The 226579-nt window shown below is 42.9% G+C and overlaps 1 protein-coding gene across 1 annotated transcript; it reads right to left on the bottom strand.

The window, feature by feature from the left end:
* Positions 1-65856: 65856 nt before the first annotated feature.
* On the bottom strand, positions 65857-169054 carry MAP7D1 (MAP7 domain containing 1). The gene is made up of 18 exons (XM_063454520.1): positions 168196-169054; positions 113358-113795; positions 102617-102685; positions 95377-95540; positions 94482-94596; positions 92042-92152; positions 89597-89719; positions 87611-87750; positions 85519-85652; positions 85152-85441; positions 80705-80921; positions 79831-80023; positions 75697-75801; positions 74684-74734; positions 73454-73517; positions 73212-73311; positions 68071-68288; positions 65857-66589 (listed from the first exon to the last, which is right to left on the bottom strand). The coding sequence occupies exons 1-18, from the start codon at positions 168254-168256 to the stop codon at positions 66579-66581; spliced, it is 2604 nt and encodes an 867-aa protein (XP_063310590.1). The 5' UTR covers positions 168257-169054; the 3' UTR covers positions 65857-66578.
* Between the last annotated feature and the right edge of the window lie 57525 nt (positions 169055-226579).

Here is a 226579-nt window from a genome sequence, read left to right as displayed (position 1 = left end):
GCTGTGTCCCAATTCACGTTGCGAAGACTACGTCTCCCGTCGTGCACTGCGCGTTACGGAAGTTCCAAGGAAAGCTTACGAGCGTGATGTTACGTCATGGAGTTCTAAACACCCGAGCAAACAGCAGCGTAGAGAAGCGAATTAGCGGAGTGTTAAACACTCTTTCACAGAGTCACCGATAGATAGCCGTTTGTAGGTGCTACAGCTGTGAAAGCTAACATAAACATAACATAACATAGCTAACGGAAACATAAATGCGGCTTGATCAGGAAGTAGTGTTTAAACGTAGATGGTTAGCCAGTGGATCTTCACAGTAACGTTAGTAACCGCGACCATAACTCTGCTCACCCCAGCGGCAGAACTAATGCAGAGAAAGTGCAACAATATCTACCTGACCCTCTCCCCCCCCCCCCCCTCCTTCTCCCCCCCCCCCCCCTCCTTCTCCCCCCTCCCCCCCCTCCTTCTCCCCCCCCCCCTCCTTCTCCCCCCCCCCCCCTTCTCCCCCCCCCCCTCCTTCTCCCCCCCCCTCCCTCCTTCTCCCCCCCCCCTTCTCCCCCCCCCCCCCTTCTCCCCCCCCCCCCCCTCCTTCTTCCCCCCCCCCCCCCTCCTTCTCCAGCTCAAAGGTCGCCAAGAGGCGGATTCCCATCTGTCATGCAACTCCCACAATGCTTTGCCAGCTGGGGCTCTGCCATTGGTCATCCTTGCAGAGCTGCATTTGTGAGCAGTGTTGGTTTGCAAGCCAGTATTCTGGACTATGGACTATGTGTGCGCATGTATTGTACAGCTAACGCGTTACAGAAAGAGTGAACGCAGCACTATGTTGAAACGTAAAACGAATAAAGTTGATCGTGAAATGTAAACACACATAAGTTGACAAACTTTCCAATCACTGGTATTTGTCCAGGCAACTACTAAGAAGAAATTATTCAACGATACCAACCAAGGCCATATGTATCATTATCTAAGCTAGACAGTTTTGACACGAATGTGGAATCAATTTAATTGGATCCTACAGTGTTAGGAATACAAATCTGTATTCCTAACAATAAAGTGCCCTCTGGTCCCTTCTCCCTTGCGCCATCCCCCCCTCCTGTAGCGCATAAAGCATTAACCCCTTCAGGACGGAGTCAATAGTGCACGTTCTGATCAAAACAAAACGTAAACAAAAACTGTAATTTGCGTTATATGTCTGTTCACCCGTAGTTCCCCTCTTTCAAATTATATGCACCCACACTTCTTATATATCATTTTGTTCAGGAGAAACAGGGCTTTATTATCATTAACTATTCATATATGGAACATAATTCATGATGAATAGAATTTTAAATTTCAAATATAGAACGTTCCATTTACAAATTGAAATTTGCCAGATTAGTAATGTTACCTTTGAGACGGAGTGGTAGCCCAGCAATGAGAATTGCCCCCATAATGGCATACCATTTGGAAAAGTAGACAACCAAAGGTATTGAAAGTGGGGTATGTTTAGTCTTTTTTAGTAGCCACTTAGTCACAAACACTGGCCAAAGTTAGCGTTCATATTTGTTTTTGTGTTAAAAAAGCAAAAAACGAATATTTGGCCAGTGTTTGTGACTAAGTGGCTACTAAGAAAGACTGGACATACCCCACTTGCAATACCTTGGGTTGTCTACTTTTGCAAATGGTATGCCATCATGGGGGTAATTCTCATTCCTGGGCTACCATACGATCTCAAAGGCATCATAACCAATCTGGCAAATTTCAATGTTCAATGTCAAAAAAATAAAATGCAAGCCTTATATGTGACTCTCTAACTTTCCAAAACACCATGAAACCTGTACATGGGGGGTACTGTTATTCTCTGGAGACTTCACTAAACACAAATATTAGTGTTTTAAAACAGTAAAACATATTACAACAATAATATAGTCCATAAAAGTGCCGTTCGTTTGTAAAAAATGCAAAAAAAGTCACTTTTACTTAAAATATCATTGTTGTAATACAATTTACCAATTTGAAACACTAATATTTTGAGTTCAGCGAAGTCTCCCGAGTAAAACAGTACCCCCCATGTACAGGTTTTATGTTGTCTTGGAGAGTTACAGGGTCAAATATAGTGCTTGCGAATTAAATTCTCTGCACTTTCTCCCTGTTTTGTCAGGTATGTCAATCAAATTTTAATTAATCAAATCACCTAATTATGTTAAAAGATTACTTAAATATACACGTATAATTTTAATATATATGCATTTATAGGTATTTAAATTCTACTAATGTAATCTTTTATGTAATTATATGTATTTATCTATATATATATATTTACGGTTATTTGCATTTTATAGATAGATAGATATATATAGAATGTCATTCTAAGTGTATTTTGTTACCAATATATATATATATTAATAACAAAATACAGGTAGAATGAAATTACATATGTATATATAATTTATATTACATTTTGTTTCAATATTTTATTTATAAATTTTAATATTTTATTTATTTTTTATTGTAATTATACGTATTTATATATATAATATAATATATGTATATTATATATGTGTAACGTCATTCTAAGTGTATTTTAATACTAATATATATACTCAGTGTGCACACTTCCTTTCAGTCCCGTCGGAAACCGGAAACCTGAAATTGAAGTTCCAGTACCGCGGTGCGCGCTGTGAAGCCGGCCCACACTACAAGACAAGTAAGTAATTAAGGGACACTATGGGACAAGGGGAGGGGGCACTATGGGGCTCTATGAGGGGAGGGGGCACTATGGGACAAGGGGAGGGGGACACTATGGGACAAGGGGAAGGGAGGGGACACTATGGGACGAGGGGAGGGGGACACTATGGGACAAGGGGAGGGGGGAACACTATGGGATGAGAACACTATTGGACAAGGGGAGGAGGGGTTGAAATCACTATGGGACAGAGGAAGGGGGGGTGGGTTAAAAATCACTATGGGACAGGGGAGGGGGGTTTAAAGATCACTATGGGACAGGGGAGGGGGGTTAAAGATCATTATGGAACAGGAGAGGGGAGTGGGTGGTAAGGAACACTATAGGAAAGGGGAGAAAAAAAAATATTCTGAACAAACTTTCCCATAGTAAGAAACACTATGGGACCGTTTGTTCAGAATATTTTTTTTTCTGGGTTTCCTCCTCTAAAAACTAGGTGTGTCTTATGGTGTGGTGCGTCTTATGGAGCGAAAAATACGGTATGTAAAAATAATACATAAATATGCACGTCGAATTTTAATATATATACATATTTATATATTTGAATATGTGTATATATTTATATATACGTGTATATTTATATATTAGATATACGTGTATATTTATGTAATTATGTATATGGACATATGTATATTTCGTATTATTTTTATTTATTTATATATACGTAGATGTGTAGATGTATATATTATTTCATTCTAAGTGTATTTTGATATAAATAAATATATATATATATATATATATATATATATTAATATCAAAATACAGTTAGAATAAAATCACATATATATATATATATAAATAATTTTTGTAATTTTTTTTTTTAGAAAATAGGCGAATGGGTATCTGTTATACCAGAGTTCCTTTTATATATATATATATTTATATATATATATAAAAATGTCCAGACTCTGGCACTCAACCTCCAATATTCACAATGTAACTTAACCCGGGTGCTTCCCAGCAATAAATAGACGAGAAAGGAGACAGGAGCACTCACTTGGATTTTCAAAAAATGTATTTCAATAAATCACCTCCACATCAACGTTTCGACCCTTCAGGGTCTTTATCAAGATAATCATAGTGTCTAAAAATACCATTTATATACAGTGCCAATAAATAAGTAACTTACCCCATCTGTGTAAACTGATTTCTATCCGATTCCGTGTTGAGTGTCAGTGCGCATGTGCAAAAACGTGGTCCGGTGCGTGATGACATAATCATAGTGCGCCCGGTAAGCCCAACGTGCTGACGTGATAATTGTGCGTCTCGAAAAAGAGTGTATCGTAGCCATAGCAACACCCACACCTCCGTGAATGCTCTACAAGGAGAACCCTTAGTTGTTAGAAATAGAGTAATGGGACCAAATATAATCCGTTATACAAAACGGACCAATAGGACAGGTTAATGTTAAAACAGTATTAACATAAATAATGTATCTAATGGTTAACCCATATGTCATGTGTAAAAATAAAAATCAGGAAAAGTGCATAAAGAGAATGTGTTTGAAGATGTGAAGTGAAAAGTAAAAAATAAAAAATAAATACAAATAAAAATAAAAATAAAAAAATAAAAAAATTAAAATAAAAAATAAAAAAAATAATAAAAATAAAAAGATAAAAAAATATAATAAAATAAAAAATAAAAAATAATAATAAATAAAAAAGTGGAAAAATTAATAAAACTATGTGAAAAATAAATATGAACATAATTCCTGACCCCAACGTGTAGATCTAAGGGTAAAGAACAAACAGTGCTCATAAACAACAATGAATAAATAGTGATGCAAAACGTGATGAAACATAGTGATGTGCAAGCCTAGTGTATGTATCTATCTAACCTACCACCTAACCCTACAATAATGCCTAATCCATATATATACAATACCCATCCGGCATCAAAACTACATAAGATGTTACAACACTGAAAAAGAGGGATTTCTATCCTTATCAAAAGTTTTAACAAACCTGTCCTATGGTAGCAAATATGTCAATAAACTACCATCAACAGACTACTTCATAAAAAATCTTATATGAAACAAACTTTTTTACCTATCAAAAAAATTTTTAAGGGTCCTAATCTATCTCAAAAACATCTGGACAGCGTACAACAATAAAAAAAGAAGAAAAGAAAAAGAGATTTTACATTAACAAAAAACATCCCTATATGCAGGCCAAACATAGTCGTTAATAATTATTACTAAACCATAAGAATATATACATATAAATAATTATCGGGTGTCCAGAAATGAGTTGAATGATATATATTCATTGAGACCTTTGGGTTGAATAGTGTCCAGTTGTTTGATCCAAAATGTTTCTCTCCGTAATAACAGTTGAGAGCGGTCCCCACCTCTGGGCAAGACCGGAATTCTATCTATAGCGATGAATTTCAGTGTGGGCAACCTGTGATTAAATTGTAAGAAATGTTTTGCCACAGGTTTTTCTGTCTTCCCATCTCTAAATGCCGTTGTAATAGCCGATCTATGACCTCTGATCCTGTCTCTGAGGGTTAGGTCAGTCTTACCAACATAAAATAAGCCGCATGGACAAGAAATTAAATATACGACATGATCTGTTAGACATGATATATAGTGGGAAATCTTGTATCGTTTACCGGAATGTGGATGTACAAAGGATGTACCCGTTAACATGTGCCCACACGTCACACAGCCTGAGCAACGAAAACATCCCTTCCTCTCTGATATGTTGGGGACCAACCTCTCCCGTGGTAAATCTGTCTTCATCAACAAATCCTTCAGATTCCTGTTTCTAACATACGATATTCTGGGTGGATTAGAGAAAATTCTACTCAATGTCGGATCCATTGATAAAACTTCCCAGTGTTTTTTAATGCTCTTCGTGATGTTGTCACTAGAGGAGTGAAACTTCATAGGCAGAGTAATTTGGGTCTTCGCTGTGCGGAGCGTACCTTTGTCAAAAACTTCACACGCCCGGTCTAAGGCTTTCCTTAAGACATGTTTTTCATAGCCTCTTTCCATAAAAGCTTGATTCATGTTTTCAATTTGTAGATCCCTCGTAGCTTTGTCAGAATTGTTTCTCATTACCCTTAGAAACTGGGAAATCGGTAAAGATTTTTTTAGAGATGCGGGATGATAGCTTGTATAGTGTAGTAAGGTGTTTCGGTCAGCTGGTTTCTTATATAGGCGGTAATTCACCTGGTTACCAACTTTGTACACCTCCACGTCCAAAAATTTAATTACATCGGTATCATAGTTTAAAGTAAGGCAGATCGGAGATTCATCATTATTCAGTGTGTTGATGATAGAGGTGAGCTCACCCTCAGAGCCAGACCATATGATGAAAATATCGTCCACAAATCTGTGGTATGAGATAATCTTCGAACCGTATTGTTGGAGGATACTCGATCTTTCATAAATATGCATAAAACAATTCGCATAAGAGGGTGCTATTGCTGATCCCATCGCTGTCCCCCTGAGCTGCATGTAGAAAATCTTTTCAAATCTGAAATAATTGTTATATAGAAGAAATTCCAAACATTCCACCAAAAATTCTATGGGTGGGCCCTTGTATTTGTTACATTCACTTAGCCATGTCCGTATGGCCTCAACCCCCAAGTTGTGGGGTATAATGGTAAACAAATTCTTGACATCAATTGTGGCAAAAATCACAGGGGAATCGGGTAACCTCAATCCTCGTACCTTAGAAATATAATCTTGGGTATCCTTCAAGCAAGTTGGAATGTCCTCGATACAAGACTTGCAGTGGTGGTCCACATATTTGGCCAAGGGTTCCAGTATCCCCCCACGGGCTGAGACTATGGGTCTCCCGGGTGGTTTAATAGGGTCCTTGTGTACCTTAGGTAAGGTGTATAGTACTGGGATTTTAGGATTTGCATTCACCAGGTATGCCCCTGTATACTCGTCAAGCCATCCAGCTGTCATTCCTCGTTCCACCAACGCCCGTAATTTGTTCAAGATAAGTGTGGTAGGATCATATGTTAATGGTTTGTATGTGATGACATCACTCAATTGATTCATCACCTCTTCCCTGTAGTCCTTGTAATCCTGGATCACGATCACCCCACCCTTATCCGCTGGTCTAATGGTGATATTATCGTCATCTCTCAATTCTTTTAAAGCCACTCTTTCCCCTTTAGTGAGATTGTCTCCATTCTGTTTCTGGTTATTGAGGGTATAATCTATATCATGCCTTAATAATTGTCCAAAAGTTTTGATCGAGGATTGTGTTGTTTTGGGTTCCCATGTATTCTTGAGTTTGAAGGGGTGTTTGTCCTTCTGTCCCCATTGATCCCTAGAGATGTTAATATTCAACGTTCTGTTGATTTTAAACAATTCCACCTCCAGGTCAAAACGATTAGGTTTAGTGAATGGTACAAAAGTAAGGCCCTTCGATAGTATCCTTCTATGGTCAGCCGTTAACTGTTTAGTGGATAAATTGAAAACCGGGTTCATTTCTTCCTTGTTGGGGGTTTCGATCTTAGCTTTGTAGATCTTCCCTCTCTGTCCCCTTCTAACTGGTCTGAGTCTGTATTTCCTCTTGCGTGTGAAGTTACCGGTATCCTGGGGGGGCCGTTGGGGTGTTGGTCGCTCCCTAAAAAAGTCTGTGAAGACTCCTGTCCCCCATATGTTCTAATTTTCCTTCCAGCTTCCATTCCTTCTGCCTCAGACGTGGCTGAGATATATTTTTTTTTTTTTTTTTTTATTTGTATTTATTTATTTTTTTTAGTTATTATGTATTATGTATTATTTTTATTATTTATTTTTTTATTATTTATTTTTATTTTTATTATTTATTATGTTTTATTTTTTATTTTTTACTTTTCACTTCACATCTTCAAACACATTCTCTTTATGCACTTTTCCTGATTTTTATTTTTACACATGACATATGGGTTAACCATTAGATACATTATTTATGTTAATACTGTTTTAACATTAACCTGTCCTATTGGTCCGTTTTGTATAACGGATTATATTTGGTCCCATTACTCTATTTCTAACAATTAAGGGTTCTCCTTGTAGAGCATTCACGGAGGTGTTGCTATGGCTACGATACACTCTTTTTCGAGACGCACAATTATCACGTCAGCACGTTGGGCTTACCGGGCGCACTATGATTATGTCATCACGCACCGGACCACGTTTTTGCACATGCGCACTGACACTCAACACGGAATCGGATAGAAATCAGTTTACACAGATGGGGTAAGTTACTTATTTATTGGCACTGTATATAAATGGTATTTTTAGACACTATGATTATCTTGATAAAGACCCTGAAGGGTCGAAACGTTGATGTGGAGGTGATTTATTGAAATACATTTTTTGAAAATCCAAGTGAGTGCTCCTATCTCCTTTCTCGTCTATATATATATATTATATATATACGTGTGTAATTTTACTTTAAGTGTATTTTTATATTAATATATGTATATATTATTAAAGACATTCACTCAGTATGACATTATATATAAGATATAGATACAAATATTATATATAGATATAATATATATATATATCTCATATATACATATATATATGTATATATCTTTTAAGTTATTAACTTATTTTTTTTTATTTTTAAACTTTTTTTTTACTTTATTCACCAGCAGGGAGACTGCCTGTCAGTTCAGGCAGTCCCCCTGCAGGCAGATGCCTGGACACCTATTGCGGCCATGTGATCTAATTTTCAGAGGGGAGAAGGTTAAATTTTTAAGATTTATTTAATTAATTTTACTGAGTGCCTCGACCCCTCGAGGCACTCAGCAGACAGGCAGAGCATCGGAAGCCTGCCTGATGGCTTTTTGATGCTCTGCCTCACTGCTGGGCGCCACGTGGGGCAACCCAGAAGTGAACGCTCCAGGAGAGCGATCACTCAGCGACCTGGCAGGGAGTGGGGGTATTGCAGGATGCCTCAGCAGACAGGCAGAGCATCGGAAGCCTGCCTGATGGCTTTTTGATGCTCTGCCTCACTGCTGGGCGCCACGTGGGGCAACCCAGAAGTGCACGCTCCAGGAGAGCGATCACTCAGCGACCTGGCAGGGAGTGGGGGTATTGCAGGATGCCTCAATATCGTGGCATTGCTGCAATTTCCTTAAAGCAGCTGAAATCAATCATAATCGCTTCCAGCGCTCAAATGTGCCGCGGACGTATCAGGTACATCCGAGGACGTTAACAACCAGTTGTTGTCGGTTGTACCTGATACGTCCGTGGTCACTAAGGGGTTAAGCATTCCCTAACCACCAAGCTCAGGCAAAAGCCCAAAAATCGGCCATTGAAAAGTCAGGCGATTGTGTCTGTGTTAACAATAAGACAGAATGTGAATGAGAAATAAGAGAAAACTAGAAAGAAGATAGTGGTTTTTATTTAAATACACTGTGTGTTTGTATATACTGTTGCTATTTGAAAGTAGTGGTGTACTTGTGTGTAGTGTTTGTGTTTGAATGTGTTTATATGTAGAGTTGGCATTTGATTGCTGGATATATGCACATACACTGCCCTGCACAAACATACTGAAACAAATACATAGATGCGCACATACACCCACTGACACATACACACATACACTGCCCTGCACAAACACACTGAAACAAATACATAGATGCGCATGTACACCCACTGACACATACACACACAAATACACATACTGACACATACAAATCACAATTGATATATTTTTAAAGTATTAAAAAGTAAAAAAGGGAAAATGTCTGCTACATATTCAGAAATGTTACTTACAAATCTATTTTCTTATCTGTAACTTCATTATTTGGTCATTCATTTTTAAAAGTTTTTTTGTCCAACCAAACTTTTCATTTTTGTTTCCAATAAAGGAACACTATAGTCACCAGAACAACTACAGCTTCATGTAGTTGTTCTGGTGAGTGTAATCAGTCCCTGCAGGCATTTTCATGTAAACACTGCCTTTTCAGAGAAAATGCAATATTTACATTGCCCCCTAGGGATACTTCCACTGCCACTGCTCAGATGGCAACTAGAGGTGTTCCTGGGGCAGTGCTGCACACTGTGCAACCATTTAGCTGGAGAGGCTGAATTTTCCTTATAGAGATGCATTGATTCAATGCATCTCAATGGGTTGGTGCTGACTGGCCAGGCTGGCACTTGGCCCTACCCCTGCCCTGCCTTTTAGCCGATTGCAGCCAATCCAATGCTTTCCCTATGGGACCTACGCAGAGCTGGATATAAGGTAAATTTTGTTACACTTTATGCATAATAAAGGGGGAGGGTGGGCAGGTTTTTAAACCTTACTCCTTATGTCTATAAAACAAATTTGTTTCAGGGGGAACCTTTAGAGCTGGCCCAAGACAAACAAAGCCACACCCACCAAAACACAAACACATCCATTATGTTAGGCAGTGTGCATAGTGAATGCAGTGTGTTTATTGGGTGGAGAGGGAGAGAGAGAGAGAGTGTGTGTGTGTGTGTGTGTTTTTATGTTTACATTTTTCTGTTTCTTACACCTCACTTTTGTCTCCCCCAGCCCCTCTGGGTGTCTCCCCCCCCCCCCAGCCCATGTCTGTCTATTTTACCCCAGCCCCTCTGAATTCCCCCCACCCCCACCCCCACCCCAAGCACCTGTCTTTCTCTTTTACCTTTTCTCCAACCCCTCTCTTTGTGTCCCCCGAGCCACTTTGCGTCTGCAAAATGGCACCCCTGAGTATAAATATTTTCTTTAGGTATTTTCTAGGCTATATATTGACTCTTAGCCAGCTCTCTTCACCTCATCGTGTATTTTTATATTTATAATATTATTTATACTAATACTGGAGGACTGCACTATTGTACTATTAACTATTAATAATTCCTCTTTATTGTAGGCACCTTGTCTGGAGATTCCTGTGGAGTTCCCTAGTTTTATTCTAACATTGAATTATTTTTCTAATCCAATCTCTTAATTAGTTTCCATAAAGCTACTTTAACCCCTTAAGGACCAAACTTCTGGAATAAAATGGAATCATGACGTGTCACACACGTCATGTGTCCTTAAGGGGTTAAGGAACACTGTAATGTTATTCCTTGTGCAATAGTGTTCTAGTTCTTTTAAATTCATCCCCATCCAAGGAAAGTGACACATCACAGTCCTTTCAGCTGGCACCTCCTCTTCCCGCAACGTCATCTTTTCTGCTAAATCACTCCCACCACCCTTAACCCTGCAAGTGTAATTCTTGAAGTTTTTATAAACTGCAATAATTACCTTGCAGGGTTAAGTCCTCCTCTAGTGGCTGTCTATCAGACAGCCACTAGCGGGACTTCCGTGTTCCTGGAACACGAAAAGTGTTTTAAACTACGCTGGATGTCCTCACGCAATGCATGAGGACCTCCAGCGTCGCTGGCATCCCTGTAGGAAAGCATTGAATAATGCTTTCCTATGGGGAGGTCTAGTGCCCGTGCGTGTCTATTGCCGCGCATGCGCATTAGGTCTCCGCCGACGGTTGACAGCGGGGGAGGAGCATGGGCGGAGCCTGACCCAGTGCCGAGGGATATCACGCTGTATTCAGGTAAGTCACTGAAGGGGTTGGAGGGAGGAGGGCACTGCAGTGCCAGGAAAACGGATATGTTTTCCTGGCACTGGAGAGTCCCTTTAAGTGTGTAGGTTTTCCAAATCTACTGTGTTGTTTGTGATTGTTATTTATATATATATATATATATACATATATATCTATATATATAACAATCACAAACATATATATAAATTTGTTAGTCGACAAAATTAACACTGCAGCAGACACTCTCTTCTAATGGGAACATCGTGGACCAGATAGCGGGAACCCGGGGACTGGTAATAAAGGTTTCTTCACCTACATTGTCACTATCTTTCCACACCTAACCTCTTATTTCTCTCTTCAAATTCTGTTCTCCAGTATCTTTCTCCCTATCTCTTTAACTCTTTTTTTGGCTATGGCACTCAGAGATACAAACTCTGAACCAGAGTATTAAAGCTAATACAGTACACCAGCATCACTTAAGGGAACATTGCTTAATATATTTTTCAACAATCAACAGATAAGTCCGTGTGCGCTGTGGTTGGGAGACCCTGTATTTCAATACTGATTGATAATCCTTCTCTCCTCTCATTACAAACAAGCTTAGATATGTGTACATGTATATCTATCAAATAGTTGTGCTCTTACATGATGACCTTCTGTTGATATCACTTTGTCATTAGACGCATTGTATGATTGTCATCTTACTATGATTATTTTCGGATTGAAATGCTGTCACACTAAACATTTTTTTTTTAAATATATAGCACATTTTAAGTTGTGCCTTAAAAGTAATTCTTTGAATTGTGAGTTATGCATTAATAGTACTGGGAACAAATATAGATGTGGAGTAATTACCAGATAAACCAATGCACTGTTTCTGCTCCATTTTAGAATTTTGCCCTTGAATTGATCATTGTACATATCTTCATTATATTCCATTACTATTCTCGCACTGGGATGGCTACATGCTAAACAGGGCAAACCTTTCGTTTATTTACTGCAGTTTAACGTATTAATTATGCCTATATTGCACTTACAAGTTTAATACCTTTGAGGAAAAAAAATATATTTTCATCAAGCTTTCTAATCTGTTTGTTTTGGGTTAATAAGAATTAGAGGGCTGGGAATATTGGATGATTATGTATGAACAGTGATGGTCACTGAAAAGATTTTTTAGTTTTTTTGCACAGGTTGTCTAAAGGCCTAAGGATTGGTTCTAAATACAAATATGTATTCCTAACAGGACAGTATTCTACTCAATATTTAGATTTAGGGAGAGAAGACTACTTTTTTTATTTAGTTAACCTATAGCAGATGCTGGAAAACTATGGAAGAAAAAAAAATCTTGTAAGTAAGAAAAAACATATTTTATTCATATCCCAAATATTTATTTTTATTTTATTTCATACGTCCCAACTTTGGTACTGGGGTAGGACTCTCAAAGCCTGTTGCCAGTGATGCAGCTTTCTTCACTGGCAATCCCCATAATAAATGAGTACTCCCACTGAAGGCGCCATGTGAGCTTGGCGTCAAACACACCAGGCTCACAGACAGCCTATTGGTCAACACTAGGGTTTGCTGTACAGCGTGAGCGTGTCTAATGATGCACTTGCTTCCTGAGGACAGTTTTGCGGTGGCCCCAGATGCTAGACACCTGGGAACAAAATCAGGACTGTCCCACTGAAAGCAATGCAGTTTGAAGTTATACAGGGTGGATCAAAATTCAGAGTAGGGTTTGAGGAGTCAAGGGTAGAGTTTGAGGAGGATGACATCTTTTAAATGAGCTCCATTTGCCGCCTAGTAAAGTCGAGTTCTTTCGATTGCATTGTTCATAACATTAGCTAATGTTTGGGGCTCTAGTGCTCTAATTTCTTCCCAATACCTTCCTGCAAGGTCACCCAGTACCAGGCGGTTCATTTGGTAGGGTGCAATTGGGGTGCAATTGAATCTGTGGATCCATGAAAATCCGTGGAATTTCTGTACCCCAGAAACAACAGTTTTGCTTATTGAAGAAGCCATTAAAATTAAAATCAGCTTCGTCATACATAAGTTGATGCATAAACTCATTGTTTTCCCTGACTAATTTATTGTTCCTTCGTGAAATTGCCCTTGATGAATCTCTCAAGGCTCAGTTATAATATGTACCTGAAACAGAAAAAATAAACTACTAACAAATCCTACTCTGAATTTTGGCCCATCCTGAACAATGCACAATTTAGACCAATATTTATGACATTCAATGAACACATGGAGCCACAGTAATATTACAGAACGTTATAGCAGTTTAGAAGATTCACTCAGGTTACTTTGTTGCATTACTCACCACTAGTAAGAGGAGAACATTTTTAGAGATATTATGCATCTGTTTCTCTCTTTACAGTTAGAGAAACAAGTAATGTGAGCAGCTCATCCCAGCTTTGGTAACACTGAACTACCATGTGGTCTTTGCAATAAATGGACTTAAACGATTTCCCATATTCTGCCACAATGTTGCCTCGGAGACAGGGTATATGGACAAAGGATGATATTCATATCACTAATATAACAGTCTGACATTTAGATACATTTAAGCTCCAGGCTAACAAATGTAAGTGTAAAACTGATTTTTATGCAGCAACCTCAGAGATTTGCATCTTTTTTTTAATATAGTTAATTTTTGTCAATCGAATGTTTTTGAATCATTAATCAAACAATATAACAGCAATATTGTGATAGAACAATATATGGCAGCAATAGGATAATAACATGTAAATAGCTTATATGACAACAATATGCAGTTGCATTGTAATAGTTCACGCTTAGTCATACACAAAGAAATTATCTTTACATTTACTTAAAGACACAAGAAATGTTTGCAATTTTTGCTGTTTGTGTTCAACCACAAGTTGTATTTTTCTTAAAACATACACATTGTTTTTTGGCACAGATACATATAACAAGTTTTTTTCAATGTGTATTCCATAAAGCTGGTTGGTACATGCTATTCCTGTACAAAACCCCATATTGTGTTCAGCAATATCGCTAATACAACAATACCCCCATTTTATGCCTTTGACAGTATTCTGTGAAGCTACAATGCCATATAAGACATCAGGCTATTTCAGTTTCTATGGTTAGAATTTTCATAGATGTTTTTTTTTTGGGGGGGGGGGGGGCATTATAGCAGTGGCCTTCAGATGCCTTCCATTTGAGAAAGCAGATACTCCAGGGTATCTTATATGGGGTATATTGTATATATATACAATATATATATATATATATATATTTCTGGAGCGTTTTCTGAGCGGTTCCGCCTCACCCAACATGGCCGGCGAGGTTATGCAATGTTAGGTTGTGCACATTCCTATAGAAGACAACCTCCAGAGTGGACAATTAATGAAGAGAATTCAAAGTGGAATTTAAAATTTAAATTAATGTAGACGATAGCTGACTTAAAAATATGTTTCCAGTTTGACAAAAAAATAAAATTAAAATCCACTTATTTTATTTGAAAAAACATTTAATTTAAATTCTTGAAAATTCACACATTAGTGAACGACCTTGTGTATGTGTCATAGGAATAACTAACTTTCTGGGAGCCAAATGGAAATGAAAAAATAAATAAAAAATGAAACATGCACGTTTAGAAGTTCTTCTGCGTCACTTAGACCCGACAAGATGACGAGCAGAATTAAATAGTTTGCTCACTGTTACTATAGGGAGTGATAATACACTGACAAGTTGTTCCATTGACCTTTGGGTGGCAATATATTGTGGACATAGTTTAGCAACATCAGAAATGGGACTGAAAATAGAGCTGTGAGATGTCATCTAAATGTTTGGGCAAGGTGACAGCTGGACAAGTGCAGGAACCTGAAAGACGAAACACACTAGATCTGTCCAGTCCTCGGATATCCACGCTCATATGAAGAGGCCCATGGCAGACATGTGAGTATTTTGGCTACTGTTCATAAATATCTTAAAACAGCAAGACGGAGATAAAAAAAAAAAAAATTCTAAAAAGAATTAGAAAAGTACATACATTCTTTACGTTTAGAGAAACAATGGGTTGGGAATGAAGTCAGCAGTTATGAAAAAAAAATTAATTATAATTGCAGGGAGACATAATGACTGGTGGAGATTTATCAAAGTGTTCTGAAAAAAAAATAAACATATTTTTTTGTCAATCTTTTTTTTATTTATGCATAAGGAGTCACAGAAATGCTTGTAATGCCACAACAATGGGTACAAGCTTGATCAAACAATACATAACATCCAATATTATGGCATGTTATAAAACTGCACATTTTTGATAGTAGAAAGAAATAACAATTAGACTGCACATTTTAAAACAATAATGTAGTAAGCAAAGTCTCAGGGGCTAAAGCAGGAGAACTATGTCTTGGGACAACCATATTAAGAAACCCTCTGAGAACAAGACTAATGATAGCTTAAAGTAAAAATAAAGGGGGGGCGTAGCCGACTGCCGAAGTGAGCGGACGCATGGAGTGAGAGCTCCCGGTCCGAAACAGCCACAGCGTGAAGTTACAGCAGCTTTTACCCCCGGTACACGGCGAAAAACAACTAAGCCATACCTCCTTTACCTCTCATGTCTCCGGCAAAGCAGACAAAGCTGACGGATTCGATCCGCTCGGCGAAAAGAGACCGGTCGCGGCCGGCGCAAGATGGCGGCGGCGAGGAGCTGGAGGCATCACAGGCCTCAAACCCTCACATGGAGAACGAGGAGCAGCGTTACACCGACGCTCCAGTCACGGAAAAGAGGCTGTATGCGATGTTGCAGGACTTTAGACTTAGCCTCCAATCTGACTTAAGAAAAGCCACAAACGATATAAAAAAAGAGATAGCAGATCTGGGAGAAAGGACTAACAACCTGGAAGCACGCACTGATGACATCTGCGCAGCACAAGACACGCTAGCAGACACTGTGCAATCACTGGTGGAAGAACAGCAGTTCCTGAAACGGAAAATGGCGGACATGGAGGACCGATCGCGCAGAAATAATGTGCGCTTTCGCGGAATCTCAGAAGGTATCACAAGAGAACAACTACCTAACTACCTGTTGTCTCTGTGCAAGTCCCTAGTACCAGAAATGGCTGACCGAGACTGGCTGATGGATCGTGCCCACAGGCTACCGAAGCCGCAAAATCTACGACAAGATACGCCACGTGATGTAGTAGCACGCTTTCACTACTACAAAACAAAAGACAATCTTTTACAAGCGGCTAGGAAAACGTCCGCGATGCCTGAACCGTATGCAGGCGTTCAATTGTACGCAGACCTATCGGCTATGACTATGAGCAGACGGAGGGAGTTCATCACCGTTACCAAGACACTACGGAACAACGACATTCAATACAGATGGGGATACCCGACGAAGCTACTTATTTGGAGGAATGCCAAGACACACACCGTCAACGAGCCGGAGGTGGGAATGCGCTTACTAAAAGAATGGGGCCTGTTCCCGCTAACACTACAAGACGCTCCAACCGCAGCATCCCCGACTAGGCCGCAAGCGGAATGGCAGATGGCGGGCTCACCGCGCAGGAAGGACTGAGGATGCGGGACGTGCTTCGGCACAGGCATGTCGTTGTTCCATGGCGACTATCGAACATTAAGAGACACTCTGACCCATGATTACCCCTCTGATCTCTGACTTGCAAAAGTAACTGGTTTGTGAGTATGTATATGTCTGTACCATGTTAGTGACTGTATCTTATATGATACACCCTAGTACCAGGGCTGCGAGAGTTAAGGGCGTAGGGTATGCCCGATCTTGCACTGTCCAAGTGGAATGAGATCTAAGGCAGACGCAAGGGGACGGGAGCCACATAACTACCACAATAGATACAGCACGAGGGGGGTACACGACAGTCATACCCCAGGGCTACTAGGCCACGTTATATCACGTCAGCGCAATATCCAGAGGGTGGCGGGACAGACGCTTGGGAACTAAGTACCGCTGTTCAGCGAGTTTATACCTGTTATTTAAAAAAAAAAAAGAAAAAGAAAAAAAAAAATGTTAAAGGGGGAATACAAACCACAAGAAGTAAGGCTGTTATACACTCGGCCTAAAACCTTAGGTACGACCCCAGGATGAGACGTGCGGGGGGTAATGTAAGCCCACTCGCACCTCACCCACGTGGAGCGCTGTTATTTTCAAGGGCGCTATGTATATACTTTGGTTATTTTTTGCCCTCTCCCTCTACCCTGTTTACGTCTTTTTCCCTCCCTTCTCCAAGCCCTGGAACAATCTCATACCACGTGTCGCAAGACACGTATGACATCTCAAGGTCCCGATACAGCTTCACACTCTATCAAGATCATGGCTGATTCCCTAAATATACTCACATTAAATGTTAAAGGCCTAAACAGCCCCCACAAAAGGAGGCTAGCGGCACAAGAAATGACCAAATCCAAAGCAGCGATAATAAGCCTACAGGAGACGCACTTTTGTATTAAGAAACCCCCCAAATTTAATATCAAGTCCTACCCCCAAGGTTACCACGCTATGTCCGCGACTAAAGCCAAAGGTGTTGCCATCTATTTTCACAGTGATTGGGCTTTCACACCGTCCACCCAGTTTGCTAGCAAAGATGGGAGAATATTAATACTAGTGGGTTCCTTAAACGGTCTGTCGGTAACTATAGCCTCCATCTACGCGCCCAATGATAAGCAAAAATCTTTCCTCAATACGGTGTTCCGGAAAGTTGCCAAGCTCAGAGTAGGTCACACAATCATATGCGGGGACTTTAACTGCGCCCCGGACCCCAGTGTAGACGTTAAAACAAGCAACCACAACAGCACGCGTTCTCCCTAGGTCTGCACCTTAGGAATCTGATGCATGTGCATGACTTCTATGACACCTGGAGAGGGCTTAACCCGAGCGGGAGGGACTATACATTTTACTCACCGGTTCACAGAACTTACACAAGAATTGATTTATGTTTGCTAGACACTAAAACGCTGCCCTTTGCCACTAAAGCGCACATAGGACCGATCACGTGGTCCGACCATGCCCCGCATGTAGTGACCTTGCGAATCCCGTATCCCGCTAGGGGTCGGGGCACTTGGCGTCTAAACGACAGTTTACTAGACACTCCAACACACCTCCAGAGAATACAGGCGCGAGTGGAGGAGTATTTCACAAACCATGCTCACTGCTCGTCGCCCGTACCTACACAATGGCTGGCTCACAAAGCGGTCATAAGGGGAGAATTGATCCAATTAGGGGCTAGGACAAAACGTTTACACAACACGGCGCTGCATACCGCTGAACAAAACTTGGCCAAAGTAGAAGCCATTCATAAAACAAAACCTACATTGGCAACACATACACAACTGATGTCACTTCGCACAACACTAAATAACCTCAACCTCGCCACCACAGAAAGACACCTGAGGTCGCTGAAGCAATCATACTACGTCATGGGCAACAGGGCTGGAAAACTGTTGGCCAGCAAAGTGAGGCAAACTAAACTGCAATCTAAAATCCCGTACATAACCTCCGCTACAGGAGATAAGTTGTATAACCCTCAGGACATAGTAAACGAACTAGCGAAATACTACGCATCATTGTACCAATTAGAAAATGACCCCGACACGTACCAACCGTCAGAAGACGAAATAGTCCGTTTCCTGAACAAAGCTCCCCTAGTTAGTTTAACACAAGCACAATGCACCCAGCTGGAGAGACCCTTCACAGAGGACGAAGTGGAAACTGCAATAAAATCCCTACCCAAACACAAAGCCCCAGGACCGGACGGTATGTCCAACTATTACTATATCAAGCTAGCCAAACAACTAATCACACCTCTTACCAAACTATTTAATTACATAAAAGAGGCAGGAACCTTGCCCTCAGAAATGCTAGAAGCCCATATAGTGACACTGCCCAAACCAAACAAACCCCCTACACACTGCGCAAATCTACGTCCAATCTCACTCCTGAACGCAGACACTAAACTATATGCCAAACTCATTGCTTCCAGACTCAAGCCTATCCTCCCAGACCTCGTATCGGAGGAGCAAGCGGGGTTTGTCCAGGGCCGGCAGGTAGGGGACAACACCAGGCATTTCTTGAACCTGATAGACTGGGCGAACACCTCACACCAGGCAGGCCTTTAATTAGCGCTCGATGCCGAGAAGGCTTTCGACCGGCTACACTGGGGGTATATGTTGCTCACACTAGCCAAAATGGGTTTCCCTCCAGCTTTCAGATCGAGTATTATGGCACTATACCAAAACCCTTCGGCAAAGGTGTTTAGCACAGGTTTCATTTCTGAAAGATTTACCATACGAAATGGCACTAGACAAGGCTGCCCCCTATCCCCCCTCATCTTTATTCTCTGTTTAGAACCGCTCATAAGGACGATAAAACAGGACCCCACCATAAAAGGGTTGAGCACACCGGGGGGCACCAAAAAGTTAGCTTTGTTTGCAGATGACATACTCCTATTCATTACAAATCCAGAGTCCTCCTTGCCTTCACTTATAAGAACGCTGGTAAGATATGGACAAATCTCATACTATAAAAATAATATCACCAAAACGCAAGCCTTGCCGATCAATTTGCCAAACATGGTGTTAGAAAAGATAAAACCGCAACACCCCTTTGACTGGCGCACAAGGTCTCTACAATACTTAGGCGTCAAGCTGGCTAAATCCCTCCAGACAGTGACTAAAGAGAACCACTACCCTCTGATCAATAAGGTTAAAAACACACTTGAAAAATGGGACAGCTTAGATACCTCCTGGCTAGGCCGAATCAATCTAATCAAAATGATGACACTGCCGCACATCCTGTACCTGTTCAGAACCTTGCCCATATCCCTCCCAACTTCATTGCTTAAACTTTTCCAAAGCACAGTAAATGCACACATCTGGAAGAGAAAGCCTCCAAGGGTAGCTAAAGGATGCTTGGGAATTTCTCATGGGAAAGGTGGGCTAGGTATGCCTGACATCAATGCATATTACAAGGCATCCTTCTTGGCACAGGGAATTAGACTCCTCAGGAATCACGACTCCTCACATAACCCACTTTGGTTGTCATTAGAAAATGCATGTCTTGAAACGCAGGATACCACTCATTATCTGTGGACATGTTCCATGCCTCCAAAATCTCCGAGTCCGACCATACGGTGCTCGATCAACATGCTTAAAGCGTGGAAAACCTGGAGCCCGCTAGTGCTGGATCCAACACAACTTTTTAGGAAAGCGCCAATCGTAGCATTAGCAGCCTACTCTCCGGGTTTACAAATGGGCAACTGGTTGAATAAAGGTGCAAGACGAGTGGGGGATTTAATGTCAGGCAACGATGTAAAACAATTCGCTGACTTGCAGAGGGAGTTTGGATTAGTCTCTAGAGATATGTTTCTATACCTAAGGGTTAAAAACATATTGCTAACCCGTGGCAGGCTCACGGAGGTTGGGAACAAGTCACCAATACTCCAACCACACCAACTATCCTTGAATAAATTAGCGAAACCGCTCTCTATTTGTTATAATGCAATCATCACACATAATACACCAGAAAAACTGCATTACATGACAAAATGGGAAACGGACATAGGTCGCCAAATCTCTCCAGAGGACTGGCAATTAGCATTGAAATACACTAAACAGGCGTCGAGCAGTCTCTCGCTATGGGAGGCCTACAATAAAATAATTATGAGGTGGTATCTGGTGCCACAGAGGTTAGCGACTATGTACTCCGGAGTCGCGAACCGATGCTGGAGATGTGAATTAGTCACGGGCACCATGCTCCACATGTTTTGGGCATGCCCACTGCTTAATGACTTTTGGAAGCAAATTCAAACCCTGATCTCAAGTAGGACTGGTACAAACTTCCCTCTGCAACCTGACATCTACCTACTGCATGTTATACCCAATATAGACGTACACCCTCACAAAAAAGTGATTTTAAATATCTTGACGGTGGCCAAAGTAGCTCTAGCAGGCAACTGGAAGAGCAAGCAGATTCCTCAGATAGAAACTATACTTGCTAAAATGGAGAGTATTAGTGCACATGAGAGGATGTCCAGCAAGATGAGAGGTAGCCTGGAAAAATACGACCAGGAATGGGCATGTTGGGCAGCTACTTAGTAACTAAAAGAAACTGGAACTAAAAACTTAAGGGACCAGGACGTTAGGTTGATGAGATGTTATTGATGCTAGACTGTGGAGTGAATCCAGGGAACTCCCTTCCCCCATCCCTTTTCTTTTCTGTACCCTGTTCCCCACTTAGTTAGAAAATTTTAACATAAAATGTTTCAAAGTTATATGCATCACATCCGATGTCGCCTGTTAACGCTCTACTATTCTGTTAAGCCGCAGAGGAAAAATCGATGTTACTTATTAATGATGCTTGTGCAGATGCAATGTAAACCGTTCACCATGATATGTGTTGCATATGTTACTCAACAATATTCAATAAAAATGATAAATGAGAAAAAAGTAAAAATAAAAAAAAAATGGAATGGATTATTTTAAGATCCCTGGAACCATTAAGACTCTAGCGAAAACAAGACTGAACCCCGTTGTTCCTATGCTATGCCAGCAGAGCTCCCCACACCCATACACTGCTCGGCCAACTCCCATCAACAGCAGCACACAGTCCCAGAGTTCGCTTGTGTGCCCACTTCCGACATCCCAAGCAGGAGTTTGACAGCATGACAGTCACCAATGCTGCTCCAGCCAATGAGCAGAAGGATGGTCAAGTGTGGAGTAGGTCTCCAGGGCCTGTATGAGCAAACAAACAAGGGAAAATGAATGTTACCGAACCGAGTGATTGGGCATTCTTTCACACTACTCCCCCTTTGTCCATGGTCAAAGTACAGAGAGGTAGCAGTGTCCCGGATTACAGGCTGGCACCACCAGACATGGTATGCAGGTAAGGAATGGTAAATGACCCAGTCAGTCTGCCTTAAAAAGAGCCCTGGGGATCGCTTCAGGCATTGGCCCAGCCAGGGGTCAAGACCTTGGGAAAAAAGTTTGGGAACTCACCCAAAATCCCCCCCCCCAAAAAAAAATAAAACACACACACACATATATGCATGCACAGACACACGCACACACAGACCAATGCACAAATTATTATTATTATTTTTTTTTATTTACAAATGTCCACCCAGCCTCCCTACCTGGAGAGCTGGCGTGGACCTGTCCCTGGGGTCCAGTCTCCATATCAGACGCGGTGAGGGAGCTGTGTTCTCTCTGCTCCCTCTCGCCGCGCGGGCTGTCTACTGATGACAGGAGCCAGAATATGACGTCATATTCTGGCTCCCAGCATCAGCAAACGGCGCACAGCGAGAGGGAGCAGTCTCACCGCGTCTGATATGGAGACAGGCGCCCGCCAGAGGGTCCATCAGGAGGCCACCTCTTGGGCCCCTCCATGACAGCAGCAACCCGGGGTGATTATCTGAGTGCCTGCAGGAACAACGGGAATAACGTTCCGACGTGTTCTTGCAGGGCTCGAGCCCTGGGCCCAGCCACAAAGTAGTTAGCATTATCATGTATAGATGCCCATGCTGGACCTCTTGAGTCGTGCACATCCTGCAAAACTGGAGCAGAGTAGCCCAGAATTTTACAGATTTTGGGTAAACTAGATACTGAGTTATTCTACAGACACTTTGCCGGTCTCAGTACTCCGACTTGTGCAGTTTGCACGTCCACATCACACTCAACAAACTTATGGCCTAACATGGCAGAAGTTTCGCAGGGCCACTCTGTTCCTTACACATCTACGAAATCTGATAAGGCAATTAAGGATAAGTTGGGTCAAGACATTGTCTTTCTGTGCAAGTTCTAAGTTGCAATAAATTCCTTGCTGGTACTTGTGGTTTCAGTTATTGCAAGTTATTGCACGTTTACTCCTACTGTTTCCGGACTCATGCCAAAATCTTGTGCCCTAATTAAATGTCCCCTAAATCCTACTTCACACGTATTACTGTTATGTATTTGCTGAACTGTTAAGATACCACCCCTCACAACACTTGGTTAACTGTCTCACTGATGGGTTATCACAGGGGTTTCACACGGGTATCATACACTTGCCATCTGGTATGCTGGAATGCAATCATTTGCAGACTGCACTAGCAGGTCCAGAATCAATTGTTAAACTAATTAAGACTAGGTTGGAACAGGGATTTATTTTCGGGCCTTTTAGGTCCCCTCCTTTCATTTCTTGGAGGACAAATCCTATTGGTATAGTCACTAGTAAATCTTCACATTAACACAGGTTGATCTTTGACCTATCAGCACCACATTCCTCCACGTTTCCTAGTCTTACTCCCTCATATTCTCAAAAGAATTCTTCTTGCAATACTCCACCACTGACAACGCCGACCGGGCCATTCTTGCTGCTGGGACGGGTACATGGCTCAGTAAACTGATATTGTCAATGCGTTTAACCTACTTCCTATACACCCCTAACGTGGGCATCTGCATGGCATTGAGTGACAGGGTTTATATTTTCTCACGGCTCAAGTTTCAGTTCCAAGAGTAGGCCTAAGATATTCAATATATTCACAGAACCTTGTCCACAGTTAGACGACCTCCTCACAATTGAAGACAACTCTCACCCCCCTTGCAGTCTCACAGCAGCAATCGATCTTTTTGAATCCACGGGTATACCGGTCTCCCCAAATAAGATCCAGACACGGTAATACATTTTCTGGGTATTCAACTAGACTCTGTCAACTCGTAATCCTGTCTTCCTCATGATGAGATTGGGAGCACCTTATCAAGCATTGACGTATACTTGCAATTAGGCAACCACAAAGAAATACAGTCTCTGCTTGGTTCGCTCAATTTTGCCATGAAGATCATCCACGAGGTAGAGCCTTCGTTTTCCGACTACTCTGTTTGTTCCCTGACCTTCCCTCAGACAATTCCCCTATCACGTTAGACTCACCAGCGACGTCTGACTTATTGATGTCGCGCAATTTTCTCACGACACAGAACTGGAAAGCCAGTTTATTCCCCCGATTTCCAACAATTCCCTGACACTCTGGACAGATGCTGCGGCCATACAAGTTTCGCAGCCATCTGTGACAATCAATGACTGGGGTTTTGTGGCCTAATGAAGTTAAGTCCCTGCCAATCTTCTCCAAAACATTGGCCTTATTCGAGGTATACCCGATAGTGGTGGCTGCAATTGCCTGGGGTCCTTGCTGGGAAGATCACTTGGTCAGATGTTTTTCAGACAACCTAGCTACCTGCCACATTGTAATAAAGGCCGGTCGTCATGTTTGGTAATTACAAGGTTTTGAGGAGACCACTTGCCAGTTTTCCTCACTTGTATTCATGTCCTGAGGGGTCCCTAATGTATTGGCTGATCACCTGTCTTGTTTCCACTTGCAGGCATTCCGCAAGACTCTGTGTTTATGTGAAGGGTGTGGTGGGAGGGGAATTTCCGGAATCGACGAAGACAGGTAAGCAAGGGGTTTACTGGGGTTATATAGGGTTTAAATCCCTCCCACAACTTCAGGCATACGCCTTCTATTTGTGTACGGGATTATGAAAGGGGGCGTACGCTTAAAGTGAGTGTAGTTTTGATAAACAAGAGTCGGTTGAGGTGTGCCGAACCCGACAAGAGGTTAGGCCTGTAAAAAAGAGGGCCAAAAAGTATGTAAACATGTTTATTTATTACAACAACAACATTATTTAGACATGTTATAGAAAGCAAGTCTGATTTCTTTTTCTGGGTTTGGAATGTACCGGTTGTATGCAGAAGATTTCCAGCGACCCATTTTCTTTATGATATGTGTCGGAACTTGACTACTTGAATACGGAATGAGTGTCCTGAGAAGTATTCGGTTTGAGGGCAAGTCTGAGTAATAAAGAACGTATGTATAGCATGAACTATTTAGTAGTAAGTGGCTTTCCTTGTAGGGACAACGGAGGCAGTTCTGGATTTCTAATATGCTGATTTTTTTATCAAATTATCTAGCACTTGAACTGGGCACCATTTGGAACCGGTAGGGAAATATTTAATCTCCACTGGGGGGCCTGCTTAGTTTGTTTTTGTGCGGGGGATCAATAGAATGTAATGATCGTTTACTTTGGTTAAGTTTTTTTGTTAAAGGCAAATGTCAATGTCAGATATATTCTCTACCGAAAATTCTTTGGGTCTTAGAAACCCGAAAAAGGCCAAATAAGCCTCTAATTTAATTACCAGGTTAGTGGTATGTTCAAAAGGACTTTTACCTAATAACTTGGAGATTTCTTTAAAGACGTTGCTGTCTATGGGGAGTCTTTTGAGGGATTTTGGGATTTTTAGTCTCTGGATACCTTTTAGTATGTTTTTTTATGGGGTGTGTGGATAAAGAGTTAGCATGAAATGTTGTATCCCCGTCAAGTATAGTCTGATGGTATTGTAGGCTAGTTTTTTTTTTTTTTTAATTCTTTATTTTTGAGTGCATGGATAGACAAGACAGCTTACTCTGCCACAATAGCGTTCGTAAGCATAGATATATCACATTGATGTTACATTTATGGCATTTGAGCAGTGCACAATTTTTTTATATATAAATGCATTAACAGAGCATGGTTTACTATCGGTTACTCATTAGAATGAAATTAACTTGCTTAATCTGCGCTTGTTATGAAGAGCATGCATGCTAGCGAGGGTCAGTGCTTGCAATATTACTGTTTGAAACATAAAGTGAGAGCATTGATTTTAAGAGTACAAATAGTTCCACCTAGCTACACTGGCATCTTAATATGCAGACCTCACCTTTGGCTGTAAGTGAAGAGATTTATGAAATGAAAACCATGGTATTTAAGTGTCGGCTAACAACAAAATGGGAGGTGAGTGCATGGTCTGGATCAGGGCCGGACTGGGATAAAAATTCGGCCCGGGCATTTTTTTATCACAGCGGCCCACTAAGAAGGGGCGGGGCAGAGAGGGTGTGTTTTGTCGTCACTAACGACAAACACGCCCCCTTCTCAAAGTGCAGGCCAGGGCAGACCATGCGCAGAGCTCTGCTAAAGAGCTCTAGCATGAGAAAAAAGCCCTGTATTTGTTCTGCACAGTGCAAGCAAATTTAATAACATGCTTGCACTGTGTTTCCTTGCAACTTGTCTCTGGTGTCTCTATAAATGGATACCAGGAGACAAAAATGCCAGGAAAGAGTATTGTGCTGTGTTGGGAGCCTGCTTGTGGGATTGTGTGTGTGTGTGTATAGAGTGAGCTGATTGTGGTGTGGTATTGTGTAATAAGGTCGGTTTTAGTCGTGTTGTGTTTGTGGTGTAATGTAATGCATATGTGGCTAGGGTCTGTAGAGAATGTGTGTATAGGGGATGTAGCAAGTGTGTGCATACAGGCTATAGTGTGTGTGTGTGTGTGTGTGTGTATATGTGATGTAGTGTTTGTAGAGAGTGTGTGTTTAGGGGTGTAGTATGTGTTTGCTTACAAGGAATCTAGTGTGTGTATAGGGTATCCAGAGTGTGTATGTCAGGAATGTAGTGTGTGTGTGCGTGTGTGTATATATATATATATATATATGTTTGGAAGTATTGTGTATGTGTGTGGTGCAGTGTGTTGGGGAGGTTCGGTGTGTATGTGAGGGGTGCAGTATGTGTGTATGATGGATGCTGTGTGTGATGTGTGTGAGGGTGCTGTGTATGAGGGTGCTGTGTATGATGTGTGTGAGTGCTGTGTATGATGTGTTTTGTGATAGTGCTGAGTGTGATGTGTGTGTGAGTCCTAAATGTGATGTGTGTGAGAGTGCCGAGTGTGATAGTGCTGTGGATGATGTGTGTTAGTGCTGAGTGTGATGTGTGTGAGAGTTCTGTGTGTGATGGGTGTGAGAGTGCTGTGTGTGAAAGTGCTGTGATGGGTGTGAGAGTGCTGTGTGTGATGGGAGTGAGAGTGCTGTGTGTGAAAGTGCTGTGTGTGATGGGTGTGAGAGTGCAAGATAGAGCTCCGCCGGGTCCTCTACCTCCCTCCCCAGCCGCATGTGCCGCAGGTCTGTCCACAAGTGGGCCGGTGAGGGAGATCTTTGATCTCCTCACCGGCCCTTCATTGAAAACAGCGGGGCCGGCGCTCGGATAGTGCCGGCCCCGCATAGACCATCAGGGGAGATCCTGGGACTTCCCCTGCCGGCCTCGGCCCATGGCCACTGCGGCCCACCGGGCATTTGCCCGGTGTGCCCGATGGCCAGTCCGGGCCTGGTCTGGATGCTTTTTTAGTCTCGTTAAGAAAGGCTCGTCCTCCCAGCCTTTCTTATGTTCTGCTTGTCAGGACAGATGAGGTGTGTGATTGGTTTGGGCAATATACCGTAATGCAATTTATGGTCTGCATTTGTGAAATAAATGAACATTAGTACATTACTCAATGTTAGGTACACCTTATGAGAAACTCTGCATGTTGCTGTTCAGATTATTAGACAGGTTTGTGTCCATATGTCAGTCCCAGAGGCTAAGATGGAGGCAAGCCAGGGGCTCACAGGAAAGCCTGAACTTGTCGGGTGTCCGCTAGGATATACCAGGGCTGCAGTGCCATCAGTGCCTGTGCCTTAAGACAGTCCGGGGCTTCTTGCCCGTTCATCCAATGCCCTGTCTATGTGGTGGTCGGTGTTCGCTTGGCAGTGGGTATGTGTCATGTACCTGTCACCCAGACGTGGAACAGTGCTGTGCCCGGGTCCCTCGTGGTGCTCCTGTACGCAGGTCTGCCATCTTGTGGGCCTTTGTTTGTCTGAGTCCCATTTGTTAGGCAGGTGTCTTGCCGGTCAGCCTTAGTTGCTGGGTTCTCTGAGTAGTCGGCAGCTTGTGTGCGCCAGTGGTGCTTGCCCTGGTGTTTGGAGGCATAACTGTTGCTGTCGGGGGGGGCATGGTGCTGTTCTTTGCCCCGCTGGTTCGCGGTACCGTTGGTTTCTGGAGGCCGCCATATAGTCGCGGTAGGGGTTCCCCCGAGGATAGCGCCGGGTAACCGGGCAGATCCATGCCTCTATTTCTCTTAGTGCTTGCCTGTAGAGTTGTCTTCAGGAGCTCAATTTCCCCCAGAGGTAAGCGCTGAACCTCTCGTAGAATTCCAGAGTGTGCTGGGGTGGTTTGGTGAGTGCGCGTTTTGTCTTGGTCTGCTGTAGGGCCGCCATCTTGGCTAGGCTCTGACTGCCCTGCGTGCTGCGGGGTTTCGTCGCTTGGGCTATCTGAAGCGTGGGGAAAGTTGTCCCCAGCGAGGACTGGGATGTCCCCCACCGGTCCATAGGGTGGGGCAGCAGGGCTTTTGTATTCTCACGCTTGTGAGCGCGTTCCGGGCCGTGGGATCAGCCGCCTCCCCCGGACCTCGGGTCCCGCTCTGTAGTAGGCCGCATGGCCGGCATTTGTTTTTTTGCGGCGTTCCAGTGCCGGGCAGGTATCATTATTATTATTATTATTATTGCTATTTATAAAGCGCCAACAGATTCCGCAGCGCTGTACAATTAGTGGAGAAACGTACAATATACACAGACAAATACAAGAGGTAAGAGAGCCCTGCCCGTAAGCTGATATCTAGCCATTTGAGCTCTTTTATACAAAGTGCTTGGCTAGATGGCCCTTGAGCTTACAATCTAAAGGTGCCCTTTGCTGGTCACCATTTGCCACTAGCGCCGTCAGTTTGCTCATTTTCACCAATCTTTTGCCTGTTGCTGCAGCAGCTCTGAGATTGTGCGTCCGGCCATCTTGACTGTCAGGCCCCGCCCCCCTTGTAGGCTAGTTTTAACGAGAAGTGACAAAAAGTTGTAAACGCAATCATGGTTTCTACAGAAAAATGATTTATTATGTTAAAGTCATGAACAAATTTATTGAACATGTCAAATGCCTTATCGTACGCTTTTTTAGTGTTTACTGACCCTATACCACATGCAAGACGGCTAACTATGATTTGGCCTGAGGGGTGTAGTACCTCCGAATTGAGGATGGGTGTTGGCCTCGCAGGACCACTAACCTATGGCCAAGAACCCAAGAGGAGACTACCGCTATTGGGCTCCTAAGACCCTGACATCCAGTCATAGAAACATAGAAACATAGAATGTGACGGCAGATAAGAACCATTCGGCCCATCTAGTCTGCCCAGTTTTCTAAATACTTTCATTAGTCCCTGGCATTATCTTATAGTTAGGATAGCCTTATGCCTATCCCACGCATGCTTAAACTCCTTTACTGTGTTAACCTCTACCACTTCAGCTGGAAGGCTATTCCATGCATCCACTACCCTCTCAGTAAAGTAATACTTCCTGATATTATTTTTAAACCTTTGTCCCTCTAATTTAAGACTATGTCCTCTTGTTGTGGTAGTTTTTCTTCTTTTAAATATAGTCTCCTCCTTTACTGTGTTGATTCCCTTTATGTATTTAAATGTTTCTATCATATCCCCCCTGTCTCGTCTTTCCACCAAGCTATACATGTTAAGATCCTTTAACCTTTCCTGGTAAGTTTTATCCTGCAATCCATGAACCAGTTTAGTAGCCCTTCTTTGAACTCTCTCTAAGGTATCAATATCCTTCTGAAGATATGGTCTCCAGTACTGTGTACAGTACTCCAAGTGAGGTCTCACCAGTGTTCTGTACAATGGCATGAGCACTTCCCTCTTTCTACTGCTAATACCTCTCCCTATACAACCAAGCATTCTGCTAGCATTTCCTGCTGCTCTATTACATTGTCTGCCTACCTTTAAGTCCTCAGAAATAATCACCCCTAAATCCCTTTCCTCAGATGTTGAGGTTAGGACTCTATCAAATATTCTGTACTCTGCCCTTGGGTTTTTACGTCCAAGATGCATTATCTTGCACTTATCCACATTAAATGTCAGTTGCCACAACTCTGACCATTTTTCTAGTTTACCTAAATCATTTGCCATTTGGCTTATCCCTCCTGGAACATCAACCCTGTTACATATCTTAGTATCATCCGCAAAAAGACACACCTTACCGTCAAGACCTTCTGCAATATCACTAATAAAAATATTAAAGAGAATGGGTCCAAGTACAGATCCCTGAGGTACCCCACTGGTGACAAGCCCAAGCTTCGAATATACTCCATTGACTACAACCCTCTGTTGCCTGTCACTCAGCCACTGCCTTACCCATTCAACAATATTGGAATCCAAACTCAAAGATTGCAGTTTATTGATAAGCCTTCTATGTGCAACAGTGTCAAAAGCCTTACTGAAATCTAGGTAAGCAATGTCTACTGCACCACCCTGATCTATAATTTTAGTTACCCAATCAAAAAAATCAATAAGATTAGTTTGGCATGATCTCCCTGAAGTAAACCCATGTTGTCTCTGATCTTGAAATCCATGTGTTTTTAGATGTTCAACAATCCTATCCTTTAACATGGTTTCCATCACTTTCCCCACTACTGAAGTAAGGCTTACTGGCCTATAGTTGCCCGACTCCTCCCTATTACCTTTCTTGTGAATGGGCACAACATTCGCTAACTTCCAATCTTCTGGGACTACTCCTGTTAACAATGATTGGTTAAATAAATCTGTTAATGGTTTTGCTAGTACACCACTAAGCTCTTTTAATAGCTTTGGGTGTATTCCATCAGGTCCCATTGACTTATTTGTCTTTACTTTTGACAGTTGAAATAGAACCTCTTCCTCTGTAAACTCACGTGTAATAAATGACTAATTTATCCTTTTTTTTAACGGAGGTCCCTTTCCTTCATTTTCAGCTGTAAATACCGAACAAAAATATTCATTGAGGCAGTCAGCTAGACCTTTATCCTCATCTACATACCTTCCTTCTTTTGTTTTTAATCTAACTAATCCTTGTTTTACTTTTCTTTTCTCATTTATGTATCTAAAAAAAGTTTTGTCCCCCTTTTTTTTACTGACTGTGCTATTTTCTCTTCTGTGTGTGATTTGGAAGCTCTTATAACTTGCTTAGCCTCTTTCTGCCTAATCTTATAGGTCATTCTGTCTTCCTCCTTTTTTATAATTACTAAATGCTAACTTTTTGTTTTTTACTATTTTGGCCACATCTGCGGAGTACCACAGTCGTGTCTAAACTGGAAGGGAGAATAAAATGCGAGACTGAACGTATTGCTTAAAATGCTCGTTATCCTTACCTGTACGTGAATTTGTGACGAGTACTTGAGATGATCTAAGGAGCTATTTATGTCTGTTTTAACCGGGCGGCTTTACCTAGGCTGACGCCCCAATTTGCGGAGAACAGTGGCGGATCCAGGGGGGGGGGCAATGGGGCAATTGCCCCCCCGAGAATACCGACGGTCTCCCTCTCCCTCCCCCTCCCCTGCCAGCCCTGAAATGTGCGTGCGGACCGGAGGGGAGATCACAGATCTCCCTCCCCGGTCCGCAGGCACTGTGCTGGCGGCCGGCGGGGGAGGGAGTGAGTGAGAGGGAGGACCCGGAGGTCAGGCTGCAGCTCCTCCGGGTCCTCCTCTCGCGAGATTTGGAGCGTTGCCACGGTTACCACGGCAATGCTCCAAATCTCGCGAGAGTGAACTCTAGCCCGGGAGCGTGGGCTAGAGTTCACTCTCCCCACTGGGACCACCAATGAATCGCCCACCGGACCACCAGGGAAATGTCCCCCCTCCCCCAGTAAAGGTAAGAAGGGAGGGGGGACATAGAATATTTATTTAAATAAAAAATAAATATATATAAAAAAAAGACCCCATACCCTTATATCACACACACACACTGCCCCCCATTACACACACACTGCCCCCATACACCCATACTGCCCCCCATACACCCATACTGCCCCTCATACACACACACACTGCCCCCCATACACACACACACTGCCCCCCATACACACACACTGCCCCCCATACACCCATACTGCCCCTCATACACACACACTGCCCTCCATACACACACACTGACCCCATACACCCATACTGCCCCCCATACACACACACTGACCCCCATACACACACACTGCCCCCCATACTTCCCCCATACACCCATACTGCCCCCATACACACACACTGCCCCCCATACACCCATACTGCCCCCATACACACACACTGCCCCCATACACCCACACTGCCCCCCATACACCCATACTGCCCCCCATACACACACACTGCCCCATACACACACACTGCCCCCCATACACACACACTGCCCCCCATACACACACACTGCCCCCCATACACCCATACTGCCCCCATACACACACACTGCCCCCCATACACCCATACTGCCCCCATACACACACACTGCCCCCCACACACACACACTGACCCCCATACTGCCCCCATACACACACACTGACCCCCATAGACCTGTACTGCCCCCATACTGCCCCCTCACACACACACTGACCCCCATAGACCTGTACTGCCCCCTATACTGCCCCCTCATACACACACACTGCCCCCATACACACACACTGCCCCCATACACACACACTGCCGCCCCATATACACACATTGCCCACACTCACACATACACTGCAATACTCACACACACACACGCAACTGTTACACACACATACTGTCCCACACATACACTGCATCCCTGACATACACTGCCGCTCTCACACACGCTCACACACTGTCCCCCTCACACACACACTGCACCCCTTACACATTGCACCACTCACACACACTACTGCTCCTATGAAGGGTGAGAGAAAGAAGAGAAAAGAGAAAACAACAAAAAAAATAGGTAGCAGTTTTATTAGTTTATAACTCTGGCGTGTCCGTGTATAAATTAGATTAACTTGAAGTATTAAATTATCCGTTTATTACAAGAAATTTGTTTAAGTTAAACTATTAAAAGTATGATGTTTGTGACTAAATTGTGCCTACATTAAGACGATTGAGTGACTTGGCTCTTGTTCTGAATACTTATAACCTGCTGTTGAATAACCAATGTTTATTAGTTTATGAAGTTAGAGGAGGAGTGAAGAGAAAAAATAAATAAATATCTTAAACGAAAGGGATTATTACTAACCGAACCGTACTTGTGTAAATCAGCGTAATTGATAGTAAAGTATTCCGAAAGTTTTATTCCTAGAAACGAAAGGAGAGTAATTTCACAAGGTAAACCCCATGACTTAAAATGTTAGCAACTACTTAAGAGAAGATATACAGGTTTAAAAAAAAATGCATAAAATAAAACATGTTGAGCTACCAAATTATACCAATTCTGCATAAGAAATCTTAGATTTACCTTAAGAAAAACGAGATTAATAAAGAGATATTCTTGGGGGCGTGGTTTAACCGCCGAACGAGATGGCCGCCTAAAAACAGAGCTCTGCACCCGAGACTTATAATATTGCCCTGCAAACAGCTACAACCACCGAGACACGACCTAAAACCTGATCCCGACACAGCCCGAGTGGGACCCTAGTAGCTACCACGGATGCCTGGCTGTAAATTGGCCAAACACAGCCAAAGGGAGGCCATCTCAGTAGCAGACATGCTGACCACGAAGAGGCCTACGGCACGTGGCGCCCAAGCGGACCAGACCCATAAACTGCCGGAGGCAGATGACCCGTCAGGGATGAAAGGGACCCTACCTGACACCTCTAACGCCACCATACTGCAATCTCTAACGGAGATACTGCTACCCTCGATGGACGTAAAGGCATTCCTAACAGACCTTGACATCACTGCTCCAGCGGATCTACAATTGCCCCTGGCTAACCGCGAGGGACTAACTCTACTACCGGAGGCCTGGGCAGACCATCCCTCCAGCGCAACCTGAGTCAGCTGATGGGGACCTGAGGCTGGGAACCGACCGGGACTTGGACCTAGTTTCACAAGTTTTAATATAGTTTCTGGTAACTGACTCCACTGGCTAAACAGCCACTCAGTGTAGCTAGACTGGGGAAGGGTTCTCAAAAGGGCATGTAATATTGCAAATGGTGGTACCTGATGTACGTTCGAGTGTGTGGAGTGGCTAAGGGTAACAGGTCGTAATCCGACCGAGGTTTGAGCACAGAACTGTTTACACAACGAGCCTGCAATTGACGATTGCTGCAGCCCTTGAAAGCGCAGGCCCTAACTTCTTAACAAAGCACATTGCCCGTCACCAAGGCGCCAAAAGTGCAATCAGTGAATGTGCGCTGGGGGTGCTCCCCTGACTTTCAAAGGCCCTGACCCCGACCTGTGACACCTACGCAGCGCCTAAACGAGATTTGCTGACCCCACGATAGATGTACCTGACATACTGGACAGTGACACCTAGAAAAAGACATACCATGGGTCCAAAATTCCCAACAAACATCTACAACAAATAAAAACATAACAAAAAAACAACAAAAAAGGGGCGGGGCCTAGTTATTGAGCAAGCTGGTCGCACTACACCAGAGCTCCGAGCAGGAACCTGCAAATAAGCTACATATAACTAATATAACGCGAGAAAACTACTATTTGGGTGCACCAGAGAATCGGCGTTACCCTGAAACACATTTGAGTGACCAGCCGTGCTCGGTGAGACACGTTGAAGCTGACACACCGTGGAGGCCTACCAGCGGATGCAAACGTGGGAGAGGCGGCCGACCTCCCTGCGAGCAGCCAAGCGGGAAGCGCTGGGAACCCCGTTTCCCCCCCTTGCCGGTGAAGGATATCCCGGCACAATCGTTATGCCTACAGACTCGACCACGAGACGAAAAGAGGAACCAGGGAACTCACCTGATCCTGTCTCACCATACTGCTACACAGCCAGAGCTAAGATGGCGGCTGCCATGCCGACGACATACGGCCTACTGGACAATTATGAACAGCGGCTGGATGAACTCTTCGGAGCCTTGTGGCAAAGATTGTGGGGCGGGGGGACGTGGACACAGGGGAAGCAGAAAGCGACCACCAAGCAGCAGAACTTACCTCCTAGTGCTCGTACCACGAGGCGGACGGGCCTCGGAGCATGCGACTAGGCCCCAACCCACAGAAACCCAGGCATAAAAGAGCCAGATTGAAAGCAGCACCCGGTCCATTACCGCCCACCGCTCGCTGCCACCCTTCAGGGTCAAGAGCCCAACAAACGAGACGACCAGGAGGCCGGCGGCCTAAGAGAACGGCAGCCACCATTAGGCAAAGTCGTTCTAAGAGTGAGCCCTCCCGTAATCTATACAGAAGAGCCGCAGAGGCCACCCTGCGCCTCACCACTCGGAGTATCCAGCAGCCCCCAACAGACTACCCACAGGCCTCATCCACCCACAGAGAGACCGACCCTCATTGTGGCAGGCAGGCAGGCCTACACAGCGACACCAAGGGAGACAACAACATACCAGCAGCTGGCGTGGGTTAAGTGACTCTCGTGAACTCTAAATTAACCGCCCTAATTATGCCGACCTACTCACTGTTAGCCAGCTTAGTACAGTTGATTTTGCCTTATATTTTTTTTTTGGCTCAGCCTAAATGTGTTCCCTGGCATACCTCTAAGATGTTTCTTGAAACACGATATAAACCTTAGTACCAACATGATCTATTTTGCCCTAACTGTCCATATGTCTACTATATACCAAGCCTCCTCAAACATATGATAAGATGTAGCTTAGAATAGTTTTCTCTTATATGTATAACCTTGAGTACCAAAGTAGTCAGGAAGCTACAAACAAATCTACTCTTAATTTGATTGTTATCGCATAGGCATATCTACTTAAGTAACTTTACCCTTATAAATGTGCATGTTTTCAAGGCCACTGTTTAACATATCTATGTTCCCATATTAATGAACGCTGTTGTGGCGCAAGTTTATATTTTGTACTCACCTGCACTACAAAAATAAAGAATTAAAAAAAAATAAAAAAAATCTTCAAAAAAATAAATAAATAATTAATATAATAAACAATTAAAAACCACTAAAAAAAGAGGGGAAAAAATACGAAAAATAAATAAAAATAAACACAAACAAGGGAAGGTATTCATAAGAACCCGATGTATGATACTGTGTGTGTGATGGCGGCGGGTGACGGGTCGTGCCCCGACCATGGTTTGAGCACAGAATTGTACACATAAGGAGCATGCAGCTGACAATTGCTACAGCCCTCGACATGCACAGGCCCTGACTTCTTAACAAAGTGCCCGTCACCAAAGAACCAAGCGTGCTAACAGAGAATGTGCGCCTGGGGGACTTCCTCCCCCTCGCGCAGATCCAGGACCCGACCCGAGACGCCCACACGAAAGCCTAAATTAGATATAATGACCCCACATTAGCTGAACCCGACATACTGGACGGTGAACCCTGGAAAAGACATACCGCGAGACTACAAATTCTAATAAACACCTACAACAACAACAAAAAAACACCCTTAACAAGCTCTCAGGACGCGGTAGCACGACATGACGAGAGACCTTTCTTGGCTTCTCCCACCACCCCTTCCCCCCTACCCACAGATCAGCAAAGTCACAGTGTGAGTGGCTTTGAGATGGCTATTTAGAAATCGTTGTTTTAAGATGGTTGTTTTAAGATAAATATGAGTCTCGTCAGGGTGCTTGGCTGCCGAGCCTCCGCCCCACTAAAGGAGATCCCCTCAGCGTGGTGGACGCGCGCATCCATAGCTCCTGGCGACTAGTAAGACCCGGAATTTTTGTCAAATAGACCCTCCACGGAGGTGCTCATTTTATCCACCTGTTCATTAGCACAGTACTAACTTGTATATTTGTACCTTGTCTTTTCTTAGGTTGTAGACAATCTATCACCTACTACCTCTACTTCTTTTTCTCTCTCTCTCCCTCCCCACCTGTCCTCCACCCTTCTTCCCCCTCCCTCCTGCTCCCCTTGGAGGAACAGCTACACCACAGAAGAGGCGAACGAGGCAGACGCCAACAGACAACACGAGTACAGTGTAAGTACACCTACCAACTATACAACGACGCGACATGGACCTCCACTTGACTTCTCTGAACGTTAACAGACTTAATGCCCCCAACAAACGCAGACTTCTCCTGCGGGAAATACACAGACAAAACGCTGATATAGCATTCATACAGGAATCCCACATCCCACGCACCTCTAAGATTCAACTAACAAACCACATCTACACGAGAACATACGCTTCAAGAGCACCCTATAAAAAAAACGGAGTAGAAATACTCATACACAAAAGATGCCCCATTCAAATCACGGATGTCCAAACGGACACAGAAGGCCGGTACGTGGCACTCTCGGGCACAATGCACCTTAACACTTACCACCTTATTAACGTGTACGTCCCAAACACCCCATCCCCATAGTTCTGGCTGGACTTGGAGACTCTGATCGGGTCCCTGCCAAGGGGGATACTCATACTGGGGGGGGGATCTAAACGCCACACCCTGCCCAGCGTCAGACCGCAGCGGGGGACAACATCTACCCCGCTCACACGATAGAGGGGGACAAGATAAACTATTTCACACATTCATCCAAAACATGGGTCTATTGGATCCCTGGTGACTCCAGCACCCAGGAGAAAGGGACTACACATTTTCTCAGAAGCACACAAAACCTACTTGCGCATAGACCTATTCCTAACTAACAAACTTGGCATGACCTGGATCAGAACCTCTGTGATCAACTCGATCTCATGGTCAGATCACGCGGACATTGCACTCACATTAAAAGTCCCTAGCGGCCACACCCCCTGGAGATGGAGACTGAATGCCTCCCTCCTCAGGGACCAACAGATCAAAGGGGACCTCCGGGAAATAATCATACACTACTTCCAAACCAATAACACGCCCGACATATCCTCAACGACCCTCTGGGCGGCCCATAAAACAGTGATACGCGGGCTCCTCATATGGATAGCGAGCCAACAAAAACAAAAAAATACGAACGACTAGCAGATTTGCAAAAACAGTTACGAAAAACAGAGCTACGCCACAAACAGATGGTCAGCCAGACCACGACTAGAGAATTAACAGAAATCAGACGACTACTCAGGGAACTAATGATAGACGACATCAGCAAAGAACTAGTGAGAACGAAGCGGCTTTTCTACGAAAAGTCTAATAAAATGGACACGCTCCTTGCGAGAGCCCTTAGACCCAAAACTAAGGCCCCGTCACTGGTCGCGATAAGGAACAAACAGGGACAGATCCTCACGAGCCCCAAGGACATCAACGACGAATTCACAAACTTCTTTAGGGTGGTATACAACCACTCCCCCACACTTACCGAAGATAACACAGCATACGTATCAGCAGTGACAACATTCTTGGATAGGACCCAGCTCCCACTACTTAAGGCAGACCTAACGGCACCCCTAGGAGACCCTATAGGCTCAGAGGAGGTGGACAGGGCGATAGCAGGACTCAAAGGGAACAAAGCCCCGGGCCCTGACGGCTTCGATGGGGCATATTATAAGACCTTCAAGGAAGACCTTACACCCCACCTGACCAATATGTATGCACGCTGGACGGCAGGAGAAGCACCAACACCAGACCTTATGACTGCAAACATCACGCTCATCCCCAAACCAGATAGGGACGCAACCCTAATGGCCAACTACCGCCCCATATCCCTCATAAACTTCGACGTGAAGGTATATGCCAAGATACTGGCAAATAGACTGAACCCCCTCCTTACGACATACATACATGCAGACCAAGTAGGCTTTGTGCCCACCAGACAACTGTACGAAAACACACGGAGGGCGACAGATCTCATGTGGTGGGCGCGGAGAAGGTGTTCGATAGGGTCCAGTGGCACTACATGTTCACCCTACTACGAAAAGTACAAATACCAGACCTCTTTATAACCGCAGTGAAAGCCCTATACAGCAACCCAGAGCACAAACGGTAATACAGGGTGCGCCGCTGCGCCCCTTTGAACTCACAAACGGAACATGACAGGGCTGCCCCCTGACGCCACTTCTGTTCATACTGGCTCTAGAACCACTATTACACCTAATAAGATCCCATCCGCAGATAGCAGGTATAAAAATAGCAACAGAAGAATTCAAAGTCTCTGCGTATGCGGAAGACATCCTGCTCACTCTCACTGACCCAACCCTCTCGATCCTGAACCTACTTACACTACTAGAAACGTACAACCAGGTCTCGGGTTACAAGATCAACCTGGACAAATCGGTGGGCATGCCGATAGGAATGACGGAAATAGAATTTACATGGCTAAAACACAAAACAAACCTACACATAAGCCCCCAACCCATCAAATATCTAGGCGTTAAACTGACAACAGACCCCAAAGATCTATACGTGGAAAATCACCAACGCATCATAAACATCCTTTTGAAAGACTTGGACAAATGGCACGAAAAACCGATATCATGGATAGGGAGGTTACATAGCGTTAAACTGAACCTCCTTCCACGCCTCCTCTTTCTGTTCCAAGCACTACCTATAAAGGTCACTAAAGGAGACCTAAAAGCACTACAAACAGCGATAGATTACTTTATTTGGGCTAGAAAGAGACATAGAATAGCATGACAGACTCTATACACCCCAAAGTGCAGGGGAGGACTGGGACTCCCTAACCTTTACCTTTACTACCTCTCAGCCCAACTCGCCCAAATCATAGAATGGCACTCACCACCAGACATCCACAGGTGGGCAGACATAGAAACCCTCCTGATGAGCACAGATCTTCCACAATTCTGGATCTGGCTACCAAGAGCCGACCGACCAGAACTCCGCACAAGCTGCCCTGCCATCCTGAACTCGATCAGGATCTGGGACTCCGCAGCACACAAATACGCCCTGACACACCCAATCTCACCCTTGGCCCCATATCTCCACAACAAAGCATACCGGGGTTGGCTGCTAGGGACTTCCGAAACATAGAAAACACAGGCATACAACGATACCACCAACTATATCACGCAGGCAAAATCAAAACTTTCGACGACCTAAAATTCATAGCCCCACTAACCACGAAAGACTATTTTCGATACATGCAACTGCGGGACTTTGCCACAAAACCACAAATTCGCGCAGCAGCTATGGCCAAACCAACCTTTTACGAAACGCTGTGCACCACAGAAGGGCCATGTACCGGCCTCATCACGATTCTATACACACAATAAGTGCACCAACAGATGAAACGCAGACACCTACATATGTGGCGCAATGGGAGGCAGAACTACAACAAACACTAGAGAGCGGGGAATGGCAAGACATATGGGAAGCAGCAGTTAAAGCCTCCATTTGCATACTACATCAGGAACAATGCTACAAAACCCTCATGAGGTGGTACACTACACCAGTTAAACAATGTAGGATGGGTAAAACAACTACAGACACCTGATGGAGAGGATGCGGGCACAAAGGTACATACCTCCACATGTGGTGGACGTGCCCTAAAGCGAAAAGCTTCTGGGAAAACATAGCTAAACTCCAGTCAGAGATATTTCATAAAAATATCCAACCGGACCCATGGGCATTTCTAGTAGCGAGACCGCTAGACGACCTGACAAACAGAGAACAAGAGCTATTCAATAAAATAAACTTGGCCGCTAGAAGAGCCATGGCACAGGCGTGGCTACACACAGACATGCCACACATAGACAAGGTGGCCCACAACATAAAGGACGCTCACATCATGGACAAACTGACGGCACAAATCAGAGACACTTATCCAACTATCCAACTTTCCTTAAAATTTGGGAACCCTGGGAAGACTACACCAACCGCTGAAAAGAGACGAATCCGTGTTGTGACTCAAAAACTCCTGACTCACTTAGACAATGGTCACTGCCACCTCTGCAGATCCTCCCCCCCAACAACACCGCTACCACCCCCTTCTTCACTCCCCTATCTTACTCTTATCTATTCTCTCCTTCTCAACTGTCCTTTCAAAAAGTGGATAATACATGCAGAAGCTAAAAGCTACTCCTGATAAGTCACAGGTGAGGAGAAGCATCTAACAAATACAGGACACCACGCAATGATGACAGATAACGCAAAGAAATGCTAATGCAACGGACACGTCTCTATGTAGACAATCCTGTAATATAATCTGTAACCCCTGGTATTGCACGATATGTCAACAGATTATACCCTTGTCTATATAAGTTGTGATGTTCCATGGTTCACTAACCTGTCTATACAGGGTGCTCCTCTCTCTGTGATGTAGCTCTGCATGCACCGACACACAAAGAATTTAAAAACACACAAGAAAACCACTACACGTCCTACGACTCAGAAACAAGCAAGTGTACAGGATATTTGAATTGTTGAGTTGTATTCTTTTATCTGTTTTATCAGTTAACTCTTGACGACCCACAAGCTTGGTGGGCGCAAGAGAAAAACTGCAGGAATGCAAGCCATAAACTGGGAAGCAAAAAGCAATTGGGGGCTACCCCAATAATGCATACTACTTTGTAAACGCAAAGTCATATGATTGTTTTAACTGATATTCTTCCTTTCTGTAACTACTTTGACAAAAACCATATTAGAGATGTGATCGACTTCTGCGTAAGCCAAAATGTTATGCCAATGTGTTCCACGCAGTACAAAATTAAGAATTAAAAAAATAAAATAAAGAGATATTCTTTTAGTGGCATATGTGAAATGTAGCTATTTAACACGAAAGATTAGCCGAACAGAGTACAGAATATAATTTATGCGGGTTTAAAACAAATTAAACATACGAATAGAGCTGACATTTGCATTAGATTTCCGAAATGGTTTATATGAACGCTTTCCCGACTATTGATCTGTTGGTTTTTCACGAACGTTAGTCCCTATATAGCTGGATGACTAAATGCACGAAAGGAAGTTTTACACGAATAAGCCCTTGTTCATATTACCGAAAAGACTTACAGTTAAGGTAGAAACTTGACGACTGGGTCCCGTTCGTGTGTTATACTCACGAATCTTAGCGTGGAAGTTCCTGACAGTCGTCTAGGCGCGTCGCGGGCAAATTAAGTCAGAGGTCTGCGTGAACCGGAAGCAAAAGCGGGAATTTCCAGAATCGACGAAGACAGGTAAGCAAGGGGTTTACTGGGGTTATATAGGCCTTAAATCCCTCCCACAACTTCAGACATACGCCTTCTATGTATATATATATATATATATATATATATATATATATATATATATATATATATATACACTCTTCTCTGCTGTCCAGAAGAGTACAGTTCTAGGGACAGCCAAGATACTGCGCAGAACCCTCAAACTCCCAGGTCTGTGGTAGAGGACCCGAGAATGAGGAATAAACCACTCAAGAGGGGTGAGAAAATCAATTTTCTTTTTTCTCTTTTTTATAAACACACATTTTAATTAAGGCTTTTATGGTGTTTTAGTATATTATGCAACAGCTGCTGCAAATCCCTAGTTTAGATTATGATATCGTTTACCATCATTGTACAAATACATTTCTCAGAGATGATATTATTTGATTTAAATCCATTTGGCTCCCAGAGTCAATGTCAGTATACAGAAATATGTAACTTAGGTTGCTGTGGCAAAATGATGTTGGAGAGAATCCTCCAGCTGGGCAGCTTTAAAGGGAAACTATAGGCATCCAGACAACGTCAGTTCATTGAAGTGGTCTGGGTGCACTGTCCAAGGTCCCTTAACCCTGCAAAGCTAATTATTGCAGCTTTTAAGAAACAGCAATAATTAGCTTGGTGGGTTAACTCTAGTGGCTGTCTCCCAGACAGGTAGTGCAGGAGGAGACTTGAGTATCATCTATTCTCCCCCTAGGTATAGTGCACTTCTATCACTATTTGCTACTGTTGCAATCTACTATTTGTAACAGCTGAAGTGGATATGTGTATATACAGTCAGGTCCATAAATATTGGGACATCGACACAATTCTAATCTTTTTGGCTCACCAGACGCTGGGTTTCATCCCTGGTGATGCTCTGCCAGGCCCGTACTGCAACTGTCTTCAGTTCCTGCTTGTTCTTGGGGCATTTTCCCTTCAGTTTTGTCTTCATCAAGTGAAATGCATGCTCAATCGGATTCAGGTCAGGTGATTGACTTGGCCATTGCATAACATTCCACTTCTTTCCCTTAAAAAACTCTTTGGTTGCTTTTGCAGTATGCTTCGGGTCATTGTCCATCTGCACTGTGAAGCGCCGTCCAATGAGTTCTGAAGCATTTGGCTAAATATGAGCAGATAATATTGCCCGAAACACTTCAGAATTCATCCTGCTGCTTTTGTCAGCAGTCACATCATCAATAAATACAAGAGAACCAGTTCCATTGGCAGCCATACATGCCCACGCAATGACACTACCACCGCGGTCTTCCGGGTCTTTTGGTGTTGCTGAGCTCACCGGTGTGTTTTTTCTTTTTAAGGATGTTCCAAACAGTTGATTTGGCCACACCTAATGTTTTTGCTATCTCTCTGATGTTTTTTTTTTTTTTTTTTCAGCCTAATGATGGCTTGCTTCACTGATAGTGACAGCTCTTTGAATCTCATATTGAGAGTTGACAGCAACAGATTCCAAATGCAAATAGCACACTTGAAATGAACGCTGGACCTTTTATCTGTTCCTTGTAAATTGGATAATGAGGGAAAAACACACACCTGGCCATGGAACAGCTGAGCAGCCAATTGTCCCATAACTTTTGGTCCCTTGAAAAGTGGGAGGCACATATACAAACTGTTGGACTGGCAGTGGAAACGCTCACCAGAATGGGCTGGTCCATTCTAAACCTTCCAAACCTTCCAAACTGTACCAACCCGAACCGATCCGCTCAGTGGAAACGAGGCATTAGTGACCCAGCTCTGTGACTATATGTGGTCTTCCACTTTGTGACTGAGTTTCTGCTGTGTATAAACAATTCCACTTTCCAATAATATCACTTATAGTTGACCACGGAATATCTAGCAGGGATGAAATTTCACGAACGTACTTATTGCAAAGATAGCATCACAGTACCATGTTTGAATTCACTGAACTCTTTCTGGCGGGACTGAAAGGAAGTGCACACTTCCTTTCAGTCCCGCCGGAAACCGGAACCTGAAATTGAAGTTCCTGTACCGCGGTGGCGGTGCACGCTGTGAAGCCGGCCCACACTTCAAGACAGGTAAGTAGTTATGGGACAAGGGGAGGGAAAGTGCACTATGGGACAAGGGGAGGGGGGGACACTATGGGAGGGGGGGAGAACACTATGGGATGAGGGGGGGGAACACTATGGGAGGGGGTGGAGAATACTATGGGAGGGGGGGGGAGAATACTATGGAAAGGGGGGGGGAACACTATGGGATGAGGGGGGGGAACACTATGGGAGGGGGGGAGAATACTATGGGAGGGGGGGGAAATTTCCTGAAATTTCCTTCTTAAAATGAGGTGCGTGTTATACGCCGGTGCGTGTTATATGCCGATAAATACGGTATGTTTTGTTGCGCTCTCACACCTCTCAAATGACCAGATCAGAGGTTTCTCATTGAGACACGAGCACATGTACTACAAAGCATGTGTGCGACGAGGAGGGATGCAAGGAGGATACAGGAGCCAGGAGAGCAGAGGAGAAGGCCAGAGACATGTGGAGATACTATCGGCCAAGTGGGAGGGTGTGCACTCAGTTAAGCTAACCAAAAAGACGTGAACCTGCTTTCAATGTAATTGACAGCCGGGGAGCCATTTCTAAATTTATTTAGAAAAGTGCCTATTTCTCAAAGAAATGATTGGGCCTGGATTGGTAACTCTGGCTGTGAGAGGGACCTCATTGAGATCTCTCTGCTTGGCTCTGTTCCTATTCAGTATTTTGAGGGAGGACAGGTATCGGGTGCAAATTACAAAGAGCTCCCTTGTGGTTCCCTGGTCTTTTCAATGAGTAATTGACAGAGTTCAGGATTGTGACGGTACAACTGATATCGGTGTACAATGTTCGCTCCCCCTCCGGACCACCACGGAAAGGTAAACAGGAGGGGGGCAAAACACACACAAAAAACACTTCCACTTGCAAAATTAAGCCACCACACTCAACACTCGAATAGCACACACAGTCACACTCAGCCTCCCCAACCTCCACATTACTCCACCACACATGCAAAACTCTGTCTCCCTCACACATATACAACACCAAGCCAACACCCATGCCCACAATTTACAGAACAGAGCCCAGGGCTCTAGGAGCAACCTTAACCCAGCTCTGCTGGAGATGCTTGAAGATTTTGTAAAACCAATTTAAAAACAGCTTGACAATATTCAAGGGACTGCACACATGCTACATTGCGCCATAACCAATGGCTGTGGTGCTTTAAAGTGACCTTTTAAAGATGTAAGAATAAAAAATGTAAAAAATAACCTGCTGTTTTACTTACATAGTCCACGCAGATGCACACTTCTACTTTCACTATATTCTTAACAGTCCCTTGTATTTTGCACTTTATACAAATATATTTTATAATGCATCAGCCATAATAACGTAAAAAGACTTTTGGGGGGCGTGGCCGAGACACGGAGCGAGCTGGACGCGTGTGAGTGAAGCTCCGCTCCGATCACACCGCTTAAAGCCCATATTAGCGAACTGAACGGCGCCACAAGCCACTAAAACGAAGAACATGGAAAAGAGACTTCCTAAGAAGCCCCCTAAGAAACCGGCTGATCCGGGTACGTCCGTAGCAGAGCTCTTTGCAAACTCCCACCAAGGCTCAGCGGGCCCACAAGATGGCGGAGACATGGAGGCGGGAGCCTCGCAGACACCAACAAGGCCGGCTACAACAGCCACGATGCCGGGGAGACACCCGCAGACCCCAGACACCGCGCAAATTTTATCCAGGCTGACGGAGGTCAAAACGTACCTGGCTAATGAAATCGAGCGCTCCACACAGGTACTCCGTGGCGAAATTCAGTCTCTGGGAGACCGCACCACGAGGCTAGAACAACGCCTCGAAACCACATCTGTCGCACACAATGCAGCCGTCAAGCAAGTAAACACTCTTACAGACAGGATCACTGAAGCAGAATTAGCTATTGAGGACATGGCCAACAGATCCTGCCGAAACAACTTGCGCCTGCGGGGAGTGCCAGAAACAACAGGGGAAGGCCCAATGGCGGAATTGGTGACCCAAATTCTCAAGCCACTGTTGCCAGAGATCCCAGATCGCATGGGAGAGGACAACAGGACAAAGCCCTACACAAATTCCTCAAAGCAACACGATTAGTAGACATATGGCGTGCTCAACACCCGGGCACGGCAGATTATACCTTTTACTCTGCCCACCACGGCACATATTCGAGGATCGACTTCTTCTTAGTGAACGATAAAGGTATGGCGAGAGTGGTGGAAACGACCATCGGTTCCATCGCATGGTCGGACCACGCGGAGGTCACGGTGACACTAGGGAACCTGTGCACCGCCTCGCCGTGGAACTGGAAGATGACCCCCGGCCTCCTGCTGGACCAACAAACACAAGAGGCAATCAGACAAGAAATCCGACAATATTTTGTGGAAAACGCGAAAGACGACATGTGTCAGGATCCCGCGGGCGGCTGCAAGGGGAGGCTGCAGTCCGATCGCGGCACTCACCCTCCAGCCGTCCGCGGTCCCCTTCTCCACGTGGGTTCGGCGAGCGGCATCCCTCCAGCCTCGGATGCCGCCCGCGTCTTCCTCCACGCCCCCCAGTGGCAGCATGCATGACGCTGCACGCTGGAAGACTGTCCAAGATATGTCACGCCGGGGTCAGTCACCTGACCCGGCATTAAAGGCACAGTGCCTCAATCACAGTGGGAGGTTTAGATATCTCCCACGTGTGATTGTTAATTCTGATTGGAAATTATCCAATCAGAATTAACCTGATGGTTTAAATACTTACCTTTCCTGTTCCTCCCTGCCCTGTTGTGGTCTTTGCTTTATGGTATTGATTCTGAACGTGTGTTTTCTGGTTACGTACTCTCTGGCTTGTTATACTGACTTTGTGACTTTCTCCTACCCTTTGACCTCGGCTTGTTTCTCGTTATTCTGTTTTCTGGTTCCCCTTACTCGGCTTGTCTCCTGACTATTCTGTGTGTGCTTAGCCCGGCCACTCTAAGGACCGGTAATGCACACTTTTCTGTGTGTGTCTGTGTGTGTGTTAGCGTGTTGGGTTCCCCGAATCGTGACATTACAACAGGGCCATAATGGAACCTGCTGACATACCCCAGCTTTTAGTTAATCAGGAGGCTAGAATGGATGGCTTGGACCACCGTATGGATCGGTTTGCTCAAGCCTTACAGACCATACTGGCTCGTACTGCACACTTGCAGCCTGCCGTCCAGGAGGTGGCTGCTGCTGTGCCCGAACCCATTGCCACTCCAGTACCCGTTCCTGCTCATGTAGTCCATATGACACCGCCACAGCGCTATAGTGGTGACCCAGCTTTGTGTCGTGGTTTCCTCAATCAAATTGACATCCATTTGGTAATGAATCCACGTTCCTATCCCACTGACAGAACTAAAATTGCCTTTTTGATAAACCACTTGTCAGGGAGAGCTTTAGCATGGGCTAATCCCATGTGGGAGAATGCTTCCCCAATGTCCTTTGCAGACTTTTTGACCGCATTCAAACGCACATTTGATCAACCCGGTAGGGTTGCTTCTGCTGGCAAAGCTCTGCTTAGGGTCCGACAGGTTAACAGATCTGTAGCGGATTACACTATCGAATTCCGCACTCTAGCAGCTGAGGTGGTTTGGAATAATGATGCCCTCGTTACAGCCTTTCAGGAGGGTTTGGCTGCTTACATCCTGGACGAAATAGCGTCCAGGGAATTGCCTGTCCTTCTGGATGATCTTATAGATTATATCATCCGTATTGATAATCGTATTAGAGAGAGACGTAGTCAGAGGCGTATGTATACACAGATGTTACCTGCTTTACCCAGTACTGCGTTACTGGCATTACCCCCTTCTAGCCAACCTCCCCCTGAAACCTTGCAATTGGGTGTTACTGGGTTAACTGAGGTAGAAAAATCATACCGAAGAAGGGAAGGGTTATGCCTTTACTGTGGGAAAAGGGGACATCTTCTAAGAACCTGCCCTGAATTGCGGGGAAAACTGCAGCACCCAAGGCCTATAGAGGGGTCGACCTCGGGTGTTATGTCGTTTACCCCTCACGTCCCCATTACTAGACCGTTTATTACGGTTACCCTTTTTGTTGGTAATACTACCGTGATTACCAAAGCCTTGATAGATTCAGGGGCTGCTGACAATCTTATGGATGAGAGTTTTGCTAAAACCGCATCTTTGACTCTGATCCAAAAGGTCACTCCCTTGGCTGTGGAGGCCATAGACGGTAGACCACTGGAGAAACCTCTGGTGACCCATGAGACCAAAGAACTGGTTATGTCTGTGGGTGCCTTGCACAAGGAAAGATTGTCCTTTCAAATAATCAACTCCCCTACAGCCTCTGTCGTTTTGGGCTTCCCCTGGTTGGTTAAACACAATCCGATGATTGATTGGGGTTGTTTGGAGATTCTCTCCTGGGGGAAATCTTGTCAAAGGGAATGTATGACTCGTGTTTGTCCTGTTGGCTTGCTTAATGTACCCACAGCCAAACCACTTTCTGTTTATGTTCCTCCTGTGTATGCAGACCTAGCTAAGGTGTTTGAAAAAAGGGAGGCAGATAAACTACCCCCGCACCGTGAATATGATTGTGCCATAAACCTCTTACCTGGTACTATGCCGCCTAGGGGTAAGGTATACCCTCTTTCTGAAAAAGAGAACCAGGTAATGGAGGAGTACATACAGGAAGCCTTATGTAAAGGTTTTATCAGAAGGTCCTCCTCTCCTGCTGGGGCTGGTTTCTTTTTCGTTGCCAAAAAGGAGGGTGTCCTACGGCCTTGTATAGACTACAGAGGCCTGAACAATATAACGATTAAAAACGCCTACGATTAAAAACGATTAAAAAAACCTTGTTCGTATAAAGGAGAATGATGAGTGGAAAACAGCATTCAATACACGTAGCGGACATTACGAGTATCTAGTCATGCCTTTTGGACTGTGTAATGCTCCCGCTGTGTTTCAGGACCTCATAAACGATGTCCTCAGGGATCTATTACATGTCTGTGCCGTGGTGTACCTTGACGACATCCTTGTATATTCCCCTGATTTGCAGACACATCATAATCATGTTAGGATGGTGCTTAAAAGGTTATTACAGAACGGACTTTATTGTAAATTAGAAAAATGTTTGTTCGATCAGACCTCGGTGCAATTTCTAGGATATATAATTTCCGAACAGGGTTTCAGTATGGATCCTGCTAAATTAGAAGCCATACTATCCTGGCCGCTTCCCCAAGGTCTTAAGGCTATCCAGCGTTTTATAGGATTTGCCAACTATTACAGGAAATTTATAAGAAACTTTTCACCACTTATCTCCCCTATAACGAAGCTGACTAAGAAAGGTCTACACCCTAGGGTTTGGACTCCTGAAGCCCTTAAGGCCTTCGACACTCTCAAGAAGGCATTTGCCTCTGCTCCAGTACTACGCCACCCTGATCCTTCTCTTCCCTTTGTTATGGAAGTGGACTCTTCTGAATCAGGCGTGGGAGCAGTACTGTCACAGAGGTCATCGTATGACGAACCCCTCCATCCCTGTTGCTACTTTTCTAAAAGGTTATCTGATCCGGAAAAGAATTACGATGTTGGGAACAGGGAACTATTAGCTATTGTGTTAGCTTTTAAGGAATGGAGGTACTTATTAGAGGGTTCTAGACACAAAGTTATGGTTATAACAGATCATAAGAACCTCTCCTATATAGCTGATGCTAGAAGGTTGTCCGCCCGGCAGGCTAGATGGTCTCTATTTCTTTCACGCTTCCAATACGTGATTACCTATAGACCTGGTTGCCGTAATGCCAAAGCTGACGCTATCTCTCGACAGTATGAACCTCTAGAATCTGTTAACCCGACCCCTGAACCTATTGTACCTGCGTCTCAGATAATAGCTGCTACCCGTTTGGTTGTTTCGTCTCTTGTTCTTGATAATATTAAGACATACCAAACCCAAGCACCCCCTGAGACGCCTGTTGGCAGACTATACGTTAAAGTGAATGACAGAAAGAAGTTATTAACTTTATTTCACACCGCCAAAACTGCTGGTCATCCGGGGGTTACCAAGACGTATAAGGGCCTCCTTCAACAGTTCTGGTGGCCTTCACTCAAGCGAGACGTAGTGGATTTTGTGCAGGCTTGTCGGGTCTGTACGCAGTGTAAGTCCCCTAATGTGAGACCCCAGGGTCTCCTGATGCCTCTATCGATACCCAAGAAACCATGGACCCACTTATCCATGGATTTTATTGTAGACCTTCCTCCTTCCGATGGTCAGACAGTGATATTAACTGTGACGGATAGGTTCTCTAAAATGGCGCACTTTATTCCGCTTAAGAAACTGCCTTCTGCGATTCAGCTTGCTCAGGTGTTTGCCAAGGAAGTGTTCCGCTTGCATGGGGTACCTGAGGATATTGTATCTGACAGGGGTCCTCAATTCGTCTCTCGGTTTTGGAGGGGTTTTTGTGCTGAGATGGGGGTCTCCTTGTCGTTTACTTCCTCCTATCACCCGCAATCTAATGGTGCAGCCGAACGTGCTAATCAGTCTGTGGAATTGTATTTGCGCTGCTTCACTAATGCGCACCAGGATGACTGGTCTCGCCTCCTTCCGTGGGCTGAATTTGCCAGGAATACGGTGTCTCATTCGTCTACTGGCTTAAGTCCTTTTGAGGTTGCTTATGGGTTTCGGCCTTCCGTCCTTCCCGGTGCGTTCTCCGACAAGGGAATGCCCGCTTTGGACCAGCACCTCGCCTCTTTGCGGAAGATGTGGGATCAGGTCCATGTTGCGCTGTCCCGTTCAGCGGCTGTTCAGAAGAAGTTTGCTGATCGCCATAGGGGTGCGGCCCCTTCCTATGTTCCGGGTGATAGGGTATGGTTGTCCTCTAGGAACCTCCGCCTCAAGGTTCCCTCGATGAAGTTCGCTCCCAGGTTCCTTGGTCCCTACAAGGTGTTACGTAGGGTTAACCCCGTTTCCTACTCCCTGGACTTGCCCTCTTCCATGCGCATTCCGAACACGTTTCACGTTTCGCTTTTGAAGCCCTTGCTTTGCAACCGGTTCTCTCGTCCCCTCGGGCGGCCTGTTTCCCCTCGCGCTGTCCCCAGTGATGTGTACGAAGTGGCTGCCCTTCTCGACTCTCGTGTTTCTAGGGGTCGGCTGCAATATCTGGTGGATTGGAAGGGGTACGGCCCTGAGGAGCGATCTTGGGTTTCGTGCTCTGATTTGCATGCTCCCTCTTTGGTCCGCTCCTTTCATGCCCGGTTTCCTTTGAAGCCTTCTGCTTCCCGCCCTCTGGGCAGTCTTCGAGGGGGGGGTAATGTCAGGATCCCGCGGGCGGCTGCAAGGGGAGGCTGCAGTCCGATCGCGGCACTCACCCTCCAGCCGTCCGCGGTCCCCTTCTCCACGTGGGTTCGGCGAGCGGCATCCCTCCAGCCTCGGATGCCGCCCGCGTCTTCCTCCACGCCCCCCAGCGGCAGCATGCATGACGCTGCACGCTGGAAGACTGTCCAAGATATGTCACGCCGGGGTCAGTCACCTGACCCGGCATTAAAGGCACAGTGCCTCAATCACAGTGGGAGGTTTAGATATCTCCCACGTGTGATTGTTAATTCTGATTGGAAATTATCCAATCAGAATTAACCTGATGGTTTAAATACTTACCTTTTCTGTTCCTCCCTGCCCTGTTGTGGTCTTTGCTTTATGGTATTGATTCTGAACGTGTGTTTTCTGGTTACGTACTCTCTGGCTTGTTATACTGACTTTGTGACTTTCTCCTACCCTTTGACCTCGGCTTGTTTCTCGTTATTCTGTTTTCTGGTTCCCCTTACTCGGCTTGTCTCCTGACTATTCTGTGTGTGCTTAGCCCGGCCACTCTAAGGACCGGTAATGCACACTTTTCTGTGTGTGTCTGTGTGTGTGTTAGCGTGTTGGGTTCCCCGAATCGTGACAACATGGCACCAGAAACAGTATGGGCCGCACACAAGGCGGTGATTAGAGGCACATGAATTCGCCTAGCCACTTATAAGAAAAAGCAAAAAACACAACTACTCCAACGCCTACTCGAGAAGCTCCGAACCATGGAACAAAAACATAAAACAGCACCAACGCCCCACCTGACACAGGAACTGAGAGACACCAGGAGATCAGCTACAGAACTCCTATTGGATGATGCAGCTAGAGATATCCTTTGGTCCAGGAGAAACTATTACGAAAAAGCGAATAAACCCGACACCCTGCTCGCAAGAGCACTTAGACCACGACAACGGAAAACACACATAGGAGCATTACAACATGCGGACGGCACCATCAAAAACACACCAGCGGACATTGATCAGATCTTTACGGACTACTACAGATCGTTGTATAATCACACTTCCAAAACTACGAACCAACTACAGGAGGCAGAAGATCGCATGCACGCCTTCCTCCGGGATATCAAGTTACCAAAGCTAACGACTACAGCGAGACAAATATTAAATGAAGACATCACAGGCGACGAAATAGACAAAGCCATAGCGGCAATGAAGAGCCACAAGGCCCCGGGCCCCGACGGCTTTGACGGAGGATACTACAAAACATTTAAGGAAGAACTGACTCCTCAACTCACACTGCTCTTCAACCACCTGATGGCGGGGGGTAACCCCGAGAAGGAAATGTCCCTGGCTAATATTATTCTCATCCCTAAACCAGGCAGAGACCCCATGAGGCCAGCAAACTACAGGCCCATATCCCTGATCAACCAGGACGTCAAGATTCTCGCTAAAGTGCTGGCAGAGCGCCTGAATCCCATCCTGAAATCCCTGATACATCCAGATCAAGTAGGGTTTATCATGGACCGACAACTTTTCGAGAACACCAGACGAAATATAGACATTATTTGGAGACAAAGAACAGCAAATACCCCTACCCGGGTGGTATCAATTGACGCCGAAAAGGCGTTCAACAGTGTCGAATGGCCCTACCTGTTTAACCTTTTAACATACTTGGGCTTTCCGGACAAATACATAGCCTCCATAAAAGATATGTACACCAACGCCACTGCCCAAGTCAAAATAACAGGCACGAGACCCCAACCCTTCCGCCTAGGCAACGGTACAAGACAGGGGTGTCCCCTGTCCCCACTGCTGTTTGCACTATCGCTAGAGCCCCTGCTGCAGGCAATTAGAGAACACCCTGGAATCCAGGGGGTCCGAGTGGGAGATCAGGAATTCCTGGTGTCAGCTTACGCCGATGACGTTTTGCTCACAATTACAAATCCAAAGGCATCAATGGATGCACTGGCCACAGTCCTCACACAATACGGAGCCTTTTCCGGATATAAGGCAAACCTTGAAAAATCAAGCGCCCTCCCGGTGGTAATGTCGGCGGCGGACGCGGAGGCGGTGGGAAATGCCCACAATTTACCCATAGCCCAAGGCCATATAAAATACTTAGGAATCCAACTACCAGACGACCCATGTAAGCTACACCGCCTGAACTACACCCCCCTCATAAAGACACTCATCACTGATATGGAAAAATGGATAGATAAGCCACTCTCGTGGATAGGGCGCATCCACGCAGTGAAAATGAATATATTGCCCCGAATACTCTTCCTCTTCCAAGCCATACCCATTAAAATAACCAAAACTGATCTAGCACCACTACAAAAAGCCATAGGGAGGGGGGCGTGGCCGGAACCCGAGCCGTATGGTCGCGGTTTGAAAGAGCTCCGTCGACAGGGATCAATAAAGGAGCAATAAGCAGCGCAAAAACGCATTAAACGAGGGTGAAACTTACCCCAGAGATGTCCCAGCACCGGGGAAAAAAAGTGGCGGACCCCAAAGCCAAATCGGCGTTCTTTGCAGCCCGCACGCCGCAAGCAAAAAACGCGGGTCAGGCGATCCAAGATGGCGCCGAATCTGACTCTGACAGCGACCAAGCAGTAGGTACAGAGCTAAATAAACGCACCCTGCAGTGCATGCTAGATGAACTAGCAGGGAAAATGCAGAACACGTTCCACACAGCAATAACAGAGCTGAGAAGGGACATGGTGGAATTAGGCAATAGAATCTCCCACCTAGAGGACAGAATGGAAGAATTTGTTACAGCTCATGATTCTATGGCAGAAAAAATGGAGGAGATAGAAAGCAGGATGGAACAATATGAAAATAAAATTATGGATATGGAGGACCGCTCCCGCCGCAATAATTTAAGGCTGAGGGGCATACCGGAAGAGGTACACACACAGGAGCTCACGGCCTATGCTACAGAGTTCTTTCACTCCATACTGCCTGACATCCCAGCAGATATGCTGATCCTAGACAGGATACATAGAGTGGCAAAGCCTGCGCATCTCCCTCCCTCCACACCGCGAGACGTCCTCATGAGGATTCACTATTTTCACATAAAAGAGCAAATATTGAGAACCCACCGTACCAACAGCAACGTCCTGGAGAAGTTTAAAGGCATCAGCGTCTACACAGACCTATCAGCAGAAACACTAAGGAGACGCCGGACATACAGAAACATAACAGAGACACTCCGCCAGCGCAACCTCCAGTACCGATGGGGATACCCGGTAAAGCTGCTCATCAACAAAGACAGCAAAACGCATGTGATCACGTCCACTGCAGAGGGCGTTGACCTTCTCAAGTCCTGGGGCATCCAAGTAAACAACACCCAGAGCGCGGGTCAACCTCGAAGCAACAAACCACGAGGGGAATGGAGAGAAGTCAGAACGAGGCGGACCACCCCGCGCGCCATGCAGTGAAGCACCAGAGACATTCGCTAGCTGTCGCCTGAAGACAGAGGTTTGGGGGGTGTGGGGAGGGGGGCGGTGGAATGAGACTATAGCGGGGTATATAGCACAACATGGGACACCTGACATCCCTCTAAACCCCTGCTCTAAGAGCCTCGACGACAGGGGCGGCATCCACTTGACTTAACCCACAGACCGACGTGGCCTCCCCTCTCTCTCCCGCCCCCCCCCCCCAAGGATGATGACTGGACCAAAGACTGACTGGAACGTCACATACCCTACCCGGTTTGTACCAACATAAAACCAAAAAAAAATAAATAAATAAAAAAAAAATAAATAAATAAAATAAAGACACTCATCACTGATATGGAAAAATGGATAGATAAGCCACTCTCGTGGATAGGGCGCATCCACGCAGTGAAAATGAATATATTGCCCCGAATACTCTTCCTCTTCCAAGCCATACCCATTAAAATAACCAAAACTGATCTAGCACCACTACAAAAAGCCATAGGGAGGGGGGCGTGGCCGGAACCCGAGCCGTATGGTCGCGGTTTGAAAGAGCTCCGTCGACAGGGATCAATAAAGGAGCAATAAGCAGCGCAAAAACGCATTAAACGAGGGTGAAACTTACCCCAGAGATGTCCCAGCACCGGGGAAAAAAAGTGGCGGACCCCAAAGCCAAATCGGCGTTCTTTGCAGCCCGCACGCCGCAAGCAAAAAACGCGGGTCAGGCGATCCAAGATGGCGCCGAATCTGACTCTGACAGCGACCAAGCAGTAGGTACAGAGCTAAATAAACGCACCCTGCAGTGCATGCTAGATGAACTAGCAGGGAAAATGCAGAACACGTTCCACACAGCAATAACAGAGCTGAGAAGGGACATGGTGGAATTAGGCAATAGAACCTCCCACCTAGAGGACAGAATGGAAGAATTTGTTACAGCTCATGATTCTATGGCAGACAAAATGGAGGAGATAGAAAGCAGGATGGAACAATATGAAAATAAAATTATGGATATGGAGGACCGCTCCTGCCGCAATAATTTAAGGCTGAGGGGCATACCGGAAGAGGTACACACACAGGAGCTCACGGCCTATGCTACAGAGTTCTTTCGCTCCATGCTGCCTGACATCCCAGCAGATATGCTGATCCTAGACAGGATACATAGAGTGGCAAAGCCTGCGCATCTCCCTCCCTCCACACCGCGAGACGTCCTCATGAGGATTCACTATTTTCACATAAAAGAGCAAATATTGAGAACCCACCGTACCAACAGCAACGTCCTGGAGAAGTTTAAAGGCATCAGCGTCTACACAGACCTATCAGCAGAAACACTAAGGAGACGCCGGACATACAGAAACATAACAGAGACACTCCGCCAGCGCAACCTCCAGTACCGATGGGGATACCCGGTAAAGCTGCTCATCAACAAAGACAGCAAAACGCATGTGATCACGTCCACTGCAGAGGGCGTTGACCTTCTCAAGTCCTGGGGCATCCAAGTAAACAACACCCAGAGCGCGGGTCAACCTCGAAGCAACAAACCACGAGGGGAAAGGAGAGAAGTCAGAACGAGGCGGACCACCCCGCGCGCCATGCAGTGAAGCACCAGAGACATTCGCTAGCTGTCGCCTGAAGACAGAGGTTTGGGGGGTGTGGGGAGGGGGGCGGTGGAATGAGACTATAGCGGGGTATATAGCACAACATGGGACACCTGACATCCCTCTAAACCCCTGCTCTAAGAGCCTCGACGACAGGGGCGGCATCCACTTGACTTAACCCACAGACCGACGTGGCCTCCCCTCTCTCCCCCCCCCCCCCCCCATGGATGATGACTGGACCAAAGACTGACTGGAACGTCACATACCCTACCCGGTTTGTACCAACATAAAACCAAAAAAAAACCAACCCCCCCCCCCCCCCCCAAAAAAAAAACAAAAAACCTGGGAGGAAGCCCTCATTGATATGAGAGCGAAACCGCTACTATGCGCTTGCAGAAACAGAGCCCAGTCGTAGGATTGGTTCCCGACCCTGGACCGACTATGGTTAGACCCGACCACCTACCCCCAAACCAAGGAGGCCTAAGTCACGACCTCCGACAGGAAACCCTGAACACCTCAATAGTGGTGTTCCACTACTGTTTATGGTTTATATTGTTTATGTTATGTTTACTTGTTGTATGTCATCATGCCGCTTACACTATTGCACTGCACCGATACCACAAGAAAATGTCCAGACAACAGCATTTCACCACCAATTGGCATCCCCGACCGAACCAAGGCCCCGAGCTTCAGAGCCAAATTCGTTGCCCCTACAGGCTAACCGACACTCCCTTGCACACGACACCAGCCACCATCCACACGGACAAGCGTGAGACACAACCCACACTACGCACCTAAACTGACAAAAATATGAAAATATACACCCACAATGTTCGAGGGTTGAATACCCCACAAAAAAGGCACACACTCCTTAAAGAGCTCAAAGGCACCCAAGCCGACGTGATATGCCTGCAAGAAACTCACTTTTCAGCAGATACAACTCCTGTCCTGGGGAAGTCAATGTACCCCCATCAATACCACGCCACCGCACCCACAAAGCGGAAGGGAGTCTCTATCCTCCTCAGCCGACACTTAGCTTTTGATGAAATCCTGGTAAAGGAGGATCCGATGGGCAGGTACATCATATTGATTTGCACTATCAATAGCTCCACCTATACCATAATCAACACATATCTACCAAACGTAAGCCAGGGAACATACCTTAGCAAACTGCTAAAACAAATAACACAGATCCAAACAGGTACCACAATCATATGTGGGGACTTTAATCAGTTCCAAGACCCCGCCCTAGACTCCTCAGCAACCCACTCAACCAAAAGAGTAAAGGTACTGCACAGACAGTGCAAAACCTTAACCAAACTGTTAAACGCATACGGATTATATGACGCATGGCGCACAGTGCACCCTCAGGGGAAGGAGTATACGCATTATTCTCAGGTACATAACACGTATTCAAGAATAGACGGGTTTTTGTTACAGAGCGCACACCTGAATAGAATGATAGAGTGTGAGATAGGATCATCCTCCTGGTCAGACCACAACCCGGTCACACTTCACCTAGCAGACCACTATAACTACAAGAACAGAGGCCCCTGGAGGTTAAATGAACAACTCCTCAATGACCCCCAATTTGTCCAGACGCTAGAACAAGACCTGCACACGTACTTTCAATCCAATGACACGCAAGAAATAAATGCCCTCACTCTATGGATGGCCCACAAACCCGTTATCAGAGGCATTCTTATCAAGCGAGCCTCTTATCTTAAGAAACAGCAGAACCACACACACGCCCAAAATCTAAAAAAATTGCAAGACCTCCACAGAGATAACATACTCACCCCCTCCGCGATCACACAACAACGGATACAAGAAATGCAAAATCAAATAAATGCAGCAAACTTTCGAAAAGCGAGCTACGCACTGAAAAAATTGAAAGCCAACACATTTGTCCTGGGTAACCAGGCGAGCAAAGCTTTGGCCCAGAGACTTAGGGACAAACAGGCCCAAACTAGAATTCCCTACTTGCTCTCACCACAGGGACAAAAATTGACCCAACCCACGCACATCTGCAACGAATTTGCGTCCTACTATAGTTCCCTCTACAACCTGAAAAACAATCCCCAAGTACACCAACCCACCCTGACATCGATCACAGAATATTTGCGCAGAATTGATCTACCCAAGCTCCGTGACCAACAGCTCACGAATCTAACGAACCCCATCACAGCCCAAGAGGTTTTACAAGCAATAGAACTAATGCCGAAGGGAAAGGCACCAGGCCCAGACGGTTTCACCAACCTCTATTACAACACATTCAAACACACACTGAGCCCATACATAGCACGAGCCTTTAATTTGGCTACGACTCAGAGCAGCCTGCCGAGGGAATTCCTCGCAGCCCACATCATCACCTTACCCAAACCGGGCAAACCACCCACGACCTGCCCAAATTTCAGACCCATCTCCCTGTTGAGTGCAGATGCCAAACTATACGCCAAAATATATGCGGAGAGGCTCAAAACAATTCTGCCCGACCTGATCTCAACAGACCAAGTGGGATTCGTGTCCGGCAGACAGGGCCCAGACAATTCGAGGAAGGTGTTAAACGTCCTTCACTACCTCAATAGCTCCAAAATACAAGGTACACTTCAATCCCTAGACGCTGAAAAAGCGTTTGACAGGCTTAACTGGCAATTCTTGCGGGAAGCGCTCAAGGGGTACGGCTTCCCCCCTGCCTTCCTCAACGTGGTGAAGGCCCTATACAGCACCCCTTCAGCAACAGTGCTAAATTCAGGGTTCAGTTCCACCCCACTAACCATCACCAACGGCACCCGGCAGGGATGCCCTCTTTCCCCGTTACTCTATGTGTTGGCCCTAGAACCATTAGCCATAGCGATTCGCAACAATCAAGACATTAAGGGAATCTCCATAGGGGGCAAGGAATATAAACTAAACCTATTTGCAGACGATATCCTTCTCACGCTATCCAACCCAGCAATCTCCCTCCCAAACCTCCACAAAGAAATTCAAGATTACAGCAAACAATCATATTACCAGCTAAACCTAACTAAAACACAAGCCATGTGCATAAACACCCCAAAGACAGAAGAAGAGAGGTACAGACTCAAATTCCAATATGACTGGAGGAACGACTACTTGACTTTCTTAGGCATCAAACTTACCAAAAGACACACCGACCTCTTTGTAGCCAATTACGTTAAACTAAGCAAAGAAGTGGAGCACATACTGCATTCTTGGCAAAACAAGTTCCTATCTTGGCTAGGCCGAATAGCGGCCATCAAGATGACAATCTTGCCGAAGGTCCTCTATCTGTTCCGCTCATTGCAGATACCCTTACCGCAGTCGTTCCTCCTCAGACTCCAATCTCGCTTGATTAAATTCAGTTGGGGGGGAAGGCACCCCAGGGTCTCAAGGGCGCTGCTCATGAAATCAATAGACAAAGGTGGCCTGGGATTCCCGAACCTCAAGGCGTATCATCACGCAGCACAAATGGCGAACATCCTCGCCATGCATTCCACTACCTATACTCCCCAATGGATAGCGATAGAGGCTAGCTGCAGCGAGATCGCGGATCTCCCTGCGGCCTTGTGGATACCCAAACAACTACGCCGCACATCGTCAAAAGCCTTACCCACCACCAAACTTCTGTACCGTATATGGGACAGCCAAAGATCCAAATTATGCTCCGCAGAGCCGTGGTCTATGGCGACGCCCCTACGCTCGATATCTCTATGCAACAATACATTCCCGCACAGAACATGGAAGGCCTCCAACATCACACACCTGCACCAGATATGTTCCCCACAGGGCCTACACCAGTTGCCAGTCATCCAAGCCACATATAAGACACCATCACAGCTCATGTTCTCATACTGGCAGCTGACAGCTCTGATAGGCAAGGATACAAGACAGGGCTCCCCGCTCCCATCCCCCATCACCCTAACTCCTTTTGAAAAGATGTGTATACACAAAATCCCAACTAAAAAGACACTTTCTGTGTGCTACAAGTCGATCACTGAGCCCGAAATAGAACCGGAGTGGAGACATATGACCGAATGGCACAAGGACATAGGTAGAACACTCACACAAGATGAATGGCGCTGCATCCACACAAATCACAAGGGACTCACAACATGTGCCTCTCTCATTGAGGCCTCACGCAAATTAATATACAGATGGTACATGGTGCCTTCGCGACTCAAGATCATATACCCGGACACAAGCGACAGATGCTGGAGATGTCTGACACAGGAAGGGACCATGCTCCACATCTGGTGGACATGTGCTCTAGTCCAACCATACTGGGAGCAAATAGCAGGGCTTATTCGGGGGGCCACCGGGTGCATACTAGACCACAAAGCAGAAACGTTTTTACTCCAACTACTACCCATAGGCACACCATATTGCATCACCAAACTAATATTCCTAGTTTTAACGACAGCCGCCACATTACTAGCGAAACGCTGGAAAACTCCAGAGATCCCAACCCCAGCAGAGGTAGTAACGATGGTTACGACTACACTAGAATACGAAGGGATAATGTGGAGCCAGATAAAACTGGGCAAGAGAAACGTCACAGCGACAGCACTATGGGCTGCATACACAAAAGACCGAGACCCGAGCACATAATGAGGGTCCAACGAACAGGACAATACAGATCTGGACAAACAACCCAACCAAACTGACGAAGACATACGAGTTAATTTGTTACCCCAGTTACCCCCCCCCCCTCTTTTCCAAAGATTCCCTCCATGACGGGTAGACAATAGAGGCAGGAGCATACCCGCCAACACAAACACAAGTGGATACAGGTTATAGAAGGAGATAACATGCAATGTGTCGTTCCTAGACTTGTACACCAATGTTATGTAATGTATACTGTATTTTGCAAAGTGTTGGGGGTTATGCGCCCTACATGTGTACAGAAGCACTGTTTCCCCTCCCTCTTTTCTTTTCTGTATCCCTTAAACCGCATTTGCGGACAAAATAAAAATTGTCAAATTGAAAAAAAAAAAAAAAAAAAAAAGCCATAGGGAACTTTGTGTGGCAGAATAGGAGACACAGAATCTCGAGAAACATCCTCTTCCGACATAAACAGCTGGGGGGGCTGGGACTACCACACTTACACTACTACTACACAGCAGCTCAACTCGCACAGGTAGCAATGTGGCACACACCATTAGGCGTGAAGAGATGGGTAGACCTAGAGTCAATCCTGACAGGAACAGACTTACCCCAATACTACATTTGGGTTCCAGCATAGACCTTTCTTACGTACAACATGCCCGGCGATCCTCAATTCCATAAGAATATGGGACGCCCCGGCCAGTAAATTTAACCTAATCTCCAACCCATCACCGCTGATACCCCTGCTGAGAAATAGGGCCTTCCCCCCGGGGATGACGGCAAGAGACTTTGCTAACCTAGAAACAGCAGGACTGCAGAGGATATGCCACATGTACAGGAACAATAAGCTAGTAACATTTGAGGAGTTAAAACAGACAACACACCTCACACCAGCAGACTTCTTCCGATTCCTACAAATCAAAGACTACATAAACACCACACACCAACAACACGTAGCGACAGGGCGCATGTCCTTTCTAGAAAAGATGTGCCTCCAAGAAACGATGCAGGCAGGGCTGATCTCCAAACTCTATGCTCACATAAGCTCAGAGACTAAGGAATGGGGCACACTCACTTACACTGAACTGTGGGAAAAGGAATTAGGAGAAGAACTCGAAGGAACAGACTGGAGAGAGATATGGGAATCCAACACCTCGATATCCATATGTGTGTCTCTCCAGGAACAAGCGGTCAAAACGCTCCTCAGGTGGTACACCACGCCAGTAAAACTGCGACAAATGGGAAAGACCCCGACAGACGACTGCTGGAGGGGATGCGGCCAAAAAGGCACATACCTCCACATGTGGTGGGAATGCCCCAAGGTACAAAACTTCTGGAGAGATACCAAATCTCTGGTATCGCAATTGCTCCCTGACGCGCCAGCCCTGAACCCATGGACATACCTCCTCAATAGGCCCCTAGATAACTGGACGAAACGTGAGCAAATGTTTTTGCACAAGATAACTTTGGCGGCGAGAAGAGCATTAGCTCTCATGTGGCTAAAGGCAGAAACGCCCCCACAGAGTGCAGTCATAGCAAACATAAAAGACGTGTACCTCATGGACAGCCTAAGAGCCAAAGTCCGCGGACCCACGTCAAAATGTGAAAAGTTGTGGGAACCATGGACCTCTAGCGATCTGGCCTAACGAGAGCACTACCAAACTAGATTGAGCGCAGCATCCCGCCCTCTCCCCCTCCCCCCCCCATCCCAACAGACCACTGACATTACCGCTAGAAACGAAAACAGAGCCGCACGGATCGACGGATATCAAAGCTGACTGTTCTGATGAACTTACTCCACTACCTATACCTCTACCCTACTCTATCCTTTATCTTCATTTCTATCTCTCTTTGATTCCGGGGACTGGGACCAGTCCCATAGAGGGAATCCTTGTTGTACAACTGTTAGATCAAAAATATAAAACAAGGAAAGTGTGTGGACAACCCGAACCGCCGACTTCTGGATAAGGCGGCAACGGAAAATATATATGATGTATAATGACCAACTGTGCATAACTTCGACAATATTTACCATATGCTAAATGTACACAATGTCACATGCTTTTCTCAAAATAAAGTATTCAAAAAAAAAAAAGAGTTTCAACAACTTTTTTCCCTAGTAATCATGGCATTAAAATAACATTTAAAGTGGTTTTAAAATTATTTTAAAGATAAAAAAAAAACTTTATTGTCTTTTGAGGTAGTTCTAACAAATCCTTTTCACATTATCAGAACACTCAGACATCAACAGATTGCTTAAAGTTCTTATTATGGCCATTTAACAGAGCACAGAACAACATCAGTTTCTTAGACACTGCTAATGCCCAACATTCAGCATTCAGGTGTGGGTGTCAAGTAACAATTTTTAACTCATATCAAAAACAGGTTGAACTGAAATATTGAGATTGGTTTAAAGAATGTTATTTATCTGGAAGGACAGCATTGCTTATAAAGATTACATTTCAAAACTAAATGTACCAATTTTAACTCTTGCAAGACTCATTTTGAATACCATTATTATCGTCACAGTTTTGCCTATCACAATTTGTAGAAAGAAAGTGCAGCTACAGAAAAGTATGTGAAAAATAAATCATTTGTGTGTCCTGATTTTAGGAATAAATTCATCTAGGGTTTCTGGGGACATTCAAATAAATCACTATCAAGTGGCTTACGAATTTCTCCAGAACAGCATATTTGCATTACTATACCCCAATACATGCTTTGCATTAATGATTCATTTATATTGCATGATATTTTGGGTTAGGGCATTGCAGGGATTACTGCTAAGTGTAGTGTAAAGTACTGCAGGGATTATGGTTTAGCGTACTGCAGACATTAACCCCTTAATGACACAACTTCTGGAATAAAAGGGAATCATGACGGAATATATCCGTCGTCTGTCCTTAAGGGGTTAAAGGAACACTATAGTCAGCTAAATTACTTTAGCTAAATAAAGCCGTTTTAGTGTATAGATCATTCCCCTGCAATTTCACTGCTCAATTCACTGTCATTTAGGTGTTAAATCACTTTGTTTCTGTTTATGCAGCCATAGCCACACCTCCCCTGGCTATGATTGACAGAGCCTGCATGAAAAAAAAAAAACTGTTTTCACTTTCAAACAGATGTAATTTACCTTAAATAATTGTATCTCAATCTCTAAATTGAACTTTAATCACATACAGGAGGATCTTGCAGGGTCTAGCAAGCTATTAACATAGCAGGGGATAAGAAAATCTTATTAAACAGAACTTGCAATAAAGAAAGCCTAAATAGGGCTCTCTTTACAGGAAGTGTTTATGGAAGGCTGTGCAAGTCACATGCAGGGAGGTGTGACTAGGGTTCATAAACAAAGGGATTTAACTCCTAAATGGCAGAGGATTGAGCAGTGAGGCTGCAGGGGCATGTTCTACACACCAAAACTGCTTCATTAAGCTAAAGTTGTTCAGGTGACTATAGTTACCCTTTAAAGATGGGACTTTCTTATAAGGCAGAGCCCTATGACTACTTCAGCACTGCCTTACTATTTCAGCTGCCATCGTTCAAATAGTGGCAACTGACACTCAGGAATGTAACTCCCACCAATCTTTTGCAGACTGCGACATGTATAAACCAGTTCTAAAATGATGGCACCTGGATTACAGACAGGTGCATTATAACCGATTCATTACTTGTTCTGTGCAAGACAAAAGTCCGCTCATTGAATAAATAATTCAAAAGCTCGTTCCGTGTGAAGTGGTTATAAGCGACACTTCAGTGACCAAAGCCATAATTCATGCATAAATGTGGATGTAGCAGGTCTGGTTACTGCAAAATTAAAAATCTATGCAAAGATTGCCATCCCCACTGCTCTCCCACTTCCATATATTGATGATACAAATTATAACCTGGACCAACTGTATGTTTTGCATAAACTCCTGAGTAGCTTTTTTACCCCAGAGCATTTGATAGGCTAATCCCAATCTCATTTGCATAAAATAAAAAGGTGCCTCCATTCATTTTAAATACAAGAGATGCTGCTCACGTATGTGTTGTGCATTTGTAAGTCTGGGCATTCATTTGTATGTGGAGCAAGCAAAATCTTGCACACAGGTCCACAGATTCTCTCACTTAAAGCTAAATAAGACCAGGGAAAAGGAAATGAGATCTGGTTTTAGTAAGCATTACCAGAGGAGGACAAGAGTTCCAAAATAATCTGCACTCTATATTACACTTATGCAAAAAGAAGTTTGAACCAGTTTGTCCACATTAAATAACGGTTTATCAAATCGATTCAGAATAATTTTACCATTAGAATCTACAGGTAAGAATTGATTTGGAATTGTTTCGGTATCAACAGGAATTTTATTTGGACGAACTGGCTTAAAAGCTTTTTTGCACAAGTCTCCTATTTATTCTCTAAATATGCAGAGAATACCTGACCTAATACACAAACACAGCACATATATATATGAATACACTGATAAATGCCGCCTGTCAGTCTAATAACAGTGTCCCAAACGCAGAGTAGTTTCCATGTCTCTTGTCATTGTTTTTTTTACTCCTTGTTATGGTGTATATGTGTGTTGTAAAATAAAGATTTAAACAAAAGCAAATGGAAACTAAAACATAGCTTGTGATACCTATATATAGGTTAGACTCTAACAGAACTAGTGTCTATAGCAGTGGACACAATTGGGCTCTTTAGCACATTGCTAGCTTTGGTTCAATGTTGGAAATCCATCGGACATTGAGTGTTATTAATGTAGTAAAAGCTCCCCGAAAAAACAACAACAAATTCTACATACACAGACTCACAGGTGTATGCATTATCTATGAATGTAGACTAAGAAACAAAAAGGATGGTAAAATTCAATGTGTTTTTCTAAAATCATAAAACATGTACAACATACATTTTTAATCCAATGTCTTCATGCATACAAACAGGCACATTGTCAAAATCCTTGATGTAACACTGTGAGGTTTTATATACAGAATTCATATACAGCATGGTACCCAGCAGTCTCTTTGCGTTAAATAGCTACTTAATAAGGAACACCAGAAAGCTTGATCACGCATTTTCAGTCATCGTGGGAAAATCAACACTTTTCAAATAGTTTTTCTTTCAACATTTTCTAATCCCCGCCCTTTCTTTATCGTGAAAGATACCTTGTCAGTTTTTTTTAACTTTTTATTTTAATATAAGGTGCATGTTAAAAAAAAAAAAAAAAAAAAAGCACAAAATGAAATATTATAACACTAGGACGTGTCCAGTATTCAACAGTGGCAGATATACGGCGTCACTTGTAATCCTGGTATCAGCCATACTGACTGTGAAAAAACAATCTGCTGCATTTTCTTGTAACATTAACAATCTGTTTTATTTAACTCCTTCTGTTATCTGGTTAATGATGCCATCGACAGCCCAAGTGGCAACAATGGTGTCGATAAAAACAGCAGACATATGATGGTTAAACACATGGGTTTAGCCCAGAAAGGTATTTGTCCATCAATCCCTTTCTTTTGACATCCTTATATGAGACCTTTCTATTCAGGCGCTCCAAAGGTATATATTGCAAAATGTTACAGAACTTCTAGAAGGAAACACAAAAATGAAGAAAATGACAATTAGCAGATGTTTTGCTTTTTCTGCCATCAAATAAAGTATAATTACATTCTTCCTAAACACGCAGCTATATCTGTTACAAATCAAATTTTCAGTTTTAACCACCATGCCCAAAAGGTTAGTCCAGTGAAGTAGTCTTAACCCTTTAAGAACACATGACGGAAATATTACGTCATGGTTCCCTTTTATTTCTGAAGTTGTGTCCTTAAGGGGTTAAAAAATGATTCCCCAGGGTTAGACATTTCCATTGTACATGGACTGTCTAAATTCAGTTATAACGAAATCATAATTTAGTTATTAACTAATAAGGCAGTTTACAGTTCCTCTGTGATTTCAAAAGAGGTGCTCATATGCAGAGATTTTGGGGTCCAGTACTTTGGAACTCAAGATGTTAAGTATGAGGACTTGACATCCTTGTCCAGCCAACACATTAAAGGACCACTCTAGGCACCCAGACGACTTCAGCTTAATGAAGTGGTCTGGGTGCCAGGTACCTCTAGGATTAACCCTTTTTTTTATAAACATAGCAGTTTCAGAGAAACTGCTATGTTTATAATGAGGGTTAATCCAGCCTCCAAATCCTCTAGTGGCTGTCTCATTGACAGCCGCTAGAGGCGCTTGCGTGCTTCTCACTGTGAAAATCACAGTGAGAGCACGCAAGCGTCCATAGGAAAGCATTGTAAATGCTTTCCTATGCGACCGGCTGAATGCGAGCGCGGCTCCTGCCGCGCATGCGCATTCAGCCGATGACGTCGCGATCAAGATGGAGAGGAGGAGGAAAGCTCCCCGCCCGGCGCTGGAAAAAGAGGTAAGTTTAACCCCTTCCTCTCTCCAGAGCCCGGCGGGAGGGGGTCCCTGAGGGTGGGGGCACCCTCAGGGTACTCTAGTGCCAGGAAAACGAGTATGTTTTCCTGGCACTAGAGTGGTCCTTTAAGGTATATTCAGGGAGTACAAACATATACTATTAGTTTATTTTATCCAATAATGAAGTTTAATCACCCAAAGCTCTTACATTACTTAATACTGGAGGAAGTTTTAGATGTAATCAACTTAATCCAGCTCAAGGATTTTTATGGAGGACCGATGGCAAGCTAAATGGGTCAATGGTATTTCACAGTTTACTAGTAAATTTGGTCAACAATGCAAATTTCAGAGACCCAGTCCCAAAAAAGAGTATTTTTTCATGATCTCCTGAAATTAATACAGAATGGTGACAGATCCTTACTAGTCCAAGTGAGAAGACTCAGAAAATATCTATAGACCAGGTGCACTTCAAAGATTTAGTAAGGGGCAATTCTAGTTCTGTGAATTAATTAAGTACAATAGAATCTATTGAGATAGTATGTACATGTTTGGCAACTGATTCTTCTGTGTATCCAAGCCATTTACTGCTCCCAAAAGGTTTAAAATAAATACACAATTCCAGTATTACATTGGATATAAGCTCACCTGTGACTTGAGGGGACTGTACAGTAGCATTTTTAATGAAAGCATCTTTGCCTCCAAAAGCAATAATAGGCTCTCCAGGGGGAATTTCTCTCTCACCATTAGAACCACTAATATCGGACAAGGTTATCACCTCCTCAAAGGCTGGGGAGGAATCCTTAGGAAAGAATCCATTTTCCTGTTTAGGAGGTTGGACTCCATTCACTAGAGCAGTGGGGACTCTAAATGGAAGAAGGAAGAATAATAGTAAAGACATAGAATGCAGACATTTTATTATCAAATTATTCATAATTAAATTATTAAGGAACACTATAGTGCTGGTGTGGCTCTTTAGATGGTTGGCTCCCCTTTGATTGCCTTGAAAAAATGTATTCACGTTTTTTTCCCATGGACACACCTCCATGGTTGAGATAATCAATCTTGATGATCTCAGTCAGTCCAATGCTTTCTCATAGGAAAGCACTGGGAGACTATTACACATGCACAGCAAAACGCAGTGCTGTGCCAATCAGCATCTCCTCAGAGAACATTCAGTGCCTCCATGCAGAGTATGGAGATGCTGAACGCTAGGGTGAGTCACCTGAGTGACTTCCACTAGAGGGATTACTGGGCACCAGTGTAAACACTGCCTTTTCTCTAAAAAGGCAGCATTACATTGAAAAGCCTGCAGGGACATGTTGTAGACACCAGAACTACTACATTAAGCTGTATTTTTTCTGCTGACTATACTGTCCATTTCACAATGATCCTGAAATAAAACTATTAAACTTATATCATGAGAGTCTTGGGGAGCACTGCCTTTCTTTCCTTCTGTTCTTACCAGTGGCTGTGTTGAGATACAAAATGGTTTAGGTTAAACAATTTTTATTTCCAGAGGTATACATGATTTAAAAATTAAAACGAAAGACCCCACCGAAATATTTTGGCGAGAATAGCAAATAAAATAGAAGGTAGAGAACTTTGGCATGAGAAAATGTGGCAAGATTGGTTAGTATATAGTAACAGGATATCAACAGATAATTAAAAAAGGAAGATAAGAAATCAGTAATAGGTAAATTTTCACGCCAATTGATGCGGTAGGAGGCTAACCCATTGTACTTTAGTTAATAATGGTGAGGAGGGGTATGGTTGGGCTGAACGTGATGTAGCGGTTACAAGGTCAGTTATGTTGTATTATTGTATTATTGATTAGTATTATTGATTTGTGTTGATAAACAAAGTATAATTAAGTCTCTAAAGCAATCTTCTGTCAATGACAACTGTTTTTTATTTTTTTTTTAGCATATTTTGAGGGTCGAATATTAAGTATTATAAGGGTATAAATCACAAAACTGTATTATTTATGTTATTTCATGATAGCTTATTGTATTCCCTCTCTTGTTTTTCTTGTTTCTGTATCCCCAATTGTTGGTTACTGTTTGTTTTATTGTTGTTGTTTTTTTGTTTGAAAAACTTCAATAAAAAAAACAACAAAACAATTAAAATGAAATAAAATATGCATGTAACGGAGCTTCCTGTACTCCGGTTGGGTACCTCCGCCGACCGATGCTCCTAGTGCTCACCGCACTCCCCACGTCCAGCGTTACAGCTTGGCTGGGAACTCGCAAGCTCCTAAACACCCTGGACCTACGACAAGGCTCTAGGTTCCAGTGGATGAACCTCTCTTCCTCCAGAGAGTCAAGCAGGAACAGCTCTTAAAAGAGCTTAGTGATTATATTCCCTGGGGAGTATAGTGATATAGAAATCCCCAGGGTAGATGCAGCCTTTTCCCCCCCACATGAGACGAGACTCTATGTTGAGGGTAAAACAGGAACTCAAGGTTTAATGGGGCACACTGGCCTTTTATACAAGGTTTACAACAAAGGTAACGCCCAGGTGGACCTAGTTGGGCACAGGGACACAAGATTAACAAGCCAATAGAAACAGAGTTTTACATTCAGACACTCCCATACAGTGTACACAATCCTTCCCCTCTGCTTAGGAGATAATTGAGTTAATTACTGTATCAACTCAATTATCTCCAAACGAAAAATACAAGATTTTACACATTTCTGAAAACACCCCAAAAACATAGAAGACCCCCATAAAACATGCGTTTGCTGATAGCCCTGATCTGGGGAAACAACATACTTAAAAATCACCCAGATCGGTTCAGGGGTTCAAAAGTTACCTGGAGGTCACATTTCTGCCCGGCTGCCCACGAGGCTACTGCCCAGAATAGTTCCATAAGTTCAGCTGGGTCGGCCGGTTTATTTTAGGGGTAGGGAAACACATTAAAATAACGAAAGGATTGTTTGTGTATCTGATTCGCCAGTGTTTCTTGTTTGTATACTTCAATGTACCGAACACCGCTGCGTTTGTATGAAAAATAAACAAATTGCTGGAAGTCCCATCGATGTTCGTGCGAGTGAGTGCCCGAAAACAGTTCCAATGCGCTCAACGACAAAACACAGCTGGCCGTTCAACAGTTTAAGATGGCCGCTGCCACATGTTCGTGCATATGAATGACAACCACCCAGCCGTTCGTCAATCAAGCTGCGGTTAACCACAGCTTCTGGGAGGTTAATAGGCTGCACACTCCACTTGCGGGTGGTCCGGCTGTTCTTCAGTTTGTTCGGTAAACAAACACCATAAGCCTAATCCATTCGACAAGCCCCATTCTGTACCATAGCAGGGAAAAAGGCACGAAGGGCTATAATCAGTCAAACAGGCCCCTCCAAAAACCAGTGGCGAGGTCACTTTCACCACAATGTACATATGAAAAAATCTGAAATATAATGATAAAAATGTATTCATTTTTGAATAGCATCATTATATTTGGCCAATCACCTCCAAATTGATTTGGTTACTTATTCCATATGTATGTGATATATAAAGATAATGTGAATGTATGGGGCCATGTTGATGGTTAATATTAGCTTGCAAACTTTGTACATACTTTTTTACCTTTGTGCACGTTTTCTTTTTTTTGCGACTTTACCTCTAAAAATCATCAGTGTCATGTTTTGCATGTTGTACTTCACATGCATTATTATGAAATAAGTTAATTTGCTTATGCACTGATGCCTTCATCAGATTGTGACCCAATAACTATGGAGTTTAAAAGGGACCAGGTCCATTTGCATCCCAGGTACAACCATTGGTTATGGTGCCACGTGTGCTCGCATCTACAAATATGTATATTGAAGGTGTGAAAAATAAAATAGAATTCAGAAATTCACACCTTTCTATCCTGCAACTGGGCTCCTCCATCTTGTCAATCACTGTTATAAACTCTGCCCCTTGCACCAGTCAGGCTGCATAGAGAGAGCATTCAGAAAAGAGGAGAAATTAAACAATGTTTTTATTTCTCTTCTTTGTTTGCAATGTGTTCATTGTCTGAACTGAATTATGATGACATTTGCTAATAATTTGTAATATTAATTTAAATAAAAAATGGATACTGTAAAAAAAAACACGTTATAGATGATTTTCTAAATTTTATTAAAGGACCACTCTAGGCACCCGGACCACTTCAGCTTAATGAGGTGGTCTGGGTGCCAGGTCCTTCTAGGGTTAACCCATTTTTTCATAAACATAGCAGTTTCAGAGAAACTGCTATGTTTATGAATGGGTTAAGCCTTCCCCCTATGTCCTCTAGTGTCTCATTGACAGCCACTAGAGGCGCTTGCGTGCTTCTCACTGTGATTTTCACAGTGAGAGCACGCCAGCGTCCATAGGAAAGCATTATGAATGCTTTCCTATGTGACCGGCTGAATGCGCGCGCAGCTCTTGCCGCGCGTGCGCATTCAGCCGACGGGGAGGAGAAGAGGAGGATCGGAGGAGGAGAGCAGAAGGAGATCTCTCCGCCCAGCGCTGGAAAAAGGTAAGATTTAACCCCTTTCCCCTTTCCAGAGCCGGGCGGGAGGGGGTCCCTGAGGGTGGGGGCACCCTCAGGGCACTCTAGTGCCAGGAAAACGAGTATGCTTTCCTGGCACTAGAGTGGTCCTTTAAGTAGTGTTAATCTCAGATGGGTGACAGCAGGCCCAGACTGGTTATAGTGAAAACTGGGCAAATGCAAGGCAATGGAGTTGGGCCAAGGCCAACAGGGGACATCAGAATCAGAAGAGAAAATTCTTCTCACCAGCTCGGAGCATTGCCGCGATTAGCATGGCAATGCATTGACAGAGCGGATCTCATGAGAGTGAACTAGGCCACCAAGGCTTACAATGTCCCCACTTCCAGGCCAAAGGTAGGAAGGGAGGGCGACACAATGTTTGTTTTTTATAATTAAAAAAACAAAAAAACAAATGTGGTATGATTACTTTGCAATGATATTCCTGCATATTGAACTGACAAGCATGTACCGTGAATAGATACTTACCCATCCCCTCTTCCTTTCTGTACCCAGTTTATTACAAAAATTCTATAAAATTACAAATAAAAAAAATAAAATTGCTTTTCTCTCATCTGTCCCCCAACATACACAATGCACCCGTCATACACACATTGTACCTCTCACACACAGTGCACTCCTACACAATAGATTCCCTATAGACACACTAACACTTGCAAAAAGTACATTCCAGGCACATACTACATACACTCTGGATCCCCAACATAAGCACACACTATATCCCCTACACACATGCTAAATCCTCTACCCTTACTAGATCCCCTACACCACACCACAATCAGCAAAGTCCACACACACCCACACAATTCCACAAGCAGGATCCAAACAGATACACAATACGTTTTCCTGGCCCTTTTGTCCTCTGGTATCTCACTTTGAGAACCCAGATGCAAGTCTCAAGCAATCACAGTGCATGCATGTCATTACATTTGCTTGTGCTGTGTAGAACACATACAGGAATTTTTTTTTTCATGCAAAAGGTCTTCCGCAGGGCTCTGCACATTGGTTTCCCTGGAAGAACATTGAACCAGCATGCTCACTTTGAGAAGGGATGTGCTTGTTATTGGTGATGTGAAAACATGTTTTAATTGGTGTTGTCTCTGCCCCCCTCCCCCCCTTCTCACTGGGCTGTTTTAATTTAAAAAATGCTTAGGCCAAATTTTTTTTCTAGTCCGGCCTTAGGTGATAGTACCCATTTAATGGTTTCCAAACATGTTCTTTAACCCTACTGGCTATGACCTGTACATACCCGTGTGTAGACTCAGATGCCCCCATTCTTTCCTGAAATTTCACCAACTTTTTCTCAGGAACTTCAATCTTCATAATATTTTCAGAGGGACTGGCTACATCTAGACATAAAAACACAGAAGGGTCTCACTATACACAACACATTAACAAAAACATTTATTACATTGTCTTAGAAAAGAGTGGGAAAATGTGGCGCTTTACTTCTTCACTTCACTCGAGCTCCGATATGAGGTTTTTACTTACCTTTGCTGGGAGACGACTCTTGTTTGGTTTCTTTCCCATTCAATGTCAGCTTGTCCTCTTTCTTCTGAAAAGAAAGAATGCATTGCTCATATTTTAGTCCCAAGTATTAATGTGACAGCTCATACAATAGTCAACTGGGCAAAGACAAACACAGAAACACAGTGAAAGCAATTAAATGAGTTTAAAAGCCACATAAATATTGCTCTCTAGCAACTGCTGGATTACAAGTAGAATAAGGCCACTTTATGACTAGATACAACAGCTGGCCAGCCAAGTCAGTAGCCTATATATGAAGTCTCCTGGATCCTATTATATTTTCTAAAAGTAAAAATACCAAAAACTGGTGATGCTAATATAAACAGAGAAAATAAATCTCATTTAAAGGACCACTATAGGCACCCAGACCACTTCAGCTTAATGAGGTGGTCTGGGTGCCTGGTCCAGCTAGGTTTAACCCTTTTTTCTATAAACATAGCAGTTTCAGAGAAACTGCTATGTTTATAAATGGGTTAATCCAGCCTCTAGTGGCTATTTCACTGACAGCCGCTAGAGGGCTTCCGCCCTTCTCACTGTGATTTTCACAGTGAGAAGATGCCAGCGTCCATAGGAAAGCATTGTGAAGAGGAGGAGAGGAGGCGGAGAGGAGGAGGAGAGCTCCCCGCCCAGCACTGGAGAAAGAGGTAAGTTTAACCCCTTCCTCCCCCCAGAGCCCGGCGGGAGGGGGGCCCTGAGGGTGTTGGCACCCTCAGGGCACTATAGTGCCAGGAAAACAAGTATGTTTTCCTGGCACTATAGTGGTCCTTTAAAGAAAAAACTTCCATCTTAAATGAATATACTCTCAATCTGGGTAAAAATAAACAATACATTTTCCCTCAGCTCCTAGTCCATTTATTTGACCATGGACATCAGGGGGTTAACAGTACTGTTCCATATGTTTGTGAATTTCTTTGAAATAATCATTGTCCCATACAGAAAAGATATGCAAGGTCTTCAACCCCTTAAGGACACATGACATGTGTGACATGTCATGATTCCCTTTTATTCCAGAGGTTTGGTCCTTAAGAGGTTAAACAATAGGTCAGGACCCAGGCATCAATTTCAACCTTTACAATACTTTTGTAGGGAGGGAAATTCCAGAGTAGAATGACAGCCCTAGTTTTAATTTTTACATATCAACTGAAAAATTTAATTCAAAGTTTTACTGGAGCTTGCACATCTCATTTCACTCACTTTGTCTGAGGCATCTGATTTCCTTGTCCTTTTCATTATTTCTTCAAGACGCTGAAATATGCAAGCGGTGGGAGTAAACAAGTTAAAACACATATATCTTACACTGTTTCATAGTAATTCATATACACATATACATACAAGGCAGGAATATAGTATCGAATTGTCAATATAGGATGGCTAGTAATGGGAAGGTTAACAGAAATGAGAAGAGTCTGTGCAAATAGAGCAAGGTATGATTTAGGTATCATACTGGGATAGATAAGGTTATTCACTAAGGTGAGAATGGTTGGGAATTCAAAGTGAATTTGAAATTTAAGGCCACTTTAGTGAATAACCCTGATAGTGTATTAAAAACGTATGCTAAGAGCTACCCTGATTGACCAATAACAAAGTAAACAAAATGTAGATTACTACATATATTAATACTAAATTTAAAATATAGGTGGGACAGACAGTGCTGTTAAAGAAATGTATATAAACCTAATCCATTGTTCCATTCTCTACAACATGCTGGGTCTCAGTATAAATAACCAGCCTTTTGCTGAAAATGTTGCCTTTTTAAAAAATCCATTCCATTCCTCATTGTGTGAATTTATTGCAGATACTTAAACACACTGATGGGAGAGTGCCTATTTTCTTCTTTTCTTTTTTTTTTTTTTGTTTCTAGTTATCCTGTGTCAGAGCACATACATCCACCTTAATGATCCAGTACTCTGGACTGAATAATATGAGCATGTATGGCAAAAGGGCATACGAATGATTGTCAGAATTAAGTAGTAATACGCTACATATTGAGATTAACCTATTTATTAGATATTTTCTTTGACTGTAATAACCGTGGCAAGTAATATTTACGGAATTTAATGCTTATGTATGCTTTTTTGTCTTTTGTATTTTAAAGGTTTGTACTATTTTGGAACATTTAATAAAATTTTATATATATATAGAGAGAGAGAGAGAGAGAGAAAAAAAACATTATACTAAAATATTTGCATCTCATTATGGGGAGGCACCTTCTTGCGTTCAAATCTTTCCTGTTCTTCTCTCTGGAAATGCTGTTCTCGCTCCAGCCTCTGTTTTTCTGCTTCTTCTCGAGCCTTTGCTTCAGCTTCTTCTCTCTTCAAAGAAAGAGAAAAATAAATAATAAATATGGTGAAAAAACAGATAGTATGCATAAGCATTCATTTTGAAAAAACATCTATAATATCATCCATATACAAGCAATACTGAATCTCTTAATTTCCCATACTTCCAGGTACAGACTGAAGCTTAGAAGATGCTGCACCTGCTCTATTTAGCTTTACTTTTTACGTTTTACTTTTTTTTTTACTTTTGTCAACATATTTGTTACTATTACAATGTCACCATTTTACTTGCAGTTTGGCACTGTAGCTTTCTGTGGATGCAGTTTTTCACTGCTATTTTCATTGAATTTGTTCCACCAATAATTACGTGCATTATGTACACATAGTTTTCAATTTTTGGGGGGAAATAATTTGGTTGGTAAACTTTTTAATTCTATACAACAAATGTTTACTCTGCCCTTCCCCTCTCTTGATCCTTTGCCCCTCCTGGCTGTAAATTCCTTCCACAACTGTGTCTCATCTCCAGTCCTGTTCCTTAGGCCTCACTTCACACACCCAGATACAAACAATACTGAATATCTTCAGCACTTTCCACCCACACAGGTTCCTACTAATTGATAGCATGTTCTTCCAGCTGTGTGAGATCGTAGTCAATGGTACCCTCTATTTTCATTTTACGAGTAGCCTTAACTCTCCCTTAAATTCCTCAGGCCATCATTTGCAAATTCCCCCTGTCCCCTCATGTCTTAAATCCCCATTATATCCCATCATGTCTTTAGATGTATAGACTTTGTATAAAAGAGTTTCAATGGCTAGATCTCTTAACCTCTTGTATTGGTCTGTGTAAATTGTATATTCTACCCTAATTGTACAGAGCTATGGAACATGTTAGTGCTTTATAAATACCGGTAATAAACAAATAAACAAATATCAAATTCAAGTGATTAAGGGATTCATATATAATGTTAATGACTGGTCGCAGGATAAGCTGGCTGTCCCGTATAGCAAGGTTTTACTTTGTCATCATCAACGCCCTTGTCCAATGGTAGAGATACCTATGGTTTAACAACTGTTTGACACAAGGACATTGGACAACATTTAAAATTGTTGTTTTTCCAAATATAAAACAACTGATTCTGCTATTCTATCCATTTTGCGGTTCTTTTAAATAATGTTTATTTTAAAACCCATTTCTAATAGTGTCCAGTGCATATTTAAGTTTCTGGATGAGTTCACATAACTCTGTTACAGAAGTGTTATTTATATTGTTTCTGTTTTAGGGGATATACTGAACATAACTATACGTAAACGGGTGAATTATTCCTGCAAGGATAATAAATGGGAATATCTGTAGATGCTGGAAATAATATTCTTCCAGGGTTCCTCCGAGGATGGGTTTCACAAGTGTTTACTCTCAGGAAGTACCTACAGTAACATTACTTTTGCACAGAAATAAACAAATGCACTCTTTTGTTTTTAAATTAGCTCTTTGAGGCTGGTGCAAGGGCACCTGTGGAACTTGGGTTTCACAATAATATTAGATGGAAAAAAAAACACAAAAAAACGCCTTTTGCACATGCACGCGGATAATCCTAAAAACTTGAAAACAAAAATTACATAATCTGTCTCAACTGGCTATCAGATTTCTTTTTGGATCAACAAGTGGTTAACCCCCCATATTACCTATTATATCCTTGAATAACCTGTAATGCCAAAAAAACAATCATGTTTAATCTGCTGCTACATGGGTTTTATCCCAAAGAAGACTAAAGAAAAACAATACAGAGTTGTAGAATTAATTCAAAATACTCTGAAACTGGCATTGTCACAGTCTGGGAGCTCTGCATAATTTGCAAAGACTCCCGACAGTGACATCACTATTTGAGTTCCGAGGGGCCGCCATCCATTTCTGGACTATTCTTTTCTGATCTTGGTGCTTCAACCAATGTAATTGCTGTACTCTCGCACATGGGGCAAGAATACAGCAGACAGATCTGTGGAGGATCCTGCAAGACCGTTGGATCCTCCATGAAGAAAGCTAATTCAAGAAGTGTCAGGTGTAAAAAAAATATATGAGACAAAGTAGTTCCTATTTTGTATTTTTTGACTGGTTTGGAATTTCAGTAGCACTTTAATGGACACAAATTTGTTTAAAACTTGGTTACATAGTTACATAGGCTGAAAAGAGACATGTGTCCATCAAGTTCAGCCTTCCTCACATTTGTTTTTTGCGGTTGATTCAAAAGGCAAAAAACCCAAGTTTGAAGCACTTCCAATTTTGCAACAAACTAGGAAAAAAAATCCTTCTTGACCCCAGAATGGCAGTCAGATTTATCCTTGGATCAAGAAGCTGTTACACTACAGTTGAAAATGTTTAACATTGAATATTATGTTTTTGCAGGTATTATCTAGTTACTGTTTAAACATCTGCACAGATTCTGATAAAACTACTTCTTCAGGCAGATAATTTATTCCCTACCCCCCCCCCCCCCCCCCCCCAAAGACAGGGCCCAATCAAAAATGTGGTAAAGAACAAAGAGAAAAAAAAACATGTAAATGACAATTCCTCATATTACCAGTGGAGGGCAGCAGAGTATCACTCCTTCCATTACACTAATCCACCATTTCCTGTAAACAAATCTGACATATTAGGAGTACAGATTTTGGATCCTAAAAACATATTTTCCGGAAAGAGAAAATAATTATATGTACTGTGTAGTTTTTGGTTTTTCTAGCTCTGTCAGATGACAAGGACATCCGTGAGTCACTAACTTAAGAGACAAGAATTCAGCGCAGAGAAGGCTGCAGACATACCGAAATCACATGACTAACGAGACGTGTTTTGCTATAAGTTCACTATTTATAAAGACAAAACCTATATCTATAGCATTTTACAAAGCTCACAAAACATAGTGATCAATAAGCATATCATGATCAGGAACAGGAAAGTAGCTTCTGGGAGTTAACAAAATGACTTTTTAATGTATTGCTAGATGGGAGAGAGAAACAGGAGTGGGACAAGATTTTCACACTGACCCACAAAGGTTCCATAAGCTCTAACACCCAAGAGCTTATGTACATACTGGTACAGAACCCCAGACGTTCTCCATCACACTGATAACAGGATACCAGGGGAGTGCTGGAGATGTGGGGCAGACGCAGGTCTGCATGTTTGGTGGTCATGCCGAGCCCTCACCCATTTCTGGGAAATGATACATTCCAAAATTTGTAGCATCACAGACTCGGATCTCCCATTTCAACCGATGCCCATGCTCCTGCACCACACCAGCCAGCCAGTAAAGACCTACAAAAAAAATCACTGACCGTACATTTGTTCAAAGCTGCTAAGACCTTGGTAACCACTTTGTGGAAACAGAGGGGTGTGCCAATCTTTCAGCAATGGGTAGCCAGGGTGCAGGAAATCTGTACTAAAGAGACGACGACCAGTGCCTTAAGAGGCACAGCAGATAAATGTGCTCAGACATGGAGCCCGTGGTGCAAATTTGTGTCAAAAAATATGATGATACCTTGATTGACTGACATTCCTTAATAAGCCCACGACTCCTATGTGGACACCTGCCTCTCCTGGCCCACCTGACTGCCCTTCTGCCGCTAACCCCCTTTCCCCCATGTTTTTTTTTAAAACTTTTGTCTCCTATTTCCCACCTGCCTCCCTCCCATTCTAAACAGTCTTCTCCACTCTCCGATACATGTTTATCGATGGGAGATTGCCACGCATGGCATATCTACCCGCGAACACAACAGCAAAGGTTCAGACACTCTGGCTGGACATCTTCCTTCTACTGGAAAATGCTCTGTTAATGATTTGATTACTATCGCACTGCCATAAGCCTTTGTTATGTGCACTGATTTGATGTTATCGCATGGTGAGAAATGAAAAAAAGGGAGAGAGAAAAAAAAAGGGAGAAAAAAGTAAAACTTGGAAAATGTAAATAAAGATTGTCATAAAAAAAAAAAGAAACAGGAAAGTAGGTCTGAACCAGCAGAGTTAAAGAGTTGACCCATTCTGCACCAAGTTTCACATCCAATCATCCTCCTTACTTGTTTCTGAAGGCGTTCCATCTCCTCCTTATCAGCTTTGGCTCGCTCTTCTGCCTCTTTCCTCTGTTGTTCCTCTTCACGCTTAAGCCTTTCTTCTTCTTCTAGTTTCCTCTGCTCCTCTTGGCGTAGTGCCTCGGCCTCTCTCTGATGCCTCTCCTCAGCCTCCTTGATAGCAGCCTCTTCCCGCTGACGCCTGCATGAGTACATAATTCACCATTAGCCATCCTCTATCCCTTGTTTCCGTATATTGCAATTCAGTCATATAACTTCAAGATCAGGCCCCTCTTTAAAAGGGATATCCTCTATTTTGAGACCAAATACTAGTCTCCCTTTTTCCTATGAGATTCAATTTGCATACATAGCAGACATTACCAACAGTCAAAATAATCTGTCTTTAAACTACAGATTGCTTTTTCAGGTACATAAACAGCTATACATAGGCCATGAAGTTGCCTTAAATGTCCAATATAGCTGTATCCCCTGGCCACAATGCTTAACATGAAGGTGTCATTCTTTGTGCAGTTTTAAAAGTAAGTAATTAAGTAAATGTGGACGCCTGTACCAAGGACAGGATGCCTTGAGACTGAGTATTTATAAGCATCAGTCTCTCAATGGTCCCCTCCATCAATTACACATAAAAACAAGTTTTCGACTGCATGTAGATATGGGTGACTGTCTGCAACTTTATGTTTCTCTGGAACTAAGCTTCTGTTGTATCCTCCTCCTGCACTTATTTGACCTACCATCTACCGTCATAACTATTGGAACCATTATTTAATCAACTTACACCAAAGATATTCGATCTGGGTGGAGTATGACATAAGACAATTAAAAGGTAAAATGATAACACATTCCTCAGCAATGTGACACATACCTCTCCTGTTCCTCACGCTCCCTTCTCTCCTGCTCTTCACGCTCCCTCTGCTCTCTTGCCTGCCTTCTCTTCTCTGCTAGCAGTCTAGCAGCTTCTTCCTTGTCAGTAGTTCCTGCCATTGGTTTACTGGGGGAAGGGGCTGGTGATTGAGAGATCACTGTTGAAGGAATGGAGGGGGGCACTGTTGTAGGGGCTGTGACTGGAGTGGCGGCAGTTTCTAAGAAAAGAAAAAACAAAAAAGAAAAAAGAAATAACAAAACAACATGAGACATAATATAATAATGAGCCAGAATAATAATGAACCAGAATGAGAAATTATCAACAGATACCAACATGAACCAACAGATAGACCATTTACTTCAGCAATGCAGAGGACATGGGGAAGTGTCAGTGTACATTTATTGAGTGCTCTCTTCGCCTACAGACATGCCTTTTTTTGTACAAGGTGCAGGATTTACAACAATATGATGGTATAACTCTGAGCTTTGTACAATTCAGGCCTCCAGTTAAGTATCAAAGTAGAATCTTGTGAAAGGACACATCCCCCCACATAAGCAGTACAGATCTGTTACCAGTAGAAAATGTAGGAAGGCTGCCAAATATACAGGGAGTGCAGAATTATTAGGCAAATGAGTATTTTGACCACATCATCCTCTTTATGCATGTTGTCTTACTCCAAGCTGTATAGGCTCGAAAGCCTACTACCAATTAAGCATATTAGGTGATGTGCATCTCTGTAATGAGAAGGGGTGTGGTCTAATGACATCAACACCCTATATCAGGTGTGCATAATTATTAGGCAACTTCCTTTCCTTTGGCAAAATGGGTCAAAAGAAGGACTTGACAGGCTCAGAAAAGTCAAAAATAGTGAGATATCTTGCAGAGGGATGCAGCACTCTTAAAATTGCAAAGCTTCTGAAGCGTGATCATCGAACAATCAAGCGTTTCATTCAAAATAGTCAACAGGGCCGCAAGAAGCGTGTGAAAAAACCAAGGCGCAAAATAACTGCCCATGAACTGAGAAAAGTCAAGCGTGCAGCTGCCAAGATGCCACTTGCCACCAGTTTGGCCATATTTCTTTTTTGTCAATCTTTCTTTTATTAGAGGCATATAAGATGGGGTACAGAAGAGAAATTGGAGGAAATGTTTGAGTGATTTACAATATAGGGTTGTTACATCAATACACAAAATTAAATTACATTTCCAAAAGTGCAATGCCTCGTTTTTTATATTTTTTGTTGCTAAACTTTAGGTGAAAATACAAGCTATGGACCATAGGATCCGGTTGGTAACTTGCGAAATCATGTTAGACAGACATCTGGTGACACTTGGGTAGATAGCAAGCTAACAAATTAAAAAACAAACAAACACCTGAGCCAAGTAACGAGTAAAGTGTTAGACAAACGCATTAGTCTAAGGAATATTACATGGGAACAGGCGGTCCGAACACCTGCCTAATGAGTGCTATAGAAGATTATAAAGCTTAAACGTACATTATAGAATATTCCTACAGGGTCTGGGTATGGTGCTTTACTTTTGTTTTAGCAGGAAAATAGCAAAGAAATAACCAGGCTATGGGACATCTGTCGTGTGCAATAAGCACGCCCGGCTGCACATGTACACAACAAAAATAATCTCGCTTGGTGGTATTGTGAGGTGTGCTGCCTTGTGAGTTACATGCCCTAGGTTCGCATTATGGCAGTTTAGTTCTCGCTGTATTATGTATGTGTGTCGCAATAAGTCTCGCTGCTATGTGGTTGCTTGATTGTGTGTTGTTTTTGATGTAGTGAGACCTTTGTGGGTGCACAGTCTAGCAAGCTGTGCAGAATTCGAGCAGATATGGTCACTATATGGAGCAACTAGCAAACTCAGTGGGAACAAATCATAAGACCTGAGAGGAGGACGGTAGAGCAATATTGCAGTGAAATAATACATTTTCATAATGAGTAGTCTAATGAGGCTAGACGCCGGACAAGACAAACAAGGGTCCTTTAAAGTAAGGGTAATTCCGCTGGGTGATAGTGGGTTAATCGGTATGAGTAGTTTTAGTCCTCCAGGCAGACAGTTTGTAAGGTATTCATTGTTCAGCCCACTCCAGTCAGGTAGAGTCCTGATGCCCCTTTAGAATGTCTCTGGGTCCCCATTCGGGGTTGGTGAGTGGGTTGATGGGGTTGGCAGGTCATACCTTGGTGCTGCTGTTGTGTTGTCTCAGATACACTGGGTGTGTGATACGGCCTTACAATTTCAGGGCCTCTGGATGTGGTGTCCTTGTGCCAAATAACTGCTCCGGTGGTATCTTTGGGGGTGTGCAGCCGCACGTACCCCTGTGTCGTAGTGATGGCGGGTGGGTGCTGGTTCGAGTTGCGCTGGCTCATATGAGACCGGTCCAATGAGTGCCCCACTAGAGTGGCTTGTGTGGTTATCCCGGTTTTGTGTAACTGGAGGCGGAGGCTTGCGTGCGATAAACCTGGTGCTCTGTCCCTCTTTAAGGCTCGCCGGAACCTATATAGCCGAACAGCAGCTCTGGAGGCTCGAGGTATGCGCCTGTAGTGACTACGCCTTGCCGCCGGTCGGAACCACGAGGCCACTAATGCTTCAGCCTTGTAGTAGGGTATGCCTCTGCTGTGTAGCATGTCCCTAAGCCTTGTGCAGAGCCAGTCAAGGTGTTCTCGTTGAGGAGTGGATAGCTTGGGTTGGGCTACCCGCCGCTGAGGCACGCGTTGGGCGGCCATTTTAATAGGGCCTTGATATTCTGTTGCCTCTGCGTACCGTGGGGCTCGCTTGTCAGCTTTCCGCTTAAACATGGTGTTCCAGCAGGGACCGGGATATCCCCCACCGGTCCATGGGGGGGGGGGGTAGGTTGCAGTGATGTCGCTTGTGGGCTCCGTTGCCGAGGAGAGCGGCCGTCTCCCCCCGGCTCCAGCCCCAGTAGGCCGCAGCTGCATCACCGTGCTCCCTGCATCGGCAGGCCCCGGGGTAGTGCACCCGTAAGGATCGTTGTGCCATTCAGTTGCCGTTTTTTCTCTGCTTTTGCGGCCCGTCTAGCAGGAGCTCGTGGCAGATGCGTCCGCTTGGCGTCCAGGCTCCGCCCCCCCAGTTTGGCCATATTTCAGAGCTGCAACATCACTGGAGTGCCCAAAAGCACAAGGTGTGCAATACTCAGAGACATGGCCAAGGTAAGAAAGGCTGAAAGACGACCACCACTGAACAAGACACACAAGCTGAAACGTCAAGACTGGGCCAAGAAATATCTCAAGACTGATTTTTCTAAGGTTTTATGGACTGATGAAATGAAAGTGAGTCTTGATGGGCCAGATGGATGGGCCCGTGGCTGGATTGGTAAAGGGCAGAGAGCTCCAGTCCGACTCAGACGCCAGCAAGGTGGAGGTGGAGTACTGGTTTGGGCTGGTATCATCAAAGATGAGCTTGTGGGACCTTTTCGGGTTGAGGATGGAGTCAAGCTCAACTCCCAGTCCTACTGCCAGTTTCTGGAAGACACCTTCTTCAAGCAGTGGTACAGGAAGAAGTCTGCATCCTTCAAGAAAAACATGATTTTCATGCAGGACAATGCTCCATCACACACGTCCAAGTACTCCACAGCGTGGCTGGCAAGAAAGGGTATAAAAGAAGAAAATCTAATGACATGGCCTCCTTGTTCACCTGATCTGAACCCCATTGAGAACCTGTGGTCCATCATCAAATGTGAAATTTACAAGGAGGGAAAACAGTACACCTCTCTGAACAGTGTCTGGGAGGCTGTGGTTGCTTCTGCACGCAATGTTGATGGTGAACAGATCAAAACACAGACATAATCCATGGATGGCAGGCTTTTGAGTGTCCTTGCAAAGAAAGGTGGCTATATTGGTCACTGATTTGTTTTTGTTTTGTTTTTGAATGTCAGAAATGTATATTTGTGAATGTTGAGATGTTATATTGGTTTCACTGGTAAAAATAAATAATTGAAATGGGTATATATTTATTTTTTGTTAAGTTGCCTAATAATTATGCACAGTAATAGTCACCTGCACACACAGATATCCCCCTAAAATAGCTCAAACTAAAAACAAACTAAAAACTACTTCCAAAAATATTCAGCTTTGATATTAATGAGTTTTTGGGTTCATTGAGAACATGGTTGTTGTTCAATAATAAAATTAATCCTCAAAAATACAACTTGCCTAATAATTCTGCACTCCCTGTATATTTTTTACTGCCTGACAACGAATAGAATGGTTATGAGTAGATATATAGGTATAGAAACATATCATGTGACGGCAGATAAGAACCATTCTGCCCATCTAGTCTGCCCAATCCTGACATTCGGGATGTAAAATAACAAGGGGTATGACAATGGAGATGTAGACTCGACTGAGACTTCGCTTTGGATCTACCTTTGTCCTTCGTACAGTGGACAGGAGTAGTTGTGATTATTGTTGTAATAACTTACCTATGCTTGGAGTTGTGCTAGGGACATTTTCTAGTCTTTCTTGAACCACCGTTACTTCCTCTTGCTGTGGAGCGGGTGATGGCTGCCTTACTTTTTCCACCTTGCGCTCCTCTTTTTTCTCTTTGATTTTGCTAGGAGTTTTCTCCTTGATTTTGGTCTTGGTTGTCCCTAGAGCATTTTTGGGGGAAGACTGTTTTGGGGTCCCTTGTCCAGAGGTGCCTGGGATAGGTGAGGCTGTGCGACGAGTAGGGGTGGATGGAGAGGACGGCCTGTTTTTGGACTTCAAACTACTGAAATGAAAAAGAGAACAATTATATGCCAAGTTTTTGATAATAGCATATTTACATGGCTCTTGCTGTAAACTGACCTTATGTCGGGAGAGGGAGATACACGACTTTTTGTTGCGGGAAGAGATTGACGTTTTTTAATAACTCTGTCTCTGGTCAGAGCACTCCTTTCCCGCTCATTCTCTCTATCTTTCTCCTTCTTTTCTTTCTTTTTCTAGAATGCATAATTAACATAGTATAAAACTGTAGTGCAGACAAAAAGAAAAAAGTGCACAAAAGCAAAAAAACAAAAACAAAAAAACAGAGGAAACAAAAGTAATATAATGGCAAATATCCAATTATTCAAAGTTAAAAAATGACAATATATTACAGGGGTATTTCCTAAATTGTGATATGTTGAGAATTCAAAGTAAATTTAAGGCCACAAAAGTAATTTCTCACTCATCTGTTGTTTCAATTAGATTATTTTAACAGACTAAGGCCATGGGTAGAAATTTTTTGGGTACGCTACAATGCTGACATCAGCAAGTTTTCCCTCACACTGTTTCACATTGTTCCATGGCACTTAATGGGGGCTATTCCTACACAGGGCTGTATCTTCCGCGAGGCTGACAAGGCATTTGCCTTGGGCGGCACTTTCAGGGGGCGGCAAAAAACGCAGAGTAAAATTAAATGGCCTTCATGTTGCAGGGATGGATGTTTCGAGACTAAGGAAGAGAGATAAGACAGTTACTTTACTTAAAAGGAATTTACTGCTGGGAGTGGCAAGTGGGGGAGGGGGAATGGAGCAGGCCAGCCATTTGTTTGCCGGCGAGTCTGTGAGTATTTGTGTGTGTCTGTCAGTGAATGTGCGCGTGTATTTGTGAGTGAGTTTGTCTGTCAGTGTATGTCTGTGAGTATGTGTGTCTGTCTGTGAATGTGTGTGTATATATGTGAGTGAGTTTGTCTGTTAGTGGGTCTGTGAGTGAGTAACTGTTAGTATGTACATGTGTCTGTCAGTAAGTGCATGTGTCTGTTAGGGTGTGTCTGAGTGATTGTGTGTTTGTCAGTGTGTCAAATCAGTGAGTGTGAATGTATGTCAGTGTATGTATATCTGAGAGGGTGTGTATGTCACTGAGTGATTGTGTCAGTTTGTGTCTGTCAGGCAAAGTGCATTTTGGTCCTAGACAGGAAATGTAAATACCGACGGCAAATGTAGATTTCGACATGCCTAAGATATCACACCACTGGGTTAACATCAGGTGCTCTCACGTTGTCTCTGACAACGGGCTCCTTAAAAAGTCAAAGAAAAAAAAAAAGTTACCTGCGCTCTCCTTAATCCCTATGTATATTTAGACAAATGGAGGTCATTTAGTTGCTCCAATGGCCATTGGAGGGAATGCCCGCCTGCCAACGTCAAGGCAGACCCCCCTATGCGGGTCCTACACTGACCCTTCACCTTGCTTCCTTAAGCTTCTGGCAAAGATCTCTCTAATGAGACAGAGAGGGGTATTTTTTTTTTATATACACCCCTATATACTTATTAACCCTTAATTAATGCTTAAAAAGTCACACTTTTGCTTTCTCTACTGAAGAAGGTTTATTTGGCCTGATATCACATCACTCACAACACACGAAGAGTGTTTCCTGTGTCTTGCTCCATAGGACTCCAGTGAGCTTTCTGCTACTTTTCATGGAGGTTTTTTAATTATTATTATTATTATTATTTATTAAGCAGTAACGTATTCCAGTGCTGTGCAAGTTGGATACACAGATAAAGAAGTTGTTGAGGAAAATAGCTGTAATTTAGCACACTGTCACCCAATTTCAGATAAAGCACTGATCATTTACTTCCACAGACTGATCGATCTCTGAAGAACACTCATAAAGCTGGTTTCTTGGTTGCTTTACTCTGTGTGTGCCTGGATTTTTGGGGTCAATCCATATTCATTATCTGTCCGTTCTCTCCTTGCCTGGTTTTTCCATTCCCTGTACTCTATTTATTTGCTATTCAATGTATCATTTCCTCTCCCCTTTCTCACTCAACTGCACTTAATTCCAAATTTATAACAATGCATTTTGGTGGGCATATCTTACCATACTGGGAAAATTATTATACAATTTCACTTTTTTGTAGCAATTAAAACATTTATTTTTTCTCTTTAATAATGTAAGAACTGCTTTGTAGCTCACCGGAGAGGCATCACTCCTTTTTCGTGGGGTAATATCTGGGCTACTGGCAACAGTCCTTCGACGTTCTGGACAGCGGTGTTTGTGACTATTAAATGGAGTCAGGGGACTAGCAGATGCAGAACGGGGACAAACATGAGAACCTGCTAGGAAAGGAACATCAGAAAATTATGTTTTATTTTTGTAAGACACAAAAGACAGAGATAAACAAGTACACAGACCACCTCATGCAGTCCTAGGGTATATTAATACTAGTGTCCTTCCCTTCTAAGAGCACGAGAAGATTGAGTAGAGAGGGAGAATTGACCAATACCTTATTGGGGTTAAAAGAAGACATTAACCACACCAAAAGAGAGAAAGTTTTGAGCACACTCTTAATCACTCACTGGATGGGAGGAATCTAGGAACCTCTCTATCTGAAACCAGAATTCATACATACAAGATCAGGAGCATCACCAAAAGATCAGGCAGATGGTTTACCACTGCTAAGTAAGCTGGATCTGGCTCCATATTTGTGTCATAATTTAAACAAATGTATGGGAGCATTAATAAGACATTCCAGAGTCAACAACATGCATTTCTGACTGATCCATGGCTCTGAGTACTGTTACATCTAAAACCAAATGTTCTCTTTGCTAAGACCTTTTGTATTCTCACACATTCACGAATATACAGTGACTTGGCAGCAATGTAAATTGTGCCAGTGAGGCCACCAATTATTGCAAAGAGAAGGTGGTGGTTTGGTGGCTGATAGTAAAAGACTGCTACAAGTGTGCTAAGTATAAACTCATTTCTATTTTTCTTCTTAAAAGGACATGCATCACTTGACATTTTTTTTTTAAATCAAGCAAACAAATGTTTTTATAAATATACAAACCAAAGTTAAGCAAGAAAAACTTTGTTTATAAGGGATTATTACATTATTATTTAAAAAGCTATAAACTTGGTCAGACTACATTGATGGGCACACTTCTAAGCTAGAGGAGTTTCTTCAGCCTCCCCCACCTTCTCTCTTTTGCCAAACCGTCTCAGTTTCAGACTAGTCCACAAATGGCAGAAATCATTGTGCAGAGGAAGAAGCCCGACACCAGAACCTGCTCTACATGATCACTCTGATCAGATTCCCCCCCACCCGCCCTTTCCCCCTGTCAGGATGTTGCAAGCTTAAGAGATCTTCCAACTACACATGTAAGTTTGGCAGGCGTACCCTATTCACATTTCCATCATTCCTAGGGATAGGACACCTATAGGTTAGATCAGTTTCTTCCCTGTATTGTTTGTGGAAGGCATAAGAAAGAAGAAAACAAGTAAATATGTAAATCATAATTGCCTGTCTTTTTCAACCTGCAGCATGTGTCAACTTTTGCATTCAAAGCTAAAGCTTTTGAATGGGACAGTTGTTTCAAAGTGAGGCATGTCACTAACTTTTTTTTTGCTGGATATGCTATCAGTGTATTTTAACAAACAATGCAAACAGCAAAATAAGTGTAAACCATTTTCAAACATGACATACAAAACAACCGTCAAAGAAAATCAGAACATGAACAATTCGCCATGTCCAACCATCTGAAAGGTTTGGACGTACACCCATTCCAGCTTTTCCAAGCAACAGCAATGAGTAATTGATTTGCAACCAGTTTTCACTTAGACAAGAGCATCATACTTGCACCTTTCGTGCAGTTATACCCCAATTCCTTTACACTGTGGGCCCTCACTGCTGATTGGTCCAATATGTCCAACCCCTACTTTATAGATGGTAAGCTCATTTGATCCTCTTCAACCTATTATTCCTATAATTTTTTGTAATTGTCTCATTTATTGTAAAATGCCCCCCTCTTGTAATATTGTAAAGCGCTACAGAATTTGTTGGCGCTATATAAATACCCATAATAATAGAGTGTACACTCATTATGCAGCTCTGCATTATACAATGAAGATTTATAAATAAGTATTATGTCCTTTACCACCCATTAAAAATGTGATTCTTACTCAGATCTCGCCCATTTCCTGGAAGGGTAGCTGCGCTGCGACTCCGGGCAAGGAACGAGAGGGTAGGAGTCATCAATCGGTCAACGATACTGCTCTCCCAAGGACTGAGCTGCAGACTTCGGTCTTTATAGAGAGAATTACAGGACCAGTGAAAGTAGGGAGAGTGAGAGATTATGAATGAGAGAGAAGTTAATGGGATAGAGGGAGAAATAAGGGAGAGAAAGAAATGTAATTATTGCTTTGGCATGAAACATCCATTGTAGCAGATCTGGGGTGACGCCATATTGTTAACATGTTATTTCACTGAAGTTGAGTGGTACTTGCCTTGTTAATAACACAAACCTCCTCTCTGTTTTAAGCTCAAGTGTTTGGAATTAGAAGTGAGGAAGCAGACAGGGCGTAAGAAAAGCTAGCAGGCTGCATGTGTTTCATTTCTATGGCTACAGTGTTATGACTGATAAATACACCAAACTGAAAAGACTTATCAAATCTTCTCCCTTTCCTAGTTTTGGCACAAAGGGGTGTATTCACTAAACAGTTTGTTCTGTCACACTGATTTTGGTATATTCTCCAATCCTATTTTGCCACTTCACCTATTTTTATTTGCATTGAGCAAATACATTTGGTGAATAAACCCCAGAGTATTTATGGATTTCGCAATCCCAAAACACATATAAAACCGATCTTACTGCAAGTTCCTTTCAGTAAGAAAAGCAGATGTGTTAAAGTTACGTTTTCTTTTTTTTCATAGAGATGTTACGGAAAGATGGAAAGATAGGCGGACAGCTGACAGGCAGAAAGATAAGACAAACAGAGGCAGAATAAAAGACAAGGAAGAGAGCTCGACAAAACAAACACTAGACAGAAAGACAAAAAAATGAATAAAGTGACAGAAAAACAGAAATCCAAAGTGCATATAAGACACACTAAAATAGTGAAAAGTTCACACACAGTTCTATAAAATGTGTGCAGTGTGTACAGCAGAACAGACTGTCCAATAATCGCTCTCTCCTGTGTTACACAATGAAGAGACTTCCTCCTCCACTATCCGCCCTGGAAATATCTGGGAGGCCAGAGATGGTAACCAGCGACATTCCTGAGAAACAGAAAGCACTCAGCATTCCTGTGTGTTAAGGAAGCAGCTCCATGCAGCACAGGAACGTTATTCTGTGTGTGTAGATAGCAGGGTATAAACATTCATATATATCGTTTTCTAATTTAAGCAAAGGAGTGTGTATGCTCAATGAATCCGGCAAAATGGGTTTACTTATTTTTCCTGGCAATAAAATAACTTCGGAGAACAGATAGAGATTCACACCGTGTTATTTCACTGGGCATAGCCAACCCCATACCATACCTGTTGTAAAAGGTTATGACATGACACTACAGACACGAAGCAACATTAAGCATTTATTCTTTTTCGAGTGGCCGTATTAGTCCAGTAATGCAGATGCAAAGAATGCAGTATTGCAGTATCTTGTAACACCGGAACTTTGGAATGACAAGCTTTGGATAGAAACTTCATGTATCAAGTGTAAAACATCTATTGGGACCCATACATTCTAGCAAAGTATGAAAAGCTTTTTTTTTTTTTTTGACATGTCACAGCATTTGTATACAAGGTGACAATTAGTAAGAGGGATAATGTTTGTTTATCAGCTGAATGTAGTCAAACAGGCACCTATTACACAAAAATATGTGTATTTTATTTTTTAATAAAGCTTTGTTGAGGTGTAATCCCAGCATGATAAGGTCCAGAGTAGGTTAAATAGTCCAGCTTTGTTTTTATTACCCTAATAATGATCAAGGTTCATTCAAGCCACCTTTTAGCATTGCGATCTTCTTGAAAATACCAAACTACTTATTTAAAGCTCATCAATAGGACATCATAGTAACTCTTACCTTTAAGTGTTGTTTCTCGATTCCTATACAGGATAGTGGAACACCGGAGTTTATCACAGGTTTATAAACTACTAGATAGAACATGAATTGTGGAGAACTGACAAGGGCATTGCAAAATTCAGGACAAAATAACCAAATTGGATACATTTTCCAGCTCTTTTAGTTTTACCTAAAAATTACAATCCCTTGTCATTTGTTTATTATTAAACCAGTTTAGTGAATAGACCCCAATGTATGGTCATCTAGATAGTGATCTTGATATAGAGCACAATAAACGGACTCTAGACAGAGATGGATTGAGGAATATGGGGAGGTGATATAAATCACAAGGTATCTTTCTCAATATATAATATACAGCCAGTAATATGTGTATGCAGCTTGACACTTTACTGATGAAATTAAACTATGCTGTGTTTTTTTAGGCTACTTAAATTATAGCATAGTTATGACACTATGCTACTTATTATTGAAAACTTATTAAAGTACGCACACGGATAAGTCTATTACTCTCCGTATACTTCCAATGGTATAAAAAGCGCTTACTTCTACTTGGTGAGTTCCATAGGGTTGCAGAGGATTTAGACAGTCGCTTGTTGATTATAGAGTCAACATGTCTGGGAAGATTTACTGCAGAAACTGAGCATCTGTTTGCACCTGCAATATATAATGTGCTGTGTTAGGGAAGCCCAGCCACATGCACAAAACACAACACTGCCTTCCTCCCTGGTGCCTCTGCAGAGGGGGTTGTACTTCCAACTCAAATCGAAAAAAAATATGTCAAAATAAATATGTTGTGACTCCTAATTAATCTACAGGGAACCCATTTTCCAAACCTGTGATCTCTAAAATGTAGAAATATCTCAAGAAGCCCTACAGCTGTCTGCCAGTGCACCATGGGAAGTGCATATCCAAGACAAGCAAATTGGGTACTGTAGGGAAGTATGGCAAAGCATCATGGGACCGTAAGGGTCACCTGCAGGAAGCTCTCCAGTTGTTCTGAAATTACAGACCTCCTATGTTTTGCCAGTGTCAGTTCTACAGCAGCTGGATAGCTAGCTGTCTGTTGGCTATTCCTAATTTAAAGAAATATTTTCAGCCAGTAAGCTAGTATGGTAATAAGTTAATAAGACCTGTCACCTTAAATAACTTTATGTAAATCCACTGTGGATAAAATAATAACTACAATCTAAATCTAAATCCATCAAGGCAATGTTTTTTGTAATGGTTTAACAGTTCAGTATATATATATTTAATATGATTTTGGCCTACTAGAATTATTGTTACAGTTTGCACTGAAATACCACTGATGTTAATAATTATGGTGACCCCCTCCCAGTTGTATCCCATGCAGACTGCATTATCTAAAAATTATGTACTGTTACTTATCCCATGCGTCAAAAGAAGAATTCTAAAGGAAAAGTGCAACGACTAGCAATCTTCGTTCTATTTGTAACAAACGCTTTGCAGTGCCTTAGGCATTGCAAATTCCCATGTCCATCTTTAGTCAAGATTTCTGCGATGACTGAACATTAATGGCATTAGATGCCTCAATATTGACAAGAGTCCAAGAAGGAAAAGCCACTCAAGTGTTTAGGACATTCCTACCATTGGAGAATAGGCAGAGCTGGATTCTACAGTTAGCACTTGTCTTGGAAGCAGGTTTACCTGCAAAGACATTATGTAGGACGTTTCCAGCTAACTTTGTAATATCGTCTGCTGTGTCATTTATTCTAATAACACATCTGCTGTGTTAGGCAAACATTCCTCTTTGTGTTCCATGTCTTTTGGCATCTTTGAGTTGTTTGAATCACAGGTGATATTCCTTCTCTGAATACCCGTTCATACACGTACAGAGGGAGCATGGCCTTTACTATTTACAGGCAGCACCCTGGGTGGCAAGGGCAACATCTCCATGCCCTGAAAAAACTAGAAACCAAGGCCCAGTGGAGAGAATAGTTTGTGCGAAAATCTCATTACACCTGGTCTAAAACATGTTGCATTAGCCACCAGTTAGGAAGCTAGGTAAGGAGCATGCTGGGAAAAATTAGGTTCAACATAATAAATAGCACATGTAACAAGCTCAATCTTCTGAACTGCGGAAATATTTTTAAAAAAAATGTTAATCCAACATATAGACACTTTTTAGTGACAGATGTAAGGTATCAATCAGGTGACAGGTAAGCATGTAAAAGAGGACTTGCTCAGAAATACACAAAGCACCTATCTTTCCTATGTTATTATGTAAAGGCATACATTAAAATGGGTAAGGTCATGAAGCCCTTAGCAACATACTATTTGAAGAAAATACTTCCATCAATCAAAACAGAAAACAATTGCTAGCTTTTCATCAATGGTTGTTGATGTTTGTTTGTACAATTCAAACAAAACTTCTAGAACCGTGGAGTAAAAAAAATAAATAAATGTGAAACTAATGGAGTTTCCCTCCCCCTCTTTTTTATTTTTTTATTTGTGGCCATGAGAAAATCCCATAAGCCACTGTGCTCAGTGGAGATACATGGAATATGTAATGGCAGTGAGTACTGTACAAAGCTATTCAGCAGCATTCATGCTTAAATCTATGAACAATAAACACTTGTGTTGCTACCGTACAAGAAGCTTTTTATATATAAAAATTTGCACTGTGGTCCATCATATATATTTTTTGTCCTTTGCAGTTTTAGGTAGTCTATTAAAGATGTATCTGGCCAAAGCCAAAGGCCACTGTATTTGTCCTGCTTATACTTTCAAAATAAAGCACAAACTGTTACTAAGCAGCTGAAAATGGGGCAATGTTATTACTTCCTACTGTTGCCATTTGCTGGCGTGAAAAAGTACAGGAAGATCATGGCAATCAGAATGCATCTCCCTACGAGAAATTGTCATGCAGGTTAAAGTCATGCAAGGTTCATGCACAGGAACAAACTTCCACAATGAATCATGAACAATGGAGGCCGCAATACTTCAAAAGTGTCACCTTACTCACCTCCTCTAGGTCCAGGGGAGTTTTGATTCAATGCTCCTGCCCAGGACCACCGCTGTTGTCGGATCTCTGCCCAGGTTTTCTTAGTGTTTCTGGTAACTGCAGACTCATATCGCTCCTGGGGATTATTTATAGGTAATAAAAGCTTGTCATCAAAATGCACATTTATTTCATTGCTCAAAATGGTCTTACAGGGCGATTGCTTGTCGACTCTCTTTTCAGAAAAAAGGCAATGTTTACATTCCTGGCTAGCTGGCTAGTTACACCTCTAGTGGCAGTCACTCAAACAGCCACTAGTGTTTCCTATCTCCACACTGAATGCTCTCCATAGAGATGCACTGATTAACATGTCATGATTCCCTTTTATTCCAGAAGTTTGGTCCTTAGGGGGTTAAATGTATGTCTACGAGGAGATGCTGATTACCACAGCACAGCATTTGCTACGCATGTGCAATAACCTCCCAATGTTTTCCTGTGCGAGCAACCCGCCGCAAGCAGATCTTTATCTTGAAGCAGAAACACAAATTTACTGTTCTTTAAATCTATTTTGCAGATGATCAGACCCATTAAAGAAATTTCTCTAAGCTCATTGGCTGACACTCTAAACTGATGAGTTCGCTAACAAGCATTGCGTGGCATAGCTCCGGAGAGCCAACTAAAGCTACTGCCTAGGACCTTTGGGTTTTTAAATTAATTAGTGGATGTAGGGCTTCCTGCAATGTTATATATTTATGTATATTAATAGAGGGAATTCTTATAGAGATATATAGTATAATGATTAAGAAGGAATTTTGAAACGGAAAAAAGTAATAAAAAAAAAGTACAATAGTACATTGTGCTTCATTTGTAAAAAATGCATATTATTGATTAACAAAGCATGTGCTTACAGTTGGCATACCTTGTTTTTCTCATGCTTTAAGCGTTGCCGTTCCTCAAGTAGGATTCGCTTTCTCTCTGCCTTCAGCCTCTGCTCCTCAAGTTTCTTCTTCCGGTCCTGTATCTGTTTCTCTCTCAGCTGTCTGGCCTTCTCCTCCTTCTCCAACCACACATTTTTCTTGGCAGCTACAGAGTTAACATAATCATTATTGGGACTTAATTATTGAGAAATTATAACAATTTTTATTTTTATTTTTTTTTAAAGCCATTTCATGTCATTTTTCTCAGAGTGCGAAAATATCTTAATTTGTTATTTATAAGATTGTTATTACTGCTTAGGTAACCAGGTCAGCACTGCTAGGGTTATCTTGTTAACATGACGTGGTCTAGGTGCCTATAGAATATTTTCAATGCACATCACAAACTTGTAATGTTTCAGCCTCAGAAATGGGCCTTTGTAAAGCCATCCTCGACAAACGAGCCAAAATGTTGTAATTTTGTGATGTTGCCTAAAGGGAAACTCCAGTGCCAGGAAAACAATCCGTTTTCCTGGCACTGGAGGTACCCTCTCCCTCCCACCACCTAATCACCAGTTACTGAAGGGGTGGGAGGGAGAGGGTACCTCCAGTGCATTAAAAATATTCTATTACCTGAGGCAGCGACGATGTCCCTCGTCGCTGTCTCCTCCTCCGCGACGCTCCTCCTTCTGATTCCGTCGGACGGTTGGCGAGACTGATCCCGCCCACCGGCCGAGGAGACCTAATGCGCATGCGCGGCAATGCCGCGCATGCACATTAGGTCTCCCCATAGGAAAGTATTGGAAATGAATTTCAATGCTTTCCTATGGGGAAATGAGTGACGCTGGAGGTCCTCACACAGCGTGAGGACGTCCAGCGGCACTCTAGCAAGGAAAATCCTTGATAGAAATCAGGAAGTGACCTCTAGTGGCTGTCTAGTAGACAGCCACTAGAGGTGGAGTTAACCCTGCAAGGTAATTATTGCAGTTTATAAAAAACTGCAATAATTACAGTTGCAGGGTTAGGAGTAGTGGGAGTTGGCACCCAGACTACTCCAATGGGCAGAAGTGGTCTGGGTGCCTGGAGTGTCCCTTTAAAGTGTTACTCACCTATTTTGAGGTGCCATTTCTTGTGCTTATATATATAAATTTTATGTATTTGGATTAACTATTCCTTTTTATAACAAACTTCTAAATTAAAGATTGACAAAAACTCCTCTGTAGGTGTTAAAATTCTGTTGCTGCTTGGGATTATTTAAATAGACTAGAATAATTTTAGTAAAAAGAGAAGTGGCTTGCTCTTTTTTGTTTATTAGTGTGCATACTCAGATAAATCTCCATTGGCTGTCAGTGGCCTTCATCAAGGCCTCTTCTAGCCATAGAGTTGGTTCATTATTAACTGTTCTAAGCATATGAATATAGCTGGCTTTACCAGAATAACTGCTGCAAAACAACAACTATTGTTAAGAGTGTATAGAAGCGCCGGGCACGTACCAAACATTACAGAAACTTGTCATTTTGTGAAATAGTAGGTAATGTTAACAGAGGTGACAATGTTTGAAATATCAACGTTAGAAATACGTTAGAAAGGGCACATTATTCCTCTAGAATGTAAGCTCGTTTGAGCAGAGTCCTCATCAACCTATTGTTCCTGAAACATTTTGTAATTCTTTAATTTATTATTACATTTCCCCCTTGTATATGTGCAGGTAAATACCAATAATAATAACAATAATTATTATTATTATTATCATTGGTGAACATGTGATTTCCACTATCAATTACGGAGCGGTAGTGTCATGGCCTGTGATTTGATTTGCTCATGATCAAGTTGGTAATTTTTTTTTTTTTACATAGTCCATGGTCAAGTCTAACCACCATGACTATTACAGCATGACTCCAGCCAGATGGGCATGTCTTCATTCCTCAGCAATCGATGATCCAAAAGAAAGGACAGCACCAACTAATGACCAGGTCAGCCCACACACAACAGCGCAATCCCACAGAACTTTTATGGGATGGTCTGTATAAGAGTTAAAGTTGCCCACGAGTACCCTAAATCTCCATGAATGGCTGCAGAAGAGATGGATAGTTGATGGATAAATTCCTGCTGAATCAGGTTATCCAAATGTGTGGTGCTTCTACAGCTATTAAGGAAAATGGCCACTATTTTCATGAATCTAAGGTTTTTTCACATTATTAAAATTTGCTTTGCTTCTCCTTTGCATTTATTTGGCTATTTAAAAAAAAAATCTCTAACATGAAATATTGTCAAGCATGCAATAAAATTCAATTTCATCACGTGTACCCAGGGTGCACTATCAGAGGGTGTAAGGGTCCCAGATGAACTCTAGGACCCACATTTGCCCACTGGAGATATGCAATGATACAATGATCTCCTCTAAGCAAACCACATCGTAGAACAACTGTGCGGGCCCCTTATAGGGGTATGCCCCCTTTTTCCTCCTGTGCAGTACTGCTGAGAGGACATTATATGTTCGTACATGAAGAAGTCAACAATGCATCATTGTTTGCACCTGGTTCCCCTCCTAGACGCCAAAGAAAACCGAGAACAAATTTTCTAAATGTATTTGTCTTGCTGTATGAGTTTCAGGCATTGCGTGTGAATGTTTTTGTGGTGTGGCATTGTGTACCTGTGTGTGTATATCTGAGAGTGTGTTCTGGCTGTCAGTGACTTTGTGTGTGTCTGTATGGCATTGTGTATCAGTATCTTAAAGTGTGTATCTGTGCCGTAGTATCTTAGTGTGCCTGTGAGTGTCAGGGGAGGCCCGGTTATTGGGGTTGTCAGGGGCCCAAAGTGTTGTAATGGCAGCCCAGAGTGAATGACTAGTAACCGTTTCTGAACAAAGCACTCTATCAGTCCCTCTATCAGATGGCATCTGCATTGAGACATTGGAACCGCAGACAGAGGACACAGCCTGAAAATACTGCAGTGGGTCTGGATCAATGTTTATGATTGAAATAAAACACAGTAATAGAAAAAAATCAATAGCTTTAAACCGGTAATTTTGCAATCCTTGAATACTGAAACAAGGGTATAAACTCTTCCTCCCTTCCCCTAATATAGTCCATCTTGTCTTTCTGTGCGTATAACAAAGCACAGCACAATGACGTGGTTAAATCTTTGCAGAGGAACGAAGATAATTGTGTCCAGATTAGAAAAAATATATTTTGAAGCATATTGAATATTGGAAAGGCACATAAGGAACAAAGAGGACACAGATGTTGAGAGACCGGGGGATAGATAATTAGACATATGGAGAAAAAAAAAAAAAGGAAAAAATTAGCTGGAGAAACGTCACCATTTTGATTATGTGGCCCAGCTTCAGTTTTGGTTGTGAATAAAAGCATGGAAGGCACATTACTGGAAACATGGATCTTTATCTGGTTATTATTTCAGGTTTGTGCTGAACATTGTGAATAATGCATTCTGTGTGTTGCAACAATCTGCTCATAAGCACAGCTGTATGAAACAGGCATACTTAGAACATAGGTGTGACAAAGCATCCCCATATTGTAGACTTTATTGCAACTATGACAATTAAAGTACGAACTGTACCTGGATACCCCGTTCAGGAGTGGACTTGCCCAGGCCTCCCACGAGTTCTATTCACAATTCCCCTGATTCAGTGCATTCCCCTCCCGAATTCATCCAAACACTCACTCCCTGGCTGTTGTTCGTGCGTAAGACATTGCGAACCGTATTCAGCGGGACCTAGCCGCGACTGATATGGAACTCAAATCGTCTATAAGTTGTTGCGGCTCCTGGTCATTTTTACCTACGATAATGACACCTTTACCAATGTGCCAGGAGAACACTTGTTGGTGGGAAGGTATCTAAAAGGGAGGGGAACTATCGCTCCCTGAGAGCCAGGAGGAATACTATTTATTGCGTACACAGGTGCCCCAACAGTTGACCGGCCAAAGCACCAAACACTCTGGAACACTTTTGGGCATAGACCATCTGTGCAGCCAGTCAAATCTTTACCCCGGTGGCATTTGGTCAATTCTCCATGAATCCGGGCACTATTTAGACAAATTTGCATGCATGCATGCAGACCAGCTATCCGGGCATATATGACTTGTGGGTGTTCAGTACTGTACTGGTTTTATGTTGAACCCTCAGTGTATACTCCCAACATTAAGCCTCAGCTGATGTATGGGGGGAAAGCTATACCAGGTATATTCATTACTGCGTCTGGAAGTCGCTAGAACACAACGGGAAAGGGAATCCTTGGCAGCGATACTACGGTGGTCCGCCACAATGGGCACAAGAGTTGATAGTTAGGAGTTATTTGAAAATGTATTTGAAAAGGCAAACTACATCAAATTGCTTATTTAGAGTGGAAACATAGTTGTATTGACAAGACACATTTTTATGTTGAAAAGGATTAAAAGACTCCATTTTCTGAAAGTTACCATCTATTAAATCTCTCATCCCTTCATTGGTTGTGTGTTTTTATATGGAATTTACTTATTAACTTTTTTCCAATTCTATTTTATTGAGTTTTTGACATAGGGGTCCAAAAGGCAAAAGGGAAGGGTAACTAGAGTGGACAGTAACACACAAGTTTATCATCAGATATACAGTTCTGGATTCCATGTAGTAAAATGGTTGTTTCAGCCTTTAAAGTACCACTCTAGACCCCCAAACAACGTTAGCTTGCTAAAAGGCTATGTCTGAAGAGTGTATCCTCTTTTTTCACTTTGCAAAAAGTGCAGATTTCAATAGAAATTGACACTTTTATAAATTATCTGGTTACACCCCTTGGCTTTTTAAGCAAACAGAAAAGAAATGTTAGTTCCTTGTTTCGTTAGCTCAGTGAAGCTGACCTCAAGAAGCAGCAATTTTCCTGAGCACCTGACTTACAAAGACTTCTTATTGAGCTGTATGGGGCAGTCTGTGAATGGACAGCCACAGAAAGTGTGGGCGGGGTTAGAAGGGGAGAGCTTGCAAAGGCCGCAGACAAGAGATCTGCAGATTTTTGCAAGCTGATTTTAGATATATCCACAATGAAAAAATACATGCAAGTTTTCATTTGGGGTATATCTACTAAACAGTACATTTGTTATTTATTTTGTATTTGGGCAGCAAAGTGTCCCTTTAAGGAAATCACAACTCAAAATAGGTTTACTTATTAAGTTTATTGCATAATTTGTTTCCAACCCTCCTATCAATAAGGTTAAAATTACCCCTCCTTTACAACAGATAATCTGCAAATTACCATGTATTATAGATCTAACTGTACAATAGTGATCAGTCTATGATCAAAAGTAGTATATTTGGACAGAATTACAATATATCTCTTTAAAAATCGTGTGCTTTTAATGTCGGATGCCATAATAGTGTCTATGTTTTTTTTTTGTTTTTTTTATTCTTTATTTTATTGTGCATGGCAAGAAAAATACAGTGGTGCAGGTAAAGCCACAACAGCAATCACTGCCTTATCTGTCAACATATATGAACAATATCGTGGCAAGTCGGAACATAGCACATTTTGTAATTTTATATAATGTAGTTTCCTCGAGTTATAGATCAACTTGTCAGTTATGAGTGAATATTCATTAGGTACACAGTGTGATTGTCTGACTGACTATGGTATTAAATTTGAAAGTTACAAGCTTGTTAGAGTAGGTTTGAGTTTCCACCAGGCATAGCGCGCCATCGGCATCTTAATGCAAGAAATCAGCACCAAAGTGGCGTTAATCTTTAATATCAGCTTAAACATTAACATTAGCTTTAATATTAGCTTCAACATTAGCTTTAACTGTAGTTCTATCAGAGAGGGTGTGTGCGTGTCGATGTCTGCCACCACCGCGACACCAGGTGGGGTTAGCTAAGGTGTATGTAAACTGTGTGTGCCTTAATAATGTCATAGCCTCACAGGACGGGGTCACTGCCGGCTCCGGCCATTACCTAGACAATGAAAAGTTATCTTTTCCCCATGCGTGGGGATAGTCCCTGTGCACTACCTAAGATGGCTACAGAGTCCCAAAGTCCCGCTGCTGGATTTTTTCTCCTGGTTGTTGGGTGAGTATGGGTACGGAACCTGTCGTGCCTCCGTACCAGGGTGCGATCTGCCGCGTTGTGGAGTTGGGGGCATAGTGGTGATGTCACTGGGTGTCTTCCAGGTACAGGTCCTTGGTGCAGGCTTCAAGGTAGTTGGTGGGTCGTACTCGACTGGAGTGCGTCTTGCGCCTGTTTCCTGGGAGTGCCACAGCTGTGCGGGTATGCATGAATATGCAGGCTTCTGTGGTGCTTGTGTGTCTTGGGGTCTCTACCAAGGGTGATTAGTGTGGAGGTCGAGAGCCTTCATGGGATCCCCCACCGTGACGGCTGAGTGAGTCTTACACACCACCTTGTTCTCTGGAACTGCCGCGCTGCCGTTGGCCATCTTAGTGTGGCCGCGTGGGAGCTGTCTGCCTTTGGTGCGCAGCTGCACAAGAGAGCTGTAGGCTGTAAAAGTGCAGGCCTGCCTGGTGGGGACCGGGATAACCCCCACCGGTCCCAAGGGGGGGGGGAGATGAGGGGTAACGGGGCTTTAGGGGGCTTCAGCACCCTCTAGATTGGGAGAGCGGCCGTCCCTCCCGCTCCACGGGTCGACTAGGCCGCACCGTCCCCTCCGGTTCTTCTTTCTGCCTCAAACTCGGCCCCCAGCCGTTGCCACACGAGCCTGCCACGTCGTAGCTCCGGTATGTATTCACTGGGAGGCGAAATGTGGCCAGAATCCATGCTAGAGTCGTGTCCAGGCGAGGAGCCCAAGCAAGGCACGTCTGATCGCCATGAGTGTCAGGCCCCGCACCCCAGTGTCTATGTTTTTAAACCTGTCAAGCTTCTAATTTATTGATCCTATTTGGAGTGCCAGGTACCATACCAGTTGCTGTTAGATGATTTTCTTATTTAATCACTGTGCCAATGCTGAAACAGTTAAGAACCCTGCAGGCAATCAAAAAATCTGTAGCACATACATCATGTGATTTGGCTTCTACAGACTGAATCTGTGTCTCTTGCCATCTCTTGGAGATGTGAAATATTTATGCTCTGCAGGCAGTATGGCCAATTAAACATTAATATATGTCCATTCTTATGAGTTTTCCCAGACATGAATTTATTAGAACAAAAGATCAAGGAAAGAATGTATATACTTTCTCAATTGGCTGCAGTGTTGGCAAAATGATTAATTGAGCGCTAAAGGGTTAAAACTCAAAGCTCAGGTGAACTCACCCAAATACTTGGCCCGCTCTTCTCTTCTCTCCTTGGCCTGCTTTTGGCGCTGTTCTGCTTTCTGCGTGTCTAGGGAGGAGAATAAAGACAGACTGAGACAATGCAGCATTCTCTGCACAAAGCACAATTCTAATCTATAGGAACAGCAGCCATAGAGATACAGAAATGTCAAACAGATAACATCAGAAATCACCAGACTGGACTGTAAAGGACATTTGAAAAACTATTTGTGATCGCCGCTTCATAGGTCCACTTCAAATTAATTAAATTACTATGTTTATTTAAGGTCTCTTGTTACTGACACTTCCACTGTATGTATGAATAAAATGAATTCATTTAAATGCACAGTTCGATAATGTAAGTAATGTGGCCTGAAAAATAAATAAATAAATAAATAAAAGCCCAAAAGGATATCTTACAAGAAGATAGCCAATAAGGGAAGGGCCCAGCCCAATCTTAATAGTAATGTAGTAGCGAAAAAAACAAAAACTTTATTAAAGTCTATTAAAAAACGGGGACAGAACAGAAATAGACAGAGTCTCATTAAGAGAGAGATATGTAGCATAGAAAAGCGGCTAACAATGAGCCTAATAAAGGAAAGTCCTCACAGGAAAAAAGGAAGGGCAATATACTAAACTATGCACAGCTCAGGGTATAAAAGCAGTGAGAGAAATAAGGAAAGGGAGGGAAAGGGGGGGAAAGGGGAGGGTGGGTTGGGATAGCAGTAGGGCGGTGACCCCAAGGGGAGTGACTACCCCCCAAAAAACGTAAGGGGATACAATATAGCAATGCTAAGCCCATAAATAGAAAACCTCTCCCCAGACCACAAAAAGTCCCAACTGAGGACGGCGTGCGGTCACGCCGAAACGCGTGTAGGCTTTAGTTTATGTTTTCTGCACTTTTTTGAGCACTTTGCACTTATTTTTTTTTAATTCTTTATTTTTGAGGTGCAAATAGTTAATACAAGCTCTTGCCATGCCCCGACAGCAGGTACAAGATTGGTAAAATACATACATGAACAGGTATAAGGCATAGAAGGTCATTGCACACATTTTTTAAGTTAAGTAGCTAGTTCACTGAGTAGTCAAATATGTCTAAAGTGTTTAGCAAAACATAAGATGAGGTCTAAATGAGTTACATAGACATGTGCGTGGGTATGTGAAAATGAGTTTCAAAGCAAGCTGGTGAGACATGACTATTAAATGTTAAGAAAGGAAAATAATAAACTGGTAGAGTATTAGGCAAACATATGTGTCAGAGTGAGGGTAGGTTTACAGCCTATTTGAAAACATGCCTAGTGGTTGCAATAAGAAAGTAGAAAAACATAGGATTAAAAAAAAAAAAAAAAAAAAAAAAGACAGGCACACTGGCTAGATACATACAAATGCTGTGTCTATATGAACATAGTGCTTTCCGCAGAGACCCCTTCATGGCGTTCCACTGAGTTACACAAATTGTGAGGTTTAGAGAAGCTTGACGTGTCATAGACTGTATCAGGTATTAAGGTAAAATATAGGACAAATAGACATGCAAGCAGAATGCAATTTGTACAGTTAGGGTAGCTTAATCAGTGATATGTAAGATACCTACATGATGGTCTCTATTATCAAGAGTATGTGCCGTGTAAAAAATAAAAGAAAGAAGCCAAATTGGCTAAAATGAGGGATAAAGAAAATAAAATAATAAAAATAAAAAGTAAAATAATAATAATAATAATCATAGTGATTAAAATATAAAATGAGGAACTAGTAAAAAGTACAAAGCATGCTTATCAGCAGAGAGAGGCCATTAAGACCTTCATGTGGTGGGATGACTGTGTCCACCCAGACTGCGGCCCAGGGCCCGAAAGAGAGTCCATGCAGTCAGCCCACACCTTTCACCGGTTCAGCAGGGTCCCACAGAGTAGTCTGAGGTCTTCGTGTATCTCGCCCGTGCGCCTGAGGGTCATCCTGGCTCTTCACCCAAGGCTTCCCCGACTGAGCTGTCTGTACAAGGAGAGTCCTGGTTTCATGCTTCGCGCCAAACGCACTGATGTGCTGTTTGATCCGGGTAGGTCAAGTAGAGTGTTGCTTTTGAGGTTTGCGGAGTAGCCGAGGAGAAGGGACACCCTCCTTGCCTCCATTAAGCCTTCGCTTTGATGTTTGGCCCACTGCTGGCTTTGCTGGCTCGACCTCCCGCGCATCTCTTTTGTCTCGTGGTCGCTGGGGTATGTCAGCGGGTATCTGCTCTGGCGTGGCACTGGGTAATCTGTGGGCCAACTTGGCCCAGAAAGCCGTAAAGATGCGATCAAGCTCCGACATGCTGTGGGATAGTGGGCCCGATGCACTTAAGGCGGCCGCTATCTTAGATGGGACTATGCGCCTTTTATTTGTGCTTCCAGTACTTGCTGCAGCAAGTCCCAAGGGTGCATGTATGGTCAGTCCTGCTGTAGGAGTACCTTGCATGGCGGCAGGTTTGGTAGTCGCCGGCGGGGGTAATTGCTGTGCGCTGTCCCGTGTCTCCAGCCCCACAGCCACTAACGGTCCGGTTTGGTTTCCGTCGCTGCTCGCCGTTGACTTGGCTTGCGTCGTGGACCGGTAAGAGATCGCCTGCAGGGCTGCGGTGTGGGGTGGGAAAGCCACGGACTTATCAGTCCTCCTGGGCATCACGCTGATTGTTGAGAGCTCGGTGGAAGAGCAGTACTCTCCGCTGATTCCGGAGCACATGGCATCCGCCATCTTATGTGCTGCGTCCGGGCACTCGAGGGTGGTGGTGGTGTTGTTGGGCCTTGGACTCATTGCCTCTGGGTGAGGACCGGGATCACCCCCACCAGTCCATAGGGGGTGGAACGGGGCCGGGTCCCCCCGGGTCTGGGTCTCAGGCTGGGCACCGTTAGGCAGGATAGAGGGGCAGCGGCCGTCCACCCCTCTCACCGCCGGAGTAGGCCTCAACTGGGTAGTCGAAGGTCTCACCTCCAGGGGACTGAAGCTCGAGGAGCCAGCCTCGCCCTGGATCCAGTGACCCCTCAGCACCGAGGTCCAATGCTGTCGGTCTGTATTTAGGTAAATTTTCATGTTTTTCATGCTTAAAAGATTATAAGTTGCAGGAGCTGGTCTCTCTTGCGACCGCTCAGCTCGGCGGTTCGGCCCCGCCCCCCACTTTGCACTTATGACCTTTTAGTTCTTTGTACCTGGGGCTTCAGATACTTAGACAGAGTCTAGATCAGAACACCCATGAATGTGTTATATAGGAGATAGAGGGTTAGCACAGAGAGTAAGCTACTTGATGGGACTTTTTGTGGTCTGGAGAGAGGTTTTCTATTTATGGGCTTAGCATTGCTATATTGTATCCCCTTACGTTTTTTGGGGGGTAGTCACTCCCCTTGGGGTCACCGCCCTACTGCTATCCCAACCCACCCTCCCCCTTCCCTACTTTTCCTTATTTCTCTCACTGCTTTTATACCCTGACCTGTGCATAGTTTAGTATATTGCCCTTCCTTTTTTTCTGTGAGGACTTTCCTTTATTAGGCTCATTGTTAGCCGCTTTTCTATGCTACATATCTCTCTCTTAATGACACTCTGTCTATTTCTGTTCTGTCCCAGTTTTTTAATAGACTTTAATAAAGTTTTTGGTTTTTTCGCTACTACATTACTATTAAGATTGGGCTGGGCCCTTCCCTTATTGGCTATCTTCTTGTAAGATATCCTTTTGGGCTTTTTTTTTTTCATTTTATTAACTCTTGGGTTACCCCCTATTACCCAGTCTAGGTGACCCCCCCCCCCTTTTTTCTTGAGGGACAGGAGTTGGGTATGGTTTTCCTCCCTACCTTCCGGCCCCTTGAGTTTTTCCATTTCTATTAAGTAATGTGGCCGTTTGCGACTTCAGCATTATTTTAATACTTCATAATGTGCTCAGCCAACTGAATGTTATGCCTGAATTAAAAAGGCAGATGTTCACATGTACAACAAAAATAAAGATTTACAATACAAAAAACAAACAAAAAAAAAAACAAAAAAAAAAGGGGTGTGTCAAAGGGGCACTATTGTCACCAGAACAACTACAGCTTATTGAATTTGTTCTGGTGAATAGAATCATTCCCTTCAGGCTTTTTGCAGAAAACACAGTCTATTCAGAGAAAATGCAGTGTTTATATTACAGCCTAGAGATACCTCCACTGGCCATTCTTTATATGGCTACTAGAGATGCTTCCTGGGGCAGTGCCAAATTCAGCCATTTCAATGGTTTCCCCATGGGCAATTCTGATGAGGTCACCAAGAGGGCAGAGCTAGCGTCAGTGGACCCGCGCGGCGCTGGAAAGAAGGTGAGTTTTAATTGCTTTTAAGGGGTCTGATTTAGCACTATAGGGTCAAGAATACATGGTTGTGTTCCTGACCTATAGTGTTCCTGTAAACTGTATACAATGATCAAGTTAACTTAAAAATAATTTAAACTGTTGGGACTACACTGTAAGCAGCTTTCTACTTCAAAAATTGACAGATCATCAAATGTATATTGCATACTCTTGCATAATAATAGAGCAACAGCAGTACCATTATAGAGTACCATCACAAAATTCATTAAGCTGGGAATTCACCAGGGAATTTTTTATTTTTTTGCCAAAAAATGTGAACTGGAAATTTAGAATTTTTCAACTTGATTGTTATGCTCTAAAATTTAAAATTCCAAACCATTATCACAGTTTTTTTTTTTAGTAAATTAAAGAATAAGAAAATTATTTTATTTTCTCGTCTTTTAATAGTCAGTATATAAATATATAGCACACAAGTGGAAATCCCCTGTACTTCCTACCGTGAGACAAATTAAAAACTAAAAATACATTGTTTGTGTGAATGTCTTTACATCAGGGTGGATAGAAAGAGTACAAGAGATTTTGGAAAATGTGAATAATTTCATCATCCACAGCAGATCATTCCAAGCAGAGATTCAGACCAACACTCATGTGACGCTCTCAGCCAATCACTGCCTCCTCCCACACAATTCTGGCTAAAGGACCACTAAAGGGAAACTGTAGGCACCTAGACCCCAGCAGCTCATTGTAGTGGTCTGGGTACAATGTCCCATGTCCCTTAACCCTAAAGTGGTAATTATTGCAGTTTCTGAGAAACAGCAATAGTTACCTCTCAGGGTTAACACCACCTCTAGTGGTTGCCTACCAGACTGCCACTAGAGGGCTTCCTGTTTTCAAATGGACCATTGGTCCGGTATCTGACGCTGGACGTCCTCACGCTCTACATGAGGACCTACAGTGTCAGATTTTTCCCCATAGGAAAGCATTGATTAATGCTATGGGGAAATTCTAATGCGAGCATGCCATTGGAGCGTGGGCGGAGCCTGGCCCAGCGTTGAGGGACATTGGCGCTGGATTCAGGTAAGTGACTGGAGGAGTTCTAACCCTTTCAGCCCTGTGGGGAGAGGCGTGAGGGAGGGGGGCACTGTAGGGACCTATAGTGCCAGGAAAACGGCTTTGTTCCCTTAAAGTCACCTAAACAAAAATACATTTTATTAACTGAAATCAACTGCAGAAAAGAGAGCGCAAAAAAATATAGTATCAATTAAAATTTGAATTGGAGTATATAATGTCTTTAAATATGTAATATAAAACTGTATCACTAGTGTACAAAATGTTGTGATACCTTAAACATATAATTTAACTAGCGGCCAAGACACAGATAGAACTTCCCAAATTGTCGAAAATGAATATACAATACATATATATATATGTGTCAGCGCTTAGTGAATGTGCCCTTATGAGTTAATCTCAGGGATATCAAAAAAGCAATTCTATACAATAGGAAAACCTAATTCATAGTCCAAAAGTTTCATATAAAACATAAAAATAAGCAGTAACGATAAAAAAATGATGGAAAAGATAATAGTCACAAAGGGTAATAGGAAAAATCTGTGTCCATATCAGTGTTGAACCTCGTAGGTTTGCTGGTTGTACCTTAGGAATTAAGGAAACAAAAAATAGTGTGACACTGTATGTTTAATGCCCTTGTACATAAAACCCAGGGTGGCCCTGTATTTTTAACCCTGCAATGTAAATCATTGCAGCTTTGTAGAAACTGCAGTGTTTACATTGCAGGGACAAGGATAAACACACCTCTAATGGCTGACTTTAAAAAAAAAAATCATTCTAAGTGTATTCTAAATGTATATGTAAATATATATTAATAACAATGATGTAATCTGCCAATCCAAGTCATGTGATTGCAGTGTAATCACAATCACATATTGCAGATAGGCATGATTTGCAGTAGGGGGACTGTCTGCGCTGTCAGGCAGTCCTCCAGATTGCGATCAATGCGAGGATTAGTATCCGGGCTGGGGAGGAGTGCTGATCATTAGGCCATCCTACGACAATAGAGACCACCTTTTGTAGGACGGCATAGTTACGTTTTCAATCAGTTGTGAGTAGGACTGAACAAAGAAAGTGATTTAACTCCTAAAATGTCAAACAATTGAATTTATAGACTGGAAGGAAATAATCTATACACCAAAACCACTCCATTATGCTAAAAAAATGTTGGTCCTTCTCCTTCCTTTAAAACATAATCGTAAGCTAGGTGGAGATTTTATCCCAATAAAACGAGCACTGGGATCTACAAGTCTATTGGGATTGAGATATTTATTAAGAGATACTGAGCTGAATCTTCTTATTTCCTTCCATCACACACAACTACAACACTACTATAATCGTTTACCGCAGGGCTTCCCAAACTTTTATGGGCAGAGACCCACTTTTGAAAACGGTAATTATTTCGAGAGCCACTTGCTTTTAATGCATATTTTAAAAATGAACACTATGGCAATCCACTTTAGAGGCATAAAATTGGCACACCATGGCAATTGGTTTTAGATGCATAACATTGGTATATCATGGAAGGTTTAGAGGCATAATTCTGGGATATCATTGCAGTTTTAGAGGCATAATTTGTTATCATGGCAGTTTTAGAGGCAGAAACTTGGCATATCATGGCAATCCGTTTTAGAGGCATGCAACCGCTTACTCACAGACTCAGTCAGAAGCAGAAATGCTGTGTCCCGCTCTTTCATCCAGGTGCCTCACGTTGATTATCCCTGTGGTGGAACGAATGTAAAGAGGGCACTGGTGCAAGTATGTTTTCTGGGCCCCACTTCTAGTGCAAGTGTGGCCAAAAGGTAGATCCCCATCTGTCAAAGAATTTAACAATACTATGTCAGCTGGGGATCTACCATTTGTGCACCGTTGCAGGGTTATATTTGTGAGCAGTGTTTGAGCATTTGAATGTAAGCATGTTTTTGTATTAAGTATATGTGTGCATGTATGGGTGTATTTGTATGTACTGTTGCCATTGGAATGTAGTGGTTACAGAGTGAAAAGGGGTTACAGTGTGGGAAGGGGTGCAGAGTGATAAGGGGTTACAGTGTGGGAAGGGAGGCAGAGGCAATCTCTTCTAAATTTCCAGAAATTAATTACAAACTTCTTTCAATGGGGTTTCAAACCCCAGAATTACTTAATAGGATATTCCCGAATGTCCAGTCTACAGGCTGGAGATGTCAGAAACTAGAGGTTACTGTGATGCATAATTGGTGGAACTGTCCAAAAATAGTTACATTTTGGATTATGGTAAAAAACACAATTTCTGAGATTTCAGGTGAATTCACAGCTTTAAATGCAGATTTAGTACTTCTACATATGACCTTTATGCCAATATCTAACTATTGAAAATACATTTTGAGACACTTCCTTAATGCCACTAAAACTCTACTACCTGCCCTTTGGAAACATGTACAACAACTAAGGAACAATGGCTTGATAAGATAGAAGTAATTCAAACTGCAAAAGCAATTCAGGCATCTATTCTGGGTAACACCATGTTAACACCACGGAAGCTCCCATGCCACAGCCTGCTGGAGAGGCATAACAGCTAGCCTCCTGCCCACAGACTATGGGCCTGGTCACAGACTTTAAAATGATATATAGGCAGTGGTGTATCCTGGTTTTGTGCTGCCCCCTGGAAAATGCCACCCAAGGCAAATGTCTTGTTTACCTCGCGGCTAAAACGTCGCTGTAAAAATGTTTAACTGGATGAAAGCTATTGTGTTAATTGTATTATGTGAAAGCTATTGTGCTATGTGTCTTGGTGTCCAGCAGGAAATTAAGTTGTCATGTCTTGACCCAATTATGTCCCAGACACCAGGGGGTAGTTTGCATTGTGCTGGCTGAAGACCCGCTGTTGTGTGTAGGGGGATAAATGCACGTGTTTTTCTCTGAAATAAACAGTACTCTTGTTTTACCCAATACGACTGGTTTTGTCCACTATATTGGGGAATTTTACAAAGTTCCAGAGGGCAAGAATCACTGTATGCTGTAGCTGAATCCATGAACAGCGAAGGATTAGAGAAGCGGCGACCAAGGAACACTAACAGACCCTTAGAACCCGTGACACACCACAAAACATTTAAATGCTTGGTATTCATGGTTAGAATATTTAGCGCAGCATAATAATAAGAAAAATGCAGTGGCGTACATACCGGGGTCGCAGGGGTATGTATGTCACTGGGTCAGCCTCTTCTCCTGGGGGGCCCAGGAGCCGGCCACCTCAAGGCCCCCCGAGGCTGGCCCTGCGGTCACCCCATGGCCGGTCCTGCAGCGCGCGAGGGAGCACTCTCCCCTGAGTGCTTCCTCTTCAGCTCCCTCGGGCACCGCATTGAAGCCGGAGCCGGAAGATGACGTCATCTTCCGGCTCAAGCATCAGTAAGCGGCGCGCAAGGGAGCTGAAGAGGAAGCACTCAGGGGAGAGTGCTCCCTCGCCCGCCAGCCAGCTGGGTGACAGCAGGGCCAGCAGCACCACTGGACCCCAGGGAATCCCCTTAGCTCTCCCACAGGTAAGGAGGCTGGGGAGATTAAATAAATAAAAAAAAACGTGTGTGTTAGCGTGTGTGTGTGAGTGTATGTCAGTGTGTGTGTGTTAGTGTGTGTGAGTTTGTGTTAGTGTGTGTGTGTGTGAGCGTGTGTGAGTTAGTGTGTGAGTGTGTGTTGTGTGTGTGTGTGTTAGTGTTAGAGTGTGTGTGTGTTAGTGTTAGAGTGTATGTGTTAGTGTGTGTGTTAGAGTGTGTGTGTGTAAGTGTGTGTTTGTGTGTGTGTGTGTGTTAGAGTGTGTGTGTTAGTGTGTGTTTCTGTTATGGAGTATGTTTGTGTGCGTCTGTCACTGAGTGTGTGTCTGTCAGTAAATGTGTGCGTCTGTTCATGAGAGAGTGTGTGTGTCTTAAGCACTTACCTTTCTCCAGCGCCGGACTCCCTTGGCAAGAGCCACGCACGCATTCAAACTGCCCATAGGAAAGCATTACTCAATGCTTTCCTATGGACGTTCAGCGTCTTCTCACTGTGATTTTCACAGTGAGAATCACAGAAAATCCTCTAGCGGCTGTCAATGAGACAGCCACTAGAGGCTGGATTAACCCTCAGTGAAACATAGCAGTTTCTATGAAACTGCTATGTTTTCAGCTGCAGGGTTAACACTAGAGAGACCTGGCACCCAGACCACTTCATTGAGCTGATGTGATCTGGGTGTCTGTAGTGGTCCTTTAAGTGTATGTGTTTATGCATGCACTGGCGTACATACCGCGGTCGCACGGGTCGCAGCCCTGCAACCAGGTGCCCGCCGCCATGTGTTGCGGCCCCAGCCCGCGCAGAGTAAGCGCTCGCGCGGGGGGGGGGAGGGGGGGCACGGATCAATTTTCGCACCGGGGCCCCATGGGTTGTGTGTACGCCACTGGAAAAATGATACAGAGATACCTAAAAATTTAGGAGTTGACGATGAGCAGAAATTTTTGAGATAATAATCCTTTCTTCCAACTACTCTTATAAATACGACTCAACTATCTACTTCATCTCCAATTTCAATCTCTCTGTATCTTTTTTTGTTCTTTCTATTGTCATTCTTTACTCAAGAAAAACTTCAACGTTTTACAAAATGTAATTACTTCTAAAACGAACATACGACCCAAAATCATTAGCATAAACAATTTAACAAAATGTAAAGTGTGATATCAACTGAGCCGTTTCCTTCTTTTGAGAGCACATTTTTCAGTTTATGCCTTCTTTTACTTTGAGAGATATATTTAAAACAGTAATTTCCTGACTTAATATGGACCAAAAAAAAAAAAAACCTATACTATTTCTTCAGACATATATGAAAATAAAATAATTTGTTATATGTCCCTAAGTAATAAACGGACATATGTTTCTGTTATATATATTAACATGATAATATGCCTTGATATACTGCTTGACTTATTGTAATCTTTAAAATATTGGAAAATGTTATTCTTATGAAATGTTATATCCTGTAATACAATCTTGAGTAATAAAAAAAATTGATTGGGAAAAAATGTTTTGGAGCTTATAGTTAAAAGAGGCATAACGAAAGAATAAAACCAGATATGGGTTTAGACTGTTATAGTAGTTAATGTGTTGAAATTAAGCTTCTAGCTATGCCCACTCTCCCGTTAATATGCTAAAAATGTAACTGTAAGAATGTGGTAGACATGCCAAGGATATAATGGGAAACACTGGTTCATTAAATTCTATAAACAAAATAAATAAATGGAGTAACAAAAGAATAACTGCCTAGACCAGCAAAGAGAACCTGCATAACCCAGGTCCATTACATAAAAATGTGACTATAATAAGGGACAACGTGGAACAAAACACACAATTCTGTTTCACACAAACTATTTATATAATCAGACCCACCAAGTTTTTGCCGTGGGCTGACTGCAGAACCAGGAGATGGTGCAGGAGGTGGAGATGGTGCAGGATGTGGTGATGGTGCTTCACATTTTGTGATTTGCTCTTGTTTAGGGGAGGAAAGTCCCTCAGAAGGCATGCTCTGGCCTTCTTTCTGTGGTGATGAGCTGTGACCTTCAGGAGATAATCTGGATCCCTCTAGTGTGGAAATGCAGGGACCTTGAGTTTGTGATGAGGCAGCAGGTCCTTCGCCTCCCAGGTCAGAAGAAGGAAGTTGAGTCTGTAGGGGGGAGCTGTGACTTTCTGCCACAGATAAGGAGCTGGCTGTCTTTGCCTCTGTCCTTGAGCTTGTCTGGCCAGCTTCAAGCTGAGTGCCAGTCGCGTGTGTGTGGGTTTCTTCTGAGTCCTGCCGTACATCATTATCTTCTTCATTCACTGTGAAACCTTAATAAATGAAAGAATTGTCAATACATGCTTAATTTTAGAATTAACAAAGCACTGCGCTGAGGCATTAAAAAGGGATTATGACAAAGACAATGAAAATAATTTGGCAGAGTGCCATACATACAGTAAGGGAGAATTAATACAAGTCACACTGCTTTGAACAGTATGATATATTTCTGGAAGTGATTATTTTATTTTATTTTTTTCAATTTTAAGCTCCAATAATACCCCCACACACACTTAAAAGGTCAACTGACACCTCAAATCTAATATTTAATATAATAATCCTTTCATTAACTTTTGAAAAGGAAATAGTTTTTGTTTTTTTTATTAAATGACTTTGATGTAAAAAACTGAGAAGAAAGCATCCCTACCTTCAGTGCATGACAGGGTCCTTCAGTCAAGTACATGAACCTTGGGTCAGACCGTGTTTGTCTCTATGGTATTGTCTGCTTCTGTACAGCAAGTGAAGCAGGGAACATCATATAGACTAAGTGCATGCTTCTCAACTGCCCTGCTTTTGGAAAGAGAAAATCACAATTTTGGGGTGCTGTCCCACCATCCCACTTTAGTTCCCTAAGGTCCCATATTTAGGGACACCCCTTTACCAGGCAGCAACCACATGTCATTTGTCCACCCACAAGTGGCCGCATGTTGGGAGGTATGTAAAATGACAGATTTAAAACACTGACTGAGCCAAGGTGCATGTTTGTGGCTGAAGGATCTTGTCAGGTAGGGATGAGTTTTTTGTCCTTGCAGACTTTTCTATGTAAACACTGCCATTTCAGAGTCACTCAGACAGCTACTAGAGGTGATTTCTAGTCTAGTGCTGAACAGTGTGCATCACTTATGTTCAGCATCTTCACGCCCAGCCAACCAATAAGAGTGCTCTGATAGATCTCCTTAGGAAAACCATTGGATTGGCTGAAATTGGCAAGGAGGTGGGACAGGGAGAGGCCAAACAAATTAATTGAATTAATGAATCTCTATAAGAAAAGTTCAGCGTCTCCATACAGAGGGTAGATACACTGAAAGGCAGTGCACTGCCCAAGTAAGCACCTCCAGTGGGCATGTGAGGAGTGGCAATTGGAGGTGACCCTAGGGGGCAATGTAAACATTGCCTTATCTCTGAAAAGGCAGTGCTTGCATGATAATGCCTGCAGGGAATGATTATACTCACCAGAATAAATACAGTTAACTGTAGTTGTTCTGGTGACTATAGTGTCCCTTTAAACTTAAATTTGTTCATTCGGTGTATTTCCAAAAATGTTTAATATAAGAATATGTAACTGTAGACCAGAAAGCAAGTACAATTGAAATTAGCAGAGTGACAATATATAACGCAAAATTATAAAATGCATGCTCTGGGGACACATCCCAATATGCATAAAAAAGCAAAAATAATTAAAACCATCAAAAGTTCATGTTCGGCTACTGTTCTAGTATGTCAATCATGTTTTTTTTTAGAATTAAATGATCGTCACCTATTGTACAGGGCTGTGGAAAATGTTAGTGCTACTTAAAGGGACACTCCAGGCACGCAGACCACTTCTGCCCATTGGAGTGGTCTGGGTGCCAACTCCCACTACTCCTAACCCTGCAAGTGTAATTATTGCAGTTTTTTTTATAAACTGCAATAATTACCTTGCAGGGTTAACTCCACCTCTAGTGGCTGTCTACTAGACAGCCACTAGAGGGCACTTCCTCCTTCATAGCACAGGAAACCTGTGCTAGAGCGTCGCTGGATGTCCTCACGCTGTGTGAGGACCTCCAGCGTCGCTTATTTCCCCATAGGAAAGCATTGAAATTATTTTTCAATGCTTTCCTATGGGGAGCGCTAATGCGCATTAGGTCTCCTCGGCCGGTGGGTGGGATCAGTCTCGCCCACCGGCCGACGCAATCCAGAGGTGGAGCGGCGCGGAGGAGGAGACAGCGACGAGGGACATCGTCGCTGCCTCAGGTAAGTGACTGAAGGGGTTTTCACCCCTTCAGTAACCGGGGATTGGTGGGTGGGAGGGAGAGGGACCCCCCCCCCCCAGTGCCAGGAAAACGGATTCCCTTTAAATAACTATAATTGGATACTTATCTATTAATTTACTGCAACAGTTAAAAATGCATTTGTTAAACTATCATTGCAGCCAAACCATAAGTATGAAGATTGCATAATTGCATCCAAAACTATCAACAGAATGGGGTTAAAAGGTAATTGCTTACACAATATAATTACATTGGTTTCAAATGTTTATTGGTATCTGTAAGGAATGGAGGGGGCAATAGATCTGGCAATAGAGGAAGTGACATTGTGAAAAATGAAAGCAGACAAACATAGGTATTAATTATTGTTAGACAGGGTGGGTAAAGTGAAAAACGAAAATACAAAACAAATAATTTAAGGTTGCAGCTTGAAATCAGAAGCTATAATCCGAATAATACAGTATGCAATGCATGAAGAATTTTGTGCAGTTCAACCCTAGGGGAAAAGGGAATTTCAGGGCACAGCTAGATAAAGCTAAAAGGATTTGGGGGGAGTTAAAGGTCTATAGGAATGGGAACAACTGGTTAGCTCATAGTATGTCCTTCTCCCTCTGTCCTGTTCATTAGCAGACACTCCATGCAACCCATCCCATCAGGAATGATCGAGCTGTGGAATATTTTTAGTTCTCATGTAACAGGAAGAGACAAGCACGTGTTAGAGTTGAAACCCTCAAAGTACCGGGAGAAATTAAATTAGATACACAAATGTTTAATCAAAACTTGCACAGAAACAAAGGCAACTCAATAAAAAGCTGAATAGTTGCTTTCTAGGAACAGTGTGCATCCTCCATCTCGCCCACTCAAATAAACAATTTACTATTCAATATAGATAATCAGTGTCATTAAAGAGTTAATGTGGCTTGTCCTGTTTTTATCAGATTCCATTGTCTTGCTTTTTGCAAGTTCCCTATTCTTGTAAAACAAAAGGTCACATTCATTTTCAGAGTACAATAGTCAAGGGGTTATCTTTCTGTATTCCCTCCTCCTCCTCCTCAAACTAACTGATGGCTCAAAAACTCAACAAAACAATGAGCCGCAAATCATTAGCCCACTTCCACTGCCATTTGGGCCTCCAAACAACCGGCTGAAACTTCAACAGAAATAACATATTTTGTCCCTTTAAAGCTAGAACTAACATGATCTGAGTTGTGCTGTTAAACAATTATGAAGAGGTTCGGAGCATTTTGCTTGTACTATAGAATGTTAGGATTGACCACATCTGAGCTAATATATGGAAACTGAGAGGCATGGAAGGCCGATACGGTTTTCAAGAGCTGCTTTCTCTTCTCATTGCAACACATTCCTCCTTCATGGCTTCAAAACACAGTCCTATCAATTAATAGGAGCTGGGTGGATAAGAGAAATACAGCTGCCCTCTGTGCATTCTCTACCACAGCTGCCCTCTCTTGGACCGTCAGCAATGCAGCACCTGTCAGATCTGTGAGTCTGTCTGGAGCACGGCTCTAACCACAGACCCCTGCCAGATGCCATCTGAGATTGAATGTGTCACCGAGCAACACCCCAACAAATGAACAGTTCAACTCACAAAAAAAACTTTCTTAACAGAAACATTACATTTTAGCTGTAGGTTATCAAACAGGTCTTCAAAATCATCAATGTTAAGTATATCTCAAAAACATAGTACCACTGCATAAAATCATTTGATTTTAAAGACAATTGAGGTAATTATATCTTCCACCAAGCTGTCTCATTTGAAATCTTTTGGTAAAATGATACAAAATGGGTACTTCTGGGATTACTCAATGGGATGCTGGGGGAATTACTTAGTGTGACAGAAAAACCACAATGAACTGCTATTAATACAATGAATTTTCAGAAGAGGGATGTTGCTGCTTTTTTGTTACTGTCCTACAGAGTAATTTCACTTTTGTATATAAATTTATATTCCATTTTTATTTTCTGCTCAAATCTATTGGCACAGCTCTCAAAACCTGCAGTCAGCCAATATGAGTTCTAACCTTCATGCATTGTACTGGAGAATTTGTTTGTGCTGTATAAGTAAATGATGACAGTAATATATGCCATCTGTATAAATAGCATCAATATCCTTAATAGTCAGATTCCGCCCATTTTAAAGAAAGTTTTCATCATCTAGGTCAGGGGTAGTCAACCTTCATCACTCCAGATGGTGTGGACTACATCTCCTTCAATGCTCTTTAAAGATGTAACCAGGAAAGGTACATTCAGATTACAGATTCGTTTTCAAGTGCGTCCTGGGGATGTTACCTTAGCCCAACATCCAGGGGTGGTTATTATTACCCAATTTAATGGTACTCATTTTATGTACCTCAGAATTATGAAGGGCTGAGTCAACCCTAGGCATCATGGGAGGTGTAATCCAAAACATCTGGAGTGCCGAACGTTACCTATCCCTGATTTATGTACACACCCACCACATATATGTTAAATTAAGGGAAAAATAAAAAATGGCATTTAAATAGATACATATATTCATATACTTAACAAATGTATGGCCACCTAGAAAACACACACAGACACACACTCTCTCTATCGACATTTATTAGTGATCAGTGGTAATCACAAGGGAATTCCTTTAAAGGGTAACAAGCACTGTGACAACCTCAGGGTTTTAAAGTAGGCATGGTGCCTAAAGTCTATATGTACATATATCCTGCAGCATAATTTGGGCATCATTAGCCAGCTAATATCAATTCTGTGCATATTGGACATCTGATGTCAGCATGCTGGAGCCTGTAAGATTGTCCTAGTGGGAATGAGATCAGCAGAGGAGAATTGGGCTGCAGGAAGAACTTGACCTCGGCGCTTGAATGGAGTTAAGTTTATCCTTTTATTTTTTTTAAGTTTGTGTTCGGGAGGACCAGAATAACAATGGTTGCTCTAACCAAAAACAGTGTTTTTTATTTGGAGTAACCCTTTATGTGTTGGAGTAGTCTGTGTTTTTTGGTGCACTATAAACTTTATCTACAGCATGGGTAGTCAACCTGGTCCCTACTGCCCACTAGCGGGCAGTTTGAGATTTCAGGTGGGCGGTGGGCGGTTCTGCAGAAAACCCTCAGTGGGCCTCGATGGCCGAGGACCAAGGCCAGCAGGGGAGATCCTCTCATCTCCCCTGCTGGCCCATGTAGAGCCAGACTTGCTGTAAGCCATCGCGACTGGTGAGGAGATAAAAGAACTCCCTCACCACTATGCTGGCACTTAGTTCCAGCAGAGGGAAGGAAGGATCTAGGAGGCTCTGTGTTCCTTCCACGACTAGGTTGGTCGGAGCGCTGCCGCATGTTACTAGCCTGCCGCTGGAGGAGCTGCAGGCTAAAGTGAACATGCCACCACTGGACCACCAGAGCTTGATGTATTATGTCCCCCCTCCCTGGTAAAATGTTAAAAAAAGGGCGGGGGAGACATTGAGATACATTTTTGCATCTCACTCACCTACACACAACATAGACCCTATGCACCCTTCACACACAAACACCCACTACACCCCTCACACACACACACACACACACATTTACTGCCCTCCTGACCAGGGCCGCCATCAGAAATTGTGGGGCCCCTAACACAGCTCAAGGTCTGGGCCCTCGGGTGCCCGCCTCCAAGCCCCGCCCACAGGAATACACACACACACACAGACACAAAAGGACACAGACACACACACAGAAAGATACACACATACTAACAGACACAAATACTGAAACAGACACACACACAGATACAGATACATACACACACATACTGACATACAGACACACACACTGACATGCATACATACTCACATACTGACACACACATACAGACATAAATAAACACAAAGATAAAGCACTGTGCTTACAGCAGCAGTAGCTTAGTATCCAACAGCTTAAAATACATAGTAAAACCAAGAAAACGTTACCTGCGCTCTTGGCTGATATCAGCATATCTAATGGCTAGTGTAGGAACTCATCTATTGAGGCTTGCCTTGACGTGGCTGGTGAGCTTATATATTCAAATTGCCATTGGAAAAACTAAAGAGCCTCCATTTTGTTTAAATGCACATGGGGATTTAGGCCAGAGCGCAGGTAACATTTTCTTGGTTTTAGACGTACATACATACTGACAAACAGACATACATACAAACATACACATAAATACATACTGACATACATACATACATAATGGCATACATACACATACATACATACAGACATACACACACACACACACAGATAGATATATTAATACACAAATACATACAGACATACTGACATACACACACAGAGACATACATGCATACTGACATACATACGGATAGATATATACATACACACACACATACATACTGACACACACACACACACACAGATATACATACATATATACATACTGACACACACACACACACACACATACATGCATACTGACATACATACATACGTACACACATACATACTGACACACACAGACATACATACAGACATTTATACATACTGACATACACACACATACAGATACACATACACACATACTGACACACACAGACATATATACATATTGACATACACATACATACATACTGACACACACACAGACATATATACATACTGACACACACACAGACATATATACATACTGACACACACACAGACATACATACTGACACACACACACACAGACATACATACTGACACACAAACCAACATACTGACACACACAGAGACATACATACTGACACACACACAGACATACATACATACTGACACACACACAGACATACATACTGACACACACACATACATATATACATACTGGCACACACACAGACATATATACATACTGACATACACACAGACATATATACATACTGACATACATGCATACTGACATACACACACATACATGCATACTAACATACACACACATAGACATGCATACTGACATACACACACACAGACATGCATACTGACACACACACACACACACACACACACACACACGCACTTACACGGCCGCAGCGCTGACCGAGCCCCTGAAGTTATAGGGCCCATCGGGTGGGCCCTGGTGCAGATGCACCTGCGGCAGTTTCGCCGCTCCATGTGGGGCCCGGGCGACCAGGCCCATGACAACAGTCATGGTTGTCACCCCCCGATGGCGGCCCTGCTCCTGACACACACATACAGACGGCCAAACTCTCACACACACAGACTGCCCCTCTCACACACATTGCCCCCTCATACACGCACTGCACCTTCACACATGCACAGCATTCTTCACACACACTGCCTCTCACACACACTGCACCCTACAGACACACATAGAAAATGTATTAAATAGAAAATAGAAGAAAAATGGAAAAAAAGAGATTAATTTAAGTGCATATTTAAATAAAATAAACAAAGACCAAAATCACACTTGCGCTATAAATTTTGTTACTGCAGCACTGGTGGGCGGTAAGGAAATGTTACCATCAACAAAGATATTGAAAGGTTGACTACACCTGATCTACAGTGTTGGAGCAGTAAATCTAATCAGCACACCTCTCCTTGCAGGCCCATCAGCAGATAATCCTAATGCAGATTGTATGAAGTGTAAATAGGCAGCGTGTGAATATATGGTGCAGTTGAGACAGTAATAGCAGTCTATGCAAGAAAAGTACACGCTGCAGCTGGTACTGTGCTGACAGACAGGGCAACACTTTTCTGATCATAAAACTTAGAAATCAGGCCTCTATGTATGTATGTATGTATGTATGTATGTATGTATGTATGTATGTGGACACACAGAGAACCACACATTGAGAGTTAGGATTCAGCTGGTGATATAGGAATCCAGGCAGCCTGACCTTGTTTAACTTACAGCTGCCTGAAGCCATCAAGAGGCAATGAAAGTTCCACGCAGCCAGCCTTTCCTATGTATCACGCATGTACCGTTAACACGTGTCTGCCAACTCAGATAAAGATTTCGGCAGGCACCCAGCAGCTGAATGAGTTTCTAAATCCGCAGGAGGAGAAAATGAACAAGTGTTGTGACTGGGAGAAAAGGGGTAGGCTGATGTGTTAGAAAATAAATTTTCTTAATGTTAAAAAATGGGAATTTATTGTTCTGTAAATTCTTTTAATAAATGTATTATTACCCACTTGATAGATTTCTCAAATAAAGCCATATTAAAACAAAGATTATACTTTAAACTATTATGATTCACTTCATTGTGTGACATAAACCACTGGCATTTTAATACAATTTTAATGGGAGACATCTGGAACATAATTCACTAAACACAGAATTACAGAATTCGTGAATTCACAGAATTAGTGAATTGAAAACTGAAATGCTATTTTTTTTTTAAATGTAGAGTTTACTGATTAAACCAGAGGGTGTGTTTTTCTTTAATGGTGTACAATGAATAACACTGCCCCCTTCCCAATGGCCTGCTCAAATGTTTTGACAGTAGCTACCATGGGGCAATGACATCAGCAAATCTGATTTAGATATTAACATTAGTAAAAAAAAATTATAATCACATAAATTAGCGCCTTCATGAAACCAAACAGGCATAATTATCTTCTGAATTAGAACACAGAATATCAGCCTAAAAATGTGACTGTGCCTGTAATAGTGTTTTGTACATATATATTTAAATCTCATAAAACTGCTTAATACGATTATCAGAATATCAAAAATCAGGACTGTTTTATGGCAAACAGAAACAAAACAAAAATAAAGTCTATAATGGCACATGTTGCCTTTATAGTGTCTGCTAAAATGGAGAGAGGAACAAGAAAATGAATTGCAGAATTGGAATATACCCAGTGAGTGAAATTATTAACCCTCACACGCCCATAAATCTATCCAAACATAGATTGCACTCAGTGTGTAAGTTCTGCCACAGACAGTGGAAGGAGTTAATCCACTGAACACATTAGGTTGTCTGGACATGCAAATACATCCTTGACTGTACCAGGGCAATTTTGCCTACTCTGGGCACCCAAGATGCTAATATACTACAATTCCCATGTTGCTTCACCAGCCATTTTTAAAGGGAAACTTTAGGATAGGAATACAAACTTGTATTCCTAGCACTATAGCTCCCTATAGTGCCCCCCTCACTCGCGCGACCACCCCCGCAGCGTGGACCTTTTATCACTTACCTGGATCCAGAGCTGATCTCCCTTGGTGCTGTGTCAGGCTCTGCCTTGCCTCCTCCTTCCCCCGACGTCAGGGAATTAAGGCACATGTGCATGTGCGGTGAGCGCATTAGGACAGCCCAATAGGAAAGCATTGTATAATGGAGGGTTTTGAGTGATGCTGGATGTCCTCGTGCAGAGCGTGAGAAAGTCCAGTATCAGTTAGGCGACCAAAAGACGCCTAACGACCCAGAAGTACTTCTAGTGGCTGTCTGGTAGAGGTGGAGATGAACGTGGCTTTCTCAATAACTGCAATAATTATCTTTGCAGGGTCAAGGGGACTAAGACAGTGAACCCAGACCACTTCAATGAGTTGAAGTGGTCTGGGTGCCAATAGTGTCCCTTTAACATCATCTCTGGCATTTGTCAAGATTTGGCCTATAATATTTGTACATATAAAAACATATGAACTTTTCAAAAAGAAGCTTTAGCAACGGCCTAATGGAGGACAATCAGTCCATGTTTGGGGTTACAAACTTGTGCAAATGCAGACGTAGGCTTCACATGGCTTCTTAACAAAACCTCAGAATGACCCTTTATACAAATGCATATATACGTAAAATACTAAAAACACTACAAACAATTAATTCCTTGAAGTATAACTAGAAAAAAGAAAAAACTCATTGGGTTTTAGTACGCAAGAAAAGGGCAAAGACATAGAGGCAGGAAGAACAAAAAGCTCCAGATTCTAAATTATAGAGCGTGAAATGTGAAGGATGAATGAAAAAAAAGCTAAAAACATGGGTAAAGGAAATAAATGATACCCAATAAAAGGAAAAAGAAAGAAAGGCTGTAAATTAAAAAGTAAAATGTGAACGTGTGCTATGTGAAATTTAAAGTAAAGGAGTGTTCGTAGAACCCCTTTCAAACCTTTCTAGCTGCTAGCGCAAGTGGCCAATGGTTAAGCAAGAAACTAATTCTGTCTAGGAACTGCCCAACCCAGGAAGACAGGGGGAGGGAGTGTCAACTATGTGGAAAGGCTGTACGTGTTACAATAGCAGAATGATTAATATACTGAGACCACCCTGGACTGCTCATTCACACACAAACCATCATGTGACTCAGTCCAGATATCAGAGGACAGCCGTGTCATTCCTCTGCATTAAAAACAGGTCTTACCTAATGTTTGAAGAATGCAGGCTCCAATATATGCTTCAATCACCCAAAGACTAACTCTGCTGCAATAGGTAAAATTCATAGGACGATTTCAAAAGTTAAAAGAACACTCCGATCACCATAACAACGTAATCTAAATTAAATTGTTATGGTGCCAGGAAACCGCTCAGCGCACTCTTTCCTTAAGTGGTTAAACTGTTCATGAATGGTTTAACCCCAAAGGCCATGTCCAACTCCCCGAGGCAACATCCAGCTTCTGAAATGGAGTTACACTAAGTGTCGAGTGCTATCGGGCAGTGGCGCACTGATTGGCTAGAGCGGTCAGCTTGCACTCTACGCAATCAGTAGCTATTTCCAAAGCAGGTCTTGGTGCCAGGTCCCCCTAGTTTTAATCCTGCATCTGAAAACATAGCAGTTTCAGATAAACTGCTATGTTTACACTGCAGGGTTAATCCAGCCTCTAGTGGCTGTCTCCCTGACAGCCACTTGAGGCCGCTTCTGCGATTTACACTGAGTAAATCGCACTTATTTGACGCTGGGCGTCCTCACGGAGTCCAGTGTCAAATAAGATCCCCATAAGAAAGCAGTGAGTAATGTTTTCCTATGGGCGGGGAGCGGGTTTGAATGTGCACGCGTGCCTCTGGCCGCGCATGCGCATTCAGCTCCACTCGGAAGCTGACATCGGCGGGGGAGGAGAGCTTATCAGGCCAAGGGAGCATGGCGCTGGATTAAAGGGACACTCCAGGCACCCAGACCACTTCTGCCCATTGGAGTGGTCTGGGTGCCAACTCCAACTTTTTTATAAACTGCAATAATTACCTTGCAGGTTTAACTCCACCTCTAGTGGCTGTCTACTAGACAGTCACTAGAGGGCACTTCCTGCATCATAGCACAGAAAACCTGTGCTAGAGCATCCCTGGACGTCCTCACGCTGTGTGAGGACCTCCAGCGTCGCTCAATTTCCCCTTAGGAAAGCATTGAAAAGCATTTTTAATGCTTTCCGAGGAGGAGCGGCAGCGGAGAAAGGAAGCAGCGACGTGGGACATGTCGCTGCCTCTGGTAAGTTACTGAATGGGTTTTCACCCCTTCAACAACCGGGGATTGGGGGGTGGGAGGGAGAGGGGACCTGCAGTGCCAGGAAAACGGATTGTTTTCCTGGCACTGGAGTTTCTCTTTAACCCCTTAAGGACCAAACTTCTGGAATAAAAGGGAAGCATGACATGTCACACATGTCATGTGTCCTTAAGGGGTTAAGGTAAGTGACTGAAGGGGTTTTAACCCCTTCAGGGCCAAGGAGGGGAGCCCAAGGGAGGGGGGCACTCCAAGAGCCTATATTGCCAGGAAAATGGGTTAGTTTTCCTGGCACTATAGGATACTTTAACACACATAGAGCAGCACCAATTTTGGCAGAAATTATTCGTTGTATGAAGATGCAAATTAATGTTTTGCTATATTTAGTTTTTACTTTATCATTATTAGCAATCTCTCCAATTTAGCAGTTTAGATTTTTTTAACATGAGAAACTAGCACAGCATATACAGTTGCCAACCTCATAAATACAAGTGAGTCATTAATTATCCGCCACCTTTCAGTTCTCCTCTTTCATTTCCTTTTGCAATCACACATTTCCTTTAAGCGGACATCATGGCAGAATATAATTAGGGAGGCTGGGCTCCATGGATTCTTTAGCAGGACATATATCTTCTGGACAGCATTGTAGCCAAGGATAGGCAAGGGCAGCCAAAGGGCATATAGACAAGCAAATTGGTCCCTGCCAGCCAAAACATTAAAAACGTATGAGGCATGGATGTTTAAAGTAATAATAAAAATTGCACTTAAACTACTAAATTAAACAAAAAGTATCTATATTTAAAATAGGTCAAAAGAGGTTTTATTATAAGAAATTTGGAGTGTTTTTTTGTTGCCAAGAAAAGAAAAACAAAATTTCCCAAGCCTCAAAATAGTATCAATGTAATTATTAAAAAAAATTTAAAATAAACCAAAACTGCCTTTTCACAGAAATTAAGATGATGCAGAAGCATAATGTAGAAACATAGTGCAACTGCATAAAGTATTACTGCAGGCTCCAAGCAAAATTTATGATGCCACATAGGCATCTATTATACCACAGTTTAGGTAATTCATATATAAAGAATAATTCCGAGGCAACATTCTAAAAGAGGAGCAATCGGGGCAGGGACATTCCATTGTAGTGTAGACACTATAAACATTATATCTCACTGAATTGGCCATAGGGCTTGGAGCTCCCCGCCTAGCCCAGACTCTCCTTTCAGTGTTAAATCATTTTAGAGCGGTTTAACAGAAAATAAAAGTCTTTGGCCTCCCACAGTCCAACCCCTACTGTAAATATGGCTAAGGTAGAGATTAAACACTTCCTTCTAGCCATATCAATTCCTACCAGCAATGGTGGTCTTAATAAGCCAATATCAGCTACTTATTGCTGCACCGGCCAACGCTTTCTCATTTGCCCAAGCAACACAGAGGAAATGAGCTGCTAGGGATTCTTATTTAGAAATAAAACATTAAAAATTGTTTAAAGGAATACTATATACTGTATTCCAAACGCTTTAGTGTCCCTCTTACAAATACTTATCTTCCAGCCCCCACATCCAACAGGTGCTAAAGGGGTTATAAAAAAAAACACTTCCATATTTCCAGCTATGAGATCTTCTCCTCCGACCTCATGGTGATGGTGGAACCTAAAGCACATGCATGCCAAGCGCACGCATTAAGCCTTACTCTACAGGAAAGCATTAATTCAATACTTTCCAATTGGAATGTTGAATGGGCTTTGCATTAGGACGTCCAGCATCCTGTCACAGAGTTTAGCTCTGTGAAAAGCCAGGAAGCGCCTCTAGTGGCTGTCTGCAAGGCTGTCTTAACCCTGAAATATAAACATTGCAGTTTCTTTAAAAACGGCTATGTTTCACATAGCAGTATAATGGGACCAAAAGGTCTGGGTGCCTAAATTGGCACTATTAACACTTCAATGAGATAAACCAATTACAATGCCTACAGTGTCCAATTAAAGTAGCCTTATTATCAATAATCATGTTTATTAAACATCAGGTTAATGCATAAAAAAGCCCAAACATGTCAAAGAAATAAATCTGAAAGCACCTCTTTTCCATCTAATCCATATACTATTATCCTTAGCCATTTCCTGGTTTGAGAGGTCATCGCTGAATCAGATCTTTTGTGGCCAAACCATGGCTTTCTAATTGGAGAATCACTGTATAACATTATATGCATTCATGATATACATTTTCTCATTCAATACCAGGACAAAATGCTTAAGTGCATGAATGAAAAGTATTTAATAGTACAACCCCAATGACAAAAACTGTTTATGGCAAACAAAGTTCTATATTTCCTCTGCAGTATCTCACCGTTTCCTCCTGGAAATGGGATAAAAAAGGATGGATGCATGATGCAATGTGACTAAAATAAAAAAAATATATACATTTCTCTCAATATAAGACATACGATTTCTGCTCTATAACAAATACTATATTTTTCATATCATATGAAGGGAAAGTAATCGGACAAACATTAATGCATTTTCCAAGCACTAAAAAAATCTCTCCAGAATTCCTGGTAATTCGGAAAGATCTGACAGTATATTACTTTGGGGGATTTTTATTTTTTTTTAAATCAATAAAAAGGGCAAAACAAAGTTTGTATTCCTGTATATTAGGCTATTATAAAGAAACTATTATACTAAAAGTTTATAATGTCTTTTCCCCCTCTATAGCAGAAGCATCAATGATGATTAAGGCAAACCATAACAAAATGGAAAAATAAATTATAAATATTACAGCAAAGCAGGATATTGCGTGAAAACCGGACTTCTAAAAAAAATTACATAAAATAATGGTAGAAATAACTGATATAGGAGATTTATAGCAGTTTGATGACATTTTCTTGAGTGGAGTAATGAGTCATTATGGCATTGGTCTTAGGGATTTTGATAATGACAGGATCATCACACTTTTCTAAAATAATTGGGGGGGATTCTGGGTATTAAGGAGGGCCCCACACTATAAAGCAGGGCTGTCCAATCTGCGGCCCCCCAGATGTTGCTTAACTACAACTCCCATGATTCCCTGGCTATATGTCTAATTGAAAGAATCATGGGAGTTGTAGTTCAGCAACATCTGGGGGGGCCGCAAGTTGGACAGCCCTGCTATAAAGAAACAACAAGTAATAAAGAAAAAAGTGTTTTACCAGTAAAGAGATTAAAGGAGAAGTGATTGAACGTTTCCTTTACATGACCTGGAAGTTACAAATTGCCTGGAGGGGTCTCTCCTTGCCTTGTATCTTGTCACCATCTGTACCTGTCTTTTTACCTGAAAGTGAATCACAGCGAGTCACTTCCTGCCCCTCCTTAAAGCACTAGAAGAATGCAGAGCTTCCGAAATATTGTGCTGCACAGTAACAAGCAATGCAAGGAACAAGACCTCTTCTAGATTCATCTTCCTGAAAAGTGCTCTATATTTTAAGAATATAAAGCTGCTCTAATTTTGTGGGGTTGAATTAACCCTTTAAGGGCCAAACTTTTAGAATAAAAGGGAATGTCACACATGTCATGTGTCCTTAAGGGGTTAAAAAAGAATGGTGAGCTATACACTATTAACACCCCTTGTACCACAGAAACCATGGATTCCTTGTCATGTGCATCCCTCTGGGAACCAAAGTCTTAGCTTTGTCATACAGAGTGTAGTTTTCAGAGCAATGCACAGCAAACAACTAATGCTTGTGTCTGCAAAGATTCTCCCATCTCAATAGTCACACAGAATTTCCCAGGGCTGAGATCATCTACCCTCCCCACCTCATTCTGTGTCATGACAACTTGTGTTGGGCCTTGAATATTTCCGAGGCATTTAGAAAAGAAACAGGCTGCTATATGCAAACATTTACACTGTATTCCCAGGCTTAAACAAATCCAAATGATATTTCATTGTATATATATATATTTTTTTTTTTTTTCTATTATTATTTATTATAACGAATGAATGCATGAATACTAAAATGTTAATGAAGAATGGGAAATAAAGCCATCTCAGTAGTTAAACTAAATTCAGTAAGGTAAATAAAAGGACCACTCCACACCTTAAAAGCACTTCAGCTTGCTGAAGTGCTTTATGGATGAGTAGTATTCTAGTTTAACCCCAGTTTATAAAAGTAAAGATTTCTATGAGAAATCGAGAAATCAGCACTTTCATAATTTTTTTTAAAGAAAGTATTCAGTCCTCTTCATTTTTTAATGTTGCAGCATTATGCTACAATTTGTTTTTTAATTACTTTATCCCCCCCCCCACGTCAATCTAGATTCAGTAAACCATAGTGATAAAGCAAAAAGACAGATTTTTGAACCATTGCAAACATAGTAAACATCCCATTGTTACAGCCATGAGACATTTAAATCTTCAATGTAAACTTTTCCTTTCTGCTTAACAGTAATGTTTCAGGGTTAAAACGGGGAACATGGCGTCCGGACCACTTGAATGATCTAAGTGCCTATATTGTTACTTTAAATATGAATTAATTTGTTACATTGCAGGTGCCCTTGATAACTTAACTTCCATGGTTCCATGTGCACAACTCAATGAGAAGAAAGTCAGATCATGCATGCGCCTGTATGACACTGCTTCGTGATGTTCTGAGAGTCCCTTGCCATTAGCAGAGATGAAACGGATCTTAAATCAGAAGTTGTTTTAAAACCTCTATTTACTCCAGATAAGGCCTCAGTAGGGGTTACTGGGCTTGGGAAGTGATGAATTGCCTCCAGAGAAATGCCATTTCCATTGAAAAAAATAAACTTGTTTAAATATCGTGACTATCCCAGGAATAGGCGTGGTTGTGAAATTCCAAAGCTGGATAATGTTACATTATGGGGAAATTCAATGCTGGTGTATATATCTGCTATTTCAAGGTTTTGTTTTTTTTTTGTTTTTTTTTTAACCATAGTTTTCAGATTCTGCAGTTTTTTCAGTGACCAGGACACTGCTAAGAAATTGTGAATGGTCACACTGAAGTGGAGCTTTGCCAACACATTACACTTATACAGTCAAAACAGATACACAATATCCTTCAAACCACTTTTTTTCTGAAATATGTTTGAATACATTAAAGGACCATTAAAGTCACCCAGAAAACTTCAAGTCAATGAAGTGGTGGTCCTGTCACTTTAACCCTTTATTGTAAAACATTGCTATTTTGTAGAAACAGTAAAGTTTCCATGAAAGGGTTAAAAACACCACAAGTGGCTGCCTTCCAGACAGCCACTAGTCTAGAGGAACTTCACCTCCACAACTAAGTCAAACTCCTTAATTCAATCATGGTTATGATTGGTTTAGTTGCCGCACCTGCACACTAGTCTCCCAATGGAAAATCATTGGATTGACTGAGATTATCAAGTTTGATCATTTTAGCCAAGGAGGTGGAGTGACTGCAGCTAGAGTGTTAAGGTTTATTACCTTTTAAATCCTTACAGTGGAGGAGGGGGAGTGGCAGCCACTTACAGGTAGTAACCTGATGTACTATCTAACACTGTGTGCTAGCAGAGTGAAAGGCATTAAGAGACATAGATCTGGGTAGCATCAGCATACCCACATTGCTGCTCCACCGTGTTGCCTTACAATATGGCTGCTGCCACAGGAAAATGGCCTACTGATGGAAAGTGAAAATCTCAGCTCGTGGACAAGATATCACGGGTGTTGAAAGAACTGCATGTGCATGCGATTTTAGAAAGACATGGAGACTACACAAAGCAGTTCCTCTACTCACGATAGGAAAATGCGCAGATCGTACAAACCTCCCTGACAGTGGAGAGCCCAGTGACCACTTTCTATGCACCAGCTGGTTCCCACAGTTCATCTTTAGTTGTTTTGTTTTAGTGTATGTCAGGTAAACACAGTTATGTTCATATAGCTTGTAAAGCACAAGAACATTATAACAAGAATGTTATAGCCACATATTCTGCAGTTTTCATGTAATTTGTAGGATAGGATCCTTATAGGTCAGTGCATTCTAATGAACGAACAGGCACACACATTTTGTATGCCTGTCTCTTATGATGCATTCTAAAATATGTGGTTTATGTATAATGCTTCAGAATAAAAACACATTAGTCATAAAGAAAAAAAACAAAACAAAAAAAAGCCAGTGGTTATTCTGACAGCATTGAATAACTGTAAGAATATAATTTTTGCTCATGCACAAATGGAGTGCTCTCCCAATTTGTCTGTAATGCCATATAGTTCTGTCTAATGGCAAAGTTGACTGAAAATGTCTGATCATTTTTATTATTAAGCTTAAAATAATAACAGTTTTGTCTGTGCCAGGGAGGATTACGGGAGAGGCAGGATCCCAGGCAGTGAGGCGGAAAAGCAGAGACACTGCGGGAAATGAATCAGGCTCCAGAGTAAACTGAAAAGAGGCTGGGACTTTGGAGGACAAAGGAGGGCTTCCGGAGAGACAGCAAAACAAGGGCCGATCAGAGCTTTCTGTATGATCCACGGTCATCCCTCCCTCTGCAAGTCTGTGATCTCACTGCAGCTTGGATAGAAACAGTCAACAATAACACTGGGGTTCTAACAGGTGACCTCACTTAGGGTCTATTCACTAAACTGGTAAAGTGTGGGGGTACAAAGCAGGGGCTGGGAAGAAGGGGCTAAATTTAGGCCTACGGCAGAGCAAGGAATATTCTCAAATTACACTATTTTTGCCTAAATTTTGAGAATATGACTTTTACTGTTTAGAATATTATCGAAGAAAATATAAAATTTTGATTTTAAAAACATATTTTCTTTATATATTTCTGTCCTCTTATAACCCTTAATATTCATTTCAGAAACAGACCTCCTATCAAAATATATATATAATCAACTAATTAGAACTTGTTTCCTTGACAACTAAAACAAACATACAGGGAAAATATAAGTTTTGTATGAGGCTGATGTGAAACAAAAGGGCAAATTCATGGAGATGAGTACAAGAATTAAAAGAGTTGTATCCAAAACAGGCACTCATATGCACCACTGCTTTCTGTGTATTGATTTTAAAACAGGTACTTAAGAAATAAATGTAGTAGCAAGCTGTGTTCAAGGTGTTCAATATTTTCAATCTTTTTTCAAAGACCAGATAGGTGGCATGTCTGCTTCCACAGTAGCGCCACGAGAGAGAGAGTAAAAGTGTAAACATATTTACCACGCTCTCCTTGGTGTTGTCATCTTCACACCAGTCATCATCTCGTGGCAGCCTCACCAGATGGACAGCGCACCACAATTGTAAACTCACTCAAAAGCAACATCACCCAGGTGGTCTCACACATGGGCAGTAAGCATAGATCCAAGGAATCATATCCGGAGTCTTTTTCCATCCGCTGTTTCTTGATGCTTCTTCCTATCAGACGGTGGGAGGCTTATATAGCAGAAATGGTACCGCTTTTTAAATTTAGTTATGTTATTTTGTCTCTGAAAAAATCCTAAAGAGGATTAAATACATTGAAACGAAAATGTTATATAGATCTCTTTATCTTATTTGTAAGAAAAGTTGTTGTGCTATAAATATTTCAAGCTACGCGCTGTGTCTGGCTGGAGTTCCTGAGTATAGTTGGAGAATGTATGTCCTCTGGCTGCAGGATTGTCCACTGAGCGGATCGGTTCGGTACAGTTTGGAAGGTTTAGAATGGACCAGCCCATTCTGGTGAGCGTTTCCACTGCAAGTCAAACCTTCAAGGCCATGCGGGGTTTAGAAAAAATGCTCTTCCTGTCCACCAATCAATGGATTGTATAGTAGCTCCGCCCTAACTGAACCGTTCCATTTCCTATGGCCCTACATCTGAAGCAGGACCCTGAATGGATTGGAACTGTTTGCTTGTATGGACTACTTTCATAATGGAAACACCCAAAATAGCGAACCGTACCGAACCGATCCACTCAGTGGAAACGAGGCATTAGACTCCCAATAGATCAGGGGGAGGGCACTTTGCAGCCTATTTTCTTTTCTCCATTTTGTGAGTGCATTTCATTTTGTTTTTGAGATCAATAAAATTCTCTTGTGGAATGTACAAGCATTGGTAGAACGCAGATGCATAGCTGGAAGGCACAAGTTTAGCACTATAGGAATGCACACAAGATTGTGGTACAGAAGATGAGGAATGAACGTATAGGATCCAGCTGGAGGAGAGTGATGACCGCATTTAGAATAAATGACAAAGGACTAGACATATACCTGGATGTAGGGAACACACCTACCAAGTCACCAATAGGAATGGAGACTTTGGGCTATTTGAAGAGGGTCACCAGCGGAGGGTTCTATGGTACATATGGTTTGGCTTTTTAAATGTATTTTTTTGTGTGGGATTTTATTTGGTCCCTGAAGAACTCTTGAATAGGAAGAAAGCTGGACTGGAACCGTTTTACATATCTATATCTTGTTCGTAAGAATCATTGTTGTGCAATAGGAATGGTTAAGCGTATATTTCCTCTGGCTGAAGGATCGTCTGGTTCTTTTCAGCCCCCTCTATTTACTTTTCTCCATTTTTTTTAGTGCCTTTCATTTTGTTTCCAATATCTATATAAAACGTTACTTTACTATTACACATACAGTATACATTTTCTTGTAGATGCTTAGCTGTATCCCCACATTATCTGTGGTGATATAAATTGCTCAGTAAATAGCAAAATGTGAAAGCAGAAACGCTGTCCATTGCCACATAATATCTTGTCAATAAGACAATGTAGTCTCTACTTTGTCTCTTAGGGAGTCTTCTGATTGTGTTGAAATTTTAATAACATTCCAAAAGTGCAGATCATTCACTGAACCACAAAATGTAGACAACTAAAATCGAAATGGCAAAATTTAGGTCAAAATAGCCATGCTGTAAATTTGTAACTTGAACTTTTCCCAAACTTTTGTTTTTAGCTGCTTCCAGTTCATTACAATTCAAGAGTTTAGTAAATATGCCTAGCAGTTTTTATGAGTTTTGAAAAAATATTTTTAGAGAAGTCTAGATTTCTTTACGAAAAGCTCGAAATCTTGATGAATAAACAATGGGTATATAGTAATCGAAAGCCAAGATTGCGCACATTGGCTGCTATTAGTGTACCAGGACAGTTATTATTTATTATGTATATGTTGAGAAATAATGAGATATTATGGTCTCTCTAATTGGGAGGTATTAGAGAGAGCATAAAATTTGTGACCATACACCTAAAAAAAACACTATAGTGTATAAGAGTACAAACTTGTATTTCTGACACTATAGCTCTAAATGTGCGGTTTAGGTCACCAGCCCCCTTTGGTCCGGTTAAAACGGTGTAAAACTCCCCATATTACCTTGTCCTAGCAGGTCTTGCTCCCGCTCTGCTTCCTTGGTGAAATTTGAGGATATCAGCCAATCCAGTGCTTTCCCATAGTAAAGCAATGGAAGACTATTACGCATGTGCAGCAAAACGCCGCTCTGCACAAATTACAATCTCCTCAAAAAGAAGCATTGATTCTCTATGGGAAGGCATATTTCTGTTTTCCCTCCCACATTCCCATTTCAAACCTTAAAATGACAAAGTTCCATTATTGAAAAGTACGAATAGCTGCAAAAAATATAACATCCCCCATTACGCAAATCATATTGAAGCTCCAAGTCTTCCGACATATATAGTTGAGACAGATATCTATGCCATTGGAATGGTGTTAGAACTATCAAAGTTTCATTTGCATCTGGACAATTATCTTTTTAATAGTTGTTTTTGTTTGTATTTTACATTTCTTTTTACTTTTTATGTTCTCCGCTACAACTTTACTGTGAAGCAGACATAGAATATAGCTGGGGTCAGGGGTAAGTGACATTTTCACTGTTTTCACCTCCTTATTAAATCCTCTAACAATTTTGTGTGACAATAAGTATAAGATTTACAACATCGCTGTATGCTTGTTTTTTGCTTCTTTCCTGTATTGAAAAACAAACAAACAATGCCCTCTGGATTAGGGAGGAGAGCATCACAGCATTCTATAGATTCCTTAGATGGAATTCTTAGATGGAAATACAGATGAGGAACAGTGTGTCAAATTGACAATAAATGCAAAATACTGAAAACATTATGCCCAATCTTTTATCAAACAGAATTATGTGAGAACCGTCCCCCCCCCCCCCCCCAAAAAAAATAAAAAAATATATTATATAATTATGGTGGTGCAGCCCGCCAGCCAGCCTGGCCATGTGCCATTTTCACAAGATCCTGAGCAGTCAGGTGCAGGCAGTCAAAGACCGAATTAAGTTACTGAGGAGAATGTGATGGAGCTCCCATAGAAAAGAAAAAAAGTGGCTCAGTTGCAACCACAATTTAATTGTCACGACACTCCTTAGTTAATATGCCCTTGTGCAGTACTCACACTCACCACTGTTTCAGTTTGGCACTGTTTCTCATTTCTTTTCGTTAAGCACTTCACCTGGCCCTTGTTTAGCACCTATATATTCTGGTTTCTCCCCTCACTCCCCGTCAGATCATTAGCCTCTATCCTTTATTTCGTGTCTGCTGTTTCCTGGTTCCTGTTCCCCGTGATTCTGACTCCTTGTTCCTTGTTCCTGTGTCTTCTATCCTGTGTATCCTGATCTTGTGTTTCTGTTCCGATGTCTTTATGGTCCTGCGTTCTTGTCTCTGCCTGGTCCTGTGTCCTGTGCCTCCCATTCCAGTGTTCGCTTGCAGTGTTCCTGCCTATACTTCATTTCCAGTGATTATGACCTTGCTGCCTTATTTACTTGTGACCTGCTTTGGGCTTTGCTCCTTGGTGTTTTTTATTTAATACTTGGGGGCTTAGGATCCGTGCCCCACTTATATTTTGTGGTGGCTGCATGATCCTGCCTAACTATTTACTTTTTGCATTAGGCCTATTTACGTGTACTCTGCCTGCTCTATTTGTATTTATATTGCTTTCTTGTGTGTGTGTGTGTGTGTGTATATATTTGTGGCATTGTACATATTTTTGTTTTTGTATATAATATCCTTTGGCTTTCTTTAATACATATTTTCTTGATTGCTCCATTCATCGTGTCCTTGTATTATTTGTCTGCTAAGTTGGTTCCCACATTTAAAGGGACAGTGCTGTCGCAGGGCAGCACCCCTTCATGTCCTTACAATAATATAATAGAAAACAGGGACATCTCCAACACTTATTGAGGTGATTAATAGTGTCTATGCTCCCTGCTAAACATGACAAGAGCATGACCTTTGATGGTGCATATTATATAAGTAAATCCTCACTGGCATCTACTTCTGCTCCCAGAGACATCATTGTCCGTTATTTCATCTGGATGAGAGTCACACTATGTCTGCTCTCCAAGGGAAGTCCTCATATTCCTTTGAGTCTCATCAACTTTCCTAATTCGATCTACTGTGATGCTGGTCTGCCACAAGAGCACTGACAGAATGGATAAAGGTGGAACACGATACAAGATCACCAGTTATCTTGAGGCAACAACACTTCTTTCTTCACTTGGCATTGTACATTCCCATCCATCCTCTAAAGGTTTAAAAGTTCTACACACAACTGGGATGTCCTAAGAATTGTTCCTTTTGTCCTTAGGGACAGACATAAACACCGGCAGAAGAATGATTACCCCTCTTAGTAAATACCCACTGACCACCCCATTATAATGCTTTAATTTATGTTTTTTTCTTCTTTCATTTATTTTCTGCCAAGTTGCTTTTTTGGAGTCAGATTAAATAGATGTTTATTGTGGCCCTTCATATGCATTAAATTAGCTCTGTTACCAACGGGCGTTGATCTAATCCTCACCACTGCTACCCTTCCATTTCCATCCTGTTGAACCTTTACACTTATTGCTATTGTATGTGCATACATATTGTGTATTTGTTAATGGCAACTACTGATCTACTGTTTCTAGGCTCCACATACCTGTTGCACTATAACAACATATGTTTTCAACCTTAAAGGACCACTATAGTGCCAGGAAAATAAACGCTTTTTCCTGGCACTATAGGGTCTTTAGTTCCCCTCACCCTCAGGCCCCCCTCCCGCCGGGCTCTAGGGGGCTGAAGGGGTTAATCACTTATTTCTCCAGCGCCAGGCTCCCTCGGCGCTGGGGAACTCCCCTCCCTCTTTTGACGTCAGCGCTGAATGCGCATGCGTGGCAAGAGCCGTGCGCGCATTCAATCAGTCCATAGCACAGTGAGAAGCGCGGGAGCGCCTCTAGCAGCTGTCAATGAGACAGCCAATAGAGGCTGGGTTAACCCTAATGTAAACATAGCAGTTTCTCTGAAACTGCTATGTTTACAGCTGCAGGGTTTACCCTAGATGGACCTGGCACCCAGGCCACTGCAATGAGCTGAAGTGGTCTGGGTGCCTAAAGTGGTCCTTTAAATAATTAGGTGCTTACCTTACGAATATTGTAATGGTGGATATGTGACCTTTGTCCTGATCAATGGTTACCAAGCAAACACCGCCAGTTTACTTTTGGGAGGTAGACTTCAGGTATCTTATATCAGTGTGCGTTCATTGACAAACCTTAGCTACCTGCTCATTATCTATAGTTGCTATTTGATAAGGTCAGACCGACCATATGCTGTTTCCATTGGCTTTGTCGTCAGAATAGTGCACTGCATTATCATAGGACACTTTAAAACCAGGCCGTATCTTCCATTGATAACCTTAAATCTGTTAAGTAATTTATTACATTTGAAGAAGAAAATAAAATGTATTGCGCGTACTACTTGACGGTACAGATATCACTCTATCACTTAACGGGTCAAACAAAAATTGCTTTATGCACGATGGAATGCTGGGAACTAAATATCTAATCTATTTAAACATCAGGCAACTATTGACTACTGATACTGCATATTCACATCACTAGTTTTTTATTTTTTCATTTATTTAATATTAATAGCCATTAAAGGCTTTGAAAAGTGTGATTTTGTTCAAGGTTCCTTACCTCAATTTAGAAAAATAACTACAGCTATTTACTACCCCTTTCTTTTTGATTTTGCTTTCTGCACTCTTCACTAATGCTCAAATTCTAAGTGGCACTGCTATTTTCTTGATATTTGCAAACATGCCTATTTTCTCAGACTTCTTTAACATCTGCACATAGCATATCGATTTTGTTTAATTCTTGAAATCATAATGGGAAATAATGGGAAATGCATGAGTGGTACACAAGTGCCTGCATACATTTTCAATTCAATAGAGTGTTTCTGTTTTAAATGTGCAGGTTTTTTTTTTTTGTTTATTGGAAAAACAAGCACATTTAATGCTTTTATTTTATGTCAAACATTTTGGGGTTCAAGAACAATTGTAAAATGTTGGCTAAGATAGCCAATCTGTCAGTATCGTAGAGGTGGAGAAATTTAGTTCCCCCCCCCCCTTGGTGACATCATCAAAATTGCCGTGGGTAAAGCATTGGATTGGCTAAAATCGGCAAGGGGCAGGGCCAAACACCATTTTGTCCAATCAGCACCTCCTCGTAGAGATATATTGAATCAATGAATCTCTATGAGGAAAACTCAGCGTCTCCATGCAGAGCGTGGTAACGCTGAACGGCAGGACTACTTGCTGTGCAGCCCTGAGCCAGGAAGCCCCTCCAGTGGCCATCTAAAGAGTGGCCACTTGGAGGTGTCCCTGGGGACAATGTACCGTATATACTCGACTATGTCGAGTTTTTCAGCACATTTTTTGAGCTGAAAAACCCCAACACGACTTATACTTGAGTCAATGTCTGTATTATGGCAACTTACATTGCCATAATACAGACCAGGACCGCCGGGCTCATTACAAGCCCGGCTGTCCTGTTGGGGGCTGGCAGTGAGCTGTAACTTACCTTTCCTGCAGCTCCTGTCAGCTCCCTTCTCTCTCCTCCGGTCCGTGCAGCTCCCCTGTCAGCTCCCTCTGCAAGTCTCGTGAGAGCCGCGGGGTCAGAGCGTTGCCACGAGTTACCACGGCAACGCTCCGCGCGGCACTCAGACCGCGAGACTTACAGAGGGAGCTGACAGGGGAGCTGCCTGGACCGGAGGAGAGAGAAGGGAGCTGACAGGAGCTGCAGGAAAGGTAAGTTACAGCTCTCTGCCAGCCCCCCTCCTACACAGCCCATCCACTGGACCACCAGGGAATGAGAGCCCCCCTCCCTGGCCAGCTAACAAGCAGGGAGGGGGGGACGAAAATAAATAACATCAAAATTTAATATAATAAATGTAATAATTTTAAAATAAAAAATAATAAACAAAATTTAATATAATAAAATAAAAATGTTAATATTAAAAAAATAATAATAATAATATTACAATAATAAAAAAAATAATAAAAATGCCCACCCCCACCAAGGTTACATACCCTGCATCACACACACACTGCATTCATACACACACACACACACACACACTGCATTATATACACACACTGCATTCATTATATACACACACACACACACTACACAAACACTCTGCATTCATTATATACACACACTGTGAATAAATATTCAAAATCTAATTTTATTTAGACATTTACCAGTAGCTGCTGCATTTCGCCAGCGGGCCTAGGTCTGCAGGACACCAGGGCACTCCTTGCACCATAACAATTACAACAGGCTGTAGTGGTTATGGAACTTGTAGTATTCCTTTAAATCTGCACAAACTGCAGAAAGCTTAACTCTGTATGTGGCCATACTTTAAACCACTAGACTCCACTTTGCTCTAAATTCTACAAGTCACACCTTTAATTATCTCCATAACACAGCAATAACAATACAACAGGGTCATTTTAATACAGGAAAAGTTGGTGTGTTCTTTACAAACTTATACCTCTTCTACATTTGACTGCATACACTGGTTGTTTCTGCACCCCAAATAGAGTTTCAAATTTTATTTTCTTCAGGATTTATAGTTGGATATTTTATGTCTTTTTTCCCCACCTTATTTAGGATTACAGTCTGTATTTCTTTACATTTAATTTCATCTTTACTGGTGTTTTCTTGCTTCTATGCGCAGACCGCTAAGTTATTGATGTGTTTTTTAATAAAAATGAATATACTTTTGAAACTTGCTGGAGTTTCTGACTGCTTGCTGCTTGCTCCAAGTCGTGGTTGTCCCTTTCCATATTTCCCGTGCTTTACTTGGCCGAGGCACCAAGTGACTCTTTGCATTAACTGCTTTGGTGAAAACATGACCCTCTTTGTGAAACCACTGCTAATACTTTATTACAAGTGTAAACCGGCTGTGTTTGCAGAGTTAAAATCTTCCCATACAACGTATAGGTCATGTTTACCTTCCCTCTATCCAGTATCAGCATGTTCACTTTTTTTGTCATTTAGGAATACTATGTTTTAAAAGAGCTTGGCTAACATTTTTTTTTTCTTATTTCATTTGATGCTCTACTTTCTCTAAAATGTATATTAAAGATTTGGCAATCAACATCACAATCTAGTTCAGGCTAGGAATAAGCAACTCCTATGTGCATTAGAGTAAATTAAAATTGCTTGTAATAATTAGTACTACACATTACGCTCAATAGCAAAGTGAAAGTACATAAACCATCCCCATTAAATGTGAGCGATATGGTAAAAAAAAGCCCCATTGTACCGCCTGGGATCAGCAGATGCCAGTTCTGCAAAGCCACTAATCTATCGATGCTGGGACCAGGACAGTGTCTAGTAAGGCCAGCAGTGGGGTTTCGTCCTGATGGATAAATGGTAGGTATAAGGCAGATGTATAGCCCCTGGCCTGGTAGTCGTCTACAGCTATTTTTGGCCCAGATGCAAGAGCACCATGCAGGACAGCAAGATCTTCAACATGTAATGTGGAGGACCACTGTACTAGGTGCAGACTATCCGGATCGTCAGTTGTCAGTAACCCAGCTAAAACACCCTTGCGGTCGCCGGCAGGTGAGGAATGTTGTGGGGGTAGTGTTTGATCGCCAACATTTTAGAGGTTAATAAGCCTCTCTTGGTAGTGCTACTACAGAGCATGGGGATGTTCTCCTAGGACTGAGTTAACCCCCACCGGTCCATAGGAGGGGGAACAAGGGCCCAAATTCCAGCCAGCAGTGGCAACATGAGAACGGCCACCTCCCTGCGCCGACCATACTTGTAGGCCGTATATAATGCTCTGGTGAGGAGATTCTGCTTGGTGTCACATTTTGTTTGGTGACCCATATGTTGCGTGAAAGCTGTTTTTTGCAGCTATTTAGCAGTATTTGCCATGAAGAGCAGGAGCTGTACTAACTAGCATCCACTCAGCTCAGCAGTCAGGCCCCGTCCCCATAAATTTGAGGCACTTTAATTCCAAGATAGAGATACATGCAGTAGTGTTGTTCAAGATACACAAAACACAATTTAACTAAATATAAGGACAAGTAAAAAGACATTTTGAAATTCTCCTTTATACTCCAAAAGGAGAAGATACAGTACATGCACACCTTACTGGGAAGTCAAAATTATAACCTTAGGGGCTCTTTTAAGAAAACAGTCTGTGTAAGCTAAACGTCCAACTGTATTGAGAACAACAGCAAAGAACTATGTGTGGTCTTATTATCACAATGAGAATATAGAATTTCTCTAACAAAACAGTGTGTTAACACCTACACGCCAGGAATTATTTACTTTTTGTAAAAGCTGGATCGAACAATGAATACTTTCTTAAAGGGACTCTGCCATGACAAACACACCAATATCTAGTTTCCTAAATCTTAATTTTTAATTTTAATTTTTTTTAATAAAATTAAATTCTGTATTGGACGTGCTCACTTCAGTAAAAATATCAGTCAGGAGAAGCCAAATGCAGTGAGAGCACCTATAGGTTTCTAGGTAAGTTGTCAAACCATTCTAAAATGACTTTGGGAAGTCAGCAGTGCGCTCTTGGCACCATAATCACTGCACCATAGCCAGTACAGTGGACTGTAGTGGCAATGGTGCTTGAAGAGTTACTATAAATAAATAATGAAATGGTAGGATCAACTGTCAGACCAAAAGAAGCAGAGTTTAAAAACAGTTGTTCAAATACAGTTCACTGGAATTGTGCTTAAGACAAATGGTTTTGCTAAAAATGAGATGATTTAATAGTTCACAAATTATTATTAACATATTTAATGAAATACGACCATCATGCGTCAGTTTCAACACAAAAGCGCATAGTACAGTGATGGCAAACCTGTACCACTTTTACAGCAGAACAATTATTTAAGGCACATATCAGGGGGAAGCCAAATGGAAAGGAAATATAGAATGAGCTATAACTCTATGGGGTTTATCTATAGAAATTGTTACGATACCCAAAGGTCAAATGAAGCGGATATAGAGGCAAAGGAGAGCTTTATATGAAAGAGACAAGACATTGATAAGAAGAAAGTGTGTGTGAGATGCAAGAAAGTAATGAGGTAAATAAACGATAAGAAGCAGGCATTGGAAGTCAGGAGAGAGATGACAAAGAGAAGTAGGAAAATTTGGTAAGCTAGTTTGTAATAGACTTGAGCACTTGTAGTTATTTTACCTGGCATTCAATGTCTTAGAAATTCACCTTTACTGGTATAATTGTAACAGCATATGCCCACTTTTAACAAAACATGTCAAGAGTCATATTACCACTGAAGGCTCAACTGTATCCAGAGCTATGGGTACCAGTGATGCTTTGTGCTATGACTGTTAACAAAATCATCCAACTCTAAATTTTGCAATAAAATATTGGGTTTAATGTACAGCCATACACCTGCTTATTCTCTATCAAATATTCCGTAACAATCCCCACCCCCAGAATTATCAATGCATTCAGCACAGTTATTTTTCCGACTCATATTCAAAGACCTCCAGGAGTTTTATTTAAAGAAAACCAAAAAACTTTATTGGTGTGTTTTTACATGTTTAAATAATAATTAAATACGATGTCACCAACGATTAACTGAATAAGAAGAAAGACTAGATAAATGTGGGGAAAAGCTAAAAAAAAAGCTGACCAATCGCCTTGAAAATCAACAGAATGTTCCCACTGACAAATTCATTTTTAAAACTCTGCCCCAAATTTGCTCTTTTTAGACAACCTCAGTATTTGAAAGAGAGACGGCAGAGATCGATCAAAGTGTCACTGAAAAAATCACAAATGTATTAAATCTTTTAGACTTCAGTTTAACAGAATCAGTTGCTTCTTTATGTCTTTGCTGTCATTTATTCGTATAAGATTTATTTTTGGCAAAGTAACAGATCTATCCAATTTCCAACACTTTAAATAAATAAAAAGTGTACTGTTTTACTTCTTCGCGACACTCTAAACTCTGTGGTTTTCTGAAATAGAAATTCATGTGAAAAATGGCAGAATTTACTATAAAGAGAAGTAATTTTTTATATATAACACTTTGTTAAATAACATTGTTTTGATCATATTTATTAGAATGTGTTTTTTTAGGCAAGGATTTCTATTTTATTCTGTTAAATGTAATAATACCCTCCCATGACTATTTCAAACAGGTAATTTTTATTGCACAAATAAAACTTTAACAAAACCTTTTTTTCCTCTCTCATGACAACCAATATATGTTCAGGATGTGCTTGAACGAGCAGGCACATCACTTTATCAGTTTGCAGTGTTACATATAAAGTTATGGCTAGCAAATTGCCAATACATGTTGATTAAGAGAAACTTTTTTTTTGTTTGTTATTTTTTCAAGGAGGTGCAACCCCAAATACCGATGAGGGAATGACAATCACGACCAAGGTACAACACCTGGAAATGCTTATGACAGATGTCATAACCTCCGGGACTCATTAGGGGTGACAGGTCACACACCCTAGAACTGGGAAAGCCTACAAAATAGAAATTACTACCTGTGCAATTCTACTTATGTAGCATATGTACTAAAATGCCTATGTGGTTTGATTTGCACAGGGGAGACCTCTATGGTTGTCTCCCATTCTCAGGTATACAGTGCCTTGCAAAAGTATTAACCTCCCTTGACTTTTTACATATTTTGTTACATTACAGCCTTTAGTTTACGGTTTTATTAATCTGAATTTTATGTGATGGATCAGAACACAATAAAAAAAAAATCCTCAGCTCACATTAGAACATACAGCGCTGATCCTTTATCTACCTTTATCAGAACACAATAGTCTAAGTTGGTGAAGTGAAATGAGAAAAATATATACATAAAGCTATTTTTTTTAGAAATAGAAAACAGAAAATTGGCATGTGCGTATGTATTCATCCCCTTTGTTATGAAACCCATAAAAAGCTCTGGTGCAACCAATTACCTTCAGAAGCCACATAATTAGTGAAATGATGCCCACCTGTGTGCAATCTAAGTGTCACATGATCTGTCATTACATTTACACACCTTTTTTTGAAAGGCCCCAGAGGCAGCAACACCTAAGCAAGAGGCACCACTAACCAAACACTGCCATGAAGACCAAGGAACTCTCCAAACAAGTAAGGGACAATGTTGTTGAGTACAAGTCAGGGTTAGGTTATAAAAAAAAATACCCAAATCGGGGGCGGAGCTTGACCATCAACCTGGAGAGACGCCATTCCTGAATGCTCCTCTGCAAACCTCGATAAATCCAGGGAAAATCAAGTTACAAGCGACCCCATCCAGCTACAAAAAGTGGGTACCAAGACCCCTTAACCCACCCTGAGGCGGTAGATGCCGTTCTTCGCGGCCACCCAGCAGCCCAAGCGGAGAAAAAAAACCGGGGCCTACCCCACGCTGTCATACGCAGGCCTGGAGGCGATCCTGAGCGGCACAGCGGCAAGGCAAGTGTGGGACAGGACAGCCCCTAACACGACAGACCTACCGGCACACATGCCAGCTATGGGACGCCGCTCCCAACGACCACAACACACCACAGACAACAGGGATATCGGGGCCATGCTTCAACGGCCCGTGCAGGCCAAAACCGCCCCTGCCGAATCCCTGCGCCCTGTAACCCACTCTTATCAAGCAGACCCAGAGGCCTCCACAGACACCCAAGCAGAGAGCCCAAAACAGCTGGACGCCCCAGCTGACACGGCCCCAATCACCAGGCAGGACCTTAAAACTCTGCTAACGGACTTTCACAAAATCCTGGCGGCGGAACTTGCTCCCATTAAAAAAGACATCAAAGCAATTACCGAACGAGTGCAGGCATCTGAAAAAAACATCACAAGCCTGCAGGATCACCTGTCAGAGCTACAAGAATCAGTGCAGCAAATCTATACACACCAAAGAGACATGACTGCACAGCTCACTGCTCTGGAAGAAAGGCAAAGGCGCACTAACTTAAAAATAAGGGGCATCCCTGCGGAAATCTCACCAAACGAACTACCGCACTACTCCAGACGCCTCCTGGCCACAATCTTGCCTCCAGCTACAGCGAAAAAACTAGCCACAGCAGAGATCTATCGTATACCCTCATCCGCTAGAGCACCATCAAACTTAGCCCGAGACGTGATACTTAAATGTCCAACAGTACAGGACAAAATACAGCTCATGGCGGCTCTCAAAGGGAGAACACCACTGGCTTTCGAGGGAACTACACTGAATTTCTTCCAGGACCTCACGAGAGCCACCCTCGCCTGGAGAAAAACCTTCTCTTCTCTCACCAGTAGCTTGAGATCAGCAAGCATCGAATACAGGTGGGGGACCAATGGTTCACTGACAGTGAAACGCAATGGAACTCAACATACACTCACCTCAATGGAAGGCGCACCCGCGTTCCTGGAAACATTGGGACTGGACATTCCGATTGCTGCCAATCCACCTCGGAGATCAACCACAGATAACTGGGACCCAGAACGCATCACTCCCTTTGTCCCACGGGCCAGGAGCTCCCAGATCACGGAACAGCAACAGCCTCTGGAGACCGGTTTGACGCAGGGCACCTAATCCCCCCAGCGGAAACACATCCAGGACTCAAGCATAATCTTTGCAAATCCTACTACCACCAAAAGTTTATTTATTTATTTTTCTTTTTTTTTGCCTATTTACCCTATCTAAAATGTAATGTTGAATGACTTGGCTTACATGTTGCCTCTAGGTTACTACTCTCCATGATAGAAACTGCAAATATTTAGCACCAACTGACACTGGATGCACTGCATAGCCCACCTCAAATAGACAGGGCACGGCAGTTCTCCCACATGTACACTCACACTTTGTAGCGGAACTCCAAGCACCCCTCCTACCCCCCCCCCCCCGGAACTCCCTTGGTCAGGAGTAATTACACCTAGGACCTAGAACACACCCACCAACAAGTAGCTGCACTACGGAGCATACACCCACACACGCCTGGCACCCCCAAGGATGTACTCCATGTACCCTGTACAACACCACCAGCACCGGGCCACTCAGGCAAATACTAGCACACATCACAGGGTAGTAGTAAGCACGCTCCAGCAGGGCGACACCTCTTGTAGTAAAGCAGCTGGGGCTAAATTCAACCCATAAGTCCCTCAACACACCATCTCCACCATATCTCGTAAAAACATACACTCTCTTAAGCCCACATGCACCGCACCAAGACGCCCAACCTGATAGATGAGGCTGGGAAACTCACACATAGCCCCACGCAAGCACTCAGAAAACACTACAGGTCCCTTGCCACAAACCTGATGAAACCAGAGAGTTACGATCGACACATGTAGTCAGCCTGTACACAGCTTGGCCTATAAAATATACTAAAAAGTGCTTATCCATGACTGTCACACAAATGTTGTAACTATGTCTGTTTTTCAAAATGCCTGTACCCGCTAATGTGGCATCGCAAGCCTGCACCAATCAATGCACAAAAAAATAAAGAATTTAAAAAAAAAAAAAAAAAAAAAAAAAAAAATACCCAAATCTTTGATGATCCCCAGGAGCACCATCAAATATATCATAACCAAATGGAAAGAACATGGCACAACAGCAAACCTGCCAAGAGACGGCTGCCCACCAAAACTCACGGACCGGGCAAGGAGGGCATTAATCAGAGAGGCAGCACAGAGACCTAAGGTAACCCTGGAGAAGCTGCAGAGTTCCAAAGCAGAGACTGGGGTATCTGTACATAGGACGACAATAAGCCGTACGCTCCATAGAGTTGGGCTTTATGGCAGAGTGGCCATAAGAAAGCCATTACTTTCAGCAAAAAACAAAATGGCACGTTTTGAGTTTGCAAAAAGGCATGTGGGAGACTCCCAAAATGTATGGAGGAAGGTGCTCTGGTCTGATGAGACTAAAATGTAACTTTTCGGCCATCAAAGAAAACGCTATGTCTGGTGCAAACCCAACACATCACATCACCCAAAAAACACCATCCCCACAGTGAAACATGGTGGTGGCAGTATCATGCTGTGGGGGTGTTTTTTAGCAGCCGGGACTGGGAAACTGGCCAGAGTTGAGGGAAAGATGGATGGTGCCAAATACAAGGATATTCTTGAGCAAAACCTGTACCACTCTGTGCGTGATTTGAGGCTAGGACGGAGATTCACCTTGCAGCAGGACAATGACCTCAAACAAACTGCTAAAGAAACAATTGAGTGGTTTCAGGGGAAACATGTACATGTGTTGGAATGGCCTAGTCAAAGCCCAGACCTCAATCCAATAGAAAATCTGTGATCAGACGTAAAGATTGCTGTTCACAAGCGCAAACCATCCAACTTGAAGGAGCTGTAGCAGTTTTGCAAGGAGGAATGGGCAAAAATCCCAGTGGTAAGATGTGGCAAGCTCATAGAGACTTATGCAAAGCGACTTGGAGCTGTGATTGCCGCAAAAGGTGGCTCTACAAAGTATTGACTTTAGGGGTAAATAGTTATGCACATTGACTTTTTCGGTTGTTTTGTCCTATTTGTTGTTTGCTTCACAATAAAAAAAAAACAAAAAAATCTTCAAAGTTGTGGGCATGTTCTGTAAATTAAATGATGCAAATCCTCAAAAAAATCCATGTTAATTCCAGGTTGTGAGGCAACAAAACACAAAAAATGCCAAGGGGGTGAATACTTTTGCAAGGCACTGTACATAGCCATTATCATTTACCGTATTTTGTATTCTTTGTTTCTCCATTTACTCTTATGGACCTTATCAGTATCTTGTTGCCTTATCTTTTTATGAACGTATATATCTTTGATGTGTTTTTGTATATACTCTTTTGTATCTACACATTCACTTTAGGTTTAGTACTGTAATCGCTATTGTTCTCATATTATTGTATACCTATCATGCTTTTGCCATTTTATTATATATGAGTTTACTTACATTACTTTGTTACTGTATTACTTTGTATACAGTTATATGCCTTGATATGTATAATTTATATCTGCTGGACCTGCAATATTTTCATTTCCCACTACTCTTTATTTTTTCTGCATACTGGGTTGTTGTTACGACTACTCAGCCTTATCAGGGTTAGTTCTGGCTCTTGGAGGTCTGGATTTTAACACTTCGGCTGTTTGGTCTGGCTGCTATAGCAACTTGCTGCTCCCCCTCTACTGACTCTCCCCATCTGCATTCTTGCCCACTATTTTGCCTTCTGGTAATGGGTATGCATTTTACTTTTGGATCTCTGGCTGCTTTCATTATCTTACCTGTTTTATGCCTTTTGTATTAGCATATTTGCTATTTGGATCATCAGGAGAATTCAGACTGCCTTATGCTGTGTACTGCGATCCACCTCCTTGATCGCTCTTCTTTTGTCTAGGTATGTTTCTGTACTTTACTCATGCCTTTTCCTGTTTTTGTTTTTTCACCTATATAGTTCACTGCTCCTGTCTCAGCCCCCTCAAATCACAGTAAGTGTACATACAGATACTATTTGGGCCCTATTTCTTGCCCTTTTGTTAGGCCTAGTTTGCCTACTTTGTTTTACGGTTTCCATGGTTACACCAGCTTGCTTCCAGGTGACTTTCTCTGGTGTGACGGTAAGATTGATTTTGAGGCTGCTGTTTTCGCATAGTCCTTTGGGTATGTATGTTGTGCATGCATGATTAAGGCCTTCACGTATCTTTATTTTTATTCCGTTGGACCACAAATTGCCTATTTCTTTCCCCTACATTGCGATGCCTGTGGATTTCAACTTGTAACTTATTTTGCTGGGTTGCGGATCTCCACTACAGAGCTCCTGGGGCCTTATGAATAGTATGTGCCTCTTCCTATTGGAACACAATTTTGAGTCCCAATCTTGTGGTTTAAATCCACTGTTTAAAGATATTACAAATATAAAAAAAAGAAGATATTTAGGATATAGTGGCACATGCACACCAGTACTTTATAGATCTCAGGCAAGCATACCATGGATTAGAAAACAAACAAGTGGCTGTTTTCTTTATGACTGAAGCAGGCAATTCCAGTACAGTATTAGTTAATGAATTAAGCACACACCACATTAATTTTCTCAGCGTGCCTCTATGTTTGTATATGCCTGTAAGGCTACCCCACCTGTACTGACTGAGTCAGGCTGCTTCCGGGCTGGTTTGTGTGAAAATTCAGATGAGACATTTGTCTACCTATTCTACAACTCAATAATACATCATTTACTCCAATCTTTTTAAAAGGGTTAGTCATTTTTTGTTTTATTTTTATCTTTAAGACCAGTTAAGAAATTCATTATTGCTTACGTGCTAGAAAATGTAACTACCGAGTAATGTTTTATTTACAAAAGATGCATCACATCAACTTTCTCCAATATCACAGTTAAGCTACCAGTTATAAAAAAAACAGCTTAGGATGCAATCATGGCTGCGTTCCACACCATTCCTTGCAATATGGATGTTTGTTAGACTATGGCAGGTGGAGTATGGGAAAAGTGCAGATCTGTGAACATTTCAAATGGACAAAGGAGGACACTTTAATATCAGGGATGTTTCTGGGGGTGTGCAAAGGGGTAACCTGTTCTGATACATTTTAGATGACTTCCGAATAACAATTTAGGCAACCAAAATGTAACTTTAAACAAAAGCAAGATACATAACTGTGAATACTGTCGCTATGAAGCTCTGTTATACACTCAGACACACTAACAATATGGAACTCATAGAAAAGAGGAATTGAGGGCCAAAAATAGATACAGAATTCATAAAAACGCAGTACACTGGCTATATTTTCCAACCAATTTTATTACTAGGCACATGTAACTTTTTGTGTTTGCTGTTACATACAAACAAATACAAAGTAAGACAACACATATATACCATGCATAACTAAAGTCTAATTCTGAAGCCCAGAGGCAACAGTGATGGAAACCTAACTTATCTTTTGAAGACAAGCATTAACACCTGGTCTATTCCCTTTTACAGACCAGAATCACAAGAGCCAAATTATTTAACAGTCCTGTGTATGTCTACATAGTTATTGTCTCAGTCATTCCTATGACTAAGGACTGAGGTTCAAAATGCCTTATGTGTTTTTGGCTCCCACTTTGTTACTGTTCTTTTAGATCTGTTTTGTAAGTGTTCAATAAAGATTTTCAGTTTGCAGAGCAACTGTACCTGGCTTGCTTGCTATTGCCTGGCTTCCAGTAACATTTTGTCTAAGATGTGTCTGGAATATAATGTGGGTGTAACTTTCACACAGGCCAGTAATTATCCCAAGGTACTCTAACTAAACAGAGAAGAGCTGGAGAGGCCTCTACTGGGCAAGGTGACTTCCCACGCTGTAGTAAATACACATGCACAGCACACCCTTTGGGGCAGAGAAAGAATAGGGGCACGGCTCCGGCGCAAAGCTCCCACAGGCGGAAGACCACAAGACACCATCGTCAGAGACAGCATCCACGACGCAGACGGAGGTCTTCCCGCCGCTTCCTGCAACGGAAGAATTCAGACACCCTGATGACACAGTCTTGGAAAGAAAGCCGTGGAAGCTCGCCCTGGCCCAACACCTTCTGCAGGGGACTGAAAGCTGCTGTTACATACCCACTGGCTGGCCCACAGCATACCAGCAAACCGCTGAAGTTACACCTCCACACCAAGCTTGCGTCTCAGGCCTCCTGGGTGGGCATCGGCTAACTGATGCGGACCGCCATGGGGACTTGCATTACTCACCACTGTTACCAAGCACTGCCTGGCTGCATAGGCCTCCAATTTTCATTGTTTGATTGTTAAAAATTTATCTTGTTATAGTTTTGAGTTCTTGTGCCCATCAGCTTCAGATTCTCTTACTTGAAATAGCTAGCTTGGCCCACAGGTGATCCTACCCTTAGAAGAATTTGTTTCGGGCCACACCGGCCTATCTAGCCAACATTCTGTTTGCTGCTATTGATAAATCTTGGCACAGGAATGCTACTGAGCTACAGAATTAATACTAGATTAGCATGTTATACTATTTTATGATTGTTTATTTGACTTTTCTAATGTCAGCCTAAATAATATGTCTTATGCAACGTTATTGACCTCTCACTCGCTGACACAACCTGAACAAGCCTGTTAAAGAATAATAAAAAATAAATATGTTGGGCCCCTGATACAGGCCGTACTCAATAACGTGAAAGATGCCTCTCTCATGGACAACCTGACAGCTAGGGTCCGCTGGCCTGAATGTTGCGGTCACCGGCCCGCCGAGCCTCACGGTCGTGCCCGACCGGCACGACCGCTCCGACTACACGAGCTTACCTGCTCGTCGGCGAGCCGGGAACCGCGCACGTAGTTCTTCCGGGCATCGCGCCCAGATCCAAGATGGCGCCGACCGCGTGGTCGCGTCTATTGCTAGCCCCGCCCCCGAGAATTATACCAACGTGTGCGTGACGTCACGACGTCAACGCACACGCACGTTTTGGGGTCAGAGGTCGCCCTCTGACCAATCATAGCCTAGAGAGGGGTATTTAAACCCCTAGCTTTCCCCATTACTTTGCCATGTCGTGGTTTCAGTTTCCTGGTTTCCTGAAAGTGCTAATTCTGTGTTTCTGATTTCCTGGTATCCTGATCCTTGGCGTTTCCCTGGTTATTCTGATCTCTGGTTTCCCTGACTTGGCTTGTTTAATCGGTATTGAGTATTTTCTGGCTTCCTTGACCTCGGCTTTCCCTTTGACCATTCTCTGTCTCTAGCGTATTAGTCCGGCCATTCTAAGGTCCGGTTTACGCTCTATCCTATTATTTTCCTTTTCTTTCTTATGTATATGTTTACATAGTTTCTGCGTGCTGGACCACATTACTAGTCGTGACACTGAAGAGGCATATGCCTGCCGACCCAGACTCTTTTTTTTCCTCTTCTTTACTTAAACTTTCTTTTCTGCTCTCTCTGACTGTCTTCTCGCTACTCCCTGGACGAGACAGTGGGAACAGACCCTTATATTCGCATAAGATAGGATCCAAAGGTGAAGACAGGGGTCCATGGAAAATGGAAAGGAAGTCCAATTCCCCTCCAGGGTGACAGACAGCAAAATACAACTATGTAAGCGGTATCACACCATAAGATCAGCTTGTGTACGTTTTATGTGTAAAACTATGTGTTGTGAAATGTGAGGAGTCTTGGTAATCACAGTATCCAGGCATTTCCGAACTTGCCAACCGTAACCTGTATGTACACACGTTAGTGTATGCATTATTGTGTTTTTGCACCACCTGTATGGTGCACTGTATGTTATATTTTTGACAAGACTGTCACAAATAAATACAGTATTTAAAATAAATAAAAGTTACTACCAGCATCATAACCACTACTGCCTGCTTTCCGGTATCCCCATTGGTCAGTGAATACATCTGGTTTTAGTAGAGATGGAGAAGCCAGAATTCGATCCCACTGGCCATCTATTTGTTGAGAGTGTCAGCTGACCGCTTTCCGACAATCAATGCACTTCTGTGCATAGGGATAGGCAAAAAAAGTGACATTAGCCTCTAGTTTTGGGCTGGCTAATGACACTACCTTTGGTGGAGTAACAGCGTATGTATAGAGTGTCAAAGCAAAACACTGCACATACAGGCTTTGGCACCAGGACCACTTCAATTCACTGAAGTGGTCACGATGCTTAAAGTAACCCTTAAATGATTGTTACAAACTTTACTAGTATGGAGGCAAATATTTGGGTGAAACCTTCACTCGCCTTGAGACCGAACCACATAATTAAACAGATGGGGGGGAAAACCTATGACAAAAAAAAAAAAAAGCACAAAACACAACAAAAAACTAACAAACAAACTCACACATCTCTATGGGGCAAGTGTATACAGACGTATAGAGTTCAGTTTTTATAGCTGCCTTCTGTGACAATGTATGAGCATGAAAAACCCCACTTCAGATCATATATTCTGATTACAAAGAGCAGACAAAGAAATTGCATTTTAGACCAAAATATCTAAGTTAGACAGTTATTCAGATTTGGCTACACTTGCGTAAAAAATGCAATTTGCTTGCTAGTTTCCATACATGTTAATATTTTGTGAAAAGCACAAAGCTTTCTAGACAGTCTACATTAAAGGGTCACCCTAAAAACCATCACAACTTAATTGGCAATGTACCCTTCACTCACTCTCTGCTCTGAAAGTAACCTTGAACTGAAGTGATTTGTAAAAATTGTTGAAGCCTTACGGACATCCCCTGAGAACTATCAATAAGGCCGTCCGAATGCTCAGTTCTGGTATAGCTATATCTATTTTGTCCAATCCTACTCATGCCGTGTACACGCACAACTTGGACTAAGCTCTAACTCCTAAATGGTCAACCATACTATATTTAAACAACCTTGCGACTGCTATGCCAATGCCTAGACCGGCCCTGCGGTCTCCTTTCAGAGCTTTTTCTCAGACAGCAAGATGTCAGACCCAGACAGACTGTAAGATGGTAAGTGATCTTTTTAGAAAGGTCTGTGCCATGAGATAGTGCATAGTACGTGCGCTGGCACTGGGTGCTGGTCTAGCTCATTATAAAACATTCAGCAGCAGAAGACAGAAGCAGCAGAGCATTCATCCCGAAGACAGCTCTAAAGAAAGGAGAGATGCATAAAGACTTTTTCCACATCCACTCTGTATTCTAATAAAGTAGATCTTGCTAATGAAACAAGAATTAAATAGCCTGATTATGTCAATCCATCGACACCTTTACAAAAAGGAGGTCTCCAAAGCATATATTACGGTATATATAATAGTTATCCTTCGTTTCTAAAATGCAGGGCTCGTGATTCATGAAGAACATAATATTTAACAGAATCATTATAAAAGCTTAATGCCATTCCTAAACTGGCTTTTCCTTCTCTAAAGCATAAAATTAGCCGTTTATTGGAACAGGGAGCTGTATATGTGAAAAGGCAATCTCTTACTATACACTTAGAAATAATTATATACACTAGGCTGAATGATTTAGGTTACCAATGGACAGGAGCCCATTCTTACAAAAAATGAGAGGCCATAAAAAACCTAATATGAGCTGAATGGCAACTTCTTGTCTGTTGAAAATTATCTAAAAAGTGTTAAAACTATTTAAATTAAAGAAGAAAAAAAAAACCCCCACAAAACCCCCACACACATAGGTTCCATTCCTTAAAGGGACACTATAGTCACCAAAACAACTTTAGCTTAATTATGCAGTTTTGGTGTATAGATCATGCCCCTTCTGTCTCACTGCTCAATTCTCTGCCATTTAGGAGTTAAAGGGACTCTCCAGTGCCAGGAAAACATTTGTTTTCCTGGCACTGCAGGCTCCTGCAGTGCCACTCTCCCATGTTGCTGAAGGGGTTAAAACCCCTTCAGACACTTACCTGAATCCAGCGCCGATGTCCCTCGGTGCTGGGTCAGGCTCCGCCCATGCTCCTCCCCCGCATTATTATTCATAACATTATTAACATTATTATTAATAACATTATTATTCTATGCTTTCCTATGGGGATTCCGGCGACGCTGGAGGTCCTCATGCATAGCGTGAGGACGTCCAGCATCGTTTAAAACACTTTTCAGGTTTTAAGAAACCAGAAGTCCCTCTAGTGGCTGTCTGATAGAGGAGAACTTAACCCTGCAAGGTAATTATTGCAGTTTATAAAAACTAATAATTACACTTGCAGGGTTAAGGGTAATTGGAGTTGGCACCCAGACCATTTAAATTGGCAGAAGTGGTCTGGGTGCCTTGAGTGTCCTTTTAAATCACTTTGTTTATGCAACCCTGGATACACCTACGTGCATGTGACTTACACAGCCTTCTTAAACACTTCCTGTACAGAGTCATCTAATGTTTACACTTCCTTTATTGCAAATTCTGTTTAATTGAGAATTTCTTATCGCCTGCTCTGATAATTGCTTGCTAGACCCTACAGGAGTCTCCTGTATGTAATTAAAGTGTTATTTACAGAGCAGGAGATAAAAACTTAAGGAAACTTACATCTGATTGAACATAAAACCATTTTGTTTTCATGCAGGCTTTGTGAATCACAGTCAAGGGAGGTGTGGCTAGAGTTGCATAAACAGAAACAAAATTGATTTAACTCCTAAATGGCAGTGAATTGAGCAGTGAAACGTCAGAGGGATGATCTATACACCAAAACTGCTTCATTAATCTAAAGTTGTTTTGGTGACTATAGTATGCCTTTAACCCCTTAAGGACCAAACTTCTGGAATAAAAGGGAATCATGACATGTCAGACATGTCATGTGTCCTTAAGGGGTTAAAATCACATTAATTACCATTTGCATGGAGTAACACTGGGAAATCATTTGATTTACTATATGGAAAGCATTTGGCAAAATCTGAAAGTTGAAGCACATGGCAGTGGGAAATTCCACATCCCTTGGTGGACAGATTCAGTGACGAACTAAGGGGAATGATGATCCGCCCCATGTGAAAGGTGCGCAGGGCACCCCTCTCCCACCAACACAGGCAACTGTCTACAAGCATGTTGCTTGGGGGGAGGGGGGTGCCGCACAGCAGGTGCCTGCTATGTCGCTGTGCTATCTTTACCTGCAGTGTGGGCGGAGAGGGGGCTAATGCGATCTCACTGTACCAATATCTCAGCTCCCTTATGTGCCCTGTAATGTTGCTGGAGCAGGGATATGATATCAAAGCACCTGTACCAAGCAGCAGGGAGCTGGGCAATACAGGAATGAGGTTCCACTCCAACTCCCTTTAAAAATGGTGGACCTCATTGTTAAAAATAAATTATAAAGAAGGGAGGATCAGATTTGGCACAGGGTGCGGACGGCGCCATTTGGGTTATACCAGAGGCCAGACTCCAGAGTCAAATACTGGCAGCGGAAATGTGAGTGGAGTCTGCTTGTTGGCTAGAGGGGGGGTGCTGGGATTTAGTAGAGGAGGAGGATTGGGATCTAGTATATAGGGGTGGGACTGGGATTTTGTATATAGGAGGGGACTGAGATTTAGTAGAGGGGGATGCTGGGGGTTTTTAATACTGTAATTTTCAAAATAAACCTACGTTTCTGTAAAAATTTAAGGTTTTTTTTTTTTTTTTTGCGGCCCAGAATTACTTAAACCTTGTTTATGAGGCCCGTGCTAGACTTTGAGTTTAACATGCTTGTTGTACAGTATTCACTTATTCACATTATTTTGATTTACATATTTAATTTTTGTTTATGCATTCATGCCTATACTGAGATATAGACTGTGAAGTAACAGACTATCATATCTAAAAAAAAAAAATTTGTGCAATAAAAATAAAATCATCTTGAATTATTTTTGAGTGTGGTATTATATGTTAATACTAAGTGGGCTAACTTGATACCATCACCACTACAGATATGAGAGTACAATACATTTTGAACTTTCCATGTTTTAGAAGAGACAATTTTGGTTTAAAATTTTAAACTCTGAATTTCCAACAATTCTCACATGAATACCATTGACAATCATTGAGCAAACTCTGCAGGAAGGTGTCATCAAAACCAACTAGTTTACCTGCTGCCTGAAAGGTTAAACCAAGTGTGTAATGGGAAGGCAGTCTGGCTAACACTGGGTTAAGTATGGACAACACTATATAAATTAACAGACACTTTGAATGTCCCAGGCTGTTCAAGCCTAGTCCATTGCCTCCCCCTCCCTGAGCTTACCATTCAGGGTCTGTTATTGTATGAAAAGACTGTTAAACCACTGGGGGAAGGGAAGCTAAATTTTCTCTCCCCCCCCCCCCCCCCCCCTCCTTCCCTGCCAGAAAGCCAATCTACACTGACAAACAGTTAACTATTTTCCGTGGTACTGATGGTATATTGTTTACCCAGCGCCAATATTACAATAAGTGCTTATTACATACTATAAAATAAATGGTTTTAGCCAAGCCTCCTGTGATATCTGAAATGACACAACAGAAATTGGAATTACATTTGGAATGGAGGCCTGTGCACCATGTGGTAGCTGTGCTTTTGCACAGTATATGTACATTGGACCATAACGACCGAATTCTCAAAATTGAGTGGTCACCATGGAATCCAACCAAGGATGCTACTAATTGTGCCAGATTTGTAGTTTTTTTCAAGGATTTGGTCTTTAAATATATGGCACACTGAGTTAAGTGTGGCTTCCTTGGCAAGTCGTAGTCCTAAACTATGCATACCATATAGCCAGTATGCAAATGTTCCGAAATATGTGAACTGCATAATTTACTCCTGTGGCAGTCAATTTTTCTGTGGAAAAAAAATGCTATTGCTGACATATCACAATTGCTGGTCCCAAGCTCAAATTGAGAAACACGTGTTCAAATAAAAGGTACGTAACAATTGCAAACTTATGGTGCAGTTGTGTTTAAAAACAGCTGGATCCAAACAGTTACATATTATCCTTAGAATGGACAAACTAAGCACCAAAATCACTTTATCATAATGAAGTATTTTTGGTGTAGAGACCCTGCCCTTTTTGACAATGTAAAACATTGCACAGAAGAGACAGTCATGATTACCTTAAATTACAAAGTTATAGGTTAATTTAAAAACTCCTCACATTTTTGGGGGATCAAACGGGGGGGGGGGGGGGGGAGGAGGCTGATGCTAAAATATTAATGGGACACAGCAAACGTAAAAATATATATTTTTTTACATTCAGAGTGGTGCTTTAAAAGGTTATCCAAACCATTATAACTACTAGCTCACTATAGTGATTACGATGGTAAGGGTACCCTGGTTCCTTTCCCCCGGGATGGGACAAACCAAATTACAACAGTTTGCCCTCTTACCTAGTCCTGCAAAGTGCTGGGTATCCTTTGTAGGTAGGTTTTCTACTTATGGATGTTGATCCTGACGCTCATTTATTGACTGCTGTCAACCAATTATTGAGTATCTCTGCATCTTTGCACAGAACTGACATTAGCTATTGATGCCACCTGAGGCGGAACACTGCACATACAGACTCCAGACACCATTATCATTTCAAATTACTGAAGTATATATGCTACTTGGAGTAACTCTTTTAGTTATTATAGTTTGTTTACACAGATTTGCAGAACAACAGGATTAAAGTATTTTTCCAAACGTTGTAGGTTTATTCAAGCTGCAACACGGCAAGGCTAACAACCCTTTAATATAAAAAAATTACAGCCAGCATCCCCAATACATATTGCTTTTGGTGCTGTTAAAGTACTTTTTGTTGCACAACCATTGCAACAGCTGTGATTTTAAGACACAAAGCTGTCGTACTTTGCTTATAGAGAACAAATTGTTTTAAATGTTGCTTTTGTTGAGCACACTAAAAGCTGCATTGTACAGATTACACAAGGAAAATATAACCCCCTCCTCCAAAACACACACAAAAATCCACCACAATAAAACACGTGTCTAGTTTTACACAGTATGGGGTGCAGGGCTTACATTTCCTCTTGTCTACTAGACTTTCTCTGTATACATTGAAAAACCGTAAACACAAATAATCAGCTGAAAAAACCCTGTCTTGTCACTAATTTACCAAATTGTATATCTGGAGGAGCTTGGGAACTCCAGTGTTACCCAGCATGGTGTATTAAAATCAGTGGGTTGTTTCCAATAGGTATATATGCTACTTGTTGTCGGTAAAACTTAAAGGCACACTATAGTCACCCAGACCACTTCAGCTCAATGAAGTGGTCTGGGTGTCAGGTCTCCCAGGTTTTAATCCTTCATATGTAAACATAGCAGTTTCAGAGAAAAGGATTACGGACAGCCGCTAGAGGCGCTTCTGCGACGCTGGATGCTAAATTCGCATCCAGCGTACACAACGTCCATAGGAATGCATTGAGAAACATTCCAAGCATGCGGCTCAACTCGGGAGCTGACGTCGGCGGGGGAGGAAAGGTCACCGGCGAAGAGGAAGCCCAGCGCTGGATTAATGTAAGTAACTGAAGGGGTTTTAATCCCTTCAGCGCCAAGGGAGGGGGACCCTGAGGGTGGGGGGGCACGGTGGGAGGGGGAGTCCTAAGGATGCTATAGTGTAAGGAAAACGAGTTAGTTACTTTAGTGATCCTTTAAATGAACACAAGCTGCAGAGGTTATGGTGCCCAGGCACAATCTCTGAGTAATTTGTCCAAACATATCAGAAAAATGTTACATTATAGAGTCCAGCATGACAAATGGATGAGTAATGTAGCATGAGGCTGTATATTCATGCAATGGTTACAGTTTTGGTAAATAAACTCCATTTATCCAAGTTGAATGAAAAAAAGTAGCATGCACTTTTTCAGAGCAAAAAATGCTAGAAATAAGCATACATAGTTCAGTACAGACATTGCTATTGCTAATCCTTAATGTAGGAATTTTCACAAATAATAGAAATTACCTTTCAAATAGAAAATCATTTCACTTCTCTTTTTTTTTGTCGTTTTGGTAAGTGCTGACTTTATAGCTTTGAATGATAAATTTAGAATAAGAATATGTTTACGGATTTTTTGCGGATATGATTTAACCTCATGTGTTTTCAAGGAGCATCAAGCAGGCCAGTGTAATTCTGCTAACCTTTACAAATATTTTGGCAGGACAATAAGGAAGTGTAATTTCCTCGTGATCATATTTATGGAGAGTAGGTGGGCTTTTTGTTTCAGGGACAACACATAACCTTCTTGCAGTTATTGCTATATGTTCTGTTTCGAGTGTCCCTTTAACTTCGTACTGTATTTGGTGGGAGAGTACAGATTGGAGACTCTTGTTCCATTATCCCAAAAAGTCGATCTAAATCACTAGTCAGTAATTTGTGATGTTTTTTTTTTTGTTATTTTTTGTAAAAATGATTTTTGTTTAACTCCTAAAGACTCATTCATGCCGGTTGGTATAATCTTGAATATTTGCAACCAGATGAAGATTTCATATTTAGAATAATACACTTTTAACTATTCTATAAGAACCGATCTGTTATATATCATTATAAATAAATAGATAATGAAAACTATCTCCAGTTTAATAGGTTAATCAGTTATATTTGCAGAACAATTTAAATCGTTTTATTTAACTAGAACCATAACAATATATTGTGTACATATACTTGTATTTGCTTAACTGAACACAAAAGCGATAGGAATACTTACCTGTATACCTAATGCTGTAGTGTCCCTGTCCCTAGTTCTGTAGGTCTTTCCCCCTGTGTTTTCTTAATACACTGCTTTTTGTTTGGAGTTAAACTTTTAATGCATCATCTGCCTAATGCATTGAGGAATGGGGCTCCACTCCTGTCTTGAGGGTGGATGGATTTGAGAAGATAATTGTGTATTGATCTGCAGATGTGTTATATTAAGAGACACATGCATTCTTTATGTTAATATGTGTGTTTCTTGCTAAGCAATCCATTTGAAGTTTATGGAGCCTTTACCAGCATCGTAAATAAATCACAACAATATAAAATGAGTTTTATTTGTTTGTTTTTTAGTAAATCACAAATTTCTTTATGATGAGCAGTGGTTTCTGTGCCTATAGAGTTGCTTTAAATATACAGGATATGTTAACATAATGTGGGGGAAGAGGGGACTCTAAAGGAGGTTTTTTTTAAGTATTTATGAAAGTAACATTTTAGCAAAATTATAAATCTATCCATCAGCTTCCAATACATTTAATGGGATTTAATCACCGAGCATATATAAGCTGTCCAACACTGATAGTACTCCCTGTGAAAAACGCTCCTTCCCATGTACATTTGCCACGGACTCCTGGAGGTGTGTGGAAACCAGCCTCCTGCCCACCGACTATGGCCAAGGTCTGAGACACCGTTTAGGAGTTACCCTGCCCAGCCGCCATTAGTAGCTTGCCCTGGGTGCCCCTGGTTCAGCACTTTTCCTTCATGCGAATGTAACCAACCACTGGCTGTCTGGCAGTCGTTCGCATGAACCCAACCCAAGAATAATCCTCAGCAGTACTTAGCTGCGACTGCTATGGAACCAATTTCGGCATAAGGATTTTATGGGTTCCTGGTCACCTCAGCAGGTCTTAGCCGCAAATGTTATGGAACTGTTTTCGGCATGAGGTGACAGTGCGGTTCCCGGACAACTTGGTTCGCGGTTTTGGACCACTTTGAAATCCTCCAGGAGAGCGCTTTTTGGAGGGAAGGTGCCTGAGACTAAGGGGGGAAAAAGTTGCCTAAGAGCCAGGCAGAGCACCTCATATTGCGGCCGCAGGTGGTCGCGAAAGTTGACCGGCAAAAGCTCAGGAACTATTTTGGGCATATGACCATGTGTGCGGCCAGTCAAAACTTTAACACAGTGGCGTTTCCCCTACATGGCATGGATATAAGCGCTATGTGGAGAACTTGGACGTTTAGATCAATGCTACATGGAGATGTATTATTTGTGGGTTAATTTAAGGTTTTTATTATGTTTTTGGGGTTCTTTTATGTTTTTATATTTTTGTGTTTGGCTCTCTGTTCCTGGGAGATAATTAGCTTACCGGTCTTTAACGCAATTATCTCCCAGGCCCAGAGATTCCTGGGAGGGGCTTGTGTGGAATACAATGAAGACTTCCTGCTGGAATCTGTGCATAAAAGGCAGAGTTTGGCTCATTAAAATCAGTTGTACTCCGAGAACTGTGTGTCAACTAGTTACTGGGAGTGGAAAGGGCTAATCACTGCTCAGCACCTTGTTCCAGCTCGTGGAGGAGTCGGCAGGTAAAGTCCTTGTAAGGACTAGGGCCTCCCAGGACTGTGTGTCGTCCAGTCCCTGGGAGGAAATAGAGCTAATCCTCTATCCTGTTCCAGGAGGAGAGGCTCCAGGAAGGACCCCAGTCACGGCGACTGGGGCAGAAGCGCTGAGGTTTTCCCTGGTACCAGCAAGGAAGCGGTCTTTGGCGGAGGTACCCAGCCAGGGTACAGGGAGCTGTGCTACACTCCCCACTGGAGCTTTAGTGTGAGAAAATGAAATTGCCAATGCATTGTCTGGCAAAAAGGCGTCTCAAGGAGATTCACATTGTGGTCAAACCTTAATTCGAATGGCTTGGATTTCATTTTCATATACCAAACTGCCCAAAATGCAATGAGAAGAGAGTACTTTAGAACTCTTATTCTTGACAACTCAACTTTTTGTGAACATCTCACTGGAAGTTTCAGCCAGGGTACTCCAAGTACTCTGTCTCAGCAAGATGAATATTATCACACCCATATTGGCCAGGCCTTTATCAGTAGGACGTGATAGGCTGTTCTCCAAGTCAGTTGTGTGTTTAGTTTGGTTATATTGGCTACATATTTACGTAGAATCCACTGTTTTATAGTGTGCCTCACTAAACTGTAGAAAAGAGAAATCAGAGTGCCAAATTTTAGGTTAAACAGCTTATTTGTCACCTTCTCCATTCACAGCTTAGACATTTTAGCACAAATGTTGCAATTTGGCTTTCAATTTGCTTCAATGTACATTTTAGTCACATTGTAAACTTTAACACAAAGTAGCTGTTATCAATATTAGCATGTTATACATATGATTAAAAAAAAGGTACAAAAATTATTTTATGTTTTATTTCTTTAAGACAGCTAGCACATTCATAAATATGATCGCTACCTGCACTTATTTAACACCAAGCACAATGCAAGATGGATTGTCAGCTTCCCAGACTTGGTACTAGTGCAATAGCTATGTGTATTTATCTATTTCATGCTTTAACAAAAATATACCTATATTATGGCGTACATAGACCGCAAGGGAATAAATAAGGGGGAAAATATTTCCTTCTGGCAAAACCCTCTATATCATTGAGCAGAAAGTGTGTTACCTTAGAGTGTTCTTATTTGGAATAATAAAAGTTGTAGTGTCTATTAAATAAAATACAAATATTGTATGTACTATTCAGTCCCCTTATTATACTCAAGCAGTGGTTGCTATAGCAACAGACTGTGACATCTTATTGTAAACATTGAGCTATACTAAAAGTGCTGTTTTACCTAATTAAGTTACAAGTGTATATGTGTGGTGTGACCTTTTTAAAGTCACGAGGCATTGATCTCTTTATATGTTTTCAGTATTCTAGCAAGAGCATAACTTCATTTTAATGTCTTTAAAAAAACTAAAAAAAATTGGTATTGACATTAATAGTTCTACGTGGATAATGATGAAATATATTGCAAGGTGAACTACCTCCAGTACAATAGGCTAATGAAATCACTCCTATTTGGAGAACAACTTAAATTATAGGTGTTCATTGTGTGTAAACAACACATTCAAATTGCTGAGACTGTCAAGGAGGCAGATCAGGGGCAGAGCCAGCACAAACCTAACACAGCCCTGGCCAATCAGCATCTACTCATAGAGATACATTGAATCAATATATCTCAATAAGGAATATTCAGCGTATCCATGTAGAGGGTGGAGACACTGAATGTTAGTGCTGCACAGTGCAGCGCTGCCCCCGAAAGCACCTCTAGCAGCCATATGACGAGTGGCCAGTGGATTTTTAGGTTGTTATGCAAACACTGCATTTTCTCTCTGAAAAAAAAAAAAAGTCTGAAGGTAATGATTATACTCACCAGAACAAATGCAATAAGCTGTAGTTGTTCTGGTGACCATAGTGTCCCTTTAATAATTTTTTTTTAAAAAGGAACTTGCTAGAGGTGACATTTCCTCTTTAAACAACAAACTTTTTCTCTCACAATAGGAATATTCCATTCTGTTTACAAAATAATTCCAGTCACATTTGGTAACATTTAGAAAATATGGCCAGTATGAATTCACACGATAATCTTGTTAGAAAGAAATACCGATAGGAGTTTTAAAAAGGGCAAAGCATACTAAGTTATTCTATGGAGGCTATTCATCAGCTTGAAATCAATTCTCCAAAGAAGAACATTTGCATTTTCACTAAACCGTGATCCCCCTCCAACCTTTGAGGTTTGAAAATCCCCTCTTTCAGCTATTACGGGCCCCCAGCAGCCTGTAGTCTATATACAAGTTCACACTAGCAGGCCTTCCAGAAGGATTTATTTATTGTAATGTAATGCTCCCCGGATATCTTTTGTTTGCATCTATCAGTATGTTTGGACACCCAAACAATAATAGCAATACAATGTCTGACATGCACTATCCCTTGTATGCTATATTCCTCCATTAGTCTAGTTTACCTGTTTCATAACTATCAGTAACATACTTGTGTATCTCCTTGCTGTGATAGCCCTAATCTGAAAGGCCAAGGATCCACTATCTGTATAGTAGAGCAGTCATTATACTGAATACATTTCTGCTCACACCTGCAAGCCATAAAACATTAGATCACTGGAACTAGTTGTGAAAGGCTGCTTTAAAGGGACACTTCAGGCACCCAGACCACTTCTGCCCATTGGAGTGGTCTGGGTGTCAACTCCCACTACCCTTAACCCTGCAGCTGTAAATATTGCAGTTTTCATAAACTGCAATAATTACATTGCAGGGTTAACTCCTCCTCTAGTGGCTGTCTACTAGACAGACCCTAGAGGGCACTTCCCGGTTTCTAGCACAGGTTTTCTGTGCTAGAGCGTCGCTGGACGTCTTCACGCTGTGTGAGGAACTCCAGCGTCGCATGCGCGATCGGTCTCCCCCGCCGGATGACGTCGGCGGGGGAGGAGCGTGGGCAGACCCAAAACCACCGCCAAGGGACATCGGCAGGGGTCTCAGGTAAGTCACTGAAGGGGTTTTCACCCCTTCAGCAACATGGGATCAGGGGTGGGAGGGAGAGGGTACCTGCAGTGCCAGGAAAAAGGTTTGTTTTCCTGGCACTGGAGTGTCCCTTTAAGTGGCTCTGTCACCTCAAACTTACCTTTCTCCTATTGATTCCTATTCTCTTCCTCTTTCAGAATCTGTTCTTATGTACATATAAATACATATAATATTATGTATTTTTCCTACACTTGGCAGCTTGACAAAGTGGAGTTTTGCCTTAAACTCCACCCTTTTGTCACATTTGTCAAGCATAGGAAAAAAACATAAGACAAAGTAGTCCCTCCTGTTTTATGTTGTAAAGAAAACTAGATAAGAAACGAAGAACAGATGAACATAACTGTAAGTGAAACAATAGGAGAAAGGTAAGTTAGAGGTGACAGAGCCATCTAAGCTGGCTGTTTAATTATGCCATTGCAGTGCATCCCAGGGTCTCAAAGGGTTCCCTAAACAAGACTTGGGCTAGATTGGCTGAGAGTGCTGGGCTAACAACTTCCCCTAAGCAGTCTCAGCCAATGCTGCAGAGTTAAAGGACCACTCTAGTCACCCAGACCACTTCAGCTCAATGAAGTGGTCTTGGTGCCAGGTCCCCCAGGTTTTAACCCTTCAGATGTAAACATAGCAGTTTAAGAGAAACTGCTATGTTTACATTGCAGGGTTAATTCAGCCTCTAGTGGCTGTCTTCCTGACAGCCGCTAGAGGCACTTCTGCGCTTCAGCGTGCAGAACGCCCATAGGAAAGCATTGACAAATGTTTTCCTATGGGCGTTTTTCATGGGTGCGCTTTCCGCTCCACTTGGGAGTGGACGTCGGAGTGGACGTCGGAGTGGGAGGAGAGGTCACCAGCGCCGAGGAAGCCCGGCGCTGGATTCAAGTAAGTAGCTGAAGGGGTTTTAACCCCTTCAGGCCTTAAGGTTGGGGGATCCTAAGGGTTATACAGTGTCAGGAAAATGAGTTTGTTTTCCTGACACTATAGTGATCCTTTAAACAAAATTGGCCCTATTGTGAAAGTGGAAAAGACGTCACTGGAGCGATGACTTTGCGCCAGGTGTACATTAGGCGGTTCTTATAGTTGTGTATTAAACTGTGGGGCAGTGCCAATGGGCTCTGGACTGCTCACGGTCAAGCAGGAACAAGGTTTTTTAGCAAGAGTTTGGTGCCTTACTTCAGGATGTGAAGTTTAATATTTTATTACTGTCAGATCAGCAGACCAAGGTACTACTAGCACAGAAAGTCCTGCATGCAATGGCTTTTTAAGCAAAGGTAGAAGTTATTCCTCCAGTTACAATGATTGTGTTCAGTATGTGTAACTAGTTTTGTTGTATTGTCTAACCATAAGTGTAAAAAAGCTAAACTAGGTAGAATATTAAACCATACAAATTGATAGCAGACGTGTGATAAAGATATATTACATAGATATCACAATTCTAACCTTAAGTAAACAATGGTACCTTATTAACACAAGAGAAAGGGATATGGATGATCAGCCTCTGGTAGAGGTGGAAGGGTTAAAAACCAAATTTGTGGAGAAAATGCTGGTTATGTAAGAACATTCCAAAATAAATAAAATTAAGAAGTTATCAAATGCCAATATAACTTAGCTTGACAAGAAAGTACAGAAAATGTATTTTGCATTTAAATCTTCTAACATGTGTATCTCCATGAGAGTCATACCACTCCCAAATGTCATTTAGTACATTTTCAATACTGGTGAGAAGGTTTAGAAAGGTAGCATGCCCTTATTATATAAGGATTGCCAGAACCTATATTTTCCAAACAAGTAGCACATTGCCTCCCTAGATGATAATGTTAATAAAGTGTGCTGTAAACCAAAACATTTTTTTTAAAAATCAAGGGTTGTTTTTTCTTTTTAAGGAACTGGCAAGAATGACAATGTCATGAATATATTGTTCTGCTTTCCCAGCATATGATCTTGGTAGGACAACATTTTCTAGCTAGTTAACCTCTCACTTACCAAATGGAAAAAGCAAATAAACTACCAGATCTAACAGAAGACATTTTTCCCTCTGACACAGTGGGTTAAGCCACTCAGTCCTTTAAATGCCTGAATAAACTATTATGTATAAATAAGTCATTAGCCATTTATCAGTTATACAGGTCTTCCCTGCAACAAAATATACTCTCATATATTCTGAATAGATTTTTTAAAAAAAAAATAAGTAGTCAGATCTTATTAAGAACATTTTCAGAATTCGAAGAAAACACGCACAGAACACCCACCCCAGCCTAGGGATCTTCCCTGTCTGGTGCAATTTAAGGGTTAAGACCTGGCTAAATATACACTCTCTCACTGCAAATCACAGTATCTTGGCAGAGAGGAGGGAAAAGGCAGACTCTATCCTCCACCCTGAATCATTCTATTGTTTTGGCCTCCTCCACGATGTATCTAAACCATTGTCTAAGGAGGAAAACAATTCATGAAACCATGTATTTAGTGTCCAGTCCTAAAATCTGCAGTGTCATTGACTAGCCTGTCCTAGAACCAGCCCCCATAATACTGTGCAGGAAAGACAGAGAGAAGCAACACTCTATTCTGCACTGGTGATCTCACCCATTCTGCCTGTCTGTGTGGGGAGTGGATTGGCATCTCCTACAAGACTACATTGAACTCCACTGCCCCAGCCCTGATAACTACATTTTAGAGAGACATAAATCACAATTCAATCACTGATCATGGGAACAGGTCAGATTAGCAAAATGCCAATTTGGCTAGATATACCGATACATCATTAACATAACTCTATTTAATCATTCATTCCATAATAATAAAATAACATGCAGCCTTATTTATATATAGATATATATTATATATACACACACACACACATACACACGCGTTCTCCCCCCCTCCCTCCCCCCCAGTGTATACAATTGCAACAGTGAATTTAGAAAAATCTGTTTTTACATGCAACCTGGGGAGATTTGTTTCAATTTTAAAAATAAATGAAAACAAATCCGATTTCAAACTCTTATTATTGCAAAAGTAATAGGAATTCACATATATTCAAGAAAAAAAAAAAAGATCTTTTAAAAAGTCTCACTGGGTGTTCTCCTGCGTTAAAAGATCTACAGGGTAGGGGAGTTAGAGGATATTCTGTAGCAAGTGATAGGATAGTATTACAGTACCTTGTATGTGGGGTTCTACTTTTGTCTCCTCCTTTGAGATTTCCACAGGGTAATTTTCCATGTCCTCACCAGATTAAATAAAAAATATTAATAGCTATGATTGAAAGTGGATTCCTGTTTCCTAGTCTCAGTTACCTTGCAGTTAAATTTTAGAGTTTATTTTTGCTTCTTTGGTGCAATCTCATTCCTATGGGCAACAGGATCCGTTTAACAGTTGAGAAAAAAAAAAGCCTTCAATCACCAGGGAGGGAAGAAGAGTATTGTCCAGCCCCCACCCTACTCAAACAGAAAGCCAGGGTCTGTTAGATTAATTTGTTTTGAATGGAGATCAGAAGCTGGCTCCAAGATCCCAGAATTAGCAGTGATAATGGATCTGGATCCTTGTTGCTGTCTGCTGCAGATCCCTTTGGGTGGATCTAGGCTCCAATACAAAATAAAACTTGGGCAAGAGAATTTACAAGCATAAACTATAGAGATCTTAGCAGAGCAGCTGATGGAAATGCTATTGTAACATACACTATCCAACCTCTAACATAGGACTGTACCATCTGCAAGCATAGGGGAAACCTTCCCTCCTCTCTCGCCCTTGCTACCTATCATAAAGGCAGTCAGGTTACTGGTTCTACGGTAGTCTGTGTTCTCGGTATTCGTCTGTAGTTCGTGGTTAGTAAAATTGTTTCTATCTCTAATCATATTGAAAACGATGATAAAGGGTGGGAGAGTGACTCCCCCATTAGGCTTGGTTGAGTCCGTCAGCGTGTTGAGACTATCTAAGGAAAGTTGCATTCTTTTAGGATTGGGAAGCACAGATGGTGACTCATTCCGCTTGGCCCTAGACACCCAGCCCTGTGTAGAGGATGCAGGCACCGCTCCTGGGATACTTCGCAATAAAGCCTGCATCATTCAATAGAGCTCATGGCTAAATAACTCAGCAGGTGACGTAATGCATCAGGTTGCATCATCAGTAAATTCACAATCCAGGTTAAAAGAATGGCTCTCAAACACAAGAACTACCCCCATGCCAGGGCTGTGCAAACACAGCCACTACTCCCCATGCCAGGGCTCTAAAACACAGCAACTACCTCCTTCCCCCGCCCTCCCCATACCAGGGCTTTCAAACACAGCAACTACCCACCCCCCTATGTCAGGGCTCTCAGACAGAGCAACTACTATTCTCTCATGTCAGGGCTTTCAACCTCAGCATCCCACTACCACCATCATGTTCATGGCATGATACTCCCTTAATTATTTAAATTAAACAGACCTTTGTTTAAAGCAGGGCTGTCCAACCTGCGGCCCCCCAGATGTTGCTGAACTACAACTCATTGATTCCCTGGCTTTTTCACTGAAATAATCATGGGAGCTGTAGTTCGGCAACATCTGGGGGGCCGCAGGTTGGACAGGCCTGGTTTAAAGGGACTCTCCAGGCCAGTGGTGAGCCCCCACCCGAACGTTTTAGGTCATTGTGAAAAAAATGAAAAGGACACTTGTTTTTGAGTAAGTCTCCAGAGATTTTGGTTTCTGCAGTGTACTGTGCCCATACGGTCTATAGCCTGTCCGTGAAGGCTGAGCACTGTAAATGCTACCTTTTTAGAGAAATGGCAGTGTTTACATTGCTGCATAGTAACAACTCTATTGACAGTGACTCAGATGGCCACAAGAGGTGCTTGCATGGATACGTTGAATGTCCTCCCATGGAGTGCATCCCTATGAGGAGATGCTGATTGGTGCAGTGTGGCATTATCCCAAACATGCGCAATAGCCTCCTAATTATTGGATTGGCTGAGATCATGAAATTTGATGATGTCAGCCAGAGACGGAGTGCGGATGGGGCTAGCCGCGTCAAGACTCGCACAGCGCTGGAAAAAAAGATGAGTTTAAACACTTTATTTAGCTAGTGAAATTATAATCCAGTCCAGGCACAGCCAAGGCACAAAGTGCAAATAAGGAGGAGCATAGCCGCCACTGACCCCTACATCAAGGGTCACGGGAGCCGCGCACTACAGACCGCTGCGCTGATCCCCGGCAACTCCCTTCCTTCTCTCTCCCTCCTACCCATCTCTCTCCTTCTCTACCATTCATTCCTCTCCCCCTCCCCTACCTCTCTCAACCAAATACCATTTCAGTACTTGTTCAGTAAAAACTGTGAGGCAAGCTGATTTTCGAAATGCAAATATTCCCATTGCCGAAGCCGATGTTTAGAGGTTCCCCCTGAAGTGAAGATGTACGCGTTCTGAGCAATTAAATATACACATTCGGGGATGATCATCCGACAAAATGTTAAACTGCTGATTTAGGATTTATAATTTACTAGTCAATTTCATGCTATGCCTTTCTGCTCTTCAGGCACTGAATGAAACGACTAGGTTGGCTACGCGAAGCCTGGATTAATATTTATGGATAAACTTTTCAAATGATTATTCAAACAAATAAAATATCAAAAAATATATCAGCATAACATATACCAAGTATTAACCAAAGTATTAACTCATTTTAAAAGTTTATCCAAACATTAAATAATTTGAAAAGTTTATCCAAAATTATTAAATCAAGGCCCATCTCTGCTCCGGCAAGGGACAGTTTCCTTTAAGCCAGAAAACAAATTCTCAATTTTACCCTATGACTTGTATGTACATGATGCATATCGTGCATGGAGGGGCCCTTTGTGCTGATCAAATATATTTATCATTCCTAACCAAGTTCATGAAACAAATCTTCAATCATAACAATAACATCATGCTTGTGTTTCCATATCCCCCATGATTTTGGTACTGATTGAGTTGGATTTTTTTCTTTCTACTAGTAACAACAGTTACATGTTCACAAAACACTGCAACAGCACGTTTCGTCTTTCCAACATAAAGGGGCACATTTCCTGTGCAATAAAAAAAAAAAAGTGGGGTATTATTTATGGTCTCATTTGTGTTTTTTGCAGTAATACTGAAATATTATTTCAATTGCTATTGAAAATGAAATATAATTGTTTACTATATTCCCAGGCAAGTCTTGAAAGAAGTAAGACCAGAGACATACCTAGGTTACATGGCATCCGGGGAAGAATTATATATTGGCAACCCAACTGTAGACTGTTTTGTGTGTGTGTGTGTGTAATATCTCTCAAAGTTACTAACACACGCACTCACATTTATATGCACAACTATATATTCACACAGATCCATGGTAACATTCGTATACAAAGACACATTTATATGCACAGGGCACCAGAGCAAGGGGGCTCAAAAATCTGAACACCCTGCCTCTGGCTTGGGACTCAAACTTTTTAACTCACCTTTTGTAACAAACCAACACAACACGCAAAATGTAAATCCACCAAAAGAAAGAGACAAATCAAAAGGTCCCTAAACCAATCCTTAGAATGTCTGGATAGATAGAATAAAATACAAGGAACGTCAGAACAAGCTAACGTCAAGGGAAGCCAAAAATGCACAAATATAAGAGACAAAGCCGAGTCAGGGGAGCCACAAATACACCAATACGAGAGACAAACCCGACTCAGTGAAGCCAGAGAACAGAGTAGTCAAAAGCAAACCAGGTCAATACCAAAATATACAAAATTGACACCAAAAAAAAAGTGCTTTTGGGACACAGGTAACACTAGAAACGGACGTCATGATGCCAGCACACGTGCGGCGCATCATAAAAAGGGCAGACGTATAGCGTCTATGAGTCTGACTGGAGCCTCATGCTGCGTGGGAGCGCAGGTTCGCTGAATCGGAGCATCGGCTGATCGGCGAACCGCAACAAAAGTACAAGGGGGTATACTTGTCTCCCTGCAGCCAGCACACAGCAGCTAGGGAAATCGACCGACCTCTTTTGATGATATCAGAAGGAAGGCGTGACTTCCAATGCTCTTCACCGCTGAGGTGTCTGGGAGAGGAGCATTGGAAGTCAACAAGATCAACAAATATGAATATATATAAAAAATAGTAATTTTTATTTATTTTGTATTTGATCCAATAGAGTGTTCCTCTAATTTTGGAAGCAAAATTGCCATGTAAGGGCATAGAGGATATAACAGTATTTGAAAGGTATTAAATGAATAGAGAATCCCAAAGTGTTTGAATCTAAACTTGCATTGTCTGTGTTTGTTGGCATGTTTGTGTCAGCATATGTTTGTTATTCTTTTTGTAAATTAATAACGAATAAAAATTAGGTGCTTTAATTCAAAGTTTTATTTTTAAAAACACTGGTAGCAGGTTTAACAAGATTGCTTAATTGAAAATCTGCTTGTCTCTTTCTTAGCTCAGAGCAAAGTTTAAAGCTGTTGCAGTTTCTTGTAAAGGAAAACACAATTATTTCACGTAACCATGAGAATACGTACACTAGGCAGAGAAAAACAAACATGGCTCAGAGCTTTGAGATGATGTCAGTGGCCAAAGTCCTCATTGAGCTTTCATATTTACTCAGCATACAGTGTTATTGTTAAATCTTGATATTTATTTCCATTAATTTCAGTGCAGTGATTTTGAGAACACCATATCAGAATTAAATTTAAAGTATAATAATAAAAAAAAAATTAAAAAAAGACCTTATTGACAAGAATGTGTTGTGACAGATCCCCCTATTCCTGGATTATAATCCTGTTAAGTTTTACCTATTTCTTTCACTGGGTAGTTCAGTATATGGGATTCACAAACACCTGAGGCCCATCTAGTTCATATACCGAACAGCCAGACAACCCAGGGGAGGCATGTGCTGCTCATTGACCATTTTCACCCTTGTTCACACCTCAGTAACCGCAAAAATCTCTAAATTCTGAGCGGTCGGCTGGGTGGCCGCCGTTCGTATGGCCGAACACGTGGCGGCGGCCATCTTTAGCCTCGAACACATACAACGGTGTTTAGTCGTCGAACACCGCTAAATCTTCCACTTCCATCGAAGTTCGGTAAAATGTGTAAGAATTGAATGGCATTCAGTGGGAGCAAGCTCCAGAACAAGGGATAGAGACTGAGCGTACCCACAAACCGTTACTGTGACGGACCGCCTGCCACCCCGACTGGGTGCCTCAGTCAAACGATGCTCCTAGTGCTTGCCAAGAACCATCAGCACCGCACTCTACACCATAACCACCGCAAACCCCATGAATCGCAGCAGCTTGGTTGGGGATTCGCCGTCCTCCACCCACCCTGGATCCAAGACCAGGCTCCAGTGGGTGAACCTCTCCTTAGTCCAGAGAGCAGGAACAGGAGCAAGAACAGCTCTTACAAGAGCTAGTGATTATACTCTGGGGAGTATAGTGATTATAGCAATCCCCAGAGTGTGGTTCTCCAATCCCCCAAACATGAGCCAAGACTTCATGAAGGGTAGAACAGGTCTGTTTAATGCAAGCCAGCACTCACAATTTATACAATTCCTCAGGCCAGAGGCACACCCCCTGGACCTGATGGAACACAGGCACACAAAGGACACAAACCAATCAGAACAATACAACAATGTCCGACACTCCCACATACAGAACACAAGCCCTCCCATCTGCCTGTAATACAATTAACTAAGACAATGGACTAACTCAATTAACTCTAAGCAGAAAAAAAACATACATTTTTACAAACCACAAAATACAACATATCCCCACAACCCATCATAGCCCCGATCTGGGTGAACAACATATCCAAAAATCTCCCAGATTGGTTCAGGGGTTCAGGAATTTCCTGTAAGTCTTATTGTTGCCCCACAGTGCCCATGGTCCCATGCCCAAAACAGTTCCATACACTCGACGACAAAACACCGCTGGACAATTTAAGATGGACGCCGCTACATGTTTGAATCTGTTCCAGTTAAAAGTCCATAGGGCAGAAACAGTACTTTTGTACATGGGTTATCACAGGCCGATAGACCCAGGGTAGGAGGCTGGCAAACAGGCCCCTCCAAAAAACAGTGGAAAAGTGGATTTCGTCACAGTTACGTTCAGTACTTTTTATAGTATTTGGTACTTCCAAAAGAGACCGACCACACAGCCTGATTTCATGGAACTCTTTTGGGCAGGAGCCTCGTGTGCGGTTGGTCAAACTATGACTTCCATGGAAATCCCGAACCCCTGAACCGATCAGGATGATTTTTGCATATGTTGGTCCCTCAGATCGGGGCTATCAGGGGATATGACGTTTGTGAGGTTTTCATAGGTTTCGGGGATATTTTCAAAATATTGTAAAATTTATATTTTCTGTGCCTGGAGATAGTGGAGTTTAGTACAGTGCTTGACTCAATTATCTCTTGGACACAGAGGAGGGATTATTGTTTGTTTTATGTGGGAGTATCCTGGATCTGAGAGCCAATGCAAATACAGTATGTGCTTTGTCATAGTCTACTCTCAGGTCCATTGGGGAATGCGCCTGGAATATGTTAAAGTAAACCCCTTGCATGGGAACCTGCATATAAGGCAAGTTGTGGCTACCAATGAACGAGTTCCTGCTTACCCTCAACATAGATTCTCATCTCATGTTTGTAGGGACCAGCTATACTAGCTATAATCCCTGCTCTTGGGATTGTTCTTTTCGATTGCTAGAATCACTAGCTCTTGTAAGATCTACACTGCTATACCGTGCTTGGATTACCGTGCTCTGGATAATAGCATCACTCTGAATAGGGGGAAAAGAATATCCTTGGCGAGACCCCTCTTCCTCTCGGTGGCCGCCACATATGATTACAAATTTTTCTAGGTTTGTGAATTTACTATAATTTTAATGAAATATTTATGTGATTGCTGTGAGCTATTAAATAGGGACCCTAGAGCCATTCCCTGGTACAATGGAAAATAGTTTGGCTTTTATCTTGGTCCCTTTGGGTGGTGAGCCTCCTGTAATGCCGTGTGACATGCAGAGTTGCAAAAGATATGCCGATCCCTCTGGTAATTCATTGGCTGAGAGCTTCTGATAAGTGCCAACATACCCTCTATACAAAGAATATTCAAATAATTCACTAACGTACAAGTTGACAAGAATTCTAGGCTGGCTGATGAAGCTGATAAAGGTGGGGTTACACCACTGATAGATAGCTTAAATATCTCTGTATGTGCCCCATTTCAATATACAGACTCCAAACACCATGACCACTTCAAAACACCAAAGCGTCATGATGTTTTGAATAACCCATTAACCATTTATTACTTTAGATTATAAATCCAAATAAGCACATTTTTGCAGCCACTGTGTTTTCTATGAAGTTGTTTAAAAAAATAAATAAATACATATAATTATAGTAGCAACCAGGGCCGTCTTTAATATTGATTGGACCCTGCTCCCCACCCCACTCCCTGGCTTGCAGTCAAGCCCTCCACCGCAATGTAGTGGCGTAACTAAACCAGTAAGGGTACTGGTGCAATGCTTCTTTTGGGCCCCGCTATCGCAAGGGTGCCCATACGGTAGATACCCATCTGTCATACAATTCCAACAATGCTTTGACAGCTGGGGTTCTATCATTGCTTGCAGGGTTGTATTTAGCAATGAGCCAAGTGTTTGTGTGTTTGAATGTAAGCATGTTTTGTATGGAGTATTGTAGCGGAGTGCAATATTAGAATCCACGATCTCCGCTGGTATAACCGGTAAATCCACAGTCAGCGCTGAAAAGTAAGGCAATATCCCCAATCCTCCCAATAACCGGACGAAACACAGTCTGGGAGTCAACTAACTGGCTTTATTCACAGGCTTGTATATTTATACAGTTCCCCATGCAAGGGGTTTCCTTACAGATGTTTCAGGGGATTTCTCCCATCAGGCAGTGTAATTCTCCCAGTAGGCATTGCTGCACGAGAGGGATACTCCCACTAAAATGGACGATTAAGTGGATTATCCCCTCGTGCAGCAAAACCGACAATTCACATTAAAATACATTTTATGGACATTATTCGGTACATTGACATAACCGAACGTTCGGTAGATAGCTGGGGTCCGAGCGCATCTTTTGTGAGAATACCGCTCAGATCCCAGCCGAAATGACCGAACGCCGCAACAAATACGGTTCTGCATTGAATTTCCCCTCAATCTGCCGATTGCACTTAGGGGAACGATCCTACCGAACACCAGGCTCCCGAACGGTCTGGAAGTACAGCGGTGTTCGTGTCATCGAGTAGCCGTTTTCAGTTCCAGGCGCTCGACGACCAAACACCGCTGAAGAATAGAGGATCCAAGATGGCCGACCGCCGCATGGTCTGTAGTCGAACGACGGCCACCTAGGAGAGCCTCTAATTACCGATTGCAACATTGTTGCAATCGGTTAACAAGCGGCACACGTCTCTAAGTGTGTGGTCTATCAGGGGAGCCCGTATTCGTTTCACGAACAGCCTGGATAGCCGCTGTTCGTCAAACAAAGCACTTGCATACTGGTAGCTTACGGCTGCCAGCATGCGAATTACCATAGCCCAATATACATAGCAAAATACATTAGCACACAGCACAACCTACAGACAACCTTTCTTACATTATAGTCCAGAAGTGGCTAGGTTTGCCACAAGTATGTTTTTGTGAATGTTGGGGTGTGTTTGTATGTGGTGCTGGCATTTGAATGCAAGCATTTATTTATGTGTATGCAGGGGTGTGTTTATATATGATTTTGGTGTTTTTAACAGAGGTGTGTTTATATGTAATGTTAATGTTTCAATGCAGGTGTGTGTTTGAATACTGAGATGTATGCACATATACATATACACTGCCACGCACACCGTGATACACATGCAGATATACAGATACACAGACTGACACATATACACAACCTGAAACACATATAGATACACAGATACATACAATGAGAACACACAGAAACACACTGACACACATACAGACACAGACAAATATAAACAATGATACACAGATACACACACTGACACATGCAGATACACACAATAAGAACATACATATACACACAGTGACATACATACAGATAAACACAGATACCATCACTGACCCATGCAGATACACAAACAGATACAAACAATGGCACACAGATACACACACTGACCCATGCAGATACACACTGACCGCATGTAGATACACACATACATACAATGAGCACATACAATGTATACAGATATACACACACACAGATACAAATATGCATACACTGACTATGGATAAACACACACAGACACACAAATACACTACCTGACACACATGCAGATACACACTGACCGCATATAGATACATACAGACTACATATAGATACACTGACACACGCTGACACAGACACACATGCAGATACACACTGAAATACATGCAGATACACCGACACATACACTGACACACATTCAGACACACAGATACAAACACTGACACACATACAGATACACACACTGACTTTATACAGATACACACACATATATACACACATGGACAACATACAGATACACAGACACGTACTGACACAGACACACACAGACAGCCATACTGAAACACACAGCCATACTGAACCCCACATACCCTGATAGACACATACACACAGACATACATATACACTGACAGACATACTGGCACACATACACACAGACACTGACAGACATACACACATACATAGACAGTCAGACATGTTGACACCCATACTGACTGACACACACACACACAGACAGCCAGACATGCTGACACACATACTGTCAGAACTTAACTATCGGCTTTGCCGATAATCCAACACTTCCGGGTTCACGGACCAATAACACGCCCCCTTCTCTGACACGACTTCCTCACGCTACTTAGAGGAATCGCGCCAGATTCAAAGTGCTTGGTTATTTTGAAGCTTCCTGTACTTCTGACCGGCTACAAACAATCCCACGCTAAACTTCTGAACGTGTACCGAACCTGGACTGTTCATACCGTGGATCTCCATCCTCCTTCTATTGACCTTGGATTACCTTTGGAATACTTTCTGCTTTGTAAAAGCTTCCAAGTAACGGCAAGTTATAGATTTGGATTAATCCTCCTACTGGCACTCCAATACTTACTGCTTAATTATTTTCCGTGCCTCCTTAGTTCAATTAGTGGACAAGCTATCTACATATTAGATACTTAAAGCTACATGAACTCTTTTCATCAAACTATCTACATATTGTATACCCTAAAGCTACAGGAACTCTCTCATCAAACTATCTGCATGTCGTGTTCCTTAAAGCTACAGGAGATCTTCTCCTAAAACCATCTACATATTGTCAGTGGTGTATCCTGGTTTTGTGCTGCCCTAGGCAGGACAAAACTCAGGCACTTCCCTCCCCCACGCCACCCCTTCCCCCTTGCCCCGCCTTCTAAATACACACACACTCACTGACAGATACGTATACACTAACAGAAACACACACTCACTAACAGACACACACACACACACACTAACAGACACACACACACACACACACTAACAGACACACACTAACAGACACACACACACACACACTCACTAACAGACACTCACACACACTCACACTCAACAGACACACACACACACACTCACTCACACTCACTAACAGACACTCACTCACATTAACACTTTTTTTTTTACTTTAACCCCCCCCCCCAGCTTCCTTACCTTTGGGAATGCTGGGGGATGGGTCATCTTTCTCCCTGGTCGTCCAGTGGCTGCTGGGCGGTCGGGCGGTGCTGGCGGGCGGCTGGCGAGGGAGCACTTCCTCTGAGCTGTCTGCTCAGCTCCCTCAGTCATATTCCGGCTCCCAGCCTCACTCTGCGGCACGCGAGGGAGCTGAGCAGACAGCTCAGAGGAAGTGCTCCCTCGCCAGCCGCCCGCCAGCGCCGCCCGACCGCCCAGCAGCCCGCCGGCATGTCTGTTAGTCGCAAGGCTAACAATACATTTGCCTTGGGCATTTGGGGGCGGCTTTTTTTGCCTCGCGGCTAAAACGTCCCTGCATATTGTATTCCTAAACCCCTTAAGGACAAATGATATGTGTGACATGTCATGATTCCATTTCCCCCCAGAAGTTTGGTCCTTAAGGGGTTAAAGCTACAGGAACTCTTCTCATCAATCTATCTACATATAGTGTTCCTTAAGGTTACAGGACCATCTCATCAATCTATCTTCATATTGTATTCCTTAAGCTACATGAACTCCTCATCAATCTACCTTCATACTGTATTCATTAAGGTTACATGAACTGTTATCTTCAAACTATCTTCATATTGTATTCAGTAAAGATTCATGAACTGTTATCATCAAATTATCTTCGTCTTGTATTCTGCAATCCTCCTTCTCATAAAACTCCTTAATGAGGAATTGTTCCATCTAAATTCTAATTACTATCCTAAAAACCCTAAGGGTTCTCCTAACTATATTTCTGCAGTTCAGTTCCACTCCAAATCTATAGGAAACATAACATAATAACCAAGCCTTTGAAATGGAACCAGCAGAAATTGATTCACAAATGTCTGCATCAAGTCATAGGATGGATGTAATCACTCAAGGCATGCAAGACTTGCAGATCACCAATGAAAGAATTTTATCCTGTTAGGAATCACGTTCCACAAGCAGTTCCTCAAGTTATTTGTGATCCTGCGTCTGCATCCCTGAAATATTTTCTGGAGATTGCTCCAAATATAGGGAATTAATTAACTCCTGCAAGTTGCTCATCTCCCTTAAACCCAGATCTTATCCCACAGAAAGATCTAAGGTCTGTTCAGTCATGTCATTTCTACGGGGTGAACTTATGGCCTAGGCTTACTCCTTTTTAGAAATGATGATCCCATATTGGATTCTTCAGACAACTTCTTTGAGGCTATGTCCCTCCTCTATGAAGATTCCAACAAACAAGCTACAGCTGATCTTACTATCAGAACTTTGCAACAGAAAAATAGACCCGTAGAGGACTATATCGCTGAATTTAAAAGATGGGCAACAGAAACTCAGTGGAACGACATCTCTTTACGAAGTCAATTCCGTCTAGGTTTATTCGAAGAAGTAAAGGATGAACTTTCCAGAACCGAACTCCCTCCTACTCTCAAAACATTGATACAACTTTCTATTAGTATCGATAGAAGACTCAGAGAACGTAAGACTGAAAAGGCACTCTCTCATGCTTCTTGGAAAAAGAGTGTCTACTCCAAAACTACCTGAAAAATCTACTCCTCAAGTTGAACCTATGGAAATTGGTATTATGAGAAGTCCCCTTACTCCTGAAGAAAGAACTTAAATCACTGTATGTATTGTGCCTCACAAGAACACCCTATACAAGAGTGCCCCCTATACAGTCAAAAGGGGTTAAGCATACTTCTCTTACATCTATTTTGAAAATACTACCATTAAAACCGGTCACCCACTTCTCCATACCTCTTGTACTTCAGTGGGACAAAGAAAGAGAGTTAAGACCCATGCCATTATCGATTCTGGAGCTTCTGGGGTGTTCCCCGATTCATCCTTCGTAGAAAATAATAAAATTCCTTGTGTTCAAAAAAGCACTTTTGTTTCTGTCAGGGTTATTGATGGTTCTTTAATACCCTCGGGTCCCATAAAAAATGAGACCATTCCTTTAAGGATGACTATTAACAATACTCATACTGCTATACCGCGAGTAGGGGCATGTCTATTAAACAGTGACACTGTTAAAAAATAAAAAATAGGGGCGGGGCCTGACTGCAGAGCTAAGCAGACGTGCTTACAAAGAGCTCTGGCCTAAAGGAGCCTAAATTCAGCTATAACTTACTAAAATCGTGAAAATTGCAGCTTTGCATAATTGTGGATTGTTGCTGATTCGAGTGGAAGCTAGTGGGTACCAGCTCCGTGATTTTTTTATCAAGATATCCCACACCTCACAAATGCGGCCTAAAGCAGACGGAGGCCTAAGGGACGGGGAGACGGCCGATCCTCCGACCTTGGGGCCTCTCAGAGCAACAACTCTCCTGGCTCCCCGCATTCCCCCCCCCTGGACCGGTGGGGGTTATCCCGGTCCCCGCTGGGGAAGTCCAGATACCTACAGCAGGAGTCTCCAGTCGGAGCAGAGTTTACAGGCTGAACCCAAAATGGCCGTGGAGCCACAACCTCCGCAATCTCGAGGGGACCAAGAGATCCAGACATGGAAAGACCGTTTTGAGATGCGGTTCGATCTTATATGCCAGGAATTCTGGAGGCGCCTGGAGCACAGAGCTACCCTTCGAGACTCACCTGCTACACCTGCAGTGAGAGACGAAGCGACAGCCCATAGATCCGGCGCCGGGTCGCGACCCAATATGGCGGCAAGTTCATCCTGCCATCAGCCCCATCGGCGGAATCTTCAGGCGCCAAAGCGTACAGCAGCCCGACCATACCTGAACTCTGCCAGACCGTCTCATTCTCGCTTCCCTAGGCGACGCTCTGGAGGAAGGCGAGTCTACACCCGCAAGCTGTTCTCCCGGATGGTGCATTCCAGGCAACAAAGCTCACGTGCACGAAGAACGACCGGAGGCCCGGAGCAGACTGGAGATCTCAGCTGCTTGTATACCGGCGAGGTGCAGCAACATGCAGGAACTAGTGGCTGGTGGCAACCTCAAATACTAAACGGAGGACTCAGGTTTCCCAGCGATAACAGCCTGCCATTAACGGGCATCGGCTAAGCAGACTTACATACAGATCTAGTCATGGCTCAGACAATTAGGCTCAGAGCACTCTGATTGGTGGGTTTAAGCCATCCAATCAGAGTGCTCTGACAGGTAAATGAAGAGACTGACAGGTAAGTCTCTACATTTACCGGTCACAGCACTGTGATTAGTTGGTTTGAAATCCACCAATCAGAGTGCTCTGTGTCATTTTACACAGCGGGAGAAAGTTCTTTGGAATTTTCCCACGCTGTGTAATTTGACTCATAACTCTCTGATTGGTTACTTAATCCACCAATCAGAGAGTTATGAGTCAAATTACACAGCATGGGAAAATTCCAAAGATCTTTCCCATGCTGTGTAAAATGACACAGAGCACTCTGATTGGTGGATTTCAAACCAACCAGAGTGCTGTGACAGGTAAATGTAGAGACTTACCTGTCAGTCTCTTCATTTACCTGTCAGAGCACTCTGATTGGATGGCTTAAAACCACCAGAGTGCTCTGAGCCTAATTGCAGGGCTGGGAACGGCTTTATAAGCCTTCCCCCGCCCTGCAGAGCTCAGTCTGCGCGGAGCCCTCCATGGGTGAAGAAGGATTATTTATTTTTGCGCTCGTTTTTATTTGTTTTATAATTGCGTCGGTTATTATGTTTTTTTATTTGGCCTTTTTTGGGGCTGAAAAAAGAAGATTTTAGAAGAAAGAAAACATCGAATGGCAAGTTTTTTTTTATTTTTTTTACAGGTTCTTAGTTAAAGGTCCCCCCACCCATTAGTTTTTAGGGTGAGGGGGGTAGGTAGGGGGATCATTTTTATTGGGGGGGCGGGAGGGGGTAACTAGGGGTTTGGGACCCCTAGTCCCCTGGGACGGACGGACATTTTTTTAGGGCCCCCATCCGCCGCTCAAGGGTGGGGGCCAGGGGGGAGGACCTTAGGTCCCCCCCTTATTAGTATTTAGGGCCCCCACCCGCCGCTCAGTGGGGGCCAGGGGGGAGGACATTAGGTCCTCCCCCTTACTCTAGATTAGGGCCCCCACCCACTGCTCTGGGGTGGGGGCCAGGGTTTAGTTTAGGTCCCCCCCTTATTAGTATTTAGGGCCCCCACCCACCGCTGAGGGGTGGGGGCCAGGGGGGGAGGACATTAGGTCCCCCCCTTATTACAATTTAGGGCCCCCACCCGCAGCTCAGGGGTGGGGGCCAGTGGGGGCACTATTTATTTTTTTTAAACAGTGAGCAGTCACAGGCTGCTCACTGTTTACTAGACATGCTATACCGCGAGTAGGGGCAAAATGTACTAATACTAAGTAATTTTTACTTATTATTACTAAATTTGGCTGAAAGACCAATTTAGGTCTTTCAGCCTTTTGGTAGATAACTCCCTAATACCATGGGAATTAGGGAGTTATGTACTAAGTGGCTGCAATAGAAGTCCCGAGGTGCCGAAGTCCCGAAATTCCGAAGTGTCGAAGTTCCGAAGTGCCGAAGTTGGCGAATTTCCGGTGTCAAAGTCTTGAAGTGCCGAATTGCCGAAGTCCCGCATTGCGAAAATCCCGAATGCCGAACCGAAAATGTTCCCCATGCACATGCCTACCAAATACTTTCATTGGGATAATTTCGGCCATATATGATGAAATAAAAAATCTGAAAGAAGAACTTGAATTACCATCCTATCCTAAAGTAATCAAGAAAGATGGGGTCTTCTATTTCAATAACAGAATCTATATACCCCCAATCCTTAGGAATACATTACTTAAGATGATTCATGACTTTCCTTTAGCAGGACATCCAGGTATTAAAAAAAGACTCTTGAACTATCTACCAGATATTATTGGTGGCCTCGTCAAGACAAAACCGTAGAATCTTATGTCAAACCTTGTTCAATATGTCAAAGATCTAAACCTGAACATCATCATCCTTTCGGGTTACTAATGAACTTACCAATTCCTGAAAGGCCTTGGCAATCCATCTCTATGGATTTTATGGTGGAACTCCCTCCATCTCAAACTTTCCCTACCATACTGGTTGTTGTGGATCGATTCACTAAGATGTCTCATTTCCTTCCATTAAAGAAATTACCCTCATCATCTGAACTTTCAAAAGTATTAATCGATAACATCATTAAACTTCATTGACTTCCTGATGAAATCATATCGGCTAGAGGAACACAATTCACCTCCAAATTCTGGAAAGAGATATGTTCTTCTCTTCAGATTCAACGTAAACTCTCCTCTGCGTATCATCCCCAAACCAATGGGCAAACAGAAAGAGTCAATCAGTGCCTGGAACAATATTTACGTAGTTATTGTACTCATCTTCAAGATATTTGGGTTACATGGTTACCAATGGCTGAATTTGCCTACAACAATTCTATCCACACCAGCAGTAAAATTACTCCTTTTTTCTCTAATTATGGGTTTCATCCCTCTTCGTTTCACAGTGACACCGGTTCTACGTCTAGCCCTGCTGTTTCTGAGCTAAACAATTCCATGTCCTCTTTGTTCCTCAAATTGAGATCAAATTTTTAATCTTGTATGGCTTTCATCTAAGAATATCACTACTAACCAGTGGTGTATCCTGGTTTTGTGCTGCCCTAGGCAGGACAAAACTCAGGCGCCCGCCTCCCCCTCCCCCCCCCCACGCCTTCTAAATACACACACACACACACATTCATTGACAGATACGCATACACTAACAGACACACACACACACTCACTAACAGACACTCACTCACATTAACACTTTTTTTTTTTACTTTAACCCCCCAAGCCTCCTTACCTTTGGGAATGCTGGGGGGGGGGGCCTTCTTCCTCCCTGGTGGTCCAGTGGCTGCTGGGCGGCTGGCGAGGGAGCTCTTCCCCTGAGCTGTCTGCTCAGCTCCCTCGCGCGCCGCAGAGTGAGGCTGGGAGCCGAAATATGACGTCATATTTCGGCTCCCAGCCTCACTCTGCGGCGCGCGAGGGAGCTGAGCAGACAGCTCAGGGGAAGTGCTCCCTCGCCAGCTGCCCGCCAGCGCCGCCCGACCGCCCAGCAGCCCGCCGGCATGTCTGTTAGCCCCAAGGCTAACAAGACATTTGCCTTGAGCATTTGGGGGCGGCAAAAAAATGTCTTGTTTGCCTCACGGCTAAAACGTCCCTGCTACTAACCATCCTTCAAAGAAACTAAGTTCCCTCTTCCTTGGTCCTTTTCGCATCAGATCAATAATTAACGACAATGCTGTTAAATTGAAACTTTCGACCACAGTCAAACTTCATCCTGTTTTTCATGTATCATTATTGAAACCTCATCATCCTGATCCATTCCACAGAGATGTGTTAACTAATCCTGATCCGGTCATCATACAAGGTGAAGAATAATATGAAGTCCAGAAGATTCACCGTGGCTCTTTACAATATCTTATAAGATGGAAAGGTTATGGGATTGATGAAGATACTTAGAAGAATTCTTCTGTTGTGCATGCTGACTGACTGGTTGAGGCCTTCCATAGACGTTACACCTCTAAACCTAAATAATAGCACCCTGTGTGTGCTCCTTGGGGGGGTGAGGGTACTGTCAGAACTTAACTATTGGCTTCGCCGATAATCTGACACTTCCGGGTTCACGGACCAATAACACGCCCCCTTCTCTGACACGGCTTCCTCACGCTACTTAGAGGAACCGCGCCAGATTCAAAGTGCTTGGTTATTTTGAAGTTTCCTGTACGTCTGACCGGCTACAAACAATCCCTCGCTAAATTTCTGAACGTGTACCGAACCTGGACTGTTCATACCGTGGATCTCCATCCTCCTATTGACCTTGGATTACCTTTGGAATACTTTCTGCTTTGTAAAACCTTCCAAGTAACGGCAAGTTAAAGATATGGATTAATCCTCCTACTGGCACTTCAATACATACTGCTTAATTATTTTCCATGCCTCCTTAGTTCAATTAGTGGACAAGCTATCTACATATTGTATTCCTTATAGCTACATGAACTCTTTTCATCAAACTATCAACATATTGTATTCCCTAAAGCTACAGGAACTCTCTCAAACTCTCTACATATTGTATTCCTTAAAGCTATGGGAACTCTTCTCATCAAACCCTAAACATATTGTATTCCTTAAAGCTACAGGAACTCTTCTCATCAAACTATCTGCATGTCGTGCTCCTTAAAGCTACAGGAGATCTTCTCATCAAACTATCTACATATTGTATTTCTTAAAGCTACAGGAACTCTTCTCATCAAACGATCTACATATAGTGTTCCTTAAGGTTACAGGACTCATCTCATCAATCTATCTTCATATTGTATTCCTTAAGCTACATTAACTCCTCATCAATCTACCTTCATACTGTATTCATTAAGGTTACATGAACTGTTATCTTCAAACTATCTTCATATTGTATTCAGTAAAGATTCATGAACTGTTATCATCAAATTATCTTTGTCTTGTATTCTGCAATCCTCCTTCTCATAAAACTCCTTAATGAGGAATTGTTCCATCTAAATTCTAATTACTATCCTAAAAACCCTAAGGGTTCTCCTAACTATATTTCTGCAGTTGAGTTCCACTTCAAATCCATAGTAAACATAACACATACATACATACACACACACACACACACAGACAGCCAGACATGCTGACACACACACATACATACATGCATACTGACGCACTCACACTCATGCAAAATGCGTATCGTACCTTTTCCTGGACGGTGGCTTCCCTGGGGTCCAGTGGGCTGGCTGGGGTGCCTGGGACTTAAGCTCTCACACTCTCCCAGCCTGGCCTCCTCCGGAACAGCCAGTTCTAGTTCCTCCTTCCACCCGCGCGGCTCCTGTTTCTGTGGGAGGAAGTGACGCACGGCTGTTACTTCCTCCCAGCTGGCTGCCGAAAAGCAAGGGGCCCGGTTGCGCCACAGTGCCCGACCGGGCCCCTGCTGACACAGGCCCACAGGGTGGCTTTAAGTTCATGGGCCACCCGATGGGTCCACATAGTGTGCGGGCCCGCTCCCCACAACAATTTATTTTGAGATCGCCAACCCCAAATGACATTGTTGCGGGTAGAGGGCTAACGGGGCAGCTGCCTTGGGCCGCCCAGCAATAACATGGCCTGGGGGCAGCTGCCCCATGTTAAAGACGGCCCTGGTAGTAACTATGCCTGACTGTCCAGTCTAGAGCATTAAAGAAACACTATAGGGTCAGGAACACAAACATGTATTCCTGACCCTATAGTGTTAAAACCACCATCTAGCCCCCCTGGGCTAGACCATAGGTAGTGTTACAACACCATAGGTAGTGTTACAACTCTGGCAGCTTAGAGGTTAAGTTCTGTATGTGCAGTTTTCAAAAGAAAACACTGCCCATACAGGCACCATGATCACTGCAAACCACAGAAGTGGTCAGGGTGCTTGCAGTAACCCTTTAGGATTATTGGCACTCTAAGCAAGCTACTGCTTAGGACTCTCTTTTGGAGAGAAAAAAAACCTGTACAATGATCATTATGTTTTCTTAATGTATTCTTTATGGTATACATTAGAAATACAGCCTAAATTGGGTCTAAATTTTAGCCAGAAGAAATCCAGATCCAAACGTTAAAAAAAACAAACAACAAGTTTTCATGCCTCCCTAAATATAACAAAATCTTACTTGTATTCAAGCCTGAAGCTGTAGCTCTGCATGCTGTTTGCCTCAGAATAGCAAGCTGTCGGCTGACATCATCAGAAGTGGTGGCCTGATCCAATCACAGTGCTTCTCCATAGGATTGGCTAAAATTAAGGCAGACCAGGCAGATCTGGGGCAGAGCCAGCACAATTGAAACACAGCCCTGGCCAATCAGCATCTCCTCATAGAGATGAATTGAATCAATGAATCTCTATGAGGAAAGTTCAGTGTCTGCATGCAGAGGGAGGAGACTATGAATGTTTGGATGCATTTTAGGCAGCCATGACCCAGGAAGGATCTATAACAGATATCTGAGGAGTGGCCAGTAAAGTTATCACTAGGCTGTAATGTAAACACTGCATTTTCTCTGAAAAGATAGTGATTACAGCAAAAAGCCTGAAGGTAATGATTCTACTCGCCAGAACGAATTCAATAAGCTGTAGTTGTTCTGGTGACTATAGTGTCCCTTTAAGTTTTATTGGCCTCTATTCATACTTGATCCACATCTATTTATGGAGGTATCAGACCAGGGAATCGTACTCAGCTTGCTCTGGTGTATCACATGTGACAGCTGTCCACTCTGCTTTATTTGAGATCCACTGCATCTATATTACTAGAGGGTACAATAAAGAACACATATAGTATGTAATAGTGTATAATTGTGTAGTACGAGTTTAATAAATAGATGAAATTGTGTTTAAGAACCTCTCAGAGTGCGAAGAAAAGCTTTGGTAGCAAGTACCTCAGCTCAGTGTTTCTCAACCTCATGTAACTTTCAAATGTTTTCACAAGCATATCATAACTATAACAGGTTACTGGAAATTTTACAGAGAGGTACCACTGTAGGTCTAAACTAAAATCCTAAGTACCCCTGCCTCAAAAAGGTAATGTCTATTGATTTAAATTCCAAATTAAATGTGTGCACACTGATATTTAATTTAATCCCACAGTGGATAACAAGCGTCATTATAGGTAGTAAAGAATACTTTTTTTTTTTTCCTTTTTTTAAGTAGGACATAATTTGAATATTTTGTATGTAAAAAGAATGTATGAACTAAATCTTAAGTACAAAAGTATAATAAAATATAATACACACATAATAGCTACACACAGAGGACACTGCCAGACCACACAGTTAGACACAAAGGACACTGACACACGACACACACACACACACACACACACACACGAAATTGACTTCTTACTGAATTTTACTATTAAGTGTTCATTTTTCCATTGTATTTTTTTGTAGTTTTGTTCTGATATTAGGAGCCAGGAACCCACCAGGAACGTGCACCTCCTCTGGTTGAGTGTCAGGCTAATTGTTTTTTTGGAGAGCTTAATAAACAGCTTGGTAAAAGGAGAGGGACTTCCTTGCACGATAATCGCTTTAAAAAAAAAAAAAAAAAAGTAGATGTTGTAGTGCTTGGGGACTTCCTTTATTATGTGAGCAGTAGAGATGAATGCAGGAGAACATAAGATGCAGTGAGAGTGGACAACCCTAAAGGAACAAAGTACCATTCAATGCTGACATCTAAGATTTAGCAGCAATGGGTCATTCAGCACCTGAACTATGAAATTGCCCAATGAAGATTTACTTACCTATATGTTTACGGTTTTAATAAAAATAATTGAATTCAATTCAACTAAAGGTTTATACAACCATGAAAAGGGATAGGGATGGTACTATAGTGATTTGTTTGAAGGTGTGAGCCTCAAGCTAATTAACAGAAAAAGATTCTAATTAACATGTTTCAAACTGCTAAGTAAGCAGGGGAAGGGCAAGGAGAATGAGATCGCGAGCCCGGGAGCACAGACATGGCATATAATTACAGTTTATGTGACAGCTTGATAGATTCTGGACTTGCCTTAATTCTTCAGGAAATACACATGACACTGATTAACCCGTTGGCAAAAATACTTCATATTCATGTTGTTGCCTTTTTTTTTTAAACTGTCTAGGAAGCCACAAGTGTTAAATTTGAGCATGTGCAATGAGGACAACCTTGGGTGTAAATTATATAATTGTGTATACACACGTGTGTACTTGATCATTCTACTTTTCATTTCAGATCTGAAATTGCGTAGAGACGTGAGCCACTTCCAAATCCAAGTGGAATAAACTAGAGGAAAATTAGTGATGTGCAACAAGAGAGAAACATTTTACTTTTTGTGTTTTTTTAAATGCATATTTACAAGCATTATCAAGCCTATAAAAGTAATATATCTGGTAAAATTCAAACTTTAGCATTGTTTGTATTTGCATTCTGTTGGGTTCATATAGTGAATGATAGAGACCAAAGGCCGTCTTTGAATGGTTACTTCAAGCATTTTATCCACTCCTGATGGGTAGTCGGGCCTGGTTCCCTGGTAACGAAGCAAACCATTTAGTAACGGTCCCTAGGTCCCTGTCAGGCTCCGATGCTCCCTGGTGGTCCAGTGATACGCTTCCATCTTCTGCAGAAGTGTCTACATTCATTGGCTGAGAGTGTCAGCTGACCTCCATAGGTAGTGTTACAACTCTGGCAGCTTAGAGATTAAGTTCTGTATGTGCAGTTTTCAAAAGAAAACACTGCCCATACAGGCACCATGATCACTGCAAACCACAGAAGTGGTCAGGGTGCTTGCAGTAACCCTTTAGGATTATTGGCACTCTAAGCAAGCTACTGCTTAGGACTCTCTTTTGGAGAGAAAAAAAAACTGTACAATGATCATTATGTTTTCTTAATGTATTCTTTATGGTATACATTAGAAATACAGCCTAAATTGGGTCTAAATTTTAGCCAGAAGAAATCCAGATCCAAACGTTAAAAAAAAAAAAACAACAAGTTTTCCCAAGCACTAGAACCAATACAGCTCACACATTTGCTGATCAATCTAAGCCAGTGACCAAGCCACGCACTGCTGAACACGTTTCAGGAAGCTTGGAGTGTCACCGGGCAGGTGGTGCCGCTCAGTGATGGAAGTAAAGTAGAGAGGGCCCTGGTGTAAGAATATGTTTGGGCCACCCCTTTGTACAATTCCTACAATGCTTTACCAGCTGGGGATTTACCATCTGCTCATCCTTGCATGGTTGTACTTAGCACTGAGCAGTGTTAGCATTTTTGTATGGAGTATGTGTGTGTGAATGTAGGGGTATATTTTTGTGTAGTTTTGTGTTGTGTGTTTTTATGTACTGTTGCCACTGGAAAGAAGTCGTTTAATTGTGTTTAGTGTTACATAGTTACATAGCTGAAAAGAGACTTGCGTCCATCAAGTTCAGCCTTCCTCACATTTGTTTTTTGCTGTTGATCCAAAAGAAGGCAATAGAAGGAGCACTTCTAATTTTGCAACAAACTAGGAAAAAAATGCCTTTTTGACCCCAGAATGGCAGTGAGATTTATCCTTGGATCAAGAAGCTATTACACTACATTAAAAATGTATATCCTGGGGCGGGGCCTGACCGGGGAGCAGAGAGGACGCGTGCCTCCAGAGCTCCGGCACAGGGGACCACATTAAACGAAATAAAAAGGAAAATAAGCAACTAAACTAAAACTAAAGGTTACCCGGTGTAGGGGCACGACGAGAGGAATACACAGATACCTGTCAAGCGACATCCCATGAGACGTACACCCGATAGCACGAAACGTCCTCCAAGCATGGCAAGCGCGGGAGAGGCGGCCGCTCTCCTGCCACCAAAAGCGACTGGAAACATGGCCAGGAGCCCTCGTTCCCCCCCCCATGGCCCGGCGGGGGTTATCCCGGGTCACCCTCACAAGAGCCCGCGGACAAGCCGACCACACACAGAACGACCACAAGGTCTGGGCGGCACACCTAAGGCCCAAAATATGGCGGACGCTTCGCTTACCACCATTTCCTGCACCGCCGCCAGCGAAACCGAGCTCAGACTCAACAAGATTTTTGAAGCATTCTGGGCCAAGCTGGAGGCACTTCAGAGACCCCCGGAACCGGCAACAACACCCGACGGCACACCAAGGGGTCGGGCACAGAAGGCCAGGGAAAGGGGCATGGAAGTTCTCCCGAACTCCCCTACCAAGGCGCCCAGGCAACGGAGAGAGGCTGAATTACAGGCTGCTGCTCGGAGACACACTAGGGATAAACGTGGTACGGGAGCAAGAACCCGAAAGAAGGCAACGCAAGCTTGCAAACAGCAAAGGCCACACTGCCTACAAACAATGGCGATACCACAACCCCGGAGAATCTTAGCACAATATGGCCGACCGGTAAAGCCAGAAAAAGCAGCGACCCCAGAGCACTTGCAGCAGACCCACAGCGGCTCACAACTACAGCCAAAAGTACGACCTATGACCGGGACTATGACTTACCCAACGTACGACCCACACCACCTCACGGAAGACACAGCTGTTCCTGCCTGCTCTCTCGGATCACCGAAAGCGAGACACAGAGCACCATACCGGGACGTCATTGTTGCCCCGCAAGGCATCGGCTGACGGCAGCACTACTTAGGACCCTGGGGACTCTCTTTGTTTACTTTCTTAACGCCCATTTTAGTTTTACTTTCTACGTTTATGCCAGCCTTGCGGTCACCTGCGAACTGGATTGCCTATTGGACCATCATAGTCAGTAATTTACATCCCTGAAGCAAATCACCTGAGAATTTACTGTACTGTATAACCTAAAGCTATGTTTGAACCATAACGTTGATAATCTGATACTATGACACCCCTTCCACTCTGTGTCTATCCCTTGGCCCCCCTTTCCTGCCAGGCTCCTCTGGATCCTTAATTAAAGCGAGCACCCAAGCAGTTGTAAATAATGCATAAGAATACCTGTTTGACCCCCTCAGGAATGCAAAGTCATGTAGTTAACATAATTGTAAACGTGACCTAACTCCTCATAAACTTGTCTAGCTTAGCATGTCTAAACCAACTCGTCGATGTTATGTAGTTAGTTACTCTCATGTTTTCCTAAAAGTAAAATGTGCTGTTTAATCTGCCACACTTTAAAATACTAAAATGTTATGAAAAAGCCTGTAGCAGCTGTTGTGGCTCTACAAGCCTGTTGTTACCTCATGCACAATAAAAATAAAGAATTAAAAAAAAAAAAAAAAATGTATATCCTTGAATATTCTGTTTTTGCAAGTATGCATCGAGTTGCTGTTTGAACATCTGTATGGACTCTGATAAAACCACTTCTTCAGGCAGAGAATTCCACATGCTTATTGTTCAGTAAAAAAAACTTTTCTTTGCCTTAGACAAAATCTTCTTTCTTCCAGTCTAAACGCATGACCTTGTGTCCTATGTAAAGTTTGGTTTGTGAATAGATTTCCACATAATGGTTTGTATTGGCCCCGAATATATTTGTATAATGTTACAGAGTTTTGTGTCATCTGCAAACACTGAAAATTTGAATGCTGAGATGTATGCATTTATACTGACACATCTGTGTACACAGACACGCAGATACAAACACTGACACACATACAGATACATAGGTACAGACATGCTGTCAGGATATTTATATCGGCAGACATTTTGTGCCAAGATAGAAATTAAAAGTGTATATTGCCAGAGTCACTCAGAAGAGATCAGACTCCATTTTGGATCTTCAGGCTAACAAAGACACATAATTTCTTCTTGCTTTCAGTAACACTAGCCACTAGCCTGAGCTAAGGAATGCATTATATAAACAAGCCAAGTGATAAGCAATGAAGCAGGGGGATGGAATGCGCTGTTTAAAATGTTAATAGAATATAAATAATTTTAAACAGAGACACTAGTGACAGAGAAGACTAAGTAATTAATTTTACTTTCTAAATTTTACAAGGTCCCATTGTAAGTAAGGGGTGAAATTGAGTTTAGAACTGTCAATTTTAGAAATTACAAAAGGAATTGTCGATGCATTGTCTGGAGAAAATCCAAAGAAACGCTTTGAACGGAGGCTAAATTTAAGTTATGGTAGTCATTTTAGATAAGCCAAATGATGTAAAAATCATCATCAGAAAAAATGAACTCTTTCCTGGATAGGAAAGTTTAATTAGGCAATTGCACCCTCTATGGATGAATAATCTAAATTGCAATCTGCAGGTTGACCACACCTTCAGTATCCTATTGGCCTTAACAACTAATGACGTACAGAGAGTCTGGCCCTTTAAAAAGTTAGGACAAAGGGAAGAGAGAAGTTAGTTGGGCTTTCAGATTCGGACATGCAGAGAGATCCATGACAGATATTCACTCTGGGACTAACACTCAAACTCTCTTGGACACAACTCAAGAAACACTCCTTGACACTTAGCATTCTACTCTTACTTTCTAACCAACATCACTTTTCTCTATTACTTACATACCTCCATACAACCAATCATACACACATTCAAGTTCCTGGGACTAGCTACTCATCTGATGAGAATATCTACTTAGCTGGTAATTATGCTGGTTTTATTTAATTAATCTAAATTAATTAAAATCTAATAGCATGATATATGACTGGATAAATCACGGTCAGACTTCAATATTTAGAAATTTTAGTTAACTAAAGAATATATAGTTATAAACATTCCATTCTGCAGGTGGAATTAAGAATAATTATATATTAATGTTATATTATCACGTGTTCGCATACCGCTGTTTTTATCCAGGTGTATTGATTTGCTCTAAAATAAGAGAAGATATATTTTTAGGCAAATTAAAATTCAGCTTATAGAATCTAGTAGATTATTCTTATTTGATGGTTCCAGGAAATGATTAATGAGCTGGTTTGAATGTTATTTTAATTGAAAATTACATGAGAATAGGATATTATATGCCTAGGAGGATCTAGCCAGCATTGAAAGGGTTACTCAGTTGATCTGTTAGCCAAGGTTTTACGACTTTTCGCTGGGCTGTGTGAAGTACCCTATAAATATTGTAAGTCTTGACAGTTGATGATGTTAGCCATTGGATTGTTTTAACATTGCCATTGTATTGCATACTTATGTTATACTAAAATATTCACTGATTGTTATCATGCATGTTGCCTAATATTATTATTATTTTATTTGTCACAATAAATTATTTCTTTTTTATAACAAACTGTGATTTTATTTGTATGGAATACATTTCACTTACAGCAGGAACAAATGCTGCCACAACATCCATATGTCCACATCCTCATGCGTTAAATGCTAATTTTGAGGGCTAATTGTATCTTTTAAAGAAGCACTTCAAGCACTCTTGTGTAATAAATGACTCCTCATTCATAAAATAGGCTTGGTAAGAAACGTACCTTTCCAAGCCAGTTTTGTGAATGGGAAATCACTGATTGGTTACCATCTGCGTTTCCTGAAATTGAAATTGTCAAAATAGACAGCCATAGTAGTTATGGTGCTTGGAGTGCTTCTTTAAAATATACAATTGGCCTTCAAAGTAAGCATTTATCGCATGAAGATGTGGGCATTTGGATGTTGTAGCAGCTTTCTTTCCTGCTGCCTGAAGGTATTTCCCTGCTGTAGTTGATATGCAGGCATCTGAGTGTATATGCAAATACAATGACTCTCATACAGATAACACACACACACACAACACATAACACATTTACACACAGAACACACACACAGAGAAAGATCACATCACATAATTTTTGCAACCCCCCTGCTTCCATATCTTTTTTGTGTAGGTTGGTGGTTTTCCTGTCATGTAAGTCTAGGTTTAATCTAGTCAGCAGCAAATAGTGAAGTTCAAATTGCACAGCATTTTCAAGGAGTGCTTCAAATTATTCAAATTTAACAATCACCAACACGTACCAAATTGTTATAACTATTTTTTCCAACAGTTAAAAACAAGAGATACAACAATGTCCAAAACCTCACCGTAAGGGGATTGCTATAGAAATGGTTACCTGAATAAATTCCAACATACAGATACAGGTCTAGTGCTAAAATTTCTCATTCTTTCAACCTACATATCCCAATCTAATCACATTCATCGTAGCTTTATGTCCCCTGGTGAGCCAAATTCTCCAGTCAAAACAGTAAAACCTATTTTTAGTAATATTTCTATCTAATCCAAATTTTCAGGAGGGTAAAATGATCCTGTTCAGGACAAATTGTCAATATAAAAAAAATAGTTTATTGGCACACAAGACATTCTCTTGCATTTGGAATACTTGTTGGATAAAGAAAGGGCAATCCTGCAAAACAGAAGCCATAAATGACATATTTTTAAAAAGCTGCGTGCGTGTTAAAAATGTTACTCCAAACACCATGACCACTTCATTGATGTGAAATGCTCATGGTGCCTGGTGTCTGCATGTGCAGGGTTTTTCTGTGAAACATGGATTAATGAGATTACACCCCCCCCCCCCGTGTTGCTGAAGGTATGTTATAAAATATATTTTGCAAGGTTATTCACTTAAATACTGATTTTAGCAACTTAAAGTAAAATTCCAAGCGCTATAACCACTACAACAGGCTGCAGTGATTATGGTACCATGAGTGCCCTGGCAATCTCAAAAGATAAGTAGTCAAACCATTTGCATATGGTTTTACAACTTACCTCGGGTCTGCAAGGTTGACCTGACTGTCTCAATTAATGACTCAGCCTTGCACGACTTCGCTCATTGGAGCTAATTGAAGATACTTCTAGGAAAGGGGTGCCCAAAAAATAGATCCCAAGGTGTTGTAGAACTACAACTCCCTTGATGCTTTGCATGCCTTTCCAATGACAAAGCATCATGGGAGCTGCAACATCTGGGGATCTACCTTTTGGACACCCCTATTTTAGGAGATCCTGGCTCCACTGGAGGTGGTGACGGACTCCCAGCGGACCCCAGGTAAGTTGTCAATCCGCAGGGATAGTGTAATGGTTATGGTGCTTGGAGTGTTCCTTTATGTCTGAATAGCAAAACGGAGGCTAAAACAGCTGACTTAACAAAATTCTTTAACAAGGCTTTAATCACAGCTTACTATTTTAGCCTTAGGTTTTCCATTTGGATTTACTTTGCTAAAATGCAGTTACTTGAATAACCCTGATCATAGGATCCTTGATTGAACTAACCTTAAACATTGTCTTGATGTTTAATAAATAGTATTAATCAACGGCTATTAAGAGGACTATTCACTAAACTGGCCTGGGAAATTTAAATTTTCGCGCCCCAAAAACATCCGGGGGGGGATTTTTATGCTATTTTGGCATAACGTTCATAATTTCATGCCCAATTCACAGTTTAGTGAATAACAGGCATCATGAACACAGTATATGGTATGTAAAATCATGAACAAAGATTTTTTCTTTTTTATCTTTTACTTTTTTCTTGAGTGTTCTTCTCCCCTTTGAATAAAGAGTTAAGCAGGCAGACAGCTGCCTGTGAATTTAATGATAGCTTTCATAACCGCATGGAGTGGGTGACTGGGTGGCTGGAAAATTATCCCACTATAGCCAGAGACGCAAGTGCCACATGTTAAAGTCTGAGCCCATGTGATTTAGACCTCAGCAAATAATAATGACAATGCTCTATAACAGACATAGGCAACCTTTGGCGTATGTGTCTTACAGGAACTGGCTTAGACAGAAACTTTATCATTTGAATTTTATATGAATTTAGATAATTTTACAGCATAATTGATTGTTTTTTCCATTATATAAACAACACAGGTTGTCTAACAAATAATGTTCATTTAACTGTGACTTCACTCAAAGATCTGTAAAATAATTGTTAATGTTTTAATTATATATGCCTGGAATTTGCATAGAAAGTACACTTCAAACAGGTCAGATTCCCATGGTCTTTTCGTACACATACAGCACAGAAGTCTCCGTTTAGGTAAATATTCACTTCAGACATCTCATTGAATACTGTGCCAGACACACAATTTACAGAACATTCGGCTTTTGCTCGTTGGGCTATTGCAGTGTCAGGACTGCCAATAATTCCTGAATTAATCCCTTAAGATTTTGTTATAGTGTTGCTTGATGTGATAAATTATCAACTACAATTACTAGACCATAACAGAACAATTCAAGGAGACCTCTATGAAATCAGCTATAGTGAAAATAAATATTTACACCAGTTGGGAATACCTGTTAAACTTTAAGTTGCTTATATCACAAAAATATGCAATTTATTCTTCTAACACATTCAGAGTTTATATCTCCTGTTAAAATCAATAGGATAAACCGTGCACATGCAACACTCATAGGAAAAAATGTAAGAGTTGATGCACTCTCTTATTGTAATGCTACATATTATATAGTACAGTACTCACATTCATTGTTGTGGGATCACGTCATGCATACAAATTTTTGAGTTTAATAAAAACGGTCTGTGGCAGCCTACTTGCAGGTTACCCGAGTGTCACTGCCAAGGACTGCTTTTCCCCCCTTAGTTATTAATATTATTATATTTATATAGTGCCAACAAATTCCGTAGTGCTTAGTGGTTATATCCCAAGTGAATATAGTTCATCCCTAGTCATTAGTATATGTAACTACTGAATTAATTCAATAGTAGAGTGGAAATTGAATAGGATAGACTGATAGGAAACTTGCCAAATTAAAAAAATAAAAAAATTATATCTATATATATATATATATATATATATAATTAGAATGCATATAGCAGTAAGAATTCAAACTGGATACAAATGAGATAACTGTTCAAACTAGATATAAATTACATAATTATCCAATTGTAGAAATTGTATCAGCTCAATATCAGACTATTTACCTCCCATGATATAAGCTGGAAAGCTCTGATAAAGCTGCAAATAATTATATAGTATTAGTTTAGTCACTGTTTGTGTGAGAGAACCGATACGGAGTTTAGAAATGGTATAGTTTGTGGAAATATTGTATCAATATATTCAAAGAATTGAAACGGTCATATAGTGCAACAGAGTGCTTTCTATTGGATATCTATTACAGACAGACACTGTCAAACACATATATATGTTGGAAGGCCATTTGGCCTGAATATGTGGGAGGAGTTATGATCCTATATAAACCCTACCCCCCTACTTACCTTTGTCGTCTCCATAGTTACCTGCACTTCCGGTTCGTCGTTCCCGCCAAGTCCTGTGTCAAGCCGTCTCCAGCAAGCAGTCAGTCGCCAGCAGCTCCTGCCTCCTTCTTCCGTGCCTGTCCACCGGCTTAAACTTGCTACCCGGCTTCTGGTCACGAGACTGGCACATCCACGTAAGCATAAACGTGGGAAATGGCGTTTGGCTATTTCCCACATTCGGGCCTAAGAACGCAGGGATAGGCTCCCTTTGTTACTTACCCATTTGTGCTTTTACACCGTTCGTGTACTTCTGCGTTTGTGCGGCTAACAGTCGACCGCAGAGTACACATTCCTCTCGTTTACTTTCGTATAAGCTAACTACCGACCCCACTAAACTAACTTATGTTCGACTATTTCATCCGTTCAGCTGACCACAGGTACAATTGGCTTTCGTTTAAAAATCTGTTTTGTATGCTCCATTTAGCCGAACGCAGGAGTTCTTTATTGTTACAGTTCTCCTGTTCATTCTTTACTGAACACAAGAGGCTACAGTGTTTAAATTCACTAATCTACTGTAATAGTACATATTTATGCTTTCACATATCTAAGCACTCGCATTATTTATCCTATATGTATTTATGTGTTATTATATGGCTCTTAAAGTCACCACCGGTTAAATAATATGTGTTTCTAATTTTCCGCCATGGTCACATAATTATAGGACACCTATCTTTTAAAGGGTAAATCTTCTTGAAGGCACAGTCGGTCCACTTTCTCTTATAAGTTAAGTTATAAAGTACACCTCCAGTCATTATCATACCTTGCTGGAACTTAGTCTATTGTACTTTCCCTTATGTATTAGTCTTCTACGGAACTAAGGTCTCAGCTCATAGGTTAAGCCTTATGGTCCTTTTTCACCAGGCTCACTACAGACCATTAGCACGATTTTAAAAAACCTCTATTCCTTAAAAGTCCTTATATACTGGTTCCTTACACTTAGTCTGCATGTTTTTTATGTTTTTTACTGTATCAGGTAAGAAGGTTTACCAGTTCTCTTTACCCTCAAGGCCTCATTCAGCCTCCACAGCCTCATACAGCCCCCCACCTCCCAAAGTGGGTTCTAAACTTCAAACGGGACAGATCTGTGATTCCTCACGGCGATTAAAACATCAATCACACACACCTACACCACCTTGCTACTACTTATACTCTTCTTCAAGCAATGCTCCAAGAAGAGGTTCCGAGTATCTCGCATTTCGGTAACAGGTAAGGTGGTTTACCATTTTAAGTTTTCCCTTGAGGCCTCATTCAGCCTCCACAACCTCATACAGCTCCCCACCTCCCAAAGTGGGTTCTAAACTTCAAAACGTACCTGGTCTAAGATGCCTCACAAATGTCAACAACAATCTCATAATATCATAATAATATCATAATCCACCGTATTACTACCATATTTAACGGTACATGTTTTTGTCATTTGTTTCTACATATAATTACTTAGACCTGCGTCATTTCCGCAGCTCGCCAAGTCCTATGCCATCAACAACATACAGGCTACCTGGTTCTCTGCATTACAGTATCAGGTATTGGTAATCTTACTCACTACGTTTACGTTTCTTCTTAATGCCTCACTTCGCCTTTGTTTCATTAAAAAAAAAAAATCACATTTGTTGGAACCCAGGGGCTTGTCTCTAATTTACGGACCAACATTCAGGTCCCTCAGCTTACCCAAGTTCTTACGTTACAGTATCTCTGATACACACCTACCCATACGTTCAACCAGGGCCGGACTGGGAACTAAAAGCAGCCCTGGAAAAAATTCTATACCAGCCCAACAATGCGCCGCGGCAGCACAGGCAAAAATGCATCACCCCCAAACACACACACAAAAAATGCATCACCGCCAAACACACACACAAAAAATGCATCTTCGCTTGTTTTCTTGTGTTTCTTATTCCCTCTTTTGATTTTTTTTTTAACTCGTTTAGTGTATCTTGTCTCTAATTTTTCTCCTGTCTCTTAGAACCCCCCTTATGTGTCTTTTAACTCCCTCGTGTATCTTTTACTTCATCCCAGCCTGTGTGTCTATTTTTACCCTTCTCCAGCCCTCTGTATGTCTCTTCCCCATCGCCTTTTGTGTGTGTCTATGTCCCCCCCAGCAAACCTTCTGTGTGTCTCTTTGTTTTCCCCAGTCCCCCTGTGTGCATATTTTCCCCCCAGCCCAGCTTTGTCCCCCACAAACCTTTTGTATGTCTCTTTGTCCCCCAGCAAACCTTCTGTGTCTCTTTGCCTTCCCCCAGTCCCTTTGTGTGCCTCTTTCTTCCCGCAGACCCTCTGTGTGCCTCTTTCACCCTCTGTCTCTTTCTCCCCCCTCCGCCTGTTTCTCTCTCTTCCTCCTCTGTCTCTTTCTCCTCCTCCGTCTCTTTCTTCCCCCTCCCCCTGCCTCTTTCTTCCTCCTCTGTCTCTCTCTTACCCCTCTTTCTCCCCCACTGTCTCATTCTCCCCTGTGTCTCTTTACCCCCTCCCCCTGTGTCTCTCTCTTACCCCTCTTTCTAACTCTCCCTCCTCTGTCTCTTTCCCTCCCTTCCTCCTGTGTCTCTCTCTTTCCCCTCTTTCTCCCTCACTCCCCTTCTGTCTCTCTCTTCCCCCTCTTTCTCCCCTACTAGCTCTCTGTATCACTCTCCCCTGTGTCTCTCTTCTCCACCTCCCACTATTTCTCTCCTTCACCCACTGAGACTGACCTTGTCTGAAATCGGATCTAGAACGGCAGGGACAGCAATGTGATGTTGTCTCTCTCTCTCTCCATCATGCTCCCATGCGGTTCCCACAATTCCCTGCATGGACACATCATAGAGTAATTACTACTCTATGGTGTGGCTGTGCTGGGAATTGTGGGAACCGCATGGGAGCATGGTAGTTAGCTCCGCCCCATCCTCATTCCTCCAATGCTTACTGACAGCTGCACGCCTGTCAGTATCCGTGAGTGTGCCGCCAGACCCAGTGGCGGATCCAGAGCCTGATCTCGGGAGGGGCACTTATAGATTATTTTTTAAAAAAAATAATCCTGGCACAATAACCACTACAGCTCAGTGTAGTAGTTATGGTGCCAGTAGTGCCAGGATCCCACCCCAGAGTAAGTAGTCATACCGTTTAAGAACAGTTTGACAACTTACCTGGGGTCTGCTGGGATATAGGGCATAGGAGAAGTGGTGTGTGTTAGGGGTGAAGTGTGTGTGTGAAAGGTGCAGTGTGTGTGTGAGCGGTGAAGTGAGTGTGAGTGCGTAAGGGCGGCAGTGTGTGTTAGGGGGCTGTGTGTGTGTGAGGGTGGCAGTGTGTGTATGGGGGCACTGTATGTCTGTGTGGAGCAGTGTGTGTATGGGGGGGCACTGTGTGTATAGGGGGGTCGTGTGTGTGTGTGGGGCAATGTGTGTATGGGGGGGCAGCAGTGTGTGGAGGGCAATGTGTGTATGGGGGGGCAGCAGTGTGTGTAGGGCACTGTATGTGTCTGTGTGTGTATGGGTGTGCAGTGTGTGCAGGGCAGTGTGTGTAGTGTGTGTATGGGGGCAGTGTTTGTGGGGCGGTGTGTATGGGGACAGTGTGTGTATGGGGGCAGTGTGTGTATGGGGACAGTGTGTGTATGGGGGCAGTGTGTGTATGGGACAGTGTGTGTATGGGGGGGCAGTGTGTGTATGTGGGGGCAGTGTGACCCCCCCTCACCTCCCCTAATACACAGTTGACCCCCCCTCCCCTCCTCTCCCCTAATACACATTTGACCTCCCCCCTCCCCTGATACACAGTTGACCACTCTAATGCATTACTGACCCCACCATCCCCCAAATGCAAAACACAATAGGTCCCCCAAGCCATTCTTACCTGCTGTACTACACGATGCAGCTCAATGGTGCAGTCAGTGACTGTAGAACCGCCGCCGCGCAGCCGCCGGATGTGACGTCATGTCGTCATATGCCGCTCACATCCGGCGGCTGACAGGAAAAATCTGTGCGCCCCCTCAGTTCCAGCCTCCTCTTACAGCAAGCCGCAGTAGCGGCCGGCGGCGCGGTTGCGGCCGCGGCTGAGTCCGCGGCCGCATAGACCAACAGGCTCAATATAATTTTTTCTCTTGTGGCTTCAAGTGCAGCCATATCTCAAAGCGGCCCCAGGGCCGGCGGCCTACCGGGAAATATCCCAATATCCCGGTATCCCGGTAGGCCAGTCCGGCCCTGCGTTCAACATTTTTACACTCATACCAGTGGCATTATACCAGTGACACACTAGCATCTTTTTCCCCTAAGGTTTCCCGGACCGGGCCCATTCCCTGCAGAAGCAAGACTATATTGTAATCTTCCTGCGCATTGCCCAAAGAAAGAGGACAAACACTCAGGGTTAAGTATCTACATACGTTATATCACACCATTCTAAGAGACAAGCCCCATCAGGCTAGAGAACTGGCATTGAGGGTTAGCTATCCTAAGTAATAATACGGTACCACGAGGTCTACATCCCCACCTCATACACGGAGGTTCAGCCCCACGACCAAATCATAGTTCGCTACCTTGCTCACCCTTCTTTAGGGCTACAGTTCGGGCTTCCCAAGTCACGGCCACACGTTTTGAATCTCTTACGGTCACCGAGAGGCCGACACCCTGCCACCACGTTCAAGTGGCCACAAAATTCCCTCTGCCCAAATCATAGGTAGAGCCTCTCTCCGCCACTTGGCACTAGCGTGGCCTCACCTGTCACTTGGTTCTAGGTAAATTCTTCGCTTCGGCACTAGCTAGCAGGCCAGTTCTCCGAAGGTCTCATCTACACCTCTAAGACACATTACTTATCCAAATCATTATTTCTTTTTCAGAATGTCACAAGAATCCACCCCATTAATCGGTCTGCTGTTGGACGAAATACCCAGCACGACAGTCTGGGTCTCCAAAGGAATCACTCACCCCTTCTACCCTCAGTTAGCTGGGATTCTGGTACATTCCAAAAATGTCAGCAGAGCTCAGTCACAGGGGTATCCCATCTCCAGCCACTACCAGTAAGGCAGGACTAAACAGGCTCACGACGGCTCAGGCCAACGTCCCCAGGCCCAGCTCTAGTTCACAAGGGCCGTCAGGCTAGGTTGAGCAAGTCAGACTTATCCAATGCCTTTAATCTACTACCTATTCACCCTTCACAATGGCACCTGGCCTCTAGGAGCAGCCCTACGTATTCAACATCTTCGCACAAACCCTCTGCTGGCCGCTCCTAAAAATATTCAGGTCATCCACTATCTGGAAGAATTTTTTGTTGATTTAGCAGGTTCACAAACACCTAACAGTGTTCGCACCACCACAGCCTCCTTTTCACAACAGTCGGGGTCCCTCTGTCACCAGGCAACCTCTGGTTAGGGATGCCTGGCCCACTGTGATGGATGCCTTGCCGGCCTTTACAGAGACTTCTACTTTGTCAGAGATCTACCCCAATGTGGCGGCCACCCTCACATGGGGTCATCTTTGGACCGGCAAGGCAGTTAAATGCTGCTCTGACAACTCCGCAGCCTGTGGTTTCATTAGCAAGGGCGGTCATACTCGCTGTTTCGTAGGCTGATTTGGCAGGTAGCAACCCCTCAGTTCTTTCTAGTCTGCTTTTTCATTCTTGGTGTCCACTACACAACCGCTGACACTTTTGCACGCCTTAAATTTAAGGTTTTCTTTCAGGCACTCCCTACGATCCACTACATACCATCCAAGATACCACTATTCCGTGAGCTAATCTTGGACTAAACACACAATTACACCACGTACAGGTGCGCACGCTTCACGCAGTTTCACAACAACTATCACTCACGCCAGGGCCTTGTATATTGTACATGTCACAATTAGAGTTTGCTTGAATCAAGACTTTTGCAGTTACAAGATGTTTTTTTTTTTTTGCCTCTTTCTCCAAACCTACAAATCAAGCATCTTACTTAAACCTCCTATGCGGTCACATCGCTTTACGTCTCCAAGGACAACCACACACTATCAGTCCTAATCCGCTAATTCACGTCTAAACCGTCCATTCTGGTGGAGCTACATCATGGCTTCCTTTGCTGGTCTTTCTGTCACAAAGCGCTGCATCAGCAGCTTCAAGCTCTTACACCCCAGTCTACATCACTAAGTGATGGGGCCACGGCTAATCCTCAGCGCAGTTACATATATACCTCAATCAGATTAAAAGCTCATTACAAGCTTTCAGTACCCACGCTGTATTAACTTGCATAAAGTGTGTTACTGTTTTCTTTGAATCCTCTTTTACAGGCCTACTCGTACGTTGGTTTCGGCACACCTCAACCAACTTTGCTTCTCCTTCTACATTCCATTACGTATTAGATAGATTCCGAGCACAAATATATATATTTAAAAAAAAATGAACTGGAATAACTAGAAACTGAAATTGAACAACAAAAGCTGGAGATATCACCAAAAACCATCGATGGATCATATGTGCAATTACTAGATCAAATTCTGAGAGATAAAGAAGACTAGGACAAAGGAGTACAGAGGAATTGGAAATATCAATACAAGACAAATTTTGAACGGACTGAACACTATGGACAAGAGAAAACCACTTCTCCAGAGAGAATGAGAAACAAACGTTTGACTGTAGGAAGAATGAAACCCACATCTCCGAGGAAAAAAGGGAAGATACAATAGAAATTACAACCAATACCATTCTTCAGGGACAGAACTAACTCTTGGAAGAATTCCTCACAAGAAGAGAGATGGAGAATGAGGACTCCACATAATAATAAGAAGACCCCTAGAGATAGGAGAGAGGTTCAATTGAAGTCTCCGAGGACTACACATCATACAGAAACACCAACTACTCCACTCAAGGCAAACGTTTTTTAGATAATTATTTAGAGAGAAGGGAGGAGACTAGGACTGCGTTGAAAAAGACACAAAGAGAAAGGAGAGATTCGCCATGGTCCCCGATCCAGAGAAAAAGGCAAAGAAGAGAACTTTTTTTTTTTTTTTTAAAGCAAAAAGTTTTTTTTTGTTGTTCATTTGATAGTGTCTGTCTGTAATAAATATCCAATATAAAGCACTCTGTTGCACTATATGACCGTTTGGACGGTGAGGACTTTAATTCTTTGAATATATTGATACAATATTTGTACAAAACATATAATTTATAAACTCTGTATCGGTTCTCTCACACAAACCGTGACTAAACTAATACTATATAGTTATTTACAGCTTTATCAGAGCTTTCCTGCCTACATCATGGGAGGTAAATAGTCTGATATTGAGCTGATACAATTTCTACAATTGGATAATTATCTCATTTATTCAGTTTGAACACCCACAAAAAAAAAAAAAAAAAAGAAAAGTAATACCCAGCAGAAAAAAGACAAAGGAGGGGGCGGAGCCTGACCGGGGAGCCAGGGGCGTACCTAGAGCATTTGGCACCCGGGGCGGACCCTGAGTGTGCACCCCCCCCCCCCATAATAAAAATTTAAGAAAACACCCACAATTTTTTGCTTTCCTATGGACTGTTTGAATGTGCGCGCAGCTCTTGCCGCGCATGTGCATTCGGCTCCACTCGGGAGCTGACGTCGGCGGGGGAGAAGAGGTCACCCCTTAAAACCCATTCAGCCACTTACCTTTCTCCAACGTCGGGCTCCCTCGGCGCTGGTGACCTCTCCTCCCCCTGCCGACGTTAGATCCGAATGCGCATGCGCGGCAAGAGCCGCATGTGCATTCAAACTGCCCATAGGAAAGCATTACTCAATGCTTTCCTATGGACGTCCAGCGTCTTCTCACGGTGAGTTTTACAGTGAGAATTGCGGAAGCGCCTCTAGCGGCTGTCAGTGAGACAGCCACTAGAGGCTGGATTAACCCTCAGTGAAACATATGTTTTCAGCTGCAGGGTTAAAACTAGAGGGACCTGGCACCCATACCACTTTATTGAGCGGATCCTTAGAAATAGCATAGGAAAGGGATTTGAGTTCAAAAGATGTAGCGGCTAGGGCAGAGGTTTTGTAGAAGGGGGCCAGGGCAGGGATTTTGTATAAATGCGCCATTTTTGTAGAAGGGGGAAGACCAGTGCTTTTGTAGAAAGGGGCTGGTGAGAAACTTCTAGAAAACTCCTCCCCTGCCCCTTTCTACAAAGCCCCTGGTCTCGCCCCTTCTAGAAAACCCCTGCACACTGATCACATAAATTTCATACACTCGCTACACATAAAAACCCTGCACCCCGATCACATAAATTTCATACACTCCCTACACATAAAAAAACCTGCACATCCCCCTTAATTAAAAAAAAACCCTGCACACCCCCTTAATAAAAAACAAAAACCCTGCACACCCCCTTAATAAAAAACAAAAATCTGCAGTGCACATCCTCCCTTAATAAATAAAATACTGCAACCCCCTTAATAAAAAAAAAACCTGCACCCCCCTTTAATTAAACATAACCCCTCTAAATAAACTTCCCCCGTGCTGCACCCCCTTTAATTAATCCACCCCCTCTTTAATTAATCCACCCCCTCTTTAATTTATCCACAACCCCTCTTTAATGAATCCACAACCCCTCTTTAATTAATCCACAACCCCTCTAATTAATCCACCCCCTCTAATTAATCCACCCCCTCTAATTAATCCACCCTCCCTCTAATTAATCCCCCATAATTAATCCACCCCCTCTAATTAATCCACCCCCCTCTAATTAACCCAACCCCTCTAATTAACCCAACCCCTCTAATTAACCCAACCCCTCTAATTAACCCAACCCCTCTAATTAATCCACCCCCTCTAATTAATCCACCCTCCCTTTAATTAATCCACCCCCTCTCTAATTAATCCACCCCCTCTAATTAATCCACCCCCTCTAATTAATCCACCCCCCTCTAATACACCCCCTCTAATTAATCCACCCCCTCTAATTAATCCACCCCCTCTAATTAATCCACCCCCCTCTAATTAATCCACCCTCTCTAATTAATCCACCCCCGCTAATTAATATACCCCCTCTAATTAATACACCTCCCTCTAATTAATACACCTCCCTCTAATTAATACACCTCCCTCTAATTAATACACCTCCCTCTAATTAATACACCCCCTCTAATTAATACACCCCCCTCTAATTAATCCACCCCCTCTAATTAATACACCCCCTCTAATTAATACACCCCCCTCTAATTAATACACCCCTCTAATTAATAAACCCCCCTCTAATTAATAAACCCCCCTCTAATTAATACACCCCCCTCTAATTAATACACCCCCTCTAATTAATACACCCTTCTCTAATTAATAAACCCCCCTCTAATTAATACACCCCCCCTTTAATTAATACACCCCCCTCTAATTAATACACCCCCCTCTAATTAATACACCCCCCCTTTAATTAATACACCCCCTCTAATTAATACACCCCTCTAATTAATACACCCCCCTCTAATTAATAAACCCCCCTCTAATTAATACACCCCCCTCTAATTAATACACCCCCTCTAATTAATACACCCTTCTCTAATTAATAAACCCCCCTCTAATTAATACACCCCCCTCTAATTAATACACCCCCCTCTAATTAATACACCCCCCCTTTAATTAATACACCCCCTCTAATTAATACACCCCCCCTTTAATTAATACACCCCCTCTAATTAATACACCCCCCCTTTAATTAATACACCCCCTCTAATTAATAAACCCCCCTCTACATAATACACCCCCCCCCTTTAATTAATCCACCCCCCTCTAATTAATCCACCCCCCCTCTAATTAATACACCCCCTCTAATTAATCCACCCCCCCTCTAATTAATACACCCCCCCCCCTTTAATGAATTCAGCCCCAGACATAAAATAACTACTTTATACTTACATTTTGATGATGCTTTGCTTGCCCGCCGAGTCCGACCACTAGGTGCCTCACCGCCCGGAAATGGATCCTTCCGCTGAAGATCCGTGAAGGCGGACTGACGGCGTTGCGCACGTCGTCATCACGTTGCGCGACGCCGCGGCCCGCAACGCTCCTCCCCCTCCTCCTCATAAAGAAGGAAGTCCCGCCGGTGTTTGGCCGCAAAGGTGCTGCGGCTGTGCGCAGCGTAAAGATGGGGGGTGACACATGACACTGGAAGTCATGGCACCCCCCTAGTCAGTGGCACCCGGGGCGGGCCGCCCCCCCCGCCCCCCCCTTAGTACGCCACTGCGGGGAGCCGACCAGACGCATAATCTGTGAGCTCCCGAGCCCGGTCCTGATTTAAAGCGGAAAACGGGGGGAAAATACCAGACCCTGAACCCCAACTTACCTTACTCGACGACACCAAAGCTGGGGAGCAGAATGATATCCCACACACTCGGAAAGACCGCTGGATCGGTAGATCAGAGGCTTGGGGCCTACACGACGCAGTGCAGGGGAGAGGCGGCCGCTTTCCCAGCCCTTCAAAGCGTGCGGCACCTGAAGTATCGGGCCTCCCCTCCCCCCTCAGGACCGGTGGGGGTTAACCCGGTCCAACCACCCGCAACCTGTGAACCCACACAGCTAACTGCCGACCTGGAAACCCGCTTGAACAGGCCGATGGCAAACTTCTGGGCAAAGGTGGAAGCTAGACACGCAGCTACAGAGCAGCAGCCGCGGACGGGCAAGAACACGCCGAGGTCCCAAGTAAGCAACAGCCGGAGGGGCACAAGGAAGCTCCCAGGCATAAGCCCGACGGCACAACCCACGAACCGCCACAAGAGCCAACTCGGAGTGAGGGCCCCAAGGGGCAAAGCCCAGACGCATCCCCCACGCAAGCAGAAGCGGAGGCCTGCGCATGGCACGCGGCAACACACCACCACAGGCCTGGGTCCTACCTCAACAGGTATATACCCGGCCTCTTCAATCCCCCGAGTTAATGGGGAAACAAAGCTGGCCCTGCCACAAGACCGGAGCAGGAGGGTGACACCGGCATGCCCAGTGGCGTACACACACTCTATGGGGCCCCGGTGCGAAACTTATCCGTGGGCCCCCCCTACCGTGAACCTCTCCCCCCAGACTGTGGGCCCCTCCCCCCCGACACATACATACAGACACAAACACATACCCCCGACAGACACATACATACATACACACATGCAGACACATACATACAGAGACACACACGCAGACACATACATAGACACACACACATACACAGACATACAGAAACAGACACACAATCATACATACACAGACATACATACAGATACACACACACACAGAGACAGACAGACACACACAGAGACACAGACACACATATGGATATACACACACACACACAGACACAGACATACATACACACTTGCAGACACATACATACAGAGACACACACGCAGACACATACATAGACACACACACATACAGACATACAGAAACAGACACACAATCATACATACACAGACATACATACAGATACACACACACACACACACACAGAGACAGACAGACACACACAGAGACACAGACACACATATGGATATACACACAGACACAGACATACATACACACATGCAGACACATACAGAGACACACACGCAGACACATACATAGACACACACACATACACAGACATACAGAAACAGACACACACACACACACACAGAGACACAGACACACAATCATACATACACAGACATACATACAGATACACACACACACACACAGAGACAGACAGACACACAGAGACACAGACACACATATGGATACACACACACAGAGACACAGACATACATACACACAGATACAGACATACACACATACACAGACATAAATACACACAGACACATATACACAAAATGTTTCCTACCATGTGTGGGTCCAGTGGTGGCTCAGCCTGATGGGAGTCAGAGTTCCCACTCTGACTCCCTCCTCCTTTCAGTTTCCTCCCGCGCGGGCTGTCAGTATGCTGGGAGGAGTGACGTGCGGTCACTTCCTCCCAGCGTGTGATGTCATCACAGGGGGCCCGGTCGCGCTCTTAAAGCGCCCAGCGCAGACCGGGCCCCCTTACAATACATGTCCATCGGGTGGCCCTGACAGCATGGGCCACCCGATGGACCCCATGACATGCGGCCCCGGTGGTTTGCCGCACGGGCCGGGGCCGCAAAGCGTGGCAGCTGCTACCCGGTCGCGGGGGGGCCGCAGGGCGGCCGGGCCCCCCTGGAGTGCCGGGCCCGGTCGCAGCTGCGACCCCTGCGACCGCGGTACGTACGCCACTGGGCATGCCCCTGGCTGACAGCCGACACCAAGGACTCCTACCTGCCACAGCAGATGCTAGCCCACGCTCACACACCCCACCCACACACTGCCCGACCGGGTGAAACACAGACCGCAACACAGCCGCAGCAGACAGCGCAGGGGGAGCCCATATAAGGCATTGGATGAATCACACAGCATTGGGACTTAAGGTCTAGCAAGGGACTCTTCACCCGTCCTATTTTCCCATTTCTTTACTGTTATTTTTCAACGCCATGCAAATGCTGTAATGCTGTATGTACCAAAGCACTTGTTAGCTAACGTAGCTCAATGAAGTTTATACTGCATGATGTCTAGCCTCTAATAACCCAATCAGCCTGATCACAAAGCCTACACGTATTATATACTAGCTTAGTTGTTTGGCTTCATTAATCGTCGAATATCTTAATTATCCTGATGACAAAACTACATAGACATCACAAAGTGCACATAACCAATCTGTACTGTTAACTGTCTAGGTAATACGCGTGCACAGCTTATTTATTATCCCTATATAACCATATCGTTACCTTGATACTAATACTACAACACTCTATTCTTTAAGCAGGTTATTTGATATATGTTACATCTTGTTGTACTCTTGTTCTTACTTTACAAAAAAAAAGTGCAAAAACCTTGACTATGTATGCCACTCGTTAGCCATGATATTGTGTACTCAACATGTCATTGTTCAAGCTTGTACTTTCCTCTGCACTCCAAAAATAAAGAATTAAAAAAAAAAAAAAAAAAGACAAAGGAGATCTCTATTCAGTAAGATCTCTATTCAGTTAATATGTCCCCTTTCCCCAACCGTTGTTAGCCAGCTACAGCCTCATATTGTATCCTCTATTGAAATGGTTAAGGATGGAGAGGCATAAAGCCAAAAAAAAATAAACAAAAACATAAAAAGCAGTGTAAAGCTTCAACAAGTAGGGACAGATAGAAGCTATTGTTTAGGTGATTTACCCCTTTTGCTTTAAAAGGAACACTATAGTCACCTAGCTCCCTGCAGCCTCTCTCATGTGAACACTGTATTTTCTGAGAAAATACAGTGTTTACATTAAAAAATGCTAGGATCACCTCCAGTTGCAGTCACTGAACCAGAGGGACTTGGGAGTTGATGGAGGCATAATATGCCTCCATCCACTCAGATCTGCTGTCAGCAGAGCACAGGGCAGCACTGTGCACAGCATCCTGTGATGCAATATCTCCTCCCTCTGCATGCAGACACTGAACTTTCCTCATAGAGATTCATTGATTCAATTCATCTCTATGAGGAGATGCTGATTGGCCAGGGTTGTATTTGAATCATGCTGGCTCTGCCCCTGATCTGCCTATTTGTCAGTCTCAGCCAATCTTATGGGGAAGCACTGTGATTGGATCAGGCTACCACATGTCAGCAGACTGCTTGTTTTTGCTGAGTCTAACAGCATGCAGATTTACAGCTTCAGGCTTGAATACAGTAAGATTTCTACTGTATTTATGAGGGGCACAGGGGGGGGGGGGGGGGGGGGGCTAGATGGTGGTTTTAACACTACAGGGTCAGGAATACATGTTTGTGTTCCTGATCCTATAGTGATCCTTTAAGTGATAATTTGCTAGTATCAGTTACATCAACTAATGCACTTCGCTTTAGAGTGGGTCCAATGTTTCTCCAATGTATCTTGTGCATATATCCTGCATGTTGCTCAGCGTTCTTTTTTTGCTTTCCTGAACTGCTCCCTTAGGGTACGTCTGTATTCAGACAGGACCACTCGCTCGAAGTACCCACTGGATTTTTCCCTCATTCAGCCTTGGACATGCCGCCCGCATTAGCTGCTCCTTTACTCCTTCTCCTTGACTCGAGCGTTCCCCAGCCACACACCACGAGGACGCCTATGTCATCGCTCCTGCCCTCAATCAATACCAGTGAAAATTTTAATTGTGCACTTCATCTTAATATTCATAATATTAATCAACTTTACATTAGCTGCATTACTGCGGTTTCAGTACATACAAAAATAATTCCTATCTCATAAGCAATAGTTAAAATTGTTCTAATTGCGTAACTTCTCATATGCAACAATTGTAGATGTACACCTACTGTACACACACACACACACACACACCACTCTCCCTTCAAGTTAGTGGTATCCACATCAGTCCATCCTTGCAAGCGCACGGTCTTGGTGTCATACTTGATTCTAGCCTCACCTTTGAGCCTCACATCCAGCATATTACCAAGTCCTGTAGATTCCGTCTTAAAAACAGCCCACATCCACCCCTTTCTTACACAAGATGCTACTAAGGAGCTTGTCCATGCTCTAGTGATTTCCCGCATGGATTATTGTAACCCTCTCCTGATAGTCTTCCCAAAAAACGTATTGTAATGAATGCTGCTGCCAGACTGATTTTACTCTCTAGTCGGTCCTCTCACCACTCTGTCAGTCCTTACATTGGCTTCCTGTGAGTCAATTCAAAGTGCTAACCCATACCTATAAAATCCTGACCAATTCTAGCCCCTCCTATATCTCCTCACTGATCCATTGTTATGCCCCTTCTTGGTCTCTCCCCTCTGCCTGTGACCTTCTCCTGTTCGTTGCTCGCACCCATACGGCCAACTCACGCTTGCAGGTCTTCTCGCAGGTGGCTCCCTGCCTTTGGAATAGCCTGCCTACTGCCATCAGACTCTCCCCTAGTCTTCAATCATTTAAGAAGTGCCTTTAGGAAAGCTTATGGCCTCCCAGAGTAACCTGTACCTGACATACCGGTCTCCTACTCTCTCCTAAAGGGCAGCACTCTGCTCTTTTCTCCAGGTCTGCTTCACTCCCGCCTTATCTGATTGCCATTTCGTGTCCAAATGTGTTTTACACCCCACCTCCTATAGAATGTAAGCTCATTTGAGCAAGGTCCTATTCAACCCAATGTTCCTGTGAGTTTTCTTGTAATTGTCCTATTTATAGTTAAATTTCCCCCTCTTATAATATTGTAAAGCACTACGGAATCTGTTGGCGCTATAAAAATGGCAATAATATAATAATAATTAAACTTGTTTGCAGAGATACTTATGCTTGCTGATAACATTTCCTACATATGCGTCAGAGTGCTTTTGTGTAGAATATTATGTAGGTTTATTTACCATTTATATTGCATAATTAGCTTTAGATTTGATATTCAAAAAAGAGGAATGCATAGAGTACATAAAACAGGAATGCATAGAGTACATTTAAAGTATTCAGTGCATTCCAGCTATGAATTCTGTTGAAACATCGCCACCTTCTGAAAATATTACAATATGCACTTTAGCATGTGTTAAGAGGCTTGTGCCATGTTTGGCAGGTGACTGCATCTTAAAATGCTTCACCAGCCTCTAGTCCAGAAAGCATACACAAACTCAGTTTCCAAAAGACACATTGCTTGGTAGATGAAGCTAACTAGTTACTCTAAAGGTCAATACACAAAATACACAGCAACATTGCACTAAAATAGATCTTTAACTAACTAGAGTGACTCTGCTGTAATGCCATTGAAATAGTAGCTGCATCGATATTCATGGAATGTCATTGCAGTTTTATCACCTATAAAACATGAGATGACTCCATTCTTGCTGCACTCCATGATTTGTGTGGTGAATAAGTTTATGTTTGCATTAAGAGCCTAGGAGCAGTGGCATCTTAACAGCATTACAGGCCCCCGGGCAAAGCAGTGCACTTGGGCCCTGCCTACATAGCCACTCACAGGAATAAAAATCTAAATTATCAATAAAATTAAGCTTATATTTATTGGTACCTCCAACAAATTCAATACATACATACATACACTACATACACATACACACAGAGACTACTGAATAGACACAGACTACCAAGTACACACATACAGACTGCCGAGTACACACACAGACTGCTAAATGCACATACTGCAGTTAGGGGTGCGGTGTGTGTGTGAGGGTGTGCGGTGTGTATGTGAAGGGTGCAGTGTGTGAGGGTGTGCGTATGAGGGTGCAGCGTGTGTGAGGCTGTGCAGTGTGTGTGTGTGTGTTTGAGGGTGTGTAGTATGTGTGAGGGGTGCAGTGTGCGTGTGTGAGGGTACAGCGTGTGTGTGAGGGGGGTGTAGCGTGTGTGTGAGAGGGGGTGTAGTGTGTGTATAGAGTCTATTTGGTGGGGGTTTAATTGGGAGAAATTTGCAATTTTTTTTATTATTTAAAAAAAATAAATACTTTTTTTTTTCTCCCCCACCAGTGGAGATGCGTGAATTTCAGCCTGCAGCTCTTCCTCTCCTCTTGCGAGCTGTGTTGGAGCATTGCCATGGTAACATGGCAACATTCCATATAGCCTGCTCGTGGGAGGAATAGACTGTCTCCCATGTCCTCTCTCTCCTGCATTAAGTGCCCGGAGGCCGATAAAGTAGATCTTTGATCTTCCCCTTGGCCGGGAAGGCAGACCGCGAAACTGGCTTTACGTGGGCCGGCAGGGGAAATGAAAACATCTCCCCTGTCAGCCTTGGCACATGGACAACACGGGGACCCTGGGCAACTGCCCAGCGTGCCCATGCGTAAAGATGGCCTTGCCTAGGAGATGCCCACGCATATATAATTCCCAGCCTCCTGGGCCCTCTATGTTAGATTAGTGAGATTCCTAGTCTGCTGGGATAGATATATATATATATATATAAAGAAAAACTTGTTTTCTAAAATAATATATCCTTTCTATCATAATGCCTTTTCATGTTATGGTAGGACAAGCAATGCAACCATCTCCAATCAGCAACACATCAAAAATGATCTAAACCCCCATTATCTGCACTCTGATATCCCGCATTTTCACATATGCATTTTCACATTGCTAGTTTTATATAGTGTTGTGGAGGATATTATGCAGATTTATTTACATTTACCACTTATGTTCCCACTTCCCTGATTTGTTTACAGTTTGATTAAAAAAAAAAAAAAAAAAGAATGTAATTTGTCTTTGATAACCACAAAAAATGCCGCTAAGGACACATAGTATCTACAGTCAATTTCAGAAAACATTTGCCTATCCAGGTGACTGGAAGAAAAATCTGTAGACAAAAAGTGTTCAGTGTTGTCTTGCTATTGAAACATCGCCACCTTCTGGAGAGATTAAAATATGCACATTATCAACCATTAGGAGGATGGTGCTTTTTTGGCAGAATTATGTTCCATAATGCTTCACTTGCCCCCTAGCACAGAAAGCATTCATAAGATCAACTTTTGAAATACATTACTCTGCAGTAATAAGCAAGTTATGAAGTGATAGGGCATTTCAAATACTGTGAAACTGACAGTGATTAAAAGCAAACAAAGCAAGAGCAGGTTTAACCACAAGGTGACCTCAAGCAAATAGTGCTGTGGCAGCGAAGGGCTGAAGCACTCCTGTGTCCAAGAGGAGAGCAGACCAGTAACCTGCCTAGGGTCCCATAAGATTTGAATCCTTCTCTGCGTGCAGCACTTCAAAGTTCAGTATTCCCCACACCAAACAAGCAAACAACCATGACAAAACAATAATATACAGTGTGCAAACTGTAAAAACAATCATATCACACAACCAGCTTATATATACTACCTACTGTTAATATACACAAAAAAATCACAAACCCCCTATAAACGGCGCAAACTACTAGAAGACCTTAAACGAGTCTCCGCAGACATTGTCTGTCTACAAGAAACATTTTGTTAAACACTGCATCCCCCAATTTGGCACCAGGGAATACCCAACTCAGTTTCATGCGGCACACACCTCTAAAGACAGATGGCAGTAGGATGCAATATGGCAGAAAAAGGCAGGCTGGTGGAGTCAGTGCAATGCTCTGGGCAATGTTCTGCTGGGAGGCCTTTGTTTTCCTTGGTGCTGGTATTCATGATACTAGAGATTGTTGCAGACCTTCAGGGCAGTGTCCTGTTTCATCAGGATAATGTTGCCACACTGAAAAACAATGTTCAGGAAAGGTTCATGGAACATGACAATAGAGTTCAAGGTATTACCTTGTCTTCCAAATTCCCCAGATCTCACATCTGTGGGATCTGCTGGAAGAACAAATCCTATCCATGGAGGCCCCACCTCACAACTTGCAGGACTTAAATGCAGGGCCGTCTTTAACGTGGGGCAAATGGGGCAGGGCCCAAGGCAGCTGCCCCGTGGGCCCCACTGCCCTTAACTATATCCGCCCCCCCCTTGCTTGGGCCCTCGGCACACTAAAGAGGCCCACTGGGTGGCCCATTCACTAAGAGCCACATGGTGGGCATTTATAAGCAGGGGCCCGGTCGCGCGTTCTGGCCTAACAGTGCAACCGGGCCTTTTGCTTTCCCCTAGCTGGCTGGGTGGCGCGCAGCTCTCTTTTCTCTATGGGAGGAAGTGACTTGCGGCTGTCACTTCCTCCCACAGAGAGCCGAGTGGGAGACAACAAGGAGGCAGAGAGGAGCAAGGCTCAGCCAGGCAAGGTAGGAAACATGTAAAAAAGTGTACATTGTGTGTGTGTGTGCGCATGTCTGTCAATGTCTGTGTGTGTGTCAGTATGTCGAACTGTCAATATATGTGTGTGTGTCTGTCAGTGTATGTGTGTGTGTCAGTATGTCTGTATGTGTCTCACATATTACCACATATTCAGACATATTAACACACAGACACATACAGACATACTGACACACACACAGACATACACTGACACACAAATATATCCTGACTGACATATTGCCACATATTCAGACATATTAACACACAGTCAGTATATAAGTGTGTTAGTGTATGTCTGTGTGTGTCAGTATGTATCTGTGAATGTGTCAGTATGTCTGTCAGTAAATATATGTGTGTTACAATGTCTGACTGTGTGTGTGTATGTGTTAGTATGTCTGTCAGTGTATATGTCTATCTAAGTATGTCTTGAATCATTCCACTGTGTTGGTGTGGAAGGCATGATTGTGTGGATGTGTGTGTGGGGGGGGGGGGGGGGGGGATGCAAGATCCAGGGGGTCCTTGAAAACGCTTTGCCCAGGGTCCTATTAAAATTATAGACAGCCCTGTTTAAATGATCTGCTGTTAATGTCTTGGTACCTGATACCACATGACCTGTTCAGAGGCAGGGCCGGCCTTAGGGGTGTGTGACCTGTGCGGCCGCACACGGCACCAGGGGGCGCCATGCCGCCGACACAGCTCACACATGGCCGGTCCGGTTTATAAAAAAACAATATTGCAGTGGGGGGGGGGGGGGGGGGGAGGGTTGTGTGTGCCAGTGTATGTATGTGTGTGTGTACCAGCCAAGGCACCATAACCATTACAATGTTTTTGGAGTGTTCCTTTAATATAAAAATGTTACCGAGTAAACTAACAGAAGCCAAACACAGAGAGATGGATGCAGGTCTTCAGGAAGTAAGAAGTCTTTATTAACATACCGATCGGGTCTCACACTGAACTTGTGTTCAAAAGGTATGAGCCCAGAGCACATGGAGTACATTCCTTATATAGCAATATAGCTCCTCCCATTAATAGCTACACCCACACATACCCTTAACCAATCAATGAGCAGAGTATAGACTTGTTCATCTGGTCAGACCACATGGCTCATCCACATAGGCGTGCGCACAGGGTGTGCCGGGTGTGCCTAGGCACACCCTAATCCCCGCGGCACGCCTGTGAGTCCTGCAGGAACGCGTGGGAACAATGTTCCCACGCGTTCCTGCAGGCACTCTGCCACCCCCAATGCCCTCCGAGTTCCCCCGGAGTTCCCCCAGTCATGGGGGGGAGGGCAAGAGGTACTGGACCCCGCCCCGCCGGTCTCCATCTCAGCCGCGGCGAGAGAGCTGTGTGCTGTCTGCTTCCTCTCGCCGCGCGCCGTTTGCTGATGCCGGAGCCGGAATATGACGTCATATTCCGGCTCCCAGCTACAGCAGACAGCCCGCGCGGTGAGAGGAAGCAGACAGCACACAGCTCCCTCGCCGCGGCTGAGATGGAGACCGGCACCCGACCCACTGGACCCCAGGGACAAGTCCACGCCAGCACTCCAGGTAGGGAGGCTGGGTGGACAATTTTTAATTAAAAAAATAATAATTTGTGAGTGTCTCTCTGTGTGTGTGTGTGTGTGTGTCTAAGTATGTGTGTGTGTGTGTGTGTGTGTGTCTAAGTATGTCTGTGTGTGTATCTAAGTATGTCTGTGTGTGTGTGTGTGTGTCTAAGTATGTCTGTGTGTGTATCTAAGTATGTCTGTGTGTGTGTCTAAGTATGTCTGTGTGTGTATCTAAGTATGTCTGTGTGTGTGTGTCTAAGTATGTCTGTGTGTGTATCTAAGTATGTCTGTGAGTGTGTGTGTGTCTAAGTATGTGTGTGTCTGAGTATGTGAGTGTGTGTCTGTGTGAGTGTGTGTGTCTGTGAATGTATGTGTGGGTGTGTGTCAGAGTATGTGTGTGTCTGTAAGTGTATGTGTGTGTGTCTGTGAGTGTATGTGTGTGTGTACGCGTATATATATGTGTGTGTGTCAGTGTGTGTGTGCACGTATATATACACGAGTGTATATTATATTTTTTGGGGGGTGGGAATCTTGGGAGAGTTCTTACACTTTATTCCCCAGGACTTGACCCCTGACCCCTTGACCCCCTTGACCCCTGCCGGCAGGAGAGATCTCCGGATCTCCCCTGTAGGCTCATGCAGAGCCGGCACTATTTGAGTGCCGGCTCTGCTCTAAGCCTCCATGGGCCGGCGGGGAGATCAAAGATCTACCTCACCGGCCCACAGCAGCATAGAGGGAGGCAGGAGAGGACCCGGGGAGCTCTAGACAGAAGCTTCACCAGGTTCCTCTCGCGAGATCTGAGCATTGCCGTGGCAACGCTCAGATCTCGCGAGAGTGAACTCTAGCCCCGCAGGCTAGAGTATACTCTACACTGGACCACCAGGGATGGCACATCATAAGGTAAGAAGGGAGGGGGGATATTTACTACAGCACACACACAGCGCACATACAGCACCCTCACACACACAGCACACATACAGCACCGTCACACACACAACACTCTCACACACAGTACACTAACAGCACCCTCACACACACATCACCCTCACACAAACAGCACACTCACAAATACACAACACAAACAGCACCCTCACACACACAGCACCCACACACACACACACACACACACATATCACACATCAGACAAACAGCACCTTCACACAGCACACTAACAGGACCCTAACACACCCTCACACACAGCACACTACCAGCACCCTCACACACAAACCGCACCCTCACACACAACACACTAACAACACCCTCACCCACATAGCACACTACCAGCACCCTCACACAGCGCACTAACAGCACACACACACACAAACAGCAGTGTGTGTGTGTGTATGTATGTATATGTATATATATATATATATATATATATATATATATAAAACAAAACAAAAAAAAATATATATATATATATATATATATATATATATATACATGCGGTGTGTGTTTGTGCTTTAGGGTGCACACCCTAATGCAATAGGCTGCGCACGCCTATGCTCATCCAAGACAAAGGAGAAATAAGTAATTTCAGTTCCTGCATTCCTGCACATGCTCAATACATTGATGACAGTATCCTAGCTACGTGTAGCTAACTAACTGACAACACACACATACGCCACGTGGAAATCTCGGCCTACTAAATTTACATTCACTGAAATTCCACCACAAAAAAAACCAACAATATTGCAGTGGGGGTGGACCTAAACTGACGGCGGGGCTAAATGTACAGCAGGGCCAGGGCTAAAAGAGCTGGGTAACTACTGTAGGGGAAGCAGGAAGGAGTCCCTGCTTCCCCAACAACCGGTCTCCAGGAGCTGCACTGCCTCCTCTCCTCCATAATGAACAGAGGTAAGTAAGTGTGATGGTCTGCCTGTGTGTGTGTGTTTGTGTCTGCCTCTTTGTGTGTGTGGCTATCTGCATGTAAGTATGTGTGTAGGACTGTATGTGTGGCTGTGTGTGTGGGGCTGTCTGCCTGTAATTGTGTGTGAGTATGTTTATCTGCCTGTAACTGTGTATGTGTGTTACTGCCTGTACCTGTGTGTTTCTGCCTGATCCTGTGTATGTGACTATCTGCCTGTGACTGTGTGCATGTGGTGGATTAGACAGTGTATATGTATAACTGTGTGCATCTGACTGTGGGACGGTGTGCACATAACTCTGCAAAAATATACACCTGCATTCACACATAGGCGTAAATGAATATTTGTAACTGAATTAAAGACCCATCACACACAGCCAATAAACCCATCACACAAATCACATACAACCAATACACTTATATCACACACAGTTAAAACACCCATTACAAATATCACACACAGTCATCACACAGATCACATACACAGACAACACAAACATTACATCATATTTCAGTGAGATGTATTACAGTGAAGCTCTGGTATATAAAATATTCATTACTTAGAGTTGTAATGTTGTGTAGTGTATGATCTTGTCACAGAGCTCCACAGAGTTGTCACAGAGTTTTCTTGTTGTGGAGCTCTGTGATAAATGGAGAAGTAGCGCTTTACTACAAATTTGTATTCCAAAAAAGTCAAGGTAAATAAGTATAATCCAGAGCTCCAAAGCAAAACCACTCACAGTATTATGTGACATACTTAGTCTGCTCCTCCGTAATGTAGGGGAGGCAGTCTGGCACTTCTGGCCTGCACTTCTGTTGGCTGACAATAAGACAATAGGTAGCAGTCTTCCTAGCTCGATATAAACAGAGCGCCGCCGCAGATTACCACAGGATACTGCAAGTTCCTAAGCTTGTGAGACAGTTACGCATAGTCTGTACGCACAGTGGTGTATCCTGGTTTTGTGCTGCCCTAGGCAGGACAAAACTCAGGCGCCCCCCTCCCGCCCGCGCCACCCCTATCCAACCCTTCCCCCCGCCCGCACCACCCCCACCCTGCCTTCTAAATACACACACACATTCACTTACAGATACGCATACACTAGCTAACAGAAACACACACTCGCTAACAGAAACACACACACACTTACAGACACACTCACACGCACTAACAGACACACACACTAACAGACATACATACACACACACACTAACAGACATACACACACACACACACACACACTAACAGACATACACAGACACACTAACAGACATACACAGACACACACTGACATACACAGACACACTAACAGACATACACACACTAACAGACATACACAGACACACTAACAGACAGACACACACACTAACAGACAGACACACACACTAACAGACAGACACACACACTAACAGACAGACACACACACTAACAGACAGACACACACACTAACAGACAGACACACACTAACAGACATACACACTAACACACACACACACACACACTAACAGACATACACACATACTCACTCACTCACATATTTAACACATTTTTTTTTTTTAAATTTACCCCCCCAGCCTCCTTACCTTTGGGAATGCTGGGGGGGGGGAGGGTCCTATTTCTCCCTGGTGGTCCAGTGGCTGCTGGGCAGTGCTGGCGGGCGGGCGGCCGGCGAGGGAGCACTTCCTCTGAGCTGTCTGCTCAGCTCCCTCGCGCGCCGCAGAGTGAGGCTGGGAGCCGGATTATGACGTCATATTCCGGCTCCCAGCCTCACTCTGCGGCGCGCGAGGGAGCTGAGCAGACAGCTCAGAGGAAGTGCTCCCTCACCGGCCGCCCGCCCGCCAGCACACCGCCCGCCCAGACGGCATGTCAGTTAGCCGCAAGGCTAACAAGGCATTTGCCCTGGGCGTTTGGGGGTGGCTTTTTTTGCCGCCCCCTGGAAAATGCCGCCCAAGGCAAATGCCTTGTTTGCCTCGCGGCTAATACGCCCCGGTGTACGCAGTAGAGGGGCAGACCAGATTCAGATCAGCATGCCCCTCTACCAACTAAGTAACAGGAAAGGAGGAATGAATATTTGTTTTTAGATCATTATTAATTTAATAAATCCCCTATACAATCACTACACTCCTATACACACACACTATACATGGATGACAAGGGGGGGGGGAGCTGTGAAGATTTTTCGCACAGGGCGCCTAAAGCCGGCCCTCAGGGGAGGGCTGGCAGCCTTAGGCCTGGGGGGCAAAACCAGTCAAGTGGCCCATTGCGCCACCAAATCAGTTCACCATCCATGCCCACCTTTTCCTGGTTTTATAACGGATATTGATGTTATGCTAATCAGTAGCTCTTTGCCATACCCACTCCTTCACGGCTCTGACTTTCAATGTTGTCAGAGCACAGGCTGAGAATCTCTGAGCCTGTGCTCTGACTCACTAACTGAGCGCTGGAACCACGAGGGAGAGGATATGATCTGACTGCACCTACTGCTGGTGCGCACCAGCGAATCGTTTAAATTAAATATGCTGGTGTACCCAACTTGTGAGCTGTGTTGGCCGCCGGGTGCCTCTGTTGTCATGGCACCCTGCGTGACCGCACAGCTTGCCCACCCCAACGGCTGGCCCTGCTGACACACACTGACGTTACTATTTAGACATCCCTCAATATTAATACAGACATCAAAGTAAACACCAATAAACTGTGGAAACAGAGCTGATCCCCCCAAATTTATAAAGGTTTGCTTAGAGGATTTATTGTAAGCTTAAATCATGCCTCCTCCTCTCTCTCCCCCATGCGCTGCTCTGTAGGCTGGGAGGAAGTGAAGAGTAATCACAGTCTCCCAGCACAACGCCACCTGTGGCTGCATGGGGAACAGCTGTTTAATGTAATGCTTGCAGGACGGCCAGCTGCCGCAGAACCTCTTTGTTTCCGTCTCTGTAAAGGGCTCCAGGCACTGCTTGTTGTGAGTGTGAGCCACTGTAAATTAGGGGCAGAGGGCAGAGGGCACTTGCACTGCGGTCAAGACGGGTCTGGGCAGGAGGAGAGTGCAGTGCAATCAGTGAACTCCCCTCCTGTGGGTCACCAGTAGACTGGTGCACCTGCCCAGGATCAGAGCCGGTGCAAGGATTTTTGCCACCCTAGAAATATAAATTTGCCGCCCCCCCATGTGACATCACAATGCCCCACCCATATGATCTGCCATATGAACTAACGCCAGTGCTGCACACAGTGTGTGTTTACATTAAAAAGCCTGCAGGGACCAGCTATAGACACCACAACCACTTCATTAAGCTATAGTGTCCCTTTAATGTGAGGTAAATTATAGATTAATGTCACTAATAATATACTAGATTGCCTACTTACAATTAGATGAGGATGATGATGAGCTGCAGTTTGGCTCCACTGGTCTGGTGTAGAACAGGATCTCTGGAGGCTGTTTGCAACTGTGGTCACAAAATTCAATGTTCTGGGAGAATTAGAAGCAGCTCCATTTTTGGGGGGCCTCTTACACAGCTCAAGGTCTGGGCCCCAGGGCCTGACGGTGAGTATGCCCATAAGGCCCACTCATAAGTCCACTTATATGTTCCACCCACCCATGAGTTCGCTCACAGGGAGTGGAGTGTGTAGGGGATGTGTTATGAGTTATTGTAGAGGATTTAATATGTGTGCTTATGGTATGTAGTTTATAGGGATACCAGTTTGTGCAGGTGATGCAGTGTGTTTGTGTGTAGTGGAAGCAGTGTGTATTTGTGTATAAGGGATGTATTATGTGTTTCTGGTTGTGTGTAAGGGATGCATTGTGTGAATCTGTGTTTGTATGCATAAGGGATGCAAGGTGTGTGTCTGTATGTGTGTGCATTGAGTGTAAGAGATGCATTGTGTTTCTGTGTGTATGTAAGAAAAGCAGTGTGTGTGTGTGTGTTTGCATTGTCTGTTTCTGTGTATGTGTGCAAAGGATGCATTGTCTTTGTGTGGGGGTTGCATTGTGGGTGTGTGTGTAATGGATGCATTGTGTGTTTCTCTGTGTGTAAGGGAAGCATGTTGTGTTTCTGTGTATGTATAGGGATGCATTGTGTGTTTCTGTGTATGTATAGGGATGCATTGTGTGTGTGTGTGTGTGCGCATAGTGTGAAAGAGCTCCCTGTCTTGCCTCCTGTCCTATAGAGCTGTCCCTTCTGTCCCTTAGAGCTTCTTAACCCTCCTACTTCTTCTTACTCCCCCTTCTTCTTCTTACCCCCTCTTCTTCTTCTTCTTACACCCCCCTTCTTCTTCTTACTCCCCCTTCTTCTTACTCCCCCCTCTTCTTCTTCTTATCTCCCCTCCTTCTTATTACCCCTCTCCCTCTTCTTACTCCCCCTCCCCTTCCCCCTCTTTTTCTTATCTCCCCTCCTTCTTACTCCCCCCTCTTCTTACTCCCCTTCCCCCTCTTCTTCTTACTCCCCTTCCCCCTCTTCTTCTTACTCCCCCTCTCCCTCTTCTTCTTACTTCCCCTTCTTCTTCTTACCCCCCTCTTTGTCTTATCTCCCCTCCTTCTTACTCCCCCCTCTTCTTACTCACCCCATTCTTTTTCTTATCTCCCCTCTTCTTATCCCCCCCTCTCCCCTCTTCTTATCCCCCCCTCTCCCCTCTTCTTATCCCCCCTCTCCCCTCTTCTTATCCCCCCCATCCCCTCTTCTTATCCCCCCCATCCCCTCTTCTTATCCCCCCTATCCCCTCTTCTTATCCCCCCCTCCCCTCTTCTTATCCCCCCTCTCCCCTCTTCTTATCCCCCCTCCCCTCTTCTTATCCCCCCCTCCCCTCTTCTTATCCCCCCTCCCCTCTTCTTATCCCCCCTCTCCCCTCTTCTTATCCCCCCTCTCCCCTCTTCTTATCCCCCCTCTCCCCTCTTCTTATCCCCTCTCCCCTCTTCTTATCCCCCCTCTCCCCTCTTCTTATCCCCCCTCTCCCCATTTCTTATCCCCCCCTCTCCCCTCTTCTTATCCCCCCCTCTCCCCTCTTCTTATTCCCCCACCCTCTCCCCTCTTCTTATTCCCCCACCCTCTCCCCTCTTCTTATTCCCCCACCCTCTCCCCTCTTCTTATTCCCCCCTCCCTTCTTCTTACCCCCTCCCCTGTAGCGTGGCCGAGCTGCTTTCCGGTCCGCGGTCCCGGCCGGAGTGATGGGAAGGTGCACGCTCAGTGTGCACTTCCTGTCAGTCCGGCCGGTTACAGGAAACAAACTCCGCGCGGAACAGGAGTTTCTGTTTCCTGTAACCGGCCGGACTGACAGGAAGTGCACACTCAGTGTGCACCTTCCCATCACTTTGGCCGGGACCGCGGACCGGAGACCAGCTCGGCCACGCTACAGGTGAGGGGAGGGAGGGAAAAGCTGCTGCAGCCGTATGAGCGCTCTTTACAGAGCGCTCAGGCGGCTGCAGCATTTAAAGGGCCGGCCCACCGCGGCCGGTCCTAAAAGAATTTCGGGTGGCCTGGGGGGCAATTGCCTCCCGGCCCCCCGGCCCAGCCCGCCCCTGCGGGCGGCCCTGTTCAGAGGTCTTGTGGAGTTCATGCCTTGACGCATTAGAGTTGTTTTTGCAGCATGAGGAGGACCTACATTATATTAGGCGGGTGATTTTTTTTATGCTGTGGCTGATCAGTGAGTATATATAACATTTTTGCTAGAGATATTCTTTCTATTATATAGCATTTTACAAAAATACATTTAACGTAATCCTTTGGTGGCATCTTGAGGGCAAACTCTGCATTACACTTTTTGAATTTAGTCTCAAAATGGCTTATTTATTTCACTTATTAATAGGAATATGTTTATTTTCTTTATTCCATATATATGTGGTTGTTCACCTATATTGGAGGTATAGACATATTATTTATAGTAAAAACCAAAGAAAAAGTTACATGTGCTCTCTCCTAAATCCCTATGTATATTTAAACAAATGGAGGCCATTTAGTTACTCCAATGGCCATTGGAGGGAATGCCCGCCTGCCAACGTCAAGGTGGGTTCCTACACTGACCTTTCACCTTGCTTCCTTGAGCTTCTGGCAAAGATATCTCCACTGAGACAGAGTGGGGTGTTTTTTAAATACACTCCCATATACTTATTAACCCTTAATAGGTAACTTTTTCTTTGGTTTTTACTGTATGTATTGGGGCTGATGTGTACTGTGGTCGTTGCTGCCGCCCAGAAGTGATGGGAGTGAGCGCAGGACTTTTGTATTT

The sequence above is a fragment of the Pelobates fuscus genome, chromosome 1 (assembly GCF_036172605.1).
Source record: "Pelobates fuscus isolate aPelFus1 chromosome 1, aPelFus1.pri, whole genome shotgun sequence".
Classification (NCBI taxonomy): domain Eukaryota; kingdom Metazoa; phylum Chordata; class Amphibia; order Anura; family Pelobatidae; genus Pelobates; species Pelobates fuscus.
This window is presented reverse-complemented; position numbering and strand designations above follow the sequence as displayed.

What these genes read in the sequence shown, in the direction of transcription:
- MAP7D1 (XM_063454520.1), bottom strand. Translation starts at nt 168,256, where the DNA reads ATGGAAAATTACCCTGTGGAAATCTCAAAGGAGGAGACAAAAGTAGAA. An exon ending in AAAGGAGTGATGCCTCTCCG is followed by an intron (nt 85,653 to 87,610) that starts GTGAGCTACAAA and finishes TATGCATTCTAG; the next exon opens with AAAAAGAAAGAAAAGAAGGA. An exon ending in AATCAGATGCCTCAGACAAA is followed by an intron (nt 73,518 to 74,683) that starts GTGAGTGAAATG and finishes CTTTCTTTTCAG; the next exon opens with AAGAAAGAGGACAAGCTGAC.